The 288,358-nt window shown below is 41.9% G+C and overlaps 1 protein-coding gene and 1 pseudogene across 1 annotated transcript; both read right to left on the reverse strand.

The window, feature by feature from the left end:
* Window positions 1–160,614: 160,614 nt before the first annotated feature.
* TMEM17 (transmembrane protein 17) lies at window positions 160,615–166,716 on the reverse strand. Its single transcript, XM_060117590.1, has 4 exons — window positions 166,594–166,716; window positions 162,874–162,977; window positions 162,603–162,716; window positions 160,615–161,654 (listed from the first exon to the last, which is right to left on the reverse strand). The coding sequence occupies exons 1-4, from the start codon at window positions 166,691–166,693 to the stop codon at window positions 161,376–161,378; spliced, it is 597 nt and encodes a 198-aa protein (XP_059973573.1). The 5' UTR covers window positions 166,694–166,716; the 3' UTR covers window positions 160,615–161,375.
* Window positions 166,717–171,661: 4,945 nt separating this feature from the next.
* On the reverse strand, window positions 171,662–173,563 carry LOC132501526 (hypoxanthine-guanine phosphoribosyltransferase-like; annotated as a pseudogene).
* Window positions 173,564–288,358: the final 114,795 nt, after the last annotated feature.

The following is a 288,358-nucleotide window of genomic DNA, read 5'->3' on the forward strand; positions in this document are numbered from 1 at the left end:
TTAGGCCTTCCCTGAGTTCCAAAAAGCAAATTTAACTAGAGAAGTGAGAAAATGCAGAAAGAAATAAAAACAGTCAAGCAAGACGAAATAATAGTTTAGCCATAAAACAAAGTCAAGGACCTTCAGTTCCTCCTCAAGGGCTATAGATAATATCCTAAGCCATATCTTTGAGTGTTTCTGTAGGTACTAAAACCCCCACCAGGTGGAAGAAGTTAACTGTATGCTGACCACCAGCACAAGGACCCCCAGACTGGTTGGAGCCAGAAAACTGATAATTGAGATTCCCCAAACATTCACCCATTTACCTCACCATCAACCAGTCAGAGAATTGTGCACGGGCTGATTATACACCCCACAACCCTCTCCCTCATACTGTCTTTAAAAACCCTTCCCTGGAAGCCATCGAGGAGTTTGTGTCTTTTGAGCATGAGCTACCAGTTCTCTTTGTTTGGTGCCCTATAATAAATGCTATACTTTCTTTCACCACAACCCGGTGTCAGTAGATTGGCTTTGCTGTGTGTCAGGCAAGCAGACCAAAGTTCCGTTTGGTAATATTCCTACTCTGTCCCTAGAGATTTACCTTTTTTGTTTGGAGCTTGGAGATGACATTTTAAAATGTGTTTTCATATTTTATCAGGCTTTTCTATGTATTTGCAATAGGAAGTAAGGGCAGTAGGGGAGGTTCACCTAGCGCTTATCATCTTGACCTGAAATTCAATATCAGCTATCCCTATGTTGGGTGATTTGTGCTTGTCTTCCATAGAGCAACCTGTTCTTAATTGCTTTAATTGTTTTGTCATTTTCCTCCATGTTCACTATAATTATCTCAAGCTTTTCCTCTGAGCCAGAAAATTTGATAGCTTCCTTGATGTGTCTAACTTATCTAATAGATCTATAAATCTCTTGTTTTTGTTCTTAATTTTTTGCCTTCAGTCTAGACTTCCTTTTTATTTTATTTTATTTAGTTGATTTATCAACTCATCCTTGGGCTCTTTTTTATTAAGTTTCATAAACATACTAAATATGTTTAAATTAATTATACACTAAACGGATATAATTTACTAAATTAAATAAATTAAATTAATATAATTAACTATTAAATTAATATAATTAATTAATTATTAAATATTCATATTGGTTCTATAGTGTGAAGCACTCAGGAGTTTTCTTCTGTAACTGGGACAGTGATTACTTCTAGACTGGCTTTGTTTATCTTTTTCATATTCTGTTTCTTGCTTATTTTCCTTCTCTTCCCCTCCTCTGCCTTCTCCTTCTTGTTCTTCTTTTTAAAAATCTAGCATGTTGGCTTGGCTTCCCTAACATTTCTTTTAATTTGCATGGGTAAGTCTGGCCAGATGATCCAATACTCTGAAAGTGTGAGAGCGAGTTCCCCTTGACACCCTTTCTACCTACCTGTCATTCCCTTGACACTAGAGTTTGGGGGATTGGAGTACTTCCTGCTTCACTGAGGTCTGAGGGTTACAGGGACAGATGAAGGACAGATCTGGGCTCTGCTGTCTCTCCTGAAATCCATTCAGTGCCCCACACCAGGATCCTCTTTACCTAACAGGGATGTGACCTCCTCCTGGAGCTTTGGCTTGTTCCTGGAAGGCACCTTAGAGCCCTGAAAAAACAAGTGCAGCTGCTCCTCCAGCCCCTGTTGGCCTCCCTGATGGGTTTCTCCCTGGGATTTCTCCTCGACTTTCCCCAGGCTGCCTATTCAACCCCTCAGCCCTCTCTCTGCCAAATTGTGAGGAACTGATGATACTCCTTGGGGTCTTATTCTCTAACCTTCTCTTCTCATTCAGCTCCAAGTGTGTGAAGGGGGAGAGACAACTAACATTCCATTCTGGAATTCTCTGTTTCTTTTCTCTTGACACATTTTCAGTCTTATGAGGTTGATCTATTTTCCATATTTGGTTGACTCTGGTTAACATTTGGCTTTTTTCTAAAAAAGTTACTTTTCAATCACTTAAAGATGAGTAAAATATTGGGTTGGCTAAAAAGTGCCTTTGGTTTTTAAATAAAAATAAAAGACACATTTTTCATTTTCATCAAGAACTTCATTGAACAATGTATTCACCCTTTTGTTCCACTACCTTCTGCCATTTTTTCAGGCAACTTCATAATTCCACCTTCCCAAAACTTTTTATCTTTTTGAGCAAAGAACTGTTCCAGGTGCCTTTTACAGTCTTTCAGGAATTGAAATGTTTTCCATTAAGAGAATTTTGTAAAGACCGAAATAAATGGAAATCCAAAGGTGCAATGTCTGGTGAATACAGCAGATGAGTCAGAACTTCCCAGCCAAGCTGTAATAGTTTATACCTGGTCATCAAAGAAACATACGGTCTTGCATCATCTAGATGGAATATTATGCATTTTCTGTTGACTAATTCTGGACGCTTTTTTTGTTTGTTTTTTTTTTTTTGCGGTACGCGGGCCTCTCACTGTTGTGGCCTCTCCCATTGCGGAGCACAGGCTCCGGACGCGCAGGCTCAGTGGCCATGGCTCACGGGCCCAACCACTCCGCGGCATGTGGGATCTTCCCAGATCAGGGCACGAACCCGTGTCCCCTGCATCGGCAGGCAGACTCTCAACCACTGCGCCACCAGGGAAGCCCCTGGACGCTTTTTGTTGAGTGCTGCTTTCAGTTGGTCTAATTGGGAGCCATACTTGTTGGAATTAATCGTTTGGTTTTCCAGAAGGAGCTCATAATAGAGGACTCCCTTCCAATCCCACCATATGCACAACATCACCTTCTTTGGATGAAGACTGGCCTTTGGTGTGGTTGGTGGTAATTCATTTCACTTGCCCCATGATCTCTTCTGTTCCACATTATTGTACAGAATCCACTTTTCATTGCCCGTCACAATCTGTTTTAAAAATGGAACGTTTTAAAAACGTATAAGTAGAGAATCGTATGCGGAAATACGGTCAAGAAGATTTTGTTCCCTTAAATTATGTGGAATCCAAACATCAAAGTGATTAACATAACCAAGATGGTGCTAATGATTTCAAGTCTTGATTTGGATATTTTGAGTATGTCGGCTATCTCCCGCGTGGTATAACGTTGATTGTTCTCAATTAATGTCTTAAAATTTTTTTTAATTAATTAATTAAGACTGCGTTGGGTCTTTGTTGCTGCGCGCGGGCTTTCTCTAGTTGTGGCAAGCGGGAGCTACTCTTCGTTGTGATGCACGTGCTTCTCATTGTGGTGGCTTCTCTTGCTGCGGAGAACGGGTTCTAGGCACGCGGGCTTCAGTAGTTGCAGCACATGGGCTCAGTAGTTGTGGCACATGGGCCCTAGAGCACAGGCTCAGTAGTTGTGGCTCATGGGCTTAGTTGCTCCGCGGCATGTGGAATCTTCCTGGACCAGGGATGGAACCCGTGTCCCCTGCGCTGGCAGGTGGATTCTTAACCACTGCACCACCAGGGAAGCCCTCAATTAATGTCTTGATTTGATCGCTATCAACTTCAACTGGTCTACCCAACCGTGGAGCATCGTCCAGCGAGAAATCTCCAGCACGAAACTTCGTAAACCTCTTTTGACATGTTCGTCAGTCACAGCACCTTCTCCATACACTGCACAACTCTTTTTTTGCATTTCAGTTGCGTTTTTACCTTTCTTGAAATAACAAAGCATAATATGCCGAAAATGTTGCTTTTTTCTTCCATCTTCAATATTAAAATGGCTACACAAAAAGTCCCCAACTTTGGTAAGTCTTTTTTTTTTAAATGCATGCTGCTATGACAGCTGTCACATACAATCTAACAAAGTTGTTTTGAATGAAGTTAAAGACAACTAAGTGCTACTAGAGCCAGCTTACGGAAAAAACCGAACGAACTTTTGGGCCAACCCAATAGAAGATGGTTGTGTGATCTGGCATCACTGTACCGCCTTTACCCAAAGTCTAAGCAGATGTAACCATCGAGAATGCCTCATAGGATCCCAGGGACTCCTGGGTTATCGCTACCTCCAGGGGCTGGTTCATGCTCCTCAGACAGCAGACCCTCTCATTCTCTTTCTCAGGCCCTCCGACCCCTGGTTTCCTCATTTGTGAAATGAGTGTGTTGTATATGCAAGTAACTTATGTTGAAACTTCACTGTGTCTAAAATGAAATTATACTTCCTTCCTACACCCAAAGTGTAGAGTTTCCTTCTCGATGATTTCTGAGCGTTTCCTGAGGCACCGCCTGATGTGAGCTCCAGAAAGCCTCTTCCATCCAGCCTTCTCACCTTGCTGCCATGATTATGCCTCTGTAGCTCATGAGACTGGTCCCACGGTGACTCTGCCAGGCCTGGGGGAGAGCACACCGCCCTGCTCCCAGCCCCATCGCCCCTATGACAACAGGCTCCTGAGAGTAATTTCCACCTGCCTTAGAAGAGACGTGTCTGGTACCCACAGGCCTCCATCCAGCAAGGGCCACTTCAACCCCTACCAACAGCAGGCTCAAGGCCCACTTACTGCATGGAGAGGAGGAGAAATCCTTTCCTCCCCCAGCCCAAGGCATTCTCCCTTGCCTGCCACAGGATGACTGAGAGTAAGAACACCCTTTATGTTAAGGAGAGTCTCCCCATGCCCCCCAACACCCCTCCCACCACACACCCAAAGGTGTGGCCTCATCCCCTTGGCTCAGAGAAGAGAACCATCATCGTCTCCAGTCTGAAGGTTTTGGTGTCAGCCAGGGGCCAGTCCAAGTTGCAATATTCTGTGCCCAGTGCATTGTCACAGCCTTTCCTCTAACTGGGAATGAAGAGAGGGTCAGTCTGCCATCATCTGGTCACCTCATCTCCCATGAACGAATCTTGAACAATTCAATACCTACATCTCCCAGGAACCAACAATTATTTTTAACCATAGAGCATCCTACACCCAGATGTAAGGAAAGAGAATACCTAAAACATGTGTCTAATTTTGGGGGGGCCAGTTCTGCTCCTATACTCAATTTGTGTTCCCAGACAGGACGTATCACTTCTTAGATCAGAAGCACCCTATCTGGGCTTCCTGCAGAACAATGCTGGCTGCTTGCCTCATATCCGATTGATTGCCAGTGCTGTTTGACATGATTAAAACTTGACAACACCAAGAATGAGCCCTAAAGTAAACTATGGACTTTGGGTAATTATGATAGATCAGAGTAGGTTCATTACTTGTAACAAACGTACCCCTCTGGTGGCAGATGTTGATAATCGGGGAGGTCATGCATGTGTGGAGGCAGGAGGTATATGGCACATCTCTATATCTGCCCCTCAATTTTGCTCTGAACCTAAAACTGCTCTTAAAAATTGTCTTAGGGGAGTCCGCCTGCTGATGCAGGGGACGCGGGTTCGTGCCCCAGTCCAGGAAGATCCCACATGCTGCTGAGCAGCTGGGCCCGTGAGCCATGGCCACTGAGCCTGCGCATCCGGAGCCTGTGCTCCGCAACGGGAGAGGCCACAACAGTGAGAGGCCTGCGTACCACACACACACAAAAAAATTGTCTTAATTTATTTTTGAGCATACTGGTGTCTGGCTCACAGGAAAGAGTTTTAGAGGCTGTGCCCGAGATAAGGCTGACTTCTGGAAGCCTCTCTGCAGACAGGCAGGACTCTCCTCGGGCTCCCACCCCTTGCTGGATAGTAAGCCTCAGAAGCTCCAGCTCGGCCCTTCCTGCCCGGCTTTGGCGAGCCCTGTGTCTGACGGGACTGCCCCTTTTCTCACCTGCCTGAGGTCTGTGCTGCAGAACATTCCAACCACTCAAGAAAGGCAGGACCAATGGGTGATTCAAGGCCAATTGAAGTTTCAGCCCAGCTCCCCACCTCCTTACCTGTTACCACCTCTACAATTTTCACCTGATGGGACCAGGGTGGAGGGAGGGAGTTGCTAGAAGGATTATTTCCTGTTACTGCCTTGGAGAGGCTGCTGCGGCTGTCCTGACCTCTGTGCTGGGCAGAGAAGGAGGCCAAATACACGAGCCCCATCTTAGTGCAATGACCATGTGAGTGCTTCAGGCCTCCTTGGGGTCCTGAATCTGGAATCAAGAGCTGCAGAGAATGAGGAACAGGGGCCCTCTGTGGAGAAGGACTGAAAACTTTTCTTCACAGCCAGAAAAATTGCTATTCCAGAGGAGACTGGAGATTGTCTTTGGGCCTGAACCCCTCTTCGGTCCTGCCTTTCTTGAGTGGTTGGAATGTTCTGTAGCCCAGACCTCAGGCAGGTGAGAAAAGGGGCAGTCCCGTCAGACACAGGGCTCACCAAAGCGGGGCAGGAAGGGCCAAGCTGGACCTTCTGAGGCTTACTATCCAGCGAGGGGTGGGAGCCCAGGGGAGTCCTGCCTGTCTGCAGAGAGGCTTCCAGAAGTCAGCCTTATCTCGGGCACAGCCTCTGAAACCCTTTCCTGTGAGCCAGGCACCCATGTACTCACATTTTAACAAACATCATGACCTTTACTTAATACAGGCCTGGGGGAAAGCCAGGGCAAGTGTTCCCACTTTGAAATGCCTCATAAATGACATGGCATCTTCTGTACACGGGGATGACATGAGTAGCCCACTGTCACCTGAGTCATTTTTTCCAGATGTGGTGGTGGGGGCTGGAGGGAGGCAGCCAGCTGGTACCATGGAAAAAACCTGGATTTGAGTCTTGGTCAGAGGCTGGCTAACCACACAGACTGCAGCTGCTGGCAGCCCCACCTCCCTGCACGGCTGTTTCTCAGTTGTGATGTGGGAGATGGAAGTGATCCATGCCTGGTATTTCTCACCTAGAATGCGTGCGCTCGTGGATGTAAGAGCACTTGAAAAAACCACTGGCTATTGATTTGACAGGCAGGCTGCCTAGGGGAATACACCCTGGACTCTGTGTTTAAAGACTCAGGTTGGATCTGAGCTACTTCCTGGTCATGTAAATTTAGGCAAGGTACTTAATGTCCCAAGGCCTCCGTTTCCTCACCTGTCAAATAGGTATAAACACCCTGGACCTAACTCCCTCAAGAGGTAGATTAAATGAGATGGGAATGCACAGGAAGTGCTATTATTTGATGCTGTCAAAGGGTAAAGGCCTCTTATTTGGGGGCAGGACACATCTTAGCCTCCACAGGCCCATCCTCTCTCAAGGGAGGAGAGCATCTGCCAGCTGGTGGCTGTGGTAACCTGGACCAATGGCTGGCTTCCTGCAGGGGCTTTTCTGCTTGTACAGTTTCGGTTTCCTCTCTTAATCTCAGTCCAAGGCCGGAAGTGTGGAGGCGCGTGGACTTCTCAAGCAGGGGCCCTCTGCAGAGCATGCTCTCTTCGCTGGTACTGCTTGCCATCACTTTACCCTGCTCTGTGGAACAGAAAAGAGAACCTGGTCACACATCTCACTGGTTTCTCTGTTTTCTTTTTGTGACTCATTTTTGTGAATATTTCAAGTAAAAACTTTTGGGGAAGATACTTCTTGGCTTAGTTTTCTGCTCCCCCATTTTCTCTGCACCAGACTGACGAGTCTTCCTTCTTTGTCCAGCCCAACATCCCCAGGGAACAGGCTGGGGTGCCTGAGATCACCAGTTGCCTGGGCTGTCTTCAGCCAGGACCTGAGAGGGTTTGGGCATTTCTATACTGGTGGAATTCATTCTGTGTCCTTCGTGAAGAGTGGAGGCCACTTGCCTCCCCTCTGCCTTTCCTTGCAGGCAATTGGCACTGGATGAAGTTTCTGTAGGTGACCTGCTCCTCTGTGTCTGGGTCCTGTGTTCAGTACAAAGTTCCTGAGAGTTCCCACGGTCTGCAGAAGTGACAATTTCTATTCTCAGAGAGTCAAGGTCTAGCCTGGGAGGACTTTGTAACTTCCCCAGGTTTTCTATTTTTACCATCTCATATTTCCTGTATTTATTAGCTGTGAAACTCATACAACAAAAATGATCTGAGAGCTTCTGGTGAATGTGTGGAGATTTGAGGAGAGTGGGCCCTCAGAGAGGGCCCCTTCCCCGTACCTTGTCCTATGCATCTCTTCCATCTGGCTGTTCCTGAGTTATGTCCTCTTAAAATAAACCTGTAATCTAGTGAGTAAATGGATTTCCCGAGTTCTGTGAATCACTCTAGCAAATTAATCAAACCCAAGGGGGGCTGTCATTGAACCTTAATCTATGGCCTGTTGGTCAGAAGCACAGGTGACAACCTGGACTTGCATTTGGCCTCTGAATTAGGGGGGTTGTGGTGCGGGTAGTCTTGTGAGACTGAGCCCTTAGCCTGTGGGATCTGACGCCATATTCAGGTAGATAGTGCCAGAATGGAGTTGAATTGTAGGACACCCAGCTGGTGTCAGAAAATTGCTTGTTAGTGTGGAGAAACCCCCCCCCACGCCAACACACACACATAGGAATTGGTGACCAGAATCATTTAGTTCCCCAGAAAGGAACGAGCCCAGGATGTGAGTGCATCTGTCTGTCTGACCCCACTGTACCATTCTGCTGCTGCAATAGAGCTGGGGTTGCTCCAGCTCTTTGGCTGGTTAGAAAGCTGGTTAGGAATCAGCCACAAGGTCCCCATGACCATCCCAGACCGTCATGCTGCTGGAGGGCCGTAACCCTCTCCTGACTGGCCCCTGACCCAGGCCACCTGTTCCTACCATATTTACTAGTAGTCTCCTCACCCCTGAACCTATTTTGAGGGTATATGAGCTTGGCCATTTTAAACCAAGGAGGTAAACTTATTCATCACCTGCTGTGAGTCCTATGTTGTAGTCTCATCCTCACAAAATCTCTGTAGATTGCAGGTGGAATGCAATCCCCATTCAATGGAAGCAGGAACTGAGATTGGAGGGGTCGAGATTGTGCTGATTGTCCCACAGCTGGTGCTGGCCGGACTCCAGAACTCATGTGATTCACCTTGAGAGATGCCTTCAGAGAAAGGGACAGAAGCCTTGTGGTTCATACACTTAGGAGCTGGAAGGACTCAGATATGAACTATTTCCTCCTCTGAAAAATGGGAATCATGCTAGTACCTTCGTCATAGGGTCATTGTAAGGCTTCCATGAGTTAATTAAGGTGAAGCATTTTCAACAGTGCCTGACACATAAGAAGTGCTGAGTAAATGTTATTAGCTATTGTTAATATTACCATTGTTGTCTTGCATACCTCCTTTACTTCACACAGGTGGAAGGGGAGGTTCGGGATTAGAAACATGCCCAAGATCACACAGCTAGAGAGTGGCACTGTCAGCGCCAAATAGCCAATTCCGTGCCTGCTTTCCCATATTAAATGGTCACATGACGAAACCATAAGAAAGACCGTGCGGCAGTATGGGTTACAAATGAGTGGTGTAGACTTTTGAACATCCTATCAATCATCAAAAGCATGTGTTCTCAATATTTTTATTAAATAAACTTTGGTTTTTAGAGCAGTTTTAGATTTACAGAATTATTGTGAACACAGCACAGTTCCCATATAGCCCATACCTGGTTTCCCTTTTTACTAACATCTTACATTAGTATGATACATTTGTCCCAATTAACGAGCCAATATTGATACATTACTATTAACTACAGTCCATACTTTATTCATAGTTCCTTGATTTTTACCAAATGTCCTTTCTCTGTTCTGGGATCCCATCTGGACACCATATTACATTTAGTTGTCGTGTCTCCTTAGGCTTCTCTTGGCTGTGCCAGTTTCTCAGACTTTGTTTTTGATGACCTTGGCAGTTTTGAGGAATACTGGTCAGGTATTTTGTAGAATGATCCCGCTCCTCAACTGGGATTTGCCTGAGGTTCTTATTGTAAACTGACGTTTTGGGTTCTGGGGAGGAAAAACACAGAGGTGAAGTATTACCTCATCGCATACATCAAGGGTACATTCCGTCAATGTGACTTATTGCTGTTGATGTTGACCTTGGGTTCACCTCTGGTTGAGGTAGTGCTAGGCAGGTTTTTCCACTGTGAAATTACCCCCACCCCCTTCCATACTGTATTCTTTGGAAGGAAGTCACTATGCGCAGCCCATATTTAAAGACTAAGGAGTTATGCTCCCCTCCAGGGTGATGTATCTACATAAATTATTTGGAATTCTCCTGCATGGAGAGATTTGTTGATACTTGTATGTTAAAATATACATGTAACGTTATAATTAACTAATATTTTAAGGTACAATATATAATTAGAGTGAAATTTATTCTTACATTGAATGTAATCTACCTATCAGAGTCTCCTTCTTGATGATATATATTATTTGTAGCTAAGGTGTGGTCAGATCTGATGAGAGCATCATGTTTTTAACAATTATGAGAGCTAATTTTTATTGAATGTTTACTCTGTGCCAGTGCTAGTTCCAGTGCATCATTTGCTGTATTAACTCAGTCATCACAAGTATTTCCTGAAGTGAGAACTATTGTCACGTCCATTTTATAGATAAGGAAACAGAGGCCCAGGCAGTTGGATACCATGCTCATACAGCTAGAAAGAGGCGGAGCTGTGGGGAACCCTGGCAGTTTGGCTCCAGAGCCTGTTCTGTGGCCTTCACCTCTGCCTGCCTTGCCTGGTCAGGCCTCAGTGCCAGAAACACACCCTCGTTCAATCTCCTCGAGGGAAACAAAGCTGTCATCATCCTAGGAGACAAGGCGGTCCTGAGGGTGCAAACCAGTTGTAGGTCCAGGAGCTGCCTTGAGACTCCAGGCCACTTCTAGGTCTGAGCTAGGCACAAGGCAATCTGAGCTGTTTGAACTTGGCCGTTGAACAGATGCTCACCAGCCTCAGTTTTTGGGTTTTGTTTTGTTTTGTTTTGTTTTTGCGGTACGCGGGCCTCTAACCACTGCGCCACCAGGGAAGCCCCAGCCTCAGTTTTATCACTGAGTTCAGTGCTCTCCTCAGAGCACTGGAGCAGGAGAGGAGATGCATCTGTCGAGCTCTCAGCAGCAAAGCTCTCGGGGCCTCTGCCACAGGGCTTAGCTCTGTGCTAGGAGCCCCAGCGCGGCCAAGAGACCATGAAACCAAAAGTCATTTAAAAATAACTTGTCTTTCACTTACTTGAATTTCTCCCATACCGCCAAGTGAACACACGGCCTTTAGCAGTACTTCTGATTTCTCCCTGCGGTTGGGAGACCCTCAGTGCTTCTTCCATTTCCTTCCTGGCCTCTCCCCCATTGATCTCACTGCAGGTGCCCCTACCCTCTTCCCGGAAATCAGATCCTTCCTCCCCTGGCTATTTCCTTCCTTCCCCTGATTTTTTATCTTAAGAATGGCTGGCAAAGCAGGTCTCCTTCCCTCGGAGGTTGGGGTCCAGGAGAGATGGAGGAGTGCAGAGCCAGGACACTCTGGGGATGGGAAAGGCTGGGAACTCGCCAGCCGTTTTTATCCTCTCACACCAATCCTGGCCATTGTTTGGTAAGCGACAAGGTGCCTGTGTTCGTTTCCTAGGGCTGCTCTAACAAAATACCACAAACTGGGTGGCTTAAAACAGCAGAAATGTATTTTCTCACGGTTCTGGAGTCCAGAAGTCAGAAATCAAGGTGTTGGCAGGGCCATGTTCTGTCTGAAGGCTGTAGGGGAGTATCCTTCCTTGCCTCTTCCCAACTTCTTATGGTGGCTGGCAACCTTTGGCATTTCTTGGCTTGTAGATGCAGCACTCCAATGTCAAACTCCATCTTCACATGACCTTCTCCCATGTGCGTCTGTGCTCAGACTTCCTTCTTATAAGGACACCAGTCACTGGATTAGGGTCCACCCTGATCCAGTATGACCTCGTCTTAATTTGATTACATCTGCAAAGACCCTATTTCTAAATAGGTTCATATTCTCAGGTTCAGAGGCTAGGACATATCTTTCTGGGATGTGTCCAGCCCATAACAGTGCCTTATTCTGAGCTAGCCCATTCCTATCCCCAGACCTGTAAAGGTTCCCTCAGGCCTGTAAAGTTGTCTCTGACTTTAGTACAGAAGAACCTGTGAGTCCCCTGCCAACAGATAGCAGAAACTCCCTCTGGCTTCATGCCTTCAGAGCCTCACTGAAGAGCAATGAACCAAGCAGGTACTTGCCTGATGCTGTGAGGAAAGGACTGGAAGCATAGCCAGTGTGAATACATTTTCCGGAAGTGATAACTTTTCAACAGTTTTTAAAAATGGTGATATGTTGACATAATGTTTTAAAGGTTATATGTCAATATAATGTTTTCCTAAGACTATGAGTAAAAAATGTTTCTCCTATGAAGAATCAGAGTGAAATACAATATTAATAGTTATGTCATATCAGTGGGAAAAAGAGTAACTATTCAATAACTGAAGCTAGAAAAACATCCATATGGATAAAAATGAAACAGGATACCCACCTAACACCACACATGAAATCAATCCTAAATGGATTATGGACAGCGTCAAAGCATGTCTTCATCAGTTCATCTTAGTAGAAAAGATAAATGACTATCTTTCTTGCACTAGAGAAGGGAGGAATTTCCTTAATAAAGTGCAAAAAAGCACCAGCCAAAAAGAGAAAAGATTGATAAATTTGATCATGTTAAATATATTGTAAAATTGAATATTCACATTCTCCATGATTCAACATTTACATCAGGATACACATATGAGAATATTCTTAGCAGCTCCTTACATAATAATAAAAATAAAAACCCCAGAAATATCTAAAATGCCCACTGACAGGTAAATGGATAAATAAACTGATATATTCACACAGTGGGATATTATACAACAATGAAAACAATGAACTACATACAACTGCATGCAACATAGTTCTTACAGTATAATTTATTATATATGCTGAGTGACAAAAGCAAACCCAGAAGACTACATATAACATAACTTTTCTATAAAGTTTAAAAACAGTGAAAACTAAACATTAAATCAGCCTTACACTAATTAAATATAATTTAACATTAATGAAAAATTAATTAAGCATAGCATTAAACTATTTTGAAAAGGAAGGAAATTCTAAATACAAAATGAAGGCAAAGGAGTGGAGAGAAACATAGGTAAAATAACTTATTAATGTATATATATTTTTGGCTGCATTGGGTCTTTGTTGTGGTACACAGGCTTCTCACTACAATGGATTCTCTTGTCGCAGAGCATGGGCTCTAGGCGTGCAGGCTTCAATAGTTGCAGCACACGGGCTCACTAGTTGTGGCTCATGGGCTCTAGAGCGCAGGCTCAGTAGTTTGGCACACGGGCTTAGTTGCTCTGCAGCATGTGGGATCTTCCCAGATCAGGGCTCGAACCCACGTCCCCTGCATTGGCAGGCGGATTCTTAACCACTGCACCACCAAGGAAGCCCCTGTTAATATTTTAGATCTTGGGTTGAGACATGTTCAGAGATGTTCAAATACATGTAGTTTTGAAATGAATTAATAAATTAAGATAAAAGAAAGCCTTTTCTCACGCTAAAAAAAAAAGGAAATAGCTATCAATGGTCAGGTGGTCAGGCTGTATGACACCAAGAACAATTAATCAAAGGGAAGCACCTTTTAAAATGTGCTCTATCACCCACCAGCTGGTAGTGCCAAATCCATCTCTGGCCCAATCCTCCCCTAGACAGCTCCCATCATGGGAAACCTGGCTATGCTCCCTCCCAGTCTTGAGTAGTGCCATCTGGGAGTCCATACGGCATCTGGGAATCCAGCTGCTGAGGGAGGTGTGTTTCTGTGGCCTGGAGACCAGCATACCGCTGGTTTGAGGGAGGAGCTCCCTCCCTTCCAGAGAGATCAGCTAGGCAGCATCTTCACTGCATCTTCATTGAACACAATGGCAGGGACAGAGGAGATGTCACAGCCATTGTTACTAAGGGGGCCCTCCTTTTCAATGAAAGGATTAGTGATGGGCCAGCAGAGAAGCACTTGCCAGGAACTTAATCATTTCCTCTTGATCTTACATACATGCCCTGCAACACACATGCCCACTAAGGTAGGGTAGAAGGTGACAGGAAGGAAGGAGGCCCCCTGAGTATTGTGATTACAGGGGCACCTACACCTGCAACCACACACACACACCGAGATTCCACAGGAGGGTGGGGAGCAAGGTGGTTAAGAGACAGGAGAACAGAGAGATATTGTTTTCATCTCCAAACTTTGCCCCAAACTATGAGATTTGCAGGTGACTCTGGGGCCTATTTTCCCCCATCCTATTCCGCTCCCAGGCCTAATTTACTTAACAAGATGAATGATGATGTTTCTTTACAGTTTATAAAATGTTCTGTATAACATCATCATTTTGTCCTCCTAAAAATGTCCTTTGAGATAGTTGTGATTATGACCTTTATTTTACAAGTGAGGAAACTGATGCTCATATTGGCTGTGTCGGGGCTAAGGTCATAGACTTAGTGGCAGAGCTGGCAGTAAGACTTCCGACTCCCTGACCAGTGTTCTTACACCATATGCTGTTTATTTTCACTAAGATCTTGGCAGTTTCCAGAGGGGTGCTAGGAAAGCATGGAACGACCACCTACCCCCTGGGCTGGCATCCGGCCCTTTCCCACCAGGGCAGAATGGGAGCAAAGGAACAGGGGCGGCATCCTGGCCCTCCCCAGCTGCGGGGAAGTGATGGCTCTGAAAGGAAATATGCTGACAGTGGCCTTCCTGCCACCTGAGCCAAGGCGGGGGCTGAGGGAGCCTCGTCCTAGAGCAGCAGACCTCTGTTCATTTGGTGCCTGTACCTTCTGCACAGCATCCCTTGGTGCCTCTAAATATGCTGTTTTCTCTGGTGAGTCCAGAGAAGGAGCTCTCAGGAATTGTTTCACTGTCATTTAAAACAATTGTTTAAAAGAAATGGTGCAAAATTTGGTGTTCTGGTTGTTTTTATCAAATAGGCTCATTGTAAAAATAATTTGGGAACTTATAGTCAAATTAAAAGGAGGACATGGGCTTCCCTGGTGGTGCAGTGGTTGAGAGTCCGCCTGCCGATGCAGGGGACACGGGTTCGTGCCGCGGTCTGGGAAGATCCCACATGCCGCGGAGTGGCTGGGCCCGTGAGCCATGGCCGCTGAGCCTGCGCGTCCGGAGCCTGTGCTCCGCGATGGGAGAGGCCACAACAGTGAGAGGCCCACGTACTGCAAAAAAAAAAAAAAAAAAAAAAAAAAAAGGAGGACAAAAGAGTCACACCATCCAGAGATAATCACTTGTCCACCACCAGCTCACCCACTGGCAGGGAATCTATAGCCAAACAGCATTCTTACCTCCCTTCAAGGCCCCAAATAAATTCTAACAGAAAAAGTTATGTTTATACTTAGGATGTAGAAAGCTATAAGAGAATTAAGAACATAGCTCCCACCCAAACAATGAGAAAAAAGTCCGTAAGTCATAACTTTTCCTAAATCCATCAGAGAACGAAGGTCACAAGGCAACCAAAATGAACTAAATTCCAAAGAGTGACAAACCCCTCTGAGAAGTAAACTTGACATAGCTGAGGATAGAAAACAGTGAACTTGAATATAGGTCAGTAGAAATTATCCAAAATGAAACAGAATAAAGAGTGAATAAAGAGTTGTAGGACAATATCAAATGGTCTAATATGCAAATGACTGGAATCCAGAGGAAAAGAGATTGTGGTACCAGACTGTATGAGTGAAGCTAAATAGAAGGCTGAATCCTCCTTACCTGTGAGGCTAGGATTTGTAGTAGAAAAGAAAAGGCGGGGGGGGGGGGCATCTCTGGTGGCACAGTGGTTAAGAATCTGCCTGCCAATGCAGAGAACACGGATTCGAGCCCTGGTCCGGGAAGATCCCACATGCCGCGGAGCAACTAAGCCCGTGCGCCACAGCTACTGAAGCCTGCCAGCCTAGAGCCCGTGCTCCGCAACGGGAGAAGCCACCGCAATGGGAAGCCTGCGCACCACGATGAAGAGTGGCCCCCGCTCGCTGCAACTAGAGAAAGTCCATGCACAGCAACGAAGACCCAACACAGCCAAAAATAAGTAAATAAAATAAATATATAAAAAGAAAAGGGGGAGAAAATCTACCTCCTAGTGTCTGAACCTGTTACCTGGACAGGGGACTACCACTTGCTGCTGGTTATATTACTAGTTTATGGGTAGAGACTGCGGGTCTGCTACACCTAAGGAATCCTAGCCAACTGGACCTGAGCCCTAAAGGTGACTAGAGCCATGTAAACTAATGAAAATAATGCATGCAGTGAGACCCAGCAATCAGGCAAATGAAAACTAGGAGATGACTCAGAATAAGTGGCTCTGAGCAAAGCATAACTGCTGTAGGAAACATGGAACGATCTGAAGAAAAAATTAACCTTCACTGTATTTGTAGGCTTTTGCTGGGTGATGCTGTGATAACAACCAACTCCAGAAGCTCCATGGCATACAAAAACAAAGGTTTACTTCTCAGTCATAATACCTCTCCTTCATGAGTTGGCTTTGGCTAGGCCCCATGCCTTTTTCATTTTGGACTCAAGGTAAAGGAACAGCCCCTATCTAGAATGTTCCTGCTTGTGGAGGAGGGAAAGAGAGATGACAGAACCATATGAAGTCTCTTAAAACTTCTTTTCAGAAGTTAAAGCAAGTCATCTTCCAAACGCGCTGTCAACGGGGTAGAAAATAACAAGCATCTCGCAGAGGAAGCAGAATAATTGGGAACAGTGATAAGATCTACCTCAGAGCATTTAAGACTTAAGAGGCATTAATATTTTTCTTCTGGAACTCAAACCGTGATTCTCTAATTAAAAAATCAGTGGATTAATTCAAAGAGTGCATGGGCAAAGTGGAAAAAGAGTGTGTTGGCCACTGTTGTTCTTCAACCCATTGTACAGCTGAAGACACAGAGGCCCAGAAAGGTTAAGGAGCTATCCCAAGGTCACTTAGCTGTGGCAGGGCTGGTATTCAGTCCCAGGTATTCAGTACTGTTCTTAATCACATTTTCTGCTTCTTAATGCCCACGCTATTCTGCCGTGATAAACAAGTAGGGGGACAGAGCCAGGACACCTAATGTGAGAAACAGAAATTCAAGAAGGAGGAACGTAATTGTTGGAGGAGGTGTAGGAATTAAATAAGTGATGCAAGAAAACACCTCTGAGTTTACGAAAGACTTGCAATTTAAAAGGGCTCAGTGGATTCCAGGCTGGGATTGAGGAAAAAGGCACACATCTAGTAATATCCTGTGAAATTCCTCAACTCCCAGGATAAAAAGAAATTTCTATCAGCTTCTAGACAGAAAGAACAAATAACTTATAAAGGAGAATCAGACTGTCATCAGGCTTTTCATCTGCAACACTGGATGTCAGAAGGGTATGAATAACATCTAATGAAAGAAGAGGACCTTGACCTAAGAATTTTATAACCTCACCTGAGGATCTCACCTGTCAGGGTGGATATGATGGGCTGCAGAGAGTATATCATCCACACACGCCATTTGAGGAATTTATTCAAACGAAGAACCCCTTTCCAAGCAACAAATGAATCAAGCAAAACTCTCAGGATAGGGGAAGACAAAGAAGAGAGGAAATAGTAATGGTGAGAAATAAGCCTACTATGCCTTTGTATACCTAAATCTAAATGAATAGTGATAGAGTGACCAGGAATTTATCCTCTAAGTTTGGATTTACAATTTTGGTGGGAGATTTAAAAACACTCCTTAATACTAAGATCTAGCAGGCCAAAATAAAATAAAATAAAATAAAATCCTAGAGGAATGGATGATTTTATTAACAAACTCAATTACAGTAATGTAACTAGGCAACCTATGAATAGAGCGAGTGAGAATAAGACCAGCTCTTGGTGGGTAGAATGGGAGCCACCCTTTCAGGGACACCGAAGGCCCCTCTGAAAACATTCTTCTTCTGTCTGCTCACTGACCTTTAAATCAAGATGAGAAATGAGTGCTTTGCTTTGAGGCTTTGTTCTCTGCTCAAAGGTCTCCTAGGTCTTAAAAAAATCTTTATTTAAAACTATGGCGATCATTTCCCCTGAGTACAAGTTTGCTTGTTAAATTCCATCCTGAGAAGAGCTTTAATAGGAAAGCACAGGGCAGAGCATGAATTCAAAGGAAGGGTACAGGAGGGAGTAAGAGAGGTGGAGGGAGTAAGAGAGGTGGAGGAAGGACTTGGAAGGTATTCAGGGGGGTAGTTCTGCTCCTCCTCAAGCCCGCTTGTCAGCCTCACCCCCAGCTTCTCTTCCCCTCCTTTCCGCCCATCCTCTCCCATCCTGTCTCCACACCTACATTTAAATTGTGGTATCATGGGTGATGGGACAAAGCACTCCTTTTTCTTTCAGCCTAACTCCTGAGACAAGCAGCTGCCTATGATGACATTTCTCAAGCTCAGAGCGCAGTGAAATGCGACTTTTAGCTCTGAAAAACAATCTGAATTTTAACTGGGGAGCTCCTGGGTGAGCAGTGTCCTTGACATTTGAAAGCGTGAACCTTATCTGGAGCAGCTCTTGGAGGCTGAGAGACCTTGTTGAACTTGAGCCATTTAGAACCCATTGTAGGCTTATTTCTCATTTCTATTCTTCAATTACACAGCAGCAGAAGGTTCACTTAGAATATAAAAGCTTTTAAAATTAATCCAGAGAGCCTACTTTAAGTTTATTTTATTTTACTTTTTAAAATTTATTTATTTATCTTTGGCTGCGTCGGGTGTTCATTGCTGTGCACGGGCTTTCTTTAGCTGTGGTGAGCAGGGGCTTACTCTTCATGGTGGTGCCGGCTTCTCACTGCGGTGGCTTCTCTTGCTGCGGAGCACAGACTCTAGGCGCATGGGCTTCAGTAGTTGTGGCACGTGGGCTCGGTAGTTGTGGCTCATGGGCTCTAGAGCGCAGGTTCAGTAGTTGTGGCTCACAGGCTTAGTTGCTCCGTGGCATGTGGGATCTTCCCGGACCAGGGATCGAGCCTGTGTCCCCTGCATTGGCAGGTGGATTCTTAAACACTGCGCCAACAGGGAAGCCCCAACTTGAAGTTTAAATGGCCATGTTCTACACAGAATATAGTAAAATAAATATTGCATTTTCTTCTTACGTTAGTTTCCTCTTGTTATTATTGATATGCAGGGAATATAAGCCTGGGACTCAGAGTTCCCTCAGGTGCCTGACTCTCCATCTCCAAATAGATCTTGTCCCATGGCTCCTCTGCTCTGCCGTGACAGCAAACAGCCTCAGTCTTTACCCAGCTTACCTGTTTCTAGCTTCTTCCCCTGCCACATGTGTTTGTATTACAAGAATGGCCTCACTGTGGGTGTCAGTGGTTTTCAGTTATAAAAATTGCTCCATTTGGTTGTGTTTACGCAGACATTCCATTTTTATTACAAATAGCTACTATAAAGTGCAGAAGCATTATGTTAGGCATTTTAGACACATTTTCTCTATTCTCACCCAATAAGTTTGGGATTATTATTCCCATTTCTCAGATGACATTCTGGTTATCTATAACAATCATCCCAAAATCTGATGGATTAAAACTATTTATAATCATATGCTTACACTTGTGTCGGTTGGCTGGGTTCAGCTGGGTGGTTCTCTCTTGAACTCTCACACGTGGTTGTGACTGTACCCGAAATTCAGCCTCTGCACATAGGTACTAAATTGAATCTTGGAGACAGAGTTTTGGGTGAAGGAGAAAAGAACAGCTTTCCTGCTTTGCTAGGTGAAGGGGGTCACAGAGGACCTAGTGCCCTCAAGACTGTGTGTCCCGACCTGGGGTCAATGAGGCTGGACGTCTAATGTGGCTTCTTCACTCACCTGTCTGATGCCTCAGCTGGGATGACGGGAGCAGAGCGGAAGGTTGGCTGAGCATCTCTGTCTCTACACAGTCTCTCCTTGTTGGGCTTTCTCCCAGCATCTTAGAGTCCAGGTAGTCGGACTTACATGACCACTGGCTTCCCCAGAGCTAGTGTTCCAAGAGACCCAGGCTTCTTATGACCCAGCATCACTTCTGCAGCATCCCATTGCTCATTATAGGCAGCCCAGTTCAATGTGGGAGGGAACTGAGGCAGGAGGTAGATGGGCCCCAAGTTAGGCACTTACAGCTGGCCTCCCGTTTACATTTCATGGAGCAGGAAAAAGTGGGTTTCAGGCTGGACACTTAAAACTAGCCTCCTGTTTACATTTCCTGAGACAGGAGATAGATGGGCTTCAGGTTAGACATTTAAAAATCAGCCTCCTGTTTGCTCTCCGAAATGGAAGTAACAACAGAAACAGGGCAGATAGCCAGGCTTTGTCTCCTGTGGGCACCTTAAGATAACAGTCATGGCAGGAATAGAGAGAGGCTAACCCTTGTTTGAGTAAAGGATCAACAGGTCACATATTTCCCATCCTTGGGGCAAGGGAGACATTGCACATGCGCAGAAAGGCTCCTTGGGGGTCAAAAAGGAGGGGGCACTACCCCATGATATGTGATGCTAAGGCCATCCCATAGGCCTCTGGGCTGAAATCCATCTTGGAAAAAAGTTGCCGACACAAGTTGGGGCGGGTCCTAGGGCAGGGCAAGTGTCGAAAAAGAAACCGATGATTGGCCAGAGGTAAACAAAGACCTGGAAGACCTGCCCTAGATGAATGATTTTTTTTTTTTTTTTTTTTTGCGGTACGCGGGCCTCTCACTGTTGTGGCCTCTCCCGTTGCGGAGCACAGGCTCTCAACGCGCAGGCTCAGCGGCCATGGCTCACGGGCCCAGCCGCTCCGCGGCATGTGGGATCTTCCCAGACCGGGGTACGAACCGGTGTCCCCTGCATCGGCAGGCGGACTCTCAACCACTGCGCCACCAGGGAAACCCACCGCCTCTTTACTGCGCTCCTCCTCACTGGGGGGACGCCCACACCCTTTCTCTCCAGGTATGCATCTCTGCCTTGCTTCTGTCTTAACTATACAAACTGTTGCTCTGGGTGCTCTCCCACTTGTTGTTGTGCTAGGTCTCTAATAATAAACTTTGTACCTCTTTTTACAGTTTTTGCCTCCGTGAGAAATGCATTTTTCACTGGGAGCAAGAGCCAGGGGTATGGTGGCCAGGATTCCTGGTTTTCATCCAGGCTACCCAGGTTCAATTCCTGGGCAGGGAACTAAGGTCTCGCTTCACGCCACCACTCACTGCTGCCTCTCCAAGACGAGAACCACAGAAGAATGTGATATTGTGAGGAGGCAAGGTTCACTGTGAGGTGGGGGACGTCTGTGCAGACTAGGAAATCAGGGCTTTGATGGGTTATGTAATGTGTCCAAGATTATACTGCCAGTAAGTGACAGAATTGAGATCTGAATGGAAGGGGTCCATCTGACCCCAAAACTTACTTTTCTGTATCATTCTATTTCTTTTTCTTTTTAATTCCCCTCCCCACCTTCTCATTCTATTTCTCATGATTGGTTATTTTGGTTCTTTAGTATAGCATCTCAAATACTATCCCTAGGATGACCTGTTTTAATTTTTGCCAAGCTGCTGACAGCATCAACAGAGTCTTGGCTGAGTTTACAGGGAAGAAACCAGGTAAAATGAGTAGCACAGCTACCCCAAACTCTAGGATAAAATCACCCAAGTGTTCTTTAAATCAGAGGATGTTTCTTTAGTGACTGGTCAGTACTGCTGCCCTCCCCAAAGGAGTCTAAAATGTCTCCCTTTTAGCTGGGGACTATGGCAAACAGCCCCTTGATCCTTAGGACGCTGGTGAGCAGTCATCCATTTAGACAGAATGTACGTTGTCCCAGTGTGAGGACTTTGGTAATGTCAGGAAAAGCTGCAGTGAGAGTACAATTAGAGGTAATAAGCATCCCTTATATTTGTAAGTGTCCTGTAGCTTTTAAAGCACAGTTATGTATTTTATCAGTCAGGATAGACTGGGTTATACTTCAAAAAAAGAAAAGAAAAATCCCTGTACATTAAAACAGCAAAGGTTCATTTCTCACTCACAGCACATGTTTACTACAGACGCATTTGGTACTTTGTTCCCTTGCCTTTTGCCTTCTCACTCTAAGACCCAGGGCAATGGGGCAGCCACTATCCAGAACATTGCTAGTGGTCACGGTAATGTCACAGGAGGTCTCACTCAGAAGTTAAACCTTTGGCCCCCCCACATGACATGTAGCCCTTCTGCTCAAAATTCATTAGCCAAAGGAAATCATTGGCTGGAACTGGCCACAAGGGCACCAAGAAATATAATCCTAAAATGTGCCCAGAAGGGAAAAAAACTGAAATGACTATTTGGAAAAAGCACTAATGATTACTACAGATAAATATGACCTTAAAGGTTTTCTTAGCAATTCAGTGATGCAAGGAGTTGTGGAATTATCCTCATTTTCTAGACGCATCGAGGAGGCAGCAATGGCAGAAGAGCTCGTTATATTGTAGCGCAAGTCCGTGGGCCCGACGCACAGTGAGGCCAGACAAACCGAGAGGTCAGAGTTTGGGGCAGAGGAAGGTTTATTGCAGGGCCATGAAAGAAGACTGGTGGCTCAGGCCCAAAAAAACCCTAAGTTTCAAGTTTTGGCAAAGCATTTTCAAAGGTCAGGTGAGGGAGGGAGTCACAGGGTATATGATCAGCTCGTGCACAAGTCTCTGATTGGCTGATGGTGAGGTAACTGGGTAGTGCCACAGGGGTTAACATTATCAGTCCTTAGGCTCCAGGAGGCCTGGGCCCATGTGCTCATGGTCGTCAAGTAGTTAACATCTTCCATTTGGTAAGGGGTTTTCACATCTGTAAAACAACTCAGGAAATGTGCATCAGATATCTAGGTACTTCAGAGAGAAGCTAAAGCAGAGGATGGGGGGAAGGCCTGTCCTGGGAAGGCCCCATAGGGTCCTGCTCGGTTACAGTATAGTATGTGAATAACATCTCACGAAGCTGTTATGAAAAATTAAAGGGGGCTTCCCTGGTGGCGCAGTGGTTGAGAGTCTGCCTGCCGATGCTGGGGACACAGGTTCGTGCCCCAGTCCGGGAAGATCCCACATGCTGCGGAGCGGCTGGGCCCACCCATGAGCCATGGCCGCTGAGCCTGCGTGTCTGGAGCCTGTGCTCCACAATGGGAGAGGCCACAACAGTGAGAGGCCCGCGTACCACAAAAATAATAATAATAAAAATAAAAATAAATTAAAGGTTGGTGAAAGAAGGGAGGTGGTGGTATACAACTTACAGGGAAAATAAAGCCTCTGTTTTACAAGGTTGGTTAATATACAGGCACCCTAGAGTTCCCACCCCATTCATAGCCCTGTACTCAAGAAAGGCAGAGGGGACAATGCAGGGGCTCTTAACTTGGGGTCCATAGATAGAGGGAGAGGAGTCTCAAACTCACCCCAAAATTGTAGCCTAAATAATCTGTGTAGATGTTCATTTTGGGAGAGGATGTGTCCAGTTTGTACTAGCTTCTCAAAGAAGTCTGTGACCCCCGAAGGTTAGTGGAAAGAACAGTGGAGCAGGGGTCAAGAACTGAGTCCTAACCCTGGCTGGCTCTAACTAGCTGAGTGAACTTGGACAAGTCATTTCTCTTCTTCATTTGTAAAATGAGGGCCAGGACTCACTGATATCATGCTCTCTTTCAGCTAGGTACACAAGATGCAGGATACTTTGTGGCCAAGCAGATCTGAATTTACATCTGGCTCTACCTCTTAATGATTGCATGCCCTTGTGCCAGTTCTAGAACCTGTTCACACATCCGTCAAAGGTGAAAACCTATGCAGGCTTCTTGGGAGGATTAGGGACCGTGAGTGGAGAACACCTGGCCATTATTATTAAATGATGCTTCCTATGAGTCTACGTCTGGCTCAAGTCCTGCTGAGCACTGCATATTTTCAGTGAGTAAGCATGGTCTGCCAGGAATTCAAGTTCTACCAAATCCAGATGTCGGCAAGGCCTTGCCCTAAGGCAGTTCCTACTATAGAAAGGAAGTCTGGGTGGAAGCCTTGCCCAACCTCATCCATGTACATACCATGCCTGACTCATGCCTGGCCTGGGCTCCCCAGCAGGGCCAGCTCCTGCCCCTGCTTGCTCCTCTTGGCAGGTGCTGAGTCATCATGGGCTAAGTCACGACATGGGCTGATGGCCTCCCCAAGACGCTGAACCCACCCAAAGCACCAATTACTGATGGAGCCACAAAACCATCCCTTTGGCCTTTCCAGCTTTCTTCACTGGCAGCTTCCCATGTTACTGCTACTACAGGCATCATACCCCAGATTGACTCACCACTTCCTACTGTAGCTAGGGCAGGAATTGCTGCTCCTAGTTTAGTCTAGAGGTACCTGAAGTCCAGAAGAGTAAGGTGACCTACACAAGGAAACACAATGAGCTGGTGGCAGCACTGAGTCGGGCCTCCTATCTCCTGGTCCCTTGTCACCTCCTTGCACAGTGTCAGTGTATTAGTTTTCTATTGCTGTTGTAACAAACTACCACAAATTTAGTAGCTCAAAACAACACAAATTAATTAAAACAGCCATGAGATAATGAGATACCACTACCAAAATCTGAAAACACTGACAGCACCAAATACAGGTGAGGATATGGAGCAACAGGAACTCTCATTCATTGCTGGCAGGAATGCAAAATGGTACAGCCACTTTGGAAGATAGTTTGGCAGTTTCTTTTTTTTTTTTTTTTTTTTTTTTTTTTTTTTTTTTTGTGGTAGGCGGGCTTCTCACTGCTGTGGCCTCTCCCGTTGCGGAGCACAGACTCCGGATGCGCAGGCTCAGCGGCCATGGCGCACGGACCCAGCCGCTCCGCGGCACGTGGGATCTTCCCAAACCGGGGCACGAACCCGTGTCCCCTGCATCGGCAGGCGGACTCTCAACCACTGCGCCACCAGGGAAGCCCTTGGCAGTTTCTTATAAAACTAAATGTACCCTTACCATACAATCCAGCAATCATACTCCTTGATATTCACCCAAAGGACTTGAAAACTTATGTCTACACAAAAACCTGCACACAGATGTTTATAGCAGCTTTATTCATAATTGCCCAAACTTGGAAGCAACCAAGATGTCCTCAGTGTATGAATGGATGAATAAAATGTGATACAGCTAGACAATGGAATATTTTTAAGCACTAAAAAGAAATGAGCTATCAAACCATAAAAAGCAAGGGAGGGACCTTAAATGCGTATTACTAAGTCAAAGAAGCCAATCAGATACAGCTACGTACTGTGAAATTCCAACGATATGACGTTCTGGAAAAGGAAAAGGAAAAATTATGGAGACACTAAAAAGATAAATTGGTTCCCAGGGGGTTGGACAGGGACGTGAACAGGCAGAGCACAGAGGATTTTTAGGGCAGTGAAAATACCCGTGCGAGACTATAACGATGGGTCATGTCATTATACACTTGTCAAAACCCAAAGAATGTACAGCACCAAGAGTGAAGCCTAATGTAAACTACGGACTTGGGGTGATGGTGATGTGTCAGTGTAGGTTCATCAACTGTAACAAACTCGCTACTCTGCTGGAAGATGTGGAAATGGGGGAGGATATTCCTGTCTGAGGGCAGGGGGTATATGGGAACTCCTTGTACCTTCCTGACAATTTTGCTGTGAACCTAAAACTGTTCTTAAAAAATGAAGTCAATACTTTTTTTTTTTTTTTAATCTAACAGTTCTGGAGATCAGAACCTCAGTGGACTAAAATCAAGATGTCAGCAGGGCTGCGTTCCTTTCTGGGGGCTCCAGAACAGAATACGTTTTCCTGACTTTTGCAGCTTCTAGACGCTGCCCAAATTCCTTGAGTCAAGGCCATCTTCAAAACCGGCAATGGCTGGTTGAGATTTTTCAAGTCACATCACTTCTGCCTCTCTGATCCACCTTTAAGGACTCTAGTGATTGTATTGGGCCCACCCGGATAATCCAGGATTCTCTCCCCCATTTTGAGGTCAGCTGATCACCAACCTTAATTTCACCTGCAACCTTAATTCCCTCTTGTTGAGTATGCTAATATATTCACAGGTTCCCGGGATAGGACGTAGACATCTTTGGGAGGGCCATTATTCTGCCTACCAGGGTCATGAGTCTATGCCCCGCGGTAGGAGAGGGTGGTAATAATCATACTAATAGCGGTGGTGAAGATCACAGTCAAGCTGCGTCTTGCTTGAAGCTAAGGTCAGTACCGTTCTAATTCTCAGCTGTGTTTGAGCCTCATCAGCCCTTAATGTGGTTGGTGTTCCCCCATTTTCCAGCCTTTCATAATTACCTTTCACTTAAATATTCAAAGAAAATAACTCATGCTCTGACGCCAGAGGAATTCCAGTCCCCTCCCAAATATTACTAAGTATCCTCGGATGCACATCCACACTCATGGCCTGTCTTTTCTCACTCCATGCTGCTCCTGAATCCTCCTAACTCCCCCGTCACAGACTCTACACACTGCCCTCTTCCCCGTCATTCCAGAGGCAGGGCTGTCTGGAGAGAACCAGGTTAGGATGCTTAATCACCCTTGTTAGGGCTTAATGACACAGGCCAGGAGAACTCCATCTAGTACTCAGTGCAGAGAGTCCCCACATCCTCTGGTCATACTGTGTTGAGGCCTTTATTCAGGGCTTCTCTCGGGCTCAGCTAAACCCCCCTTTTCTCTGAGACTCCAGGCTCCAAACTGCTGCTTCTAGGACCACCAAAGAAAAAAGAAGCCGTCGAATATTGACTTTTATTGTGGAGAGCAGTTTAGCCACGGTTCACTTCAACCTGGCCTCAGGGCCCTACCTTTGCATAACCGAAGGGCCCATTAAAGTGTTTCCCAAACAAAAGATAAGATTCTTTGCCAAGAGGAATTCTTCTCCCACTCTTGGAATGTGGAAACGCTGCAGTTAAAAAAATACAACAAAGCACAAACAGCTCCCTTTATTTCTAGCTCCATTATTTACCACAGAAGTAAAGTGCTAGTATGTGTGTTGTTTTGTAAAAGACATAGACTTTACATCACAACACATACTAATTAATACACACCCTCACACAACTTAAAGAAACAATACCTACTCTTCTTACTTGGGATACACGTTGATATTTTCTACTCTATTAACATTTTCGAATGGTGACCAGGACCCACTGAATTTTTTTCTGTGACCTGCTGATGACTCATAACCTGCTCTTTGAAAAACACTGTACTAAACAGAAGAGCCCCTTCTCTTCCTTCCCAGGCATAAGTATTTGTGTAATGCTTTAATGCCTACAAAGCAGGTTTTAAAGCATAGGTTATCCCATTTAATCCTCACACGACCCAAAAATGGAAATAATAACTCGCTTTTCACAAATGGGGGAACCGAGGTCTAAATTGTTGAAGCAGCTTTGCCCAAAGTCACGCGACCAGAAAGGGAAGATTTTGGATGCAAAGCCCTGAAATCTAAACCTAGTGTTCTTTTCACCCAGATCCCTAGAGTGTTACCAGAAGGGGGACCCCTTCCAGGGCTTGTGAGTGGGCTGCTGTCTAACCCTCAGAAATGAATGTCCGAGGAGACACACGTGCTGACAAAGCAAGAGGCTTTATTGGGAAGGGGCTCCCAAGAGGAGAGCAGCAGGGTCAGGGAACCCAGGAGACCTGCTCTGCCACGGGGCTCACAGTCGCAGGTTTTATGGTAATGGGGTTAGTTTCCGGGTCGTCTCTGGCCAGTCATCTTTTTTTTTTTTTTTTTTGCGGTACGCGGGCCTTTCACTGTTGTGGCCTCTCCCGTTGCGGAGCACAGGCTCCGGATGCGCAGGCCCAGCGGCCATGGCTCACGGGCCCAGCCGCTCCGCGGCATGTGGGATCTTCCCGGACCGGGGCACGAACCCGTGTCCCCTGCATCGGCAGGCGGACTCTCAACCACTGCGCCACCAGGGAAGCCTGGCTAGTCATCTTGCTTGTGCCCATATTTGGTCTGACTCAGGGTCCTTCCTGGTGGCAGGCACACTCTCAGCCAAGATGGATTCTAGTGCGAGGGTTTCTGGGAAGTTGGCAGGACATATTACGTGCTGGTGTCTCCTCCCTCTTTTGGTCCCTCCTGAATTCTCCTGGTTAGTTTTTGGTGGCAGCACCGTGTTCCTTACTGGAGGACCTCCTGTAGTGAGACAACTCATGCGAGCGGTTCTTATCGTGCCTGGCCAGGGCGGGCAGTTTCGGTCAATGGTTCCCTAACATTACTCCCACTATATACAACACTCTCAACTCTTATGGTATGGTTTAGGTTAAGCTAGACAATGTAAGCCTTTTTGCATATGCTGGATTCTTAGTGCTCACAAAAATCTCACACTTCTCCCCCTTTGTCAGCCTGGAGTTGGCATAGCGGTCCATACCTTCCCAGGTGGCTGGGCAGAGCTAGCAAGGCCTTTGCAGGGTGCAGGTGCACCTGCCCCCAGGGCACGAGGCCCCAGCACCTGCCTCAGGCCTTCACGTGGCCTCCGGGCAGAGCAGGAGAGCATAGTCCCTGCCCTGGGCTGGGGTGGAAGTGGCTTAGCCCAGGAAGCTGGGAAATGATACCAGGAAAGACACCCCAGAGGAGGGATGAGCTGACCCTGAGGACAAGGTGCTTTGGGTGGAGGGGCACCTCAGGAAATGTCGACTCAACAGACAAATAAAAGAAACCAGATATCACATATTCAGGAAATGCTGAGCAGGCCTGGGTAAATGAAAGAAAATCTGTGGGTAGAAGACGTGGATACTGGTTGCCAAGTTTAAATACTGCCTCTCTCTCTTTCTCTCTTTGACAATTCTGCTTCCTTGGGTTTTCTACATAGGCCAGCAGTTGGGAGGGGTTTACCAGCATTTCAAACACGTGGGCTCTGTGTTTGTAGGTAATAAGGTTCAGGGCAGTCCACCTCAAAATATTCCACTTTGGCATATTGGTTATTTAGAATTAAAGTTACTTGAGAAACAGCCTGTGCAAGGAGCACACTCTGACCTTCCTCTATCCCCTTGAAAGCAGAAAATAAATCTCTCATGTGAAAGGTATCCTCCTTGCACCAGGAGGTAGAGAGACATCCTTACTACAAGAGACAGGGAATTCAGGGCCAAGAAGGCTTATAAACAAACTTTGCTTAGTTTCTTCACTAATTAGTACATAAACCTAAGTTTGTTTATCTTGTCATTTCTTTACAGATTTATTGTTTCTTTATCTAAAAGGTATATAAACAGCCTGCTTTGGCTACTTCTTGGGTCATATAGCTATGAGACCTCTGCATGTACAAAATTGAATTTTTTTTTCCTCCTGTTAATCTGTTTTGTGTCAATTTAATTTTTATTTTTTATTTTTTTATTTTTTTGCGGTACGCGGGCCTCTCACTGCTGTGGCCTCTCCCATTGCAGAGCACAGGCTCTGGACGCGCAGGCTCAGCGGCCATGGCTCACGGGCCCAGCCGCTCCGCAGCATGTGGGATCTTCCCGGACCGGGGCACGAACCCGTGTCCCCTGCATCGGCAGGCGGACTCTCAACCACTGCGCCACCAGGGAAGCCCCAATTTAATTTTTAGATCAGCCAAAAGAACCAGGAGGGCTAGGAGGAAATTTTCCCCTCCCCGACAGTTTTGGTGTAGTTGGCTGGGTACTGCTTGGGTACTGCTTGCTCCTGAGACTGTTGCAGATAAAGAGATCCTGGAACCTCTGAAAAAAACCTGGCAGAAGGTGAGAATTCTTACCACATCAGCCTCCTGGATCTCTGACTCTGGGGGTCTGATGGAAGTGAAAGTAGTAAGAGTCCTTTTTCTCCTTTTCTAAACTTAAATTAGTAGGAGAAAATATTTGTGGAATTAGTTCGTGTGTACAGTGACCCTGGTAAAGATTTGGTAAATGGGTACTCTTGGTTTAACTGATCCTTTTCCTCCCGGAGATGGTCACTGTTTTTCTTTGTCTCTACTGTGTTGTGTGTTATAAGGAGAAAAAAAAAAAGCCTTAGGGCAGAACACAGGCAGAGGCCTTATAAGCCTGCTGTTTGAGCAGACCTCAAAGACTGCTAAGTTCATGGTTCTCACCAGACTGGTGGCAGTTTAGACCAACCATGCTGCGGGTCCCTTATGTAAATACCAGATGAGGTTTTTCCTTTTGTTTTGTTCTATGTTCTGAGAGCTTGGCTTTGTAACCAGTGAGAATATTCTGTCTGGTCTTTGCGATTCGGTCTGGGGTGCCCCTTGGTGGCCATTTTAATAGACTGGGGTTCCAAAACACGAACTCACAAGCAGCCATGCTAGCATTCAGGGAACTTTGTCATAAAGGGTCCCAATCCATAAGGGGCCTTTGTCGTTTCAACCTTCCTTGCTTTGTTAGTGCTGGAAAAGTCCCATTCCAGTAATGCCTGCCTGGTGTCACAGATTAGTGGGTCTGTCACTGGAGGTGTCTCACATTCCTGTGAGAGACCAGAGACACCATTTTCACTACACCATCCTTACCCTGTGCAAAAAAGGCCTTTGCTTTCTAAGGCTATCTGGGAGTGAACTTTCTGGATCTTGTGAAGATTGCATCTCTTGCAGTCTTTTGTGGAGGTCTCTTGCGTTCTTGGTTAAGCTATGAAAAGGCTTGTCAGACTGAGTCGCTATTGAGATTAATAGATCCTACTCATCAGTGACCAGGATGATGAACCTTTTTAAAGTGGAAAAGCTTCTATATTTGAAAAAAATTTGGTGGTGGGGAGAACTCTTATTAAACAATTGTCTTCTTTGTACCTATTAAAAAAAAGACCAAATTAAAAAGTGGATACAAAGAAATATAACACCTGGTTTAGGGACTCCCATAACAAGATGAAAGAATAGAAATTAAACGTAGAAAAAAAATTGTCCTATTCAACATAAGTTCCCCTTCTTAAAAATCTGACCCCATCTCCGCAGCAAATTCCCTTAAGTCCCAAAACTCCTCCACCTTCCTCAGAAAATCCCTTAAACACTCAGCTGCTTGTTTTAACTTCCCTTTCCTTACAAGATTTACAGAGAGCACGCCAGCCTAATCTCTAGGCCTAGGGTTTACAAGTAACTCATATAAATGCTAAAAGCCAGGAAATAAATTTAGCAGAAGCGTCTGGAATGGACAGTAAGTCTCGTTTTGCTGGGCTCTATAATCAGGCTTTGCCAGCTTCAGGCCTTCCTATGCAACGTCCTTTGCAGATATATCCTAGATCTCCAACCAGAGAATTTATTTCTCCTGGGCCACAAAACATAGAGATCTTTTGATTTCCATTTAGTTGGAAAATTTCTCCATGGTATAAAAAAGGCAAATCCAAAATAGTGTGATTGAGTGGGCAAACCAACCTCTAAACATTGTAATGGAAAAGTCTACCCAATTCTTTGAAGGTACCTTGCAGGAACACAGATGAAAAAAAGAGTTAAAATCAACAATTCTTAATTTACAGCTTGACTCTACAAAAACAAAAGCATAACTCAAAAAGCAACTCAAAATCCACTCATACCTTGTCCTAATTGCCTTCAAATGTTTGCAGATATTGTAATATATATATATATTGTTTTATTTTACATACATATATATCTACTATATATATATATCTGCTATATATATATAGCAGATATTCCATGACATTGGAAGTACAATTGTTTTGCACTTAAGAAAAGGAAGGAAATTTTTAAATAGTAAATACTCTAAACTTCTGGTAGTAGAAAAATAAACCCAAAATTCCTAGGAGAAAATTTACATTCTTTCTCTGGCTCTTAAAGTTGTAAATCTTATCATGTCTTTGAAAAGTAAATACAGCCCTCAATTGCCCAAGACTGAAGGAAAAAATAAAAGGAGGAAAGAGGTCTTTTAAAAATACAAACTGATAAAAGAGCTCTCTTGCCCAAACTCTAGACCACAGCCTCTTTAAGATTACTTGTCAAAGACAAATACAAATATTAAAAGTTATCTCCACAAATAGTAAAAACTTTAGCCATCTGATGGATAAACTCAACTTTTTCCAACTATTATTTATAAACTCACTAGAATATACTGTTGTTATCTGAATCAATATACTTGATTCATGACTAAAATTTTAAAATGAAGATCTCTGTTTGTTTTTATGTATGTCTATGTATGTGCGTTATAGGTATAGTATTTTTCTACTTTTGGATGGCATTGCCAAACTTAATTTGTAAAAGAGCTCTATTTAATTGGCTTAAAATATGTGCTTAGTAATTATTTCTAAGTCTCAGAAATATAATAGAAACTAACCCAAATATTTTTCAAATCTACATGATCTAGGATAATTTTCAGTAAATAAAAGGTAGTTTAAGTTTGTTGGTTTAATTAATACAGGCATGTTTTTAGAGTAATCAGCATTAAGTATAATACTTTGAATTTACCTAGGTCAAATAAGACCATGTTATCCCTGTTACAAAATTTTTCAGCAAGAAAAATAACAACGTAATGATTACCTGTTTTAATGTATCATGAGATTTTCATGAGTATGATTGTTAAGAACAAATGAATTAAATAGATGTAAATGAGATGTTTCAGGTAAACTTTTTAGCCATGGCTGTTTTATGATGTCTACTTAGTTTCCCTAGTCTCTTTGGTAACTTCTACCCTTAGAATTTTGCTAAGTTAAATTAAATGATGGGAATTCATTGAATGTCTATATCATTTCCAAATAAGATAAAATACTGAAACATTAATTGCAAAACCAATCTAAGTTTACCTACTTTTTTTTTTATTTTTTATTTTTTTAAATTTTTGGCTGCGTTGGGTCTTCGTTGCTGTGTGCGGGCTTTTCTCTAATTGCAGTGAGCGGGGGCTGCTCTTCGTTGCGGTGCGTGTGCTTTTCTTTAGTTGCGGGGAGCCAGGGGTACTTTGTTGCAGTGTGCAGGCTTCTCACTGCAGTGGCTTCTCTTGTTGTGAAGCACAGGTTCTAGGCACGTGGGCTTCAGTAGTTGTGGCACATGGGCTCAGTAGTTGTGGCTTGCAGGCTCTAGAGCACAGGCTCAGTAGTTGTGACGCACGGGCTTAGTTGCTCTGCAGCATGTGGGATCTTCCCAGAGCAGGGCTCGAACCTGTGTCCGCTGCATTGGCAGGTGGATTCTTAACCACTGTGCCATCAGGAAAGCCCAAAGCTTACCTACTTTTGACCTTTTATTTTGGAGGCTAAAGATACTTGAGTCTCTTAGTAAACATGTTTTGTGCCACATTGAAAAACTGAGCTATGAGGAAATGCATATTTTAAGAAATTATGAAATGTATTCATAAATTTGCCTAACTAAAGTATGTTGGTATAACAGACAATTCACAATTGCTTTCTTCTTATTTTTCACTAGAAATTAAGGTTTTTAAGGATTGAGAATTCTAATTAGTACAGGCATACCTCGGAGTTTGGTTCCAGACCACTGCAATAGAGCAAATACTGCAATAAAGGGAGTCACAATAATTTTTTGGTTTCTCAGGGCATATAAAAGTTATAGTTACACTATACTGTAGTCTATTAGGTATGCAATAGCATTATGTCTAAAGAAAAAATGTATATACCTTAATTTAAAATACTTTATCGCTAAAAAATGCTAACTATCATCTGAGCCTTTAGCAAATTATAATCTTTTTACTGGTGGAGGGTCTTGCCTCAGTGTTGATGCTGCTGACTGATCAGGGAGGTGGCTGCTGAAGGCTGGGGTGCCTGTGGCAGTTTCTTAAAATAAGACAGCAATAAAGCTTGCCACATTGATGGACTCTTCTCTTCACAAACTATTTCTCTGTAGCACGCAATGCTGTTTGATAGCATTTTACCCAGAGTAGAACTTCTTTCAAAATTGGAGTCGAACCTCTCAAACCCTGCCGCTGTGTATGTAATTTTCTCAATCCTTTGTTGCCTTCAAATGTTTGCAACATTTGCCTTCAAATGATTTCAACAGTCTTCACAGCATCTTCACCAGGAGTAGATTCCATCTCAAGAAACCACTTTCTCTGCTATCCATAAGAAGCAACCCTTCAACTTTTAAAGTTCTATCATGAGCTTACAGCAGTTCAGTCACGCCTTTAGGCTCCACTTCTAATTCTAGTCCTCTTGCTGTTTCTACCACGTCTGTCCTTCCTTCCTCCACTGAAGTCTTGAACCCCCTCAAGAGTTGGAACAAACTCCTTCCAAACTCCTGTTAATGTTGATATTTTGACTCTTCCCATGAATCATGAGTGTTTTTAATGACATGAAGAGTGGTGACTCCTTTTCAGAAGTTTTTCAGTTTACTTTGCCCAGATCCATCATAGGAATTACTATCTATGACAGCTATCATTTTATGAAGTGTATTACTTAAGTAATAAGACGTGAAAGTTGAAATGACTCCTTGATCCATGGGCTGCAGAATGGATGTTGTGTTAGCAGGCATGAAAACAATATTAACCTCATTGTACATCTCCTTCAGAGCTCTTGGGTGACCAGGTACATTACCAGGGTAGCATTTAAAAAGGAATTTCTTTTTCTGAGCAGTAGGTCTCAACAGTAGTCTTAAAATATTCAGTGAACTATGTGGTAAAAAGATGTGCTGTTATCCAGGCTTTGTTGTTCCATTTATCGACCATAGGCAAAGTAGATTTAGCAGCATCCTTAAGGGCCCTAGGATTTTTTGAATGGTAAATGAGCATTGACTTCAAATTTAAAGTCACCAGCTACATTAGCTCCTAACAAGAGGGTCAGCCTATCCTTTGAAGCTTTGAAGCAGGTGCTGGCTTCTCCTCTCTAGCTATGAAAGTCCTAGATGGCATCTTCTTCCAATAGAGAGCTGTTTCATCTACATTGAAAATCTGTGGTTTAGCATAGCCACCTTCATTAATTATCTTAGCCAGATCTTCTGGATAACTTGCTGCAGCTTCCACATCATCACTTGCTCTTTCACCCTGCACTTTTATGTTATGGAGATGGTTTCTTTCATTAAACCTCATGAACAACCTCTGCTAACTTTAAACTTTTCTTCTGCATCATTCTCACTCTTTTCAACTTTCACAGAATTGAAGAGAATTGGGGTTTTGCTCTGTATTAGGCTCTGGCTTAAGGAAACATTGTGGCTGGTGTGATCTTTTATCCAGACCACTAAAACTTTCTCCATAGCAGCAATGAGGCTGATTATCTTTCTTATCATTCATGTGTTCACTGGAGTACACTGTTAATTTCCTTCAAAAACTTTTCTTTTGCATTCACAACTTGGCTAACAGGCACAAGAGGTCTCACTTTCAGCTTATCTTGGCTTTCAATATGCCTTCCTCACTAAGTTTAATCATTTCTAGCTTTTGATTTAAAGTGAGAGACATGTGATTCTTCTTTTCACTTGAACACCTAGAGGCCATTGTAGGGTTATTAATTGGCCTAATTTCAATATTTTTGTGTCTTGGAGAATAGGGAGGCCTGAGGAGAGGGAGAGAGATAGGGGAACAGCTGGTTGGTGGAGCAGTCAGAACACATGCAATATTTATCAACTAAGTTCATGTCTTATATGGGCATGGTTTGTGGTGACCCAAAACAATTACAATAGTAACATCAAAGATTGCTGATCACAGATCATCATAAGAAATATTTATTAAATAAAAAAGTTTGAAATGTGAGAATCACCAAAATGTGACACAGAGACATGAAGTCATGAAGTGAGAAATTTCTGTTGGAAAAATGGCACTGATAGATTGGCTTGATGTGGAGTTGCCACAAACCTTCAACTTATAAAAAATGCAGTATCTGTGAAGTACAATAAAATGAGGTAGGCCTGTATATGTAATTAAAGCTTCTAAAAATAATAAGGGAAACAACTCTATATGGAAGGAAAGTAGGATATGTGTTTTTTGGTTAAAAAAAAAGGTATGAGGGATGGAGATACATTTTTGTTGAAGGCAAAGGAAGTAATTTTGTCCTAAAGTAAAGCTGATTATTTCTGAATGGGAAAGAGAACAACTGACAAACTAAAATAGGCATTAAAAGTTATAGAAGTTTTACCCATGGTTGCGCAGTGGTTGACAGTCCGCCTGCCGATGCAGGGGACACAGGTTCGTGCCCTGGTCCAGGAAGATCCCACATGCCGCGGAGCAGCTGGGCCCGTGAGCCATGGCCACTGAGCCTGCGCGTCTGGAGCCTGTGCTCCACAACGGGAGAGGCCACAACAGTGAGAGGCCCACGAACCACCCCCCCAAAAAAGAAAAAGTTATAGAAGTTTTAGGAAGAATCAATATTGTCAAAATGACTATATTACCCAAGGCAATCTACAGAATCAATGCAATCCCTATCAAATCACCAATGGCATTTTTTGCAGATCTAGAACAAAAAAATTTTTAAATGTGTATGGAAACACAAAAAACCCTGAATAGCCAAAGCAATCTTCAGAAAGAAAAACAGAGCTAGAGGAATCAGGCTCCCTGACTTCAGATTATACTATGAAGCTACAACAGTAATCAAAACAGTATGGTACTGGCACAAAGACAGACTTATAGATCAGTGGAACAGGACAGAAAGCCCAGAAATAAAGCCACACATCTGTGGTCAGTTAAACTATGACAAAGGAGGCAAGAATATACAATGGAGAAAAGACAGTCTCTTCAGTAAGTGGTTCTGGGGAAACTGGACAGCCACATGTAAAAGAATGAAATTAGAACATTCTCTAACATGATACACAAAAAATAAACTGAAAATGGGTTAAAGACCTAAATGTAAGACCATATACTATAAAATTCTTAGAGGAAAACATAGGCAGAACACTCTTTGACATAAATTGCAACAATATCTTTTTGAATCCACCTCCTAGAGTAATGAAAATAAAAACAAAAATAAACAAATGGAACCTAATTAAACTTAAAAGCTTTTGTACAGCAAAGGAAACCATAAACAAAACAAAAAGACAACTCACAGAATGGGAGAAAATATTTGCAAATGATGAGACCAACAAGGGACTAATCTCCAAAATATACAAACAGCTCATGCAGCCAATATCCAAAAAACCAAACAAAGCAAAAACAACCCAATCAAAAAAATGGGCAGAAGATCTAAACAGACATTTCTCCAAAGAAGACATACAGATGGCTAAAAAGCACATGAAAAGATGCTCAACATCACTAATTATTAGAGAAATGCAAATCAAAACTACAAGGAGGTATCACCTCACACCGTTAGAATGGCCAGAGAGTGTGGAGAAAAGGGAACCCTCCTACACTGTTGGTGGGAATGTAAATTGGTACAGCCACTATGGAGAACAGCATGGAGGTTCCTTAAAAAGCTAAAAATAAAGCTACCATATGATCCAGCAATTCCACTCCTGGGCAAATATCCAGAGAAAACCATACTTCAAAAAGAAACATGCACCCCAATGTTCATTGCAGTACTATGTAATAGCCACAACAGGGAACTAACCTAAATGTCCATTGACAGAGGAATGGATAAAGAAGATGTGGTACGTATATACAATGGAATATTACTCAGCCATAAAAAAGAATGAAATAATGCCATTTGCAGCAACATGGGTGAACCTAGAGATTATCATACTAAGTGAAGTAAGTCAGATAGAGAAACACAAATACCATATGATATCACTTATATGTGGAATCTAAAAAAATGATACAAATGAACTTATTTACAAAACAGAAACAGACTCACAGACTTAGAAAACAAACTTATGGTTACAAAAGGGGAAAGGTGTGTGTGTGTGGGGATGAATTAGGAGGTTGGGAATAACATATACACAGTACTATATATAAAATAGGTAATCAACAAGGACCTACTGTATAGTACAGGGAACTCTACTCAATATTCTGTGATAACCTATATGGGAAAAGAATCTGAAAAAGAATATATATATATATATATATATATATATATATATATATATATATATATATGTAAACTATATATATGTAAAGCTGAATCACTTTGCTGTATACCTGAAACTAACACAACATTGTAAATCAACTATACTCCAATATAAAATTAAAAAATTTTAAAAAGGTATAGAAGTTTTGTAAAAAAGGAATCTTGGGGACTTCCCTGGTGGCACAGTGGCTAAGAATCTGCCTGCCAATGCAGGGGATACGGGTTCGAGCCCTGGTCCGGGAAGATCCCACGTGCCACGGAGCAACTAAGCCTGTGAGCCACAACTACTGAACCCGCAAGCCACAACTACTGAGCCCGCAATCCACAACTACTGAAGCCCTTGCGCCTAGAGCCCATGCTCTGAAACAAGAGAAGCCACTGCAATGAGAAGCCCACACACTGCAACGAAGAGTAGCCCCCGCTCGCTGCAACTAGAGAAAGCCCGCGTGCAACAATGAAGACCCAACGCAGCCAAAAATAAATAAATAAAATAAAGGAATCTTGGAAAAGGAATTTTATGTGTGATCAAGCTAAGATTAAATACATTTATTATAAGGGTTTTAAAAATAAGCTTTAATATCAAGTTTACTTATGTAAAAACTGAACTTAATTTTCTTTCATCTGCTAGAAAAACAAAGTTTACTTGAACTATTGGTCTGCTCCTGTCTCTCAGTTGACTCAGCTTGCCATCTAGCAGTTGATAAAGGTATGCCAGGCCCAAGTTAATTGAATTTGTACTGTCAGTTAGTTCTAGAAAAGTCAAGCGAAAATTAAGGTGGTCTCAGGTTGGTAGTGCCCCAGAAGTGACTGCCAAACACACATTCTCTCCCAGAGAACTGGGCTTCACTCCCCGCTGACAGCCATCATAGGATACCACCAATTTTTAGACACATCCAGATTTCAGTGATGTTAAATGTGAAGAATGTGTTCCTCAGAATTAATAATGTATATGGGCATGAAACAGATGTGCTATTGGCTGCACGGATGATCAACTCACCTGGATTTGCCAGGAACTTTTCCTGGTTTTAGCCATAAAAGTCACACTTCCAGTGAAATCTGTCAGTCCTGGACAAAGGTTGACCACTCTGCCTAACTCAGTCCTCTTCTGGGGTCATCTTCTCTGGCCTAGGGGCCTTGTCTGCTACCATGCATCCCTGCACAGGGGTAGGCTAATTGCACCACGCTGTGGGCACCTGACCTGGAGCTTTCTGCCCACAGGTCAGCCAGCACCTAGGACTTGAGGTCTAATGCGGAAGGATGAGAGAATATGGAAACCTGGACTCGGGAATCTAAAGAACCGAGGCCATGCTCTGAGAACACTAGACCTGGCCTGGCTGTCAGGTTCTCTTGAGTTCCTGTGCATTGAAAAATTACAGTAAACTCTCCCTCTTATTTATTTACTTTTTGTGGGGTGAAGGAGTTAACTTCAGGACATCTTTGGCCCTTCTGGCTTAAGGGGCCCTTACTGAGGCAGGGAGGCTGTGCGCAAGGCTTTTTAGAGCCTATGTGTCTGTCCTAGGTGCTGCCAAGAGGGGACCAGTGGTGCCAGTCAATGGGTGCGAGTGCCCAGGGGACAGGTGCTCCTCAGGCTCAGGTGTATAAATGAAGCAGAAGTAACACAAACTCCATCCAACGTAATCAGCAGAATGACATGAATTATTTCCTAAACAAAGGCCAAGAGAATAGTTTAACAATCTGTTTTATCTGTGTGCTAATTAACTGTACTTGGAGGTGTTTTTGTTTCCAAGCTCATTTTCACATGTTTTCCATTTTCTCCTCTCCCTATTGCATCAGTAGACTTCTCCAGGGAGGAATTATGTCTCCTTTCTCATATTTGCCCCTCACAGGGCCCAGCAGGGTGCTTAATCTCCTGTAAGCTCCTCAACAACAGGGAGCAGGTCTTTGTGGCTTGCTAACACTGAGCACTATCATGGCACCTAATAAGTTCTCAATGAGTGAGTGTTGAATGGAGATGAGCTTTAGACTCAACAGTAAATATCTGAGCTATGGATGGAGTTCTTCATCCATTCATTCACTGAGTATTTAATGAACTATTATATGCCAAGTACTACGCTAGGCCATGAGTATTCAGTGATGAATGAGATAGGTACTATCCCTGCCTCCACATAGCTTATGCTATAATGGAAGTTCAGACACAAACCTAATAAGCAGACAAATAAATAAAGTCATAATAAGTTATGATAAATGCTCTGAAAGGGGGCAGAGACCTAACTGAGATAAAATGATTAGGGAAGATCCCTCTTAGGTGGTGACAGCTGTCAGGGAGGAAAAACTTTTCCTCTACCCTCTAGGGTTTAGTGATAGGGGCCTGTGAATTAAAGTGACAAAAGAAGTTAACAAGAGAAAAGACAGAATTTTATTCATGTACGTATGCAGGAATTCACAGAAAAACATGACTCAAAGAGGCTAGTACAATTTGGGGCTTATATGCCATCTTAATAGGGGAAGGAAAGGGGGAGAAAGGCACTTATGGGAAAATAAATGACTTGTAGAAATGATTCTCCTAAGGTGGCCCTTAGGAGAATAGATGGGAGATGTGATAGTTTTGTGACAATGTTTAGGTGATTTCTCATCCCCTTGCAACTTCTCTCTCGGTGATAGAAGTCAATCTTTCCTGGTGCAAAAGTCTTAGGGAGGGGATTTACGATAGTTGAATTCTTTGGGGAGACTCCACTTTTAGGCAGAAAAAGGGAGTTCAGGAAAAAAAAAACTTTTCACTGTGGTATATTCCAGACCCGTTCACTATGAAGGTGGACTCTTAAAGGATGAAGAGGAGCTAGCTACACACCCCAAGGGTCAGAAGAGGGTGTTCTAGTCAGAGGGACTGTGTGGGTAGAGTCCCTGGAGCAGAAAGGGCTTTCTTCCTAGAATGTAAGCAATAGGAAGAGAAGTAAGAGAAGAGTTGGAACAGGAAGGCAGGGCCAGACCATGAGCTGGGTCTGGGGGGTCCCAGCATGGATTTGTGATCTCTGGGATTTTGGAGTGAGCTTTCTAGAAGCCACGAGGCTCATGATTTTCCATGAGGTCTCCACTCTCAGATGAGGCAGCCCGAGGCAGCTTCTCTGTGGGATCACAAAGCTTTACAGCTGGAAGGACCCTGAGACATGACAGGTTCCCATCTTTATTTTACAGCTGTGCTGCCAAGGCCCAAGGTGACTCCCAGCATGTGGATGGGGCTCTGAGGGGCCCTGCAGCCCTCCTCACTGTGGAGCATCCTCAAAGCACACCCGGGACACAGAAGCAAAGGCCCGCATGTGCCTTCACCGACCAAGCCGGGCGGCTAGACTCTCAGCTCAGTGATGGGCATAAAAGCAGGTAACTGGTGAATTCATGAGCAGTCACAGGGCGCCCTGGGCCTGGCGCTGAGCTGTTAGAGACACCAATACCTCATGTTTACCCAGGGCTCTGTGCTTCTCAAGGTGATTTCATACAAATTAAATCATGTGGGCTTCTCAGCAGCCCCGTGAGGGCTGCACGGTGGGGTGAAAGAGCTCGGGCCTTAGGGTGGGGAGAGCTGTGCCTGAACTCCCCCTGGGCCGTGTGATCTTGTACACATTACCTCTCTTCTCTGAGCCTTAGTTTTCTTCAGCTGTAAAATGGGATCCTGGTCTCCGTGAGGCTCCAGAGAGCCTGTGTGTGGAGTACCATGTGGGGTGCCAGCACGCAGCAGGTTCTGCTATGAGCTGCAGTGTTGCTGCTGCTGGAATGTGCTGGGGGGCAGATCCCATTCGATAGAGGAAGAAACAGGCAAATGGTCCACGTTCTCTCACTGAATGTTCACCACCAACAGTCAGCTGAGGATGAGTGAAGTCAAGCAGCTTGGCTTAGGTCGCTGAGCACAGAAGGTGTCAGCTGGAGCCAGCTCTGAATCACCTTTGGGGAGGGGCGGCAGGACCACCTAAGGCTTCAGGGGAGGGAATGTTCCACTGACCTCACTAAGACTGCCTTCCAGTCACTTCCATCTCAGACCTTCTCCCACAAGGTACCTGCAGGGCTGGGAAGGGGTCCTGTCATGGACACCCCACACCTGGCTCAGGTAGGGCAGTCATGCCCTCTTCCTTTCTTCTGGGCCCCTTGACCTTCTTACCAAGTGCTGAGCTTGCCTGAACACCCCTGCTTCCCTGCCAAGGCCAGGAGCTAACCATGGACCAAGAACAGGAGCTCAGAGCCAGAGGCTAGTGGTGTCCTTAAAAATGTGTGCGGGAATGAATTCTGAGCCAAGGTGGCTTCTCAAAAATTTTAAAAATTGACATGTACCCACTGCAACCAATGAAACTATTCAAAGGGAAAAAACAAAACAAACCACCCTCAGCTGGTCCACAGTCCCTCAGGTGATCAATGTTACCTGCTTGTGGGTCACCTTTCACAACTTTCCCTATACTCATTGTTATGGACTGAATTGTGCCCCCCAGTTCATATGTTGAAGCCCTAACCCCCAGTGTGTCTATTTGGAGATGGGGCCCATAAGGAGGTCATAAAGGTTAAGTGAGGTTGTGAGAATAGAGCCTCCCAAAGCAGAGGCCATATGAAGACACAGTGAGAAGACAGCTGTCTACAAGCCAGGAAGAGAGGCCTCACCACAAATAACCCTGATGGCATCTTTGTCTTGGACTTCTGGCCTCTAGAACTGTGAGAAAATGCATTTCTGTTGTTTAAGCTACCCAGGCCGTAGCAATTTGTTACGGCAGCCTTAGAAGACTAATATTGAATACATTCATATAACCCCTACGCAAAGATGCAGGGATAAAGAGGAGAGGGTGTTTTATTTGTTGCTTATTTGAACAAAAATGGGATCATGGTTATACTCACATTACTGTGGAACTAGCTTTTCTCATTAATATGATTTAAAGGCCATCTAGGAGTTTCCCTGGAAGTCTAGTGGTTAAGACTCCACGCTCCCACTGCAGGGGGCATGAGTTTGATCACTGGTCGGGGAACTACGATCCCTCATGTCATGCGGCATGGCCAAAAATAAATAAATAAAGGCCATCTAGCTCCTTGCTCACACCCACCTCCAATTCCATTAGGGCATCCCACAGCCCCCGAACCCTTCAAAACCTATCCAGAATCCCATCACTTCTCCCCACCTTGCTGCTTCCACCTTTGTGTAGGCGCCATCCTCTCTCTCATGGCAGCAACCTCTTCATTCTTCTCTGCTTCCACTCTTTTTTTAAAAAATAACTTTATTTTTTATTTTTGGCTGCGTTGAGTCTTCATTGCAGTGTGCAGGCTTCTCATTGCGGTGGCTTCTCTTGTTGTGGAGCACAGGCTCTAGGCCTGCGGGCTTCAGTAGCTGTGGCACGTGGGCTCAGTAGTTGTGGCTCGCGGGCTCTAGAGCGCAGGCTCAGTAGTTGTGGTGCACAGGCTTAGTTGCTCCGCGGCATGTGGGATCTTCCCGGACCAGAGCTCGAACCCGTGTCCCCTGAATTGGCAAGCGGATTCTTAACCACTGCACCACCAGGGAAGCCCTCTGCTTCTACTCTTGCCCCCTCGGTCTACTGTCCTCACAGCAGCCGCTGGGATCCTTTAAAAACCTAAGTCAGGTCGTGTTGTTCCTCAGCTCAACCCCCCCACCCCAGTGGCTTCTCACCCTATGCAGAGTAAAACCAAAATCCTCACCAGGGGCTACAAGACCCTACATGATCTGCGTGTGGACGTGCGCGTGCACACACATACACCCCACCCCCTCCAGTCTACTGCTCTCCTCTCTCATCTCACCTCTGAGCCCTGCCCTCCACCACCCTGGCCTCCTTGAGGTTTCTAATCCTACCAAGCACACTCCCAAATCAGGGCCTTTGTGCTTGCTGTCTCCTCAGCCTCAACTGCCCTTCCTCCTGGTAGCCACAGAGCTCCTTCCCTCACTTCCTTCCAGACTCTATCTCCCCACCCACCTTCATTATTCTTCATAGCACTTAACACCATCTGACATACTACAGATTTATTTGTTTATTTATGGTCTGTCTTTCCCCATTAAGATGTGAATTTCATAAGCAACAAACCTTGTCCTCTTCTCTGATGTATCCCTAGTATTTAGAAGACTGCAAGGTTCATAACTGATGCTTGGTAAATGTTTAGTGAATGAAAACATGAATAAATCTCTCCAAGTCAATAGATGTAACAACCTTTTAACAGGTTGCATAACATTTGCTAATATGGATGGACCATGATTGACTTAACCAGCCCCTGTTAATGATGTTGTTTCTACTTTTTCTTACTTTAAACAATATTTGTGATAAAAATTTTTGCATAGCTACTTTAATATGTTGGTTCTTTTATTTCTATAGGATGTTTTCCCTAAAGCTGGGTTGATGTATCAAGAGATAGGCATATTTTACATTTAATGGCCATTACCAAATTTTCCTAGTCACAGTTCACAGGCAAATCCTGAAACAAGGTCTCAATCATTTCCCCAAACTGAGGCCAGGGTAAGATTACCCTTAGGTCAGGCAAGAAGGCCTCTGTCCTGGGCCCTTACACTTTAGAGGGCTTTGCGTGTCAAAAAATTAAATTTATTAAAGGCCACACGGGACTTTTTCTTGCTTGGGATCTTGCATTCAGCACTGGGCTGGCACAGTGTGACCTGCAGCCCTGAACGCGAAATAACACCGTCTCCACCTTTCCTCCTATTTTCTCGAAACAGAAAACAGCTTGAGTCCAAATGCTGTGAAGGCTTGTGGGTTGACCCCCTGCTGACCTAGGAGACAGTCACTGCTTTGGAGGGAGAAAGAATTTATTGGGCTGATATTTGTAGATAAAATACTCCTTTGTTGCATCCCTCCTCTCAGAGAGCATGAGTTCAGCAGGTCCTGGCATAACCAAATATTATTTTTCAATAGTGCCAAGAGTCTATTTTCTTCTTTTTTTGGTCTAAGTTGTGATTCTGGAGGCAGTCATGGAGTTAGACATGGAGTCTATGTCAGTTATCTATTGCTGTGTAACAAACCACACTGAAACTTGGTGGATTAAAGCAACAGCAATTTATTTGCTCGCAATTCTGGGCTGGGAGCAGCTGGGCAATTATTCTTCTGATCTCCATTGCGGTCACTTAGGCAGCTGCTCAGCTCAACTGGGACTGGATGGTCCAGGATGGCTTTGTTCACATGTTTGGCAGTTATGCTGGCTGTTGACTGGGATACCTCCGTTCTCCAAATGGCCTTTCATCCTCTGGGATAGAATGGGCTTTTTCACATAATGGTAGAAATGTTCCAAGAGAGCAAAAGCAAAAGCTTCTTAAGGCCTGGCCTTGGGAGTTGTACAGTGTTACTTCTGTCTCATTCTGTTGACCAAATGAAGCCTTAAGGAACACCCAGATCCAAGGTAGGAGGTAGCAGCGGTAATAGACTCTATCTCCTGATCTTATTGCAAAGGAGCTGGACACAGGGGGGTGGGATGTGCTGGGTACCATTACGTAAAAATATACCATGGTGTCTGAGGAACATTTTGCCATATTAGAGAATTATATTTTTCTTACATTTGTATACATGTAGTTGTAGTTGTAAGATATTTGAAGTGTAATACAGATTCCTTGCTTTGTTTATTAAGTGCACATTAAACCCCCAGAATTGTGAAGTGGTTTTTTCATGATTTGAGATTCTACTTTATTTGTTATGGCTTAGACAGAAATTGTAAAATACATTGTTAAAAATCACAATTACAGAATTCATTAAGTGGCAGCTGCTATTGTTCTTGTTAACAGCAGGACTGAGGGTCACAGCAGTAGCAGTACAGCACTGGCATGGAAAAAAACAGGGTCTAACAGATTAAATGAGCAAAAACATATATTTTTTAATACTTTTACTACTCAATCACATACATTTCAAGAGCATTTTCTCTTCTTCAAATCAATTTAAATACTTTCTATGAGCAAGGCACTATACTGGGCATCAAATAACAAGAACAACAAGTAACCGTAGCAGACAAGGATTCTGTGCTTAATATATGCTGGGCCCTATGCTGAGCACTGTCCAGACGCTCACTTAATCCTCACAAAAATCCTATAAGATGTTCTTGCTTATTGTACCAGTTTTTGGATGAGAAAATTAAGCCTGGAGGGATTAAGTACCTTAGCCAAGGTCACACAACTAGTGGCAGAACTGGGACTTAAATCCATGTCTCTTTGACTCTGATTTTAGCCAGTATACCTTGTGTAGCGCATTTTGATTGGACCCCATAACAAAAGCATGAGCAGGGCCAACATCGTCACTATATGAAGAACACAGCTCCAAAATGCAAGTATAAAACATTTAAAACAACATCCCGCACACACACAGTAATGAGTGCTCAATAAAAATTTGCTGTTATTGTTAAAAAAAAATAATCTGTCAGACTAGTCTCACAAAAAGAAAGTCACTTGCATCTTCTATGCTCCTTGACCAAAAAGGCAAAAATACACAAGTATCGTCCTCTGTATAACATTAGAGGAGGGGAATTAAGGTCAAATTCATGTAAATTAACACAAGTTGCGGGGGGCAGGGGGGAGGTTTTTGTTTTTCGTGTTTTTTTTTTTTTAAATCTAAGGTCCCTTTCCTTAGAATTAACCAGTAGAACGCATATATTTATATTTTAATAGGTTGATTGATTGATTTCAAAGAGTTACCAGTCTGACTGGTTTGGTAAGATGCAGAATATAGTTCAGGAACTTCTGAAGGAAGAATAAAAAGTCCATCCAAAATGCCATCAATTTCGGCCTGTAGATTTGGCTCCACATTAGAATGAAGTTTAGATAAGAATTCGACTGCACCAAGATCAACCGAATGCTGGACTGCCGGGGATACTTAACCAATCTGTTCGACAATCTCAGAGCCTCTTCTTTCATTGGAACAGACAGAAAATTGAACCATTCCAGCAAATGGAGAAAAAGTAGCCTCTCCTGAAACTGATCAGCACAGCAGATTAAGTTGTGCTCAGTCTTGCAGAGAATATTCTTGAGAGTGCGCTCCCTGATCTTGGCCAGCTGATGACCGAGTTTCCCTATGAGCCCCATCAGGTCCATCTCGTCCTGCTCAATCAGCCGCCGCCAGAGAATTCCGAAGTTTTATTTTTATAATAATATTTAATAAGATTTAATTGAAAAGTAAGGGACTTCCCTGGCAGTCCAGTGGTTAAGGCTTCGCCTTCCAATACAGGGGGTGCGGGTTTGATCCCTGGTCGGGGAGCTAAGATCCCCCATGCCTCTGGGTCAAAAAACCAAAACATAAAACAGAAGCAATATTGAAAAGTAAAACATATAAATAAAAAATTCAGCTTTATTTAAATACTTTTGATTTAAAAATTTTATATTTATTAAAGTTCTTGTGTTTTGCTTTGTAATATCAATGAGTTTGAATGTTTTAGAAGAATGACTTTATTTTGTAAACTCTTAGATTGTTGGGAATACATACAAGTTGAGTTGGGATTGGTTTAGAAAATATGACTGTGTAGCCCAGAAAAGAAAAAAGCCAGAAAAGGAAAGGTATTCAAAAAGATGATCTGCTTAAATTTTTAAAAACCAGAAGCACTGAAAGTGCAATCTTCTGTTGAGTAGGTTTCTCATAAAATATGTGAGCAGAGAACTTCAGAAATTATCTAATGAACATTTAATTGCTGATTAAAAACTGAAAATGAGCAAGAAAAGTATTCTCATCAAATTCATGACTTGAACAGGTTAAATGAAATCCCTGCAACTTTATATTATTTTTACTAAATGAAGATTTAATTACAGATCCAAAGAATAAGAATGTACGTGGCCTTCATTTGCACTTGAGAGACTTAGGGGTGGTGAAAATGTTCCTGTCAGCCTCTCTCCAGCGTCTGTTTTCAGATTAGGCAGCAGAACAGTGCAGAGTCATTTCCAAAAGTCTGTGCTTGTCAGACTCTTCAGGGGGGATGAGACCCCCGGGACACTCTGGGCCCCTGATGGGGCTGGAGAAAGAGCCACACAGACTCCTGCCAGAGCGACTCCATGGGGCCTGGGCCCTGGTGCCCCAGTGGCTAATGCTCTTGCCCCCTATTCTGCACCCCTGGAATCACCTGGGCCTTTGCTCACCCATCCCCCTGAGTAGGTACAGGTGTCACTTCTGGAAATGAAGGCAGCTGCTTTTCTGTTTGCACTTCCCTCCCAACACAGCCCAGAGCCCTATTTATGTACAGGAACCACCGCAAAATGACAGCCCCGTCAGATCTGTATGTCTAGTAGCTGCCACAGTCACTCAGTGTAGAATGGGAGGAAGTAGAACAGCTTCCTCATCCCTGGATTGAGGCAGTGGAGGCCCAGAGAGGGGAAGTGATTTCTTCAAGATCACACAGCTCCTCAGTAGCAGAGCCAAGACTCTCAATGTCCAGTTCAGACTCTTTCGTTGTGAGAATTAGGACTACTGAGCTGTCTTCACATCTTCGTAGAAGCTTGTTGTTTTGGTTTTTCCCCCTTTTGTAAGAAAGCCCTACTATCCTGGTAATTAGTAAATGTCCACAGGCTCAGGGATTGGGCACTCTTTTAGTTATTTGGAATTTGGTAGTGACCAAAACATTTCTTCCCTTCATGAAGCTTGCATTTTTGTGGGACATAAATAAACAAGTAAATATATAGTGATAAGTGGTAAGTGCTGTGGAAAAAAGCAGGATAAGGGGATAGGTAGTGTGTGTGTGTGTGTGTGTGTGTGCGTGTGTGTGTGTGCGTGGGGGAATTGTTGCTATTTTACATAGCATGGTCAGCAGAAGCCTTGCAGGTTAAGTGGTATTTGAGCCAAGGCCTGAAGAAAATGAGGGAGTGAGCCATGCATGTATCCGGAGTTGAACAGTCAAAGCAGAGGGAACTTCCCATACTGAGGCCCTGAGGGAGGAAAAGACTTGCTGTGAGGATCAACAAGACAGCCATTGTAGTTGGAACTGAGTGAATACATCTCAGATATTCTGTATCATGAGAACTTTCTCATTATTTTTTATATCTGCATTTTATCCCATTGTGTGTGTGTATCATAGTTTAATTAAGCAGTCTCCTATTATGGAAATTTTGGAGACTTTTGGTCTCTTGTGATTGCAGTGAATAACCTTATCAGGTGGCCCTTTGCACATGTTGAAGTTATCTGCAGGATTAATTCCTAGAAGTGGAACTACTAGGAGGTCAAGGGGGTGTGTATTTGTATTTTTTATAGATTTTGCCAAACTGTAACCAACAAAGAAGTTGTACTATTTTTGTCCCACTGCCAACAACATATTGATTTTTTTAGTCATTCAACAAATATTTATTGAGCACCTACCAGGGACCAAGTAAATGTAAAGGACTGAGAATTGAAACAGAAACCCCAACTTGTCAAACATATCCTGACTCACAGAACAGATGTACTGTGCCAGACCGAGCCATGATATGCTTCAGATACTATCGAAACTCAAATCTGCAACACCAGTTTGTTCAGACCTAGAATTCCAAGATAAGACCACTGGCACTTCCATTAATTCTCTAGTTTACAAAATCTAACCAATCCTTGCAAAGAGCACCCTATGACTAAATACCATCTAGGGCAAAATGCACCTGGCAATTAAGGAGATCTTTTTTTTTTTTTTTTTTTTTGCGGTACGCTGGCCTCTCACTGTTGTGGCCTCTCCCGTTGCGGAGCACAGGCTCCGGATGCGCAGACTCGGCGGCCATGGCTCACGGGCCCAGCCGCTCCGCGGCATGTGGGATCTTCCCGGACTGGGGCACGAACCCGTGTCCCCTGCATCGGCAGGTGGACTCTCAACCACTGCGCCACCAGGGAATCCCCAAGGAGATCACTTTTTTCAGGCTAGGGCAATAGGGGAGACATTCATGAATGAGAGAGGTCTCAAAGAAGGGGAAGAAAACTTTCAGTTTTCTAAAACAGTCATTGAGGAAGAGCAGAGGCAGCTCTTATCTTGGAACTGTACCGTCACTTCCAGTGTACAGTTCACTGGTTTTTGGTATATTAGCAAAGTTGTGCAGCCATCATCACAATCAATTTTAGAACATTTTCATCACTCCAAAAAGAAACTCCATACCCATTAGCAGTCACACCCCATTTCCCACTGCCCAGTCCTAGGCAACCATTAACTTTACTTCCTGCCTCTATAGATTTGCCTATTCTGGAAATTTTGTATAAATGGAATCATACAATATGTGGTCTTTTGTGACTGGCTTCTTTTATTTAGCATAATGTTTTCAAGGTTCATGTTGTAGCATGCATTAGTACTTCATTTCTTTTTATTGCCTAATAATATTCAATTGTATAACACATTTTATTTACCCATTAATCATTTAGGTTGTTTCCATTTTTTGGCTATTATGAATAGTGCTGCTATGAACATTTGGGTACAAGATTTGTGTGAGCATGTGTTTTCAATTCTTTTGGCTCTATACCTAAGAGTGGAATTGCTGGGTCTGCTGGTAACTCTATGTTTAATCTTTTGCAGAACTGCCAAACTGTTTTCCACAGTGGTTGCACCATTTTTACATCCCTACCAACAATGTAGGAGAGTTCCAATTTCTCCACAGCCTTGCCAACACTTGTTTTGTTTTTTACAGCTATCCTAGTGGACATGAAGTTGGATCTCATTGTGGTTTTGATTGGCATTTCTTTGATGACTAATGATGTTCAGCATCTTTTCATGTGCCTGTTTATCTTAGTATAGTTTTAAATTGCATATCACTATTTTATGAGTAAGGTTAGGTATCTTTATATATGTTTAAGAACCCTTTGTATGTTCTTTTCTATGAATTGTTTATGTCCTTTGTTTGCTTTTCTTTGGGGATGTTGTCTTTCTTTCTTTTGTTTTCTTTCTTTCTTGGATTTTTCAAAGAACCAGCTAATAAATTTATCTATTAGTGCTATAATTTTTTTTTTTTTTTTTTTTTTGCGTTATGTGGGCCTCTCACTGTTGTGGCCTCTCCCGTTGCGGAGCACAGGCTCCGGGCGCGCAGGCTCAGTGCCCATGGCTCACGGGCCCAGCCTCTCCGTGGCATGTGGGATATTCCCGGACCGGGGCACGAACCCATGTCCCCCGCATTGGCAGGCGGACTCTCAACCACTGTGCCACCAGGGAAGCCCAGTGCTACAATTTTTATGTTTTTGAATTCAGTTCTCCTTTATTAATTCCTTCCTTTTACTTTCCTTAGGGATAATTTTCTTTTCCCCCCCAACTTTCTTGAGTTTTATGCTTAATTAATTAATTAATTAATTTAACTAAAGTATTTTTTAGTATATATTTTTCCTCTGAGAACTGTTTTAGCTATATCTTATGGGTTTTGATATATAGTTTTTATTAACATTTTTGTCTAGATAGTCTACAGTTCCTCTTTCTTTTTCCTTTTAGAACCAAGTATTAATTAAGGGATAGTTATTTTTTAACCAGCCCCTAAAGGTAATTACTAGATAAGAAACACCAACTTTCCAAATTATCACTGAAAACGCAAACACAATAATGAAACAAAACCTATAGAACCAAATGTAATTGTCATAGCAATAAGTGTAATTAGGCCAAATTGACCTGTTAAAAGAGACTCTCAATATTAGATCACAAAGTAAAACCTAATGATAAAATGATTAAGAAAGATTGAAAATGAAAGGATGAGAAAATTTGTTTTTACCAAGTAAGTGTAAAAGTTTAGCAGAGATCATTATCTTAATACTAGACTTGGATGAGTTCTAGGATAATGAAGTTGTGAAATTCATGATATAACTCTTTTTAATCTACGTGATATATAACATTTATCATCTATGTAACAAATAATACACATTAATAAAGCAAAAGCTAGAGGAAATACAAGGAAAAATAGAAACATCAGTAAGAGAGATCATTTACCTCTCTTTTAGGCCATGCTAAGGTAAGACCTAAGTAATATAATTTTTTAAATAGAGCTGCTTGATATATATTAAACATAATCTGAAAACTAAATATTTATTTTATTTTCATGTATCTCTGGTTACATGAAATTAAATTGACTTTACAGTAATTAGTTCACCAAAAAAACTTCAATGAACTCAAAAGTAATGTAATTGTAGTAGAAAAAAAATTTTTTTTTCTTTTACCCTCCTAGGTTCGATATGCAGGAGGCGTTTCACAAAGATATGAGACTCAAGAAGGAGGCCAGATGATGAGGCTCATATTCCATTTTAGGAATATACACACATGTACACAAATATATACACAAAGGAAAGAGGGTTTTGGGCTTTTGGGTTAAGGGGTGGTTATAGATATCCAAGCAGTAAGGTCTTTTAAATTTCTGGTTCTATAATCAATTTCTAGTTTTGTTACATTATGATTAGAGAATGGTATCTATAGTCTTTTTGGAATTTATTGAATTCTTATTGAAGAATTATGGAGGGTACCAGAATATCACCCCAAAATATGCCACTTTAGCACGTACGGATTATTTTGAGCTAATTTAAAGGCAATTGAGGACCAGATGACTCAGGAAAAGCTCTTTACCTCCTCCACTTGCCTAAAAATAAAGGATTTCCCCATTTGTAAAGGAAATTTACATTTATGAAGGAAATTTACATTTGCAAAGATGTCTCCATACCAAGAAGGGAGCTACTTTGGAGACAACACTTATCACCTGAGAGACTCTTAACCACATAACAAAAGTCTTATTTACCATACCCCTCACCAGCCTTTTCTATATATAAGATCATGTCATCTGTAATCAGAGATAACTTTACTTCCTTTTTTCCAATTTGGTTTGAACGCATTTTATTTCTTGACTAATTGCTCTGGCTAAAGACATCTAGCACTACATTAAATTGAAGTTTTACAAATTTCCTTTGTAAGGTGAGCAGCTCATTCTGGCTTTAGCACTGAAAGTCCCATGTGAGGGGTTTCCTTGGAAACCCCTCAGTGCCTGGAAAACCAGGACAGTTGGTCACCCTAATTTTCTTTTATAAGCAATAATGGAATTATCATATTTCCTCTTCCTTTCATTTCCTTTCTCAGGAATCTTTTTATATAAGTAGTACACAACCTTGGCTGTACCTAAAGGAGGTTAAAAAATCCTGATGCCTGTGCCTCCCACCCCCATAGATTCTAATTTAATTGGTTTGGGGTGTGGCTTGGGCATCCAGAATTTTTTAAAGCTACTCAGATAATTCTAATATTCAGCCAAGGTGGAGAACCACTGGTATATAAAGATACGGAACTATCTCCAAGATATATTGAGTGCAGAATGGTGTGCATAAGATACTACCACTATGTAGAAGGTGGAAAAGAAGAGAAGATATTTATATATTTGCTTATGTATATAAAATTATCTTTGGAAGAACATAGAAGGATCTGTTAACATTGGTTACTGCCGGAGATGTGAACTGGGGATAGGGAGGGAGACTTTTCACTGAGTACTTTTTGACTTTGTGAATCTATCATCTATTTTTAAGTTATTTTTAAATTCTACCTCTTTAATCTAGAAAAAAGATTCACTGTCCTGAAGAAGTAGATATATAACTGAATAGACAGTATGATCTTTTATTTTTTTTAAAGCCCCCAAATCACACAAATTTAACAACAATACCACCAGCAGCAGCTATGCATAAAAAACATTTTCTGGGGAAGGAAATTTAAAATATACTACATAGAAAATTATATTAATGTAACATATTACATTACAAAATTAAAATACATATATAATTATATATGAGTATACATGTACATATATGTATATGCTGTGTACACACACACGACAAAAGGAGTTTAATGGTGAAACTGTAGCTCTTTTGTTTCTTATAGATTAAAAAAATAAACCATATTCATTATTTTTATAATAAATATAAAATAAAAAATAGAAAGAAACCTAATAATCATGTTTTCATCTAAAGGCAGAGGTTTTTTTGGCTATGTTGGGTCTTCGTTGCTTCACGCAGGTTTTCTCTGGTTGTGGTGAGTGGGGGCTACTCTTTGTTGCGGGCTTCTCATTGTGGTGGCTTCTCTTATTGTGGAGCATGGGCTCTAGGTGCACCGGCTTCAGTAGTTGTGGTGCAGGCTCAGTAGTTGTGGCTCACGGGCTCTAGAGCGCAGGCTCAGTAGTTGTGGTGCACGGGCTTAGTTGCTCTGCGGCATGTGGGATCTTCCCGGACCAGGGCTCGAACCCATGTCCCCTGCATTGGTAGGCGGATTCTTAACTATTGAGTCACCAGGGAAACCCTATCTAAAGGCAGAGTTTTGCTCCCCTGGAAGGAGTCATCTTTGCTTGCTGATGTGGTAGATTTTGCTCCTCTCATTTTCTTTCTGTGCCATGTGGGATCCTCTTTTCTTGCTCATGAGGAAACCCAACTACTGAGGTTTCAAATCAGCCCAGCTGCCTCATGACAGCAGCTGGAAGAGGACCACCACTGGAGCCGGGCAGCTGCCAGCATATGCCCAGGCAGACTTTACTGATTGCTTCTCACATGATGGCATGCTAGGCTGTGTGTAGGGCAAACAATCAGGAGACAGGACCCTTCCAACAAGGCCTTGCCTGTCTGAAGTGGCAGCCAGGACAAATGCACAGAAGCAGGACTGTCCTAATATATATGGGACCAGGATGAGAGTATCAAAAGAGGCCCACATCCCATATGTCAAATACTTAAAAGCTGTAACTCAAGCTAACACACTGTTGACTAAAGTATTTATCTATTCTCCTCCCTTAATAAATATAACTTTAAAGCACCAGAGAAGGCCAGGTTTGAATGTAGAATTCCCTCTGTGACTCTTTGGAGTTCTCTGCTTGGATAAGGCTATGTCAGGCAGCTTCTAAGATGGTGTCCACTGATCTCCACCTCTTATACTCTTGTGGAACCCTCTCCTCTTGAGTGTGGACGTGACCCACAACTTGCTTCTTTCTTTTTTAATTTAAGTATAATTGTTTTCCATGACTTGCTTCTAACCAATAGAATGTGTTAAATGGGATGGGATGTCACATCTATGTCTCGGTTATACGGGATAATGATTTCTCTCTTGGTAGCCAACTCTTTCCCTGCCTGGTTTTGATGAAGCAAGTTGCCACGTTGGAGAGGCCTCTGTGGCAAGTACATGAGGGTGGTCTGTGTCCAACAGCCAGCAAGGAACTGAGCCCTGCAGTCCAATGACCCTTGAGGAACTGAAATTCTGCCAATAGCTACATGAGTTTAGAAGCAGATACTTCCCCAAACAAGCCTTCAGGTGAGACCTTAGCCCTGGACAACACCTTGTGAGAGGCCATGAAACAGAGGACCCAGCTATTCCCTGCCTAGATTCCTAACTCACAGAAACTGTGAGACAATAAATATGTGTTGTTTTAAGTCATTAAGTTTGCAGTAATTTGTTACACAACAATAGGAAACTAATATAATGGCACTGCTGGAAGAGTTGTCCTTCAGTCACGGTCCCCAGTTAGCTACTCACTTTCTCTTCTGACCCCCTCTTCATCTGGAATCTTGAGGGGCTTCATGCTTATCTTTATAGACATCCCAGCTTCCATGTCAGTTCTGCCTCCCCCACTCTCTACTCCTAGATGCCCTTCAGACCTAGAGGGGGCACATCTTAAGCTGGTATAACCAGCTTAAGAACAATGCTGCCCTTGGAAGGGTGGGCTAGGGGATGATTTCACGGCCATTCATGCAGGGAATTCCAGGGTCCCGGGTACTCAGAACATTTTAGAAGAGGGGATTCAAGTCCTTGCGCCCTCCATCCCGACTCCCACCCCACTGGAAAGGACATGGCTAGAGAAGGGGCAGAGCAAGGCCCTCCAAAGCACAAGGCCAAGGCCAGGGACTCCTCTCACCCACTCTAAGGCCAGCACTACCCTCATGAGAAGTGCTGGTTGAGGGCCAGGTGGATTGGATCAGACCAGAGAGCTGCCCAAGGAGCATTAATGAGCAGAGCTGCCCCACATCTGAGGACAGTCTTCAAAGCAAGCTGTGGGTTGAGCTGGACCCTAAAGGTGGGAGGGCTTAGAGAGCAGGGAAATGGGAAGGCCTCCAGCAAGGCAGCCAGCACTGAGTTGTGGGTTCCCAACAAGGTAATTTCTTTAGGGCAGGGTGGTGAGAAGTTTGGGCTATGGAGTCAGAGTGCATCTGTTAAAATCCTGCCTGTGCACCCTGGTTGTGTGACTTTAATCAAATTACCACATTCCTGAGTACCAGTTTCATCACCTGTAAAATGGGGGCAATAATGGCACCTACTCCCGAGGTTCTTGGAGAGGATCAACGCATGTAAAATGCCTGGGAAGTACTTCAACACTGGCTATCACTAAGGAAACTGAGGCTTAGAGCAGATGAAGGGTGATCTCTCTGCTCCCCAGTGCTACTTGCCTTGTGTCATAGATCGGAGGGAGAAGTGAGGAGCTGTTTATACAATTGCTAAAATACTCATTTGCTTAACAAGCATTGAGGGAAACTTTCAGTCTGGTCCTAAGTTACGCCCTCCTTCCTCAAACTACGAGAGCCGCGAAGAGGTGTCAGGAGTGTGGAGATCTGGGTTCCGTGGTGCCTGCCCTTAACGAGTGTGCTGTCGGGCGAGACACCCAGTCTCTGCCGCTTCCTCTGTGAAGTGGAGCGGTTACCAGTGTCCCTCCAAGTGTGGACCACGGGGCTGCAGCCGCGGCATCACCTGGAGCCTGTTTGAAGGGCAAAATCTCAGGCCCCACCCCAGACCTACTGAGTCAGAATCTCTGGGTCTGGGGCCTGAGAATTTGCCTTTCTAACACATTCTCTAGGTGATTTTTTGCCCACTGAAGTTTGAGGATCACTGGTGTGGACTGCCAGAGGTCTTCACAGACCTGGCTCCACAGACCCCCTCCCAGGTACTGATGCAAGAGGCCTAAGGACTGGGCCTCACCAGAGCAGCTCCACTTGTATAGGCACTGATGGGGTTTGGAGGAATCAGATGTTCCGCTTCTACCTGTTAGAGTTTAGAAACTGCTTGTTATGGTCTGAATGTTTGTGTCTCCCCAGATTTGTATGTTGAAATCCTAACCACCCCCCAACGTGATGGTATTAGGAGGTGGGGCTTTGGGGAGATGCTTAAATCTTGAGGGTGGAGCCCTCGTGAGTTAGATTAGTGGTTACACGAGGCTCCGGAGAGCTCCCTGCCCTCTCCACCAGGAGAAGCTGCAGTGAGAAGTCTGTGACCCTCACCTGCCCATGCCAGTACCCTGATCTCGGGCTTCCAGCCTCCAGAACTGTGATATATAAATTTCTATTGTTCTTAAGCAGCCCACTGTGTGCTATTTTGTTATAGCAGCCTGAATGGACTAAGATACTTCTGGGCTAGGAGCAGGGCCACGCATTGCAAAATGAAAATGCAGGGCGCCTTGTTCAAAAAGCAGGAGGAGAGTCTTTTTCTTTTCTCTGTGGTCTCCCTCATGTCTTGTTGTTTTAAGATTTGCTATTTAGGGCTTCCCTGGTGGCACAGTGGGTGAGAGTCCGCCTGCCGATGCAGGGGATACAGGTTCGTGCCCCAGTCCGGGAAGATCCCACATGCCACGGAGCGGCTGGGACCGTGAGCCATGGCCACTGAGCCTGCGCGTCCGGAGCCTGTGCTCCGCAACGGGAGAGGCCACAACAGTGAGAGGCCCGCGTACCACACACACACACACAAAATTGCTATTTAATGTTACATCCTCTCAGGCAGGGGATACTTGAGGGGTGAGTACAGACCCTCACAGGCTTCTGGGGTTCTGCCCCAATCCCCACCCTTCTTGAGCTTGTGCCCAGGCCCCTGCTGAGGGCGCTGCAGCTGACGGAGACCTCTGAGCTCTGGCTGGAGCAAAAGTGATTGCAGCTGGAAGAAAGCAGTGCAGCCAGCAGCCACCAGGTACTTAGGGTGATTAATGAATGCGTTTGGAAATTTCCTCCTGCTTCAGCCTCAGCCGGCACCTGAACTGTGGTCGATGCAGCAGTACATTTCTGTATAATCTCTTTTGACAGCTGGGAGGAGGGCAAACCCACAAGACTAACCCAGTTACAGCAAAAGAGAAATCTGGCTGCTCCCTGCTGACAAAGGGAACACAAGGGCACCTCAGTTCAGAGATATAATGCTTCAGGACTGGCGAGCTGCCAGCACAGAAAATACTTGTCTGTCCAGCTCTCTGGCATATTTTTACTTCGTGACAAATGGTGGCTGTCACTGCTCGGCTGTGTCAAGTAGGGTGATGTGGAGGGAGCCAAGGGGATTGGGATCTTCGTACCCCCATAGCCAGGCCTGTGATGTGTCAGCCCGGGAGGAGATGTACAGTGATAAGACGCCTGATCAGGGACTCGGAAAAGCTGGGGTCTCTTCTGATTCTCTGTCTCACAGGGTGGTCTTGGGTAGACATTCAGCCTGCCTGGCCTCAGTGTTCCCATCTGTAACATAAAGGAATTCAATGAGATTATCTCCCAGCTCCACCTCTCCCATATTTTTACATTTCATATGATTCATATGATTAAGCATTAAGAGATATTTCAGCCTATGTAGCTAGTTTTAAAGGAGGAGCATTAAGAACGTAGGGCAGAGTGGGATATAAACCGGATGGTGAGTTGGTTACATCACAAAAATGTCATTAAAGAATTTGGGCTTCCCTGGTGGCGCAGTGGTTAAGAATCCATCTGCCAATGCAGAGGACACGGGTTCGAGCCCTGGTCGAGGAAGATCCCACATGCCGCGGAGCAACTAAGCCCGTGTGCCACAACTACTGAGCCTGCGCTCTAGAGCCTGCGCACCACAACTACTGAAGCCCACGTGCCTAGAGCCTGTGCTCTGCAACGAGAGAGGCCACCGCAATGAGAAGCCCGCACACTGCAACAAAGAGTAGCCCCTGCTCGCTGCAGCTAGAGAAAGCTCACATGCTGCAACGAAGACCCAACACAGCCAAAAATAATAAATAAATAAAATAAATAAATTAATTTTTAAAAAAAAGAATTTGATGCTTGTTTGTAGGCCATGGGGGACCACTGAAGGCATCTCAAGAGGAAAGGGTTATGTTCAGAGCTGAACCCTAGAAAGATGAAGTAGGATGCCAAGTTTCAGAAGAACTGAGGACAAAAGAAGCCAGTTAAGGGGCTACGCACACACATCTTTGCCCTTACAGGACAGCACCACTGCCTTCCTAAGGATGGTCCTAATTCACACGCCCACCAGCAGGCTGAGTTCTTGTTTCCTCATAATTTCACTATTACTTGGCATTATCAGACGTCTGCATTTTTGCCAACCAAATGGGTGTGAATTGGCATTTCACTGCAATTTTTTTTTTTCGGTACGCGGGCCTCTCACTGTTGTGGCCTCTCCTGTTGTGGAGCACAGGCTCCGGACGCTCATGCTCAGCGGCCATGGCTCACGGGCCCAGCCGCTCCGCGGCATATGGGATCTTCCCAGACCGGGGCATGAACCCGTGTCCCCTGCATCAGCAGGCGGACTCTCAACCACTGCGCCACCAGGGAAGCCCTCACTACAATTTTAACTTGCATTTCCCTGGTTAGTAGTGTGGTTGAACATCTCTTTGTATATTTATTGGATGTTCCCTCTTCTGTGAGTTTGCTGTTCAGTCTTTTGTCTATTTTTTCTTATGTTGTTACAAAAAAAAACACCCATAGATTCTGGTTAATAATCTTTTGTCAGTTACATGCAGTGCACATGTATTTTCCCAGCTTGTAGTTGGTCTTTTAACTTTGCTAATGGTGACTTTAGAAAAGCAATCAGATAATCGTTAACATAATTGAATTTATCAACATTTTAACTTATGGTTTGTTCTTTGATATCTCTTTAAGAAATTCTTCTTGCTTTCAAATCATAAAGGTATGTTTGATTTCTCCTATATTGTCTAAAAGTTTTCATGTTTTCTTTTTCATCTTTAGGCCTTTGCACACTGAATTTATTTTGGGGTATGGTGTAGGATAAGGAAGGATCAGATTGGCTCCGATTTTATCTTTTTCACACGGATACCCAATTGTCCCAGCACCACATATTGAGTGGTTCAAGGCTTGGCTCTGGTGCCCAGGGCCCAGGAGCGGGTGAGATAAGCGAGGTGCCCACTCTCAGGGGCGTGAGGGTCTGCAGCAGAGAGTGAGCGCTTTCTTTAATTTTGTGCCCTGGGTGCCTTGCTTGCCTCATCCAATTTGGGCCCTGAGCTCGCTGTCCCCTTCCCTTCAGGGGACCCAGACTGTGGCAGGAAGGGTTGTCCTGATAAATGACACACATGAACTTTGGATCTCCTGCCCAGGAATGTTGGTTCCCGAGACAGAAGAATCTTTGTGAAGAAGGAGAAAAAGGAGGCCTGGAATCTCCTGTCAGCCCCAGCTTGGGCTAGGGAAGGAATAGTGCCTGGGACTGGGTCCGGGGAGACTGGGACTGGTGCCCCTGAAGTGCTATTTTCTGAGGCTTCTGGGGGCAAGTGGCAGGTGCCTAGGGGGCCTTTCCCTTCCACAAGGCTTTGAGCAAACCCTGCAGGGTCTGCTACTTGTGGGTTCTGCCCCTGCCTTCTCCACAGAATGTGGGAGGTCTTGAGGGCACCCCAGAAGTTTAAGCTACTGCATAGACTTGGAACAGATAACAGAGTAGAGAAAGATTTTTTTTCTTTTAATTCTCTTTCAATCCTTCTAACTGTATCTGGGAGAGAGTCTCCCTTTGGTCTGACTTGTCTAACACTTGCTAATCCCCTCTTTTAACTCCTAGAGATTGGACCTCAGGCTTTGCAGCCTTGGGAGCTATGGTATCTGACTAGATAGTTAATCGCATTGTTTTGTTTTCACTGTATTTATTTTGGGGGAGTTGCCTTCTATTCTGGCAAGTGATGGCAGTTTGCTGTTAGTGATGCTAATAGGAAGTTTCCTTTTTGATACGTGTATTTGAGCAAAGAAGTTCACTTTATGTATGTAAAATCACATTGATGTGTGCATTTGGATAAAGAGAGGTATGTTGATGGTGGTGATCTCATGGTTTTTTGTCTTCCTTATATTTTTTTGTGTTGTTTGCATTTTTTTTTTTACAATGAGCATACGTTATTTACATAATCAGAAAATAACTATTTTTGTTAAGGAGAAAGGATGTATGTTTACATAAACTATGTTTAAAGGAACATATTAAGTATAGAATAACACAAGGACTATAGCTTTGGTGACATAGTTGACAGCCAGGGGTAGGGCTCCCTCTGGGAGACTGAGGAAGGGGGAAGAGCAGGCTGAACCCAGGCAAAGGGCAAGGACGGCTTTCTTGTCGTGGGAAATTCAGGCACCTACTGCCCAGAGGCTGGGCTTTGTCCCTTCAGCATTGTTCAGAGGATTCTGTTTTAGAGTCTCAGTTACATGTTTTGAATCAGGTAAAGCATGGATCCTTTGGCGAGATGTGGCCAAGTTTCCATGGTGTGTTAAATCTTTCCCTTGCCTGCATTTACATGCCCCATGTTGGGGTGCACAAAGGGAACCTGGCTGGGGTCTAGATATCTCTTATTTGAGAGTGCTATTCTTTCAGAGGTCTGTTGTGCCAGAGCTGACAAGTGACAGCTTTCTCCCTGCTGGGCTGTTCCCCGTCTGCAGGTGACCGCTGTCTGGCTCTCTTCCCAAAGAGTCCTGGCAGCTGGTGCCAGTTCACAGTGCCGGCCCTTCCCTGGGGCGGGGTTGGGGGGCGTAATTTAACAGGAGCCCCTGGGGCAAAGGATTCCTGATGCCCATAGCCCTCTGAATCCTCAGTTCACTGCCCTTAGGAAAAGGCTCTTTTCCAGATCACACTCCGAGTTACTGTTTAATCTTTAATGGGGTCAACAGAGTCCAGACACAACACAGAGCAGATAATTAATCCCAGATCTTCCTTGAGGATTTATCTGGCTTCAAGGTCTGATTCCTGGACCTCTGATTATGGGACAGACCATGTGGCCACTATTCAATAAGCACTGTATTCAGTGGGACAAGACAGTCACAGGCCCTGCCCTCCTGGAGGTGGCAGTCTGATGGAGAAGGCAGACAAATGATGGCAGGTGTGAAGAGGGTTTGCAGGAGAGGCGGTGGGCTGCCATGGAACTCAGCAGTCATTTGAGAAGGGAATGGAGGGGTGTCTGAACAGGAGACGGTTAGACTGAGACATAGAGCTTGCCAGGTGAGGAGATGTGGGAAGGGGCGATCCAGGAAGAGGGAACAGTGTATGCAGAAATCTGGACCCTGCTGTGTTCAGCTGGGAGATGCCCTTTAGGTGGCTAAAGAAGAGAGACCAGGGTGGGGAGATGGGCAGGGCCCAGATCCTATAGGATCTCTTTGGACAGGGCGACTTTGTGCCCCAGGGACATTTAACACGGTTGTCACAACTTGCTGACCACAAGTGCGTGTGGCGGGGCCTGGGGTGGGGGAACCACTAGCATCTAGTGGGTGGAGGCCCGGATGCTGCTAAACAGACCACAGTGCCAAGGACGCCTGGCCCGGCCCCAAATGTCAGTAGTGCTGAGGTTGAGAAACCTTTGTGTGGGACCCCACTTTAAGGGCTTAGTTCCTTATTCTAAAGCTGAAGGGAAGCCATGATGGGGTTTCGCATAGGAGAAGGACATGATCAAGTTTATGTTTTAAAGTGATCACTCGGGCTGCTCCTAGGATGGTAGTTCTGGACCCATTCATTCTCCAGCTTGGGAATTTCCAGCCTCTGTGATTTCCTGCCTTGGGAGCTTACCTTTAATTGCTTTGTGGCTATCAGGGTCTCTACCAGGGCAAGGAAACCGATTCAGATATTTAGATGCTGAGCAGACCAGGGGCTTTCCACTGGGCACAGTAGGCCCTGCACTAGAGCCTATAAAATGTTTAAGGCCCGTGTGGCGGACAGAAAATGTCCCCAGAAATGTTTGTGTTCTCATTCCCAAACCTGTGAATATGTTACTGTACATGGCAAAAGGGATTTTGTAGATGTGATCAAGGTTAAGGCACTTGTAATGGGAGGATTATCCTGGATTATCTGAGGGGACCAGTGTAATACAAGGGTCCTTAAAAAGGGAGCAAGAGAGTCAGATTCAGACATGTGGTAACAGAGACAGAGGCCAGAAAGAGATCTGAAGGGGCTATGCTGCTGGCCTTGAAGATGGAGGAAGGGGCCAGAGCTCTAAAATAATGAATGCGTGTGCCACTAAATTTCTAGTGATTTGTTAAAAACAGCAACAGGAAACTAATACAGCCTGGAAAAAGTTTTAATTAATTCTGAAATAAAAAAGGAAAACTGCATTATAGAAATTAAGAAATGTCATTTATTTAAAAATTTGTTTTATAATATTTAATATATACAAAAAGGTACAAAGATGAATTCGACACACAGCCAGATATACTCACCTGACTCAAGAAATCAAGCAGTTCTCATACAGCTGAAGCCCCTTGCAGACTCACCCCGGATCTCATTTCCCTCTCTTCCTTCCAGAGGTAATCAATATCCCAAATTTGGTATTTATTATTCCCGTACATTTTTTTAAATTTATTTATTTATTTACTTTTGGCTGTGTTGGGTCTTTGTTACTGCGCGCAGACTTTCTCTAGTTGTGGCGAGCGGGAGCTACTCTTCATTGCGGTGCACGGGCTTCTCATTGCGGTGGCTTCTCTTGCTGCGGAACATGGGCTATAGGCACAAGGGCTTCAGTAGTTGTGGCTCATGGGCTCTAGAGCGCAGGCTCAGTAGTTGTGGCACACAGGCTTAGTGGCTCCATGGCATGTGGGATCCTCCCGGACCAGGGCTCGAACCCATTGGCAGGCAGATTCTTAACCACTGCGCCACCAGGAAAGTTCCCATTCCCATACATTTTTATACCTGTGTCCCCAACCACTATGTGGTACTGGTTTGCATGCTGTTTCATATACATGACATCATAATGTGTGTATCCTTATGCAACTTAGTTTTTGTATCTAACATGTTTTGAGAATCATTTTTGTTGATGGATGTAGTGAATGCATATTACCCTGTTGTATAAATATGTTATAATTTATTCTGCTGATAAACATTTAAGTTGTTATCAATTTTGGCTATTGCAAACAATGGGGCTGTAAGCATTTTTGTGCCTGCCTTTTGGTGCGCCTCTGCAAGGGTTTCTCTAGGATTGATTCCTAGGAGTGAAACCCCTGGGGTCTTAGATAAATGGATTTTCCAGAGAGTTCCAAATGCTCTTCAAAGAGGCCAGGCCAATCTATACTCAATTGGCAATGCATAGACTTGGTAGTGATGGTAGTGTTGGTAGACTGTAAAATTTTTGCTGATATGATGGGTATAAAATGATATTTTATTTCTGGTTTTAACATTTATTTTCTGGATTCTTATGGAAATGAGTATCTTTTCCTATGTTTATAGATCATCCCTGTTTCTTCCTCTGTGAATTGCCTGTTCATCTTTTTGCCCATTTTTCTATAGAGCTTGTTAGTATTAGTACGTAGAAATTCTTTATTATTATTTTGGATACTAAATCCTCTGCAGCAACATATGTTTTAAGTATCTTCTCACACTTTATGGTTTGCTTTTCATGAAGACAGTCTGTCTATTGAGGCAGGGATATCATCTTACTCCAAGGCAGCATTTGAGCAGAAATTAAGTTCCACAATCCCCTCAGGATCTTGATCTTTTACTTAGTTTCAAGGCTCAGCTGGTGCAGATCATTAAGGGGTGCTCCATAAAATGATTTTCAAAGGTGAAGAGAATCTTCCGGACATACTCTGAATTATTAACATAATTCATTATGAAATGTTACACACATATTTATTCAAACCAGAGGTTATGAACTCAACGCCTGCAGGGGGCCAGGTGGGTGACATAAAAGATTAAAGTAGGCTGGGTAGGATGTGTAGCCCTCTCAGAGGCACTTATTTGAGGCTGCCCTAATCGGTTTAATCCTCCCAACCCTATGAAGTAGATTCCAGAATTAAGCTCATCTTACAGATAAGGAAATCTTAGGCTTGGAGAAGTTAAGCAGCTTGCCCAAAGTCACATAACTAGAAAGTAAAAGAACCAAGATTCAAAGAACCTTCGGGCTGTCTGCCTTTAGGGCCCACATTCTTAACTATGATGCTAAAATGCTGCTCAGGTATAAGAAATAGTTCATGTTTCTCTTAACTCTATGATAAGAAACGTGGCAGTGCAGGTGAGAGTATAAGTGGCAAATGGTGTTGTGAAATATTAGGGCCCAGTGAGGACTGTAGCAAGCTGGAGTGAAAATGCCTGTTGCATGGGTCATCGATTCCAGCTTCCTGATGTCAGCAGGGAATGCAGATCAAGTGTTGCCAGATTTTTTTTTTCCCCAAGAAAACCTGGAAATCTAGATTTTTAAAATTAATTAATTAATTAATTTATGGCTGTGTTGGGTCTTCGTTTCTGTGCGAGGGCTTTCTCTAGCTGTGGCAAGCGGGGGCCACTCTTCATCGCGGTGCACGGGCCTCTCACTATCGTGGCCTCTCTTGTTGCGGAGCACAGGCTCCAGACGCGCAGGCTCAGTAATTGTGGCTCATCGGCCCAGTTGCTCAGTGGCATGTGGGATCTTCCCAGACCAGGGCGCGAACCCGTGTCCCCTGCATTGGCAGGCAGACTCCCAACCACTGCGCTACCAGGGAAGCCCTGGAAATCTAGATTTTTATGGGAATGGCAACTAATTTTTAAGTATTGGCTATCAAATTCAATACTTTTACAATATTGCTCAGAACAAATAAAACATTTTTGTGGGCTGCCACTCTAAGACCTTTGATTTAGCCTAGAATAAATTATTTGTTTACAGCCTGAACTACCTTTGGGAGTAACCAGTTTCATAAGAATCATATGAAATAATATTTCCTTCTACTTGCACTAAAATAACCTCTTTGAAATAACAAGTATTTCCTGTATTATAATGCTTAGGAATTTGGAGTCCCCAGTACAATCTCACAGACTTCAGTCATATCTCGTATTCATCATCTTCTTTCCAGACAGAAATTACAACTGATGAAATAGTCATAGAACCTGGGACTGGTGGTCCTGGTATTGACTAGCTTTTTACTGAAACTTATGAAAATGATTGTTTTTTTCCTCCCAAGTCAAAGCAAGTGTCTTGATGTCAGTAATTTACTTGAAAATACTGCAGCATAGATGGTGTAATGCTGCGTACTTGCTAGTTAGATTAAGCTTCAATTCTAGGAGCAGTCTACACCCCAGGGCATCAGCTAGCACTGTATCAGAAAGAAATTAATATAAATTAATTTATATTTTGATCCACAGCAGACACTGCCAATCAGCACAATGAATATCCTAAACGGACTTTATGTGATGGAATTAGTGGCTTGGTAATTAGCATGAGGAATGATAGAAAAGGGCTCTCACTGACAAAGTTAAAGGTAGTCAAGTATGTGAATAGGCTAAAATATTGTAGAGGCACTCCTCATGTTTGTTTGGACAGAGTATCAGAGCCTAGCAAGACCTTTAGCATGAACCTGTGAGGATGGTGCCAGACACTTGATCCTGAGCCACTCCTGTCTCCAGATGTAGCTTTAGGAGGGTTCTGGTTGTCTGATGTTGCTACCACAAGGATAATGAAATCCTGCCTCTGAAATGTTGTTGGTTATGCCTCCAGTGGACTGTTCATGCCAGGTAGTGGTTGGATCCCTTAAAAGGACGAGAGCTGGGACTTCATGGAACCTATGGAGCCAGTTGCATGAAATGTTCTGTGCCTAATTGCTCGTTAATATTTGTTTCAAAAATGTCTTATATACGTGGGTGGACCTAGAGACTGTCATACAGAGTGAAGTAAGTCACAAAGAGAAAAACAAATATCGTCTATTAACGCATATATGTGGAATCTAGAAAAATGTTACAGCTGAACTGGTTTGCAGGGCAGAAATAGAGACACAGATGTGGAGAACAAACATATGGACACCAAGGGGGGAAAGCGGGGGTGGGTGGTGGTGGTGGGATAAATTGGGAGATTGGGATGGACATATATGCACTAATATGTATAAAATAGGTAACTAATTTAAAAAAATGTCTATGGGGGGACTTCCCTGGCGGTCTAGTGGTTAAGACTCCATGCTTCCATTGCAGGTGCGTGGGTTCGATCCCTGGTTGGGGAAGTAAGATCCTGCATGCTACATGGTGTGGCCAAAAAAAAAATGTCTATATAGGGGGAACATTTTGGTCTGAGATTTACTTTCATTATAACTTAAGAGCCAGGTGGTGAGTGAGCAGCTGACTCTCACCCACTTCAAAATGTTTGGGCTACTTATAGACGACAATGATCTTAGGCTAGTTCCCAACCACAAGAGAATGGAGGAGCCAGACCATAACCACGAGAAGTGGTAACTGCAGGCCTCAGGAGTCTGCACGCCATCACCCTTGCTTCCCGTGCCTTCCACACTGCAGATGGGCCTTTGAGACCAGACTCGAGACCCCTCTCTTCTCTTCCCTCCTCCAGCCTTGGAGGTTGCTTGTGAGGTCTGAAAATGTGCAAGTGCCCAGTAGAATCAGGCAGCTCCTGTAAGTCTGGCCCCTCCCACAATAGGAAACACACAGAAAAGCTGGGCTGCAGAGAACCAGCCCAGTGGAATACTCGCCAGCAAACATTTTAATCTAAATTCTGAATTAGTCAAAGAAGTAGTTTTTCAGTGTGTGTATTTTTGGAAAGTATCCTCCACACTGTGCTAGATTACAGACATGTTCCTTGCCCTTAAAAGATTAACAAGGTATATTTCTGTTTCAATAAGTAGATTGATAAATATAATAAAGCTCTCCTTCAGCGATTACCACAGCACAAACTAGTTCTTCCCTCGGAGAAACCCCTGTGGTTTTCCTTGTTCTTTAAGTCCATTCCTTTCTTTGTGAAATCTTGACTTCATAAATCTTTGTCTTGTCCCCTTTATTTTTGCCTGCTATGGTCCCTAAAAAGCTTTCTGTGGTCCCCCTTCAAACTTCAGCATCCATTGCTCCTTAAAGTTTTACGCACATTCCCTGGCATGAATCTTTTTTTTTTAATCATTAAAAAAAATATTGATTGATTGATTTTGGCTGTGCTGGGTCTCAATTGTGGCATACAAGCTTCTTATTTGTGACATGCAAACTCTTAGTTGTGTCATGTAGCATCTAGAACCCAGGCCCCCTGCATTGGGACTGCAGAGTCTTATCCACTGGACCACCAGGGAAGTCCCTCTGGCCTGAATATTAACCTTCAAAATTACACTCAAAGCAGGGACTCTCCCCTGTCCTCAACAGAGATGAATGTCAATGGATTTCCAAAGCATTCCTCTGCTTCATGTATAGATATCTTTTCTCCCCAACTTCATTTTAGACCTCTCAAGGACAGGGTCTATTTTTAGATTCTTTTGTATCTCCCTGCCTTATAGCACCTGCTCTACAAATAAATTCTCAGAAAACAATCACTTCTTACCCCATCTGGAAGACTGATAATCCATAAGTGTACAGTTCTATGTAATGGACATGGAAAGCTCTAGATTTGAGTGGGGGGGGCACCATTATTATAACTAACATTTTTTAACATCTATTAATCCAGCATTTCACTTCATCATCATAGAAAAATCCTATGAAGTAGGTACTATTGTTATCCCCAGTAACCAATGAAAAAATTGCAACACCATAAAGTTTAGTAATTTGTCCAAGGTCATGGGGGAGCCCTAACTGAGGGGAGTCCCAAACACTGCAAAATGATCTGGTAGAAGAAGGGGAAGGGTTGTACGGGGGTGCAGATTTGCTTCTCAGCAAGACTATCAAGTAAGGCCTCTTAGCTATTTTGGTAGTTCAAACATATATTCACAAATTCTTTGATACTTCTCCCTTCAAGAAGTGGAGCCAAATTACCTCCCCTTGAGTGTGGGCTGGCTTGCTTATAGGATAGCATGTGGCAGGAGTGACAATGTTTGACTCCTGAGACTAGGTTATAAAAGGCACTGTGGCTTCCTCCTTGCTTTCTATCCTGGTCACTCACTCTGGGCGAAGCCAACTGCCATGTTGTGAGGATACTCACTCAAGCAGCCCAGTGGAGAGGTCCATGTAGCAAGGAATGGAGGCGTCCTGCCAACAGCCAACAAGGAGCTGAGGCCTTCTGCCAACAGCCATGTGAGCAAACCATCTTGGAAGCAGATTCTCCAGCCCTAGTTGAGCCTTCAGATGATAGCAACCCCAGCTGACTTCTTGACTGCAATGTCACAAGAGACCCTGAGCCAAGTCACTTGGCTAAACCACTGCTCAATTCCTTACCCATTCAACCTGTAAGATAATAAATGTCAGTTGTATTACACTGCTAAGTTTTGGGGTAATTTGTTATACACCAATAGATAACCAATGCAACTAAGTTAACCTCTAAGTAAGCAGTTCTTAACCTTTGGTGAGGTATCAGGAACCCCTTTGAGCTATGAGCTCGTAAGAGCTATGAGCCCTCTTAGAAAAATGCAGAGACACAAAAACATGTAGCTCACAGTTTCTCGAGGATCGTATATTCTGATAAAGCCCATTCATATATCTCAGGTTAAAAATGCCTTCTCTAAAACTAGAATAGTCCAAGTATAAATTGTTTCCCACAGAATCCTTTTCCTGTGGATGACTAATTTAAAGCATTAAAAAAAAATTCTTTCCCTCAGTTTATTTTTCCTTGAGATAGAAGAATCAGTTAAAGAAGAACTCTCCCCGCCCCTCACCTCTACCCCTCGCCCCCACCCGGTTCCCCCAGGCTCTTTCCACCCAGATTTCAAAGAGCAAAGGGGTCAAACTCACTTTTCTCATGGTTCTATTTTTGTGACTCCATTCTTTTGGAAGAGAGAGGGTAACTCGTGGGATTTCCAGAAAAGTCAAACAGTAATTACTAGAAATACAGGAAGGAAGTATGTTCTTGAAAGATTAAAGCTCCAGAGTTCAGAGCTAAATGAGTTGGCCTGGTTTGTATTCTCGGGAAACATTGGCGCTTTGGGGGAAATCCTACTGAGCTCACTTTTCATCCGCTTGAGCCCCCCAGACCATGTTTTCACATATACCCATCTCCAGGCTGACATCACTGGTGCAAAGGAGAAGCATAGTTATTCCTCTCCATTTTCTACTTGGGAAGATAAAGATGTCAAAAGGGACACAGACACAGGAGGAAGAGCAATGAAACTTCCTCTCTGAGGTCAGTATCTCCTGAATCCCTGGAGGCCATGATTTCTGATCAAACAGTAATTGCGGCTCTGAGTTACTTCTGCTTTAGGGACCCAGAATGGTTTTCAGTTCTATTCATGGGCACTGCCCAGTTACTCTGGGCTGCAGAAATGTATGTAATGCAATGCAGGAAATGTAACCCAGGAAGAGAGAGAGAGAGTGCTTTGGGAGCACCATGGTGTGTTAATTTGGGGCAAATTAAGACATCCTATAGGGGTTGGATATATGCGACTGGAATTCTGGAAAGGTCTGGGTTGGGAGATTTTTGGTAGTTAAAACATGAGGATAAAAGAGCTTGCTTGCGGAGAATGGAACCCTGAAAGCCTATGGGTAGAGGAGGAAGAGAAGCCCATTGAAGTGTGAGAGGAATGGTCGTGAAGCTGGTGAGAAGAACTAAGGGAGAGAAGGATGTGAGAGAAATCAATGGCCAAGGGAGTTTAAAGATGGAGAGAAAGTAGTTTCAAATGTGAGCAGATGGATTAGGGAAGTGACAGTTGAAGCATGTCGATTGTATTTAGCATGAGTAAGGTTCACTGATGGTCTTGGAAAGAGCATATATCAGTGGCATAGAGGAGACAGAAGCCAATTCGAGCAGGCTGAGGAGTGAATGAGCTGAGGAAGTGGCTCACATGAATATGGCTAAACAGAGTCACCCAAGATTTGAAACCAGATGAGGCAGAGACTTCTCTCAACCATATAGTGAGCAGGAGTGTAAGAGGCAGCTGGAAGGCTGTGGCGAAAGGACCATATTCACTTTGCTGTTTGTTCATAACCTACTTTTGCTGAATGAATAAAATCATATCTTTAATAAACTGAGGGAGCTTTCTAGAGATATAAACTTTGGTATGGAGAAGATGCAGCTAAGTGAGCAAAAGCCATCTGCCCAAATTAGAACTATCAGAAGAAAAAAGTCTTGCCAGGCACAGTGACACACAAGAAGCTGATCAGGAATCAAAGAACTAAAGGGTAAAATGTGGTGAGGGATGTGCAAGTAATCCAAAGGTCAGGGAGGGAGATAAGATGGTCTCTGCTGCCTTGTCTAAATGCAATAAGCTCTGAGACACTCGGCCTCTCTGAATAATCAGCACCCGTCTTAGATGATCTAGAGAACAAAGAGGAGATGAACAAATTGCAACAGACAATCCTAGGACTTAGATTCAGAACACAGAGAACATGGGACTTGTAGTATTATTTTATTTCATATACATTGATTTTCTTTGTGTTTTAACAAATATCAATGATTTTATAATCTTTCTGGTTTTAAAAATTGAGTACAGGGCTTCCCTGGTGGCTCAGTGGTTGAGAGTCCGCCTGCCAGTGCAGGGGACACAGGTTCATGCCCCGGTCCGGGAAGATCCCACATGCCGCAGAGCGGCTGGGCCCGTGAGCCATGGCCGCTGAACCTGCGCATCTGGAACCTGTGCTCCGCAACAGGAGAAGCCACAACAGTGAGAGGCCCGCGTACCGCAAAAAAAAAAAAAAAATTAGAAGGCAGGCCTGACTCACTTTGCTGAACTTAAAGCCATGTGGCTTCTTTGGGGACTGGGTCTGACTGTGGAAAGTCCTTAATGCCTGTAGTGGCATTTGCCGTTGAGGAGTTTTCTGCCATTGTGGCTGTGAAACCAGACCCCCAGTTGGGAAGGGGCCTCCTAACAACCCGGTCACCTTGTGTCGTCTGTCACAGGACCCTGAGATCCTATCTCCTGCCTTCTGGACCCACCACCTCCTGGGACCTGAAGTGGAGCCCCACCCCTAATGCCTACCAAGAAAGTTTTTGGGAAAATAATGTGAAACAATGATTTTATTGTTTTTGTTTAAAATAACATATTTGTTATAAAAATTCAAATAATATAGAAAAGTACAGTAAAAAAAGTAAAAAAAAACAACTCACTATGAATCCTACTGACCAGAGAGAACCATTCCCAACATTTATAAAGCATCATTAGAGACTCTATTGGTATGTGAATAAATAGATAGAATGACTGAAAAAATTTTATAAAAATAGGATTATACTCTGCACATCATTTTAGATGAAAAAAATTAATATTGTTTTACTTGAGTTTAATGTTAGAAGAATTAAAGCAAAACTTAGAAATGACTAAATTGGTTGGTTTGTTTTTGGGTTTTTTTTGGGTTTTTTTTGCGGTACGCAGGCCTCTCACTGTTGTGGCCTCTCCCGTTGTGGAGCACAGGCTCTGGACGCGCAGGCTCAGCGGCCATGGCTCACGGGCCCAGCCGCTCCACGGCATGTGGGATCCTCCTGGACCGGGGCACGAACCCGTGTCCCCTGCATCGGCAGGCAGATCCCCAACCACTGCCACCAGGGAAGCCCTAAATTGGTTGTTTCTTCACCACAAGTTCTTAAAAGAGTCTTTTAGAATTAAAAAAAAGAATGAAAAACATTAGAAGATTGAATTTGCTATGCTTTAAAAAAAAAGACAATTTTCAATTTTAAGTAATATGTATTGATCTTCTGCTGTGAATGATGAGGAATTACCCACTCTTACATTTTATCCCATGCCCAACTCTGTCTCTTGACTTTTATTATATTCCATTGTTACTGTTTATCTCACTTCATTTTGTTCTCTGACTGTACTTCCTGCTGTTGTTTAGTTTTAGCTCTGTATTTAATGAACTCAGTGCTCACCCCTTCATGTTACCTCAGTGTTACAGGTTCAATTGTATTCTCCCCAAAAAAGGTATGTTGGAGTCCTAATTCCCAAGTACCTCAGCACGGCCTTATTTTAAAATAGAGTGTTTACAAGGGTGATCAAGTTAAAATGACGTTGTTAGATTGGGCCCTAATCCAGTATGACTGGTGTTCTTATAAAAGGGGAAATTTGGACACAGATATGCACAGAGGGAAGACCATATAAAGAGACATAGGGAGACCACCATGTGAATATTGGAGTTATGCTGCCACAAACCAAAGAACGTCTGGGGCTACAAAAGCTGGAAGAGGCAAGGAAGGATCCTTCCTTAGCTCCTTCAGAGGGAGCATGGACTTGCCCTCACCTTGATTTCAGAATTCTAGACTCCAGAACTGTGAGACAATATCTTTCTAAGCCATCCAATTTGTGGTGCTTTGTTATGGCAGCCCTAGGAAACTAATGCACCTAGGTTCTCTATTCTAGAATTTATTTTGACTCCTTGCTTGGTTGGATAGATTTAATTCAAAAGTTGTTTTTTGATAAGGCTCCTGGATGCTTTATTCCCTAAGGTTTTGCATGCCTGAGAATGTTTTTCTTTATACTTGAAGGATAACTTGGCATGTACACAACCCTTGAATTTACTTTCCTTCAGACCTTTTTAGATGTTGGTCCTCTGTCTTTTGGCATTGGAAAGAAGCCTGAAGAAACTTGATTTTTCTCTCTTTATATGGTTTATTAACTATCTGACTATCCATGTGAGATTTTCTTTATCCTTGATGTTTTATAACTTCAGTAGGATATATTCTGATGTTGAAGAGTCTATATCAGTTTTTCTTGGAATGTATATGTCCTTTGTGATTTGTAGGTTCAAGTCATCTTTGTTTTAAGAAAGTTCTCTTCAATTTTATTTTTGAAAACAATTTATACTTAATTCCTTGTATTCTCCTTCTTCAGAAACGCATATGCTCCTTCAGAAATGCCAAGGATCCCACTGGTCTTCTATAACAATGGCAGTTTTCTCTAGAAACATTAACAAATCTTGGTTTTGTTGTTGCTGTTCATTTTGTGTGATTTCCCAGATTCTTTCCACTATGGTTCAAACTACAGTCAGTTATTTGTATCCTATTTTCTGTTGCATCTAATGTAGATTCCATCTTTATCAAGGTTTACTCTTCCATTTTTATCCTGAATATACTAGCTTGCTTTTTATCTTTTTCTTTCATTTTTAAAATCACTTCTTTGAATTCTTATGTCTTCTCTTTAGGGTCTTTTTCTAGAAAGATAGTGTTATCTGAAATTTCTTTGAGAATATAGAAAATTTATCTGAACATCTTTTCTGTTTCCTTGGGTAATTCTTCTTGTGATATTTATTTTTTAAGCAGCTTTTGTGTATATTCCCTTTCTCTACAATTTCTATGTGTAAATCCCATTATGGTTTCTTTTTGATTATTACTTATCATTGAATGAGGTCTACTACTGGCTGAATAATAGTATGACAAGTAGAGAAGTTGGTGGGGGAATTAAAGTCCTTCAACTTTAACAGGTCTTATTGTCTCCCACACCCTTTCAGTTATTTCTTTTTCCTTGGGGACCATCTCCTCTTAGCTTTTAGTGTTCTGGAAAGCCATGTGACTTAGACTCATAAGCTTCCTGTGGTGCAATCCAGCGGTCCCTGCCTCACTTGAGCCATCCCCTTGCATCACCCCACGCACTGTTGTCACACGTCTCTCTCTCTGGAGGCGAGGTCAGCAAGGTGATTCCTGCAGCCCTACCTCCCCTGCCACTCTGCAGGATGAATCCCACTCTCTACAGGACATTCCCCAGTCTCTGGAGGCAGCCTGTGTTACCACATCTCAAAGATGGAATAAAGATGTCATCAGCCAACCTTCCACCATGGACCTTTGGAAAGATATGGGTCCTACCGTGGGTCCAAGGAAGCACCTGGCATCTCTCTTCCCTATTCCAGTTCTGATCCCACAGTAATCAGCAGGTTTACTCATGGTTTTTCATTGACAGGTTTGGTCCTTCCTTGTCTCATTGAAAACAGAGACCTCCTCCCTCTATTTTTCATTTCTTTTGCTTTGTTCATTTGGTTTCATAAGAGGAGAGTGGAATAAATATTTTACAGGAAGCTTCTGGTCTTGAAATGCTAATTGATAATAGAATCTATTTATAGCTTGGGAAGATTTATCCGTATTATATTTATATATGAATATATTATAAATTATAAATAGGAACATGATCTATTTTTCCATTTGTTTATATTCTTCTGCTATCTTAGTTTTAAAAGTGTCCTTGTTTATATCATGAATAGCACTCCTTAGATTCTCTTTGTTTTCAAAATGAAAATATCTTTATGACTTTTATTAGAAAAATAGCACATGCTCATTGTAAAATATTAACCAATACTAAAAAGAAAAATCACAGTGAAAATCACCTAAAATCCCACCATCGATACATAACTGCTATAAAATTTGTGTAATCATCTTTTGAGACATTTTCTAAGTGTACGTAAATGTTTCTGTAATTTGAGAAAATGAGGTCATAAATGCTGTTTTGTAAAGTTTTAAGATTATAAAAGTTCTGTGTTAATACATTATCAATGGAAGAAATTCAAAGGAAGCAGAAAGCCCCTCCTTACTCTCTCCATCCTCTTCCCCTCTCTTGGGAAAAGCACTTGTCTCAGACTTCAGGCCTCTCTCTGTTATTCACTTACATACATTTATAAACACATGAAACATATATGATTTTTGAAAACATGAATTAGATCATACTGAATATGACTGAAATTCTAAATTTGGTATTTTCTTCTTTGTTATTATTGTGAATAGGATCTCATTTTTAATTAATATTTCTAATCAGTTCAAAGGAATTAAGGTGTGTTTTGAATATACACTGCATCTTATATTCATCCACTTTACTCAACTGTTTTATTAATTCATATAAAGCCTCCACAGGGCTACAGTGGCCAGACGATCATTTTAGGTGGCTGGGGTGAAGGTGGGACTCATAGGGCTTCCTATTTTGCTACTATTTTTAATAACAATGTCTGCTTTGCATTAAAGATAAAACCAGCTCTGTTTTAAATAGCTCTGTATTATGTTATTGTAATATATTTCTATTCCTCTTTTTTAAAATGAAAAGTGACTATTGAATTTTATCAAGTGCTGGTTCAGCATCTGTTGAAATCATCACATTTTCATTATTTAATCCAGTGAATTGGATTATATTTTATTGTTATTATTAATAATAGTTGCCTTTGTGTCAAACCTTTCAGTCATTCTTGGGAGCCTCTTTGGCCATAAATAAATATTAATGAAATTTATGTATATTTTAATGTGAGATTTGTGGGTGGCTTTGATCTATAGGTGAAGATTCCCTAGACCGTGCTTCTTACTCTTTTTATCACTATTGTCCCCCTAATAAGAATTTTTTTCCTTAATTGTCCCCCATGTAATTTTAATTCCACAGATACACTATCTATCTGTATTTGTACTGTTTGTATATCTGCACTTCCTACATAAAAAAGAGTAAGATTCTTTAGCCCCTTCAAGAACCAAATTGCTCCATTGGAATACATGGAGCTGTCACCCCATTGTGAATACATGGCCTATAGTATTCTTTGTTTGTACATTACCTTTATTAGATTTCAGGATCAAGCCCTGTGTATCTTCATATCTTGGAATGAACTATGCAATAGGTCACACTTTTCAAGGTTCAGAAACAATGTATGGAATAGCAGAGCTGCTTTAAGTAAAGACCAAGTCTATTCATCAGCTCCTCTCTGACCATCCTAATAAAAACAGACCAAGAAATACATTTGACCTTTGTCATCACTAATAAAGTTAGCCCCAGGGCCTTCCAATTCCAGTTCAGTCCATCCCTAGAGAGACTTTGCCAGGCAAGACTTTGTAAATTGTAGCCCACAAGCTCTTTTCTTCACAGCATCAATCTCAGACCCTTCAGCATGTGGATCAGAGTATTTGCAGTACTTAGTGGATAAGACAGGTTATAGGACAGGAGAGGAAACCAAGGGGTGAGGGCCTAGAATGTCATTAGACCCCTAAAGCTGTATGCATTGCTTAGCAGGAGAACATGGCAGCCATAGAGAACAAGACTCCATTGGGGCAGCTGCTTGTAAAGCCAAGAAGTGAAGCCAAGGATTGACAGTACGGTAGCTGGGTTTGAACCCAGAGAGAAGAAGTGGAAGGCAGAGGTTGGAGTCACCAGCTGAGCTGTAGATTGGGATGTTGCAATAGGTATTAAAGTACACAAGGGTGAGAGCCCCAGGGTCTGTTCTCAAAGGTTTATATTGCCTGTAGCACATGCCTCTTTTGGAGCTTCAGTCCTGTCTTAAAGGGCTAGAACTCCTTGATTTCCATTTTTCAAGGGAGGTAATTAGTCTGGGAAAGTTTGGGAGGATTTAGTATTCACCCATATTGTGGTGGACACACCCTAAGGTGACCTCCAATAAATAACACTCCTGTATAATAATCCCTCCCGTTAGATGTAAGTGGAACCTTGTGACTTGCTTTTAACTAGTGTATCATGGCAAAGGTGATGGGGTGTCACTCCTTAATTACATATGATAGATACAGATATAGCTAGCTAGCTAGCTAGCTAGACAGACAGACAGACTGGCGAGATTCTGCTGTTCACCTTGAAAAAGCAAAATGCCATGTTGTTAACTGCCTATGGAGAGGGTCACATGGCAAGGAGCTGCAGGTGGCCTTAGGACCTGAGGATAGCCAACAGTTAGTAAGAAGCTGGGGCCTTAGGCAAACAGCCATACGGAAATGAATTCTGCTAACAGCCAATGAGCTTGGAAGCAGATTTTTCCCATCAAGGCACCAGATGAGAACACTGTACAGTTAACACCTTGATTACCACCTGTGAAACTCTGAGCCAGGAACCCAGCTAAGCTGTACTTGGACTTCTGAGCCAGCGAAACTGTAAGATAATAAATACGTATTATTTTAAGCCGCTGGATTTGTGGTAATTTGTTATGCAGCAACAGAACACTGTTGCCATATATGTGTGTGTGTATATATATATATATGATCGATCTATATCTATATACCTGGACACTTCTGGTTGAGTAGCTTTCTAAATTTCTTTCTCCCTCCCAAGTTATTGGTTTAATATTTACTAGGTTAAGTATGGACTTCCATACTGTAAAAAAAAAAAAAAAAAATTGTTCTTTTCACTCAGATGTTCAAATCTTATTAGCAAATGCTTTTGTGCTCTATTCTTATTTTTAAATTTTATATATTGGTTGGTATCTTCTTTCTCAATTCAGATTTTATTGAAATGCCTTTACTTTTCAAATACTTATCTTTTGGTTTTATTTACTGAGTCCAGAGAAATTATTTTTTACTTTCAAAATGATTTCCTTCTGCTTTTATGGTTGTATTTTCTTCTTCCTCTTTAGTCTGGCTTATCTTTTCCTTCCTTTTCTCATATTGTCAACTGAATTCTTTCTTAAATATTCCCTTTTATCAACCACCAAAAAAGAGAAAATTTTAAATCATAAAATTTCCTAAAAGTACTGCTTTGACTACATTCCACAGAGATTACTGTGGCATGTTTTAACCAGCATTGTTTTCTGAATAAACTCCTTTTGTGTTCTTTATTTCCTTTCCAATTCAACTGTTGACTCAGTAAGTATTTTTACATTTCCAAGTAGTTGGTTTATTTTTATTTGTTTTGGTTGTTACTTTATATTTCATTCTATTTTGGCCAGAGAACATAGCACATTTCATTTCTGTTCTTTTTGAGCTAGTAGAGATTATGTCTGTGGTCTAGCATGTGGTGTATGACACCATATGGGCAATTGCCATGGACAGTTGGAAATTATACATAGTACAAGATATCCATTAATTCTATCTCTAAGAGATTTTTTTCTCAGGGGCTGGGACAGTCTCAGGAGCTAAAGTGAGAGTTGAGGAATATCTAAAACTGTATTAGCAGGGGGACTCTGGTTCCAGGCTGAGCTGGGAAGGGCACCACTCAAGTAGCCTAGGAGTGTGTTGCTGAAATAGAGGGGGAATAGTTAAGAGAATAGCTGGTACGACAGGCCAGAGAAATGGAGAAATAATGTGTCACATGCACAGTGAGGCAGGTCCAACAGTAGACAAGCAAAGACGTCAAAGAGGAGATAAAGAGTGAGGGGTGGATCTCTCTAGCATATTTTGGGGTGGCATTTTCTGCTACCCTTCAAGGTCAAGAACAGCACACTGTAGAAGAGCCTGAAGTTAGGAGGAGCCGGAACACTTGTTAACTTCCACAACCTCTGCACTGGCCCTGGAGGCCTGCCAGACTTTACCTTACTTAGGAAAAATACTCCATTTGATTAATCTGCCATATTTGCATTTCTATTATTATGCAGTTGAATTCAAGCCTCACTGAGGATAGGACAGTAAAATCTCTTACTATAATTGTTTTTCTAAAATGAAATTTTCTTGTATTTATGCCTATTTTTGCTTTCTGCATTTTATAACTATATTTTAGGGTCATATATATTCAATGTTCTTAATATTTTATTATTAAATATGTCTTTTCTATTATATGATGATCTTTTCATTCTTTTGAATACTTTTTCCTTTTATTTGGTAGGCAGTGAAAAGCAAAAAAAATTTTTTCTCATAGAAGAGAGTTAAAAGTTCTGATTGTTGTTAGGACCAAATGTAGAAAAGGAAATGTTTATTGTTTGTTTTAAGTTAATTGCCCATTACTGCTTAAAAAAATATATAACTTACCACACATACTTACTTGCAAGATACAAGTAAGCAAAAGACATAATGGAAAAGAGATAAGGAAATATAAAAATTAAAATAAAATATGAACCCAGGAAATGACTAAACATGATAGTAAATGAATACAGTCAAAATTCTTCTACTGTATACAAAGCACCCCAGTTCAGATCGAAAAAAATATCCGTTAGTAAATTATGAGGTACACTCAAAGGTTTTTTTAAAAGAAAAAACCTGGAAAGTTAGATGACTATTTCCATCAAAATCAAACAGAAAGAAGGGAAAGGAGGATTTCTAGAATCACGAGTGACCTCTGAGGGCCCCTCATCTCCTCAAGCCGGTTCTCCCACGGAGAGGGGGCCACTGCCCCCAAATGCCTCGGCTCTAAGGTGTGCTGTCAGGTGTCCCTGGAGGCTCCCCTTGTAGTGAGTACAAACCTCAGTCCACCAACTCAAGTGAAGAAGAAACAGAAGCTTCTCTGTTTTCCTTGATGCAGCTGAACTTCTAGTATAGTCTCCCAGGCCATCAAGGTGTCCCGATTCATCCCAGCCATATACGGCCCGCCCCCATTTCCTCCGGGTGTCTAGTTCTGGAGGACTTCCTGTGGCATGAGGATGGCACAGCAGGTGCTCCTTGGTTGCTATGGGGACGCAGGGTCCCTGGGGACTGGGCACCCCTCCACTGCTGTGCTGCTCTTGAGTGCCTGCAGGTCACCCTGCCAGGCCATGCCAGGCTCTGTCTGCCTTGACACACTGCACACCCCCTCCCTTCTATGGGGTCTTGGCACCTCTCTGAATGGGATTCTATGTGGAAAATGAGGCACAGGCCCCCTGGTCTCAGATCCTACATGTTCATTCAGGATTTTGCTCTCTCCCTGGGGCTCTGCTCAGGACACAAGTCCCCGAACCCTCTTGTCCATGATCCACTAACATCTAAGATGGGGGTAGCAAACAGTCTAGATCCAGTTCAGGAGGTTTTTATCTGGCTCAGACAGTATTTAAAGATTCTTTTGAAAAGATTATGAACATCTTTTTAAATGAGAGTTTTGGCTTTTAGATCCAGCTACCAATTTACAGGAAATGCAGAAGACAGAGGAAGTATGATAAATAACACCAACAAAATCCAGACTGTGGAACACTCTACACGATAAAGGACCTGGCTTCATTAACAGATACATCGCAAGAGTCAAAAAGGTGGGGAGCAAACCTAGAGATGAAAGGAAACTTAAAAACATCAATCACTTGCACTGTGTGGACTTTGGGTCCTATTTCAAACAAACTACAAAAATAAAATAATATAAAATAAACACTTATGACCACCACGAGAAAACTGTAAATTTTAACACTGACAGGCTATTTGATTGGAAGTTATTGGAGTTTATTTAGTGATGATATTGTGTTATGGTTTAAAAAAACATGAGTTCTTATCTTTACAAAGAAAACGATGAGTCTGGGATTTACTTCAAAATCATTCAGGACTGGGAAAGGGTGGGGTTATAGAAGAAACGAAATTAGCCATGAGTTGACAATTGTTGAAACTTGGTCATGGGTACAAGGAAGTTCATTATACTAGTTTGCCTAATTTTACATATGTTTTGAAATTTGCCATAGTCACTTTCTTTTTTCTTTCTTTCTTTCTTTTTTCTTTTTTTTTGAAGGAGACCTTCCACATAAAAATTCTGATTTTGGATTCTTTTGGAAAAATGGAAATACCTGGTAACACTAGCCCAGACCTCCACTGTGTAACAACCAGCTGAATTGAGAAGTGTTACAGGAACATGCCGTCCAGGGAACCACAGACCCCACCACTCCCTGGTGCCCTTAAAGCCTACTTCCTGTATCTATGCTCCAGCCTCAACATCAGCCTCTGGTTTGCAATCCATAGGAACTTTCCTTTCCTTCCTTCTGGGCCTTCACTCTCCTTCACTGGGCCCAGCCATCACGGGTCAGGTCGGGCTGGGCCAAAGTGGGTGCTTGACTTTCCCTTCCTTTTCATGATGTTTTTCTACCAAATCGTTTTTCTGTGCTCTGAAACCTTTTTGGTCCCCCAAGAGTGGAGGATTTTGAAACTCAAAAGCCAGAAGGAGACACTTCTCCCTCCTCCATCCCCTCCAGGGCAGTGCTTCATATCACATCCCTTCCCTGAGGGAGTGAGAAAGAACAACCTGAGGCTTTAAAAGGGGAAACAGCAGACCAGGATGGGAAGGAAACCAGGGGGGAAATTTGGTTAAGAAGGAGATATGGGTCTTAGACATATCAGATTTGCAAATATTAAAAAGTTGGATGATATCAAGTGCCACCAAAGGTGAAGGAAAGCAGAATATCTCATAGGAATGTTAACTAATCTTTCTGGGAAGCAGATTGAAAGTGTTAAGTGATATGGAATAGGGCCAATCCTACAACCCAGTACTTGGGGACGCTGAGCCCAGAGACATTCTTGCCCAGGCCCCCAAAGAAACATGTGTGGATTTGTTCTTGTAGAATTGTTTGTAATAATGAAGATTTGGAAACACCCTAGAAGTTTTTTCATAGGAAAGTAGATAAATAAAAGGTTATATGAAAATGCTGAGTACCATTCAGCAGATAAAAGGAATGCTCTGGTCCATATTTACTTATATTAACTTGGAGCCATCTCAAAATCTCATAGTCTTGACTGGAAAAAAGTGAGAAAAGAATGACATGTTTACCAAAGACTACTTAAGCATATTTTTAAAAATATGCACAAAATAATACCAATATTGGGCCTAGATACAAATAGAAATATAGATTGGCCAGACACAAAGAATCACAAGGATGTCAGAGGAGAAAAATGAGATTGGGGATGGGGTGAAGGGGTCAAAAAAATAAAGTTAAATAAAAGTGAGCCCTGCATATGCTAATAAAGATGGTATGCATGTGGCTAATTGATCCTGAGCAAAGGAGGTCTCAGCAAATAGAAAACTAAAGCAAAACAAAACATCAGTTAATGTTTAAAATATTAACCTGATGCCTGTGGAAAGAGAACCCTGTGAATAACCAGAGGTCTGATGTGTGCCCAGAGGTGACAGAGCAGTCCTGCAGTCGCTGTGATTCCCTCCGACTGATCTCCTGCTGGGGTCACTCCATAGCTTGGCCTTGAGTTGCTTTTATCCACAGACTTTCAGCCTCCCAGCACCGCTGACTGCTCTCAGGAAACCTGATGGATCACGAGATTTTCCCACAGAGATCGTCACCATGGGGTATTTTCAACCTGTTATTAGCCTCGAGTTACTCCAGTGAAGTCAGGATATCCTGGGAACAAGTACTCCTCCAGCCCCTGAAGCCTCCTTTTTAATGCACCTTCAGTACCAAAAACTTTCTCAGACAGAGTGTTATATGATGTCCAGCTTTTATTGCTTGGGGTGTGGAGGACAGAGGTGAGCAGTTCTGGCCAGCAGCTCTGTTTCCCCTTGAAGCCCCACTCTTGGGGAGTGAGGGGGAGAAAGGGAGACGACGCGCTATTTGCTGTCTCCCGAATCCATCCTTCTCTCTCTTCCTCTTCCCCTCCCTCCTTTCCTTAGAAACATACATTCAGTGCTGAGTGTGCACAAGGCACGTGGCAGCCCCCATTGAATCTGGCATTGTCCCCTGCCTTCAAGGAGAGTCAAGTCCACGGGGGAGCAAGCGGTGAGTGTGGTCAAGCATGGTAGGGATTTGTGAGGGGGCGAGGGAGCTTTGAGACCACAGAGGTGGGCAGCTATATCACATGGGAGGCTTCTTGGAGGTGGTCCTCCTTGAGCTGAGTCTGAAAGGGTAAATACAGGTAACAAGAAGGGGACTAATGGGGGAAAGGTATTCTATTGCAATGGCTGGGAGGCATGAAACAGCAGGACACAGAGGGAGCTGTCAGCAGTTCCTCACGTCTGGATTTGGGGCTCCGGAAGAGCCTTGGGTGCTAGGACTTCCTTCATGTTCTATCTCCTCCCTGAAGCCTGCAGAACTGCCTCAGTCCTGCCAGATCCCCCTCCTCTGAAATCTTGGACCAACCTTTTATAATTGCATGTTCCCCAACTGTTATGGTGTGTGTGTGTGTGTGTGAGTGTGAGTGTGAAGGTTTTGTTTCCCAGTCTCAACTTGGAGAGGGGCCCACAAGCCCAGGGTTTCTCCCACCCAGTGCCTTGCACCCAGCCTTCACCCCACCGAGGGGGTGGCTCACCCAGTTCCGAGTGGACGTACCATTCAGTGGGGAAGCAGACTGAGGCGGTGGGTAGCAGCCCCAAATCCCACATAGTGCGTTGGGTTTTCAGTCTTAGCAGCTTCTGTAGGGATGTGCCTGACCAGGCTGTCATCTGGGCCAATGCCCAGGTGAATGTTGTCCTCAGAGGGAGACCTGAAAGCCCTGGTATTCAGCCTCTCAGATGGTGCCCAGTGAGCCCCACCTCGTGGTTTTCATGGTCTTGTACAGTCTCCTCCCACACTGTGTCAGGATTGATCAGTATGACCAACAGAATACAGCAGATTGATGGCATATACCTTTGAGGCTAGCTCAGTAAAAGACACTATGACTTCTGCATTAGTTTCTGTCTTGGACTGCTCACTCTGGAAGAAGCCAGCTGCCATGTTGTCAGGACACACAAGCAGCCCTATCAGAGGTCCATGTGGTACGGAACCGAGGCCTCCTGCCAACAACCATGAGAAGAGCCATCTTGCATGTGGACCCCCAGCTCCAGTCAAGCCTTCAGATGACAGCAGCCCCGTTCAACATCTTGAGACCTTGAGCCAGAACAGCCCAGCTCAGGTGCTCCCAAATTCCTGACTCTTAGACTGTTAGAGATGATAAATGTTTATCATTTAAGTCATGAAGGTTGGGGTAATTTGTTACATAGTGATAGAAAACTAACACAAAGCACTTGGCAATACTGTGTGGCTTTTCCTGCTATGGGTTTGGGGGTTTCCTGGCTGGGGTTTTGCCTCCTCTGACAGCAGAAATATTAGGGCTCCTAAAGGTCACAGCCACTCACCCCGTTCCTTCCTTCCACAGGTGTTTCCCTTGATGGGACCAATAGCCCAGCAGCAGATGCAGAAGAACTCTCCTCTGAACTTTCCTTATCTGCCTGGCACAGAGCATGGAGAATCAGCAGCCACCACCCCACATCCACCCTCCAGCTGGTCTCCAGTCAGGGAGGCACCGACCTTGGGCACCAGGACATTCCCAAAGAAATTGTGTAAACAAGCCTCATCAGAGCCTTCCCTCCTTTGAAGCCCTCCCCCTCCCCCTCCCCTGCCCACTTTTGTTAAGTTGGTATATGAACCTTTGCCTCTGGTTACTCAGTGAGTTACTCATTACACAGTGCTCCTGCACTCAGTGTGTGCATAAACTTTGTCTTTTCTCCTGTTAATCTAGCCCCTACCCCCAACCCTCGAACCTAAATTGGTAGAGAAAAGAGTTTTTCCTCCTGATACTCTCTAATCAAAGGAATTCCCAGGGGCTATCAGCTGGGAAGTTCTGGAGCCCTTTGCACTGAGTTTGCCTTCTGGTCACGTGAACTTTCCTTAAGAACAAGCACCTCTGCAGGGCAGCTGCCCCAGGGAGTCTCAACCCCACACCCCAGCACAGGTGGCCAGGGGCCCCCAGAAACACAACTGCTGGACCTGAGGTCACAGCAAGGGCAAACTCTGACTTACAGAAGCTGCATCTCCTGGTCTGTAGCAGCTTCTTTTCAGATTTTGGCTTATTTAGCAAACACTTAGTGCTTGCTCTGTGCTAGGTTCTGTTCTAAGTACATTAAGTCATTTAATCCTCATAACAACCCTATGAGGTCAATGCTATTGTTGTCTTCATTTTACAGATAAGAATCCTAAGGCACAGAGAGGTTAAGCAATTTGCTCAAGGTCACACAGCGAGTAGTAGCAGCATAGGAATTCGCACCTGGGCAGCCCAGCTGTGCACTCTGTCCTGAGGTAAGAATTGTCCATTCGGTGATCATTCTGTGCCACTGGGGCACTGTTTCTTGGCCAGGGCTCCTGGGGCTGGACAGGGTTATGTATTTGAGTTCTGGCTACAGGGAATCCAGAGGTCCACATCCAAGCTGGGCATGGCCTCCTGAGGAAGCCAGGCTACATCCTTACTAGGGGAAACCACAGGGGGTTACCTTCTGAGGTCAACCTCTGTACTCAGTCCTGAGGGTCTGCCTGAGGCCTGCCTGGGGCAGGAGGATATCCTCTCTGACCACGCTCATTCTTGCCTTCTCCCCTTAGCTCAGCCAGGCACCTGCGGAGAGACCCTCACACTTCCCCGTCTGCCTACACCAGTGGTTCTCAACCAAGAGCAACTTTGCCCCCCGAAGGACATGTGGTGGTGTCTAGAGACATTTTTGATTGTTGAGACCAGAAGGCTGCTACTGGCACCTAGTAAGTAGAGGCCAAAGATGGTACTAAACATTCTGAAATGCACAGGATGAGGCCTCACAACAAAGGGATTACCTGGTCCAAAAGGTCAGTAATGCTGAGGTTGAGAAACTGACCTGGGCCCATCTCACAGCCTCCTTGAGGCTGAGGACCCTCCACCACACACACGTACACACACACAATCTGATTTCTGTTACGGTGGTGGTCCAGGGTCCTGGGGGTGGGGGCAACATGCATCCTCACCTCAGCATCTCTTAGAGGCCACATCAGAACATGAAAGACTCAGTTTGCACTGCAGCTACAAGTTTTTGGAAATAAGAATTTTGAGGCACTGACAAATGTAGCTGATGTTCTTTTGTATCAGGCTCTGTGCTAAGTAAGCATTTCACGTATTTTATCTTAGGAAATCTTCATAAACCAGTCTTAGATGCTATTATTATCCCTATTTCAAAGATTGGGAAACTGAGGCTGAAAAAGGTTAAGGAACTCACCCAAGGTCACACAGCCAATAGGTGACAGGGCCAGGTTTCCAGCTGACCCAGGCAGACGGATGGCACAGATGTACATACCCAGGCAAAGCAAAGATAGCAAGTTTCCAGGGAGAGCCTTCCTGATGCCTACCCTGGGCCTGCTGGAGGTCAGGGGTTTGGTGCCCTCCTCTGGGACGGAGGGATCCAGCACCATTCCACTGCACAGCTGCAACCAAGACTCTCCGAGCCGGGCAGAGAGCAGCTTGACCTGCGATGGTTCTTAAAGAGGGAGGAGTGGAGAGAAGGCAGAGGTGGGTTGGTTTTGTACAGGGACGGTAAAGACAGAAAACCCGCCGGGAAGAGATGGGCGAAGAAGGCAGGCTTGGGAACTCTTTATTATTTACTATAGCAGGGGAAAGAATGGGAAGCTTGTTTCCAAGCCATAAATGCCCTCCTTTGATCCCTGTGTATATCAGAGATAAATGAGTCACTTAGGCCTCAGAAATTAATGATTGTTCTAATTATTACCTTAAGTGACCTTCCAGCAGTAGTAATTCTCACCACTCCCTGCAAAGTAACTGTGTCGGGGTTTGACCAGGGTTGGGGAAGAGGCTGGAACGAAGTGGGGAGAGTTTCTTTGGTGATTGGGCTCAGTGTGCAGAGAGGAAATCAGCCTCAGCTCTTCAGGCCAGAGAACAGTTAGACCCACACCCCAGCTTCTAGGCTCTGCCTTCTTTGCCTTCAGGGCCCTGTTGAATCCTGACCCCACTGAGAGGGTTGGACCAGAAGTGTGTGCAGAGCTCCAGGGCCATCTGAAAGCAAGAAGTCGTTTGGTGCAAAGTTAACGGGACCTTCCGCAGGCCCCTTCCCATTCAGATTCAAGGAAGAGCTTTGAAGTTTCCTTTGTGTGCGTGTTTTCATAGCCCTGATCCTGCTGTACTGGAATTAGCCTGCAGCCCTGCCCATCCCTGGAGATTTATTCCCCAACTACAAAAATCTTAGAAAAATACTGCAAGCTCCACCCACCATCCCCAAGCCACTGGCTGCTTTTTCCTCAGACTAAAATACAAAGGAGACCTCAGAACCGCCACCAGGAGACATTTTGTACGTGTTTATAGTTTCTCTAGAGTCATTCCGATGACCCCCTAGAACCGGATCTCAGGGCGAAAGCTTCCAAGATGTGCGTGCTGGGAGGTGGGGCGAACATGGTAAGAGGAAGGGTGAGAGAACAGATTGTCCCTGAAGCTGCCAAGGGCCAGGGCAGTACCAGCAGGGTCCAAAGAGAAGAAAAAGCAGGTGGACTGAGCCTTTCCAGTCGTACCTCATGAGCCAACCACTGCACTTTGTGGAGACAAACATCAATCTCAGGAATCTTTGTTGCTCTGAGAGTCACAAAAGGGCCTCTGCTATCATATTTAGCCCAGCCCCACCAGAAGGTCAGTAAGTCGGTACTGAAGAAGGGGGGTGGGGCAGAGGGAGGGGGAGTGGAGGAAGAAGAAAGACTGAAACAGATAGACGGACAGACAGGGAGGGAGGGAAGCCCGGAATCCCAAAGCAGCCTTAGATTTTGCTTGCCTGATTTGCTTTTCAGAGTAAAGACTCTGAGCAATGGTGCCATCTCGTGGTCATGAGTAGGAATTACAACCAGTCTCTCTCTACTTCCCCCCACATCCCTCCCTCCCTCCCTCCCTCCCTCCATCCCTTTCTCCCCCCCCCCCCACCTCTGTCTCTCTCTATTGGGAACATAAATAGATCACATAATGGGAAGTACTAATAAGTGTAAGGAAGAGAAATCTAGCAGGCGAATTGTAAGGCCATTTCACGTAGTAATTGACCAGGCACAACTTTTATTAAGCGGCTGACATTTGCTCAGAGGCCTGAAGGGGGCGACGGAGCAGGCCGAGTGCGTATCCGAGGGAAGAAGGAATCTCCAAGTGTAAAGGATGCAAAGGCCTGACGCTTCTGTGTGGATCTCCTCAGGACTGTGGTTCTAGCAGAAGCAGCTGTAGGAGATGACACACGAAATGATCTAGGGGTCTAGAGTCTAGGGGCCAAGAATAGATCTGACATGTATCCCTTCTTTGGCCAGCCCTGTTGTCAGCATCCAAAGATACCTTTAGAGAAATCCACCTGCCCAGGGCCCACAGAGCACGTGGGGAGGCCATGCTCTAGGTCCACAGTCAGGACCTTTTCTAGCTCCCATCCTTCCAAATCCAGAAGCTGACTTTCTCCCGCCAGATGGAGAAGCTTAATTAACATATGACAAGAAAATTACAATTTCTAGAGCCTCAAATAAAAGATGCCCCTAAAACTCCATAAAAATGGAACTGACCCCATTTCTTAGGGCTTCATTTCTGCTTCCTTTTTTTTAAAGAAACATTTAATTTTTTAAAAACAAAGTAATATATATTCATAGTTTAAAAGTCAATAGTTTTGCGATGTTCATAATAAAAAAGCATCCTTTCTACCTCCTAGTCCCTTTCTCCAGAGGCAAGCAGGTCTAGTACTTTTGGCTGTGTCTTCCCCTATTTGAGAAGCTGACTTTTGATGTGAGAAGTCCAACACGCTTCACTGTCTGGGCCGGTGTTTTCTTTCCCCAAATTGTTGGACTCCCTCATGTGGCCAGTGGTGATCCCACGACTCTGCCTTTGCTTATATCAAACAGTCCAGATCTCCAGCTGAACGACATGTCCACTAAGAACGCAAAGGTGAAATAAAAAAAGAGCAGCTCTTTCTGAGAGAGAGAACGCCCAAGTGTTCGAGACCTGCCTACTGGCCAGTTCGTGTTCCAGGCTGGCCTGCTCTGCCCCTTGGTCATTTCACAAATGGTGCACAGTGTCCAGGTGTGTTTTGCTCCATTTCCAGGTTAGTAGAGCACAGTTTGCAGCTGTGCTTAGAAAATATCACCTGGAACATTATTTGGGGGTAGGGAGTGGGTTGCTAAGCCTTTTTCTTTATTTCTGTAGGTTTATATTCTCTGTAGGCAGGGAGCCAGTTGCTTACAAGTAAAACTGCTCCAAACTAGATTGCTATCAGAACCCATTTGGTTTTGCTTTTCCAGCATCTGACAAGAATGAGTCAGATGCTTCCTGAGTGGCCTCTGGGTAGATGAGGTGACTGTTTCGTCAGGTTACTTGACTCAGAAGGTCAGAAATGCCCGCAATAAGAAACCCTAGGACTTGATATCTATTTTTCAGTGTTTGCATTCACAATCCTGTGCAGGGGCCCCAGTCTTTTCCCTGAGAGCATTCGGTAGCCTGGGTGGCCAGGTCAAATGACTGCTACCAAAATAAAAAAACAAAACAAGACCCACGGGAATGTTACAAAACAGTGAATTTAGTCTTTTCATTTTTGTGGTTTCGGCGACTGCTTTATTTGGGTATGTTCTTGATGGTTGATGGTTTCAGAGGGTTCTATCCAAGTGGAATTCCTCTGATGAGAAAGTGTAAGTTGTTCCTTGTAACATTCCCGGTGTTAGGGAACTTGGGCTGACTGCAGCTCCAAGCTCTTGCTCTGGGCTCTTCAGGGTCAGTGTCTTCTGCTCAGGTAAGTTTGGCAGGTAAGTTTGCTCAGGTAATACTGTCTTGTTACAGGGCTACCCAGGGGGCACCTGCCTGGGTCTGGGGAAAGGCCCTGGGAGATGCTTCCTCTCTGAGCCTGTACCTGGGCCTGTGTGTAGGGAAGGCAGGTTGATCACAGCTGCCTTGAAGCTAACCCAGCCTTACCTGGATCAGAAGCTATAATGGACTCACCTAGAGTAAAATCACTGGCTACCAGGGCAAAGCAGGACTTAGCTGTCTTCTTCCTGCCACAAGAAACAGGCCTGCCGCTGCTACCTCTCCAGTGAGAGTGAGGGTGACATTTGCCTCTGTGTGGTGTTCAGTTTTAGGAAGATGGAGGTTGGGAGCTGGGGGCACGGGGAGGCCTGGCAATATTGACAAGGGCTTAGAGCAGGATTCTTGGGTGCTGCCCACAGGACTAAACCACGGCAACATTTCATGAGGCCAGTTTGCTGAATGTATCGTGCCCAGGTCCGTCCTGGCTTATTGTTAGTTATCAGTTACTGTTAAATTTTAAGATTACCCTTTTTCGTTCTTAAAAATGTCCTGCTTTGGGGGATAAATGATGTGGCCACCCAATATTTGGGGTACCTTTGGGGAATGTATCCTAAGAATGTGTACAAAGATGTAGCTTCGAGAGATGTTTATCACAGGGCTACTAGGCACAAAGAAAAGTCAGAGATATATTATGTATCTACAATAATCCTACAATAAAGGATTAACTAAATTAGTTAAATAAATTATAGTACATCCACATAGTGGAATGCTAGGTAGCCATTAAAAAATGAAATGTAACAAAATAGTAAATAGCATAGAAATGCATACTATTAAGGAAAATTACTAAATACTATATATATGTCTATATAAACATATGGTATTATTCAAACCTAGTTTACAAAGAAAAGGAAACATATGCACTTAAAAAGACTGGACACACAAAACTGTAAAGCAATTATATTCCAATAATGATGTTAAAAAATAAAAATAAAATAAAATAAGGACTGGATGAATACACAATAAATTGGTGGTGGTTATCTCTGGGAAGTGGGGTTAGAAATGGCTTCTATATTCTCCCTTATGCTTTTCCTGTGCTTCTAAATTTTCTACAATGAGCATATATGTTGTAGCAGAGTAATGACCAGAGATGTCTACCTCCTAACCCTCAGAGTCTGTGACTATGTTAGGTTACATGACAAAAGGGAATTAAGTTTGCATATGGAACTGTCACTGCTAATCAGCTGACCTGGAGAAGGTGAGAGCAGCTGGGATAACCCAGGTGGGCCCAATGTCATCACAGGGGTCTTTACATGTGGAGCAGAGAGGCAGAACATTGATGCCCTGGGAGAAAGTCTCCGCCAGCTATTGAAGACGGGAGGGAGCCAGAAGCCCAGAAAAGCCGGCGACCCCTAGAAGCTGGAAAAGGCAAGAGAACTGGTTCTCTCCTAGAGCCTCCAGAAAAGGAACTTGGCCCTGCTGACACCTTGCTTTGAGCCCAGTGAGACTCATTTTGGATTTCTGACACCCAAAACTTTAAGGTGATAAACTTGTGTTGTTTTAATCTGCTAGATTTGTGGAAGTTGGTTACAGCAGCAATAGGAAATTAATACAACAAATTTCTCTTTTAGTCAGAAAAAAAGAGATGATGATAATAAAAGTCATTTTAGAAGAAAGGATTAGAAATCGCTCCTTGTAATTTAACCCAACAGCCATCCGAGGAGGAGGAGGAGCTAGGAGGAGGCCTGGCACAGTTTTCTTCCTACAAAAAATCTGCAGGAGGTGCCCATAGGCACGGCTGGCTGTTGTTTTGTTATTAGTAGAAAATAATAATGCAAGGGATATAACTAGATAACCCGAAGGGCTAGCAGCCTGGGAATTGTCCTACGGCAGGGCATAGTGAATTGCACAAAGTCGGGCAAGAGCAACAAGTACTAGGGGTCCAGAGAGGGAGAACCAGGGAGCTGCTGCTTTTGAGAACTCTGGGACTAAGCAAGGAAACCAGACTTGAAAGGAAACCCTTTTCAAGTGAGTGGAAACTGCCAGGTTCTGCTGGTGTGTGCTGGCAAATCCCATTCTGGCACCAAGGGACGGAAGAGGCGTGATGGGCACGGCTCATGGGGAGGTTTTCCAGCCCCACCCAGGGGCGCGTGTTTGCAGTCTTGCCCATTCTGGAATGTTCACTGAAGCACACTCATGGTGGGGAGTTACAGAGGATTCTCTCTTAGATAAAATCCTTCCCTGTTTGCTTTAAAGGAACTTTTAAGGAAATGCCAGACCCTTAGTAAAGGCTGCAGTGAAGAAGGCATCTGTAAACGGAAACAGCATTTTGTTTTTCTTTGTTAGTGGGTCCAAAACCACCTCCCTTTCTGGAACAGATAGGACTCCGTGGAGGTGGGTGCCAAGCTGGGCCCACACGCTCCACAGGACACTGCCTCAGCCCTGGACATGGGACGTGGTACTTCCTCTCCGAGTCGGGCCCCCAGGCCTTCTTCACCTGCCCATCGCTGTCCCGGAGGCTCGGTCAGCCAGCACAAGTGCTGAACATTCATAATCCACTTGGTCAATGGGGCTTCATTTTATTTGCTCAAGCCATACCTGCCACAAATTCCAGAATGTGACGCCTTTTCCTGGTATTTCAGAATTTGATGAGCAAGTGGTTTATTTTATTCATGCTGTTCACTATTTCATAGATATGTTTAAAAACCTTAATATATCATACATGCAAAATGATACGTGTTACGTATATATAACCATGCTTGAGTACCCACCCCCCGAGCTCTTAGGAAACTTACTGGTACCTTTGAAGTCCCCTGTGGTCCCCTCTCTCCCAGAGGTAGCCCCGGGGATCACAGTCTTGAATTTCAGTGCGTCATTCTTTGGTTTTCTTTACAGTGTTACCACCTTAGTATGCGTTCCTATACAATATGCTATTTGCTTTTGCTAGTTTTAAAAAATTCATGCAAATAGAATGCATTGTATTCTTCTTCTGTGATGCTTTCTTTTCACTCAGTATTGTGTTTTTGGTATGCAGCCCTGCTGTGGTGTGTCGTCTTACCTCTCAGGCAGACCCTCCTTAGCCTTCATCTTTCCCGTGACCCTGCAGCCTGAAGGGCCATGGGCTTTGGGTTTGTCTTTGCCCGGTAGTCCCGTTGGAAACCCCCTTTCTTTCTAATTACGCTCCTCTTGCTTCCTCCTTGCCGTCTTCCACCGTAACCTCCTTCAAGCGCAAAGACCATCCCCACCACACACCCAGGCATGTGCACCCACGCACAGGGTTTTTGTGCCTTTGTGACAAATACACAACCATTACGCTCACGTGGAGGGGGTTTAATGACTGTGACTTTTTTACCTTGCTGAAGTCTGGACGCTGGCAACAGAAATACATTTTTCTTTCTATTTTAGGAAAGTGAAGCTTGCTTTTACTGCTCTTGGACTAGGCAGGCCATGCTTTGCAAATGTTAGCGAGCACAAGAATTACCTGGGGGTGGGGATGGGGGCTTGTTAACGAGGAGTATTTCTGGACCCCGTTCCCTTGAGGTTCAGAGCCCGATTGTCTGGGGTGGGGCCCAGGAATCTGCATGTTAGTAAACATGCCTCTCTCTGCCCAGCAATTCTGATGCAGACTATCTCTGGCCACTCCTTTGGCAAACACTGGCCCCTGTGCCAGCCAGAGTCAGGGGCGCTTGACTAGCCCTGCGGGGGGTGTTCTGTGGGCTTGGGGCCCGCTGGGAGCAGCCTGAGATGGACCCGGGGAGAGGCAGGCAGGTGTTGGTGAGCCAGGCCTTTCACGCCATGCCAAGGGAGGGTTTAGCAGCATGTGCCCTGGTCCTGTATCTTGGGAAGATCGTCTAGTTGCTGTGTGGAGGGGTTAGGGCTGGAATCAGGGCACCAGTTAGGAACCTGTCTGGAAAATGACCTTGAAGTCATGACTGACAAGTCAGACAAAGCTGAGGGAGACACCAGGGTTCAATGGGGCAGCATTTTAGTGTCTATAAGGATGTATGGTCCTGAGAACCTGGAGAAATATGTTAAGAATGACACTCAACGTCCTAGAGATAGGAGAAGACATTTACACTATCTAGAGAGCCAGGGAAATGCAAAGTCCAATCCAGTGACAAAGCCCACTGGCTGTAATCTAACTTGAAATCCTAAGCAGCGGTGACACACCTCTAAGGCAGGAAGGCCACCTCTCCTAGCTTACAGTGACCCTGCAGAGGAAGATACATAGGGTTGAGGTGTCCTTTCAGAGTTACTCACAAGAATATAGTCAGAGCCTGGCCGAAATCTGGTCTATAGACGTCTGAGAAGCAATTTTTCCCTAAGTAAAGTGTTTCCAAACTTCTAAGATAAACCTGGGGCTTTTGTGGTCATGAAGCTTACCTAGTCTTCTCCATGGAAATGCAGATTCATTGGATCTGGGTTGGAGCCTAGGAATCCGTATAGTTAAGAAATGTCCCACATGGTTCTTATTTTCTGGGAAGTCTGGAAAATCCCACCGTCTGGGGAAACTTCTTTCGGCCCAGGAAGATTTATAACCAAGTATAGAAATGATTTAAAGATAAACCTATAGTATTGATTCTTTTGTTCTAAGAATACCCTATGCATATTTGGCATTTTAAGTACTTGTAATGTTGAAGAGAATTTGCTCTATTAGAGGAAGTGTGAGACTTATAATTCAGATTTTAAAGTGTAATTGAGTAAATGAGTTAGACTTACGATTTTGAGTTGAAAGTTTAATAAATTTATGTATGGTGTTGAAAGTTAGGAAAACCTAAACTGTTACTATATTTATCCATTTAACTTATTAGATTTATATGTTTTTCAAAAGTTCTTGGTAAGATTTTGTTTGCACAGACAATTGAGGAACTTAAGAAAAATTGCATATTTAAATTTATAAATGTTTGAATGTGTTAAATTAATGTCGCTTATAAAGTGGACCAAATATTAAGCAAGTAACTACTAGCCAAAGAAATCCTTAAAGATGTTTGTTATAGTTTTGTTTACTAAATTTATAAATAGGGAAAAATATTTTAAGAACTTAAAAGCTAAAGGAAGATTTTTAACAGATGAATGGATAAACAATGCAATGAACATAGGAGTGCACAGATCTTTTCAAATCAGTGTTTTCGTTTTCTTCAGATAAAAACCAAGGAGTAGGGCTTCCCTGGTGGCGCAGTAGTTGAGAGTCTGCCTGCCGATGCAGGGGACACGGGTTCGTGCCCCAGTCCGGGAGGATCCCACATGCCGCGGAGCGGCTGGGCCCGTGAGCCATGGCCGCTGAGCCTGCGTGTCTGGAGCCTGTGCTCCGCAACGGGAGAGGCCACAACGGTAAGAGGCCCGCGTACCGCAAAAAAAAAAAAAAATAAAAAAAAAAAATAAAAACAAGGAGTGGCATTGCCAGGTCATATGGTAGTTCTATTTTTAGTTTTTTGAGAAACCTCCATGCTGTCTTCCCACCAACAGTGCACGAGAGTTCTCGTTTCTCCATGACGTCGACAACATTTGGTTATATTTTTGATGATAGCCATTCTGACAGGTGTGAGGTCATGTCTCATTGTGGTTTTGGTTTGCATTTTCCTGATGAGCATCTCTTCATGTGCCTGTTAGCCATCTGTATGTCTTCTTTGAAAAGAATGCCTGTTCTCCTCAGGAGTTCTTGATTTCCATTCTCCCAGTATTGATCACATCCCAGCTGTGCTGAGGCATCCTGCCCTTCACTGGATGATGCAGAACAGGTGCTTCATTGGTGAATCAGCCCTCAGGCCAGGGCCGCCCTAAAGGAGGCATCAGTGGAAGCTTTGTCTGGCCTCAGACCTCTGCTACTTGGAAAGGGAAGGCAGCCCCGGTCGGAATGGGCCTCCACACGGCCTTTCTTCCTCTTGGTCTCCCTCTCTTGCCTGATGGCTGGAATAGAAGCTCCTCAGAGGCCAGGCCCCAGCCCTTGTCCACAATCAGGTCTCAGGTCCAGCTTCACATCTGGCCTGGCTCCCAGGCCCTGGGAGAAGGTGGTGAGTATGGAGGGACTGTCCAGCTCCTCGTGCAGGGAGAGCCCAGCCTGCCACCCTCTTGCTCTAAGGGAGCCCCAGGTTGAGGGGTCCACCCAGGAGTGGGTGGCACATGGCTGTACCCCTGTGGGGATGGGGCCAGCTTCATCCCCCCACATTGCACACCAGCATCTTGTTCAGAGCCCTTTGGGGGCCCCCGGACAAGGGAGTGAAGCAGGGGGTTAGGTTCCTGGGGCCATTTGCTAGATGAATAAGCGGGGAAGGTGAGGAGGAAGTAAGGGGGTGAGAAAGGCCTCTGGAAAACAGGTGCTTCCTGTTCCTACCAGGAAGCACGTCTCCTGCCGGACTTCAGGCCCCTGGAGAGTAGAGTGACATTTGTGACATCTACTGCCTGCTGTTGCTGCGGGCCGCCCCTGTGCCTTTAATCATGTTAATTCTTGAAGGAGCCCCGCAGGGGGGAAGAACCCCCTTCCTCTTCCAACATTTCTGCCAAAACATCAATGCCCCAGAGACCCTGCATGGTTACGACCCTGCACGGTAAGGCTTAGCTGTGGACCTCAGGACACCTGTCATCTGTGAGGGAGGCTAGGCCATCACCTCAGGCAGAGAAACAATAGTGACCCAGGGGGAAAAACTCTCAAAGAAGAGGTGGATGACACAAGTCAGGTAGGTTCCCAGAATGGGTATAAAGTCTGCTTTGTCATCAACATTTGGGGACTTTGGCCTTCGAGGAAATGAGCGAGGTGGTCATCAAATCGTGACCCTTAAGACCAGGACGAATTCTTTTTTTCTGGTATCTACCTCTGTCTTTACTCCCAAACTCCGGGAAGTGAAGAGGAAATAAGATCAGAGTCAGCCCTGGGGCCAAGTCTGTCCGCAAGCAGCTGATGCTGGTTGATCCTTCCCTGAAGGAGCTCCCACCAGCCTCTACACAGTGTTGCCTGTAACCAAACACTGACTTTAGAGTTAGGGCCGTGGGATGGCTCGTGACCTTCTTAGGAACTCAAAGCTGACACCATTTGGTGTAGCAATAAAATCCTGAGGTCGGGCCTGGGGAGAAGCCCATTGACCTGGTATTTGATCTCTGCTTAAGTGTTGCTTGTCCCTCTATGGAGTCATTTCTCAGAGCTGAGCAACACGGGACTGCCAAGCACCAGGGCCATCAGAGGGCCCAAATGAATGATCCAAGTAAAACAGAGAACTCGCCATGTCAGCACTGACATTCCTGAGTTAGGAGAGAGTACAGCAGCTTTTCTCAGTTTTGGCTGAAATATGGGAATTACCTGGGCAGCTTAAAAAATATCAAGGCCCAGGTCCCACCCCCAGTGACTAAGTTGGTTTTGAGTTGGGCCAGGTGACTCTAATATGCCACCATCAGCACTGAGAGCCACGTTTACACCTGGCTGGCCAACTGGCGTCTCAGTCGGGGCTGAAGCCCATCCGCACGGCTTCTGGTGCATGCTCTGTCTTTGACGTCTGTTGTGTTGGTCCAGGGAGAAAGGACAAAGGAGAATGCTGCTCTTGGTATGTTTCTGGGTGGTGTATTTCTGGCAGGCCAGAATTTAGAAGCTTTGGATGAAGAATGAATTTTCTGCTGCCTTCTTTTGTCTCCAGCTGTATCGGGGGTCTTAATGACCCAGGATGAAGTCATGTCCTGGTGCTCACTAGATACCCCTAAAGATCGCCCAGTGGGTGGTGAGTTCCTGAGGTTGGGGGTCATCTCCAGGTGGTAGGGGCACATAGTGGGCTCTGTGGACTCTTGTTCCTGCCATAGTTCTGAGCCCTTAAAGTGGACATTCACAACTTGGACTTGCTCTTCTTCTTCTGGTCTGAGATGAGGTGAAACAAGCCTGTGGAGTGACTAGGAAAACTAGTGATTAGAAAGATGATCTAGTGTCTAAACTGTGGGAGCAGTTCCACAGGTATGAAGAAGGGAGGGCATCGGGGACCCGTGCAGTCACGGAAGGCTCCGCAGAGGAGGTGAGACTTGAGTCTGGAAGAACTTAGTTATGAGGATCAGGGGAGGGGAACTTTTAGCAAAGGTGAGTGAAGATGTTGAAAGAGGAGATGACAAAATTATAAACAAAGATCAGCTATTAGGATCCATGTAGTATAAGGAGGGGCAAGCATGTTGGCTTTCTTCAAATAAGTCTCACCCTGGGATTCTTTGGGCAGAAATGAAAAAGATTTTCTTTTTTTTTTTTTTTTGTAGTTCTCAAAATGAGATCCCCAGACCAGAATCATTAGCATCACCTGAGAGCTTATTAGATATGCGAACTCTGAGGCCCCAACCTACTGAATCAAACTCTGGAGGTGGGGTCCAATAATCTCTCCCTTTCCAAGCCCTCCTGAAGCTCATTTGTTTGAAGGCCACTGTCCTACTCTGCACCTTTATCTGCTAAGTGGACTCTGGTTATTATTGTCAGAGACAAGGGACATGTTTATTCTCGGATATGTCACTGCCCTCCCACTGGTCATATTATGGTCATATTATTACTGACCTTTTGTCCTGTCCAAGTGACACAGAGTCAAATAGTCGACAGACTCTTATTCACATAACTCAGCCAGCCTTTATGGAACCGATGCCATTTGCTAGGTGCTATTCTATGCTAAGCCCTGGGAATGCAACAGTGCACAAATCAAAGTGTGTTCTTCCATGCAGCTTATGTTCTAGTCAGGGGATGATCCATGATCCATCAATTAAGCATAAAAATATCTATAAGTTCTAGATTTGGAGAAGAAAAATATAAGTGATGGGGAGGGGTGTTTTCTCGACCGTGGTTAGAGAATATTTATCTGAGGTGATATTCGAGCAGAAACCTGGTTGAAATGAGGGAGAAACCACATGAATTTGAGGGAGAGCACCCAGGCAGGGGGAACAGAAGTGCCGAGTCCCTGAGGTAGGAACAGAATGTTCTAAGATGAGAGAGGAAGTCAGTACAAGGTGGAGAGAGACAGGCCCGGGAGGCAATGGCTAGAAAGACCTTAGTGATCCTCTTCAGGTGACTTCCCTGTGAGTGAGGGCAGGCTACCGGAGGGTGTCAAGGGTGTGAATGATGTGGTATCTCTCTGAACAAAAATTATGCTGAAGAATGGACCATTCCATAGGAGTAGAAGCAGGGAGGTGAGTTAGGAAGGCACTAGAATAATCCAAGTGAGAGATGTGGTATAGAGATGGGAATGAAAACTAGTTGGAATCTAGGTATTTTGAAGGAGGAGCCCAAAGTCCATGCGGATGTATTCCTTTGGGGCAGAGAAGACTGGACAGTGGCTTCTGGGTTTAGGCGACTGGACCTGCCTTTTTCTCTGGTCTAAAGGCCCCTGAGGATTTCCCTGGAGGTCCAGTGGTTAGGACTCCACGCTTTCACTGCGGTGGGCCCAGGTTTGATTCCTGGTCAGGAAACTAAGATCCCACAAGACACGTGGTGTGGCCAAAAAAAGTAAATAAATAAAATAAAATCCTATTAACAAAATAAAGGCCTCTGTCTTCCCACAGTTCTACACCCGAAGGAGGGATGGGGGCAACCTGGAGGCATTCAGAGGATCTCTCCCTTCCTCTAAACTCTGCACTGGCCATTGGAGGCTGCCTCGTAGCTTTTTTTTCCTTATAAATGTCTTTCTTTTCCCATAACTGAACTGTGTTCTCAAGCGCTATAGCTAAGCTTTCCTGAATCTCCCCACCCCATCCATTCCCAATAGAATAAAAACAGTTGTGAGAACATAGAAAAGCATGCTATGGATTAAACGTTGGCTAAAACCCTTTGAAGTAGAAATGGCAGTCTTAAAACTGAGATTCAGGGAGTAAAGCTACTAGCCTGATAACAGCTACCCATTAAGAGAGCTTCCTTCCTGCTAGGGAGGTTTGGATGGTCGTGTGTGTGTGTGTATGTGTGTGTGTGTGTGTGTGTGTGTGTGTACGTGTACGCACGCACGTGTGTGTGTGTGTTTTCTCACCACCACCAAGCAATTATCCAACACCAGCTAGGTGTCCTACAATTCAACTCAGTTCTGAAACTACCTAGAGATAGCATCAGATTCCACTGGTTAAGGGCTCAGTCCCACAGGTCTGCCCTCACTTCAGATGCCAGTCACAAGTCCAGGTTGTTACTTGTGCCTCTGACTCACTGGCTGTAAATCGGAGGTTCCCATGACCCCTTCCTCAGGTTTGATTAATTTGCTGGAGTGATTTTCAGAACTCAGAAGAACAGTTTACTTATTAGATTACTGGTTATATGTAACTCAGGAACAGCCAGAAGGGAGAGATGCATAGGGCAAGGTATGGGGAAGGGGCACAGAGCTTGCAGCTCTGAGGGTACCACTCTCCCAGCACCTCCATGTGTTCCCCATCTGGAAGCTCTCTGCACCCCGTCCTTCTGAGTGTTCATGGAGGCTTCTTTACATAGGCATGAATGATTACGTCACTGGCCATTGGTGACTGAACTCAATTTCCAGCCCCTTTTTTCCTCCCCAGAGGTCCTGTGGAGGGACTGAAATTTCCAACCTTCTAATCACCTGGTTGTTTCCCCTAGAAACCAGCCCCCATCCTTAGGTGCTTTCCAAAAGTCACCTCATTAACATAAAAGACACATGTATCAGCATGTATCAGTCTCCTCACTTAGGATATTCCAGGGTTTTAGGAGCTCTGTGCCAGGAGCAGCAAAGACCAAATACACAATTATAAATCACAATATCACAGGTGGCAAATGGCTGAGCTAGGTGTAGGCCTTACAACTTCTCAGGTCGTCTTCATGCTGAGCGTCACTGTCCCCCCGTCCCCGCCCATCTAGTCTCAGCAGGTGACAGAGCTGCCTTTGCAATGTCTTCTATGAAGATGCTTTTCCTCTGTGACTTCACCCCTCGTCTCCCCACGTCCCTCCCCTTTGAGGGAATCAGTCTTAAATGCCAGCTGAGGGGAACACCATCTCCTACAAGTTGGATGTGATGTTTTTTTGCTCTTATTTCTTAAACAAGCTCTCCTCACACCTTCCCCTCAACAGCTTGAAGGCACTAGTCTCCTGGGCCAGGCACGGGAAAGGCGTGAAAAAGAAAAATATGAGCTTTGCTCTTTAGAGCACTCATCTGAACAGGGTTTCTTCCCAAAGCCTCTATCCAGTTCTTTCTCTCCTGCAGGACTCAGACCTTCTTGGACAGAAATCTACATCCTCATGAAACGCCATGTCATCCTGAAAGGCAAGATGAGTGAATTCTCCATCCCGATGATGCAAAGTCAGTCTCCTCAGAACATCTGGTGCAGCTGGACCATCCGGGCTGGCCCCCAAAGCCATGCTGTTGTCTAAGTCAGTGTGTTTGAGGTCATAGGAAATGATGACTGTGGGCCAAACCCTGACAAGACTGTGTTCCAGGGGGTCTCCCCTGTGGCAGAAAGCAGTATGGTCCATGCCTATTGAAAGAAAAGGGTGCACGTTTATGCCACCCAAGCTCTGGCTGTGCACGCGGTCCTGCTATCTCAGAACTATGCTCGAGGTGGAAGATACAGGCCTTTCAGGGGGAAGTGTTATGTCTTCCGAGATCCCAGAGCAGATTCAGGAGAAAAGATCATGATGCTCCAGGTTACACAGGCTCCCATCTAATTTTGAAGACCTTTCTCCAAACCCACTGCTATAGCACCACTGGGCCAGAGTCTCAAGCAGAGAAGAAACTTGGGGTCTCTGGAACTTCATGCCCCATCTGGTTCAGCCAGGCTTCCTCATGTTCCTCACCAAGCCTGCAGCAGACGGCATCCTGGCCACTAAATCCGGAAATAAGTGGGAAGGATCTTTGAAAAATTGCCTCTTCTCCAGCCCCAGGGGAACAGCAGTCTCTGATCCCAGGTGGCCAGAGATCCCAGAAAAAAGTATCTTTGCCGGGCCCTCAGCCAGTGAAGCCCCTTCCAGCACTGTGATTCCTGTAACAAGCTCTGTGGCAGCCACTTACTGGCAGCTTGGTCCTCGCTTGTAGAATGGGGAAGGCTGGAGGGCGCTTTAGAGGATGTACCAGCCACGAGGCCCACCCCTGTGGACTCGCTGAGATCAGCCAATCGCTCAGATTTGGGATTATGGGAGAGGACTGCTTTCTCTCAGTCCTTCTCAGGTGGTGGAGAGCATTCCTGGAGGAGACCAGCAAACGCCTGTCCAGACAAGAGTCTTGCCTGGTGAATCACCACGCTGCTATGGGATGAAGGGCAGGCTTGGCCACTAAGGCCCAGCTGTCCCTGGAAGGCAGGCTGTATCCTTTCCCTGTCATCACACAGCTTTCTCACATCTCCAAGTCCTTTTTCCTTGTGTCCCAGGCTGAGAGCTCTCTTTGGGGAATTCTTGCTGCTCCTGCGGACACCCTAACTTCTGCATCGAGGGTTTGCTTGGCTAAGCACTGGGCTCATCTCCAGTGAGGCAGGGGTCACCTTAGTGGCTGCACCTCTGGGTGGTGAAGTGTTGTCACCACCTACTCTCCCCATGGCCTTCAAGTGGCTCCCTCTGAGGCAGCGTCATAGCTTGTCCCTTGGATGGGCTTGTCCTCACCGCTTCCAGAGCCAGGACAGAGAGCCTGCCCCGGAGTGTGACCTCTGAGTGCGTCTCCTCATGGTATCATGAGCATCTTCCGGAAAGAGAACCAATATACACTTCCTGGAGTCCAGAGGGGCTGGCCACAGAGCCACTGGGGAGCCTGGCCAGAGTGATGCTGACAATGGCCTCCTGCTGAGTTCCTCATCCACCGCTGCCCCTGAGTATGCTCCCCAACCCTCACTGGTATTCCCGCCCTCGCCTACCACAGAGGTCCTGGGATACCAGAGGGGGCTACAGGGATGTCTACACCACCTTCATGGCTGGTGTCAGGTTTACAGTTGCCTTCGGATGCCCTGTCTGAGACTGGAGGGCAGGTCTCAGACAGTGATACCTCCCCCTAAGTCCAGCCATGCCCCAGGGCTTGTCCAGTCAAGGAAAGAGCACAGTGGCTGCGGGCCTCTCTGCTGTGCTCCCTGGGAGCTGCAATTCAAGCTTTCTGTGATTAACGCTTTCCTTCTGCAGAGCTCACTGGTTTTTCCAGTTCCCTCTCCAAGTCTGGCCTGAGCAGAGATGGCATCTAGAAGTTTAGTGAGTGCTTCCCTGGCCTGAGCCCAAGGAAGCAGTTGCTAGTGGGGCAATGGCTTATCCTCACTATTTGAGGAGTGGGAACTTGCTTCCAACTACATCCTAGAAGAGAGAGCACAGAAGCAGCAGGACTGCTTAAAGGAAGAACACTAGATGGTGCTCTGCGTCCTTTTGCTTCTGAGTTAATTTCCTGGTTTTGTTGCATGGCAAACTGCTCCAAAACTTAGTGGCTTAAAGAAACAGCCATTTTTTCATCTCTCTTTTGTGGGTCAGAAATTTAGGCAGGTCTCAGCAGAGTGATTCTCCCATTCCACGTGGGATTGACTGGAATTTCTTGCTGGTATTTAGCTGAAACTTGGGCTGGTCTGGAGGGTCCAGGATGGCTTTGCTCATAGGCGTTCATAATCCAAATGTTGGTGGGGACAGCTGGAAGGCTGGGCACTGTGTGTCCCTCTTTACATGGTTTTGAGAACTCTTTAGTCACATTTCTACAAGGTGGCTGGATTTCCCTGGAACAGCTTTCCAAGAAACCAAGATAGAAGCTGAATGGTCTTGACGGTGCCTCGGGTGTCATGCAGTGTGACTTCTGCTGTGGCCTATGGATCAAGCCAGTTGCTGAAGCCAGTGCAGACTCAAGGGGAGACGAGCAAGACTCTCCCTTTCAGTGGGTGGAGTAGCAGAGTTTTTATGGCCACCTTTAATTACTACTTTGTGCATCTTGGACTTGTGGATGCATGTTTTTTATCTGTTTGAGAAAACTTGCAGGCATTTCTTCCTCAGGTATTTCTTTCTTTCTTTTTTTTTTTTTTTTTAAAGAAGATGTTGGGGGTAGGAGTTTATTAATTGATTTATTTATTTTTGCTGTGTTGGGTCTTCGTTTCTGTGTGAGGGCTTTCTCTAGTTGTGGCAAGCAGGGGCCACTCTTCATCGTGGTGCGCGGGCCTCTCACTATCGCGTCCTCTCGTTGCGGAGCACAGGCTCCAGACACACAGGCTCAGTAGTTGTGGCTCACGGGCCTAGTTGCTCTGTGGCATGTGGGATCCTCCCAGACCAGGGCTCAAACCCGTGTCACCTCCATTAGCAGGCAGATTCTCAACCACTGTGCCACCAGGGAAGCCCCCTCAGGTATTTCTTTCTTTCTTTCTTTCTTTTTTTTTCTGTACGCAGGCCTCTCACTGTTGTGGCCTCTCCCGTTGCGGAGCACAGGCTCTGGACGCGCAGGCTCAGCGGCCATGGCTCACAGACCCAGCCGCTCCGCGTCATGTGGGATCTTCCCGGACCGGGGCATGAACCCGTGTACCCTTGCATCGGCAGGCCGACTCTCAACCACTGCGCCACCAGGGAAACCCCCTCAGGTATTTCTTTAACTCAATTTTCCACTCATTTCTTCTGGGACTCCAATTATAGAGCTAAGACTTTCTTATTCAATCCTCCAAATCTCTTAACTTCTCTCATAGTTTCATCTCCTTGTCTCTGTGCTGCATTCATGGGGGATTTATTTGGTTCATGAAGGTTTTTTTTTCTTCTGACATTTATTATAAATATTCAAACAATGACCAAGTTAAAAGACCTTTACAATAAATGTCCATATACCTACTACCTATATTCTACTCTTGACATTTTATTCAGTTTATCATATCCGTTTGTCTATCCATCTGTTCATCTTACTTTTTGATATCTGCAATTTACTTGAAATATATCAGTAGCCATGGAGTTTTATTTCAATTCTTCATTTCTAGAAGTTCACTTATTTTCTAATCTGCCCATTTATTCCTAATAGTGTCTTTTTGCTTTGATTATGTTATTTCTTTTACCATTTTCCCACACAACTATGCTTATCTGACAATTCCAGTAATTGTTTGGGTGTCAATTGGCTTTTGTTGTCTTTTGCCAAAAGTACTTGATCTTAATCTATGTTGCATTATCTAATATGATAACTGCTAGCCACATGTGGCTACCTAAATTAAAGTTAACTAAAATGTGAAGTTAGAAATTTAGTTCCTCAGTCACCCGAGCCACATTTCATGTTCTCAATAGCCCCTGCTGGCCAAGCCTTCGGGTTTGAAGGGCAAGAGTGCAGAACACAAGGTTGTCACCTGGCCCCGTGGCCTGCTCAGTAGGTTCACGGCTAATCTCTCAGCAGGTACTGCTGGAGGCCATACCCTTGTCCCACCCAGAGCTCCACAAAGGCCAGGACACAAGGCACAAACCCACAGGCTTCCTCCCCTGCCAGGGTGAAGAACTCAACCATCGATGGCTTGTCCATCTCAACCTTGGGTGTGGACAGAGGCCAGTGGGGAAGACGGGCCACAAGGGGCTGGCATCCTCTGCACGTACACATGGGAGGGTGACCCAGGGACCAACATCTCGAGCTGTGGGGTGGTTTTAAGTGCCGTCCTGCAGCGAGGCAGGCCTAAGAGAACTGGGCCTGAGGTTTGTCCTGTTGGTCGAAACTTACCTGTCCTGTGTCTCTCACCAAGTCCAGCTTCCCAGATCACCTGCCTTCTGTCACTGGCTGTAGCTCCTTACCGGCCAACTCCTTTTCATCCTCTAGGTCTCAGCTCAGATGCCATCAACAGTTACTGTCACATCACCCCATTCAATTCTTTCAGAGCACTTACTGTTGTCAGCAGTTTTCTTGTGTACTGTCTGCCTCTCTCACTGGAATGCCAGTGTCACGAAGGCATGTCCCCTGACTTGTTCACTCGTGTATCCCCAGGGCCCAGCAAGTTCTTGGCACATAGCTTATAACTGGTGGATGAATGCTACCTCTCCTTGCAGTATCTGTTTAGGAACCTCAGGAAATACAATGATAAACTCAGTGCTTTTAGACTTTATGGAATCCTAATGAGGGAGGGCTTTGAGTGAGGGGAAGGGTCTTAATGAATGCTCTAGAGGCATTTTCTCAGTTCTGGGGGGCCTTGTTTATTTACATCAATGGGGATCCAGTGAGTTGAATGAGTACCAGTTATTCCTTCTCAAATACCTTATAGGAAAATAGATGGTATTTATTCCATCTTTTGAATCCCTTCTACCCAACTCTTCCAAATCGTTAGGTTTTAGAATCCTATCAGATTTAAGTTACACTTCCTCCCCACAAAGCCCACGGTCTGAAGTTGGTGGGTTCCTGGCGCTGAGCCCGGGAAGCTGATTCTACTCTAAAAGAGCAAGTGCTGGGTACCCTGGGGCCCCCCCGAGTATGGGGGCATAGGCAGGTTCCCTCCAGTGAAGTGATCGTGTAGCATATGGAAAGGAAGCCTGGCAACTGCCCGACAGCCCTATGACTTAGACATTCTGGATCTGCCGGGTGCTCTGCAGAGTGTCACTTCCCCATGACTCACAGAGCAAAAAACAAAACTGCAGCAACTTGTTAACCTTTACAATAAGCCAGAACCGTTCATTTCCCGTCGGGGCCTGTCGGGGACACTGACTGCACATCTGTAGCTAGAGGTGCTTGTTCCAGGAGGCTGTTTATGGAATTTCATTCCCCGCGTCTGCTCTGCCTGGAATAAACCAGTTTCACCAAGCAGAGGGCTGTTCCTAGGGAGACACTGAACTGAACTACAGGGCTGCACAAAAATCTCAGTTTGTTCTTGATGATATCTTTCTCCCTCCCTTCAACTGCTCTTCCCCGCTCTGGGCTCACGGGGCAGGTGGCCCCTGCACCTCTGAAGGTAGAGGGCAGTGGCTCACTGAGGGTGGTCATAGCCTGGATTCTTGCTACAGCTGCTGGAAGAGCTGTTGTCTAAGACCTCGGGAGGAGGTCTTCCTGCTGGTTTCTCAGTAACTGCTGGGCTTCTATGGCATTTTCATTTCAAATAAAGCTGTTAAGCCCAATCAGAAAAAAAAGAGGGAAGAAAAAGGGTTGGGATGGTGTCAGCTCTTAGGCAATGCCAGGTGGTGTGAGAAGGATCTAGGAAATGTTGAGGGGGAAACTCCATTCTTTTCAGGAATTTAATAATGGAGTTGTATCAGTCAGAGTACACAAAGTTACACTGCGGTAACAAACGCCACCACCATCCCAGTGGCTTAAAAACAAAGGAAGACTTTTTTTCTCTCTCTCAGGCTACAGTCCATCCCATTTGGCAGGTGGGCTCTGCTCACAGGAGCCCCTGGAGTACCCAGCTGGTGGTCTTTGGATGCCTCACCAGAGGGGAAGAGCTCCAGAGGGTCTGTCTTTGCACTGGCAGTTGAATGCTGTGGCCCAGCAGTGAACTCATAGACTGGGAGTAGTCACACAAGCATGCCCCAACACAAGAGGGTCAGGAAGGATAATCCTACAGTGTCTGGAGGGGGAAGAGCTGGAAACAGGGAGCTGCCCCAAAGTCAGTAATGGGAGTTGAGTGAGTTGGCCTTTCAGGCTTCAGAATGGTTCACACTGCAGAGCTCCAAGACTTTGACTCGAGATTGTTTTAACCATTTAGTGGGCTTGAGGGCCACAAAAACTTGGTCTCATGGCCTTGTTCTCCTGCTCTGGCCTTGAGAGCTATCACGGTGTTTATTTTCTCGCCGCTTTGTAGTCAGTATGAAGAGGCAGCTTTGGAGGATGGAAGGTAATTGGGATTAGGAGATGAGATCTGGTATCACAGGTGTGGCTATTTTAATGCTGTTTGGAGAACACAAACTTGGGTCACATTAATAGAAGTAGAAGAGGCAGATCAAGGGAGGGGATGATGCTCCTTTATTCTACTGTACTTATACCTGGCCTGACATGGTTCTGTTCTGGGTATCATACTTTGAAGGCAGTTCTGACAAGCTTTGTCGGGCTGGGACCCAGGAAGGGTTATCAGGGGAGTCGGGAGTCTTGAAGGTTATTGAAAGGGGTAACTTGGCAGCTGCTGTTTTTGAATAGCCGTCAGAAGTTTTCCTTTTACTGGTGAGGAACTTACCTCCCTGTATTGAGGTGTATTGGACTGCATGGTAAATGGCATGCTCATTACTATAAGTGACCAAAGAAAAGCGGGGAAGGGAGTTTGACCCTCTAAACAAAGGGTGGCTGTAAGAGGCAGCTTCTTGGGTCCTTTCTACTCTGTCATGATAATTCTCTGATTCAGTTTTTGTTTTTGTTTTTGTCACACCCTGTGGCATGTGGGATCTTAGTTCCCTGACCAGGGATCGAACCCAAGCCCTCTGCATTGGAAGCGCAGAGTCTTAACCACTGGACCACCGGGGAAGGCCCTGATTCAGTTTTTTTTTAAGGAATGAAAATAAATCTTTCCTCACGGGAGAGGGAGTGAAGGCCAGTTGAGACTCCACTATATAAAACACTGCTGCTCACAAATGCTCCTCTGCTAATCCCTCAAGAATCTTGAAATTGGTGGTAGACACTCCATTTTACAGGTGAGGTAACAGGCTGAGGATGAAGGAAGTCAGGCACACATACAGTCTTACAAGGTGTTTTGGTTTAAGTGTAGAGTCTAGAGTCAGACAGCTTGGGTTTGAATCCTGGTTGTGCAGTTTTCTAGCTGTGTGACCTTAGGTAAGTCATTTAACCTGTTTTATCCTCTGTAAAATGGAAATGATAGTACCTCTTAAGGTTGTGAAGATAAACCAATTCAATTAATTATAGAGAGCATACTGAACATGAATACCTTGGCACAGAATGTGAACTAAATAAGTTCATCTATTATTAAAATCATTATCAATTTTTGAACTAAGTTTGAAACACTATAGGAATTTGATTCATACAAGTAGGAAAGCAAAATTAATTTCTTTCGCTTTCTCCTGTTACCCATGTAGATGTAACAATATTTTCTTCGTTTCCTAGAAATGGCTCTGTTCTAGCATTTCAACATAGTCATAAGTAAGATTTCATAGTTGGAGAAGCAAGATTTCATAGTTGGAGAGCACTAGATATATTCCAAATCGATTAATCATGTTTAGAGACCTGAATCCTCTAAACTCATCCTGTAAGCCTATAGCAGAGGTGAGTCTGTGTATTCAGGCCACAGAGTATTGTCTTCACTAGTCATGACAGGAAATTGACAAAATCAGTCTTTCTGATCTGGACTTCAGGCTATGTGCCTTCCCAACCTTTACAAGTACACAAACAATACTTTTTTTTTTTTTTTTTTTTGCAGTATGCGGGCCTCTCACTGTGTGGCCTCTCCCGTTGCGGAACACAGGCTCCGGACGCGCAGGCTCAGCGGCCATGGCTCACGGGCCCAGCCGCTCCGCGGCATGTGGGATCTTCCCGGACTGGGGCACGAACCCATGTCCCCTGCATCGGCAGGCAGACTCTCAACCACTGCACCACCAGGGAAATCCCTAAACAATACATTTTTTACAAGTATATTTTAGTATTGATAATATATATATTAAAAATATATTTAGTATATTTAGCATAATATCTAAGGTTTTGTTTTACAGGCTTAGCCTGAATAGCAACATCACCCAGGGCCATTGTCTCAGAATCCATTCCCAAGTCTAGTGTAAACTCAAACATCAATGCAAGCAATGAGAATGTGCTTTAGGTCAGTTCGGGGGGTAAAAGTCCCAAAGGGGCTTGTGAGATTGAAGCACTGTCGGTATGTTTTGTTGATATGTTCCCTCCCTCCCCACTCCGGCAGATGTCTTGGTTAAGGTGATGGTTAAGTCAGAGCACCTGAAAGAGCCTTTGAGTGGGGACTCTTCCAAAGTATCAAAATCTGTGGGGAGAGAAATTAAGCCGGAGGTAAGCTGAGGATTGAACTAAGTGGCTGTGTGCCCGTCGACCCTTCTTGTTCTGGTGACAAGGTCAACAGTCCCTGGTAGGAATCTCCATCCCCTGCACATTCTCATTTTCTCCCTCTCCCCCCCCACCTTTTCTCCCCCGCTTCTCCCCTACTCCTGGCTTTTGGCTCTTACCCAGGTGGGAAACTTTCTCCTACGTCCTGACTTGCTGGCCCACCTTCTGGCTGGGATCAGGGAACACAACTGAGGGGCACCAGGCATGACGGGGAGGTGTCAGACCGTTTAGGTGATTAGGCTCTAGTTCCAGATGAGCCCCTCCTAGGTTTTTGGACAAAGTGTCCATTCCAAATCTGCTTTCTTAGCTCTGTAAAATCCACATGTGAGTTTAACAAAGGTTGTAGTTCTAAACGTTACTCACTTGCTGAGACCTAATTGACTAGGAATACTACTACTACCTTCATTATTGCCAAATCTCTGGTTTGGGGAAGGACCATAGCTACTTAGATGGTACAAAGGACACCCCCCCCATCCCACACTCCTTATCTCCTCACAGTTCAGGTGGATACAGTCTTTTGCTGTAACAGACATCAGTGATTGTGGCAACTCTGGTGCCCCTCATTGTTCACCTTCCGTTGACAAAACTTATGCTTCCTCAAACGAATTTTCCTCCTGTAAAAAGATCTGGCATAACTTCTGTGCCTCAATTTCCTCTTCTATAAAATGGGAACAATAATAGCACCTACCTCATAAGATTGTTATAAAGATTAAATGAGTTTCTATGAAGAGCTTAGAACAGGGCATGGCATGTAATACATGTTACAGAGTGTTAGTGGTTATAAGACATTACTTATAGGGCTATAAATTGCCATGTACCTTCTGGAAAACAGGGTAACAGACATATCAAGAACCTAAAACAAATCGCTCTCAAACCCACATATCCAACTTCTAGGAATCTCAGAAAGATATTACTTGTTAAACTCGTATACCAATATATTTCTCACAGGATTATTATAATAAAAGTTAGAAATATGAATGTTGAAATCATATGGGTCAAATAAATCATGGTACCCTGTACATGATGGACTCCTTTATAGCTGCTAAAAGACTACAGCAATACAAGTTAAAAAAAATCTACAAACCTGTGTGCACATAAGTATAGTGATGAACACGCCATGTGAAAAATGGGTGTGCACACAGGAGGGTGTGGGCCGTGGCCTTGTGAGTTTTCCTTTTTTCTTTCATAACTAAAGAGGAGATCTGCAGCACATGCTAAAGATAGTCATATCAAACCAAAAGTGGGAACAGAAGACAATGAGTTTTTTAACTTTTTTTCAGGAAGACTCTACTTTAATGATAATTGTCACTTAGCAGTTCTTCCTGAAACTAGTTGCCTTTCATTTTTATTTTTGAAGAAAGTTTGTTCAGAAAAGGACAATCCTGTTAGAGACAAGCAACAGCTATCTACCTAATGCTGTGGTGCACCATGTCATTTTGGGGGGCATCATTCCCTTATGTTCCAGGGCTGAAGGCAGCCTCCATAATCAGTCGGTAGGAATGTGTTGAGTCTTGACCAGCTGTAATAAAGAGCAAAGGTGGTCTCACACAATCTCTACTTTTGTTTACAGCTCTTAGGAAGAAAAGACTCTATTCAGCCCCAAATGATGAAGGCAGGCTGACTGGAATGGAACAGTACATGTTCTGTAAGTTTAGTTGTTTTATTCAAGATGTGTTAATGTGTGGTTACTCCATTTGCAAGGGAAAAAGCCTAATTCATTTCTATTATGTCCAAGTGCCCAAATTAAAGGGAAAAACCCCATCAAGGGTTAAAACCAGAGTGTCAACCAAGATCTTCACGAAGCTTTCCCTTCCCTTGTAGTAAACGGGAGAACAACCTGGTAAAACACAATGAACTGTGGCCAGAACCACTGATATCACTGATGTGCCAGGAAGAGTGTGGTTAAAAACCACCTCATTGTGCTAAATTTTCATGAGAGAGAGGAATTTTCATACAGACATGAACCAAGACTTCTTACTTGATGGAAAAGATGTGAGTTTAAATAAGAAACTAAATGAATTCAACAGTCTACAATATATTTTCATAACTAAATTGTTTAGCCTTAGACTCTTTAAAAGCTAACATTTCTCTACCAAGAGGTATTTAGATTGTGTTTTCTTTTTCTCCCTTCTAAAATATTCCTAGACGAGATGCTGTGAATATCGCATAGGTTTTCTGGCGACACTTACAGTCTCAGGTGGTAGGTGTGACTAATTTCCTGTCTTACCAGCTAAGGACCCTCATCCAGGATGCTCTAGGAACCCATAAGGCAGAGAAAAGATGGCCCTTCCTCAAAGGTATGGATGGGTCTTTTGGCTATTGGTGGCAGTCGGTACTTACTGTGCTCGGAGGATTAGGCGTGCTTCAGCCAGAATCAAGTGAACTGCAAGTCCCTAGTGCTAGTCTATGTCATTTACTGTGGAGAGCAGGCCCCCTCTCAGTCTTCATCATGGAAAAGTTATGCTTGTACCCCAGCCCAAGGAAAAGTTGGCTATGAATTCATCCATTTATGTCATATCTTTTATTGCATTCCTTCTGTGGATCAGGCATTGTCCTGGGTCCTGGGGATTCAGTAGTGAACCTAAAAGACTAATCCCTTTCCTTATGGACTTTACGGTCTAGCCAGGAGACAGACAAAACTATGGAGTTTATTAGTTGATAAGTTCCATGGAGAAAAATCAGGGAAAGGAGGATAGAAAAGGGGTGGTGCTATTATGGTCTTTGAAAGGTGGTAAGGGAAAGCCTCATTGAGAAGACGTAGGAGCGAGCCATGAAGCTAGCCATGGGGGTAAGAGGATTCCAGATGGCGCCGAGGCCCTGAGGCAGGGTTGTGCTTGATGCGTTCGGGGAGCAGCATGGAGACCAGCAAGAGAGGGAAGGACAGAGGAAGAGTCATTGGAATAGTCTGGAAGCTAGTGTGGCAAAAGGGTCTAGATAGTGAGGCTAACCAGAACAGTCTATTTCTCCTGGTTTTTGATGTGAACGAGTGTAAAACTGGCCTGGAGCTCTGTGGTGATGGAGCAGATGTGTCAACAGAGTTGGTTGGCACAGAATAATATTTCATCGTGTATACCACATTTTCATTCACTGTTGAACTTCTTAGTTATTTCCAGGTTTTGGCTATTATCAGTAATGCAGCTGTGAACATTCATGTCCATGTCTTTGGATATGAATGTTCATTTTTCCTGGGCGTGGAATGGCTGGGTCAATTGGTAATTTATGTCTAACTTTTTAAGAAACTGGCAAGCTATTTTCCAAAGTGGTTACACCATTTTACAATCCCATCAGTGACACATGAGGATTCCAGTTTTTCCACATCCTTGCCAAAGCTTATTATTATCTGTCTCTCCCATCATAGCCCTCCTACCATCATAGCAGTGGTATCTCACCATGGTTTTAATGATCCCTGCCCTCCCTAATGCTAATGATCTTGAGCATCGTCCATGTGCTTATTGGTTATATATTGCACCGCAGAAGATTAATGACTTTTTTTGTGTGTGTGGTACGCGGGCCTCTCTCACTGCTGTGGCCTCTCCTGTTGCGGAGCACAGGCTCCAGACGCGCAGTCTCAGCAGCCATGGCTCACGGGCCCAGCTGCTCCGGGGCATGTGGGATCTTCCCGGCCCGGACCGGGGCACGAACCCGTATCCCCTGCATCGGCAGGCAGATTCTCAACCAGTGCGCCACCAGGGAAGCCCGATTAATGACTTTTTGGCTGTTGCTTTTTAAAATCCCAAGAGAGGGAGATTATAAACATTTCTAGGGGTAGGAAGTGGATTTTCTGTCCTGCTCATTAACTGCTTTATCCTAAGCACTCAGCACAAGACTTTGAGAGGAGAAGGTCATGTATTCATTTCTGATGGCTGCTGTAACCAATTACCACAAATTTGGTGGCTTAACAACAACACACATTTATTCTCTTTCAGTTCTGGAGACCAGAAATCTGCCATCAGTTTCATGGAGCCAAAATCAAAGTGTCAGCAGAGCCTCCGGGGAGAATCCATTTCCTTGTCTTTTCCAGTTTTTAGAGCTGGCTTTTTTGCATTCTTTGGTCCATGACTCCATCTTCAAAATGAGCTGAGTACCATCTTAAATCTCTCTCTCTGCTTCCTTTGTAATACGGTTTTCTTTCTCTGCTGTAGTAAAATCTCCTTCTCCCTCCTTAAGGATGCTTGTGATAACATTTAAGATCCACCTGAGGAATCCAGGGTACTCTCCCCATCTCAATAACCTTAACTTAATCACACCTGTCAAGTCCCTTTTCCTTTATAAGGTAACATTCACAGGTTCCAGGGGTTAAGACCTGATTATCTTTGGGAGCCATTAGGGAGTCAGTAACCATCTGTTAAGGCAACGCGGCTTCACTAGCTCTGGACTTGGAATTGGCTGGTCCGGGGAAGACCCTAATGCGGGAAGCCTTTTGGAGGCACAGGTAGGCCCTGGAGGGATACTAGCGCCATTTATATTGCATATCTCTTACCTTTTCCTCCTTGCTTATATCCTCCGAAGACACGAGGAGTTGATGGCGTCTGAGAGCTGGGAGGGGCTGCCAGCCCTGTTACTGGATGATGATGTGGGGGGCAGGACTAGAACTCGGGGCCTCTGCCCGCGTCCCTGCCTTTCCCTCCCCTCCCCTCCGGGCCCCCTGCCCCCAGGCAGGGTCCTCCTCGGCTCAGCACCTCCCGAGGTGACTCACTGTCACAGTCTCGGCGGCAGCCACGCTGCGTCCCCGCGCGCGGCCAGCAGGGGTCAGCATCCACCGCGCAAAAGGCTGCCTCCGAGCGGTGGGCGCCGCCTTTCTTCCAGCCGCCGTCAGTTTTGTTTCTGTTGCTGCGTCACCGTCTTAGCCAGAAGGCTTTTTGCGTCTTTTTAATTTCTTACCGTAATGGGCCTCTCCCGGCCCGCTCGGCGTGTCACGCTAGACCAAGCAGACAACCGCCTGGTTGTCGCATCAGACAGCAGCCAGTGAGTGGGCTGGTGGAGGGCTGGGGGGAGGGGCTTCCTCCTCCCCTGGGCCTGGAGGAAAAGCGGCCTTGTCCCCAAAGGCAAGAGGAAGGAGTGTGTGCCTTGGTGTGGTCGTGCTGTGAGGAATAATGCGCGCAAGGATGGGGGGCAGCAGTTTCTCTGTGCGCTGAAAGCCCAGGGAAGGACTTCCTGTTAGCAATGAACCGCAGATGGTTCTAACTGATGTAGGATGGTGCAACTTAGGATGTTTTGACCTTATGATGGTGCGGCAGTGATATTCATTCAGTAGAAACTGGACCTTGCATTTTGACTGTGGGCCTTTTCCCGGACTAGGGATGTGCCGGTATTCCTTTGTGATGCTGGGCACGGGCAGCGCAGCCGCAGCCCGCCGTCAGCTGCTCGGTCATGGAGGGTGAACAACCCATCAGTCTTACAAATCATTCTGGACCCGGATAACCATTTGCTTTTCACCTTTAATACAATATTCAATAAATTACATGAGATAATTAACATTTTGTTATAAAATAGGCTTCATAGTAAATGATTTTGGCCAACTGCAGGCTAATGTAAGTGTAAGGCAAGGTAGTCTAGGCCAAGCTGTGATGTTAGGTAGGTTAGGTGTATTAAATGCATTTTCCACTTAAGATATTTTCAACTTAGGACGGGTTTATCAGGACCTAACCCCATCGTAAGTGGAGGAAGATCTGTATTAGATTTGGAATGAGTTTCTCACTAAGCTCATCAGAGCTTCCCAACCAGATTATTGACCAAAATTAATCTGATTAGGAAGTCCCCATGGTTCCCAGTGCGAGAGTGCCCATCTCCAGAAGATGGGGGTGGAGATGTGCTGCTGGGATGCAGAGGGCTGGGCTAGCCCAGTGGGAATTTCTTAGCCCTGGGGCAGAGTAGGAACCTGCGGCTAGCTTTGCCATATGCTCTGAGCCAGGACTGTGATTAAAGCCTTCCTCGAATTGGCTGCTCCCCCTCTTGTTTGTGGCCTGCCCTGAGGGGTTGCTGCCAGCAGCCTCTGGTCCCACCACTGCTTTGCCACTGAACCCGGAAGTGGCTATTCTACAGCAAAGGAGCTAAGACCTTATTTTCTTGCACCAGCATTTCCCCCGTGGCTTATTTCTCTAACCTCTGAGAAGACAGAGATTAGAGCTTAGATCTGGTGTCAGAAAAAGGTCTGGATGTTAGATCTGATTTTTCCCCTTACTAGCTGGAGATGATGGGGAAGTTTCTTTACCCCTTTATGTCTCCATCTTCTTGCCTGTTACGTGAGGGCTGCTAACAGAACCTGCATAGGGCTATTATGAGGAATTACCCAGTACTTGTAAAGGTTAGAGCTCCGGGCTTTTAAAACCCCGTCTCTTGGTCTGGGCATCCCAGGAGGGCACTAAGGCCAGCTGATAGGTGAGGCCGTTCCTGTGTGTGGAGGCCGGGTGGCACACACACTGCAGGGCAGGAAATACAGCCTGGCCAAGCTGGCAGAGCAGTACTCTGCAGTGTATACCCTCTTGGGAGGAGGCTTTCATGCTCCCTTTTGGTGCAACTCAGAGATCATCCTCAGTGGTTCATTCCGCCTGTGAGGCGGCAACTGTAGCGACTACAGGAACTGGACCACGTGGGTTCAATCCCAGCCCAAGACTCACCAGCTGTGTGGCCTTGAGCAAGTTACTTCTTCTTTGTGGGGATTGGTTTTCTCGTCTGCAAAATCCGTATAACATAACCCACTGTCTCGTTACATCACAAAGATCAAGAGGTAATGCACATGATGCTGCTGAGCCGGGCACCTGCCCCTTAGCAACCTGGTACTGATGACCCAGATGGTGAACACATGGATTTTGATACTAAAGACATAAGAATATTTTGAGTAGAAAACCGAAGATAAGTTGGGCCTTCTGGAGAGGCTCTTGCAACTGCTGGTCAACTTGCTTGTTTCTACAGCAAACCCAGGCCAGGGCAGTGCTTTAGGGTTCCTGGACATTTGTGAGCATGACAGCTGACCCCAGAAGCACCTTCAGACGCTCTGCCAATATGTATTCCCATAGACAGTTCGAAGAAAAACTTAATTCTGGTTTTGAAGTAAATTAGCTTCAGTTTTTAAAGAGGATTTACAATCTTTTATGAATAAAGCTGCTATGAACGTTCATGTACAACTTCACTTCTCTTGGGCGAATATTTAGAAGTACGATTTGGGGGTCATGTGGTTTCTATGCTTGTGGAACTTCTGATTGAAAATTGTGAGATAGTTGGAGAATTGCTGCCCTCGTGGGAGAGATTTCAATCAGATGTGACAGTAGGGAGAATACCACAGATATTGGGAGTCAGTGGGTTGTTTTTGTGAATAACAAGCAGCATGTGTGTGTGCACGCGTGTGCATGTGTGTATGCATGCGCTTGCCAGGGGCAGCCGGGATGTTGCCTTCTACGCTGTCTTGGGGAAGCCAGGGCATACCTGCTCTTAGGGCTTCTACTGAAGCTGCAGAGAGGCAGGGCCTTGGCCTGGTCCCTCAGTGGCCCATCCTTGTATGTCACTGAAATCTGCATTCGTTTGGGCTTAAGGGGCTGTTTCTTTGGAACTTCTTTATTGTCACCTTGGTTCACGGCAAAGTCACTCAGAATGAAGAGACCTTCTACTGAAGGCTGGCCCTCGGTCCCAGGCACATGGCGCTTATGCAGCGCCATGTTTCTGCTTCCTGGCCAAGTTTCTTGACCAAGTCCCTACATGGAGCACCCACATTCTCCTCTAGTTCATTTTCCAGCCTGTCACAGCAAGAGACATCTGTAAAGGAATCAAAACCGGGTGAAGACTTTTCATTTCCATAAACAGTGCCCAAACTGCCTTACACACTAACTTAACTTACAGAACAAACTGTGCTGCTTAATTGACTTTTCATGTGTTCCTAACCAGAGGGGAAAAGAGGACATTCACAATCAGCCCAAATACCCTTGTAGCATTATAAAAAGTATTGTATTGCTATAAACATTTTTGAGTACTACATTTTTCTCAGGCCATGATGAAATGGGTTTCCTTAAGTAAGCAAGCAATGAGGACAAATCATAAAACCAAAAAAATGCTAAAAATAGGGGGGGCATGGAGCTCATGTCCCATTCAGTTACAGGAATAGCTGCAGAGCACATGTGTTTTCTATACTAGAATGCAGACCATTACATGTTATTTAGCCAGGCCAAGGTACTTTTGGCTCTGGTCTCAGGAAAAGCATCTACTAGTCCTGCTGTGATCTTATTTAATCCTCGTAAACAAACCTGTGGGTAGAAATGATTGTTGTACACATCTTCTAGGTGACAAAATTGAGGCTCCATGAAGTAGACTAGTTGTCTTTCCTCCCTTTGCTGCAATTTAGTGGTTGAGCTGATCATGGGGAACCATCGGGCAGGATGCCCCTGGAGTGTGACTCAGTCATTGAGCTTCAGGGTTTCTTTCTGCCACACTGTTCCCACATTTTTTTCATAAATGTCTCTGGGCCATTGGTTACTCTTACAAACCCCTTACCCCCCATTTAAAAAAAAAAAAAAAGATTTCACCTTCACATCCCCTCTTCTGGAAGTTGGTTATCAGGCCTGGGTATCCCACCTGAGTCCTAGACCATATCAGCATCTTCTTTCATTTTCATCCACTTTCCACAGAAGTAGTTGCTCAGAGCCTATCAGATAGACCCCAAAGCAACTATTGTCCCAAAGGTTGCTTTTTTTTTTTTTTTTTTTTTGCGGTACGCGGGCCTCTCACTGTTGTGGCCTCTCCCATTGTGGAGCACAGGTTCTGGATGTGCAGGCTCAGTGGCCATGGCTCACGGGCCCAGCCGCTCCACGGCATGTGAGATCTTCCCGGACCAGGGCACGAACTCATGTCCCCTGCATCGGCAGGTGGACTCTCAACCACTGCGCCACCAGGGAAGCCCTCAAAGGTTGCATTTTTTTTTCCAGTTATTTCCGTGAATAGTGCTTTCTCTGAGGAGAAATAGTTCTTTCAGTATGGGCTGCAGATGCCTCCTCCTCAGCCCTGTTGACTCCAGGCACTACCATTAACCTGGAGAACTTGGTGTCCCAAACCTCCCTTACCGGGGCCACCTCAGACCCAGATGTGAAATAGGTTTTGCCCTTCCACCAGTATTCCTGCACCAAGGATCCTAACTGTCTCCGTGTCTTTTGTGGGATAAATATGAGTCCATAGAGTCAAGAGGAACTCTCTCATTCTTAGGCCATGCTTCCAACATAATTGCTAGCTGTGTGCGCAGTTCTTGTGGGCTTGTGTGTCTTCCTGGGAAAAATTCCTTCCCCGTTTATCGTCCTTTTTGGTTTTATAAGGTAGAACCATTCACTCAGTTTGAAGCTCAGAAAAAAAATAGATGCTAAGTATTGTCAGGTGCCATTCCTACTTTGTGCAGTTCATCTTTGGGGCTCCTATAGATACCCCTAATATAAATTATGAATAATTATTATTGCCAGGAAATGTAGCCTATTCTTTGCAAAATGGTTATTTTAATAAACTCTGGCACCTATAACGTTAGATCAATGATTGATCTAATATAATAACAAACACAATAACTTCTTCATTTTTTGAACTGGAAGACTAACCCCCTTGTCTCATTCAATTCTATTTTCAATTTGATGAACACTTGCTATGTGCCAGACTCCCAGGAAACAAAAATGGGACAATGCCTACTTTAAACTGGGGTGGGAGATGAGCATTAAAATGGTTAACAAAGTTGTAGAAGAAAAAGCAGGTAATTTTGGCTGGGGGGATGGGGACAGCTTTATGGCATAAGGAAGCTTTGAAGATGGAGCTTTTGATGATGCATACAGAGTGGGCAAATTGATTCAAAGGTATAATCAAAGGTATAATCTGGTGAGTGTGGATTTTCCACTGAGGAACTGGGTCCTGGGGTCTCCGGCCAGCCCCTTGGGCTCCTATTAGGTCTCATCAACATGTTGATCTCCCGGAATTTGGGAAAACACGAAGTGCTTTCAGGACTCGGCCCTGAACTCTCTCTCTGGCATACAAATATGTTCAAATGAGCTTTGGCCTGATTAGGATCTGAAGTGGCCAGGCCAGCCCAGGGAATGGGAGATGGCGGTCAGTGTGACCTCAGAGTCCTGAGCAGACAGCATGGAGGTTCTGTGGCTCCACTTCAGCTCCCCCAAGCTTGACTGCTGGTTCCCTGTAGGCAGGCATCTTGCTTGGCCACCCAGCCACTTCTGCTGGGCCACCCCGCCACTTCTGCTGGGCCACCCCACACCAATAGGCAGGGGCATATGGAGGATAGTGGCCTTCCCTCTATGTGGCCCAAAGAAACTTGGCTTTTTCAGGGAAATGCTGTGAAGGACCCCAGAGATGACCAAGTCCACTGTTGGTCAAAGTGTGGTCCAGGATTGAGGATGGCCCAGGGCCACCTGAGAGCACTGGTTAGCCAGGCATGTCCCTGAATCTCCTTCCAGGCCCCTGGCACCCCATCTCTGGGGTGGGTCTGGGATCTACCAGGTCACAAGGTTTCTGGGTGATTCAGACTGAAAACCTCTGAGCCAGCCCTCATTTTGCATCCAGTAAGTGGACTGGGGTCTGATGGGCGAAGGGATTTGTCCTGAGTACTAGGACGAGAGTCCAAAGCCGCTTCTAGTCCAGTGCTGGTCACCGCACTCAGCATGCCTGTTCTTCACTTCCACCTTCCTCTCACTGTGCAAACCTGAAGTTCAGGTCCTGAGCGTTCAGCCTCGGCTGCCAGATCAGTGGGCTGACGGTTGCCGTAGGAGCAGAGAAGCCAGGAGCTGGAAACTGAAGCCTGAAACTGGCCCCCGAAGGCTGATTCTCAGTGTTTTCAGCTGGTGGTTTCCTTATGAACAGTCCCCTCCTCTATCCAGCCCCCAGTCCTCCCACACGCCCAGCTACCTGCCCTCAGTCCTGGTCCTACATGCATGCACATCTTCATAAACCCCCACATCACACTCAAGCCCCTCCACCGTGTGGCCCCTGCATCAGAAAGTGAGCAAATATGAATGTGCCCTGAAATCAGCATTGAAAGACCCAAGTTGCAGCCCCGTGCCACCTTGAGCGCGTCACCGGCCCTCGCTGGTCCATGCAGGATGTCACTCAGTATGTTTGTCACTTTGGCTTTTCCTTCTGGCTTAGATCACCCCACCCACGACCTGAGAAGACAAGTCAGACAAAACCAACCCCTCTCCAATGTGCCAAGGGGACCCCTGGTTTTGCTCACAGTTTTCTTCCCCATAGTTAGCACGCCGCTGCCACATAAAGGTGCTCAATAAGTATTTGTGGAATTACAGATACATGTGAATGTAGAGGCACAGAGAGGCTAGTAGTCAGCGGGAGCACCTCAGTTGAAAAGCCCCCTCCAGGCTGTACTTCCTGCCAATGAGTTCAGTAAACTCCTTCTCTGAATCCTTTCAATAAGCCCCGCTTTGTTCTTGAGAATCTGATTATAATCAATAATACCCTGAAACAATGGCTTTGGCCATCTCATCTGTAAAATGATGGGCTGGGTAAGATGGTCCTTCTTCCTCCCTCTGCCTTTTCTTTCGAACTTTCTCCCACCTTCTCCCACCTCCTCCCACCGGTCAGCCTCTGGCTCACACACCCCTGCTGGTGTCTGCTCTCCTGAGTCCCCTGCCCACCGTTCTCCCCTGGTTCGCAGACTTGGGTGTATCTGTGGCCATAATACCTTGTGGGCTGGCGGAAAGGAAAGAAGCTGGACTTTCTTTTGGTTCCACCCTCTCCCCTTGTCATGCGTGACCTCTTCAATCCTCCAGGACCACTCAGTCCACAAATGCTGGACACCAGGCCCTGCCCTGAGCATCTGGGGCAATTAGATAGGAGATCCAGTTCCTGCCCTCCAGAAACCAACTGTGTGTCTGGGGGAGGAGACCATGTGGAAGGTCAGGTGACTACAAGAGGTGCCACCCACCAGCATGTGGTTCACTCCCTGAGGAGGAGAATAAAGAGCTTAGCATCAGAGGCAGTGCTTTGGTGCCCAAGTTCTAACTTACTAGCATTAGGACCTTGGGCTATGTCACAGATCTGAGACACAGTGTCCTCGTCTATAAAATGGGGAAAACAGGGACCCTCATGAAATACAAAATCACCTTTAGGCCTGTATCACAGTAATAACTACTGCAGGCAAGATCCACGGATGGTTCCAAACTCAGTGGGCCGAAGTTGGAAGGGAAACAGGATATTGTAGAATCTCAAAGTGTCTCCCCCAAGGTACTTACAAATGATGAAGAGAAAAAGTAACTTTACTGTGGGGAAACCTGACAGACTCCATCTTAAGTGATCAAGGTTAACATGACAAATTTACAAAAATAGGACAAATTAACATCATGTGGCTCCTGGTACGATGCACTGAGAAGGGCACCACATCTCTTCGGTGGTCTTCTTGCCAAAAGTACATAATCTCAACCTAATCATGAGAAAAACATCAGACAAATGCAGATTGAGAGACTTTCTACAAAGCAACTCATCAAAAGAGTCAAAATAATGAAAGACAAAAGAACCGTTCACAGACTGGAGGAGAACAAGGAGACACAACAACTCAAATGTGGGATCCTTGACCAGAAAAAGGACATTTGTGAGAAAAAGACAATTGTACTGTGGTTGTATAAGATGTTAGCATTAGGGGAAGCAGGGTGAGAGGTACACAGAGCTCTCTGTACTGTTTTTGCAACTTCTCTGTAAACCTAAAGTGTTGTCCTTTTTTTTTTTTTTTTCTTTTTTAAGTGGCTCAGGGTTTTGTGGGGAGTAAATGAGATGATGCATATGAGGCGCTTAGCACTGCTGGTACAGTAAGTGCTCAAGAAGGTTTACCCTCTACTAGTGTTGTTAAAGGGGTCTGACAAATCCTGAGGATGGCAGGTAGAGAGAAGGGCAATCCATTCTTCGAAGCAGGAGAATTAGCCTGAGCAGAAACCTAAAGGTACATTGTGGGGATATAAGCAGACCAGACTGACTAAAGCAGAAGGCTTAAGTTTTGTTTTTGTTTTTAATAGGAAAGTAATGGGAAATGAGACAGGAAAGGCCTCCAATGCCAAACTGGAGAACCAACTTCAGCTCCAGAAAGGCAGTAGGAAGTACTTATGTGAGAAAGTGGCAACATCACCTAAGAAGTTCCTTAATTTCCGAAAGGTCCACACTGCCTTGCAGAGCTGGTTAGTTACTGACAAAGGACAAAGGGTTGGATGGGGAGGGAACGTCTGAGAAGTTTGCCAGGAGTGTGGAATGCAAACGGCTGCACCAGTGTGGGGAAGAGAGCAGGGAAATCTGGCATGTATCAATATCGAGGATGGCGGAGGGTGATGTTGCAGTTGGGGACGTGCTGCAGCAGTTGGTGTTCTGGGCTGAGGGGGCAGGGAAAGCAGGTGGAAACTCTCAGGGGCCCCAGCAAGCTGAGCATCCTGTGTGGAAATCCAAACTGAGCCTGTTTGCTCCTTCCTGGTCCCAGACGCTGAAATGCAACTGGGAAAAAAGGGATGCTGGGAAGCAGTCCCAGGAACGTTCAGTGTCTGCTGGGAGGTCAACCCAAATGCAGTAGGAATGTGACTCACTGTGTTCTGAGAGGTGGGAGGCCTGACAGCACCTGGCCATATGAGGAGACTGAAATTGAGGCTCAAGTTCAGGTTCACTGTGTGGGTGATAGGGAATGGTCCTGCCCTGAGCTTCCTGACGCACCTGGAGGAGCAGCCTGCACCCTCCCTGAGCTTGTGCTGAGCTCCCTCCCCTGGGGGCCTTGGGGAGCAGCCAGTTTGAGGGGCCACCATAACCAGGGGGTGGGGCAGACTGGGCTGACTAGAGGACCCGGGTGAAGGCCTGGCAGGGACCCCCTGCTCCAAGTGCAGCTCCCATCATTCCCCTCTGAGAGGAAGGGCCCCTGCAGCAGGAAGTTAGAGCAAATGGGACCAGAGTGTGACTTGCTGTGTCTGGTGGAAGGTGCAGGTGGCTCAGCCGCTCAGGTGCGTGTGGGGACCATGGAGAGTGTCTAGCCCAGGGTTCTCAATCCTGGCTGCACAGCAGAATCACCTGGGGACTCCTTTGTGAAAACCCAGTGCCAGGGCCCCAGCCCCTAGACGTTCCAATTTAATAGGTTCCAGGTGACACCCAGGCATAGCCAGTTTTAGGGTATCATTAGTTTTGGTTTCTTAACTTTTTATTCTAAAAAAAAAAGAGTGAACAGAACAATACTTCCTCCCCCGGTCCATTTGCCCATCACCCCACTTAAACAATTTCAAACTCTTGGCCAGTCTGGTGGCAGCACTTCCTCCACAACTCCCCACACCTGCCCCCTGGATTACTTTGAAGCATCAGGAGCTCGTGATGCTCACCTGTGGAATGGGGCATCCACAGGCAGTTCCCATGTGCAGACACGGTTGAGGTCTGCAGATCTGGTCCAATCTCTTCTTCACACAGATATGCAAACTGTGGCCCAGAGAAGAGAAAGGAGTTGCGAAAACCCCACAAAATGTCCCTTCCTACTTTAACATTCTACGAACTTGGAAGCACCATAGAGACTTCCGGAGTATCTTTGTCAAGCACTTCTGGGAAGCCTCACCCTGGTGCCAAGCCAAGGTCTCCGGAGGCAGAGTGGGCCTCAGCCCAGGTGCCAGTGGAGGGTTTCTTTTCTTCTGGTTCCTGGCAGAGCTCTACCCTGCTTTGTTCTGCTTAGGCTCGTTGCAGGACCACGCACTAGTGGCCCTGTTTGAATCCTCTCAAGCTCTCAGGCCCTTTGGTTGAAATTCAGTGGTTTGGTTTTCTGGCTGCAGGACCAGCTGGGGCTGTGATGACTCAGGGCTGGGACAGCCAGGAGTCTGTGGCCCGCAGGGCTCCTCCAAGCTCCAGAGGCATGGAGGCAAATGTTCACAGAGGTTCCCGCTCTCTGAGGACCAGGTGGCAGGTCCCATTGGTGGGTGAGCTTCCCCAGGGGCTTGCCTGCTGGCCTCTCACACACCATGTCTGTCTGCTTTCTTTTCTAGTCAGAATGCAGGTCCTCACTGCGCAACAGGTGCTGTTGAATCCTTGGCGCCCTCAGTGTGATGGTCGCATGGGTCTGGATCCTAAGGCTGGGGATCCCCAGTGGTATGGCAGCCCCGGAGCTGGAGGGAGCCCGGGCTTGGAGTGGCTGTGGTCAATGTGCAGAGGCTGGAGTTGTTTCCTCTCCTGCTTTTACAGTTCCCTTCCGTTTCGTCCCTGGCCAGGGTGGGCCCTAATCCTGGCGGTCTTCCACACCGCTCTGTGGAAGCAGCCAGCACTACCTCCTTCCTGCTCTACCAAAGAGTCTATTGTGGGACCAGGGCTGTGCGTGGGGCGAGGAGGTGAGGGGTATGTCAGCACACTGCTTCACTGGCCCACACCCCAGAATGAAAGGATCAGGGACTCCACATCTTCATCTGATGTTTAGCCTGAAGTCCTAGGGACAGTCATATTCCTCACCTTAAAAAAGCAGTAGCTGCCAGGAGAGTTACAACTGGGGCCCTGACTCAAGCTGTTCCTGTGTTCGTCACCTGCCTCTGGAATCTCCAGACCACCGGAGAGAACTAGTGTGTATGTGGGTGTTGTGGGGGAGTGGGGCTGTCAGAGTGGAAACTGGGTCTTCATCACAGACACACCTCTGAAACATGGGCAAGAGGGAGAGTAAGACCCCTCACTGCCAGAATCGTATGGTCCAGCTAATAGGGCAGAGCAGGCACATGGGAGAGCCCCAAAGCTGCTTGGATTCTGTGTGGCAGCAGGTCTGACCTCAAAGACGGGTGTTCACGGAGTATCTCGGCTGCAGAAGTGAGTAAAGGAGCCTTCAGGGGTTGTGGGGAGACTTGCTAGAGGCGGTGAGGAGAGCTTGACAGAGCTGAGTGTTGCCTTTGGAATGGGGAGGGTAACCTATGAGCCCCACACCCCATCTCCAAATGCATGCGATGGGGTCAGCTCAGTTCTATGTCACGTCAGGCCCAGCCATGGCAGGCAACCACCTCTTTTACCTTCTGTCAGGGCATCCACAGAGGACCAAGCTGAACACCACCTTTATTTTTCCAGAAAATGTGCAAATGCACTTTATGTTATTTCAGGCACACATGTAATTTTTATTTTGTATAAATTTATATGCTATCTATGCAACTCTTAGTATACATGAATGTACTTCCCTAAAATGGCTAGTGGCATATCCCAGCCTCAGGTTAGACCTGGTAGAAGTGGTTGGGCTAAGCTCTTCCCTCAAAACGGGCCCAGGGTGGTGTGATGTGGTGAGCAAGGCTGGGAGGTCACCTGGCCCTGTCCCATGTGTCATCTGGGGGAAGTACGAACTTCACTAAAACCTTTATCTTCATTTTCAAACTGTATGAGCTCATTTAGCTTCTTGCCACTGTCGTTTTCAGTTAATTCTTTTTTTTTAAATTGAAGTACAGTTGATTTACAATGTTATGTTAATTTCTGCTGTATAGCAAAGTGATTCAGTTATACACGTATATACATTCTTTTTTTTAAATATTCTTTTCCATTATGGCTTATCATTGGATATTGAATATAGTTCTTTGTGCTGTACGGTAGGACCTTGTTTTCTGTCCATTCTATATATAATAGCTTACATCCGCTAACCCCAACCTCCCACTCCATCCCTCCCCCAACCCCCTCCCCCTTGGCAACCACAAGTCTGTTCTTTATGTCTGTGAGTCTGTTTTTGTTTCATAGATAAGTTCATTTGTGTCATATTTTAGATTCCATGTATAAGTGATATCATATGGTACATCTTTCTGGCTTACTTCACTTAGTATGATAATCTCTAGTTGCATCCATGTTGCTGCAAATGGCATTATTTCATTCTTTTTTATGGCTGAGTAGTATTCCATTGTATATATGTATCACATCTTATTTATCCATTCATCTGTCAATGGACACTTAGGTTGTTTCCATGGCTTGGCTATTGTGAATAGTGCTGCTATGAACATAGGGGTGTATGTATCGTTTTGAATTAGAATTTTTCTGGATATATGGCCAGGAGTGGCATTACTGGATCATATGGTAATTCTATTTTTAGTTTTCTGAGGAACCTCTATACTGTTTTCCACAGTGGCTGTACCAACTTATATTCCCACCAACAGTGTAGGAGGGTTCCCTTTTCTCCACACCCTCTCCAGCATTTGTTATTTGTAGACTTTTTAATGATGGCCATTCTGACCGGTATGAGGTGGTACCTCATTGTAGTTTTGATTTGCATTTCTCTAATAATTAACAATACTGAGCATCTTTTTGTGTGCCTGTTGGCCATTTGTATTTCTTATTTGGAGAAATGTCTGTTCTTCTGCCCATTTTTTGATTGAGTTGTTTGTTTTTTTTGTTGTTGAATTGTATGAGCTTTTTGGAAATTAAGCCCTTGTTGATCACATCATTTGCAAATATTTTCTCCCATTCTGTAGGTTATCTTTTAATTTTGTTTATAGTTTCCTTAGTTAATTCTTTTTATCCCCCCCCCCTTTTTTTGTTTTTTAAATTAAGAATCCAGAGGGGGACTTCCCTGGTGGTCCAGTGGTTAAGACTCCCTGCTTTGACTGCAGGGGGCGCGGGTTCAACCCCTGGTCGGGGAACTAAGATCTTGCATGCCACGTGGCCAAAAATAAATAAATTAAAAATAAAAATTTTATTTTATTTTATTTATTTATTTGTTTGTTTGTTTGTTTATTTTTGGCTGCGTTGGGTTGTCACTGCTGCATGTGGGCTTTCTCTAGTTGCGGTGAGTGGGGGCTACTCTTCATTGCGGTGCACGGGCTTCTCACTGCAGTGGCTTCTCTTGTTGCAGAGCATGGGCTCTAGGCATGTGGGCTTCAGTAGTTATGGCTCTCGGGCTCTAGAGTACAGGCTCAGTAGTTGTGGTGCACGGGCTTAGTTGCTCCGCAGCATGTGGGATCTTCCCAGACCACGCCTCGAACCCGTGTTCCCTGCATTGGCAGGCGGATTTTTAACCACTATGCCACCAGGGAAGCCCAAATTTTTATTTTTTTAATTAAAAAAATTAAAATAAAAAATCCATTGATTTGCCCTGAAAAATGGAAACATTCAGTGGTGTTACCAAGTTAGGATTTCTTCTCCTCGCTTTCAGAGTTCTTTCTAAGGAATTTTATTTCAAGAAAACAGAAATGAAAATAAGGGTGAGAGTTACTCATTCTGCCTGTTGCCTGTTGCCAGGTGATGGCAGGCAAATAGCATCTGGAGAACATCCGGCTGTTTCGCTGAGTATGGTCTGTGAGGTCAGGCAAGGAGGCAGCACATTCCTGGCTCCTGAGCAGGAAAGTGTGCAAGGAGGCCCAGGTGGCTTTTCTGTTGGCTGGAGCTTTGTGGTGTTTGGGAAGAGGCTGTGTCTGGTGCCCCAGAAGCAGGCAGTCTCCTGGCCGTCACCGCCCGGCCAGCCTGGATCCTGCTGACTGGCTGCCAGTTTGTCTTAAGTTGTCCTATCCCTCTCCCTTCCCCTGCCCTTGAGGAAGCCCATCCCCACCCTAGCCCTAGGACCTCCACCTTCGTATCCTGACGTCCTCCTGGCCTTGAATACTCCTCCAGAGGGTGTCCTCTCCTTTCCCTGGCCCCTGAAAGCAAGGTCACCTCTGAGGCCAGCGAGCTGCTCCTTCCTTCAGGTCTTCAAGCTCTGGGAAGATAGCCTGACAGTTGGCTGGTTTCCCTCTGGCATTAGGCCTCATTAGTCAGCTTCCCCCAGGGCGCTGACCACCTCTGCCTGTCTGTGCATCTCTGTGTGTGTTGGGGGACGCCTTTTCTCTCTCTATTCTGAGCACTTCCCTCCCTGCTCCTCCATCCCCAGGATTTAATTCCAAGGCCCTGAGGCTTCTCTCCCAATTTACCAGATACTGCAGCCGGCTCTGGAGAGAGATTTAAATGGACATTTAAATTGCCACAAAGACAACAAACAAATCCTCAATAGGTTCTGACTTGAATCCTGAGATCTAAACATTCCCATGCAGAGTCCTCACTTCCTGCTTCCTAAATTCCCCTGCCTGGTACATCTGTCCTTACAGAACAAACACCCACAGGTAGACTTTGGACTGTGGCATTTCAGGTGAGGCTGTGTCTATGGATGAACACTTTCATGGGCACAGCAGCTTTTGGCTGGCTGACAACCAGGCCTGACTTTCTTGGCCAGAGGCCTAGGCACCCAGGGTCCTTGGTGACTTCCCTGTGGCCAGCTCACCACCGGGGGCTGGGTCCACTTGAGCTCCCAGCACAGTTCTACCGGCTCCCCCCTCACACTTCATCCTCCTGACAAGACCACAGTCATTCGTAAGAAGCTGCCTGAGAAGTTTCCTCTGGAGGAAAAGTCGGCTTTCTTTATTATCTCCTGTTCCCCACAAATGGTTCATGGGAAAAAAAGAAATCAGGGTAATTTGATTTTCTTTGAGGAAGAAGACTGCAACCAAGACCCCTATTTAAGTAAGGGTCTCCCATCCTAAGGGCTTCTCACCTGGGCCTGCCCTGAGAATAGGGCCTTTGGAGCAAGCAAAGTCTGTTTGCCACAGGGAGGAGCATGTCCCCTTCTGGAGGCTGAAAGCTGCTGCTTCTCAACAGGAGGCCACACCGAGGTGAGTGTGAGGCCAGGGCACTGGGGAAGAAACTCAGCCTCTCAAGATGCAGGGATGGCCTGGGATCCGAAATGGAGCAACGCCCTGACCTTGGGCCAGCCCAAGAGCAATCAGCAAGTTATCAGCTTTTACTGGGAACTTAATGTCTGCAAAATGGCTGGAAAGCTGTGGGTAGAGGAGCTGAAGTGTCTGGTCCCCTCCCAGGAAGCTTAGAGATGAGTTGGGGAAATAAGACCAACTTATTGAGCACTTAAGGGCTACCAACTGACTGAGTGACCATGGACAATGCTCTTAACCTCTCAGGGGCTCAGTTACCTCATCTGTAGGTTGGGGATAATATTAACGAAAGCCAAGGCTGGACCAACCAGGTGATGTTCAAAGGAGTTCAAAAAAGGCAGTGGGCTTCAGTGGTCAGAGAAGTCTTCCTAGATTGGAAGCTCCTTGCAGGTAGGGCCTGTGAGTTTCATCTTTGTATGCTCATCCCTAGTCCACTCCCTGGAATTCAGCAGGTTCTCAATAAGTGCATTCTGAAAGAATAGATACAAGAGAGGAAGGAGCTAGGGCTGAGTGTTGAAAGATAGTAGGATTGACAGGTGCCTAGGAGAATAGAGGGCCTTTTAGGCAAGGGACAGGCTGAGCCCCGCTGCCCAGGCAGGAATATGGTGTGCATGGCAGGTGGGGGCCCGTCTTGCTGTTTGCCGACAATTTCTGCACAGCAAAGCATTTCACGTCTGGACTCTTTTCCAAGGGCTGCTGACTGCAGTAAGGCTGTGGTGTTTCAGCCCATCTGGCAGAGGGACTCTTGGCCCCATTAACATGCCTTTATCCCTGCTGGAGCAGAGCAAGAACTCAGACACAGAGTGGAGGGCCCTGGCTGGAAGGGAGGACCAGCCCGCAGCCCCAGGAGCGGCTATGCTAAAACAGAACTTGGTGGGGTTTCATCCTCCGCAGCAGGTAGCTGAGAGTGTGGGTGGGAGTACAGATATTTCGTTCAGAGAAGTAGGAGGAATTTAGAGTTCTTTATGGAAAATAGGATAGGTTAGCTCACTTATTACTCAGCCAGTCTTGCAACACAGACTTAATGCTGATCTAAAAGCATTTTCCAACAAAGGCTCTAAAATGCCAGAAGGACCCTAGAGATGCCACAAACAGCTCCCTTTCCAGTAAAATAAGGGTGGCCATGGAGAACCACAGCAGAGCCAGGGAACTTTCCCTATAGTCTGGAATTATAGCTCCTTCATTGCCTGTGTCTATTTTATTACCGCAGACTTTAGGCTCAGCATTATTTCGGTACACTGCTGAGGAAATCAAGCCAAGGGAGAGAGGATATCTGTTTATTGGCTCTGGCTGGCGTCTCCCCTGTCTGCCTCCCAATAAAGCTGTTTGAGCTTACTCCAAACCTCAGGAAGTGGACAGAGGCTAGGGCTGTATGTCCTGTGGGTTATCACTCTACAATCCCAACTTACCAAATCCGAGGCAGGTGTATTTGCCAATCCGCCTCCAGACCCAGATGGCCAAAGTCAAGGGGGTCCCTCCAGTGTTACTTCTGGTATTATGGATGTTAGGCAACGGAGGGTAGAAGATTGCTTTTGGGTTCTCCCAGGTGCTAACGTGTCCCTCAGCCAGTGCCTAGAACTATGTCAGGCATAGTTGGGGGATAAAGAAAATGCATACGGCAGAATTGCTTCCCTGAAGAAAGCACACAGAGTGGGCTTCCCTGGTAGTACAGTGGTTGAGAGTCCACCTGCCGATGCAGGGGACACGGGTTCGTGCCCCGGTCGGGGAAGATCCCACATGTCGTGGAGCGGCTGGGCCCGTGAGCCATGGCCATTGAGCCTGCGCGTCTGGAGCCTGTGCTCCACAATGGGAGAGGCCACAACAGTGAGAGGCCCGTGTACAGCAAAAAAAAAAAAAAAGAAAGAAAGAAAGAAAGAAAGGAAGCACACAGAGGTTTAGGAGATCAAGACTAACACATTCAAAGCAATTACAAATAGACTATATCAGGGTGGCAGTTAAAGACAACCTTTTAGAATTTGGCCCTGGCTGGCCTCTTGGGGAGGCAAAGTACGCCACAGAAGGAAACCCAGGAGCAGCTAGGGTAAAAAGTTCCTAGAGAGGTCAGAACTGCCTCTAGCAATAAGAACCAAACCCAGAGATGGGAAAAGTTCAGGGCACAGGGCTCATACAAATCAGGTGGCCTCTCTCCCTTCTATTCAAAGCATGTTAAATAATAATAACCAGCATTTCTTATGTCTCAGACACTGTTCTGCTTTAGCAAAAGTAGGTCACTTGATCCTCCCAATAATGCAGTGAAGTGGGTACTGGTATTAGCCCTATTTTATAGATGAGGGAACTGAAGGCACCAGCAGGAGCTAGCCACACAGCCAGAACGTGGGTAGCTGACTCCAGAGTCTGGCCCTTGATCATGTGCTCTGCTGCTCCCTGTGGGGCTGAGCTGAGGATCTGGCCAAGATTTGGGAGCTGATAACATAATGGGATGGCAGCAGCGGTGGTAGATAGCCTGTGGCTCTGGACATTCTGGAGGGATGCCCAACACAGAGAACTCACACCCAGGGCCTCACGGCAGCAGAGCCAACACGATGCTCCCCCGCCCTCACCCCCAACTTCTTTCTTACTGATTATACATCATGGCGAACAGGTTGGCACACCATTGCCACCCAGGATTTCACATAGTTCCAGGAATACCAGGACTGATGGTCGGGTGTGGGGAGTAGTGGAGGTGGGGCAGAGAATATGTCAGCAAAGAAAATGTTGGCAGAACGAATTACCTGGTTACTTCCAGGAGGGATTACAAAGGGATGCTGGGCAGTGTGATATGGACTCTGCTTCCTTTGGAAACTTCCAGAAGAGAGAGAGGCAGGTAGGACTTCCTGGAGGAACATAGGCTTGAGTTGACCATTGCAGAAGGAGTAGAAGTATGGGGGCAGGGAAGGAGCCTCCCAGACAAGTGATGGGCAGGATCCTGGCAGGTGCCCAGGGCTGTGCAGGGACCTGGGGTGGCCACACTGAGGATAGGAGGGGGCAGTGTTGGGGGGATGGGGAGGCCTTCATTGTCAGCTTTGGGAGGGCCTGCCTGTCAGGCTTTGAGAGTCCTCCAAGAGCCCAAGTAGAGAGCTGCAGTGCTCTCCACAAATCCTCATTCACTCTCTCCATGTAAAACTGAAGCAGAGAGAGAGAGAGAAAATTTTGATTTTCCTTCCATAAGAGACAAAACTTCCAAAATAGCTACTTTTTTGCAATCCAGCTCCTTTGATAGGAATTGTGTGCACAGGGATATTTAAATGAGCTCTATATCTGTGGTGAGAATAGCTCCATTCCTCTGTGATGCTTGCAGCCATGGTGTTCTGTATCTACAGGCTTGCAAATGCTCTCCCAAAGCTCAGCCTACAGCCTGCTTGCCCACCCACTCTGAAGCTGCTTCCCTCTCTAGAACAAACAACACTGTGTCTCTCTCCAGGCCATGAAAGCATGGTAACATTTCTCATAAAATATTAGGGACCTTAGTTGAATTAAACAGGAGGCAGCAAATTTGGGAACTGGATACTGAGCACCTACTGCATGGCAGATACTGGGAAATACAGGCATGAATAACTCCACTCCTTTCTTCAAGAGGCTCAGGGGCCCAGGGCACCCACATGGTAAAAGACAGCTCATGGCACCCTCAGAGCTAGTGGGGGGGGACTGACTTTTCCAGTTTTAACACCCAAAGTCCTATATCCCAGGAAAACCCACGCCCCAATCCACTCAAATAGTGCTGTGGTTCACCCTAGCGGGGAGCTGTGACTGTTGGAATTCACTTCCTCCTCAACTCATTCCTTGCCTCCATCCTCACCTCTACAAACAGCCTTTTGAGATAAGCTACCATTGCACTTAACATAATAATAATAATTGATAATGAAAACAACAGTAATTTATCCTTTACTAGTAGTTCTTGAAGGCGATCAGAATATGCCACCCCCAAAGATGCCATTTTGGAATAAGGATTACTTTAAGTTGAAGGCAATTGAGAAGCAATAGTTGCAGGAAGAGTTCTCTGCCCTCCCCATATCTACCTAAAAGTGGGGCGTAAATTTCTCTTTTGAAGAGATACCCGTTCCCATACCAGGAAGAGGAGAGCAACTCTTATCGCCAAGAGTCCCCAGTGAGATGAGTCTGCATAAGCAAACCTTACTAAAATTACCCTTATCTTCCACTGGTTTTCCACATATATTTCCTTGTCACTTCCCCATAACTTATTGTCCCTTGAAGCCCAAACCCTCTTTCCTTTGTTAGGAAGGGCATATAAGCTCCCAAATCTAACCACTTCTTTAAGTGTCACTTCTTTTATGTGAGCTCCCGTGCATGAAAAATATTAAGAAGTTTGTATGCCTTTTCTCCCGTTAATCTGTATTTGTCAGTTAAATTTGCAGCCCCTCAATACAGAACCTAAGAGGGTAGAGGAGACGTTTTTCCTCCCTGACATTCTCAACCTTGGCTGCTCATTAGAATCCCTTGAGGAACTTTTAAAACAGATCAGCACCCAGGTCTCTCCCCAGAATAATAAATCAGACTCTCCCCAGGTGCTTTCAATGTATAGCTAGGGTGAGGAATGCTGTCCAGAATTCTTTTTTTTTTTTTGCGGTATGCAGGCCTCTCACTGTTGTGGCCTCTCCCGTTGCAGACCACAGGTTCCGGACACGCAGGCTCAGCGGCCATGGCTCACGGGCCCAGCCGCTCTGCGGCATGTGGGATCTTCCCGGACCGGGGCACGAACCCGTGTCCCCTGCATCGGCAGGCAGACTCTCAACCATTGCGCCACCAGGGAAGCCCCGCTGTCCAGGATTTAGGATGCCAGAGGCAAGCAGTGGGCAGGGGCCACCAAATCCTGATATATTTCCTGGAGTGGTTTCAGCTTCAGACCCAGATCAAGGGTTACTCATGGATGATGGGGACAGGCTCCGCAGGTCCTAATGCAGATGCTCATTCCACAGGGACTTTACAGTTTCTGTCGTGGGCCACTTTGGTGGGAAGTAGAACAGCAGGAGAGGCACGCCCACACGGTGGGGCTCACTGCGTCTTCTTGGAGAGACAGCTAAGCACACCAGGTCCTCTTTGGCAGGCCTGGGAACCCAAGATGGTCCTCCCCCTGACCCACAGCCTCCTGCTTTGATTCAAGAAGTCGTTCTGAGGCTGTTTTCCAGGCTGCTACTCCCTGGCGTTCTGGTTTTCCCATTTGTCACCTCCGTGAAAGAAATTAACAGTTTTGCAAGACCCCGTGTAAACAGGAAGGCAAGCTGTTAACAAGAGCCTCCTGCCCACTGCCAAGCCCAGTGCGCACGTTCCCGTCCTCAGGGCCTGTCCGTTGTGAGGAGGAGAAAGGCGAAGAAGGAGCCCTGTCCGGGCGCTCTGTAGGCTCTCTTGTGGCCACTTGAATGCCAGTGTCGGGGTTCGCTGACAGCTGGGTCTGCAGCTGGCTGGTTTTGTCTGCTTTTTGAGGGACAGCCAGGGACCGCCAGTGATTAAACTGGGAACAAAGCAAGACTGCAGGCCTGGCTGCATACACCAGCGCCGCCGAACAGCAGAGAACAATTAATTGCCGTGTCGGGGAACGTGTGGATGGGGGCAGGGAGGCAGCTGGGAAATATAAGAACATGCAGGAAAATGTCAAGCAGGGCTCGTGTTCATTAGGAGCCGAGAGAGTCAGCTGTCCACGTGTTCTCAGGACCTACCGCAGCGTGGGAGCCCTAGTCCCTGCCTGCATGTCACCCTGCCTTCCCAGCTGGGGTGGTCTGACACGCAGGGGTGCAGCAAACAGGGACACTCTGCTAAGCAGGATAGGGAGCCCCTTGGCCCTTGGGATGGCAGTTTTAGCTATTTACCTGAGTCTGTGGTACAAAAATGCCTGTTTCTATGTGTGTCGTGACAGGAAAAAGGTCTCCCTGCAGGTTTGCTGTAGCGATTATGCAAGCCAGGCTCTGTGTTTGTGCCCTAGAAGTTTGCAGTCTAACTTTTATCCCAGAACCAAAGGAGGAGGACATTGGGAGGGGGAAAGAGTCCCCCATTCTGCCACCACCAGTGAAAAAGATTGCTGCTGGCTCTTCAGGGAAACTGAGTCAGAGGACAGCAGAGAGATGGGACTCCAGTGTGTGTGTGTGTGTGTGTGTGTGTGTGTGTGAGAGAGAGAGAGAGAGAGAGAGAGAGAGAGAGAGAGAGAGAGAGATTTAAGCCAGAGAAGCTAAATGCATTCATGCAATAAAAGAGATGGAAAAGAAGAGCAAGGATGGCATGCACAGGGGTCTGGAGTAGCTGCGAGATGATGTGGGGCCCGGACAGGGGGAATTTAGAAAGTGCTGACTCTTCTTTGATGTATCTTTATAAATACTAAAAGTTCAAATTCCCTTTTTTGCATGATGCCATTATTGTTTGCTGGACTTCCTGCCAAGACTGAGCCTCTTGTGGCCTTGGGGTTTGTTGAGATTACACAGAAATGTTATGTTTCCTCTCCTGGGTCCCCGCCTCTAGAAGGCTGAGCCCAAGATAAGAGATTGTGTGTGCAGGTAGTTTATATGGGACGTGATCCCAGGGAGCAGAAGCGAGGCACTGGGGAAAGGGAGGGATTGGGGAAAAAAGCCAATATAGGTGTGTTATCAAGGTCATCGCTCTGTAAGTGGAGCTTAATCCCACCTGGGATGGTCTCTCAGGATGGTCCACCTGATGATCAGCCAGAGAGGCATTCATCATCAGCTCCCGTTGCCCGTTGTTTGAGGGCTCTTTTGGAGGCATTAGCTCCCCTGCATGTCAGGGCTGTGCATATATGGGTTCAAGGGGGCTCCCACTAATGTCTGCAGCGTCACAGAAATCCTCAAATAGAGGAAGCAAGAGACATGGGCCTGCTCTTGAGACAAGATGCTATCAGGGTGAGGCCAGCACAGACTGTGGTTAGAATCATAGATGAGGTCAAGGATTAGGGTCAGGAAGCCAGAGGCATCTGACCTACCATCACAGGAGACATGGGCCATGCCCCTGACATAACCCATGAAACGACTGAGATGCAAAGCAGGAAGGATATGTGGCTTTAAGCCACGCTGTGGCAGAGGGAAGCTCAGGGCCCTTCTACATTCCTTAATGTGCCCTCTCCCACCTTGATGGGCCCCCTGACTGACAGCCCCGCACACCATTGGAGCAACGCAAGGCATTTGTGCTGTGGCAGCTCGTGGAGCTCCCTCTCATCGCCCCCTGTCTCAGAGCTCCCTTGCCCTACTGCCTGGACCCTATACCCTCACCCTGCAAAGCCCCATCAGCTGCCATTAAACCTCCCCACTCCTGGCTGGAAACATCTCTACTTACTGTTACAAGGCAAAAAGATGATTCATCTCTCTCACATGGTGTGACTTGGGTCCACGCTGAATGACACTAGTGGTAAATTTCAGGTGGGTGCATCTGAACAAGAGAGATTTGGAGACAGAGTTGGGAGGAAGGTCGAGAAGCCAATGAGCTTCCCTATCCTGAGAGATGCCTTGATGGAGATCCAAAGTGAAATCACTTTTTCCTAAATCCACCTCAGGGGTCCATGTGATGGGATGGGAATACTTCCTTTCTTAGCCAGTGTTGCCTGTTATGAGTTCCCTACAGAGCAGAGAAGGGAGCAGCATGTACTGCTTTGTTGCTTCCTGTATAGAGAGAGCAGGGATGAGGAAGTCCAGAGAACACTGTCCTGGGCAGCTGCCACTGGGGACCCAGCCAAGCCTCCAAGCGCAGAAAGGTACATGGCAAGAAATTCCCATGGTGCATATACACGGGTGTCATGGATACCCGCATTCATTTGTCTTAAGCCTATATGTAACTGTAGACAGAAGAGAATTCCTGCTTGATTTAAGTAATCAAACTCATCCCCTTGGCCCTACATTCCATTGCCTCTTGCATGGGCTTTGCTACTGACCTTGGGCAAGTACAAGCCAATGCAGGATCAATAACAAAGGGTGCTGGTCCCATTTATTTCATTTACTGTGCATCTGGCGGGGGGGTCAGAATGTGGTTGGTGCTATGGTATTTTTTTTTTTTCTAGCTCTCTCTCTTTTTTTAATTAGTATTTTGAAGTTTACCTTAACGGTTAGCTCTAGTTTTATCCTAATTTGTGCTTCTTTTGAAACAATTTCCAAAGATTCTTCTTTACTTTAAGCCCCAAACTGACATTATGAGGAGTTTATAAAAATAGGTTCTGATATCATCAATCAGGATCCAATGAGAGAGGCATAACCACTTAGAGATATGTGTGTGTGTGTGTGTGTGTGTGTGTGTGTGTGTGTGTGTGAGAAAGAGAGCGAGAGAATTTGACCTTATACAGTTATGCGGGCTGGTTAAAGAGTTTCTGTAAGGCTATTTTCTTTCATGTCTAATGCTTGAGTTTGGTCCTCAGAGAAGATAGTTGGGAAGGGAAGGTGGGTGTGAAGTAGAAAACAAGGACAAGCTGAAACCCACAAATATGAGGTGGAGCCCAAGAAGGATTGAAACCCATGTCAGTCCTCACTGCCTCTGACTTGACGGGATGAGTATCCTGCAGGAGAAGATGGTGCCCTTTGTCTCAGAACCAAACACACACTTGGCCCAAGAGTCAGAGAAGCTGACGAAGGTTCCAGGGGAAGGTGGAACTATTGTAGGCTTGACAAAGTGAGCCAGCAGATTAAATGACAATGTGGGTGAGCTACAAAATGGCTGCTACCTCATTTCTACCTTGTGAATCTCTCTTGCAGCTCAATCTAACCAGAGACTCACAGGAAAGGGAATTCTGGAAGATGTAGCTCAGACCGGCCAAGCTGACAGATTTTCTATCCCCTTTTCACAGATGAGGAAACCAAGTCTGAGAAGTTGCAGTGAGCACATTTTTATGGACCATACAGTGCACAAGACTCTTCTTTCCTGTGAGGAACTCATCCTGTGCAGTTTGGGTTTGGGTTTACAATCATCCACCCTTAGGCAAAGGGATGAGCATGTGACCCAGAGCTGACCAATCAGAGAGCCCCATCCTCTTGGGCAGTGACTGACCCATAAATGGACATTGGCCCAGAATGGACCAATCAGAACCTTTCCTTGAAATTTTCTATTAGGGAAGATGTGATCTTTTTCTCTTGGGGGCTTGTTAGATTAAATGTGGGGCTTGGCTTCTGGTAGTCATCTTACCATATAGAATAAGCTTATCTGAGGATGGAGAGAAAGTTATCATTTGGGTCTCTACATTCAACTGTCTAAAGTTTGCTGTACCCTTGAACCATGAGTTTAGCTTTTCTAATTCCCTTTGGAGACAAAAGGAGTCTGTAGGGTGAAACAGAGGTAGCCAGACTTTGAGGTCAAGATCTAAGCCCATGATTTGGGATTGCAGTCCCTATATGTACAAGGGATCAAAACAAAACAAAAGCCTCCTGGATTCATGCAGCCACCCACCACTATGCCTGTCACTTCAGTGTTCTATGTCCTGGACTTGAACTGATCAAATTGGTGATTAAGACAAAGTTCATTCTAGTCAATCCAGATGTTGTGTTGCTACTCTATTTTTAAATCTTTCCCTGGATACAAATTTGACAGTGTTCCTTCCTATTCACTTCCAGTGTCCAGTCACCTCACAATTAGAGCTTCTTTATGACTAATTTACAAGCTTCCTGTTGGAGCTCTTCAAACAAGTGGAAAACATCTGGCCTTTGCTCAGCAGTTAACATAGTTTTAAAGCCCAAAGTCAATCCTCACCTTTTTCCTTTCAAAGTTTAAGAAACTTAATTTAGTCTTAATGCCTCTTTCAAAGGTTCTGTTTTTCAGTGACCTTAGTGGTACTTGTCCAGACTATTTCTAGGCTCCTCTATCTCTAGAGTAGCAGCATCCAATAGGACTTTCTGCATTAATGGGAATATTCTAGATCTGTGTTGTCCAGTAAGTAGCTGCTGGCCATGTGTGGCTATTGAGCACTTGAAATGTGGCTAGGCTGACTGAAGAACTGAATTTCAAATTTTATTTAGTTTTAATTTATTTGAATTTAAATAGCCACATGTAGCTAACTCACCCCATTGTATATAGCACATACATGTTCTGATCTTGTTTCTGGCCTCCCGAGTATTATCCTTGTCCTTTAAAGACCTGCTGACTTTTGTTCAGTTTGTGGTCCACTAGGACCCTCTACTCTGTGTGACCTTTTAGTTTCCAGCTTCCATTTGAGTGCTTTGATATATTTTCATGTCACCAAGTCTGTATTTATATCTACTGAAATCTATTTCTACCTGTTTCTCATATTGTTTGGAATAGTTTGGCTTTGACCAAAAAGGATGGTTGTACTGTAAAGTCAGCTGGTGGATAATTATATAAGAATTCCTCAGCAAGTTGAGGGATAGGAGAAGAGCAGTCATGACTTTCCTAACTGATTCATAATTTCTATTATAGGGGATTCCTACTGATGCAGAAGTGGGGAAAAGGCAGTATTGACTTCCATGCTTCCCTGCTTCCTCCCCTGAAAACCTTGCCTGATCTTTTTGCTTTTTACCTGTGTTATTTTACTCTAATGTTTGCAAATATTACATCAAACTGGTCTTTCTGATTGTCAGAGGGGGGAGGTTACAGAACTTCAAGAAAAATATTCATGAAATGGAAGGGTCTCTCAGCTCCAAGGGTCTGATAGTGAATATGTTTGCCACCACTTTCTTCTCTTCATTGCCCTATTATTGTTCCACTGACCTATGCTTTTGACCTTGCATTATGCGAGAGAAGAGTGGTACAAGGATTTTACATGGGATATGTGTTCTCAGATCCAAGAGATCAGGGAGTGTTTCTTTAATTTGATTAAGCCAGTGTGTCCTCTTAGCAATTCTAATGCACAATTCTAATTTTACAGTTAGTAAAGTGCTAAAACCTACTGAAAGCTGATTTTAGGAGATGGCAACAGATGACCAGCTATGTACTGTCATTTCCTGGCACTGCTGAATTATATTTGTCTCTGTGTTCAGCATCTGCCCCAATCAAACGATGATTCTCCTGAGCAGGCCCAGGAACCCCAGGCCCTCCACCCCCTGTACAGAACCAGTGCCGCTCTGTTCCATTTCAAGTAGACTTGCACAGAATTAACCTTACACAGTTAATGTTTAATTTTAAAACCTGCTTTTTTTTTCTTTTTTTTTTTTTGTATTTCTATTTTGGTGAGCAGACCAGATGCTTTGCCAGATTTACTCTCAGCTAATTGCGCAGTTCCATGTCCTGAAATGTGCCCTTGTTTGCTTAAAACCTGCTGATTTGCAAAAGAAACTGTTCCAGGAATGTGGGTCAGAGTGGACGCTCCTGTGGAAGCTGAAATGACCAGGAAAGAGCCCCAGAAGCTTGGCTGGGGTAGGGCTTCCCTGGTGGCACAGTGGTTGAGAGTCCGCCTGCTGATGCAGGGGACACGGGTTCGTGCCCCGGTCCGGGAGGATCCCACATGCCGCGGAGCGGCTGGGCCCGTGGGCTATGGCCGCTGAGCCTGCGCGTCCAGATCCTGCGCTCCACAACGGGAGAGGCCACAGCAGTGAGAGGCCCGTGTACGGCAAAAAAAAAAAAAGCCTGGGGCTTCCCTGGTGGTGCAGTGGTTGAGAGTCCGCCTGCCAATGCAGGGGACACGGGTTCGTGCTCCGGTCCAGGAGGATCCCACATGCTGTGGAGCGGCTGGGCCCGTGAGCCGTGGCCGCTGAGTCTGCGTGTCTGAAGCCTGTGCTTCTCAACGGGAGAGGGCACAACAGGGAGAGGCCTGTGTACCGCAAAAAAAAAAAAAAAAAAAAAAAAGCCTGGCTGGGGTGCTGGGTGTGTGTAAATGTGCAGGAATAGAGGACTCTTCGGGGCAGGATTGTCATTTTAAATGATAAGGCTGCTGGTGGTGGGGTGGGGTGCGGCTGGAGACATGGACAGAAATCAGTTTGGCTCTGATCCGCCTTTGGAACCCCCTCAAGCATTTCATCTTGAGCAGACTTTGGGGCAAGATTGGAATAAAATATTAATGCAAAGCTGGAGGAAAATAATTTTCAAATCTGGCATTTGCTCTGCCTCTGTCCCTGGAGACCCTCTGATGAGATGTATGTGAAGCAGGTGTGATCTTCCAACAAGAATAGAGTAAGCTAGTATTTTGTTGAGGATTTTTGCATCTGTGTTCATCAGTGATATTGGCCTGTAGTTTTCTTTCTTTGTGACATCTTTGTCTGGTTTTGGTATCAGGGTGATGGTGGCCTCGTAGAATGAGTTTGGGCGTGTTCCTCCCTCTGCTATATTTTAGAAGAGTTTGAGAAAGACAGGTGTTAGCTCTTCTCTGAATGTTTGGTAGAATTCGCCTGTGAAGCCATCTGGTCCTGGGCTTTTGTTTGTTGCAAGATTTTTAATCACAGTTTCAATTTCAGTGCTTGAGATTGGTCTGTTCATATTTTCTATTTCTTCCTAGTTCAGTCTTGGAAGGTTGTACCTTTCTAAGAATTTGTCCATTTCTTCCAGGTTGTCCATTTTATTGGCATATAGTTGCTTCTAGTAGTCTCTCATGATCCTTTGTATTTCTGCAGTGTCAGTTGTTACTTCTCCTTTTTCATTTCTAATTCTGCTGATTTGAGTCTTCTCCCTTTTTTTCTTGATGAGTCTGGCTAGTGGTTTATCAATTTTGTTAATCTTCTCAAAGAACCAGCTTTTAGTTTTATTGATCTTTGCTATTGTTTCCTTCATTTCTTGTTCATTTATTTCTGCTCTGATCTTTATGATTTCTTTCCTTCTGCTAACTTAGGGGGTTTTTTTGTTCTTCTTTCTCTGATTGCTTTAGATGTAAGGTTAGGTTGTTTATTTGAAATTTTCTTGTTTCTTGAGGTAGAGGTGGATGGACCTAGAGTCTGTCATACAGAATGAAGTAAGTCAGAAAGAGAAAAACAAATACCGTATGCTAACACATAATGTATGGAATCTAAAAAAAAAAAAAAAAGGTTCTGATGAACCTGGGACAGGCCAGGAATAAAGATGCAGACACAGAGAATGGACTTGAGGACACGGTGGAGGGGGGTGACGGGGAAGCTGGGATGACGTGAGAGAGCAACATTGACATATATACACTACCAAATGTAAAATAGATAGCTAGTGGGAAGAGCCGCATAGCACAGGGAGATCAGCTTGGTGCTTTGTGACCACCTAGAGGGGTGGGATAGGGAAGGTGGGAGGGAGACACAAGAGGGAGGAGATATGGAGGTATATGTATATGTATAGCTGATTCACTTTGTTATAAAGCAGAAACTAACATAACATTGTAAAGCAATTATACTCCAATAAAGATGTAAGAAAAAAAAAAGAATAGAGTAAGGATGAAGTTGCTCAGTTACTCTGCCCCGTTCCTGAATCTGGAACCTGATAGCAGAGGTGTCCCTGGGGATTTGGCCCCAGGGAGGATCACAGCTCTCCAACTCCTGCTCCCTGGGAAATGACCTGAGAGCAGTCTGGAAGGGATTGAAAAGCTAGTGGGGGAATCGAAAGAGAGAGACAAAGTGGATGCAGCTCCAGGGGAGGGACAACAAACAAGGGGAGGATCACCTGCCCACACCTTGGTGACAGCAGGGTTGGTTGGGGGGGTACAGATGGGAAAGGGTGTTCCCACCTAGCAGTGGGGAAGGATATCAAACTCTTGGCATTTTTAGCACATGCCCCTACTCAGGGTATCCTGGGGACAGCTCCAGTCAGGGCTTTACCACTCCTGGTTGGCTGTGTGCTCCTGCCAGCCCTGAGATCTTACTAGTGTTTGGGTGACCTACCAGGCAGACACTGGGGAACAACTCACTGTATTTCACTCAGCTCTTATAATCCATTGATAATTTATTTCAGTCCTTGGAATTTCAAATATTTTAATAATGGCATTAGTTTCCTATGGCTACGTAACAAATTACTACAAATTTAGTGCCTTAAAACAACACAAATGGGGCTTCCCTGGTGGCGCAGTGGTTGAGAGTCCGCCTGCCAATGCAGGGGACACAGGTTCATGCCCCAGTCCAGGAAGATCCCACATGCTGCGGAGCGGCTGGGCCTGTGAGCCATGGCCGCTGAGCCTGCGCGTTCGGAGCAAAAAAACAAAAACAAACAAACAAACAAAAACATAAATGGATCTCACTGGGCTGACACCGAGGTGTGAGCAGGGCTGTGTTCCCTTCTGGAGGCTCTAGGAGAGAATCCGTTTTCTTACCTTTTGCATCTTCTAGAGGCTGCCCGCATTCCTTGGCTTATGCTTCCTTCCATTTTCGAAGTCAGCAATGGCCAGGGGAGTCTTTCACACATCCCATCCCTTTGACACTCACCCTTCTGCTTTCCTCTTCCACATTTAAGAACCCTTGTGATCACATTGGACCCACCTGAATAAACCAGGATCATTTCTCTCCTCCAAAACCAGTTGCCTAGCAACACAAATTCCATCTGCAAACTTAATTCCTTTTTGCCATGTATCCTAACATGTTCACAGGTTCTAGAGATTAGGATGTGGACATCTTTGGGGGACTGTTGTTCTGCTCACCTTAATCATAAACCCTTACCTTTCTCCAAGCCTTTTATACACCTCATTTGACTCTAAAATGCCTCTGAGATAGGTTAGTGGGTGGGATTAATGTTTTTTAATAATAAGAAAACTGAAGTTAAAAAAAAAAGAAAGTAAGAAAACAAAACTTGCACAGATCTCACCCTGAGTTCACTTTGAAATAGAGAATAGTTAAGATACAGGTCATGGTATTCAGTGCATGTCCAGGTTATAACTCTAGGTAACAACGCATATAAAAGAGAAGGAGTATAGGGAAAGTATGACCTTGTAGGACTGATCTCCGTTGGCCTTGGCCTGCAGCAGCTTGAAGCAGGATTTCGGTTCCCCGGCCAGAGATTGAAGTCAGGCTGTGGCAATGAGAGTGCTGAATCCTACCCACTAGACCACCAGGGACCAATGGCCAGTGACAAGGCCCCGGCCCATCAGCTGTGTAGAAATGAATTTCCACAGAGAGATGGAAAGTAGTGAAACAAGTAAAGTGTTTATTAGGAGGAAAAGGGTACATGTGGAGAGAAACACGGGAGGGCTCAGAGAGAGAGTCACGCCCTCATGGTAGTTTGAATCACTTTAATGGGGCATTTCTTCCGGGTTTCCTTTGGCCAATCATCTTGCTTTGCCTGGTTCTGAGTCTGTATTTGGTTTATCTCAGGGTCCTCCCATGTGTGTGCGTGGATCTCTCAGCTAAGATGGGTTCTAGCGAAGAGGCCTATGGGTAGGTTGACATCGCTTACTGTGAGGTGATGCTCCCTCCCTTTTTGACCTTCAAGGAACCTTTCTGTGCGTGTGTAGCTGGGAAGGTCTCCTTGACTTTGAGAATGAGGAATATGGGGTCTCTATCTTTTATCTGGGCAGGGCTTAGCTTCTCCTCCCTCGTGCTATTTTGGAGTATCTGTCCACAGGGGATGAACTCCAGCTGCTCAGCCTGGGTCCCATCTATCCCCTGCCTCAGGACCAGTGGTCAGACCTGGATCCAAGTTGTGTGCTCACATGAACTTGATCTGAGTATGTCATTTCCTCTTCCAGAGTCTGTGATTCTCTGTTTTTGCCTTCCCAAGTGGCTTTGAAAGTAACCAAAATGATAGCTTAGGGACTTCCCTAGTGGCCCAGTGGTTAAGACTCTGCACTCCCAGTGTAGGGGGCCCGGGTTCGATCCCTGTTCAGGGAACTACAGCCCGCATGCCACAACTAAGAGCCCACATGCTGTAACTAAAAGATCCTGCATGCCGCAACTAAAGATCCGGCACATGGCAACAAAGATCCTGCATGCCACAACTAAGACCCAGTGCAGTCAAATAGGTAAGTAAATAAATAAATGTATTTTTTTAAAAAGATGATAGTTTAAACACAGATACTTACTGTGGAAAGGTATGACCCAAATGCAAAGCTATTTGTATTTATTAAGGTGAATGCCATAGAAAGATGCCACGTGGACAATAAAAGCCACAGCCTTGGTACTGACCTTGCTGAATTTACATGAAGGAGGCATAGACTATTTTTATCAATCAGTCAAGATATGGACAAACTTTTTTTTTAAAAATACGAATGAGCTTTTTGAAAAAGAATTAGAAAACCTGTGATATTTAGGGCAATCCTAAAAGCAACTAGCAAGGAGCAACTCTGATTGCCATTCCAAGATTGCCATTCAAACACATAGGACTCATTTATGCAGTTCTCCTAAAAGCTAAATTTCCTTTGTAGTTTGACTGGGAAGGTCAGGAATTGAATCCGGAATCTAGGGAAATCAATGAAGAAAGAAACAAAGTCCCTAACCTACTAAGAGGCTGGATTTAAAAGGTTTATACTGAGCTCCTGCTTGCTGACACTCCTCTGTTTTATTCTGTTCTTTTTTGGGTGGAATTAAAGACTTCCCCATCCTTAGCACAATTTCTCTGCTCAGGGGCCAGATTTAAAAACAACAAAAGCACACAAACACACACTATTGTGAGTGGGTATTTGACTATGTTTTTGTCAATAATACAGGGGCTTATACTGTTAAGCCAGGAATTAAACTTGAAAACAGCATGCCTTCTATAAATTGACACCTTTAACAGGTGACTCGAGGTCGGCAGCGTACACCACATGGACACCTCGAGGCTTTGGAAAGGGTAACCATATTCTGGAGTGGCCCAGCATCTCAGAAAGCAATTATAGTAAAACACTCCTAGGGTGGGTTTACCCCAAGGGTAGGTGGTGACTGATTCTTCTTCTAGCTCCGGAGCTTGGCTGTCTCAGATAGTTAAAATGAAGAGGGAAGGAATGTTTTCACTGGAGAGTCCCAACAGTTTCCAGCATATTTTCCATTTGCCTGTCTTTACTCTTGGCCCTGAATGAAGTAGAAGGTGGAGTTTTCTCTACCGAAATCATGAAAATCTGGCATGTGTGCACTCCTATCTGCTCTTGATATCACTCATGTTATTAACTGCCGCTGTGTTTGCTGCAAGCGAATTGCTTTTGTCTTTGGTGAGGATCATGTTGCCTTGTGATTGCCCTGTGATCGATCGGCGTGGGCATTTTTGTGAGGGGCTTGGTTATTCTTGTATTTTTGTTGTGTGTTTTTCACTCTTCAGTCTATGTGCTGATTTGGGCTTGTTTGCAAAGGGAAGAAGTGTTTGGCTCATTCCATTTCACACAGTAAAGGTAGCAGCTTACTGGGGGTTGTTTTTATAACCTAGAAGACTGAAGTTTTCAGAAGAAATTTGGCAAGCCATAGGTGTGTTATTAAGATTTTGTATGATAGGGAGCCACACAATAACACCCCTAGTGCACCTGGGCATCACCCTTAACTCTATTTTTTTTTTAAGTTTAAAAAGCAAAGCAAAACAAGATAAAAACCTTCCATTAAAATGTTATTAGGTGGGCTTCCCTGGTGGCGCAGTGGTTGAGAGTCCACCTGCCGATGCAGGGGACACGGGTTCATGCCCCAGTCCGGGAAAATCTCACATGCCGCGGAGCGGCTGGACCCGTGAGCCATGGCCACTGAGCCTGCGCGTCTGGAGCCTGTGCTCCACAACGGGAGAGGCCACAGCAGTGAGAGGCCCGCGTACTGCAAAAAAAAAAAAAAATGTTATTAGGTAAGTTTGGACATTTAAGCTCCATGGTCTTACATCTACGAAATCCAGAATCAGTTCCTTTTTGTTTCTGTAGGACCAAAAATGGATTTCAGAAAATATTTAACCCGATATTAAAAAAAAACTTACTATAAATGCTGAGGTATAAATATTGAGAAAGATCTGGCAACTCATATTTTAAAGAATACAGTTTAGAAGCATCTGAGTTATAGATTCATAGGACTCAAGAAGTTATGCATTTGTGGAAAGGTTTTCTTATTTTTAAATTTTAATACCAGGCCTTTTACTAAAAGAAGCAGAAAAGCATGGTTTCTTAACTGGCACAGAAGCCCGCATGATTTAAATTGCCTCTCAGAATCCTTTTCTGACCACCCCATATGACTGATCGTTTTTCTCCTTTGTCAGCTTCTGAGTGAGCTCTCAGTTTGTACTTCATTAATTTGCATTTGCAGGAATTTTGCTTAATAAAATGTGGCTTTGGGTTTTGTTTCAAGAGGAGAAGGAAGTGAGCGTGCATGCCAAACTGCTTTATTTATTTTCTTGTTTTATTATTTTTATTATTAAATATTCTCTAATTATCTATAAAATTGAATGTTAGAAATTACTTGAGTTAGCATTTACAAAATATTTTGAAAATAATATATTCCCATGCAAATGCAAAATATTATCCCTGAAAATGCTATTTAGCTTTGGTAAACACCCTGACACTTTCTGCCCTGATTCTTTTAATTGGTAACTAGTGGATGTTCCTGTCCTAATAAATATATTTTATTTTATTTTTAACATATTTATGGGAGTGTACTTGCTTTACAGTGGTGTGTTCATTTCTGCTGTATCACAAAGTGAATCAGCTCTACGTGCCAAACTGCTTTGAAAGCACTGCTGCTTCCTACCTCCAACAGTGGGTTTGTGCTCTGCACGCCTTGACTATTTGAAATGGGACAGAACCCCATCCAGTGGGGCCCAGAGTCCCCCCACAAGCACCCCTTTATTACTCTCTCTGACACCCCAAGTTTGGAAAGGTGCTACTAGATTATAAGTATCTTGAACAGTATCTTAACTCATCCTAGAATCCCATGTGCCCACCAAACAACAGGACTTCCGTTAATCTGTAGAACTGAACTGTGTGGTAAAGCTTTGGATGGACCTCAATTTGAATCCCAGTTCTGCCAGTTACAGGCTATGTGATCTTGATAAACTTACTAGAGCTCTCTGTTGCTCGGTTTTTTTCACTGGCAAAATGGAAAATTGGTATTATTATAATGATTACAGATGTCCCTTGCTTATGATGGTTTTACTTACAACTTTTAGACTTTATGATGGTGCAAAAGTCATACGCATTCAGTAGAAACCATACTTCAGATTTTGAATTTGGACCTTTTCCTGGGCTAACAATATGCTGCATTATGCTCTCTTGTGATGCTGGGCAGGGGCAGCCGTGACTCAGTCAGCCACGTGATCACAAGGGAATACAACGAATACACATAAAACCACCCTGCTTTTCACTTTCAGTATAGTATCCAATAAATTACATGAGATAGTCAACACTTTATTTTAAAGAGACTTTGTGTTAGATGATTTTGCCCAACTGCAGGCTAATAGAAGTGTTCTGAGCACGTTTAACATAGGCTAGGCTGAGCTATGGTGTTCAGTAGGTTAGGTGCATTAAATGCATACTCAATTTATGATATTTTCAACTTATCATGGGTTTATCGGGACATAACCCCATTGTAAATAGAGGAAGATCTGTATTATACTAATGTAAAATAATAATAATACAATTATTAGAATTCCTTGGAGGAGTAAATAATACAGGAAAAACATTTAGCTTTTCGCAAGGAACTACATCAGAAAATAGCAGTCCTTTTAATTAGTTTATCAAAAGGGTTCCCATTTAAAAAATTAATCAAATACATATCTCTTTAACTGCCAGCCAGCTTGGATGAACCTGAAATGACCAAGGCCAATGCTCTGAGTTAGTATAATTCCAAACAAAAGCAAAACCCCCCAGATTTCTAGTTTGCTAAAAATTGCTCAGCCTTTCCATAGGTAAACATACTATTCTATTTTAAAAAATGATAAGAGCTTGTGTACCCCTTTTTTACTATTTGTCTTGACTGCTGAAGGTCTGGGGTCCAAAGAGGAGAAATAGTGTCATTTTTCCTGCTTTGGCTTCCAGATTGGACAGGTCTAAATCAACTTAAAAAAATATTTTTGGAGCATATGTTTGGGGACAAGTAACACTGCTTAGTGAAAAAGCATGATCTTTAGAGCCCAGCAGGCTTAGGTTTATTTATTTATTTTTAAATAATTAATTAATTAATTTCGGGCTGCGTTGGGTCTTCGTTGCTGTGCACAGGCTTTCTCTAGTTGTGGCGAGTAGGGGCTACTCTTTGTTGCAGTGCATGGGCTTCTCATTGAGGTGTTTTCTCTTGTTGCAGAGCACGAGCTCTAGGCACGCAGGCTTCAGTAGTTGTGGCATGCAGGCTCAGTAGTTGTGGCTCATGGGCTCTAGAGTGCAGGCTCAGTAGTTGTGGCGCACGGGCCTTGTTGCTCCGTGGCATGTGGTATCTTCCTGGACCAGGGCTTGAACCTGTGTCCCCTGCATTGGCAGGCGGATTCTTTTTTATTTTAACATCTTTATTGGCATATAATTGCTTTACAATGGTGTGTTAGTTTCTGCTTTATGACAAAGTGAATCAGCTATACCTATACATGTATCCCCATATCTCCTCCCTCTTGTGTCTCCCTCCCACCCTCCCTATCCCACCCCTCTAGGTGGTCACAAAGCACCTAGCTGATCTCCCTGTGCTATGCAGCTGCTTCCCACTAGCTATCTATTTTACATTTGGTAGTGTATATATGTCCACGCCACTCTCTCACTTTGTCACAGCTTACCCTTTCCCCTCCCCATAACCTCAAGTCCATTCTCTAGTAGGTCTGTGTCTTTATTCCCATCTTGCCCCTAGGTTCTTCATGACCTTTTTTTTTCCCCTTAGATTCCATATATATGTGTTAGCATATGGTATTTATTTTTCTCTTTCTGACTTACTTCACTCTGTATGAAGTCTCTAGGTCCATCCACCTCACTACAAATAACTCAGTTTCGTTTCTTTTTTATGGCTGAGTAATATTCCTTTGTATATATGTGCCACATCTTCTTTACCCATTCATCTGTCAGTGGACACTTAGGTTGCTTCCATGTACTGGCTATTGTAAATAGAGCTGGCAGGCAGATTCTTAACGACTGCACCACCAGGGAAGTCCCAGGCTTAGGTTTTTTTTTTTTTTTTTTCTTTTTTCTCACATTTATTTTTTTATTTTTTATTTTACAAATTTAATCAGTTATACATATACATATGTTCCCATATCCCCTCCCTTTTGCGTCTCCCTCCCACCCTCCCTATCCCACCCCTCCAGGCGGTCACAAAGAACCGAGCTGATCTCCCTGTGCTATGCGGCTGCTTCCCACTAGCTATCTACCTTACATTTGGTAGTGTATATATGTCCATGCCGCTCTTTCACTTTGTCACAGCTTACCCTTCCCCCTCCCCATATCCTCAAGTCCATGCTCTAGTAGGTCTGTGTCTTTATTCCCATCTTGCCCCTAGGTTCTTCATGACCTTTTTTTTCCCCCTTAGATTCCATATATATGTGTTAGCATATGGTATTTATTTTTCTCTTTCTGACTTACTTCACTCTGTATGAAGTCTCTAGGTCCATCCACCTCACTACAAATAACTCAGTTTCATTTCTTTTTTATGGCTGAGTAATATTCCTTTGTATATATGTGCCACATCTTCTTTACCCATTCATCTGTCAGTGGACACTTAGGTTGCTTCCATGTCCTGGCTATTGTAAATAGAGCTGGCAGGCAGATTCTTAACGACTGCACCACCAGGGAAGTCCCAGGCTTAGGTTTTTTTTTTTTTTCTTTTTTCTCACATTTATTTTTTTATTTTTTTATTTTACAAATTTAATCAGTTATACATATACATATGTTCCCATATCTCCTCCCTCTTGTGTTTCCCTCCCACCCTCCCTATCCCACCCCTCTAGGTGGTCACAAAGCACCTAGCTGATCTCCCTGTGCTATGCAGCTACTTCCCACTAGCTATCTATTTTACATTTGGTAGTGTATATATGTCCACGCCACTCTCTCACTTTGTCACAGCTTACCCTTCCCCCTCCCCATAACCTCAAGTCCATTCTCTAGTAGGTCTGTGTCTTTATTCCCATCTTGCCCCTAGGTTCTTCATGACCTTTTTTTTTCCCCTTAGATTCCATATATATGTGTTAGCATATGGTATTTATTTTTCTCTTTCTGACTTACTTCACTCTGTATGAAGTCTCTAGGTCCATCCACCTCACTATAAATAACTCAGTTTCATTTCTTTTTTATGGCTGAGTAATATTCCTTTGTATATATGTGCCACATCTTCTTTACCCATTCATCTGTCAGTGGACACTTAGGTTGCTTCCATGTCCTGGCTATTGTAAATAGAGCTGGCAGGCAGATTCTTAACGACTGCACCACCAGGGAAGTCCCAGGCTTAGGTTTAAATCTTGTTTTCTGTTTACTTGTGTGACTCTGAATAAGTTCTTTAACCTCTCCTGAGTCCCAATTTTAGCTTCTGTAAAATGGGAATAATTCTTGCCTTACAGAGTTGTCATGCAAATCAAATGAGATAAAGTCCTAGCACAGCATCTGGTACATGGCAGACCTTCAATTAAATGGTAGTGTCTATTACTTGTATTAGTTTTGGGAGTCTTGTCAAAATTTGAAAGCTTACACTTAGTTAAGAGTGGTTATTGGTTTTAAAATTAAGATTATTTTTTTTTATGCCAAAAAGATTTAGGTATGAGTAAATGTGGCATTTCTACCCTCTAGGGTAGTAATTATCTATTATCTATTACTTATTAGAGAAATTACTGTATATTAAGAACAAGAGGCAGGAGCTCTGAGTTCTGACATGGCTTGTTTGTTTATTCATCTGTACATTCAGTTAACGTTCTTAAATGCCTATGATGTGCCGAGCATGGTCTTAGGTACTGGGGATACAGTGAATAAGACCTAGTCCCTGTCCTCGAGATGCTCATTAACTGTAGTGGAGACAGATATTCACACTTGCTTTCTACCTCATCAGGACCTCTGCCCCATCCTTTTCTGCTGATTATCCTTCATGGTTTCACTTAGTAGAAATCTCAGGGTTCATTCCTCTTGCCACTATAAACAATACCTGAAAATCTTCTTACTGTTGTTTTTCCACTGCATTTGCTCCATATACTCCTAACTCTGGATCAACTTAACCATCTACCTTCTGCCCAAGAGTACCCAGAAAGCTCTAGAAAATGACGCAATTGCATAGGTTGGAATAGCTGCACACATCCATCGTTTCCACCCCCAGGTGAGCTCTCAATACCACTTAATAATTCTTTGCCCTGCCCTGGTCAATCCTTCTACCATTTTCTACATCCCATGATCTGGTCTCTTCAGCCTCATCTTTCTGCTTTCTTCCTCTCAGCTCATGCTTGAACATTACATACACTGAATGGGATTCCCTACACAAAACATGAAATGAAATTTTTGCCTTCCTTGACTTTGCTCATGGTATCCCTCAGGCCTGGGGAGAGGGAGCCCTGATCAACCTCGATTCAAGTAGTCAGTTCCTTGGCAGACACATCTGTAGAGCAGAGATGAGTGCCTCAAGTTATCATAGCTAGATGACACCAACATCAATTTCTTTGATCTCATGATTACCAAGCAAGTGTAATGATTATAATTTGGCTTTTTAAATAGATTTCGTATAGGAAGAAAATATACTGGCAGTTGTATTTTGCATTATAAATGAATAAATTCATACCCTGGTTTGTACATCAATCTTTTATAAGTTTAGTTACTGTGGTCGCTCCTTTTGAGTCTGTTTAATTTGGGATATACTAACAAAATTGAGCTTCTGGTTGGAAAAGCCAAGGATCAAACTTCTAAACCCACATGGACAACACCAAAGTAATTAGCTGGCCGCCTGAGACAGTGTATCTATATCACCTCCCTACATCAGCAATGACTTCTAAAGAGCTTTACAACTCTAAGATCATACTGCCTCAAGAGAAACGTGTAACAAAAAAAAATCTTAGATGTGCCTATTGTAGTGGAAATGTCCCCGATGGATATACACTAGCTTGTTAAAAACATCCTTGTAATGATATCTGATTTCCTTCTTTTAAAGCTTTGCTTTCCAAGCAGTCTCTGCAGTTATAACTTCATCCCCCCACATGGACGTGGACCCTCAGGGAGGGCAGGCCTTAGGCCTGCGTTCAGTGTGCAGGGAACTCAGAGCCGCTATAGCTCCTATTATACATTATCAGTAAGTGTCTTATCAGTTTAGATTGAGGTAATCAAAACCCCTGCCTGATCAAGCTTGAGGGTCAAGTTGCTGGGCCCATAAAGCAATAAAGTGAGTTTAAAGACCTAGAAGGAATTAAAGTGCCCAGGAAATTCAGAATATAAGATTATAAGAATATTTTCCATATATGAATGCTTATTCTACTATGTTTATCTCATTTAATTCTTGCAAAAGTCCTATAAGCACTCATTTTAAAGATGAATAAACTAAGGATTAGGTTAAGTTAAATAACTCAACCAAACTGATAAATGGAGCAAGGATTTGAGCATAAGTCTGCTTCCAAAACCCGCGGTTTTCACCACCGTACAACACTGATTCCCCTTAACTAAGTCCTTTCATTCATTTGTTCACTGTCATGGAGGAGGAAATTTTCTTTCTGGCTGGTCTAAGAATTAAATTGACATGAGACAGATTAACAGAAGAAATCCAAACAAAAGTTAACGTGTACATAACGTGTACATGGGAGAGACCCAGGAAAACTGAGTAATCACCAAAATGGCTGAAACCCTCAGCTTAAATACCATTTTCAGTTAAAGACAAAAGAGGATGTTGGGGGTTAAGGGTCTGGGACTTCATAGGGGAGGAAGGCAGTTAACATGAAGATGGAAGGCAAATGTTTGTTAAATAAATGTTTGCTGGGCCATGCAGAGACAAGGGGACACAGAGTGGACTCTGATCTCTAAGAGTTTCCCTCACCACACCTGGCCCGTATCCGCTACAGATATCTGTGGCGATAGCTCCAATCTGGAAACAGGCCCTCCATCTAAATTCTTTTTAGGCAGTTGGGGGAAGGTCAAAGTTTCTTCCTGAGGCTTTTGGCCCTTGTTTGTTTTCAGCTTGAAATCATCTACACGCCAGAGACATTTTGGGGCAGCAAATTTTGCTCCCCAGCATCACCAAATATTTATTGAACACTTACAGTGTGGTAAGCACTGGAAATACAAGGATGAACAAGACATTTACCATGAAGACCTTACAATTAAGTAGTAGGAATCTAATATATAAAAATACATATAATTAATCATTTTAGATGCAGTCATAAAAGATGAGCAGCGGAGATACAAAGAAAAGTGTGCAAGTGTTACCTGGAAGTAGGTAGGAGACAATGGAACATTTCCATGGAGGACATGACAGTTGAGCCAAGCATTATAAGACAAGCAGAATTTCACCACGTGGATAAAGTTACTTCAGGCTGAGAGCTGAATGGAGGGAAAAGGTCCGGAGGCAAAATCCAGAATGGTGCACTGGAGGGGCTGCACGTGTAGGATTGGAGGGGTGGCAAGATGAGCCAGACAGGCGGGAAGAGTTCTGGTGCGCCACGCAAAGGACTGTGGGTGTTCTGCTGCAGGAAGTGGAGAGTCTGGTGGAATTTTAAGGAGAGTAGTGGCATGATTAGATTTATTTTTAGATTTCTCAATAACTGTAGGGAAGGTATAATAAAGATGAGACATTTACTAGTGCAACACGGAAGAGAACAGTGAGATTGTTCCTTCCCATGATCTGGTCATTATACTTCTATTAATATATGCTTGTCCTCACGTAAGACCACCCAGATATTTTCCTTTGAAAAATAGCACATAATGAGCTCCTTAATTATTAGTGAACTGATTTTTTGAGAGGTGTAGGTTGGAAGATGTGTGTGTGTGTGTGTGTGTGTGTGTGTAAAATGTATTTGTGCCAGCATTTCAGCCTCTTATGAGATTCTTTTGAAATGTGATCATTATCTATCAAATTAGCTCTCCCTCTCAGCTTTGTATCATTTTCAAATATGGCAGCATTGTCTTCTGTTTCAATATAGATACGCCATTCATTGCCTACAGTATAAGGTTCAAACTCTTTATTATATGAAACACTGATAACATCCTGATGCTAGTCTTTCCAGCTCATCTCAGGCCCTTCTCAACATACCTTATATTTTAATCATATCAAACTACTTTTGATTCTGTTCAGACCTTATATTTTCAAATGTCTGTGCCTTTGTCTATGCTGTTCCATCTGTCTGAAAGACTATCTTGCCTCCCAGTCAGGATTCCTCACTTTTCTTCATATTTTACATAGCTCTATTACAATATTTTCATAAGCCATGATGATCACCTTAAATTTGTCTCCTCTGCGAGCCCTTGGCTGGAAGGGCAGGGACTCAATCCTATTTATCTTTTTGTCCTGGAGTACCAAAGCATAGTGGATGGCATACTGTTGGAGCTAAGTAAATTAAGTTTACTTTGCAAAACAAAATTATAGCATACTAAAAATAAAAGGCATGAATATAGCCTTTGCTGCTCTGCCTTGTAAATTACCAAATAATCAACAGTGAACTGCTCTCCTGCCTTCCTTAGCAAGGGCTTATTGGGCATCAGGAGCTCTAGTTTTTAAGATAGCAAAAAATTTAACTCTTACCAGCTCTTATTCTTTTTAGGAAAGCTATTGAAGCAAAGTCCTAAACTTCCACTCTCTTTAGTGATCATTTTAGTTCTTCTAGGTACTAATGAATCAAGCATTTATAAAATAATTATTAAATGTACATATCAAACATTTTTTGAATTTGCATTTTGAATTTGAATATCAAACATTTTTCTCTTTTGAGCTATAATACTGAGCAGTGTCTCCAATGTGTTTTTGATTAGAATATAAATAACTCAAGATCAGGAACTAAAACCCTTTAGAGATGAATCGATAATACCACTTTCCTGTCAGCCAAATATAGTGCTATTAGAGTTCTGAAAAATTAAAAGAGAAGGCCATTCTTGGTTGATTATTGTTTTTAAAAGTCTACATTTTTAATGTAGCCAAGTGCTAAACACTTAGGCCTGTAGAACAATGAAGGATGAATAAGTAGCTGTGATATATATTACACTGTGATTGTACAGACCTCACTGGCTTAGAAAGCCCTTTCCAGACAAGGGTGTGGCTGTGGAACTTGTTTAGATTGAGCATGTTGATAAGCTAAATTTCCAAGTGTCTTAAATTTTCATAGAATATATGTTTTATTTATCTTCTGGTCTGTGCCTTTTTAAGAGTTTTATTCTTTCTTGAGTTTGGCTGAAATGATTACATACCAATGCTTACCCTCGTTTTCAGAAAGATGTACATCTATGTAGGTACCAGGATAAATTTAAACGTGGTTAAACCTGATTTTAAACACATTTTTCTAGGGCCTGAATGATTTTTAATGCTTAATGCTTAAACACTGTGGCGGGAGTGGGGTATGCAGTGGACAGGAGATTTTTAGGATGATTTTTAGAATGATTAGCTGTTTAGTTTTGTTTTTTTGTTGACTGAAAACCCTCAAATTAACAGTCTTTTAAAACTAGAATAAGATGTACACCCATAACAAATTAGTGTTAATTGCACTTCAAAAATACAGCATTAAAGTTTGCTGACAAACCTTTTCTAAGACCAAAAATCTAACGTTTTACATTGTAACGAATTTACAGGATAAACCATTCCACTTGCCTCATTGTTTTCTGCCTCCATGCCTATTTTGCTATGCAAAAGCTTTATGTCAATTTACTTTTTGAGCCGTTTAAGACCAAACCAAATTATTCCTTCAGAACATTTTAAACAATCCCTTAAAGACCTCTTTTTCTTGGCTATGTTTCCAATCTTGGCTTATCACTGTAATATTTCATGCTCCATGCTTCTGAAAAAATTCAATATTCAAGAACAAAGTAATCCAGAGCTTTACTTCATTTCAGTCTTTTTATGTCCTAGGGCTGTCCCAACTCAATGACCCAGTTTTTATTGTGTCACATCTGTCTGTTGCTGACTACAACCAGCTTGCCTAAGCCTTTTCCTGTCCCTTATCAGTTTTCCCTTAATTCAAAAAAAAAAAATTTTTTTTTTAAATTCTTTGCACTTCCCCTTTCACAGCTTTTAGTTTTTTTCCTCCTTAGGAGACTCTGTTCCTGTGGTAGCTACTCAGAAACACAAAGATGAGTGGGTGAGGTCTCTAAGGTCTCTAAGTCTTTCCTTGTCAAAATTTTCATTGCAATATCTTTAGAATTACAGAAAGTGGATATTATAATTTGGCAATATGCATCAAGAGTCCTCAAAAATGTTCATACCCTATGATCCAGCAGTTTCACTTCTGAGACTCTAGCTTACTAATTAAAAAGAATCATCTAAGATATGGAAAAAAGCTGTATACATGAGATGTTCATTACCATGTTATGTATTGTTGGGGAGTTCTTTTGCTTGGTCTAATAATTAAATTGATGCAAACAGATTAATAGGAAGAAAAAAACCAGTTTAATTCATATGCACGGAGGTCTCATAAAAATGGAATCCTCGAGGTGAACAAAGCAGGCTGTTCATATATTATTTTTAGACAAAGAAACAATTATTTGTGAAGATTTAACAAAGGGGCTTGTGCTTGGGGTAGCAGACTAATGAAGAGGTAACAAAGTTTGTCTACAGAGTTTTCTTAGCCTTGAATTTCCTAACTCTGGTGATAAGGATGCTTTCTATCCTCCTGGTATAAGGAGGATACTTTCACATGGGAGATTATTTCCTGCTTTCATGGGGAAAGAGGGGGTTAGAGTGTTTTTCTATATCATTTTTTCTCCACTGGCTTAAATTCAAACTAATCAATATGTCATTGTAGCATATCTTGGGGCAGCCTGCTCTGAGGCCCAACAGTATACATGCAAAAGAAGAAAACAACCCAAATATCCAACAACAGGAGAGAAGTTTAATAAATTACTGTCTATCTACTTGATGGAATATTGTGCAATCATTTAAGATAATGGTCATGTTGACTATGTAGAAAGATAGGTAAAAATTTATAATGTTTTCAGAAAAGCAGGGTGCAAAGTCGTAAGTGCTGGTGGTCACAGCTATGTTTTAAAAAGCATTTACAACAGGAAAACTGCAAGGAAAGAGGACATTTGCTAATACTTGTTATTTTAGGGTATGGAATTATAGATGATTTTTTCTTTACTCTCAAAATCTTGATTCAAATTCTTTCAAAATTTAAGTTTTTGAAAACTATAGTCTTCACAGATGCAAATTAAGAACTATTCAGATATGTCACGTCAAATAAAATTTATAAAAGACTATTTCAGATAGAGCTCTATTTAAGTCTAATAATAATCTAACAATGGCCAGGCGATGGGGGTGGATAAGATAGTGAGTACGTCATTTTGTTTACCATTGTGTGTAATCCCCAAAAAGATACATTAGAAAAAAATTTTCAATACCTATTTTAAAATATAAAATTATTTTTAAAAATCTTAATAGGTTCTACTCAAGTTTATTTTACTGCCACTGACTTTATCCAGGCCAGTTTGTTCTCTCCAAAGTTGCTTCATCAAGTTCTACCTCTAGCCCAACGCTCATAGTACATTTCCCACACTGTTTTCAGAGAAATCTTTCTGAAACCTAAATGTATGTGATATTTCACTGCTTATTCAGGGATTCAGAATATTAGAGTCTTTAGCTTACTAGCTCCTCCCAAGCTTCTCTATCTTATTCTGTGTCCTTTCTTCTCATGCACCCTTCCCACCAGTTTTATCAAACTACATGTAATACCTGAAACAGTACTCAGAGTCACTATTGCTTCTGTCTCTTAATACTGAAACTAACACTTAATACCAGCTCAGTCTTCAAATCCCAAAGTGTTACTTTCTTTGGGAAGCCTTCCCAGATTCCTCCTCTTTTATGTATTCTCTGTAATCCTACAGTGCTATCCCTGATTTGCCCATCTGCTTTTTCCACCAGACAGTAAACGTCTTGTTATTGTGTGCATGGGCAAGCGCAAGTGAGTGTGTATGAGCAAGTGTGTGTAACAGCACTCCCTCCCACCCCTTAAAAATCATTCTTTCTCCCGCCCCATGTCCCCTCCCTGTGCTCTGACAATGAGAGGAATAGTGATTGCGAAATGGTGTTGATGAAGGGCTAGTGTGCTAATTCTGGACACCAAGTGCTAGGAAAAAAGAGTGGAGATGCATCGGAAGCCAAGGACTGTTAGCTGTCAGGTACTTATTCGGTAGAAACTCATTCACTGCACCTCCCTGATGAAGTTAGACTTTACTTCCAATGTTGTACCCCTGAGAACAGGGAGCACATTTATTTGTCTATGAACTCTCCACTCTTCCTTGTACATACTAGGCATTCAAACATATGTTGATTAAAATCCAATTTTTAAAAATCATTCAGATTTACAGAAATTCACATCCACCTTGTCTATAATTAGGAAAAAAAAACGGAAAAAAAATATATGAAAGACAAAGTGTTTGTGAAGTATTTGTGAAGCTCAACGTCCTAACTAGAAAGCTTCAGAACAGTGCTGTGAACCCTGAAGAGGAAGATGTAACTGGAATTAAGGATGGGCAAACTTATTCAAATAAAATAAAAATAAGGACTGCCTAAACTCCAGATGTGCTGACATGGAAATATCGATCTCGATTTTCATATGCTTACATAGGGAACCTGCTATACTCCAAAAGAAAATATTGGTTCAGCCTAACACAAAATCATGGTTTTATTGTTTAGACAAAAAACAAGTTATAACTTGGTCATGTTCTCAATGGATTTTCTTAGTTTCTTTTTTCCCATCCTTATTATATCTGTATTTTAAGCAATATGGCTATTAGAGCAAAATTTTTTTTAAGTTTTAATAAATTGAATACATTTTCCCCCAATTTTTATAGTTGTTAAAATTTTTGATTATCACTCTTAACATTTTAGTGATTACTCTTTTAACTTTAAAGTTTAAATGTTTCAGAGGCTCTGATATTTAAAATAAAACTCTGGAAACAACTGTTAAATAGAAAATTCTTTCTTGATCATCCCCTTAATTATCTGCTATGTAGATTTAGTGTTCTTATTTTATATTTTCTTATAAACTCACCTATCTCTTCCTATCTGGAAACAAATGCAACAAATATGTTTTAGTAAACTATCCAAACAGAATTCTATTTTGAATTTCAAATTATTGGAATATACCTAGTGACAGCTTTGGTATAGGGGAAAGGCTAATCAGCCAGTGCATGGGGGTAGAAAAATTTGACTGAACTTTATATATAATAATAGAAAGAGCATAAATAGACTGGTCAGGTGTGATTAAGAGTGGGAAATAAAAAAATTTTCAAAATTAAGCAATATAAGAATGTATAAGGCACAGCATGGAAATCCTAAAATAAGCATGAATTACAGAACAGGAAGATTAGAAAGAATGATTTTTAAGGTAGCTACAACTCTCTCTCAGTAAAATACATTACTTATAAAGGCACATTTCCCTATAGGAAAGAAAACATTATATCCCTTGAGACAATCCAATAGTCACTTAAAAATAATGTTCAGATACACCCAAGCAAACTCTGTAATAAAAATAACAAACCCGGGGCTTACCTGGTGGCGCAGTGGTTGAGAATCTGCCTGCTAATGCAGGGAACACGGGTTCGAGCCCTGGTCTGGGAAGATCCCACATGCCACGGAGCAACTAGGCCCGTGAGCCACAACTACTGAGCCTGCACGTCTGGAGCCTGTGCTCCACAACAAGAGAGGCCGCGATAGTGAGAGGCCCGCGCACCGCGATGAAGAGCGGCCCCCACTTGCCACAACTGGAGAAAGCCTTCGCACAGAAATGAAGACCCAACACAGCCAAAAATAAATAAATAAATAAATAAATAAATAAATAATAAATAAATAAGCCAAGCATTTGGGGAAAAAAAAAAATCCTTTAAAAAAAATAAATAAATAACAAACCCACAGCCCAAAAGAACTGTACAAGACAGGAATGATTCCTACAGATACTTTAACATAAATATTTTATACCTTATTGTAAAGACATTTTACACACCACCGCCATAAATACCAAACACGGTTTTATTTATCTACTTATTTATTTTTTTGAAAGATTTTTTTGATGTGGACCATTTTTAAAGTCTTTGTTGAATTTGTTACAATATTGCTTCTGTTTCATGTTTTGGTTTTTTGGCCGTGAGGCATGTGGGATCTTAGCTCCCCGACCAGGGATCAAACCTGCATCCCCTGCACTGGAAGGCGAAGTCTTAACCACCAAACTGCCAGGGAAGTCCCTGAACATGGTTTTATGAAAGTAACAATTTTAGAATAAAAACATTTCCTAAATAGCATGATAATCCACCTGTTTTCTTCTTAACCTCAATATAACAGCTAAGACACTAGCAGAGATGAAAATTTGGTGTCTTAGTTTACAAATGTAGTCTAATACATCGGAATACTGACAAGCATTTCCACGTGCTTCAGACATACTGCCAACACAGATAGCCAAGAAGATTAAAAGAAATATACACATTTCTAGTTATAGGTACGAACTAGAAATATTACAATAAAGATGTAATGCCACCAATACAGGTTTTTACACACCTGAAAAAGTCAACAACAACAAAAAAGTTCAGATATTTGACATCAGGTAGACAACACGTAGGCTTTAGGGTTGATTTACTGCTTTCATGTGATGTACAAATAGTCTTATCATTGCCCCCAACCTTGGAATTTCAGAGCCAGAGAGCATACAGTTCAAAACACTTGCTTTATCCTTTTTCTCGTGCTAGCCCTCTGGTGTTTTCCTAATTCCTGCAGTTTTCTAGAATGATCTTTCAGATTTTCACTCAGCAGCACTGGGTCAAATCTCTTCTATACAGGATCTCACTCTTCTCATGTCTCCTCTGCTCACAGAGAGCCGGTCAAAGTCTTGGAGGTGGAAACGAGTTGCCAACTGATTCACCATTTTCCTCAGGGTAAGAAATGCTGAAACAACTTGGAAAGTAAGGAATATAGTGAAGATGATATGTACTGCTTTTTCCAAGGGCAGATTCATTAGGCCTTCATTAAAGAGCAAGAACAGAATTAAAGGCAACTGCAATAGAAGGCTCAAAAGCCAAAAGCCAGCCAGCTCAGGAACCTGCAATGACACACATGATGAGTATCAGATCAGTGAAGTACAGTCTTCTGTTTGTATCAATAAGCAAGTGATACTACTTGATGGCACTACTGTGAACGTACATTTTGAGCTCTGTAAATCGAAAGGAGTACAACATGGTCCTTGTCCTCAGAAAACTTACAGTCTAGACTGGAAGAGAAAACCTACTTATGTGACAGTCCTAGAATACTATAGTGAATAATGAAATGCACCACTTAGCATTATAGACTAAATGCTACAAGAAATAAGACAAGAGGGAAAGTAGGGTAGGTAAAAGATAGAATTCAAGGAGGTAGTCTTTTAAAGTTGGGTAGAAGGAGGAAGAGGCAAGAACTTAAGTAAGCAAAGATGTGGAATGAGTATGACTGGGAAACAACACATCACCTGGAATGGATGCTTGGATTAGGAAAAAGCAAGAAATACAGTGGGACAGGCTGGGACAGGCCCTTATGAAGGGCCTGAAAGAACACAGAAATCTTTAGGGATTATCCCTAAATTCTGGTAACTGTAAATGCTTAGGCAGCATGATGATTCAGAAAACATGAGCCTTGCAGAGGAAATGAGTTTATCATTTTCCCCCATTCTCTTATTCAGGATATAAATAATCATGTTTAATTGACCAAGTATTTTCAAGACTGGTGAGAAGAGGGAAAACTATCACTTCTTAGGTGTTTACTATGTTCAGGTACTTTATATAAATTACTTAATCCTAACAAACCTGTGAAGTAAATATTTCCCCAACTTTATATGTGAAGAAACCAAAGCTCAAGAGATTAAGCAAACAGACCACAGTGACAGATGTGGTGAAGTTGGAGCTAGGCCTTAACTACAGGCCTTTGCTCCTTCCACCACATCTCACTGCCTTTTCCTTGTTAGGAAAATCTTACTGCATTTATGTGTAGCACTGAGAGAAAGGAAAGAAGAGCCTACCTTCTCCTGCAGGTTCCCCATGTAGCCCAGATACAACCTGATAGCTTCAATTAAGGTTATTAGGATGATAACGGTGACCACAATGAATTTGTAGTAATCAGGCAAGATTGAATACTAAAAAAACAAAAATAAACATGTTCATAAAATCTCACATATAGTAAGACTGACCTGAGATTTAAAAAAAAATGAAGAACTTTAATTTTATTGACAATGTAACAATGCTAGGGACGGCAGAAGAGACCTCAGCAGAAGTAGTAAAGTGTAGATTTACCTTCATCTGAAGCATCATAATGCTGCTCACCCACCAAAGTGGGAAAAAATAAGTGTTAAAATAAAGTGACATCTGCAATGCCAAACTGGAAACCATTTCATTATCTACGGAAGAAAGAGAGAGAAAAGGAACAAACTCTTAACCCTGGTCTCTGCCCTATACGTCCTTTAGTTCCTTAGAATTAATAACCATAGCATCAGCTTAACGAAACTCCAAATTTTAAGCCTAATCATTGACAGTGAAAGGAAATAGTCATCATAATACTATTTATTTCCTATGTTGGCTACTTGGGGGTATGTTTCATATTTTTCAATTACTTTATCATTTTCCCATTACAGTCTGCTGACTTTTTTGCATACTACTGGTATAAATTAAATGTGGAATAGCAATATGAATCCTATTGAACAGATAACAATAATAATCATTACCTCCTTTGTAGAGTTCTGTGTAAAGAGCCTATGAAATGAACACATAAAATACATAACAACTAATCTCTCACATATAAACTAATCTCATGCAAAATCTAATCTCCCCAAATTATAATTAAACAGACACCCCTTTTCAGCATATCCTAATCCTACCTGTTCATTCATATCCAATTCAATGCCACTTTTTCCATAAATCCTTTCTTGATCCCATTCCCCCACTCCAGCAGAAATCTCTTTCCCCTCTAGGTACTTATCACTCTAACCTGTGTGTAAGAAGTGTTAGCAAAGAGCCACACTCCCCTCACTTGAGACACAATCTGGTTACTGAAGAGACAATGAGCTCTGGAGTCCAAGTAAACCCGGAGCTCCCCAAACTCCCTTAGAACTCTAGATGCCAGACTTGGAATAAATTATTTAACCTCTTTGAGCCTTACTTTATTCACCTGTAAAACAATAACATTAAAATTACTTCACAGGTTGCTTGTGAGGATTAAAGATAATATAAATTACTTCACCCTAGCACTATGCCTGGCACTTAGTAGGCACTCAATAAATATGGGTCCTTTTTCCTTCTCTTTTACTTATACACAGGCTCATTGTAAGCACAGACCACATTCTACCCAAATTTGAGGCCCTCATAGAACCTAGCATCTTGCTTTACACATGGAAAATACCAAATATGCATAAGCAGAAAGAATGAATTAATGAATTCATTAATGAATGCATGAAAACATACTATTATAAGGGCATTACCAGTGTAGCCATTCATGATACATGAGTTTCATTTAACTAAGGCTGATTACATAGTACCTTTTGCTTTCATATAAGGGAGAAGGGTCCTAAATTAAGAATTTGATTTTTAAAATTGGGTCCTACAAAAGCATCCTAAATTTGACTAAATTCCAACAATTTAAGAGCAGATATATATTTTGAAATCCACTGCTCTAAATGAAAGAATTTACAAAGACTCTAAAATAAATATATTTTTTAAATTAATTAATTTATTTATGTATTTTTGGCTTTGTTGGGTCTTCGTTGCTGTGCGCGGGCTTTCTCTAGTTGTGGCTAGCGGGGGGCTACTCTTGGTTGCGGTGTGCAGGCTTCTGATTGCGGTGGCTTCTCTTGTTGCAGAGCTCTCGCTCTAGGCGCGTGGGCTTCAGTAGCTGTGGCACACAGGCTCAGTAGTTGTGGCTCGTGGGCTCTAGAGCACAGGCTCAGTAGTTGTGGCACACGGGCTTAGCTGCTCCGTGGCATGTGGGGTCTTCCTGGACCAGGGCTCGAAACTGTGTCCCTTGCATTGGCAGGCAGATTCTTAATCACTGTGCCACCAGGGAAGCCCCTAAAATATTTTTCTTAAAAACAGATTTTTATGTCTTTTTCTCCGCATCTGAGTATTTTATATCTATCATTTAACAGTTTTAAAATATAAGATAGTCATGGTCTCTCACAGCCAGGTTTTTCCTTTAGCTCCAAGAATATCCCTGATTATTATGTCTACTTTTGCTTGCACCTATTTATTAAATTACCACTGATAAAGGAATGCATTCTTACAGTCTGTTAAATCTGAAGGTAACTCACTTGCCTAGGATTTTCTCATAACAATAGTACAACTCTTGGTCAGCTGTGGTCATAATACATGCTTGCAATTACAGTACAAATAATCAAACCTAATTCAGATCCACAAGGAAGAAAATGTGGAAAAATAGTGGTAAATTAGTTAAGCTGCACATTTTAATACCTTTAGAGCAAACACTGTAGTCAAATTTTGTGAAGAAGTTTTTATGTTAAGAATTTTGTACATAAGCATCTTAAGAGTTATGCTATGTCTATATTTCAGCAGATCAAACTTACCATAATGCAGCTGAAAATCAAGTTAATATGTAAATTAACCTTGAAAGCACAAGACATGAATTTACTAAATTCTGCAAAAGTACAAGTTGACTTCTGTAAACGGAACTTAAATTAAAACATTATGTAATATAAGTCAGGGGTGGGCAAACTACCAGCCAGCTGCCTGTTTTTGTATGGCAATGAGCTAAAAATGTTTTTTTCACATTTTTAAATGGTTGAGGAAAAAATATCAAAGAATAATAATATTTTGTGACACTGAAAATCATGAAATTCAAACTTTAGTGTCCATAAATAAAGTTTTATTGGAACAATGCCATGTCTATTCAATTATCATTACCTATGACTGCCACAGAGACCTATGGCCTGAAAGGTCTAAAATATTTACTATCTGGCCCTTTACAGAAAACCCATGATACTTTACATCATCAGATTTTAGTGCCTTGGCTTTAGAATCAAAAACGTAATAACCTAATTTTTCACATTATGTTTTTCTCTGTACATCCTAAATCAAGACCAGGCCTAAATTGAGAGGACAGGCAAGACATCAGGGTGAAAAATTGAAACGATGGGAAATGACTTTTCTTTGCCCCCTTTAAAAAATCCCTAAACCAAGCAAGAGGAAAAGATTTCTATTTCCCAGCACAGTTCAGTGATAAAAGCTGCGTGGGTTTGGTTGACAGTATGTTGTCTATCATGATTTAAGAGAGGGAAACTGTTCTGCAGAAAACTGCGTTGTCACTTGTCATGTTGAATGTAGCATCGTGGTATTTTGTTACTTGATTTAGCGCAAGAAGTATAAATAGGGGATGGGAAGGAGAAGGCCGGGAGAGTGCGAGTTTTGTTGAAGGCGTTGCTAGAGTGGCAGGTGCCACTCTGTATTGGATAGCATTTAAAATAAAACTTCTTTCCATGTCTTCTTCCAGTAAATGGACTTGTGGTGGAAAGTACATGTTCTGCCAGGAAAGGAGAAAAGGAAAAGATATTTTACTGGGGTAGGGGATAGTAAGTGGAAAGAGGAGATTGCCTGGGCTGTTTCCACTCCACCCTGGCCAGAAAAGCCAGGGTGAATGCCGTAGAGGAAAAGCAAAGTCGGCCTTCTCAGCCTTCTCGGAGGGCGAGGGACCGGACGCGGGCTGCGAAGGCGGCTTTTATATTCTTTTTTGGGGAAGGCCGGCGCCACCTCAGACGCCCCGCTTGCAATTAGCCGGCCAGGCCGCAGCACTATCAACCCGGAACCCGCTGGGTTACGGGGCCGGGGTATCTGGTCCCCATCTCAGCCCCATCCCTCGGCCTGGCCCCTCCTCCAAGGAGCTTCCCGCACTGCGGAGAACCAGCTGAAGGCGAAACCGCCATCTTAGGTCTGGGCAAAATCTGGCCGCTCCAAAACTCGCGCCAGGTCTTCCGAGGGCCACACGCCCTGCGCTGGGCCTCCGCCACTCACCCGGACCCTCGTTATACTCCGGCCCGGTCCGGCTGGAGTCGCTGAACACGGTCCGGCTGAAGTTTCCCAGCCTCTGGCGGACCGGATCTGGCAGCTCCATGCTCTGGCCTTGGTACTGCTCACTGCTGCGTCTTCGGGCGCTGTGGTGCTCTGAGGTTCCCAAGGCAACCGGGCAGGCGAGGGCGCTGGGGGCCCGGGCGCACGCGCGGCCGCACTGCACGGCCGAGGCGTGGGGCTCCCTGGAAGGGAGAGAAGTGCGGGGAAACCCATTCCTGCGGAGCGCCTAGCCAGGTGCAAAACCGCGGATTCCTTAGTCCTGTTTTAAGCTCCGCCACTTTAACAACGAATAAAAATAATAATAAATGACCTGGGGTTGGACTGTGATACAAGGACCTCTAATAACCTTGCCAGTGGGATGCAACCTTTCTGGAAGGAAATGCAGAATGAAGGCAGAGCTTAGAGAACGTTCATGACCCAGTAGCTTATACGTGTTTGTGTGTGTGTGTATGTATACACACACACATACTCTCTTCTAGGAATATATGTTATTATATACTAGGAATATTTCATATATATACATGCCACACACACAACTCTCTTCCAGGAATTTATGATTATATATTAGGAATATTTTATATATACACACCATATATTACATATATATATTTGATGGAATACATTGCAGCAGTTTAAAAACATGGTGGCAACGAATTTTTTTTTTTTTTTTTGATTGCGTTGGGTCTTCGTTGCTGCACGCGGGCTTCTCATTGCGGTGGTTTCTCTTGTTGCAGAGCACGGGCTCTAGGCACGCGGGCTTCAGTAGTTGTGGCTCTCGGGCTTTAGAGCGCAGGCTCAGTAGTTGTGGCACACAGGCTTAGTTGCTCCGAGGCATGTGGGATCTTCCTGGACCAGGGATAGAACCCATGTTCCCTGCATTAGCAGGCAGATGCTTAGCCACTGCGCTACCAGGGAAGCCCCGAATATTTGATAATATGGATTAACTTTAAGTAAAAATAAAAAACCAGAAGTAAAACTAAATAGGAATGAACCTAACTTAGTAAAATGTGTGTGTAAATATGTGGGAAGCAGAGAAGGGGAGGAGATGGCACAAGCACTGTGGCTTCAAAAAAAGACTAGAAGGGGGCTTCCCTGGTGGCGCAGTGGTTGAGAGTCCGCCTGCTGACGCAGGGGACACGGGTTCGTGAGCCGGTCCGCGAAGATCCCACATGCCGCGGAGCGGCTGGGCCCGTGAGCCATGGCTGCTGAGCCTGCGCGTCTGGAGCCTGTGCTCCGCAACGGGAGAGGCCACAACAGTGAGAGGCCCGCATACCGCCAAAAAAAAAAAAAAAAAAAGGCTAGAAGGAAATAATCCAAAATGTTAATAGTAATTTCTAGGTAGTAGATTGTGGATGATTTAAAATTTTTTAAACATTATGTATTTTCCAGCTTTCTCTCAAATAAGACATATTAAAAAAAATTTTTAGGTATAATACATATACAGAAAAGGGAACAAACAGAATATACAGGTGTAACCAAAACCCAGATTAAGAAACAGAACCTTACCAGCACCCCCAGAAGCTCTCCATGTCTACTCCCTTACAGTGACTAACCCTCCACTTCTAATCGACCTTTCCTGACTTCTATAGCATAGAATAGTTTTGCCTATGTTTATTCTTTATGTAAAAGTAATCATCCAATAACTGCTTAAAAAAACACTAGCTCTTTGCCCTCAAAATTATTATTATGAAATTCCTTCATACTGTTAAGTGTAGATTCTTTTTCCTTGCGGTGTGGCCATACCACAATAAGTTTATCCATTCTACTGCTGATGAGCATCTGTGTATTTTCTAGTTTGGAGCTACTATCAGTAGTGCTGCTTTTGGTGAAAATATGCTTTGTGGTGAACATATGCATGCATTTGTGTTGAACTTGTTCCTAGGAATGAAATTGTTAGCTTATGAGGTACAACCCAGCTTTAATAGATACTGCCGCTTTTCCAAAGTGGCTGCACCAATTTCTACTGCCTCCAGTGATGTATGAGCATTTCTGTTGCTCCAGATCCGTCACCAGCACTTGTCATTTTCCATGCTTTCCTTTTAGCCATTCTAATGGGTATGTGGTGAACAGTATTATTTTTACAATATAAAGAAAAACCACACATATTTATATAAATGTCAAGAGGAAGATATGGAAGGAAATGGCTATATGGGTAGAATTTCAAAATAATTCAACAAATGTTAATTACATTCCTACTCATTTTGGGGCATTGTCTTGGGCTAATTAGGGATATAGTCTCTCCCCATCAAGAAGATCAGCCAAGCGAGAGACGTGGAAACAAGTAAGTACACTATATTTTAGTAAAGGAACATAGATGAGGAAGCAATTAATTCTGGTTGGGGATGTCAGGAAAAAGCTGGCTAACTTCCGCTTCTCTTCAAGGCGGAGCTCAGCCCTCAGCACCTCCAGAATGGCTTCTAGGACCTCTCTGAACCTGGTTTAAGTGCCCTCCTCTGTGTTTCTCAAAGCATATTCTTCTGTGTTACTTTGGTCACAGTGCCAGTCACGCTGTACTACAGTCTATTTATGTCCGTTTCTCTTGCTAGTTCACAAGCTCTTTGAGGTCAGGGATGGGCTTTCATCTTTATATCCTGAACACTAGCACAATGCCTGACCTAGAATAGGAACTAGATAACCATTGAATGAATAAAGGGAATAAAAAGTCTAAAGACCATTCCCCTATCTTCCCATTTCTAGTTCAAAGACTTAGCCAGCCTTCACTCTGTAGAATTGGTGTATTAAAACACAGTTAACTATAGCAACCAAAACAATTTTAAACTTAGCAACAAAGAGTCAATTTTGATCTGTTATATTAACCAAGATTTTTATAAAGAGCACAGTGGAGCAGGAAGCCTCATGCTCTGCTGAATGGATTATAATTTGAACAATCTCGCTGAGGAGAGCAATTAACAATGTGTACAAATTGCCTTAAAAATATTCCTGCCTTTAACACACTAATCCAGATTTTAAGCTCTATTTTGGGGAAATAATCATAAAAACAAAGCTTCATACTCCAAGAGATTACTTCTAACATTATTGATTTTAGTTAAAAAAAAAAAAGAAAAGAAAAGGTGGGGGGAGCATTTGAAATGCCCAACCACAGGACCTAGTTAAGCAGATTATGATATTCGTGGTGAGGTGTTGGGCTGTAGTGGAAAGGATGCCTTTGGAAGCAGAGAGAGTAGTGTTCAAATCCCCTCAAATTCTCACTTCACCACCTAAGAGCTATGCGGTTGCTTTCAAACCTTTGTTTTGTAAAGTGAGGCTAGTGCTAATTTACTGTTATGGTTGATGTAAAGATTATATCATTAAATAAGGCTTTCTATAAGTGATAGCTATCATTGACACATATATTAAAATGATATTTGTGAAGAAGAAATACCTACAATGGAGTGAAATCATGCTAGTATTTAAGTTTCTGAATTCAACTGTATCTGTGAGCAATACCTCTATTGCTTTCCCAGTGGATGCAATTAACCATAAAATGGTCCATGAGTGTTAACCAAATTTGTCAAAAGCCTGCGTGAATTCTTTTTTTTTTTTTTTGCGTGCGTGAATTCTTTTAAAGATTTTTTCCTAGCATTGAAAAAAAATGTAACATATCTTGTTCAGACTGCAATTATTTCATCAAAATTCTGGAGGAAAAATTGATCGAATTATGGGTATTTTTACTTTTATTTATTATTCAAATTTCCTACAATAACCATGCATTTCATAGTTTGAAATAAATCTTATTAAAAATAGAGAGGAAGAGGCAATGATGGTACAAAAATAGAGAAGAGTTTTGAGAGGAAAAACTTGTGGTTTGGAAAGAATCCTGCTATTATTGATGTCACACGTGGTCCAAAGGGCTCGAAAAACTTTCCAAATATTACTTTGTTAGTTTATTCTCACAATATTTATAAAAAACAATCACATTGGTGAAATACTGCAGAACAAAGAAGGGAATCTACTTTTGTGGAATCAAGAGACTAGTATAATTTGGGTTTCCCATATTCTAAACCTATTACTAAGGATCTAAAGAGAAGTATAGAATCTCCACTCTCAAAATCATGGGAATCATTTCCAGCAAGATTAATAAATAACCCTGTAGAAGCAGCCACATAGCACAGGGAGATCAGCTTGGTGCTTTGTGACCACCTAGAGGGGTGGGATAGGGAGAGTGGGTGGGAGACACAAGAGGGAGGAGATATGGGGATATATGTATATGTATAGCTGATTCACTTTGTTATAAAGCAGAAACTAACACCATTGTAAGGCAATTATACTCCAATAAAGATGTAAAAAAAAGATTAATAAATAACCCTATAAAGTTAAACTGTTTACTTCTTTTTTTCTCTTTTAAAGAGACAGCCTTTATTTTAAGGATTTTTATATTGAAGAATTCAAAAAGTGGTAGGTTTTTGGAACTTACTGATCTGTATTTAAAAGATACAGATCAATCTGTTGACAAAGATTCACCAAAAATAATTTGAACAAGTGGGAAATTACAGTTAATACTACTGAAACCTACTAAAATAATTCCAGGACATGTGGTTTATCCGACATAACGATACTTCTAAGTGCTGTGACTGATATGAAACTGACTGTTTCTTACTTTTCTGAACACACAGTGGTATAATTAACAATATTCAATCACTCTGTTCTTTCCTGAATATATAAAAAGTAAAATACCAGTTAAAAAACTAATATATTCTTCTCTTTAAATGTTTTTTACATATACAATGTCAATATTTTCATTCCATAGTGGTGTGGTTTAAGAGGTTTTTCATTCACGAGTAGAACAACAATCCACCCAAAGGGAAATGATAGTCTGTAGGCTCACAGTGCAAATAAAGAGTTTGGGAATGCAGCAACTGACATTTCTAAAATACAAAACAGATAAAATTCTAAGAAGTTACATGCAATAAGCTCAACTAAGCATCTGGCCACAGAACTAGAGCATTTGATAATTTTACTGGTGATTTTAGTGCGACTCCGGATGTTTCCAAACTCAACTTGAACTCTCATCTTAGGCTTTGTATTTTGCTTTTCCAGCTTCACTAATGACACAAACATGATTCAAATCCTCGAAGTATTCATTATAGTCAAGGGCATATCCTACAACAAACTTGGCTAGAATTTCAAATCCAACAAAGTCTGGTCTGTATCCAGCACTTCGAGGGGTCCTTTTTACCAGCAAGCTTGCAACCTTGATCATCTTTGGATTATGCTGCTTGACCAAGGAAAGCAAGGTTTTCATTGTTTTGCCAGTGTCAATTATACCTTCCACAATCAACACATTCTTTCCAGTGAAAGTTTTTTTTATTTATTATTATTATTTTTTTATTTTTTTATTTTTTACATCTTTATTGGAGTATAATTGCTTTACAGTGGTGTGTTAGTTTCTGCTTTATGACAAAGTGAATCAGTTATATGTATACATATGTTCCCATATCTCTTCCCTCTTGCGTCTCCCTCCCTCCCACCCTCCCTATCCCACCCCTCTAGGTGGTCACAAAGCACAGAGCTGATCTCCCTGTGCTATGCGGCTGCTTCCCACTAGCTATCTATTTTACGTTTGGTAGTGTATATATGTCCATGCCACTCTCTCATTTTGTCACAGCTTACCCTTCCCCCTCCCCATATCCTCAAGTCCATTCTCAAGTAGGTCTGTGTCTTTATTCCTGTCTTACCCCTAGGTTCTTCATGACATTTTTTTTCTTAAATTCCATATATATGTGTTAGCATACGGTATTTGTCTTTCTCTTTCTGACTTACTTCACTCTGTATGACAGACTCTAGGTCCATCCACCTCATTACAAATAGCTCAATTTCGTTTCTTTTTATGGCTGAGTAATATTCCATTGTATATATGTGCCACATCTTCTTTATCCATTCATCCGATGATGGACACTTAGGTTGTTTCCACCTCTGGGCTATTGTAAATAGAGCTGCAATGAACATTTTGGTATATGACTCTTTTTGAATTAAGGTCTTCTCAGGGTATATGCCCAGTAGTGGGATTGCTGGGTCATATGGTAGTTCTATTTATAGTTTTTTAAGGAACCTCCATACTGTTCTCCATAGTGACTGTACCAATTCACATTGCCACCAGCAGTGCAAGAGTGTTCCCTTTTCTCCACACCCTCTCCAGCATTTATTGTTTCTAGATTTTTTGATGATGGCCATTCTGACTGGTGTGAGATGATATCTCATTGTAGTTTTGATTTGCATTTCTCTAATGATTAATGATGTTGAGCATTCTTTCATGTGTTTGTTGGCAGTCTGTATATCTTCTTTGGAGAAATGTCTATTTAGGTCTTCTGCCCATTTTTGGATTGGGTTGTTTGTTTTTTTGTTATTGAGCTGCATGGGCTGCTTGTAATTTTGGAGATTAATCCTTTGTCAGTTGCTTCATTTGCAAATATTTTCTCCCATTCTGAGGGTTGTCTTTTGGTCTTGATAATGGTTTCCTTTGCTGTGCAAAAGCTTTGAAGTTTCATTAGGTCCCATTTGTTTATTTTTGTTTTTATTTCCATTTCTCTAGGAGGTGGGTGAAAGTTGAGAGATCATCTTCACCAATTACTTTTATGTCGCCTGTTGACTGGTCATTACAGTAGCTCTTCAGTCTGATAAAATCTACAGTCATAGGAATGGATCTATCACTATTTCTCTTCAGTACTTTGATATAATCCAGCAGGTCAGCAAGGAATTTGTAGCCCCCGTTGAGCACACAGAGGGCCACGGTGTGATGGCCTCCCATCTCCTTCTTCACATCTTGAGCAAGACGTTCGGTCCTGTCCATAATTAGTCCATGAGGAATAAACACCTTTTCCAAATCCTCAGCATAATGATTAGGTATACAAAATAAATCTAGGTCATAAGCAGGTTAATTATTGCTAATCACCATGCTGGGGCTGCAGATCCCCATAACAGAGCCGGCTGACCGGCCAGCTGAGGGCAGTTTGGGCTAAACTGTTTACTTGTTATACCAAACTTGATGGTCAGAGTAATAGCTACTACTCCAATAATTGTTTAATGTATTTCATTGGGATTCAATTACATCTATGGTTTACTTTCCTAAATATTTATTTTCACAAAAATTTTGAGCCTTGTGCAATGATTTGTTTCTCTTTGACCAGAGGCAAAGTTATTTGGTAATAACATGTTACCCTATGTGACAAGAAACTGATTTGGTGAGTTATTAAATAACTTAATTTAAAATTACCTCTTACTGTAATAAAGGTATAAATTCTTTCCACTTGATACTAATAAAGAGTTTAGAAACAATATTTTAAAGTGAACATGTTAATCAATTTATTGCCTTAAAATGAACTGTGAGAATTCCCTTGTGGTCCAGTGGTTAGGACTCTGTGCTATTACTGAGGAGGGCCTGGGTCCAATTCCTGATCAGGGAAATAAGATCCCACAAGCCATGCCACATAGCCAAACAAACAAACAAAAACTGTGAGATATTTATAAGAATTTAGATAAATTTAAAGGTAAGTTATATATGGGCACAATATCTTTAGATATGATTCCACATCAGCATCCACATTTTAAAAATCTTATTATATACAGACAACTTATATGACTCAATATCAAAAAACCAAATAATCCAATCAAAAAATGGGCAGACCTTAATAGACATTTCTCAAAAGAAGACATGCAGATGGCTAACAGGCATATGAAAAGGTGTTCAACATTGCTAATTATTAGAGAAATGCAAATCAAAACCACAATGAGGTATCACCTCACACCAGTCAGAATGGCCATCAGCAAAAAGTCTATAAATAATAAATGCTGGAGAAAGTGTGGAGAAAAGGGAACCCTCCTACACTGATGGTGGGAATGTAAATTGGTGCAGCCACTATGGAAAACAGCATGGGGGTTCCTCAAAAAAACTAAAAATAGATTTGCCATATGATCCAGCAATCCCACATCTGGACATATATCTGGAAAAGATGAAAACTCTAATTCAAAAAGACATGTACCCCAATGTTCATAGCAGCACTGTTTATAATAGCAAAGACATGGAAACAAACTAAGTGTCCATCAACAGACGAATGGATAAAGAAGATGTGGGATACACTCAGCCATAAAAAAGAATGAAATATTGCCATTTGCAGCAACATGAATGGACCTAGAGAATATCATACTAAGTGAAGTAAATCAGACAAATATTATATGATATCACATATATATGGAATCTAAAAAATAATATAAATGAATCTATATATAGAACAGAAACAGACTCACACAGAAAACAAATTTATGGTTACCAAAGAGGAAAGGGAAGGAGGGATAAATTAGGAGTATGGGATTAACAGATACAGACTATTATAGATAAAATAGATAAGCAAAAAAGCTTTACTGTATAACTCAGGGAACTATATTCAATATCTTCTAATAACCTATAATGGAAAATAATCTAAAAAAAATAATTGAATCACTTTGTTGAATACCTGAAGCTAACACAATATTGTAAATCAACTATACATCAGTTTTAAAAAAACGTATTCTAAATTACCTGAAGTGTAATCTTATAATCCTCAAACTGTTAATGAATAATAAAAAGCTTTTGGAATCCCAAGTATAATATATTTTATTCACAACACTTTTCAAAGGTTTATAAGAAAGAACCAGGCTATGAATTACCTAGAAAGTCAAACCTCATGAAAGGAATTTTTCTTACTATATTAAGTGATATTTTAAGGCTGACTTTAATATTTTGTCTTCAAAGACATACCCATTGAGCATTCTTACTAGAAAGTTCTTTCCCTTTAAAAATACTGTGTATATTCGGGCTTCCCTGGTGGCGCAGTGGTTGAGAGTCCGCCTGCCGATGAAGGGGACGCGGGTTTGTGCCCCGGTCCGGGAAGATCCCACATGCCGTGGAGCGGCTGGGCCCGTGAGCCATGGCCGCTGAGCCTGTGCATCCGGAGCCTGTGCTCCGCAACGGGAGAGGCCACAACAGTGAGAGGCCCGCGTACCGCCAAAAAAAAATAAAAAATAAAAAATAAATAAAAAAAATAAAAATACCGTGTATATTATAGTTTTTTGGTTCTGTGACATTTCTTTGTGTTAGATTACCGCACTCTTCATATGCTATAGCAAGCAGCTGCTCCATGCGTCAAACTATGTGGGAAATGAGAATGACAAACCCAAGGAAGATCAGTAAAGCAAAACCTTTAAGGAAACCTCAGATCTGTCTAGTGAATTATGATACTGATTAGGAGCAAGTGGCCATTTTACTGAATAAGTAATAAGTTCCATCTTTAGTGTGAAGTATTATTGTGCTAGTAATACTTTTTATATTGCACTGTAAAATGTGCATTATGTCCCCCTTTTTAAAAGGAAATTAATCCTTACCTTTTAGTGACTGTAATAAAATATTTCTCCCCCTTCACTAATTTTTTTTTAAAAAACAAAAACAAAAACTCTTTATTAAAAAAAAAAAAAACAACAACGAGAAATTGTGATTGACCAGAAAGGTAAAGATACACGACCATATTTAAATAATTCTACCTAATCACATCTACAATGTTTGGTGGTTCCAGAGGTCAAAATGACATGCCAGGAATATCATTACATCTTCCTCCAACGTACAGATATTAGAAAAGAAAACAGATGAAGTCTATCATTTTCTTGATTTTTTTTTACTTATTTTTATAAATAATACCTCACCAGTAAGTTAATCTTTTTTTATCACATTTTTTTATTCAAAGTCACAAAAATTATAATCATCCTCATCAGTTCACTCAGTCCCATGTAATTAATTTTTTTTATCTTGATCTTTTGTTAGCACTTTTATGAATTCATCAGTTTTCCATTAGAGTTCTGAAAATGCTTATTCATTCAGTTCAGCATTATAGTCAGTTACCAGAAACCTGTACATGTCAGAGTCTTTTCCATGAATTCCTTGAAGATGAAACCCTTTTATAGGAACATTTTTGCAAAAGCACCAGAGTACACCCAGAACTGTCCATAAATGACAAAACACTTAAAAATGACCATGGTTAAAGATTTGATGAAAGTTCATAATAATGCAGTTGACAAGGAAATTTAGTTATTTCTGAGATATACATTTTAAAGTAATAACTAGAATTATGACTTATAACATTATACCAGAACATATAAGATTTTTAGGAATTTCATGTAATGTCTGAAACATTTATATTAACATACTTCCATACAAATAACCCAAAGAAAGTTTAGTATTCATTTTTTTAAGTTTTTTAATTAAATTAAATTTATTTTTTTTTATACAGCAGGTTCTTATTAGTCACCAATTTTATACACATCAGTGTATACATGTCAATCCCAATCAACCAATTCAGCACACCACCATGGCTTTCCCACCTTGGTGTCCATACATTTGTTCTCTCCATCTGTGTCTCAACTTCTGCCTTGCAAACCGGTTCATCTGTACCATTTTTCTAGGTTCCACATATGTGCGTTAATATATGATATTTGTTTTTCTCTTTCTGACTTACTTCACTCTGTATGACATTCTCTAGATCCATCCACGTCTCAACAAATGACTCAATTTCGTTCTTTTTTATGGCTGAGTAATATTCCATTGTATATATGTACCACAACTTCTTTATCCATTCATCTGTCAATGGGCATTTAGGTTGCTTCCATGACCTGGCTATTGTAAATAGTGCTTCAATGAACATTGGGGTACATTTGTCTTTTTTTTTTTTTGCGGTACGCAGGCCTCTCACTGTTGTGGCCTCTCCTGTTGTGGAGCACAGGCTCCGGACGCGCAGGCTCAGCGGCCATGGCTCACGGGCCCAGCTGCTCCGTGGCATGTGGGATCTTCCCGGACCGGGTCACGAACCCGTGTCCCCTGCATAGGCAGGCAGACTCTCAACCACTGCACCACCAGGGAAGCCCACATTTGTCTTTTTGAATTATGGTTTTCTCTGGGTATATGCCCAGTAGTGGGATTGCTGGATCATATAGTAATTCTATTTTTAGTTTTTTAAGGAATCTCCATACTGTTCTCTATAGTGGCTGTATCAATTTACATTCTCACCAACAGTGCAAGAGGGGTCTCGTTTCTCCACACCCTCTCCAGCATTTGTTGTTTGTAGATTTTCTGATGATGCCCATTCTAACTGGTGTGAGGTGATACCTCATTGTAGTTTTGATTTGCATTTCTCTAATAATTAGTGATGTTGAGCAGCTTTTCATGGGCCTCTTGGCCATCTGTATGTCTTCTTTGGAGAAATGTCTATTTAGGTCTTCTGCCCACTTTTGGATTGGGTTGTTTGTTTTTTTAATATTGAGCTGCATGAGCTGTTTTTATATTTTGCAGATTAATCCTTTGTCCGTTGATTCATTGCAAATATTTTCTCCCATTCTGAGAGCTGTCTTTTCATCTTGTTTGTAGTTTCCTTTGCTTTGCAAAAGCTTTTAAGTTTCATTAGGTCCCATTTGTTTATTTTTCTTTTTATTTCCATTACTCTAGGAGGTGGATCAAAAAAGATCTTGCTGTGATTTATGTCAACGAGTGTTCTTCCTATGTTTTCCTCTAAGAGTTTTATAGTGTCTGGTCTTACATTTAGGTCTGTAATCCATTTTGAGTTTATTTTTGTGTATGGTGTTAGGGAGTGTTCTAATTTCATTCTTTTACATGTAGTTGTCCAGTTCTCCCAGCACCACTTATTGAAGAGACTGTCTTTTCTCCACTGTATATCCTTGCCTCCTTTGTCATAGATTAGTTGACCATAGGTGCATGGGTTTATCTCTGGGCTTTCTATCTTGTTCCATTGATCTATGTTTCTGTTTTTCTGCCAGTACCATATTGTCTTGATTACTGTAGCTTTGTAGTATAGTCTGAAGTCAGGGTGTCTGATTCCTCCAGCTCCATTTTTCCCCCTCAATACTGCTTTGGCTACTCGGGGTCTTTTGTGTCTCCATACAGATTTTAAGATTTTTTGTTCTAGTTCCATAAAAAATGCCATTGGTAATTTAATAGGGTTGCATTGAATCTGTAGATTGCTTTGGGTAGTATAGTCTTTTTCACAATATTGATTCTTCCAATCCAAGAACGTGGTATATCTCTTCATCTCTTGGTATCATCTTTAATTTATTTCAACAGTGTCTTATAGTTTTCTGCATACAAGTATTTTGTCTCCCTAGGTAGGTTTATTCCTAGGTATTTTATTCTTTTTGTTGCAATGGTAAATGGGAGTGTTTCCTTAATTTCTCTTTCAGATTTTTCATCCTTAGTGTATAGGAATGCAAGAGATTTCTGTGCATTAATCTTGTATCCTGCAACTTTACCAAATTCATTGATTAGCTCTAGTAGTTTTCTGGTAGCATTTTTAGGATTCTCTATGTATAGTATCATGTCATCTGCAAACAGTGACAGTTTTACTTCTTCTTTCCAATTTGTATTCCTTTTCTTTCTTTTTCTTCTCTGACTGCTGTGGCTAGGACTTCCAAAACTATGTTGAATAATAGTGGTGAGAGTGGACATCCTTGTCTTGTTCCTGATCTTAGAGGAAATGCTTTCAGTTTTTCACCATTGAGAATGATGTTTGCTGTGGGTTTGTCATATATGGCCTTTATTATATAGAGGTAGATTCCCTCTATGCCCACTTTCTGGAGAGTTTTTATCATAAATGGGTGTTGAATTTTGTCAAAAGCTTTTTCTTCATCTATTGAGATGATCATGTTTTTTATTCTTCAGTTTGTTAATATGGTGTACCACATTGCTTGATTTGTGTGTATTGAAGAATCCTTGCATCCCTGGGATAAATCCCACTTCATCATGGTGTATGATCCTTTTAATGTGTTGTTGGATTCTGTTTGCTAGTATTTTGCTGAGGATTTTTACATCTATATTCATCAGTGATATTGGTCTGTGATTTTCTTTTTTTGTAGTATCTTTTTCTGGTTTTGGTAATAGGGTGATGGTGGCCTCATAGAATGAGTTTGGGAGTGTTCCTTCCTCTGCAATTTTTTGGAAGAGTTTGAGCAGGATGGGTGTTAGCTCTTCTCTAAATATTTGATAGAATTCACCTGTGAAGCCATCTGGTCCTGGACTTTTGTTTGTTGGAAGATTTTTTTTTTTTTTTTTTTTTTTTTTTTTTGTTTTTTTTTTTTGTTTTTGCGTTATGCGGGCCTCCCACTGTTGCGGCCTCTCCTGTTGCGGAGCACAGGCTCCGGACGTGCAGGCTCAGCAGCCATGGCTCACGGGCCCAGCCGCTCCGCGGCATGTGGGATCCTCCCAGACCGGGGCACGAACCCGTGTCCCCTGCATCGGCAGGCGGACTCTCAACCACTGCGCCACCAGGGAAGCCCTGTTGGAAGATTTTTAATCACAGTTTCAGTTTCAGTGCTTGTGATTGGTCTGTTCATATTTTCTATTTCTTCCTGGTTCAGTCTTGGAAGGTTATACCTTTCTAAGAATTTGTCATTTTCTTCCAGATTGTCCATTTTGTTGGCACAGAGTTGCTTGTAGTAGTCTCTTAGGATGCTTTGTATTTCTGTGGTGTCTGTTGTAACTTCTCCTTTTTCATTTCTAATTTTATTGATTTGAGTCCTCTCCCTCTTTTTCTTGATGAGTCTGGCTAATGGTTTATCAATTTTGTGTATCTTCTCAAAAAACCAGCTTTTAGTTTTATTGATCTTTGCTATTGTTTTCTTTGTTTCTATTTCATTTATTTCTGCTCTGATCTTTATGATTTATTTCCTTCTGCTAACTTTGGATTTTGTTTGTTCCTCTTTCTCTAGTTCCTTTAGGTGTAAGGTTAGATTGTTTATTTGAGATTTTTCTTCTTTCTTGAGGTCGGCTTGTATAGCTATAAACTTCCCTCTTAGAACTGCTTTTGCTGCCGCCCATAGGTTTTGGATCGTCGTGTTTTCATTGTCATTTGTCTCTAGGTATTTTTTGATTTCCTCTTTGATTTCTTCAGTGATCTCTTGGTTATTTAGTAATGGATTGCTTAGCCTCATGTGTTTGTGTTTTTTACGTTTTTTTCCCTGTAATTCATTTCTAATCTCATAGCGTTGTGGTCAGAAAAGATGCTGGATATGATTTCAATTTTCTTAAATTTACGGAGGCTTGATTTGTAACCCAAGATGTGATCTATCCTGGAGAATGTTCCGTGTGCACTTGAGAAGAAAGTGTAATCTGCTGTTTTTGGATGGAATGTCCTATAAATATCAATTAAATCTATCTGGTCTGTTGTGTCATTTAAAGCTTCTGTTTCCTTATTTATTTTCCACTTGGATGATTTGTCCATTGGTGTAAGTGAGGTGTTAAAGTCCCCCATTATTATTGTGTTACTGTTGATTTCCTCTTTTATAGCTGGTAGCAGTTGCCTTATGTATTGAGGTGCTCCTATGTTGGGTGCATATATAGTTATAATTGTTATATCTTCTTCTTGGATTGATCCCTTGATCATTATGTAGTGTCCTTCCTTTTCTCTTGTAACATTCTTTATTTTAAAGTCTATTTTATCAGATATGAGTATTGCTACTCCAGCTTTCTTTTGATTTCCATTTGCATGGAATATCTTTTTCTATCCCCTCACTTTCAGTCTGTATGTGTCCCTACGTCTGAAGTGGGTCTCTTGTAGACAGCATATATATGGGTCTTATTTTTGTATCCATTCAGCAAGCCTGAGTCTTTTGGTTGGAGCATTTACCGTTCACGTTTAAGGTAATTATCGATATGTATGTTCCTATGACAATTTTCTTAACTGTTTTGGTTTTTTTTTTTTTTGGTATGCAGGCCTCTCACTGTTGTGGCCTCTCCCGTTGCAGAGCACAGGCTCCGGATGTGCAGGCTCAGCAGCCATGGCTCACGGGCCCAGCTGCTCTGCGGCATGTGGGATCTTCCCAGACTGGGGCACGAACCCGTGTCCCCTGCATCAGCAGGCAGACTCTCAACCACTGCGCCACCAGGGAAGCCCTCGGTTTTGTTTTTGTAGGTCCTTTTCTTCTCTTGTGTTTCCCAGTTAGAGAAGTTTCTTTAACATTTGTTGTAGAGCTGGTTTGGTGGTGCTGAATTCTCTTAGCTTTTACTTCTCTGTAAAGCTTTTGATTTCTCCATCAAATCTGAATGAGATCCTTGCCGGGTAGAGTAATCTTGGTGGTAGGTTCTTCCCTTTCATCACTTTAAGTATATCATGCCACTCCCTTCTGGCTTGTAGGGTTTCTGCTGAGAAATCAGCTGTTAACCTTATGGGAGTTCCCTTGTATGTTATTTGTCATTTTTCCCTTTCTGCTTTCAGTAATTTTTCTTTGTCTATAATTTTTTCCAGTTTGATTACTGTGTGTCTTTGCATGTTTCTCCTTGGGTTTATCCTGTATGGGACTCTTTGTGCTTCCTGGACTTGGGTGGCTATTTCCTTTCCCGTGTTAGGGAAGTTTTCGACTATAATCTCTGCAAATATTTTCTCGGGTCCTTTCTCTCTCTCTTCTCCTTCTGGGACCCCTATAATGAGAATGTTGTTGCATTTAATGTTGTCCCAGATTTCTCTTAGGCTGTCTTCATTTCTTTTCATTCTTTTTTCTTTATTCTGTTCCGTAGCAGTGAATTCCACCATTGTGTCTTCCAGGTCACTTATCCGTTATTCGTCCTCAGTTATTCTGCTATTGATCCCTTCTAGTGTAGTTTTCATTTCAGTTAGTTTCATTTCAGTTATTGTATTGTTCATCTCTGTTTGTTTGTTCTTTAATTCTTCTAGGTCTTTGTTAAACATTTCTTGCATCTTCTCGATCTTTGCCTCCATTCTTTTTCCGAGGTCCTGGATCATTTTCACTATCATTATTCTGAATTCTTTTTCTGGAAGGTTGCATATCTCCACTTCATTTAGTTGTTTTTCTGGGGTTTTATCTTGTTCCTTCATCTGGTACATAGCCCTCTGCCTTTTCATCTTGTCTATCTTCCTGTGAATGTGGTTTTTGATCCATAGGCTGCAGGATTGTAGTTCTTCTTGCTTCTGCTTTCTGCCCTCTGGTGGATGAGGCTGTCTAAGAGGCTTATGTAAGTTTCCTGATGGGAGGGACTGGTGGTGGATAGAGCTGGCTGTTGCTCTGGTGGGCAGAGCTCAGTAAAACTTTAATCTGCTTGACTGCTGATGGGTGGGGCTGTGTTCCCTCCCTGTTGGTTGTTTGGCCTGAGGCAACCCAACACTGGAGCCTACCTGGGCTCTTTGGTGAGGCTAATGACAGACTCTGGGAAGGCTCACGCCAAGGAGTACTTCCCAGAACTTCTGCTGCCAGTGTCCTTGTCCCCACGGTGAGCCACAGCCACCCCCCGCCTCTGCAGGGGACCCTCCAACACTAGCAGGTAGGTCTGGTTCAGTCTCCCCTGGGGTCACTGCCCCTTCCCCTGGGTCCCAATGCGCCCACTACTTTGTGTGTGCCCTCCCAGAGTGGAGTCTTTGTTTCCCCCAGTCCTGTCTAAGTCCTGCAATCAAATCCCACTAGGCTTCAAAGTCTGATTTTTCTAAGAATTCCTCCTCCCGTTGCTGGACCCCCAGGTTCGGAAGCCTGACGTGGGGCTCAGAACCTTTACTCCAGTGGGTGGATTTCTGTGGTATAAGTGTTCTCCAGTCTGTGAGTCACCCACCCAGCGGTTATGGAATTTGATTTTACTGTGATTGCACCCCTCCTACTGTCTCATTGTAGCTTCTCCTTTGTCTTTGGATGTGGGGTATCTTTTTTGGTGAGTTCCAGTGTCTTCCTGTCGATGACGGTCCAGCAGCTAGTTGTGATTCTGGTGTTCTCACAAGAGGGAGTGAGAGCATGTCCTTCTACTTCTCCATCTTGGTTCCTCCCCTTCACTAAATAGTGATACATCGTACCCCCCCTTGCTTGTTTTATTTTTATTTATTTATTTATTTTTGGCTGCACTCGGTCTTCATTGCTGCGCACGGGCTTTCTCTAGTTGCGGCAAGCAGGGACTACTCTTTGTTGCTGTGCACGGGATTCTCGTTGTGGTGGCTCCTTGTTGTGGAACATGGGCTCTAGGCATGCGGACTACAGTAGTTGCAGCACGTGGGCCCCAGAGCGTGTGGGCTTCAGTAGTTGTGCACAGGCTCAGTAGTTGTAGCTCGCGGGCTCTAGGGCACAGGCTCAGTAGTCGTGGCGCGTGGGCTTAGTGCCCCACTGCATGTGAGATCTTCCCAGACCAGGGATTGAGCCCATGTCCCCTGCATTGGCAGGTGTATTCTTAACCACTGGACCATAATGGAAGTCCGTCTCTTGCTTGTTTTAAACTGTGGTTTTGTGCTTTTAACAAATAGTATACTTTGTCTTCAATAACATACTATACGTTGTTTAGTCATGTTCAGTTTTGATCCCCAATCACATCAAAACTGTAAGGGCAGAAATCTTATAAATGGACAATTTAGTATTAAATGATGGGTGTACACATAGGTAAAAGAGTTCAAATAAATTCAAATGATTTATTATATTTATATAGATAAATAACGCAACTCTCCAAATTTTCTTGAAGGTAAATTTGCTTTGCAAAATAGAAAATCATTGCAATTTTTTCCTATATCCAATTCCTTTTCCTATTATATTTTTAGTTAATACAGAATTGTTCTTTTTTTTTTTCCAACACATGCTGTGAAGATTAACAGAACTTCCAGGTGGTTGGAGACAAGTGTAATAGTATGTCAACAGGGATGTTCCCTGGGCCCTGGCTAAGTTCCAATGCTGTGCATGTAAGGAGATGAGCTCACATATTCTAAGTTCAGGGACCACCTGTGGTTAGGCCAGCCCACCTATGGTTAGGCCAAGAAATGTCAATACAGGGAAACAACCCAAACACCAAACATCCCCACACCACCCCATCCCTACTCCCTGAAGTGTAAGGAAAGGGTGAGTAGAGAGGAGGTTAGCTTTTTGTGAAGTAGAATATTCATAAGGTTACTCTATTCCCTCTCTTCACCCCATTCTCACTGTAACAAAGGAGATGGAGGCACTTCTTCCTCTCAAAATCTAGAGAAGAGCATTCAAGAGAATTGCTTATAAAGTTTAGAGATGCCCAACCTTCCCCCTCTCCTAGTTTGGAGACTGGTGATTTTCTCACCCCTGATCTCTCCTGGACCGGCAGAGTGCTCAGTGTTTTAGGACAAGGAGAGGGGGCAGTAGAGAGATGATCTAGATGAAGGAAGGGGCACCACAGTCGCCCCCATTGCTCCCTCCAAGAGAGGCTGCTCACTGGACCCCTTGTGGAGGAGGTCAAGTAGATGCAATATATGCCTCAAGGAATTGGGCAGCAGGGAGGCACCCCAAGGACCTACAACAATGAAGGAGCCAGAACTTGGATTCTCTCCAGTTAGAGAGCATTGAAAATCTGACAGGGTTAACTAGAGAAGCAGCAGCATCTGAAAGAAAGGGAATTACCATCTTCCTACTGGGGAGCCACATAACATAAGATAGCCACTTCTTCATTTCTCCTCTTGCCCTGACATTAGAAACAAAGCACTGGAAAGAAGGAGAGGGGAGGATATACAGAACAGAGCGCTCCTGCCCTCAACCCTCTCTGCCCCCCGCTCCCCCCACACACATACTCCAAGCCACTAGCAACAGACTTATCTGCCTTTCTCTGGAGAGAAGGGAGGAAAAATAGTTTTAATTCAGTTTGAAGCTTAGTAGAAAATGAACAGAATTGAACCTTACTTGCCAGAATGAGATGATCCTAATAACTTGAAGAGGTGGATACATAGAATCGAGCCAAGGTGTGATGAAGAGAGTTGACACCCAGCAAGAAAATGGCAGGGGCAGAGCACAATTTGTGGGGGAGATTATTGGAAAAATAAAGCCATTTCATATTTATAACCCAATGAATTGTGAGTCCTCAAGGAAGTAGTTACAAAGTTAGATAGAGTTCTAATTTTTACAGGGGAGTGGGCTGATCTATTCTGAACAACACAGACTAGTGAGAGTGATATAAATCCAGGTAAATTAAAGTGGTTTTATTCTTTTATCTTAATTGAACTATAACATGCATACAAAAAAGTATACAAATCATAAGTGTAGAGCTCCATGAATTTTGACAAAGTGTACCCATCTGTGTAACCGGCACCAGATCAGGGAATAGAACGCTACCAACAGCCAGAAACACCCCCAGTGTCCCCTTTCAGTCATTATCCTCCTCCTCCTCCTCCTCCTCCTCAAATCACTGCTATCTTGATTTCTATATGTGTAAGTTAATTTTGCCTGATTTTATTTACATAAATGAAATCCTATATTATGTACCATTTGTGTTTACTTCTTTCATTCAACATCACATTTGTGAGATTCATCCACGTTGTTGTGTGTAGAAGTAAATGGAAATTGTCCATTTTCATTGCTGTGTAATATTTTGCTGTTTGAATACACCTTGAATTTTATTCATCCAAATGGTAATGTACTTTGGGTATTTTTCCCCCAGTTTGGGGCTATTACAAAGAGTGCTCCTGACTTACTTGCTAATATTTTATCTAGGACTTTCACATCTATGTTCCTGAGAGAGATTAACCTGTAATTTTTCTTTCTTGTGATGTTCTTGACAGCTTTTGGTATTACAGTTATACTGGCCTCATACAATAGTTGGAAATATTCCTTTTTTTTCTGTTTTCTGGAAGATTTTGTGTAAAATTCATGTTTTTCCTATTGTGTTTTGAAAAATTTACCAAAGAAGACATGTGTGACTAAAGTTTTCTTTGTGGGAAGGTTTAAAATTATAAATTTAATTTAAAAGATTTTGGGGGGCTTCCCTGGTTGCACAGTGGTTAAGAATCTGCCTGCCAATGCAGGGAACACGGGTTCAATTCCTGGCCCGGGAAGATCCCACATGCCACGGAGCAACTAAGCCCGTGTGCCACAGCTACTGAGCCTGTGCTCTAGAGCCCGTGCTCTGCAACAAGAGAAATCATGACAATGAGAAGCCTATGTACCGCAATGAAGAGTAGCCCCGCTTGCCTCAACTAGAGAAAGCCCACGCACAGCAACGAAGACCCAACATAGCCAAAAATAAAAACAAATAAATACAAAAAAATATTTTAAAAAATTAAAAAATAAAATTTTAATAGAAATATAATTGATTTACAAGGTGTTAATTTCTACTGTACTGCAAAGTGATTAAGTTATATATATGGGGCTTCCCTGGTGGCGCAGTGGTTGAGAGTCCGCTTGCCGACACAGGGGACACGGGTTCATGACCCGGTCTGGGAAGATCCCACGTGCCGCGGAGCGGCTGGGCCCATGAGCTATGGCCTCTGAGCCTGCGCGTCCAGAGCCTGTGCTCCGCAACGGGAGAGGCCACAACAGTGAGAGGCCCGCATACCGCAAAAAAAAAAAAAAAAAAAGTTATATATATGTATACATGTGTATGTAATGGAAAAGAATACAAAGAATGTATATATATGTATATACCTATATACATACACATATATACATATATACATTCTTTGTATTCTTTTCCATTATGGTTTATCATAGGATATTGAATATAATTCCCTGTGCTATACAGCAGGTCCTTGTTGTTTATACATTCTATAATATAATACTTTGTATCTGCTAACCCCAAATTCTCACTCCATCCCTTTCCCACCATGAATTTAATTTTTTAATAGATAGAACTACTTATGTTTGCTATTTCCTTTTTGTCTATTCTGTTAAGTTATATATTTCTAACAATCTGTCCATTTCATTGGCATGCAGTTGTTTATAATTTCCTCTTATTATTATATCCTTTTTAAAAATTGAGTTGTAATTGACATGCAACATATATTAGTTTCAGGTATGTAACATAATGATTTAATATTGGCGTATATTGCAAAATGATCACCACAATAAGTCCAGTTAACATCCATCACCACACATAGTTACAAAATTTTTTTCTTGTGATGAGAACTTTTAAGATTTACTCTTTTTTTTTTTTTTTTTTGCGGTATGCAGGCCTCGCACTGTTCGTTGTGGCCTCTCCCGTTGCGGAGCACAGGCTCCGACGCGCAGGCTCAGCGGCCATGGCTCATGGGCCCAGCCGCTCGGTGGCATGTGGGATCTTCGCGGACCGGGGCACGAACCCGCATCCCCTGCATCGGCAGGCGGACTTCCAACCACTGCGCCACCAGGGAAGCCCTAAGATTTACTCTTTTAGCAGCTTTCAAAAATCCAATACAGTATCATTAACTATAGTCACCATACTGTACGTTATATCCCCATGACTTATTCATTTTATAACTGAAAATTTGTACCTTTTGATTCCCTTCCCCCTTTTCACCCTTCCCCCACCCCTTGCCTCAGGTAACCACCAATCTGTTCTTTATATCCGTAAGCTTGTTTTTTTTGTTTGCTTGATTTCTTAAATTCCATGTATAAATAAGGTCATATTTATTTATCTTTTTCTGTCTGACTTATTTCACTTAGCATAATACTGTCAAGGTCCATCCCTGTTTTCACAAATGGCAAGATTTCATTCTTTTTTTATGTCTGAGTAATATTTCATTGTGTGTATATATCACATCTTCTTATTCATTCATCCATCAGTGGACACTTAAGTTGTCTCCACATCTTGGCTATTGTAAATAATGCTGCAATAAACATGGGGATGCATATATCTTTTTGAATTAGTGTTTTTATTTTCTTGGACAAATACATAGAAGTGGAATTGCTGGATCAGATGATAGCTCTATTTTTAATTTTTTGAGGAACCTCCATACTGGTTTCCATAGTGGCTGCACCAATTTACATTCGCACCAGCAGTGCACAAGTGTTCCCTTTTCTCCACATCCTTACCAACACCTGTTATTTCTTGTCTTTTTGATAATAGCTATTCTGACAGGTGTGAGCTGTGTATTCTTAATGCTGACAGGATCTATACTGATGTCTCTCCTTTTCTTCTTGTTATTGGTTATTTGTACCTTCTTTGTTTTTTTCTTGATCAGTGTTGACAGGGGTTTGCAATTGTTTTAGTCTTTTCAAAGAACAAATATTTGGCATTTGGTTTTCTCCGTATTTGTCTTCTGTTTCTTAATTTCTTTTCTAATCTTTATCATTCCCTTCTACTTTCTGTGGCTTTCACTTTCTTTGAATATGATTTTTTAGATAGATATGTAGATCATTGGTTTTCAGGTTTTCTTATTTTTAATATGTACATTAGAAGTTATAAAATTTCCCTTAAGTTTGGCTTTTACTAAACTACAAATTTTGATATGTAGTATTTTTCTTACCATTTTGTTGAAAATATGTTCTAATTTCCATTGAGATCTCTTCTTTGACCCATTGGATATTTAGAAGTATATTGTTTTTATTTCCAAACACTAGGGAACTTCTAGTTATCTTTTTGTAATTGATTTCTGGCTCTATTCCATCATAGTCAAAGAATTTAGTATTATTCTAATCCTTTAATATTTGTTGAGACTTGCTTTATTGCCCAGCATATGGTCAATTTTAATAAATGTCTAGGTACATTTGACAAGACAATGTTCCCTTCAGTTGTTGGATGCAATGTTTGGATGGTTAGTTTATGTGTCAACCTGACTGCACATCACTTAGGTGATACCCAGATAGCTGGTAACACATTAATTCTAGGTATGTCTGTGAGCGTGTTGGCACCGATCCTCTGTGCGGGAATCTCTCCGCTTTGCCCTATCCAGGTACATGGGGAGTTTCTTGCCTTTTTGGAGGTCTGAGGTCTTCTGTCAGCGTTCAGTAGGTGTTCTGTAGGAGTTGTTCCACGTGTAGCTGTATTTCTGGTGTATCTGTGGGGAGGAAGGTGATCTCCGCGTCTTACTCTTCCGCCATCTTCCCTGGAAGTCCATTGCTGATATATTTTAGAATTTAAAAAAATTATTGGGTGTTATTTATTCAAATATTGCTTCTTCCCATTTTCTCTTTTTTTTTCTCCCCATGCTTTGGTCTCTGGGTATATATAAAAGTAAAATTTGTGCTTATTAGACAGAATATGTTTATTATGAGCATACCATGTCATTCTAACCTCATTTCTTCTTTGCCAGAATTAGCAAATTAGTAGTATCAGGCACATCAGTCACAGTGCCTACCATAACAGTGTTTAACTTCTAGATGAAAATGACTTACCCATAGCCTCCTGCTCAGGGAAGAAGAGTTGGGCTACTCTTTGCACAGTGGTAGCTAATCAGATTAGCTCTCTCCATGACTTGGAGTGGGACAATGTAGAAGAAACTGGTTAGTCAATTTCAAAAGAAGAGCAAAGCAGATCTTGAAACAGAAGCCAGTACTTGAGGGAGGCACCATGTAGGTCATAAAAGAGAGAATAGAAAGAGCATATTTACTCCAGAACTGCCTTGATTCTTGGGATTTATTTAGTTTTAGGTACTGGATGTGTAATCTAACAAAAACCCTAATTTCTTTTTTTCTTTTTTTTTGGATTATTCATTTTTTATTTTTATTTTTTTACACCTTTATTGGAGTATACTTACTTTACAATGTTGTGTTAGTTTCTGCTGTACAACAAAGTGAATCAGCTATATGTATACATATATCCCCGTATCCCCTCCCTCTTGAGCCTCCCTCCCACCCTCCCTATCCCACCCCTCTAGGTTGTCACAAAGCATTGAGCTGATCTACCTGTGCTATGCAGCAGCTTCCCACTAGCCATCCATTTTACATTTAAAAACCCTAATTTCTTAAGGTGACCTAAATGAGTCTGTCTTCATTGCAATCAAGAGACTAATGTACTAGGGAAATGCAGCTGAATGTGTATCTGAGCTTCAGCAAAGTACTTCATTAAGATATGTAATACCTTGTCTTAAGACAAGATTGAGAAATTTTCACTAAATGTTGAGTGTAAATCAGTGAATTAGAAACTTATTAAGTGGTCATACCCAAAGGACACTAATTAAAAAATTGCTTCAGTCTGGAGGGAGGTTGTTTTTTGATCTAGTTTTTATTTTTGCTTTTGCTTTTGTTTTTACTATAAAGTTCTTCTGTTGACCTTGTTCTAGTCAACATTTTTATCACCCCTTTTGTTGAGGACATGCTTATCAAATTTACTGAGGAAAAACACATTGTTTAGCAGGATCCTTCAAGCTGGAAAAATGGCTAAGTCCAAAAAGATAATATTAAAATTTTTTTATTTCAAAAATAATACTTGGGAGCTCGAGGCTTTTTAGGGCATGAGCCACCTCATCTCCTTGCATCAACTTGCAATAAACCTTTCTCTGCTCCAAAAAATAATAATAATAATAATATATGTCAATTGCCAAATATTGAGAAAATTATTCTTTTTTTACAGTCTATTTTTTTGTGAAAAAATATAATTATGATAACAATTTAATACGATTTTCTAAACATTTTAACACTTTGAAATCATAAACATTTCCAAATCATTATTTTTCAATATTATTTTAATATACCATAATGTATTTAATCAATCTCCTGTCAAAAAATGCTGTAATACTGTTTTCTAAACTTGTTTCTTTTGCTTCAAAATCAAACGATTTTCAAATCATTAAATAATATTTTCTCAATTGCATGACTGTACTATTATTTACATAATTAGAGTATGTTGCCCCCTTTTTGTCTTTAAGATTACCATGAATATTCCTATGGCATTATTTTTAGAAAAATGTTACAGTTATTTCTTTCTGATAAACTCCTAGCAATGTATGAGAATCTTGGCTTGTTTCTCTGTTGCTTCACCATTGAATATTATGATTTTCAAAATTCCTGCCACTTTATAAGCACAAATTAGAGTCTTGCTTTATTTTGCTTTTCTTTGAATACTAGTGAAGCTGAACATTGTTTCATGCATATATTGACTATTTGCATTTCTTGTTTTGGAGCATCTATGTTCATGTCTTTCGTTCATTTTTTAACTAGAGTGTATATCTTAACGTTTCTTAAAGGCTTTTATATATTATGCACATTAATCCTTTCTTGAAATACATATTGCAAATATTTCTTCCAAGTTTGTCATTTTTCTTTTGCTTATGAAGTTTATTTTTTTGACAAAAAGATTTTCACCTTTAAGAAGTTAAATCTATAATCATTTAATTTTTTTTAATTTTAATTTTTTTTATTTTTGGCTGCATTGAGTCTTTGTTGCTGTGCGCAGGCTTTTCTCTACTTGAGGCAAGTGGGGGCCACTCTTCGTTGCGGTGCGTGGGCTTCTCATTGCGGTGGCTTCTCTTGTTTTGGAGCACTGGCTCTAGGTGCACAGGCTTCAGTAGTTGCAACATGCAGGCTCAGTCGTTGTGGCATGTGGGCCCTAGAGCACGCAGGCTTCAGTAGTTGTGGCGCATGGGCTCAGTAGTTGCAGTGCACAGGCTCTAGGGTGCACGGGCTTCAGTAGTTGTGGCACATGGGCTTAGTTGCTCTGCAACACATGGGATCTTCTGGGACCAGGGATTGAACCCATATCCCCTGCACTGGCAGGTGGATTCTTAACCAATGCACCACCAGGGAAGTTCCCGTTTAATTGTTTTTAATTGATCTTGCCTTTCATATCCTACTCAGAAAGAGATCCTCATATTATGTAACTGTTTCATATAGTATTTAATATGAATAGAGTGAAGACCAGCTCTTGGGTTCAGAATACCAATTACATAACCTCTGGTTGGGGGAGCTTTGAGGTTGCCAGCATCAGTGTGCTTTGGCTGCCAAAAATCTCTTGGGATCTTGGACTTCATTAGTAAAAGCTTAAGGTCCAGAATCAGGAAAGCTATAGTCTATAACACTGCCAAAACTTCAGAGTATGTTTGATTTAAATGTGGTTGAGATTGTTTTATTGGCTAATATTTTAACAATTGTTGGGGAATCTTTGTAATCAAAAACACTTCCTCATCCTCAAGGTAAGGCAAACAATTTTCACAGAAAACAAGGTAAAAAAGTACAGCTTCAATAGTTTGTTTTTCTTTCAGACTGTCAGATACAGACATCATAGGCATTAACCTTTATTAAAACTCAGAAACCTCCATGCTTCTTTTAACCTCACCTCAATTTCCAAAACTTTAGTACAAGTTCTGACAAAATTTGCTTGACATAGTGAGGCTTCCTTTTAAAATCAAGGAGACAGCGATACTTACTACTGCCCCTTCCACTCCCCACATTTTATTTACACTAAACCAGGCAAGAAAAAGAAAAAAGAAGAAGAAAGAAAGAAACAAAAGGTGTAAGGATTGGAAAAGGAGAAACAAATTGTCATTATTTAGAATCAGAATTTCATATGCTTTTAACTTCTTAGTCCTCACCTGGACTATTTCATTAGCTGTATGTATCACATTTTAAGACTACAGTGTGGACATAAACCAAAAGAGATTTGTAGGGAAATAATCATGGTGGTGACAAGGAGGGGACTTTGAAAACATGGCATATGAGGAAAAAGTTTGAAAATATTTTACATGGGGAAAAGACTCACAGGAGGGAAAAAAAAAAGAGCCAAATTAGCTTGTTTTAAGCTACTTAAAGAAAAAATTGTTATGTGTAACAGTGATTTTTTTTTTTTTTCCCCCGAAAGGCCCAAGGAAGTGTAGTCAGGGTCATTAAGAGGCAAGAGGAAGAGAGACTTAAGCTCTAGCAGAACTTTTAAAAGTTAGTGATTCAAAATTCTTAGAAGGATGCCTTAGGAGGTGAAAAGTGCTTTGTCACTAGAGGTTTTCAACCAAAGGCTGAGTGACCATGTGGCAGGAATGCTGTAAGAATGAAAAAGCTCACATTTCTTGAGCACCCAATGTGTGCATTTACCAAGCCATGCACTATCTCATTTAATCATGGCAACCCAGTGAGGGACGTTCTATTGTATTCCCATTTAACAAATGCAACAGAAGCAGAGAGAATCTAAAGGCCTGCCTGGTATCACGTAGAAGGTTAGTATGAACTGCCCAGGCAGTTTGTTTCCAGAGCCTCAACTCTGAATCAATGTACCACATTGTTTGCAAAGAGTGGTTGGCTTCCATAACCTTCAAGATTTCATCAAATCCTGAGCTTGTATAACTGTGCAGAGAGGAAAGTCATGCCTTAAGGGATTTATATTAAAGATTAATTTTGTTGGCAGCGATGTTAGGTGGCTCCTGTTTTAGTATCTAATCTTTAAGTTATGAATAAAATCAAAGTCGCTGAAAATCCACCCATCATTTCTAAATTAGAAAGCTGTTGGATATTCATATATCTACCAAGGTACAAGTAAGTTGGTAGACAATGGCTGGGATCCCAGACAGATGCTCTTGGGCTCTGGCAATAAGACTAAGCCTATAAATATCAAATGTAGTATGTCTTACAAAACCAAATATCAGCAGTTTTGAAGTGTCATGGTGTTTTGTGTGTTTTATGTTTTTTTTTTTTTTTCTTCTAAGTAGATCCAGCAATTGATCTTGGGCTACTTTGATAGCACCTAAAACAAAATTGTTTTATTCAGCATTTTTGAGTATTATATCGTGGAGTTATAGGTTATATCATACCAGTCACAGAATGCTGTTTAAAATTTGCAGCTAGGTACATTCTTCAATATCTATATATAACTTCTTAAAATATAGAAACCAGATCAAATATATATAGAAATAATGTGTGTGCAAGGGATAAATACAGAGATTGGCCATTTGCCATTGTTAATAGGAAGAAAGGCAGGCACACTGAGAGTTTTAACAAATTACAAATGCCGGGAAGAAAATAATATGGCTGTGTTTGAAAAGATCATGCTATTTACTTGACAGTCTCTGCCAGGGCAAAGTTACAGCTGTGGCCCTGCTTTGCAGATCATTTAAACAGGCTTTTCTTTATGTCACTGACACTTTAGTCGCATCCACAGAGCTTTGCCATCAGTAAATAATAATTATTATGTGGGAGACGATAGCCTATGAGCAGCCCCATTGTTAACACCACAAATAAATCAATAGAAGCACATGTTAGTTAAAATGGTTTTTGTTTATTTTTCCAATTTATTAACACCATCAGTCTTGTTAGAAGAAAAATAGATTATCATTTTAAAAAATTGTAAGCAGTGGTATGTGTGTGTTTGCATGTGTATATACAAAAAAAATCAGGATTGTCTTTTTAATGTGTTTTTTTCTGATCCTCTCAGTTTAAAATTTTTTCTGTATTCTTTATAGTTGCAGATTTCTCATACTATCATTTCCTATGTCTTGTTATCTTTGTATTCATCTACCTAAGGAAACATGGGGCGGTGGAGAGTGTCAGATGGTCTGGTTTTGAGCATCCTAGCTGTAACTGTTGAATTCTCTGAGATTCAGTTGCTCCATCTACAGTAATACCTACCCAACCATTGTTGTGCAGATGAAAGGAAATCATGAACACAGAGGTGTTCTGTAAACTATGAAGCATCATACCAAGGTCATGTCCAAAGGTCCATTTCTCCCAGCTTAATCTTTTGTTCTGTTTTGTTTTTGCGGTATGCGGGCCTCTCACTGTTGTGGCCTCTCTGGTTGCGGAGCACAGGCGCCGGATGCGCAGACTCAGCGGCCGTGGCTCGCGGGCCCAGCCGCTTCGCAGCATGTGGGATCCTCCCGGACCAGGGCACGAACCGGTGTCCCCTGCATCGGCAGGCGGACTCTCAACCACTGCGCCACCAGGGAAGCCCCCAGCTTAATCTTTGAAGGAGACTTAAAAGATCTATAAACTATCTTTCAAGTAACTAACATTGGAAATAAACATGGAAACGAATACTGGTAGACTCAAGGGAAACATATTTCATGTAACTCTTTTCTATTTTTCCTTTTTTTAGCTTTCATGGAGAATTACAAGGGCTACTGATCATGTTTATTCTAGCGAAAATTCCTGTGGTTGTTATTCTAGCTGTTGTTCTAGGGATGTAAGAAACACTAGAAGCAAATTGTGGGTAGCTAAGAGAAAGGGACAACATGTGTGGGTGTGGTTGGGACTTAATCACCATTATTGAATTAATACATATGAATGTAACCAACACCCCCATGTTGCGTTAATTTTTAGAAATTTAAGGGGGAAATGGCTGGGCAATTGCTTTGAGGCTTGGTTTCTCAGAGCCAATAGGGTACTTCAGCACTACAGGAGTATATGGGACAGCAAAACCCAGAGTGAATTTCTCACGCATTCTACTGCCTGAAGCCTTCCCGAAAGTCACACGAGGCATTAATGGGGGGGGGGGGTTCTGTGGAAAAACGATCTTCTGACATTTTTCTAGGATGTGACTAGAATTTCAAATTGCTTTGTTTATAACAAGTTAGCTGGGTTTTTCTTTCTTCCTTTTGTTCTTAAATAAAAGAAACGCTGATCCTTTAAAAGCTTTGGGGAGGAGCAAACTTTTTTATTTAACAGTCTGTCACTGAGGTGGAAAACGGTTTCAGATCTGAATGGTACAGTGGTGTTTTGTGCTTTCATCTGTGTCTGTAAGAAGTTTTCAAGCCTGAAAACTCCAAGGTGAGAGATGTCATTCCCGAGTTGCAGACAGTGGGCTCCGCCAAAGCCCAGGGAGAAAGACCAGGGGTGATGTACAGGGATGGAGGGGACCAGGGAGGAGGCTGGAGAAAGAATGGCTCCTTTCCTAGTCGTGGGTGGATTGTTCACTGGGTGTTACTTTTCTATGGTGACCAAAATCCTCCTGAAACTCAGCAAGAAGAAGCCTGTGATTTTTAGGGAAAAGAAATGCTTCAAATTCTAGCTACACAGACCTGTATGAGCAACGCATTAGTGCTGTTTGGTTTGTGTGGTTTTGTATATATTATACAGGTTTGGATTACAATAATTCCTCCCACTTGTATAAGGTTTTGCAGTTTTTGAAGCACTTTATGCTCTTAATCCTCACAATAAACACTGATAGAAGAGTACAGATGGTTCCTGACTCACAATTGCTTCACTTTAGACCCCTGCTGTTATGACCTTTATTATTGTAAATATGACTCTCCCAGTATTGGTCAAATCTCACGATGTGACTGCCTATGACTCTCATCATAAGTGACAGGAGAACTGAAGCTGCTTTTATGTGAATTGGTGCCAGAAGTAAAGAACAACTTTTGATTTGATGGATGCAGGTGTACATGAAGCAAATCCATAACATCTGAATTAGACAATGCTTTTGCAAAGGAGTTGTCCATTTATGTTGAAAAAGAGCTACCCCAAGACATCAAAGGGAGAAGTTTTTATTGCAAGCAAAAGTTGGGTGGATCACTTTTAGAAGATAGTTGGCAAAACATTAACTGTTCAGGGAAGAAGCCATAAGAACGAGTAGAATAGCATCAGATAATTTATCCACAGAGTCTGCTAAAGATAACAGCTACTATGTGCTCTGGGTGTTTAATGATGATGAAATCAGGCACAGAGATGGGAAGACGATGAGGAGGTGCAGGAGAAGGAGAAAAGGAAGAGAACATAGCAATAAGGAAAACTTTAACATCCAAAGAAATTTCCACCACTGAATCTGCAATGATAGTTTTTAGACAGATGGCCCTAATTTTCATCACAGTTTGAAGGTCTTTAGAGCACTGAAGCATTTTCTTGCTTCAGGGAGATTTATCAGAAAAATAAAATTTCTTTAGTTAGAACTTCTTTGAACAGGCATTTTTAAGAAGCCTCAACCAGGTGATAAAAAAGAATTCTCTAAGAGCATCTGAAACTTTGACTTTTTCTTTACAAACTTAGAAAATCATTGTAAAATCATGTATTCGTCTTTCCATGATCAATTTTGGTATTTTAGAGTATAAAATGTGTCTTCAGGAACACTATCTTCACAGATATTAAATGTTTAACTTACGGAAGCTCAATTTGTGACCAATATCCAGGAATAAATCAAATCATAAATACCAATTATATGAGTCTCAGTTTATAAACGAGGAACAGACCACAGAGCAGCAAATGACTTGCTGACTTCCCCTAAAAAACGCAGATGAGGTCACATAATGCCACATCACTAGACTAAAGTTTAATGATGCTTCCCTTTCTCTCTGTTACTTGAGGAACACATATTTTTCACTGACTGTCAAGCAAATACCCATGTAACATCTGAGGGATTACAATCTTAATATTATGGTAACATCAAGTAAACTAGTTGATGGACATATATATTTATTATCAAGTACTATCAATGGTTAAATTCGACTAAAATTTATCAGATAAAGACAATTTAGTGCAAAAGAAATATGCAGCCATGTTTTGGAATTATCCACCTGGATCATCTTTGAAACAGGCAGGGAACCAGGTTGTTATTTCAGTGGAAGACAAGTCCCTCCCTCAGAATGAATTGAACTACTTACCTGGAATTCATCCTTTTCCTTCTTTTTAGAAACTCATTATCTTCGTTGTTCTTCACTCTCCCCTACCTTCAGCGTTTTTTCTGTGCCAGTCTTCTTATGAACTAAACAGTCTGAACAGGTCCAAGTATCCCCCATCTTAACACACACACACACACACACACACACACACACACACACCCCTACTTCATTCAACCAGATATCTTCTCATCTTTCTCCTCCCCTTAAAACCAAACTTCCGGCCTCCCTGGTGGCGCAAGTGGTTGAGAGTCCGCCTGCCGATGCAGGGGATACGGGTTCGTGCCCCGGTCTGGGAGGATCCCATATGCCGCGGAGCGGCTGGGCCCGTGAGCCATGGCCGCTGAGCCTGCGCGTCCGGAGCCTGCGCGTCCGGAGCCTGTGCTCCGCAACGGGGGAGGCCACAACAGTGAGAGGCCCACATACCGCAAAAAAAAAAAAAAAAAAAAAAAAAAACCAAACTTCCTAAAAGAGTTTCCTATATTTACTCTGTTCGTATTCTCACTTCTCCCCAAAACACTCAATTCTTTGTTTCCTAACTTCAGCCTCATCGTGCTTTTAGAGTTGTTTTCTCACCAAGTCACAAATGAACTCTATTTGCTAAATCTAATGGCTACTTATCTATACTTTTGTTGACGTCTCAATAGCATTTAACACTACCAATCACTCCCTCTTTCTTGAAGCTTCCTTTTCCCTGGGCTTCCATGTCTGCTAACTCTCTTGGTTCTTTTCCTGCCTCTCTGGTCATCTCTTTGTCAGTCTCCTGTCTCTTCTTCTGCCAGTGCCTAAAATGTTACTGTCCCTCAGGTTTCCCTCATAAGCTCCTTTCTTTTCTCACTGGATGATTTAATCTACTTCTTTGTTTTCAGCCTCTACTGGAAAGAAAGCACAACTTTATGCTTCTACCCCAAATCTCTTCTTCTGAAGGTCTAAAGTGGGTCTTCACTTTGAAGTACTCCAGAAATTTATCTCAGTTTGGACCTCCCTCCCTCAAATAGAGCCTAGGACAGGGGCTTAGATGCATGAAGTTTATTTGGAAAGACAATTCCAGGAAGCAGGAGTGAGGGAGCAAGAATAGTAAAACAGAGAAGGAGGAAAAGCCCATAATGGATACATTGCTGAGCTGTAATCATTATGGGCATAGACTGACCATCACTGTCTATGAGACTCAGAATTTTCTCTCTGAATGAGGGAAGCTGGGATATTGTCCATCAGCTTCCAGCACCCATTAGATGAAGACTTATCCCAGGAAATGGTAACTTGAGGCACTTCCAGGATGCATCTTTGCCAGGTTGAATGAATTTCCCCAGCTCTGGAGAAAGCTGTGTGGCAGAAAAGCATAAGTAGGAAACTCAGAGCACAGGGACTTGTTCCCCACAGCTGCATGGAAATCAGAGATGAGCCAATGGGGTAGAAAGCAGGGCACAAAAAGCCTTGCTCCACAACATTCTAAAACTGAACTCACCCCCCAATGGCTGACCCTCTTTCAGTCTCCCTTTCTTAGGGACTGGCTCCATCATCCTCTCAGCAGCTCAAACCAGTCACTCAACCAGCATCTTTGACTTTCTTCTTCATAATGTCCTGTATATTTTTCAAATCCATCTGATTGTGCTCACGTACACTGCCCCTGCCATAGCTTAGCTATTTGTGAGCTCTCACTTGGCTTTTTGCAGCAACCTCCTAATTGATATTTTTGCCGTATTTACATATGTTACCCTTGCTGCAACCAGAATACTCTTTTAAAACATTCATTAGATTATGTCACTCACATGCTTAAAACTCTTCAGTGGCTCTCCTTTACTCTTAGGATAAAGACCCAAGTTCTGGACTTCCCTGGTGGTGCAGTGGTAAAGAATCCGCCTGCCAATGCAGGGGACATGTGTTCGAGCCCTGGTCCTGGAAGATCCCACATGCTGCAGAGCAACTAAGCCCACGAGCCACAATTACTGAGCCCTCGTGCCACAACTACTGCAGCTCGCACACCTAGAGCCCGTGCTCTGCAACAAGAGAAGCCACCTCAGTGAGAAACTCGCGCACCACAATGAAGAGTAGCCCCCGCTCGCCGCAACTAGAGAAAGCCTGCCTGCAGCAACAAAGACCCAAAGCAGCCAAAATTAAATATATATATATATATATATATACACACACACACATATATATGTATATATATGTGTATATATATATGTGTATATATATATATATATGTGTGTGTGTATATATATATAAAAGACCCAAGTTCTGAATACGGCCTTCAGCGCCCTGTATGATTGGACTCCTGCTCATACACCATCTTCATCAGTTGACATTACCCACCCCATTGTCTACGTTCCATCCTTGCTGACCCTTTTTCAGCTCCGTGGGCACACTATGTTTTCTTTATGTCTAGGTTTTCAAACATGTTGTGTCTTACTTCATGCGGGCTGCTATAAAAAAATCCCATAGACTGGTGGCTTATAAACAACAGAAATTTATTGCTCACAGTTTTGGAGGTTGGAAGTCCAAGGTCAGTGTTCCAGCATGGTTATGTGAGGGTCACAGACTTCTCCTTGTATCCTCACATAGTGGAAGAGGCTAGGGAGCTCTGTGGCATCTCTTTCATAAGAGCACCAATCCTGTTCACGAGGTCTCAACCCTCATGACCTAATCAGCTTCCAAAAGTCCCACCAACTAATACTGTCACCTTTGGGGCTTAAGATTTCAAAACATAAATTTAGGGGAAGGGAGGGATGCAAGCATTCAGACCATAGAATGCTACCTTCATCATGGACCGCTTTCTCTGTCTGATCCCCTTTCCCTCATCAATTCTTACCCATGACTTAGTTTCAGATTAGTTGTCATCTCTTGATGGTCCTCCATATCTGGACTTGTTTCCCCTCCTGTCTATTCCTACATCATCTTATGCTTTTGCTACCAGAGCGCTTGTATAATATCATAACTGCCTGTTTACTGGTCTATATCCCTCTGTAGACTATGAGCCCTGTAAAGGAAAGATCTATTTATACCTTGTTCACCATTTTATACACCCACTGTTTTCCATAGTGTCCTTGACATATTTGACTCTCAATAAGTATTGTTAAATAATTGAATCAATATCTAAAGTGTTAACAGAGCCTTAATCCTAACTTTGTGGTAGACTCCTGCAATACTTAGAAAAATTAAGAATTCAACTGGTTCTTGAAGGATTGGAAAGACTTCTTTAGGTTGGTGTTAAGGAAAGATTTTCCAGGCTGTCTACCTAAATAAAAGAGGTAAACTGTGGCAAGCTGGAATCACCAAAAATTGAGTTTATTTGGGAATAGTAGAGGAATTGAAATTTGGAACATGCAAACTGTAGCAAGCTATAGGCGAATCTATTGAGGGTTTAGGGCCTTATTTATGGTCAAGGAATTCAAAAGAGCAAGGAGTTTAGCTAAAGTCCAAGTAGCAAGTTCTTTAGCTTTAGGATGGGGACAGGTTCTTGGGAGATGTTCATTAGTTGAGGGATAACTTTCAGGTTTTTGTGAATCAGGCATTTACTGGAAATCAGTCTGTCAGTCCTTAAGTTTCATTTTCCTGAGGGCGCATGTGTGAGATTTTCCAATTCCATTTTAGATTGAAATAATTTCACAAGACAGAAGGAACAGAATGTATAAAGGCCCTGAGGCAGGAGTAGAATGGCTTGTTCAGGAAACACAGTACAGTTTGGGTGGCTAGAACACAGTGGTACTTGGTAGGTCATGGCAACAATGAGGCTGGTCTCACACATTGTGGCCAGATTGCAACGGGCCTTGAATGATTTGGATTTTAATGAGTAGACAAAGGTAGAACCATTAAGGAGATTTTAATAGGACAGCAACATAGTCATTTGAGTTTTAGAAAAATAACTCAAGGCAACAGGGTAATTTTAGGTGGGAGAAAAACAGAAGTAAGGAGTTCAGTTAGGTCACAATTACCGTAAATACCAAGATCTGAAAAGTAGTGGCACTTGGGATAAGGAAAAGGACTGGGTTTGAGAGACCTTTTAGAGGTAGATTAGACAGGAGTTAAGTGACCAACTGGATGTAAAGAGTGAAGAAGAAGTAGTGTATACTGACTTTGAAATTGTATGCTTGGGAGGATGATGATGTCACTAGCTGAGCTGGTGAATATAATTCTGTTTTAGATAAAATGAGTTTGAAGTGCCTAGGGGATGTCTAATAGATATTCAAAAGGAAACTGAAAATTTGAGTATGGAGATCAGGATTAGAAGTTGTGGTAGGCTGAATGATGGTCCCCAAAGATATCTAGATTCTACTTCCTGGAATCTGTGAATGTCACCCTATATGGCAAAAGTGACTTTGTACATGTGATTAAGTTAGGAATCTTGAGATAGGGAGATTATCCTGGAGTATCCAGGTGGACCCTAAATGTAATCACAATTGTCCTTATATGAAGGAAGCAGAGGGAGATTTGACTACAGAAGAGGGAATGGGAGATGTATGATGGAAGCAAGATGCTGGAGGGTGCAAGGAAGGAGTAATAATCCAAGGAATGCAGGAAGCCTCCCAGAAGCTGGATGAAGCAAGGAAAGACTTCTCCCCTACAGCCTCCAGGGGAAATTAGCCCTGATGACATCTTGATTTTATCCCAGTGAAACTTATTTCAGACTTCTGGGTCCTAGAACTGTAAGAAAATAAATGTATTGATTTACACCAAATTTGTGGTAAAGTTGTTTCAGCAGCCATAGGAAACTAATGCAGAGGTATAGTTCAGGGACTAATTGGTAAGGAGTATCAAAAGAGCAGAAATGAATAAAATTATCTAAGTATGTAGAATAAGAAAAGAGGAGGACCTAGGAAAGAACCCTTGAGGTCAACTCTCATCTCTCAGCCAGAGGCAGATGGACTTCCATTTCCGGCAATATGCTGGACTAGATATCTGGAATAATCCTCTCATTGAAAGCAACTAAAAAGAGTTAACAGGGCTTCCCTGGTGGCACAGTGGTTGAGAGTCCGCCTGCCGATGCAGGGGACACAGGTTCGTACCCCGGTCCGGGAAGATCCCACATGCTGCGGAGCAGCTGGGCCAGTGAGCCATGGCCGCTGGGCCTGCGCGTCCGGAGCCTGTGCTCCACAACGGGAGAGGCCACAACAGTGAGAGGCCCGCATACCGCAAAAAAAAAAAAAAAAAAAAAAAAAAGAGTTAACAAAGTATTTTTTAAATCTCTTGGAATGCATTTTATGCTTGCAGCAAAGTAAGAAACACTTAGAGGCCAAAAATGAAATGCAAGTTGGAACCCAGGAAATAAGCAAAAACCTAGAGAGTCTTTTGCCTTGAGGGCTTTTGCCAGATGAGTGAATGCATTGGTTAAGGTGTGCACAAAGTTAGAAGTCTAAGTATAGACCCATCCACCACTTCTTAAACCTGGATGCCCAAAAGACTACCCCTTTTGTGTAAGGATGAACTACATATAAATCTACCGCATTTCCTCCACCCCCAGAAAATTGCAAGGAAAATTGCCTGCCTTGAGGATGACTCTAAATGGAGGGAGAGAAAAAACAAAAAATTCCCTGAGGATTTGTAACACAGCCAACACACAGGCTTGCAGCCCAAATCCACACTATACGTGGGAGTCCAAAAAACTCAAGTCAAGAATTAAATTTAAAGTAAACCTCAATGTGTAGTTCCAAGACACCTAGCAGTAACAAATACAAATCTGTTCTGGGGGTACCCATCTTCAACACAGGCCTTAAAAAATTCCCATCAATAAGTTCTAAAGATATATGAGCTTATGGTCAAAAATCACAAAATACAAAGGGAAATAATAAACCATGAACAAGGGCCAGCAGAAACAACAAACAGAATCGGACTACAAAGCATTAGCCATTGGAATTACCAGGCACAGCCTATAAAATGTGTATTTTACATGTATTTAAAGAAATGAGAGAAGGGATTGAAAATATACATAAAACATGACCCAACAGATTTGAAAAAGACTCAAAAGAACTACTAGAACTTTAAAATGTAATATTTGAAATTAAAAACACAATGGATGGATTTAATACCAGAATAACCACAGCTAGAGAATGGATTAAGAAATATAGATCTGGAGGACTTCCGGGTAAGATGGCGGAAGAGTAAGACGCGGAGATCACCTTCCTCCCCACAGATACACCAGAAATACAGCTACACATGCAACAACTCCTACAGAACAACTACTGAACGCTGGCAGAAGACCCCAGACCTCCCAAAAGGCAAGAAACTCCCCACATACCTGGGTAGGGCAAAGCAGAGAGATTCCCGCAGAGAGGAGCGGTGCCGAGCGGCACTCACCAGCCCGAGAGGCTTGTCTGCTCCCCCGCCGGGGCGGGCGGCGCTGGAGCTGAGGCTCGGGCTTCGGTCAGAGCGCAGGGAGAGGACTGGGACTGGCGGCGAGAACTCAGCCTGAAGGGGGCTAATGTGCCACAGCTAGCCGGGAGGGAGTCCGGGAAAACTCTGGAGCTGCCGAAGAGGCAGGAGACTTTTTCTTCCCTCTTGGTTTCCTGGTGCGCGAGGAGAGGGGATTAAGAGCGCCGCGTAAAGGAGCTCCAGAGACGGGCGCGAGTCGCGGCTGAAAGCGCGGAGCCCAGAGACGGGCGTGGGACGCTGGGGCTGCTGCTGCCGCCGCCAAGAAGCCTGTGTGCGAGCGCAGGACACTGTCCACACCGCCCTTCCGGGAGCCTGTGCAGCCTGCCACTGCCGGGGTCCCGGGATCCAGGGGCGGCTTCCCTGGGAGAACGCACGGCCCGCCCCGGGCTGGTGCAACGTCACGCCGACCTCTGCCGCTGCAGGCACGCCCGGCACTCCGTGCCCCTCCCTCCCGCCCGGCCTGAGTGAGCCAGAGTCCCCGAAGAGGCTGCTCCTTTAACCCTGTCCTGTCTGAGCGAAGAACAGACGCCCTCCGGCGACCTACACGCAGAGGCGGGGCCAAATCCAAAGCTGAGACCCAGGAGCTGTGAGAACAAAGAAGAGAAAGGGAAACCTCTCCCAGCAGCCTCAGAAGCAGCGGATTAAAGCTCCACAATCAACTTCATGTACCCTGCATCTGTGGAATACATGAATAGACAACAAATCATCCCAAATTGAGGAGCCAGGAGTCAGTGCTGTGCCTCTGAGGTGGGAGAGCCAACTTCAGGACACTGGTCCACAAGAGACCTCCCAGCTCCACATAATATCAAACGGCGAAAATCTTCCAGAGATCTCCATCTCAACACCAGCAACCAGCTTCACTCAACGACCAGCAAGCTACAGTGCTGGACACCCTATGCCAAACAACTGGCAAGACAGGAACACAACACCACCCATTAGCAGAGAGGCTGCCTCAAATCATAAAAAGTCCGCAAACACCCCAAAACACACCACCAGACGTGGACCTGCCCACTAGAAAGACAAGATCCAGCCTCATCCACCAGAACACAGGCAGTAGTCCCCTCCACCAAGAAGCCTACACAACCCACTAAACCATCCTTAGCCACTGGGGACAGACACCAAAAACAACGGAAACTACGAACCTGCAGCCTGCAAAGAGGAGACCCCAAACACAGTAACATAAGCAAAATGAGAAGACAGAAAAACACACAGCAGGAGAAGGAGCAAGATAAAAACCCACCAGACCTAACAAATGAAGAGGTAATAGGCAGTCTATCTGAAAAAGAATTCAGAATAATGATGGTAAAGATGATCCAAAATCTTGGAAATAGAATAGACAAAATGCAAGAAACAGTTAACAAGGACCTAGAAGAACTAAAGACGAATCAAGCATCGATTAAAAACACAATAAATGAAATAAAAAATACTCTAGATGGGATCAATAGCAGAATAACTGAGGCAGAAGAACGGATAAGTGAGGTGGAAGATAAAATAGTGGAAATAACTGCTGCACAGCAAAATAAAGAAAAAAGAATGAAAAGAACAGAGGACAGTCTCAGAGACCTCTGGGACAACATTAAACGCACCAACATTCGAATTATAGGGGTTCCAGAAGAAGAAGAGAAAAAGAAAGGGACTGAGAAAATATTTGAAGAGATTATAGTTGAAAACTTCCCTAATATGGGAAAGGAAATAGTTAATCAAGTCCAGGAGGCACAGAGAGTCCCATACAGAATAAATCCAAGGAGAAATACACCAAGACACATATTAATCAAACTGTCAAAAATTAAACACAAAGAAATCATATTAAAAGCAGCAAGGCAAAAACAACAAATAACACACAAGGGAATCCCCATCAGGATAACAGCTGATCTCTCAGCAGAAACTCTACAAGCCAGAAGGGAGTGGCAGGACATACTTAAAGTGATGAAGGAGAAAAACCTGCAACCAAGATTACTCTACCCAGCAAGGATCTCATTCAGATTTGATGGAGAAATTAAAACCTTTACAGACAAGCAAAAGCTGAGAGAGTTCAGCACCACCAAACCAGCTTTACAACAAATGCTAAAGGAACTTCTCTAGGCAAGAAACACAACAGAAGGAAAAGAACTACAATAACGAACCCAAAACAATTAAGAAAATGGGAATAGGAACATACATATCAATAATTACCTTAAATGTAAATGGACTAAATGCTCCCACCAAAAGACACAGACTGGCTGAATGGATACAAAAACAAGACCCATATATATGCTGTCTACAAGAGACCCACTTCAGACCTAGAGATACATACAGACTGAAAGTAAGGGGATGGAAAAAGATATTCCATGCAAATGGAAACCAAAAGAAAGCTGGAGTAGCAATTCTCATATCAGACAGAATAGACTTTAAAATAAAGACTACTAGAAGAGACAAAGAAGGACACTACATAATGATCAAGGGATCAATCCAAGAAGAAGATATAACAATTGTAAATATTTATGCACCAAACATAGGAGCACCTCAATACATAAGGGAAATATTAACAGCCATAAAAGGAGAAATCGACAGTAACACAATCATAGTAGGGGACTTTAACACCCCACTTTCACCAATGGACAGGTCATCCAAAATGAAAATAAACAAGGAAACACAAGCTTTAAATGATACATTAAACAAGATGGACTTAATTGATATTTATAGGACATTCCATCCAAAAACAACAGAATACACATTTTTCTCAAGTGCTCATGGAACATTCTCCAGGATAGATCATATCTTGGGTCACAAATCAAGCCTTGGTAAATTTAAGAAAATTGAAATTGTATCAAGTATCTTTTCCGACCACAATGCTATGAGACTAGATATCAATTACAGGAAAAGAGCTGTAAAACATACAAACACATGGAGGCTAAACAATACACTACTTAATAACGAAGTGATCACTGAAGAAATCAAAGAGGAAATTAAAAAATACCTAGAAACAAATGACAATGGAGACACGACGACCCAAAACCTATGGGATGCAGCAAAAGCAGTTCTCAGAGGGAAGTTTATGGCAATACAATCCCACCTTAAGAAACAGGAAATATCTCGAATAAACAACCTAACCTTGCACCTAAAGCAATTAGAGAAAGAAGAACAAAAACATCCCAAAGTTAGCAGAAGGAAAGAAATCATAAAAATCAGATCAGAAATAAATGAAAAAGAAATGAAGGAAACGATAGCAAAGATCAATAAAACTAAAAGCTGGTTCTTTGAGAAGATAAACAAAATTGATAAACCATTAGCCAGACTCATCAAGAAAAAAAGGGAGAAGACTCAAATCAATAGAATTAGAAATGAAAAAGGAGAAGTAACAACTGACACTGCAGAAATACAAAAGATCATGAGAGATTACTATAAGCAACTCTATGCCAATAAAATGGACAACCTGGAAGAAATGGACAAATTCTTAGAAATGCACAACCTGCCAAGACTGACTCAGGAAGAAATAGAAAATATGAATAGACCAATCACAAGCACTGAAATTGAAACTGTGATTAAAAATCTTCCAACAAACAAAAGCCCAGGACCAGATGGCTTCACAGGCGAATTCTATCAAGCATTTAGAGAAGAGCTAACACCTATCCTTCTCAAACTCTTCCAAAATATAGCAGAGGGAGGAACACTCCCAAACTCATTCTACGAGGCCACCATCACCTTGATACCAAAACCAGACAAGGATGTCACAAAGAAAGAAAACTACAGGCCAATATCACTGATGAACATAGATGCAAAAATCCTCAACAAAATACTAGCAAACAGAATCCAACAGCACATTAAAAGGATCATACACCATGATCAAGTGGGGTTTATTCCAGGAATGCAAGGATTCTTCAATATACGCAAATCAATCAATGTGATACACCATATTAACAAGTTGAAGGAGAAAAACCATATGATCATCTCAATAGATGCAGAGAAAGCTTTTGACAAAATTCAACACCCATTTATGATAAAAACCCTGCAGAAAGTAGGCATAGAGGGAACTTTCCTCAACATAATAAAGGCCATATATGACAAACCCACAGCCAGCATCGTCCTCAATGGTGAAAAACTGAAACCATTTCCACTAAGATCAGGAACAAGACAAGGTTGCCCACTCTCACCACTCTTATTCAACCTAGTTTTGGAAGTTTTAGCCACAGCAATCAGAGAAGAAAAGGAAATAAAAGGAATCCAAATGGGAAAAGAAGAAGTAAAGCTGTCACTGTTTGCAGATGACATGATACTATACATAGAGAATCCTAAAGATGCTACCAGAAAACTACTAGAGCTAATCAATGAATTTGGTAAAGTTGCAGGATACAAAATTAATGCACAGAAATCTCTGGCATTCCTATATACTAATGATGAAAAATCTGAAAGTGAAATCAAGGAAACACTCCCATTTACCATTGCAACAAAAAGAATAAAATATCTAGGAATAAACCTACCTAAGGAGACAAAAGACCTGTATGCAGAAAATTATAAGACACTGATGAAAGAAATTAAAGATGATACAAACAGATGGAGAGATGTACCATGTTCTTGGATTGGAAGAATCAACATTGTGAAAATGACTCTACTACCCAAAGCAATCTACAGATTCAATGCAATACCTATCAAACTACCAATGGCATTTTTCACAGAACTAGAACAAAAAATTTCACAATTTGTATGGAAACACAAAAGACCCCGAATAGCCAAAGCAATCTTGAGAACGAAAAATGGAGTTGGAGGAATCAGGCTCCCTGACTTCAGACTATACTACAAAGCTACAGTAATCAAGACAGTATGGTACTGGCACAAAAACAGAAAGATAGATCAATGGAACAGGATAGAAAGCCCAGAGATAAACCCACGGACATATGGTCACCTTATCTTTGATAAAGGAGGCAGGAATGTACAGTGGAGAAAGGACAGTCTCTTCAATAAGTGGTGCTGGGAAAACTGGACAGGGACATGTAAAAGTATGAGATTAGATCACTCCCTAACACCATACACAAAAATTAGCTCAAAATGGATTAAAGACCTAAATGTAAGGCCAGACACTATCAAACTCCTAGAGGAAAACATAGGCAGAACACTCTATGACATAAATCACAGCAAGATCCTTTTTGACCCATCTCCTAGAGAAATGGAAATAAAGACAAAAATAAACACATGGGACCTAATGAAACTTCAAAGCTTTTGCACAGCAAAGGAAACCATAAACAAGACCAAAAGACAACCCTCAGAATGGGAGAAAATATTTGCAAATGAAGCAACTGATAAAGGATTAATCTCCAAAATTTATAAGCAGCTCATGCAGCTCAATAGCAAAAAAACAAACAACCCAATCCAAAAATGGGCAGAAGACCTAAATAGACATTTCTCCACAGAAGATATACAGACAGCCAACAAACACATGAAAGGATGCTCAACATCTTTACTCATTAGAGAAATGCAAATCAAAACTACAATGAGATATCATCTCACACCAGTCAGAATGGCCATCATCAAAAAATCTAGAAACAATAAATGCTGGAGAGGGTGTGGAAAAAAGGGAACACTCTTGCACTGCTGGTGGGAATGTGAATTGGTACAGCCACTATGGAGAACAGTATGGAGGTTCCTTAAAAAACTACAAATAGAACTACCATATGACCCAGCAATCCCACTACTGGGCATATACCCTGAGAAAACCATAATTCAAAAAGAGACATGTACCAAAATGTTCATAGCAGCCCTATTTACAATAGCCCGGAGATGGAAACAACCTAAGTGTCCATCATTGGATGAATGGATAAAGAAGATGTGGCACATATATACAATGGAATATTACTCAGCCATAAAAAGAAATGAAATTGAGCTATTTGTAATGAGGTGGATGGACCTAGAGTCTGTCATACAGAGTGAAGTAAGTCAGAAAGAGAAAGACAAATACTGTATGCTGACACATATATATGGAATTTAAGAAAAAAATGTCATCAAGAACATAGGGGTAAGACAGGAATAAAGACACAGACCTACTAGAGCATGGACTTGAGGATATGGGGAGGGGGAAGGGTAAGCTGTGACAAAGTGAAAGAGCGGCATGGACATATATACACTACCAGATGTAAGGTAGAGAGCTAGTGGGAAGCAGCCGCATAGCCCAGGGAGATCAGCTCGGTTCTTTGTGACCGCCTGGAGGGGTGGGATAGGGAGGGTGGGAGGGAGACGCAAAAGGGAGGGGATATGGGAACATATGTATATGTATAACTGATTAAATTTGTAAAATTAAAAAAAAAAAAAAAAAAAGAAATATAGATCTGAAAAATTTTACATAATGTAGCCCAAAGAAATGGAAACATAAAAGAGTGGTTATAGGTCATGGAGATATTGTAAGAAACATAACAATTATCTAATCAGAATTCCAGGCAGACAGTAGCGGAAGGAAGGAGTGAAAGCAATAATTGAAAGAATAAGGACTGAGAATTTCCAAGAAATGACAAACCACAGATTCAAAAAGCCCAACAATCCCAATAAGGATAAATAAAAGGAAATTTACACTTAGGCACATTCCAGTAGAAATGCAGAATACCATAAACAAAGAGAAAAATGTCAAAGCAGCCAAAGAAAGTAAAGACAGATTACTTTCAACAGGACAACAATTAAACCCAACAACCACGGAAGCCAGTGTACTAAAAGAAAACTACTGTCAACCTAAAGTTGTATATTATCTTTCAAGAACAACGGGAAAGATCAGATGTCTTCAAACAAGCAAACAAAAACTGAGAGCTTGCCACCAATTAGACCCTCAAAAGGTAATTCTAAAGGCTGCTCTCACTTTCTTCCTGAAGAAAGTGAACACAGATGGAAGGTCAGAGATGAATAAAGGAGTGAGGAGCAAGGAAAGTGCTAAATACGTGTTTAATTGTAAATAAATATGGGCTAAAAAGAACAACAATAATAATAATCTCTTAAGGGATTTTCAAAAGCTAGCTAGAAATAAAATACACAGCCATGAATAGCAGGTAAATTGGGAGAGGAATGATCAAAGTTCAAGTATTCTGTCCTTTTTATTGTTTGGGAGAATGGTAACGATATTAAGTATCCAAGTTAAAATTTCCAGAATAACTACCAAAAGGGTGTATAACTTCTTAATTAAAAAGGGAAAAAAGGGGAAAGAGAAAAATATTCAATACAAAAGTGCATGAAAACAGAAAAAAGAAATATTGAAGGCTCAAGTCACATTAAAAAGCACAAAATAAGATGGTAGAAATAAATTTAAATATTTCAGGAGTTAAAATAAGCAAAAATAGACTCAATGCCCAACATATTAGGCAAAGATTTACAGATGGTGTGTGTGTGTGTGTATGTATACATACATATATGTTCTGTTTTAAAGAGTTCCGCTCTATTCTGTTTATCTGTCATGTTTAAAACATAAGGATTCAGAAAAATTGAGACTAGGAGTGTGAAAAAATTATACCATGCAGACACTAACCACAAGAAAGTTGGTGTTGCTATATTAGTATCAGACAAAACAGTCCTTAAGACAGAAAACTTTAAAGACAACCATTTCGTAAGGATAAAAGGTTCATTTCTCCAGGAAAATTTAAGAGTTCTGTAAACTTGTAAGTACTTAGATCAAGCTGACAAAATCAGTAAGGAGATAGAAGATTATAACAACAAAATAAGCTGGCTCTGATTGAATAAGCATTGATAACACTGTACCTAACAACTATAGGATTCACATTCTTTTCAACCAACATGGAGCATTTTTGAAAATTGATCACATGCTGAGTTATAAAGCATATATCAACAATTTTCAAAAGTTTGAAATCATACAGACCACAGTTTACGACCATAATGCAATTAAGTTAGAAATCAATAACAAAAGGATAACTAGAAAAAGCCCACATGTGGAAAATTAAGATATCCTCTTCTAAATAAACTGTGGCCCGAAGAGGAAATTATGATAGAAATTAGAAAATACTAGAATGTGTGGCAACAAAAGTACTATAAGTCAGGATGTATTCAACGCAGATAAAGTAAGATCTAGTGAGAAATTACATCCTTAAATGCTTTTATTAGGAAACATGAAAAGTTAACAATAAACTAAGAAGTTAGAAAAACAATAATGAAATAAAAATAAATAAAAGTGTGGAAATAATAAAGATAACAGCAGAAATCAATGAAATAGAAAAAATATAAAAGAAAATTAACAAGGCCCAAAATTCTTCCTTTGAAAAGCCTCTTACAGGTAAATATTAGAACAAAAGAGATAACTACAGTTGAAGCAGATAATTAAATGATTAAAAAGGAGGATCATTAACAACTTTAAGGCTATGAATTGGAAAATTTAGAGAAGTGGATAAATTCCTAGAAAAATATAACCTACCAAAACTTCTTCAAGAGGAAATAGAAAATAATAGTCCAAAAAAATTTAAAGAAAATAAATGAGTTGTTTAAAATTGTCCCACAAAGTGAAAACCCAGACCAGATAAATTTTTTGTTGTTGTGATTGTTTTCCTTAAAAAAAATTTTTTTGGTAGTAATTTTCAATCATACAAAAAAAAGTAGAATCATAAAACAAACTCCTCCATACCCACTATTCAGCTTCAATGATTGTCTGCATTTGCCTTTCCTTTTCATTCAAACTCTTCCCTCTCCACTTAAAAAAAAAAAAACCTTTTTATTTTGAAATAATTTTAGACTTACTGAAATGTTCCAAAAACAGTACCAAAATTCCCATATATCTTTCACCCAGCTTCCCCTACTGAAATGTTCCAAAAACAGTACCAAAATTCCCATATATCTTTCACCCAGCTTCCCCTGTTGTTAACATTTTGCAAATCTTAATACAACTAATGAAATCTAAGTAAACTTTTTTTCGGTACGCGGGCCTCTCACTGTTGTGGCCTTTCCCGTTGTGGAGCACAGGCTCTGGACGCGCAGGCTCAGCAGCCATGGCTCAGGGGCCCAGCCGCTCCGCGGCATGTGGGATCTTCCCAGACCAGGGCATGAACCCGTGTCCCCTGCATCGGCAGGCAGACTCTCAACCACTGTGCCACCAGGGAAGCCCCTCCTCAAAAGTTTTTAAGTCTTCCTCCAGTGACTAGGATCACTGCAGCTGGCAATACTGTCTGGGCAAAGTACCCCGCTTTAACCAGGTCCCAGGTACTTATTTCTCTCAGGGGTCCATTTCTCCTTTAGGGCAATCTCTGACTGTTTATCACCTCACCCCATCTCCCCCACCAGGTTGGCCAGATGCCTGGTGGAGCTTTTAGACTCATGCCTATGAAGTGGAGCCTGGGGTCTGGTGCCAGGGTCTGGCTTCAGGAGTGACCTGGTGACAGATCACTCCCATTGCCAGCAAGATATTTCTTTTGCAGGGTGGCAGGGCCACTGGGATGGTGTGGACACGCTGGTTTGGGGAGATTCTCACTCATGTAGGACTAAGGACAAGGTCGAGGCTTTGGGGTACTGGTGACCCCACACTGACTTGGGCTTGAGCAACGTGTATTGGCCATGCTCCGACTCTCACCCACGTGTGTTCCCACTGTGGAGTCACTCCCAGTGTAAGCACCCAAGGGCGGCAGGGTGGCAGTGGGTGTCCTGTTCTCTATGGCGCACCCTCCTTCCTTCATCAGTGTCACCCCACCTCTACCACAGGCTCCCGGCCTTGTGTCAGACAGCCCACAGGGGTGGCCTTGCTTGTCTCCTCCAGGGATTTTTAAAGGCCATTGCTCTGCAATACTAACGAATCTTTTTGATCGATGACAGTCATGCTGTCCCAGGGTGTCTTAAGCCTTTCGCGATCAGGGACAGACCTTAAGCTAATGGGATCCATCCTCTGGCTCCGCCCCTGGTTCCCTCACTTATCCTCCCTGCTGGTGAAGTGTTTGGAAGGCAATGGTGCCTTCTCTCTCTCTCTCTCTTTTTTTTTTTAACTATTAGACTTTTTAATTAAAGTATAGTTGATTTACACTATTGTGTTAGTTTCAGGTGTACGGCACAGTGATTCACTTATTTCCAGACTATTTTCCATTATAGGTTATTACAAGATATTGAATATAGTTCCCTTTATTTTTTTTGAATTTTTGGATTTTATTTTATTTATTTTTTATACAGCAGGTTCTTATTATTAGTTATCTGTTTTATACATATTGGTGTATATATATATGGAATGCAGTGATTAGTCCTAATGGGTTTAAAAGAAGGCAAGGTCAGAAGGTCTTTCTCTATGGCTTCACTATAAAATTTCTATCAGTAAGTTTAACATGACTAGAAAACAAATTACTGTTCACATTTTTTTTGCATACTCTGGCCTCATGTTTATGGTCATCATCATGGAAGAACAGGACAAACTTTGAGAGAGTGATTGGCATGATAGATGGTGCAGCCTCATGAGTAATGCTATAACCAGTATTAAAGACAGTAAATGGTATTAGGGAACTGTGGAAGTAAGAAATCTATATTGTTTAAATTCAGGCAGGTTCCAAAGAGCCATGGCATTGTGAGTAGTAATGGTGTTGCTACCTTTTTCCAGCTGTGGGACATATGAAATTAGCCCGGAACAACTCATTTGACACTAAAGAACAGGAAGAGATGGTACCTGGACTCTATGAAGAATATTCATCTGTACTGATTGGACAATAAACAAATTCTTTATATCTTTTTTATCAGCTATTTTAAATCTTCATTGATAAACTACTATTTCTCAGATTGGCCCATAAATTTTGTCACGCAGTTTTTAAATCAAATTGTATTTATAGTCAGGGAACTGAGCAAAGATATATTTGATTATGGCCCCTCACACCCTAGGGGTGGTCCTGTGTACTTGATGTCTATGTAACATCATCTCTTTTAGTTTTATAGTTGACTGTTTAATAGTCTGCATATGGATATATTCAGTGAATGACTGTAAGATTTTTCCTATACTCTTTTGCCTCTTTAGTAGATTACAAACCCTATTCATCTCTCTCTTTTTTTAAAATGCAAAATAAAAAGGCTTAAATGGAATCTTTCCATCATTTACTCCTTGTTACTAGTTCAGCATTTGTTTTCAAGCTTTGCCAAGTGTTGTCTCCCCTATAAAATTGTGGTCTCTTCTATCAGCTGGACCCTCAATACCACAATAATCTTTTTGGGTGCTGAGTTATCCCTTGTCTCCTTGTCTTCAGTGGCTAGTCCAAACTTCAAGCTCTCTTCCCCATCATTTGGCTAAAAGTAATTCCCTTTCCCCATGCCCTTACTCTCAGTAAAGGCATTTTTCTCCTACACACACACACACACACACACACACACCTCAACTTCCTGATAAATCCCCAACTTGTACCACCATCAAATTATCTTCTCTCACTCTTTCCTCCATTTCACTGTAAATAGTATTCTTCATTCTATCCAAGGTTAAATACTCCAGTGTGTTCTGATTAAACCCCGCCTGCCTATTCAGAACCACATGTTCTCAACTGTCCCCCCGCCGTCTCTCTCCCTCTCTCTCTCTGTCACACACACATTTGCACACACACACCACAACTTCCTCCTCTCTGATACCTCTTTCCTCCCAGTATATAAATTCCTCCCAATATATATGTATAAATATATAAAAAATATATAAATATATAAAGTTAATTTTTTAATACTAAACAAACAAACAAACAAACAGCTCTTCTTCAATCCAGTGTCCCCCTCAAAACAGGCTACCACATCCTATTGTGAACTGCATGTGCCCAGCAGGGAGCATTCACAGAATCAACATGGTGACCAGGTTTTCTGGGACTGACCATTACACAACCTGAGCAATTATATGTAGTGACCCTCTTCAGATTGTCTCCTTCCCTTTATAGTTACTCTTCCTGGAAAAAAAAAGGTGTAGGTTACACTTGCTGTTTCTTCTTCTTTATCATTTCCTCACTCCTTAACTGCTTCTGCCCCGTCTCTACCTCTCTCTAAGATTTGGTGCTAAGGCCAACAGTTTCTTATTACCAAATCTAATGGACGTTTTTCTACCTTCATCTTACCCAGTGGTTATTTGAAGTTACAGACCATCCCTTTCTTGAAATTTCTTTAACTTCCATCCTCTTCTGATTTTTCCTTCCTCTTGCCTCGCTAGCCAGCTCTCAGTTTCCTTCAAGATCTTTGGTTGTCTGAGCCCTACTTAGCGGTCAGTGTTCTCTGGGGTTACATCCTAGACTCTATCCTCTTTTTTCAAGTTTGCTTCGGTGACATAGTTGAAACATTCGGCTTTACCTATAATGGGGTCACATTTTGAGACATGGAGTTTTGGGGTGGAGATGAAGAGGGAATGTTCTAAAGTCAAGTGTAAGGTATAATATAACTTAGCCTTAGAGATCCTTTTAATAGTCTATGAACACAGTAGAAAACAATGTTCCATAAGCCCCCATGGTTTTTCCTTCAGTGTTGGAAGAGATTATTGAATTCCAACTGAGCACCAGGTTATATGTATTTGACTTGGGTTTAGGACCAAAACTATTAAAAAAAATAGGCACAGTATCTTTAAATATAAGACCAACACTCAGCAGGAGGGAATGTTTAGACCGGGGAAATGGAAACTTGCTAAGAGTATTGCCTCTCGTCTTGGGATGAGGCAATTTTGGGATGTAAGCTGTATGAGAGGAATGGTGGGAAAAATCATTGTAACTATTGATTTTCTCTATCCCTTTTGTTCTTCCTTTGTTTTGTCAAAGGTGTATATTTGGATTTGCATAAGTGAAATGTGTGCACGTGCACTCTGCTACCTGCGTGCAAATAACTCTTCTGTCTGTATTTCCAGCTTGGTCTTCTGAGAGCAGGCTCACATGCTGGTGATTCCCTTTATAGGCAGATTATCCCTTCATATCAACACTCTCTAGACAGAACTCAGCCTTTCTCCCCTGCCTTTACACAGTACTCCCCAACTACTCCCCCTTCTCTACTCCTACCTGGGAAAATAATACTTTTGTTCAACCACACAAGCCAAAATACCTGAGAATTGTCCATGGATCTTTTCTTTCCCTTAGTATCCACACTCCATTAACAGCCAAGTCATATTCCCACTATTCTCTTAAAGTTGCTCAAACCCTTTCTCTAGCTGTCCATCCCACTGCTATTGCCTTAGTTTATACTTGTCATCTTCCAACTTTTCCTAAAATTATTACACTGGATTTTAACTGTGTTTGTTTGTTTGTTTGTTTTCAAGCTTCCATCTTATCCCCTCTTCCTTCCACTGTTAAGAAAAAGCATACAGTGCTTGGAAATAAAGGCCAAGGCTGTGCAGTAGATCCTTTCAATGTGATGTGTTATTTAACAGGTCTACCCAGTAATTATTTCATTATGGAATGTACCACCACTGGAGTTGTTTTTTAAATTATTATTATTATTATTATTATTGGAATTTGTAAGGTAAGGGCTCACACCCTAGGCAGTTACATGTTAACTTGTAGATTTTTGCCTGGTAGAGATGCAAACAGTTTTGTCCCTAAAAGAGATAATCCCAAGATTTTATTGATCTAATGCTAACCAGAACTGTCTCTAACTTAAAAGAATAAGAAACTCATTTTGATTCCTCTCCTGAGAGCCTATGTAAACCTCCATTCTTCAAGTGTCTTGGAACCAGCTTACCTAAATTTCTGGTTCCCTCATTATTTAATGAGTTAAATAAAATTCTTGACCAGCGTCCATTCTATATTAACATGAAGCTCATTTTTAAAACTTTTTGAAAATTATACTTTGACACCATGCTGCTACTAATAAATTCTTTCCAAATTGCTTATCTGATCACGTTATTTCTCTGTTTATTTCCCTTAATGGCTCCCTGTAACCTTAAGGACTGATGTTCCCCCTCCTTAGCTTGACACTTTCATGTCCTTTATGGCTTTAGTCCTCCCTACTTTTCTAGCTAAATCTCTTGCCATCCCCTCACAAACACTTTATGTTCTAACCATATGACACTACTAAACAAGCAACACTTTCTCCTCTTTGTACATGGTGCTCTCTCATCTAGAACCCCTCCCCCATCTCACCTCCACTACCCTTTCCCCTTTTCCCTCCTTTCTGCGTTATTTACCTACAAGACAGCCCAGCTTTCACCTCCTGTCAAAGTCTCCCCTGGTCAGAACGCATGCTGGGTTAGGTATTCCTCTCCTGTGTTCTCCCTGTGCTTCCAGTTATTGCAACACTTGCCGTACCCTCTACAATTCTTCATTTGCTTGCCTGTTTCTGAGGCTAAAAGTAGATTGTAAGCTTTTTAGCCAGGAACTGAACTGAACATCTCTTAAGTACTTAGGTTTTGACTGTACTGTTACGAAAATGATCTATTTGCCTCATCTGCCTCAGCAAAAAATAAATTTTTGTAGTACAATTGTGTCAAATTTAGTGACTGTCAACAATGTTTTAAGCATAAGCAAAGTTAGAGGTAGCCTCATTCCAATGGCCCTTGCTCCTAAATTTATCCATTATTATGTAGAGCATTTTTCTTGATTTCTTCTTAATGTTACAGTCAGTGAAAGAAAATAAATTTTTATCATACTTTTGTCTAATAGAGGTTGTTCCACGCTTCCTGATCGTACAGTCATTAAGTTACTCGGATTTTTATTCATGCTTCAAGTTTTGCCTACATTCAAAGTAAACCATATTTATAGGCATGAAAGTGTTCCCATTTTCCCCCCCAAGAAATTTAGAGGAAATTATCTCTTGCTGGTTTTAAGGCCAAGGCTTCCATTGGTACACTAAGTGTTGATGGCCCTCTGATAATAGCTGATGCCACAGCCTTCCCCAGTGTATTGTGTGGGCCCTTGACTAGTCTTTCCTCTCAGCCACTTCCAGCTGTGGCTCATCTGCCCAAGCAACATTTCACTGTGTGATTTCCTATTGAAAAATGTTCTTCTTGTGCTTTTCTAAATGCTGTTCTGTCTGGAGAAAGTGGGTTCCCTTTGTAACAGTGAAAACACTGTGAGAAAAAAATTTCCTAATGAAAAGAATCCTAGATTTCAATGCTGAGTATCAGCAACATAAGGAAATCACTTCTGCATATGAGGATTAGAACTTTACACGTGTGATTGACCTCAGACTCCAACCAAAGCAAAAACACCATCAGGGAAATCCTCTTATGCTTTCACTCACTCTGAACCCCCACCCCCAGATGTCAGGGTTCATGGTAAAGTGTGGTCCATCTATGTCCTGAAGTACTTTGAGCCTCTAAATCTTTCAAAGTGTACTTTACCCTTTCATTCTGGGTTAGAAAAGCATCATCAGAAAAGCTGAACTAGAGTTACTTGATGGTCTCATATTAGATTCCTCATTTCTTTAGATAAACAAGCACCTTCTTCTGTTAGTGGATGCTTCTCAGAAGATTTTAAAAACCAAAGTCTCAAGTGATATGAATGTCCCTGCCTAGTTGCAGTAGGATTTGGTTCGATCAGTGGTTTTTAAACTAAGTTCTGAGTGCCCTAATGAGTCCCGCAGAAATCCCTCAGGATCAAAAGGGGTGGGTAGATGATGCTTCCCCAGCCCAGTTTCAATATATGCAGCTCTATTTTTATCCACTTTATATAAATTGGGCTCTAACACACATTTCATTTGGGAAAAAAAAAAAGGTTCTACTGCTTAAAGATAAGTTTAAAAAAAGAAAACAGAACTAGAATCCTTTTTTTTGGATTCAATAGTGAGCTTACGCTGCATGCAAATAAAGTAGGCTTAAGATACTGATATTGCTGCTAGTACAAAGCAGTGACACATTTATTTTTTATTCATTTATTCTACAAATATATATTGAACTTCTCCTATATGCTAGGCAGTGTGCTGGGTGCTGGGATATAACTAAAAATAGGCAGGGTACCTACTCTCATGGACCATGTAGTCTAGCAGAAAGATGGGCAGTTAATGCACTGTGATAACTAGGTATGTGTGTTGGGGGGACGGAGTCAAGAAAGGCTTCTGAGTGTTAATGAAGCAAAAGTAGGGAAGTAGGAGTGTTCAGGAGATGGGACTTGTAAAAGCCTGTGGGTGAGAGACATTGTGGCTCTGTGGAAGAACTGAAAAAAAAATGTGTTAACTCTGGATTGTGGAGTTCAAGATAGAGAAGGCTTGTAAGCTATCTTAAGGAGTATGGACTTAAACTTAAGAGCCATGGGAAGCAGTGGGGCAAAATGATCAGATTTCTCCTTTTAGAAGCCCACTCTGGCTGTAAAGTGGAGAATGGAATGAACAGGAGCAGAGTGGGGAATCAGAGGAGAAGCTATTAGAGTGTTCCAAGTGAGAGATGGGGATCCCCTTGGTTAAGGGGGCACAAGTGCAGGAGGAGAGCTGTGGCCAGATTCCAGAGATGATACAGAGTTAGATTCCGCTGAGTCTGATGATCGATGGGATGGGTGTTGGGTATGGAAGGAAGAAGAAGTATCAAGGATGCTATTCAATTTTCTGGCTCAGGCAACTGAGTGATAGTGGAGTCATTTGTGGAGACAGGGAACTCAGAGGAGAGGGTCAGGTTTAGAGGGAAGGTGATGAGATTCATTTTGGACATGAGTTAGAGGTCCCCATGGGCCATCCATGTGTAGATGTTGAGTAGGCAGTTGGATGGTTAGGTGTATAGGTCAAGACACAGTCTGGGCTAGAGATATAGCTGTGGGACTTATCAGGGTAGAGGTGGTGATCAACATCTTGAGAATAAAGTGAATGACAGCTCCTAGGTAGACTAGTAGGTTGTGAAAAGAAGAGTGACCTAGAAAGGTGGCCAAGGAAAAGAGGACAAAGAGATGGAAAATAAGAGGATCTGGTGTCATAGAAATCAAGAGAAGAGAATGGTTCAAGGATGAGCGAGTGAGATACAGTGTTAAATGCTGCACAGGTCACAGTCTGACAAGTGTCTTCAAAATGCAGGCCTGCCTTCTGTCAGTGACAATATTCACAAGCTGTCTGGGATTATCTCAGTCTAGTCAAAAAGTTCTCTGTACTAATCCAGGAATAAATCTCATGTGTAACTGTACAAAAATAACCAGGAGACAGGACTCCTTTAATTCTCAGTGGATTTCTATATCAATGTGTAATTTTTGTAAATATCTGAAGAAGTTTAAAATCCAAACAGCTAATGATTGAAAAATCCCTACCCACATACATGTGGGCAAATAGCTAAGGCTGTCTCTGAAGTGATTTCTCTGAAAATCCAGAAACCAAAATCAAGAATTCCACATGGTCTACTCTTTAATGTAGTATAATGTTAGTATTATGTAAAATATAATAAATAAAACTTGGGGATAAATAACTAGAGTAAGTGGAATCCACACAGATACCTTAAAAAACTGCAAAGTCATGTTAACCCGCAATTACATTTTCCTCAGACTTACTTTCACCTTCCACTCAGCTTTCATTACATTCTATCCCTTATTCTACCTGTACTTTTGGGGGTAACCTTAAGGGAGCTATGATTGTGGGTAAATATGTTGAGTTTGAGATTCTTCACAGAATAGGAGGTAGTGTTTCCCACAAGGGAAGTCATTCTTTGCAGAGTTCACCACTCTGTAAACCACATGGCTGGAAGGAAACCTGGGGGTTATCTAGTCTACATTCTTCCTTTTATAGTCAATGAAATTAGGGCAGAAAGAAAAGAAGTAACTTGAGCAATGACACATCAGGCATTGAGTGGGCAGCTGAAGTAGGTCTACATACAGCCTGCCCTGGATATATAAATATAATGCATCTTGGAGAAGACAGAAAGAACTAAAATATGTTCTGTCCTATTTTATACTGCAGGACTAAATCTGTTCATGTCAAGTTGCTAAATCATTCAAATATAAAATAAAGAAAAAGGTTTACTTTTGTATGTTTGAGAGACATTATGAGAAACAGTCCACAGACATGAATTCTCTTTTATTTCCTGTTTCACTTCATTTTATGCAGACATTTGTTTCCAAAGAGATCAAAGATAGGAAAACACACTGACTTATTCTGTGATAGTCTGTGTAGCCTACATCTTGGTTCAGGGTCCTTTCCATTACAGCACTCAAGTTCATCCATCATCCCATTCCCAACAATGCCAATACTTTGACCTTCCTATGAGATGTCAGGGATTCATGTACCTGCTTGGATAGAACTGGCAATGGGACAAGGAGAGACTGGGCCAGGAGAAGCTGTTAAATCCAACTCTCCCTGGGCCAGGTCAGTGTAAGAGAGGAAATGGCTTTCTGTGGACAGATGCACTCCTGAGCTGCCAAGGATCTTGAGGGGATGGTAAAGGAGGTAGCTTTCTAAATCTTGGAAATCCAAAACCCATGGTAGGTGATGGAGTATGAGGAAAGACCTTAGACTTTGGAGTAAATGGACTTGGCTTAGCATCCTAGCTGTGCTTCTTAGAAGCAATGAGACTTTACAAATTTATTTTAACATCTCTAAGCCCTTAGTTTCTTCACCTGTAAAATTTAGTTGTGAAGATGCAATGAAATAAAGAATGTTAAGAACCCAGCACAATAGTTAATAAATTTTAATTTCTCTTTTCTTCACTTTAAATTCCTTAGGTTCCTCCCATCTCAAGCCCTGTCTCTTCACATCCCAACTAGATGGCTCTGCTAAAGACAGACTCAAGTTTTTACTGAAATACCCTTGAAGAAAACCTCTTCAGAACTTAGACCCACATTTTCAGAAGGAATTGGCACGGTAAGCGAACACTATTGGTTCCCCCCCCCCCAGTTTTATTGAGATATAATTGACATATATCATTGTATAAGTTTAAGGTATACAACATAATTATTCGATTTATGTACATTTTGCAAAATTATCACCACAATAAGATTAGTTAACATCCATCAACTCAAATAGTAACAACTTTTTTCCTTATGAGAACTTTTAATATCCACTCTCTTAGCAACTTTTCAAATATACAATACAGTATTGTTAACTATCGTCATCATGTTGTACATTATATCCTCAGAACTTATTTATCCTATAACTAGAAGTTTGTACCTTTTGACCACCTTCACCCAATTATATCATCCTCTGCTACTACACCCCCCCACCTACTCCCCACCCCCTACCTTTGACAATTACAAATCTTATCTTTGTTTCTATGGGTTTGGTTTTTTGGATTCTACCTATATGTGAGATTATACAGTATTTGTCTTTCTCTGACTTATTTCATTTAGCATAATGCCCTCAAGTTTCCTCCATGTTGTTGCAAATAGCAAGACTTCCTTTTTTCTCATGACTGAATAGTAATCTATTGGGTGTATATATACCACAATTTCTTTATCTATTCATCTGTTGATGGACACTTAGGTTGTTTCCGTGTTTTGGCTATTGTAAATAATGCTGCAATGAACATGAGGTGCAGATATTTCTTCGAGATACTGATTTTGTTTCCTTTGGATATAACCCAGGAGTGAAATTGCTGGATCATATGGTAGTTCTATTTTTATTTATTTTTTTTGAGGAACCTCCATACTGTTTTCCATAATGTCTTTACCAATTTACATTTCTACCAAGAGTGCTCAACAGTTCCCTTTTCTCCATGTTTTCGCCAGCATTTGTTATCTCTTGTCTTTTTCATGATAGTCATTCTTACAGATGTGAGGTAATAGAGTGGTTCTGAGTTGCATTTTCCTAATAATTAGTGATGGCCAACGCTATTTGTGACAGAGAAAAATTGCTTGCAATTTATAATACCCAACTGATTCCAAAAGAAGTTCTTTGCTGAACAGTGTGATTGGTATGAGGATGCAAGATTAAGAAAGTTCACTAACTTGTTCTGCATTGGAAACTTTTTATTTATTTATTTTTTACAGGAGGTAGAAGGGGAGGGCAGGGACAAGGGACAAGGCAGTGAGATCCAGAACCAGGGAAAACTGAAGCCTATGTGTGGACAAGATTAAAGGGTGAAGAGGTAGCCGAGGGGAACTTTGTGGGGTGCATGGAGATGTTTAATAGGAGTATCTGTGAAAGTTTGCCATCTGGTGCTTGATATAACCCTTTCATGCATCTCTCTATGAAATCTGTCATAAAACCTTTGTTTCTTATAATGTCTCAGGGGAGTCGAATTTGTTCTTGTTGAGAAGCATAGAAGTGCTGAGTCCTACTTCAAGGTGTCTGTGAGTCCAGGACAGGGCTGCCTATGAAGTCTAGACATATATAGGTCATATTACTTAGATATCAGCATCCTCTCCTCTGGCCAAAGATATGCATTGTTTTTAAAAAGCAGAATAAAGAAATAAACACCTAGGGCTTCCCTGGTGGCACAGTGGTTGAGAGTCCGCCTGCCGACGCAGGGGACACGGGTTCGTGCCCCCGTCCGGGAAGATCTCACATGCCGCGCAGTGGCTGGGCCCGTGAGCCATGGCCGCTGAGCCTGCGCTTCCGGAGCCTGTGCTCCGCAACGGGAGAGGCCACAACAGTGAGAGTTCTGCATACCGCAAAAAAGAAAAAAAAAAAAAAGAAAGAAACACCTAGAAACCATCATTATTAGGCCCAGAACCACACATCGAATCTCTGAAGGATGAAGATAGTTTCATCTGGCAAAGGAACACAAAATCCAGAAGATTTTGGCTTAACCTACATCTTCCCTTTGTACCTCACAAAATGGTTATAGAGCTTCCACTCCAAATCTTTCTGATCTGGACAATGTCACTCGTTCAAAACATTTACCTGATGCTGCAAAATTTGTGTGAAAAGTCAAGGAATAAAACAGATTCAGTAAATCCTAAGGCAGGGACTCTCAGTTGACTGAGAACTCTTTCTATGCCCAGAAAACTAACAGCAGCAGCCTTCCCAGCTCATTTGTAAGGTATTGAGGGAATGCGGTAATTTTCAGAGCTTCCAGCAGAGCTTGTGGTCACATTTAGCTCTATAGCTCTACCTGCTCATAACTCTCCTTGCTTTTTCACAGTGGAACTGGGTCTATTAGGAAGCAACAATTAGCTTTTAAGAAAAAGGTCTCAGAAAAACACATATCTTATAAAAACTGATAAGAGTGAAATTTGCATGTAATATAGATGACAAAGTCCAGGAGAGAATCCAGGAAGCTTTTAAGATTTGAGAGTGGTGCGTAGTGTACTACTTTGGAAAAAAGGCTACTCAAATGAATAAGCTGCAGGGATTTGTTGTGGGAGCTTAATTGCTTCAAGACTTTGGTGCCACTTCCAGAACAGCTACTCGTTTAATTGGAAAACTGGTTTCTACAGAATGACTAACAGGTACAAATGAGTGGATGATGCTCTGCTGCAAAGATAACATAAAGATAGCTCTGAATGTGCTACCCTGAGCCATCACATAAGCCAGCTCTGAGAACTGAGCATTGTGAGGTAGAGGAAAGAGCATAAGATTTAGAGTCAAATGACCAAGATGAAAACCCAAGCTCTAATATTTGCTACCTGTCAAGTAGCAGGTCACTCAGTTCTTGTGAGACTCAATATGCTCTTCTATCAAATGAGGTGTTATATGTCACATGATTGTCATGAGGTTCAATGGATATAAAGTATAGGTGGAAGCACTTATAGGTTATTACAAGATATTGAATATAGTTCCCTGTGCTATACAGTAAATCTCTGTTGCTTATCTGTTTTATATGTAGTAGCTTCTATCTGTTAATCCCATACTGCTAATTTATCCCCTCTATATTACCCCTTTGGTAACTGTGAGTTTGTTTTCTATGTCTGTGAGTCTGTTTCTGTTTTTGTATATAGATTCATTTGTATTATTTTTTAGATTCCACATGTAAGTGATATAATACTATATTTGTCTTTCTCTGATTTACTTCACTTACTATGATATCCTCTAGGTCTATCTGTGTTGCTGCAAATGGCAATATTTCATTCTTTTTTTATGGCCGAGTAATATACCATTGTATATGTGCACCTTCTTAAGCCAGTTGTCTGTTGATGGACACCTGGGTTGCTTCCATGTCTTGGCTATTGTAAATAGTGGGGCCATGAACATTGGGGTGCATGTATCTTTTCTTTTTTTTTTTAAATCTAACAAAGTGTTTTTTGTTTTGTTTTGTTTTGTTTTTTGCGGTACGCGGGCCTCTCACTGTTGTGGCCTCTCCCATTGCGGAGCACAGGCTCCGGAAGCGCAGGCTCAGCAGCCATGGCTCATGGGCCCAGCCGCTCCGCGGCATGTGGGATCTTCCCAGACTGGGGCACGAACCCGTGTCCCCTGCATCGGCAGGCGGACTCTCAACCACTGCGCCACCAGGGAAGCCCTAACAAAGTGTTTTTATTTTTTTAATTTATTTTTTATTGATGTATAATTGAATTACAATATTGTGTTAATTACCACTGTACAGCAAAGTTATACATATATATACATTCTTTTTCATATTCTTTTCCATTATGATTTGTCACAGGCTATTGAATATAGTTTCCTGTGCTATACAGTAGGACCTTGTTATCTATCCATTCTATATATTGTATTTCAAATTAGAGTTTTCGTCTTTTCTGGATATATGCCCAGGAGTGGGATTGCTGGATCACATGGTAGTTCTATTTTTAGTTTTTTAAGGAACTTCATACTGTTTTCCATAGTGTCTGCATCAATTTACATTCCCACCAACAGTGTAGGAGGGTTCCCTTTTCTCTACACCTCCTCCAGCTTTTATTTTTTGTAGACTTTTTGATGATAGCTATTCTGACTGGTGTGAGGTGATATCTCATTGTGGTTTTGATCTGCATTTCTCTAATATTAACAATGTTGAACATCTTTTCAGGTGCCTGTTGGCCTAGATGGAAGCAATTAAATTTTTATTTTATTTTTAAAATTTATTTATTCATTTTTGGCTGCGCTGGGTCTTCGTTGCTGTGTGCGGGCTTTCTCTAGTTGCAGCGAGTGGGGGCTTCTCTTCGTTGCGGTGCACAGGCTTCTCACTGCGGTGGCTTCTCTTGTTGCAGAACACAGGCTCTAGGCACGTGGGCTTCAATAGTTGTGGCACGCGGGCTCAGTAGTTGTGTCTGGCAGGCTCTAGAGCACAGGCTCAGCAGTTGTGGCACACGGGCTTAGTTGCTCCGTAGTATGTGGGATCTTCCCGGACCAGGGCTTGATTCTTAACCAGTGTGCCACCAGGGAAGATCTAAAAAAATTTTTTTTTAATTTAAAACTAATACATGTTTAGCACAAGAAACTTGGAAAACAGAAAAAGAAAAAGGAAAATACCAGAGAAGTACCCATCATTTTATCAACCAAGGAGAATAGATAGTATTTCAGTGTCTTCAATCTTTTTTATATGTATGGGTACACACACACACACACACGCACACGCACACGCACACTCTTCCTTTTAAACAAAAATAACATTTTAACTGCATATGTTTTTGTAGCCTGTGTTTCTACTTAGCAATATATTGTGAAATATTTCCTGTGTCAATAGTCTTCTACTACATGTTTAGGAAAGCAGTTTGTGTGTGTGTGTGTGTGTGTGTGTGGTCACAACGCATGTCTTGCGGGATCTTATTTCCCCAACCAGGGATTGAACCCCGGCCCACAGCAGTGAAAGCCCCTAGTTTTTACCACTGGACCTCCAGGGAATTCCAGGTAAAGCCCTTTTAAAACTGTGAAGGGCCATTCATATATCAGTAGTTATTATTCAAATATGAATCAATGAATGAATATCCTCATGTCTTCCCCAATATACACAAAACCCTATGCATCCAAAAAGTTTTCCTGCATCATTCTACTGGCAATTCTCTAAATAAAACTTAAGGTGAGCGCAATAATTTTTGCCTAGCTTTTGTTATTTCTTTTCTAATCTTTTCTTTCTAATAACTAGGAAGACAAAAGTTACAAAATGAGATTATGTGCCAATATATTTTATTTTAAATGCCTTTGATTTATTCTCTTCAAATTTGCTTTGGCAATGATGCATGGCTTCTGTTGAGAAATGCTACATGTGTACCATGATGTTTCACATTAACATAAGTTAACAATAATTACCTGGAAGTCTGGACCCACTGTCCCTTTGTTTTCCACGTTCAAGGTCTTTTACTCTCATGAAGAATATATATGCTTTTGCTGTGCACACAACTAGGAAATAAATTGTGACTTTGATTTGGAAATGGTTAAAGATGATGAATGGGCAAGTTAATTTGGTATGAGGATGTTTTGCCCGCTTTCCCTGCCTTATCTAACCTGGATTGAGATTTTGGAGGCATGGACCCTCTTTCTGACTCTGTTACTATTCATGCATTGTAAGCAAGCCACTCACCTTTCCTCAACCTTGGTTTTCTCATCTGTAAAATGTCAGGAGGAAAAGAGATCATCTCTAAACTTCTAAGATTTTAAGGCCACATTTGGAGAACCAGGTGAGCATCCTGTTGGCATACCAGAAATGCCCTGGAACAGCTCTAACTAGTTGATAAAATATTGAAATCTTTTGTATCACTTATTAAAATGCCCCTGCTAGAGCTTCCAAGTGCCCCCATTCTGCAATCCCACCACTCTCAATGTCCCTGGCCCTGCCTCCTGGACCCTCAGCCTCCTCCAAATTCCACCAACTAAGGGGCCTCCGGCTGGCATCCATTCTGGTTACTCAGTTTCTGACTCCATCCAGTTTTTAAATATTTTGAATATCCCTCCTGATTATAAGAAGCTCCTTTGCATGCCCAGTGCACAATGCATGCCGGCTCATGACAGGCTAAATCATTATCCCTGTGACTAAATCTTCTGAAGTTCACAAAATTGGAGACTATGTTTAGAATTGACCATTTTTACATGTAGTGGGTGGAAATAAAGTGAAAACCTTAACTGAACTTTGTGAGTTTTATCGATTTATGTGTAATTTAAGGTAAAGTTGATACATTTCTTTTTCTAAGTGTATTGAGTTGTTTCTATTGTTTAAAAAGTAAAGTGATTTTTTTAAGTTTAGTTTTAGACTTCAAAATAGCAGGATATAGTAATGTATTCTTTTTTATTTTTTGAATGTCTTTATTGAGGTTTCAGTCACATACCATAAAATCCACCCATTTAAACTGTACTGCTCAATGGTTTGTAGCATATTCAAGAGTTACGCAACCATCATTACAATCTAATTTTATCACCCTAAATACCCATCCTCCTTAGCTACCACTCCCCATCCCCCTTCCCTCAGCCACTGGAAACCACTAATCTACTTCTGTTTCTATGGATTTGCCTATTCTTGGACATTTCATATAAATGGAATCATATACAATATGTGGTCTTTTATTGACTGGCTTCTTTCACTTAACATTGCTTTCAAGGGTATGAATATATTCTTAATGTAGAAGCAAGTTGAAACCAGAAGCAATCCTGAGCCAAAGTTAGAGGACACAATACCATTTGGCTTGGTGATCCAGCTACCCACCCACCCCCATCCCCCCCCACCTCCGCCACCTTCCCTCCCTAAGTCGTTTCCCCATTCTGGACTTATCTCCTCTCCTACAAACAAATGTCTTGTCAAAAGCTTCAATCTGTGAAGATCTGTTTTATCTCAGATCTCACAAACTCATTGAAAGTCAGGAATCGGAGGCAGTGGGGACTTAATACCCCACTATCCCCAGTGGTAATTAATTTAAAAGGATAATTCCTTAATAACAATAATAATTTTCATTTTGGAGCCCTAACTAAGGGCTGGGTTCTGCACTAAGCACATTTCTATATCTCGCTGTAGGTAATTCTTGCTAACCACAGAGGAGTATATTAATACTTTAATTTCACAGAGGAGAAGTACAAGGTTCAAAGAAGTTAAGTAATTTCCCCAAGGCAAGCCATCTATCCAATGGCAGAAACAGGATGTCCATCCAGATGTGTTTGATATTAAGGTCCATGCTCTTAATTACTTCATTTCATAGAGTTTAAGACTCACATTTTTCACATTTTAGTGTCTCCGAAATTAGGATGCCTCTTACAATTGGTGATGTCTTATTATAATTGGCATTGGTTTTTCTTTCTTAGTGGCACATAAAATAGTGGTACATCTTACAATTGATTATATCTTTGTTCTGATAAAACTTGGTATAAAACAATATTGCCTCCCTAAAGGAATTAACCTTTAATAATGAAATTTAAGGATTAGTGGCAAAGTTAGGAGGAGAGGAGGAGATGGATTTTAAGGGGAAATTCCGCCCTCAGCATCACAATGTATCTCATAATACAAATGCTTACATGCTTCTTCTGTGGATAAAAGTGATCTGATAAATGCTGTCCTCAGTCATAAACAATTATGTTTTCTGAATATATACTGAAATGGAAAAACTTTGAAATCTAAATTTTTCCACTGCAGTATAGAGCAATGATGGTCTTGCAACATCAGTTAAAGAGCTGTCATTGTTATTCGAATTGATTTTAATTGCATTTAATTTTAAAAACATTATGAAACTTTTAAAGGATGATGTTCCAACTCTGAAAAAGTTGAGGAATCACTGACCTACAGCAAACTGATATTAGGATATTAGATGTATATTTGCAATGCCTCATGTATTTCTATATTTTCTTCTCATACTTTCTGCCCACGACATTTTTGAGAAGAAAGTGAATATAAATGTTTTTGCACAAAAAATTCCTTCCCAGTATTTCTCTTTCTGTTTTCTAGCAGAGGCATTCTAAGTGGAGTGCCCTCTGATCTTTCCAGAGCAGAATGAGAATGAGGTAGAAGGAAGGAGGCAAGAGAAACTCATGAGTATTCACTTGTTCAGTTAGGTTACTGTTGACCTGTTCTTTTTTCTTTCTGGTGTTTATCTGGACTGAGTCATACGACTATAGGCTTTCCTGTCTTGTATAGAGATTCACCCAGTTGAGCTGGAGTCAGGATTTTCTTTTTCTGGACAAATCTCAAACTAGAAACTTAAAAGGAGAGAGAGATAGAGATGGAGAAAAGAGGGAGAGGGAGAGAAGAAGGGGAGGGGAAGGGGACAAAAAGGCAGGGGATAACATTATCATCAGATGATGCTTTTTAAAAAAAGAGCTCCCTCTGGTTGCTGTGTGAGAACAGACTGGAGAATTGTTCTTGAAGATAAGGATAAGATGTGGATTCTTGTCCCGACGCTATCAGATGCTGGATGACTGAGGCAATGCATTAATCTTGGTTTCCTAATGAGGTTAATTATGTCTGTCATATCTAGCTTACAAGTTGTTATGAGATTCAAATAAAATGATGCATACAAAGTGTTTTGAAGAAGCTCAAAGGAAGACATAAATACAAAAATTAATTTAGATGGCAAGGTGCTACATAGCAAAGCTTTTGTGATAATAATTACAACAAAATAGCTGCACTTATTAAGCACATATTTTGCATTTTGTCTTCACAGTAGCAATTATGAGAAAGATATTATGACTTTCAATTCGGAGCTGAGCGAACAGACTTAAAGAAGTTAAGCAACTTTCCCAAGGTCACAGTTGCTTAGTTGCAGAACCAGGATTTAAACCCAGGTGTGGCTGACTCTTAAGCCATAGCTTAAGTCACTCCACTTACATCTTCAATCTTTTTCTCTTTATCACATTTATTGTGAGAACCACAGAAAATATAAGTATTTAAAGTAATAACTCATTTTGCCCACACATATTATTTATAAGCTTGCCTTCTTTTTCTTTTGTGTGTTGTTTTCGGTTTATAAAACTTTTTTTCTGCTATAACTGAGTTATATGGACAGCTGGAATGATAGCAGGTAAGAGCTGAATGTCAACAAGTAAGCAGGTCAGCCTTTTTCACCAGACTTAGGAGCAACTGGATAATATTTTCTGGGTTTGATCATTCTTTGTTATTTATATGATACCAAATAAGTTTGCTGAATTATAGAAACTTTTTTCTTTCTTTTTAAAATTGAGATATGATTGACATATAGCATTGTGTAAGTGTAAGGTGTATAAGATGTTGATTTGATACATTTATATATAGCAAAGTGATTACTATCTTAGCTTTAGCTAACACCTCTATCACATCACGTAATTATCATTTCTTTTTTGTGGTGAGAACAATTAAGATCTATCATCTTGGCAACCTTGAAGTTTATAATACACTCTTGATGGCTATAATCATTATGCTGTGCATTAGATCCCCAGAACTTATTTATCTACTAGTTTCAAGCTTGTATCCTTAAACAACATCTCCCCGATTTCCCCAACCCCCCACCTCCTGATAAATACCATTCTACTCTCTTTTTTAACAAGTTCAGCTTTTTTAGATTCCACATATAAGTGATATCATACAGTATTTGTCTTTCTCTGTCTGACTTATCGCACTTAGCATAATGCCCTCAAGGTCCATCCATGTTGTCTCAAATGGCAGGGTTTCCTTCTTTCTCATGACTGAATAATATTCCATTGTGTGTGTGTGTGTGTGTGTGTGTATGATATGTGACAAACAGATCATATCTTCTTTATCCATTCATCTGTTGACCAACACTTAGGTTGTTTCCATATCTTGGCTATTATGAATAATGCTGAATTGAACATGGGACTGCAAATATCTTTTCAATACCCTGTTTTCATTTCCTTTAGCTATATACTCAGAAGTGGGATTGCTGGATCATACGATAGTTCTATTTTTAATTTCTTGAGATATTGCCATACTGTTTTCCATAGTGGCTGAACCAATTTACATTCCCACCAACAGTGCACAAGGGTTCCTTTTTCTCAAAAACCTCATCAGCACTTGCTATTTTCTTCTTGGTGATAGCATTTTAACAGGTGTGAGGTGATGTTTCACTGTGGTTTTATTTGCATTTTGCTGAAGATTAGTGATACTGAGTATCCTTTTGTGTACCTTTTGGCCATTTGCATTCTTCTTTGGAAGAATATCTATTCAGTTCCTCTGCCCATTTTAAAGTCAGATTATTTGTTTTTGTTATTAAAATGTATGTGTTCTTTATATATTTTGGTTATTAACCCCTTATCCAATATATGGTTTGCAAATATTTTCTTCCATTCCTTAAGTTGCCTTTTGATTTGTTGTTTGTTTCTTCTGCTGTGCAGAAGCTTTTTAATTTGATGTAGTGCCATTTATTGATTTTTGCTTTTATTGCTTGATATTTTGGTGTCATATCTAAAAAAATCATTGCCAAGACCAATGTCAAGGAGTTTTCTTCCCTATGTTTTCTTCTAGGAGTTTTATAGTACCAGGTCTTATGGTTAACTCTTTAATTCACTTTAGGTTAATTTTTGTGAGTGGTGTAAAATATGGGTCCAATTTCATTGTTTTGAATATGGTTATCCAGTTTTCGCAAGACCATTTGTTGAAGAGACTATCCTTTCTCCACTGAGTGTTCTTGGCTCCCTTGTCAAATATTAGTTGGCCATATATGCTGGGATGTATTTCTGGACTCTCTATTCTATTCCATTAGTCCCTGTGTCTATTTTTATGCCAGTACCATACTGTATTAATGACTGTAACTTTGTAGTATAGTTTGAACAAAGACATATGTTGCCTCCAGTTTTATTCTTTCTCAGTATTGCTCTGGCTATTCAGGGTCTTATGTGGTTCTATAGAAATTTTAGGATTATTTTTTCTATTTCTGTAAAGAATGCTCTTGGAATTTTGATATGGATTGTGTTGAATCTATAGAGTGCTTTGAGTAGTATGGACATTTTAACAGTATTCTTCTGATCCATGAACAAGGGATATCTTTCTGTTTGTGTCTTCTTCAATTTCTTTCATTGAAGTCTTGCAGTTTTCATTGTATAGCTCTTTCACTTTTTTGGTTAAACTGTTCATAAATATTTTCTTGATTTGATGCTATTGTGATGTGATGCTATTGGGATAGCTTTATTTTTTGCAGATATTTTGTTGTTAGTGTATAGAAACACAACTGATTTCTATATGTTGATTTTATATCCTGCAAATTTAATGAATTCATTGATCCAATCCAACAGTTTTTGGTTGAGTCTTTAGGATTTTCTATTTATAAGATCATATCATCTGCAAATAATGGCAATTTTACTTCTTCCTTTGTGATTTAGATGCCTTTTATTTCTTTGTCTTGTCTAATTGCTCTAGCTAGGACTTCCAGTACCATGTTGATAAAGACTGGTCAAAGTGGGCAACCTTGTTTTGTTTCTGATCTTAGAGAAAAAGATTTCAATCTTCCACTGTTGAATAGGATGATAACTATGGGTTTGTTGTATGTAGCTTTACTATGTTGATATAGGTTCCTTCTATGTCCAATTTTTTGAGGGCTATTATCATGAAAGGATGTTTTATTTTGTCAAATGCTTTTTCTGCATCTATTGAGATAATCACATGACTTTTATATTTTATTCTATTAACGTGGTATATCACATTTCTTGATTTGTGTATAGTGAAACATTCTTGCATCCCAGGGATAAATCTCATTTGGTCATGGTGTATGATCCTTTTAATGTGTTGTTAAATTTAGTTTGCTAATATTTTGTTGAGAAACTTTACATCTATATTCATCAGGGATTTCAGTGTATAGTTTTCTTTTCTTGTGGTGTCCTTATCTGGCTTTGGTATCAGGGTAATGCTGGCCTCTTAAAATGAATTTGAAATTGTTCCCTCCTCTTCAATTTTTTGGAAGAGTTTGAGAAGGATTGGTATTAATTCTTTAAATGGTTGGCAGAATTCATCACTGAAGCCATCTGGTACTGGGCTTTTCTGTGTTGGAAGATTTTTGATTATGGATTCTATCTCCTTACTCATTATCGGTCTGCTCAGATTTTCTAATTCTTCCTAATTCAGCCTTGGTTGGTTGTATGTTTCTAGGAATTTATCCATTTCTTCTAGGTTATCTAATTTGTTGGCATATAGTTGTTCATGGTAGTCTTGTATGATCTCTTTATTAGTTCTCTTTATTAGTCAGTCTAGCTAAAGGCTTTTTGTTTATCTTTTCCAAAAACCAGCTCCTAGTTTTATTAATATATTCTATTGTTTTTCTGGTCTCCATTTCATTTATTTCTGCTCTGATCTTTGTAATTTCCTTCCTTCTGCTAACTTTGAGCTTAGTTTGTTCTTCTTTGTCTAGTTCCTAGAAATGTAAAGTTAGGTTGTTTATTTGAGATCTTTCTATTTTCTTAATATATGTATTTATTGCTATAAATTCCATCTCAGAACTGCTTTTGCAACATCCAGAGGTTTTGGTGTGTTGTGATCCCATTTTCATTTATTTTAAGATTTTTAAAATTTCTCTTTCGATTTCTTCTTTGACCCATTGGTTTTTCAGGTGTGTGTTGTTTAGTTTCCACATATTTGTAAACTTTTGAACTATCATTTTGTTGTTGATTTCTAGTCACACCACTGTGATAGGAAAAGATACTTGGTATGATTTCAGTATTCTTAAATTTGCTAAGACTTGTTTTGTGGCCTATCATAATCTATCCTAGAGAATGTTCCACATGCACTTGAGAAGAATGTGTATTCTGCTGCTGTTGAATGGAATGTTCTATAAATGTCTATAAGGTCCATTTGGTCTAATGTATGGTTGAAGTCCAACATTTCCTTGTTGCATTTGTCTGGAGGATCTAACCATTGCTGAAAGTCAGGTTATTGAAGTCCCCTACTATTATTGTATTGTTGTCAATTTCTCCCTTCAGAGCTGTTATTATTTGCTTAATATATTTAGGTGCTCCAATGTTGGGTGTGTATATATTTACAATTATTATATCTTCTTAATGAATGACCACTTATAATTATATAATGACCTTCTTTGTCTCTTGTTACCATTTTTGGCTTAAAGTCTATTTTGTCTGAAATAAATATAGTTCACCTGCTTTCTTTTGACTTCTTAAATGGACTATCTTCTTATATCCCTTCACTTTGAGCCTATATGTGTCCTTAAATCTGCATCTTGTAGGCAGCATATAATTGGGCAAAACTTTTTTCACTTGAATGTATTGTCAAAAATTCTGTTATACAGACAAACAGAATAGGACAGAATCTATGCTTTCTGTATAAAATTATATATATCCACAATGAAATTGGGCCCAGTGTCTGAGCTTTGAGCTATTCATGGGCTTAAATTTATAGCAAAGGGTCAAATATAAGAAATTCTAACTTGTCATATGTTCCTGCTTCCTCACTCCAAACTAAGCCAGTTTTGATGAAAAAAATTCTGTAATGTGAGTGTTGATGAAAGAGCAAACAGACTTTTTTTTTTAATAACATGAGATTTAGGAATTAAACACAGCAGGCAGAAGATCCTGTAGGAATTTCAAGTGATATTTTATGATGGTTCACTACAGGATGTTCTAAGCCTTGGTTTACATAGCATGCTATTTTATATAGTATTCTTTATTCTTGGGATCCCAGCAAGAGGAGATATTGTATTGATATAGATAATCATCTCTGCTTCCTTCCTATCTGGCCAGGAGGGAAGGGAATAAACAAAAATAACATCTAGCTCATAGGAGAAGTAGGAAAGAAAGTTTAGAAGAGAAAAGGCCAACATAAAAAATAAATGTGCAGTAGTGGATATTTTGAGTAGGATAAGCTTACATTATGGATCTCCTAAAAGATAAATACAAGTTGAAAATATGTCTAAATGTTTTAACTGAACTTTCTCAGAATTACTAATTTTATGGCCTTTACAAGGAGATAACTGCCACATCTTTTAAAATATCCAGGGGTCTTCTTATATTCATTTATCATTTACTCTTCTTTTAATTATGTAATTAGTGGTTGTTTTATTCATCATGCACTTGTGAGGCAGATGCCAGAGACTGGACATTTAAAAAGTACAAAAAGCAGAGTTCTTGTCTGTGGGCTGCTTAACATTTGGTTGGAAGGCCCAGATATATAAAATAATAAGATGACAAAAGCAATACAATGACAGTTTCAGTTAGGAAGAAATAGCAGGGGTGTAGAGAAAAAAACAATATTTCTATTGCTGTTTTTAAAGAAAACTGCCATTCTACCCAATGGAATATTTAGTGAGATGAGCACTAGGAAGAGATTGGTCATGGGAATTTGAGGGTAAAAGCTGGAAAAAGCTGAATTGCAATACTTCACAGAGGAAAATACTTCAAGGTTCTTGGTTCAGTCTGGGGGTAGGGGAGGGAAGTAGGGGAAGATAAAGAATGGAAAGAGAGAAGAGAGGAGCCAGTAAGAAAAAGACAGGCTGGTGTCAGGCCATGAAAGACCACAGGATGCTCAACATGTCATTTTGAAATTGTTTGTATCCTTGTGACTCAAAGCCCTCTTTCTCTGACCTTCCTTCCCAGGGTGCTATCTACAGTAAATTTGACTCTTCTCAGGAATGCTGTGTGCAAAGGAGTAGTTTATTGTTGTTGTTTGTGTGTGTGTGACTGCCAAAGAAGGAGCTAAGTTTCACAGGATGGATCTCAGAGAGCACCTGGAAGGGAGGCAGAGTAGGCCTGAGAACCCAAGGCTCAGAAGAGCTCACAGAAATCATAGAGGATTGTGGGCCATGGAGTTGTACCCGGGTCTCCAGGGAATGAAGCCTCAGCTGACATCCAGTTTCCACAGACAAACAGGGATATGATCACACAAGCGGTGCATGTGTGTGTTTCAAGGTGGGGTGGGTAGTTAGGGAAGGGAAATTTTAATCCAAATTTGGAAGAAATGGTGTTTTAGGATAGCAGCTGGGCATTATAGGGTGACACCCAGCATGAACAAGGCCATTAGCCGACACTCACATGTGCACACAATTTATAAATGACAATATTTTGGCTACAGTTGGAGATTCACTGTGGGTTTGAAGGAACCCACTTTCAATTCTTCTTCAAGTTGCTAATGGTTCAATAAGAAACAAGGCCCAGACCTGTGGTTTGCAAACTTGTTTTTAACAATGGAATCTTATTTTCAAATAAAGTCTTATCCCAAAGTGCAACAGGTAAACAGAAAAACTCAGTTGCCCTGGTTAAGAGGGTAGCAGTCTTTTCCTTTTGTGCTCTCCCATGCCCATCCCTTAGAATTCCTGGGGCTCCACAGAGTACAGCCTGAAAAGCAACACCCTAGAACAAGAGGAGTGAGACTGTATCATTGGTCTCCTTTCTTGATTAAATTATACTGACCTTGCCAGAAGAAATTCCATTTAGAAGTTTGTGCCAGAAAGTGAAAAATGTCAATACTATCTATAGTATACTAGTATTGGCAAGGGAACAGGGAAATGGGCACTCCCAAACGCTGTTGCTGAGAGTATAGATTGGTACAGTCTTTTTTTTAAGACAATTCATCAAAATTTTAAATGTATGAGCCATGTGATCCCTTAGTTTACTGAGGAAATCTTTCCTACAGAAATACTCATATATCTGCCCAAAAGTGTATGTACAAGGATGTTCATTATTTATAAGACTATCAAATCAGAAACAAGTTAAATAGAGGAATGGTTAAATAAATTATGCTACCTTCATATAATGGAATATTATTCTCATTAAAATGAAAGAGGTAGGGGCTTCCCTGGTGGCGCAGTGGTTGAGAGTCCTCCTGCCAATGCAGGGGACACGGGTTCGTGCCCCGGTCCAGGAAGATCCCACATGCCGCGGAGCGGCTGGGCCCGTGAGCCGTGGCCGCCGAGCCTGTGCGTCCGGAGCCTGTGCTCCGCAATGGGAGAGGCCACAGCAGTGAGAGGCCCACATACCGCAAAAGAAAAAAAAAAAAAAAAAGAAAAAAAAGAAAGAGGTAGATATATATAGATAGATAGAGATATAGATATAGATGGATGTCCCTCATACACTAAGTGAAAATGCAAGTTACAAAAGAACATAGTTAATATGATATATGTATATTTTTAAAGCAAGCAAGCAACCCTCCCCCCCATATTCTATGAAAGCTGTGTAAGTACTTCTGATTGCAAAAACAAAAAAACTCCAGAAATAAATGGTTACTTTCAGGGTTTAGGGTTTATTTCTTGAGAAGGGTAATGGAAGTAAGGGGGCATACACTTTTTATTGTTTGTGTTATTTGGATTGTTTACAAAAGACATGCAATAATTTTATAATTAACAAAAGCAATGAAGACAAACATAAAAATAGCAACAAAAAATAATTGCTTGTTTCAAGACCTGGTAAGTTTTCTCTTTTATATCAACAAAATTCAAATAATGTAACCTTCTTTCCTTCTTTCCCTGGCTACCAGGAAATCCAGAGTAAACTTTGAAGCATGAACCCAGCAATGACCCAGAATATTTACATTTCCTTTTTGCTTTGGTCCTGTTTTTCTATTTCCAGTTAACTTTTTTCCAAAGCTTCCTGGGCTCATTTTTCAAAAGAGATAGGAATAGGTTATAAAGGAAGAGACAAATTCTGAATCCCTCACTCTGAGCAGCCCACATTTCCTTGTTAGAAACTCTCTAGGGCTGAGGAGTGAAGGATTTGATTTACTATTTATACTTTATACTCTGATTATTCTCACATAGGATCTGAGGACAAGAATTAGTACTCTTGCGGCTATAAAAAACACTTGGCTCTACTTTGGAGTTTTACTTTGTCTCTACTCCAAACTTAAGAGCTGCAGGGACAGTCAGGAGGCTCTTGAGACAAGACTTGTCTTCATCCTGTAGACGGTGGGAAATGACTGAGGGTTTTTTTTTTCTTTTTTTTTTTTTTTTGCGGTATGCGGGCCTCTCACTGCTGTGGCCTCCCCCGTCGCGGAGCACAGGCTCCGGACGCGCAGGCTCCGGACGCGCAGGCTCCGGACGCACAGGCTCCGGACGCGCAGGCTCAGCGGCCATGGCTCACGGGCCCAGCCGCTCCGCGGCATATGGGATCCTCCCAGACCGGGGCACGAACCCGTATCCCCTGCATCGGCAGGCGGACTCTCAACCACTTGCGCCACCAGGGAGGCCCTGACTGAGGGTTTTTAAGCAAAGGAGAAACTGGATCTTAACCATGTTTGAAAAAAAAAAATAGCTGCCAGAGGAAAAAGTCGATTGGCATGGGGAAAGGCAGAGATACTCATTAAATATCTGTAGACTGGTTGGATAATTAATGGTTATATGACCAAGGTAGTTTAAAAGCCTGTGTTTATTGGAAGGGACAGTGCATCATTTGTCAGTAATGCCAGGCTGGATCATTTGGTCTGAACATGGGCTTAGTTAGGTCCATATTATAGGTCCATTTAGATTCATAAAAGAAAAAGAAAATTGAGTATCATAGACAGCAATCTTTAATCCAGCAAGCCATCTCATAAGGGGGAGGGTGTAAATAGCTCAAAGCAAAGACATCCTTTGGTCAGAAAATAAGGAAAGGCAATAGTTTTCCCAGGTACCTTGGCAGTGGCATCTTTATTTGGAGAGGGGCTCATTCTTTTCGCTAAGGGTGATGAAGTGTATCTGCCTCATCTCTGAGGAGGGAATGCAGCACCGACCAAGGATACTCTTTTGGGGTCAGACCTAGTTCAGATCTTGTGGGGTTTTTTGGCTGTGTTGGGTCTTCGTTGCTGTGCGTGGGCTTTCTCTGGTTGTGGTGCGTGGGCTCCTCAGTGCAGTGGCTTCTCTTATTGCCAAGCACAGTCTCTAGGCACTCATGCTTGAGTGGTTGCGGCACTCAGGCTCCAGGGCACACGGGCTTCAGTAGTTGTGGCTCGCGGGCTCTAGAGCGCAGGCTCAGTACTTGTGGCACACAGGCTGAGTTGCTCCGCGGCATGTTGGATCTTCCCAGACCAGGGCTTGAACCTGTGTCCCTGCACTGGCAGGTGGATTCTTAACCACTGTGCCACCAGGGGAGTCCCTAGTTTAGATCTTGATTCTGTCAATTATTAATTGTGTGACCTTGAGCCACCCCTCAGTGCCGGTTTCTTCAATTGTAAGTAAAAGTGGAGGTAAAAACACCCACTTCCATGGCTGGGAGGGTAAAATGAGGGAAGGCAAGTTAATTTTAAGGACCAAGTGTGGCTTTCTTTTTATCTTGTTTTTAAATATTACACCCTGTACCCCCAACAGGACTTAGGGATGCAGTTGTTATTTATTAGTGCAAGCAGCCTGAGGTGTGTGTTTTAGGCCTTTGTACATTGAATAGTTTACAGAATTATTAGCTGGTCTGTGTTCTCCCCATTTTTTTTTTTTTTTTTTTTTTGTCTGTTTGTTTTGCGTTCTCCCTTTAGATCTGGGGATGGGGGTCACCGCGCGGAGGGATGCCCCACCTGGCCCTCAACACCCACGTCGCAGGGAGTGTGGCAGGCCCCTCCCCACCCGTCTCTGCCCTGGAGCCCAGGAGCCGACCTCAGCTCCTGACTCTGGGAGGGCGGCATCTAGACTTCCAACCTACCCTCAAACGCTTCAGAATTGCTGGCCCAGCCTGCCAATCTGCCCCGCCCTGCGGGTGCGCAGTTTACAGTAATTCCAGGTCGCTTGGTCAAGGAGAGTCCCATCCCCTGCAGCTGGTCCGCTGGCTCTGTGGGTCCTGCCCACCATGGAGCAGATGTCAAAGAAATCAGTGACTCAAAGAATGTTACTAAATTAATACCGGTGTTTTGTGACGGCTATATTTCAAATGCACTGGGATCAGGGACTTCCTGGTTTAAAATAAAGCCCATATTAAACCTCCCTCCATCATGCCTGTCAAACACGCGGGGTCTCAGCGGCTTTTCTGTCCCTATTCACCCCTTGAAGCCCCTAGGCTGGGCGTGGCAGGACGCTACTCACTGAGGAGGGAGAAAATCACCCAGGTTCTAGAGAAAATTCTTATCGCCGCGCCTGGGACTTACAGTGACTGTTCTCCGGCAGTGCTCCTAAAGGGCAGGGTTCACCCTGCTCCCTCTCCTCTCCTCTCCTCTCCCACGTGGGCGCCGCCTGCTGGGAGGCACCGCCCACGCCTTGTGAGGGAGTCGCTGAGCGCTGACTGTCGTGGGCTTCTGCTGCTGCCGCTCTCCTGACACATCGCAACCGGAACAGCCGGATGGCGCGCTGACCTGACACCTCCACCCATCCCCGCCGCCGACGCCATCCCCAGGTGTCCTGCTAACATCCAGCCTTCCCAGAGCCCAGTGCCACTTGCCAGTCTCCTCTTGGCAGCAGGTGGTGTGGGGTGTAGAGGAGGGGAAGGACCACAGTGAAGTCGAAGTACTTTTGTAGGTCAGAGTTTATTATTCCAGAGAATGGAGTGACTACCCCAAAGTGTAGTTGTGTGAGTTCAAATACACACATGCATTTTTTTGGGGAAAAGTATCAAAGGAATCAATGACTCAGAAAGTGTTACCAAACTAATATTGGTATTATGTGTGTGTTGTTTTTCAAATGCATTGGGATCAGGAGCTCAAGGGTTAAAATAAATGTGTTGGGAAAAAAAAGTCCAAGTTAAACTTCCCTCCACCATGCCTGACAAATATGGGGCTTATTAGTTACTTTTCCCTTTTCAAATACAAATCTGTAAGGAGTCCCCTTCTCAAAGATTCCCCCAGGCCTCTCTCTGCTAGAGCATTTTTGCCTTTGCTGATGTTGCCTCCTTAAACACTCTTGGGAATATTTACTGTACAGAACAAGCTTTGGTATCTTAGTGCTCTTGGTAGCAGATGAGGAAAATGGGGAAGAATGTACATTTAGAGAGTATAACCACATGCCAGGCACCTTTTAAACTGTGTCTTTTTAAATCCCCATGCCTTCAATCCCTGTTTCTCATATGAAGAAACTGAGGCAAGAGAGATCAAATAACTTGCCCAAGTCACAGCATTTGAATATAGATCTCAAAAGTCTTTGGAGCCAAAGTCAATACCTTTCCTACTCCACTAAGAGTTTCCCGAGGGAAAAATTTTATCACTGGTGAAATTTGCATTTTAATATTAAAATTGCATTTTAATATTAAAATACTTTTAAACCCTACTTCCTTTGGGGGGGGGGAAATGTACATTATCTCCTAAATCATCAGCATTATAGAATATGAGAGCTCTGAACTCCCACTTGCCCCCTGACTAATCTCTCTCCGGAGTTCCCTTTCTTCAGTGGGATCCTGCTGCATGCTGGAGCTATGGGAGGATATGCAGGAGGAAGGGCCTTTGGACTGCAATGGTGGAAAGCAAAGCAATTTGACTTCTCACAGTGCTCAGATTAACCTCCTTTTAGTATATCCCCTTGTGTAGATGCTTGAGTTGCATTATCAAAGGCTCCCTTCTGTCACCTTAGCCTTGATGTATGTCAGTTCTCTGGAAGGGGCTGAGGGAAAAACCAAATTGTTTTTGTTAAGTATTTTCAAAGAAGTATTTATATGGTTATGAGAAAATGGATGTAGTGGGAGGAGATTTCCTTTTTAATCTAAACTCAAAAGCTAGAATTTAGATCTGTCTGATGAACAGGTTGGGTTGGGTATCTATTGTCAGGTGGGGAGAGGGGGTCTTGAGGAACACTCAAAGAGATACACCTTGAAGAAAGAATGATGCAGGTAACCTTGACCCATAACAAAATTTGGGTGGCAGGAGGGAAGGAATTTACATCTTAGAGTTTGTCACCAGCAATGTTTTCTCTGGCTGATATCCAAGAATCCCAGAGAAAAGAGTCATTGGTCCAACTTGCATAATGGCTTTCCCTAAGCCAATCAACTCTAGCCTGCATGTGAGATCATGTTAGAATATGTCAACTCCTGAGGTGGCCAAGCTGAGGGGCTGCTAGAGAAGAGGAGGGAGTACTGAGCAGATAATTCCATAGATGTTTCCCACATCAAGCCATTAGCAGAAGCCATGGCTAGGATTTGAAGGTTAGCTCTCACTGCCATGCCGATGCACTGGCTCCATCATCAGTACATTTGAGTAAGTAAAAAAGGTACACAAGTTCTAAAAAAGCCGTTTAAAGAAAGCCAGTGGGGTTCTGTGTTTAGATGGTGGACTGAATGTATGTATAGGCATCCCTCACTCTCAGTGGAAGATTGGTCCTTGACCCCTGCAGATACCAAAACCCTTGGATGTTTAAATCTCTTATATAAAATGGCGTAGTATTTGCATATAACCTACACAATCCTTCTGTATACTTTAAATCATCTCTAGATTACTTATAATACCTCATACAATATAAATGCTACATAAATAGTTGTAAACACAGAGTAAATGCTATATAAATAATTGCCACTGGGCAGCAAATTCGTTTTGCTTTTTGGGACTTTCTGGAATTTTTTTCAAATATCTTTGATCCACAGTTGGTTGAATCCATGGATGTGGAGCTTGCAGAGAGGACTGAATGTATCTAACCTCACCTCCTCATGAAGTACCTAGCCCAAAACCACATTAAAGAGATTTTTTACAAAAGACATAGACACAAATACAGGGAAAATAGGAAAGTTGGTAACAGCAATGAAATTTTGGAAGCTAGAAAGCATATGGACAAATGGTAACAGGTCCAAGAAAGCTGGCTTCAAACCACAGAATCCTCAAAATGTTCAAGCATTGGCAGCATCAGGTACACCTAGGACTGGGATAAAGGAGCAATCTTAAATAAGGAAGAAAAACTACTTGAGAAGCAATTAGATTTCTAGCTGCCTTTCCCCCTCTTCATGGCATCAAGTAATTGTCCCTTCCATATCCTGAGAGAAAACTGGAGATTTTGTTTCTGTAGAAAGTTAAGTAAATGGTCCTGGATTGAGGGATGCCAGGCACAGTTGAGAGCAGTGCTTCTTACTCGGGGGGAAAATGAACTCATATGTTCTGATTCTCCAGACTTCTTCCCTCACCTGTTTCTCAGCCAGACTTTCATCCATCAGGCAGGAGATTGAAAAATTCTTCTCCGCGAATCTGACCAAAACACAAAGAAAATGTAAGAATGTTGACTTCAAAGGTCCCCCAAGAGACAGCTCACCCAGGTCACCTTAAAATTCAAAGCCAGCAAGCCCTGCTGACTTGTTCAGTGCTTTTAATCAGTTTTTTAGTTCTCCAATATTAATCAAGAGCAGAAAAACAAGGATTACCAAATAACTGAGGACAGTCCCCAAAGAAAATGATAGAGACCCAATGAATACAAGAAAAAGGCAACATGGAGCAACATCAGCTAAGCAGGGAGAAAAACAAACAAACAAGACTTCCATTATCCTCAGAGAATAGACAACACTGCATACATGAAACAAGAATAGGATGCTATAAGAAAGGATCACTTACAGAACAAAAAAGATGTATTAGAAATTAAAAACATATTCATGAAATTAAATATATATATATAAAATAAGAGGTCCAGAAAGAAAGAACAATGTAAATAAATGGAGCAGAGAAAATCACCAATGAAATAATTCAAGAAAATTTCTCAGAACTGAAAAACATGAGCTGTCAGATCAAAAGGGCCTATGGAGTCCTAAACACAGTGAATGAAGGTAGAACCTCACAAGGGTACACTAAAATTTCAGAACTCTGGAGCTAAGAGAATTTACATCAGTTTCTAGAGAGGAATAAACAGGTCACATAAATTAAGAATCTAAATACATTCAGACCTCCTCACAGTACCACTATAAATAAGGCAATGGAGCAATACCTTTAAAGTTCTGGAAGGAAAATTGTTTCCAACCTAGAATTTTATACACAGCCAAACCATCAATCATGCAGGGCTACTGCGTTGCTCAACTCCAAGGAGCAACATTCAGAGTACAGTGTTGCATGATAAAGTGGCTTACATTCAAGTATGAGGATAGGACAAAGACATTTTCAGACATTGAAATCTCAAAAACTTATTTCCCATACACACTCTCTCAAAAGATTCCTGGGGAATGTGCTCTACTAAAACAAGACAGTAAACCAGGAAAGAGGAAGACATGGGATATAGGCAGGGCTGGCTTTTTGGGCATCAACCCATACAGTTGCACAAGGTCCCACAAAGAGAAGGGCCCCATGGAAGTTCCCTGGTGGCCTAGTGGTTAGGATTTCAGGCTTTCACTGCTGCGGCTCAGGTTCAATTCCTGGTCAGGGAACTATGATCCCACAAGCTGCGTGGCGCAGCAAAAAAAAAAAAAAAAGAGAGAAGGACCCCATACTTTTGGGTTTTTTTAAGAGTTTTTTGATGTGGACCATTTTTAAAGTCTTTATTGAATTTGTTACAATACTGCTTCTGTTTTATGTTTTGGTTTTTTGGCCACAAGGCATGTGGGATCTTAACTTCCTCACCAGGAATCAAACCCGCACCCCCTGCATTGGAAGGAGAGATCTTAACCACTGGACCACCAGAGAAGTCCCAAGAGCCCCATACTTGGTCTAATGCTCTGCTGTTGCCATCTTGAAATTCTTAATAATTTTTCAAACAAGGGACTCTGCATTTTCATTTTTCACCAGACCCCACAAATTATGCATTCCAGTCCTGGATACAGGAAACAGTTGATCCACCTCAGGAGAAAGGCAAAGGGAATTCCCATGAGGACAGTGAAGGGAGATTCCAGGATAGCTATCAACAGACATAGAGGACAATTCTCCCAGACAGGAGCATGAGATTCAAGAGACAGACATGCTGGTGGCTGTCATAAAAGTTTCCACTGCTGTTTAACCCTCTTTTTCAACCTGAGGACAGAAGGCTTGAATGAACCTTGCCTAGATTCTTATCTGTGTCATGACCATTTGTTGATGAAGTTCCTGCTCTGTTTTCCATGCCCTGCTGCCTGAATCAGCTGAGGACATTCATTTCATCTCATCAAACCTTCTGCTTAAACCTATATCTGAGAGCTGGGGATAGGGTAGAAAATAGTCCATCTCATACCCTCTGACCCTATTTCTGCCTGACTCCAATACCATGCTCACCTGGTGGCCTTGCCAGATGCCCTGACTCTGCAGAATTTACTAAGACTAGCTTACTACCTTGCCCACTGACTTGCCCAGAAAGGGCTCTTATGAACTCTCAAGGAAGTTTACATCAAGGGATTCTGTTGCATATATCCTTGAGTTTTTGATTAATAGTGTAACTTTGGTCTGTCTTTATGTAGCTACAGAATTTTCAAAACTAAACAGTGTGTTGTTTGGGTATATAAATATTGGTGGTAAGACCATAAAGAAAGCAGGAATGACTAACACAAAGTACAAAGTAGTAGTAAACTCTGGGTGGCTACTGAGGGGGAGTAGGCAGAGGAGGATGCAACTGGGGTAGGTGCAGGGATATGATAAGTTACTGTTAATATTTTATTCTTAAACTAGGCAAGGTGGTGAGTACATGGGTATTGGGTTTTTATTCTTCTTTTTTTTTTTTTTTTTTTTGCGGTACGTGGGCCTCTCACTGTTGTGGCCTCTCCCGTTGCGGAGCACAGGCTCCGGACGCGCAGGCTCAGCGGCCATGGCTCACAGGCCCAGCCGCTCTGCGCCATGCGGGATCTTCCCAGACTGGGGCACGAACCCGTGTCCCCTGCATTGGCAGGCGGACTCTCAACCACTGCGCCACCAGGGAAGCCCTGGGTTTTTATTCTTCTTTAAACTGGGTCTATATTTTAATAAACTCTTCTGAATATGTGATACAGTAAGAAATAAAATAAAACAATGAATGTCAATGCCATTATCATAGGATAAATTTAATCAATGGCCACATTTGGCCCTTGAGCTACACCAGTCCACATAGTCCTTTCATCATGGAATCTTAAATAGAAGACCTTACACCATTCAGTCCAACCTCCTTTTTTTTGACACCATTATTGTATAAGTTTCAATACAAACTTATAAGTTCATGTTGTTTCAGATACTTGGTGAGTTATTAGGCTTCCTACTGGTGTTTCTGCCTTTCTCCATCATCTGGGTCCTTTATCCTTCTGAAGGGTATGCTTAAGATTTTCTTCATTGGCATTGATAATTTCATTTTGCTCAGATATATGGCGTGAGGTGGTGGATGGGGAGACTGAAGGAGCAAATTCTGTTTTTCATTATCAAGCTCTCCTGCCTTTACTTCTCCTCCAGTATGTATCCATTTGGGGTTTATTCAGTTCAATGCAAAGAGCCTGGGGACCTGGGATCTTTTTGCCAAATTAAATATGAGCTTAACTCACTGACATATTTCTCAAGTGATCCATTGGTCCAATGAGTAACATCCTGGAAGAAGCATGAATTATTGTTAGTCATAATTATTCCTTCACCTTTCCTGGAATGCCTTTGAAGGCATCAGGCATCAGCAGTATCTGTCGTCAAAAGCTCTTTTGTCTGCCATTTCTGTGATTGCATTCAGCTTGTTCATGGCAGAGAAAGAGTTTTTCTTCCTAAGATGATGGCTTTCCTTTTATAAAAAGTATCCACTATCCAGCCCACCTGCAGAAAGGAAGTTGGCACAGGTTCTGAAGAGCCAATCAATTCCTTAGCTGTTCTTCTTGAACAAGCAACCCTTTCTTGATAGCTCTAGAATTTTACTCTAATTGCAGAAGTTGAGTAACTTGTCAGCTGGCCATTTGTAACCAATAAAACTGAAGAGATTGCCCACCACTATTTAAATTTTGGATCAATAAACAAGATCTATAGTTCTGGAATTTTGTCTTAAGGGTTGACTATACTGTGGATTACATCTGGACAAGATTAATGCTGTAGTTCTTGGCATTTCTAGCATGAAAGAATTAGAAATCTACGTCAAAACAATGCCTATTAACTTGAATAAAATCTTTTATTCATAACAGTATAGTGCTTCAAACACAAGACCCCTCTGTTACCTATACTACATTAGTTGTTTTCATTGTAGAATGAGTAAAGCATAACCTGAAGCAATGAGATATGAGAGGTATTAGTTATAACTGTTTTTGGTTGCAAAGGACAGAAACTCTTTGGTAGAAGCTTAATAAAGCAGAAGATTTACTGTAATAAGGAGACAAGGGGATCACAGAAGCCAAGGATAAAAATGTGATTTACCCTCAAGAAGGGATTGGAACCAGGAATTAGAACGACCCAGTGACTCTTTTTCTCAACTCTGTTCCTCTCTACTTGTGTACATCATTTTTCTCCCCCTTTGCAGGTCAGCTTTTCTTTACTTCCTGGCTGAATGAGACCACTCCTGTGTCGGTTCTATGTTAGTCAGGATAGTCTAGGCTTTGCTGAAGAAAGAATGAAATCCTAAGCCATAAAGATTTTTTTTCCTCACTCATGTCATAATTTTCTATGGGGTGGGTAGCCTTTTTCCATCTTACAGCTGCATCATCTGGAACATGTGCCCTCCAAGGTCACTGTGGTGGGGAAAAAAAGTGGAGTGATACGAGGGTTGTTTTCAACAGTGAAGCCCACAAAATGGCTTATATCACTTCTGTCCATTTCCCATTGGCCAGAACTTAGTCCCATGGCCTCAATCTAACTGCAGGGGGAACTGGGAAATGGAGTGGATCACATGGATAGTTAGTGAGCACTAACTGTCTCAGTTATCTCTCCAAACAACAGATAACCCAGAACAATTAGCCAAAGTTCTTGTTTCCTGTTAGTGTTATATTAGTCCAAACACCAAATTTCTAGGAAAGAGACTCTGGCCCAGCTTTGGTCAGATGTCCACTCTGACTCGGTATGCTCTGTCTTGAAGAGAGGCTCATGTTGAACAGAACGGCTGCCAGATTCTCACTACCTTCAATATGTGACTCAATGTGGAAAGGAAGGGCAGTACTCAGAAAGAGGAGGCCCTTCAGACAATTAGTTAGTGTCCACTACCTGGAGACATGTTTTATTTCTGACACCTCTGAGAATCAGTCTCTCCCTTATGTTATTTCTCAATGATGGTGTCTGCATTTTATGGAATTCTTTAGTTTAAACATGAAAATATAGTGAACCTGCTGGAAGAGTTAGAACTTACTGCTTTTCTTTCTAGATAATTGTCCATAAAACCTATGTCTGGAAATAAGGTGCTTGAGTTAGGAGGTGGTTACCAGACATATAAACATGAAAATCATTTTTCCTGATCTCAGTTGAGAGCTACTAGAACACAAAGGTGGCACTGAGCCCCTCCAAATGGGACCACGGTGGTAGCCATGAGGATTGTTCCAAGTATTCCCATTCTCTTCTCCTTCTGGATATGTGGTAAGATCGCACTTCTTTGCCTCCTTTGTAATTAGGTGTGAACATGTGACTTGCTTTGGCCAATGAAATAGAAACATAAATGACATGTCACCTGCAATCAGAGGCTTTAAGGGCCAGTGCATGATTCCCTATATTTTCTTCTCCCTGCTGAGGAAATTGTAAAAGCACATGATGAGATGGAGTAGCTCACCTTGTATCCCCTTGCTGACCCATGCTGGACATTTGGCACAAGCAAACAACTTTTGTTGTGTTGAGCCACTTACTTAGACTCTGGGACTATTTGTTACTGTAGAAAACTTAGTCCCTTCTGTCTACTGCACCTCCATTCATAGCTGTCCACTCCACAGGGGACCCCCACCACTATGCACAATCATATGCGACAATCCTGCTCAAAGCAGTCTTCCTTCTCTGTGTTATCCCAAGGAGGGCCAGCTGTGTGGTTTGCACCAGATTGGCAGCGATCGTGACACTTGAGCCCAATAACATGGTCTCTTATAACAAAAGCCATATGATTTATAGGGTCACAGATATTTTAAACTGGAAAATTTTTGGATGTGGAAGACTATAGGATAGATTATATTTGAAATAAATATTTAGACATTCTTCACTGCTGCCACCCTCTAGAAGGATAGGCTGATTCACTATGCTTACCACAGACTGCCTGCACAGACTCTGCTTTGTTAAAGATTAGATAAAGATGAAGTGCTAAATAGAGAGCAAGGAAGAGCATGAGACTCTGCTGTGATTCAATGCAGACAAAGCCTGCTTGTCTCGCTACAGCAGCTGTAGCATCCCTCACAGTCTCCAGACTAATGAGCCACACTCTAACTCACTTTCTAACAAGTTTTTGCTTAAAGAGGTCTCAGGTCAAATCAAGAATCAAGCAAATCTGATTACTTGTTTAAGGACCAAATTTTACTTTAGTTATTAAAGATAAGAAAATTAAAGAGGTATATGGAGATAAAGAGGAAATTCTAAGAGCTTATTCAATACAGATAGGACGCAGCAGACGACCAAACTGAATTTCTAAAAATCTTACGAAAAATATTAATGGCGCAAGCCAAGGAGTACTTTGAAGACACCAGAGATGAAGGTAAGGTAGTGAAAATTGCCTGAGAGCAGCAAGAAAGGAAGTCACAGTCTTTAACCTAAACACTTGATTGTGCATCTCCTCCTTACCATTCCCCAAAATGCTTGGCCTTAACAGCCCCAAATTATGGTTTTGGAACTCCTTTAAAGAGGCTTAGCATTTCCTGTGCATGCTCTTCTTGACTCTGGTGATCAGCACTAGGCTTGTCTTAGGCTCAGGGCCATGCCCAGCCAATAGGCTGTGTGCAGATGAGAGAAGAGGTCCCATCTTCCTTGAAGATGCTGCTATGAGCCAAGATGTTCAGCCTGGAGAGCAGAGCACAGACCAGATTTCAGAATCCACTTACCTTCTTGGCCTGACCCTGAGGTACAGGGCCCAGCCTAAAACCTATATCTAACACCCTGCCTGTTTGCCCACTATCCTTGAATTCTTTCATTGTCCAGCCTGGGAGCTGCAGTGTACAGAATTTGGAACTTAGCACGAAATTCCCCAAAGAAGCTTTGATGATGGGGGGGAAGAAGAGAATAACAATAATAGTTATTATAATTATTAATTGTTAGTCATTAATAGTATTATTATGATAATGAGCTATTATGGCAATCAGGTTTCATAGCATACTCCCAGAAAAGCCAAACTTAATGAATAATGCTGCTAAATTCTCCTACTAATAATATTGGTTTAAATTCTTGTCCTGGAGCAAGGGCTACTGGCTCAAATCTCAAATGGGAGGAGAAAAGAGACCATGAGGAGAAGGAGATAAAGGAGCAGGAAGAGAAGGAAAGAATTAACTTCTTTCTTAGGCCACATGTTGAAATTAGTGATGTTCGCTTTGGGCAATTTTTCTACCTCTCCTAGAGTGTCCTGTGCCCTCACTGTATCCACACACACCCCTGACCCACTTCCAGAAGGGTACCATGTTCCAGGATTATCTACTTTTCTTTCCCCAGCAAACAAAGTCCATCTTCTTGGTGCTGCTCGTTTATAAGAAGGAAAGTGCTCTGACTGAACCAAACCACACTAGGATAAGAATAACAGATGATCACTGTACTTTCCTCTCTTTTTTTATATTTGCTATTTGTTTTCAAGGGGTTGGTTACCAGAATGAAGGCCCATCTCTGGCTGGATATTTGCTCCTGGAAACAGCTCCCCCAAGCTGTTCCTGCTTCATATATTTCCTTCCCTCTTTTCCCTTAGGTACCCCTGGTTTTCTAGAGGCTCTAATATTTTTCTACAGTGATTCTCTTGCTGGAGAAGTAGCAGGGACCCTGGTGGTAGGGCAATCTTAGGGAGGGGGGGAATGGAATAGAGATTACATTCATTTTTTAGTTGGGGACACATATACTAGGTATAAAGCGGATTCTGAGGCAGGCTGGTGGCCTTATGTAGATATCATACATCCACACCCTGCAGCAGTACACACTCCAGGTCCTAAAAATCTTTGCAGAAAAAGAGTGTTTTCTGTAGTGAGACATGCCTAATTAGATATGAGTCAAACATGAATCAGTGCAGTGCAGTGTACATAATATTACTGTCAGGATATCTCTCAGCTGACGTTGAGTTGCCTGAAATTTCACATTATGGGAAATTATCTTTTTAATTAAATGACTTTATGGTGAATAACATGTTCTATAGTGAACAGTAAGTGAGCTAATGATGGCCCCTTTAAAACAAAGCATAATAGGAAGAGAAAGTTGTATTTTTAATGGATCCCCAAATTATTTCTGTGACACTATTAATAGAGGTTGATAAAGACAGACTGGTTCTTAGAATATTGATTCCACAGCCTGTAGAAAATACTAAAAATGCAATCATGAAATGTGAAACAAAGTAAGTATATTACTTTAATTCATCTTTTAGGACTTCAGTAGGAAATTACTCAAGTTACACAACTAAAGACTTTTGCTAGAGTTTCCCCATCTTCTTGCCTTTGCTTCATTTGCACAAACATAAAAGGAATGTGCTGGTCTTTTTATTTTTATTCTAAAAACAGAAATTGGAAGAACTTTTTGAGAATATTTGATACGACTAAGCTCAAGAACAAACAGTCAGAGGAATTGTCTCCTTGCAATCAAGTTTGGGTTGAGGAAGGGCTTACTCAGCACCCCGGGTACTCAGGGCTCTCCAGAGAGACCAATGCCTGAAGGCTGCTCAGTGGGAGGGGTGAACAGTGTCATTAGTCACTGGGTTTAAACAAAGGGGGCCTACAATGGCTATTTTGTTTTCTGCTTCCCCAAAGAACAAGGCTAAAGAATATGCTACTCATGATTAATTCTGGAGAAAAAATTCCATGCAACTAGAATTTTTTCCAAGATTTAAAACAAACAAAATATTCAATCCATATCAAAACCCTCTTAGGACAACTGATACTGTGCAGTGTGGAGAGTGCTTAGGAGAATATGCTATTTGTTCTCATCCTTTTCCAGGACTTGTTCATCCTCGTGGCAAATTTCAAGACCAACAAAAGACAAAGGCAGAGGCTGCCCCTGGACAAATGATGAGTGGGGCAGCATGGGGTGGAGCACAGAGGGAATTGAAGGGTTGAAAATGGGGGGCAGCTCACCACTCGTAAACTGTAATAAAACCCCTGAGTCAGTCACTTAATCTCTTGGATCTTAGTCTCTTCATCTGTGAAATGGGTGACAGGACTAGATCAGCAGTCCCAACCTTCTCTGCGAAGCCTTCTCTGATTACTCAGGTTGTATGTCTAGTTCCTTTTCAATATACTATATTTAAAATTTATTCTATTCAAGTATAGTTGATTTACAATGTTGTGTTAATTTCTGCAATGCAGCAGAGTGATTCAGTTATACATATATATACATTCTTTTTCAGATTCTTTTCCATTGTAGGTGATTATAAGATATTGAATATAGTTCCCTGTGCTATACAGTAGGACCCTGTTGTTTATCTAGTCTATATATAATAGTTTGCATCTGCTAACCCCAAACTCCCAATCCATCTCTCCCCCACCCACCTCCCCCATAGAGAACAGAACCACAAGTCTGTTCTCTATGTCTGTGAGTCTGTTTCATAGATAAGTTCATTTGTGTCATATTTTAGATACCATATATAAGTGATATCATTTGGTATTTGTCTTTTTCTTTCTGACTTACTTCACTTAGTATGATAATCTCTAGGTCCATCCATGTTGCTGTAAATGGCATTATTTCATTCTTTTTTATGGCTGAGTATACATACCATATCATCTTTATCCATTCCTCTGTCGATGGACATTTAGGTTATTTCCATGTCTTGACTATTGTGAATTGTGCTGCTATGAACATTCGGGTGCATGTATCTTTTCGAAGTATGGTTTTCTCTGGATATATGCCCAGGAGTGGGATCGCTGGATCATATGGCAACTCTATTTTAGTTTTCTGAGGAACCTCCATACTGTTTTCCATAGCAGTTATACCAGTTTACATTCCCACCAACAGTGTAGGAGTGTGCCCTTTTCTCCACACCCTTTCCAGCATTTGTTATTTGTAGACTTTTTAATGATGGCCATTCTGACTGGTGAGGATGATATACCATTTTAAATTCCCTAACCATGACATTCTCTTAGCATAATTATTTTTTTTGTTATATTGACTTTTTAAAAAACTTATTGATATATAAAAAAGGTATTGATAAAGTTATTGATATATTGATATATATTGATGTTCAATTGGCATAATTCTTATTCAGTACATACAGATTTATATTTTATCAGTGACTATAGAATTTTAGTCCTGGCATATGTAAATTGCAGATCACTCCTTCCATGGGTAGCTGGGAAATAGAGAAATGAAGGTTGAAACTTGCAAAGAGACTAAAGCAGAGAAACTAAAGGAGAGATTTTTGAAATGAAGACTGAGGCAGACCAAGGGAGACAAGAGGTAATAATCCTGGGCTTTGGAAGTACCTCCTGTGGTTTTCTTCAGGAGGACAAGGGGAGAAATGCATGTGCTGGCATGAAGTTACCATAGGCAGATTCAGGGCTGCAAAGCTCTTGGTAATATGGGTGATCAATTCTCAAAGGTTTTTCCATCTAAAGCCTCCAACATTGCTCTGGGATCCAGGTATTTAGGAGGCAGAATCCAGGAGATAGAAGTCAAATTTCATGTTAGGCTTGGTTCTCTCTAAAATGAGGATTTTAATGCAAGTTGTTTGCTTAGATGTTATCCTAAGAAGTCAATACAAAGTGTTAATGAACATATTACTGCTGTGGTCAGTGGGGGCCCCCTACCTCTAGAGACCTCTGGGACACTTGCAGCCCCTGCCTCTGAGTTGTCCCACCTGAGGGGTGAGAACTGGTGCTTTTCCCACCAACTCTCTTTTGCTCCAGGAGACATTAAGTCCCCAGCACTTCCAGTGTGCTCCCGACCAAGTCTGCCCCTGCAGCTGGAAAAAGCCTCAGGCAGAGTCGCAGATACTTATAGCAGAAAGCCCTTGGCATGTAAGCAATATGGACAGGGCAATAATGTGTCTGATAGAAACCACCAAGTCACAAAATAAGAAAGGATTTGAACATTCAGAGGAGGACCAACTCCAGAACGAATTCTTCTCACTATGGATACTTTTATCAATTCTATAAAATGATTTATAAATATCTTATTGAAAATGCAGAAAAGAAGGTCCTGAAAGGTATCTTGCTAGTGAGTATGAAATGGTAAATGGTTGAATATCCATAGAGTAGTCATGATTACTAAGGTAAGATATATAAAAGTTATGTTTATTTTAGTACAAGAAAACATAGTTCTAACAGCTTGCAGAGGTTTACTCCAAACATTTCCCCTAACATGGTTTCCACCATAAGGATTTAAGTTCTTGAACCACAAGTCCTCCTGCGTCAGCGTTCTTAAGAATGTGGTCTGCATAGTTGAGGAGCTGCTATTGTACAGCCTTTTATTATTTCATTTCTTATTTATGTTGTTCAACCCCATTAGAAACTGAATTCTTTATAGTGATGCAGCCCTCTGAAATTTTCATAGCACCCAGAACTCCTTGAACATAGTAGTTCTTCAATACTTTTGCTGATGCCACCCTAAAATTTTAAAATAGTTACAAGGTTGTATTTCTAAAACCATTAGGAAAATGTATAAGTTTATAATGAAAAATATGTCTTGACAAATGATCAAAGATATGAATAGTTCGCACAAGAGGAGGAGATTCACATGAGAACAGTCAACAGATGTGAACCATATTGAGCTCCTCTAGTAACTCCATTTAATGGAATTTATCATTTGATCTGGACAGAGCCCTTCTATTTGGCACCCTGTCTTTATTTATTTATTTATTAAACTTCTTTATTGGAGTATAATTGCTTTGCAATTGTGTGTTAGTTTCTGCTTTATAACAAAGTGAATCAGCTATACATATACATATATCCCCATATCTCCTCCCTTTTGTGTGTCCCTCCCACCCTGCCTATCCCACCCCTCTTGGTGGTCACAAAGCACCTAGCTGATCTCCCTGTGCTAGGTGACTGCTTCCCACTAGCTATCTATTTTACATTTGGTAGTGTATATATGTCCATGCCACTCTCTCACTTCGTCCCAACTTACCCTTCCCCCTCCCCATGTCCTCAAGTCCATTCTCTATGTCTGCGTCTTTATTCCTGTCCTGCCCCTAGGTTCTTCAGAACCATTTATTAATTTTTTTAGATTCCATATATATGTGTTAGCATATGGTATTTGTTTTTCTCTTTCTGACTTACTTCACTCTGTATGACAGACTCTAGGTCCATCCACCTCACTACAAATAACTCAGTTTCATTTCTTTTTACGGCTGAGTAATATTTCACTGTATATATGTGCCACATCTTTATCCATTCATCTGTTGATGGATACTTAGGTTGCTTCCATGTCCTGGCTATTGTAAATAGAGCTGCAATGAATATTGTGGTACATGACTCTTTTTGAATTATGGTTTTCTCAGGGTATATGCCCAGTAGTGGGGTTGCTGGATCGTATGGTAGTTCTATTTTTAGTTTTCTAAGGAAACTCCATACTGTTCTCCGTAGTGGCTGTATCAATTTACATTCCCACCAACAGTGCAAGAGCGTTCCCTTTTCTCCACACCCTCTCCAGCATTTATTGTTTCTAGATTTTTTGATGATGGCCATTCTGACTGGTGTGAGGTGATACCTCCTTGTAGTTTTGATATGCATTTCTTAATGATTAGTGATGTTGAGCATTCTTTCATGTGTTTGTTGGCAATCTGTATATCTTCTTTGGAGAAATGTCTGTTTAGGACTTCTGCCCATTTTTGGATTGGGTTGTTTGTTTTTTTGATATTGAGCTGCATGAGCTACCTGTAAATTTTGGAGATTAATCCTTTGTCAGTTGCTTCATTTGCAAATATTTTCTCCCATTCTGAGGGTTGTCTTTTCATCTTGTTTATGGTTTCCTTTGTTGTGCAAAAACTTTTAAGTTTTATGAGGTCCCATTTGTTTATTTTTGTTTTTATTTCCATTTCTCTAGGAGGTGGGTCCAAAAGGATCTTGCTGTGATTTATGTCATAGAGTGTTCTGCCTATGTTTTCCTCTAAGAGTTTGATAGTGTCAGGCCTTATATTTAGGTCTCTCCATTGTATATCCTTGCCTCCTTTATCAAAAATAAGGTGACCATATGCGCTTTGGTTTATCTCTGGGCTTTCTATCCTGTTCCATTGATCTATATTTCTGTTTTTGTGCCCGTACCATACTGTCTTGATTACTGTAGCTTCGTAGTATAGTCTGAAGTCTGGGAGCCTGATTCTTCCAGCTCCATTTTCTTTCTCAAGATTGCTTTGGCTATTCGGGGTCTTTTGTGTTTCCATACAAATTGTGAATTTTTTTGTTCTAGTTCTGTGAAAAATGCTGTTGGTAGTTTGATAGGGATTGCATTGAATCTGTAGATTGCTTTGGGTAGTATAGTCATTTTCACAATGTTGATTCTTCCAATCCAAGGACATGGTATATCTCTCCATCTGTTTGTATCATCTTTAATTTCTTTCATCAGTGCCTTATAGTTTTCTGCGTACAGGTCTTTTCTCTCCTTAGGTAGGTTTATTCCTAGGTATTTTATTCTTTTTGTTGCAATGGTAAATGGGAATGTTTCCTTAATTTCTGTTTCAGATTTTTCATCATTAGTGTATAGGAATGCAAGAGACTTCTGTGCATTAATTTTGTATCCTGCTAGTTTATCAGATTCATTGACTAGCTCTAGTAGTCTTCTGGTAGCATCTTTAGGATTCTCTATGTATAGTATCATGTCATCTGCATATAGTATAACTATATGTTACTATCATATAGTAACACTGACAGCTTTACTTCTTCTTTTCTGATTTGGATTCCTTTTATTTCTTTTTCTTCTCTGATTGCTGTGGTTAAAACTTCCAAAACTCTGTTGAATAATAGTGGTGAGAGTGGACAACCTTGTCTTGTTCCTGATCTTAGAGGAAATGGTTTCAGTTTTCCACCATTGAGAACGATGTTGGCTATGGGTTTGTCATATGTGGATTTGTCATACATACTTTTATTATGTCAAGGAAAGTTCCCTCTATGCCTACTTTCTGGAGGGTTTTTATCATAAATGGGTGTTGAATTTTGTTGAAAGCTTTTTCTGCATCTACTGAGATGATCATAAGGCTTTTCTCCTTTAGTATGTTAATATGGTTTATCACATTGATTGATTTGCATATTTGAAGAATCCTTGCATTCCTGGGATAAACCCCACTTGATCATGGTGTATGATCCTTTTAATGTGGCACCCTGTCTTTAGATTAATGCTCTTCCTTCCACTCCAGACAAGTGGTTCTGATAGGGACCACCAGTTACAGTACCCAACTCCCTGACCATAGTTGATTGGTTTAGGAGTGAGTGACTGACCTATGCCAATAAGACTCCTTCCCTGGGAATGTGGAGTTGGTAAAGACATGCAGTCACCATAAATACGAAGCATGGGAACTCCTGGTGGCCAAGTTTCCAACTATGTGAAGGAAGCCAGGTTGGGAAAAGCAGAGGTCAGAGACAGAGGGAGAACATAAGCACTTAGCCATACTCCTACCTTTCCTTCCTGTAAAAGGTTGTGGATTTTTACTTGAAACCAAGGGCTCCATCTATTACAGTGCAAAAATACAAGGGTAAGTGAGTGTAAGGTAGGATTCTTGTACCAGTAAAATAAGAGCAACAGTACTTGAATGTGAAAGTTTGGATGCATCTGATGATCCTGTAAGCTGATGCTCTTTTTCTGGAAAGCATCTTGGATACACATGACATGAATCAGAGACTAAACCTTTAACATTTTTTACAATATGTGTATATTATCTCATATAATTTTCATACTAATAATATGAGGTGCGTACTATCATTATGCCTGTTTTTTAGTTGAGGAAAGTGCCTCAGAGAGGTCAAGAAATTTACCCAAGTTCACACAGATAAGTGGGAGAGCCAGAATTCAAACACAGCCAGTCTGCCAGCACTCATACCTTTAGCCACACATTATATATTAAGTTATTTAACTCTGGAAAATGTAACATATACCAAGGAGATAATTCAAAGGAAAGAGAAGGCATATAAATGTGTATAGAAGCAATTATTAGCATATCTAAAAACTAGAAAAAGCCCACATACACATCTACAGCAAATAAGAAGACAGCAAATATGATACATTGGTACAATAAAACATGACATTGCTGGTTGGAATGATAAAAATGAGAGACATATAAGAATGGATAAAGGATTATAGAAAACAATAGCAGATGAGAAAAAGTATAATTCAGAATGATAAATACTGGTTCCTAACAATTACACACATTTGTTTTTATGCAAGCAGCAGAACGGAAAAGTCTTCAGGGTTTATGAAAGCATGGAAATTTGAGGAGTTTTTTAGTAAGTTCATGTTTGTTGCTCTTGGTACTTACATATTTCTATTTAACTTTCATTGTAAAGTTGATTAAATACCCAATTAAAAGCAAACTTATTAAAGATTTAAAGTAATATTAATGGAAGAGAAAAAGGAAGAGAGGCTTGTGAGATTAAGAAAATATTTTTTATTGGGAAAGCCTCATTTGAAGAATATAAATAAAGATGGGATGGAGTGTATAATGTACTAAGAGAAAAAGTATAAATAAAAAAGGTAAACTTGCATCTGCTCATTTGTTCCTGATCTGTTGCAATCCTAACTAACCCTCTTTTGCTCCAGTGCTGCCATCCTGAGGCCCCCAACCAGAAACTTCCTCAGAGCAAACAGTGTACTTCATTCATCTCTTTCTTGTGGTGCTTGCCCTTTTTCCACCTTGTTTTAGAGCTATCTGTGCACTTGGCCCCTTTCTTAACCATAAGTAGCAACCATGTATCTTCAACATCTTTGTAGGCCCAAGTAGCCCCACATAATGCCATACGGTGGGTGTTCAATATGTGTTTGTTAGATGAATAAGTATTCTTGTAAGAGCAAGGAGAAAAAGACTTGGAAGGCTCAGTTTTGAACAAGCAACTGTGATTGGGGATATTAGAAGGGTTGTTCTTAAGAAACTTATTTCTTCTCCCAGATTGAGGAGGTGAGTGGTATAGTTCTGAGGGACTCCACAGGAGTAGCAGAAGCATAAGGTGATTTTGATTTCATGAGCTCTGAGGCCAATACATCTGGAGATGATGAAGACAATCATAAGGCCTGACTGATGATAGCAGCTAGCAAAGAACAATGAAAAGAGAAAAGTTGAAAAAACGAGTAAGCGGGAATGGAAATCAGAGAAGTTTCAGAGGTGTTATCCCAAAGAAGTCTTATGGATTTACCTTCATAAGGTCCAAGGTCCTTTTTTTACAGTTATTTTTTAAAAACTGTCAGATTTTCTGTTTCTACCTCCTTTAATCCTAGTAAGTTCATTGGAATGAGCAAAGTGGATTGGACATTCTTTCTAACATACACATACACACACACACACACACATGCACACCCACAATTTCTCTGTCATGCCAATGACTTCATTGTTTTTTGGGTTTTTTTGTTTTTGTTTTTGTTTTTACCAAATAGGAAAGGACACACAGTGTCAAAGAATTCCTATTCCTATTTGAATTCCTAAAGACTCAAGGATTCTAAACCTCCTTCACCCCTATTATAACCTTGAACACAATGATTCAGCTCTGATTCAGATAGGATGCAAAATATCTGGTGGTTCTTTCTTCCTTCTCTGCCTGCATGATGTGCAGGAACGCCTTTCACGTTGGAATTGTAAGCTCTATGAGTTCAGGAACTAGGTCATAAATTATATATATCTGAGCAATGCCAAGCTTAAATATTTACTAGTGTGATTTTATCTACTACAAATCACAGAGACATAAATGTTCCCAATACCTAATCTCTGTAAGCAGATAATTCCTCTACCTTGCCTATTAAATCCAGAGTCCTCTTTAAGGAGATTTTTCTTTGCGTAGTGTTTGGCTTATGATCTGTCTTCTCTCACTCGAATGTAAGTTCCATGAGAGCAAAAGTATTGTCTGTTTTGTTCAACTATGGTATCCCCAGAGCTTACAAAAGTACCTTGTACTTAGTAAATACTGAGTGCCAAATAATTGAATGGATAAATGATTGAATTACCAAGCCACTGGCTGTGACTTAAAAGTCTTTTGTAAATGTTACCCTGAATATCTTACATACATACACACACACATGTGGCTCTTCAGTGACCTTCTCTTCCTTTCTGCTCTTCCCCACCAACTCATCAGAAAAACTAAGTAATCATTGGCCGTGCATAAGGATCTGTCTGGTTTTCGCTGAATAGAAAATGAAAATGCTTTGCTTTTCAAAACCTTATGTGGGGAACTTGCATCTCAAAAAAGATGTTTGTAATACCAAAGTGTTTTTTGTTTTATTAAATCCAGATTGTTGGGTGGAGTCCCTTAGCTAAAAGTCACTCTCAAGCAAAATGAATTGCTTGTTATTCTCACAAAGAATTTACAGGAAGCAATTTGTAAAGGTTGCCATCAGGCTGAAGTCATTGTTGGCAACAGGAATCGGTATGTCATCAACCTCAGAGCAGTCATTTAACCTGGGTCTGCTAAGAGAAATATCCATAATGCAAGGAAAATTGAATTCTACTGCTTCAGATTACAGTCACTTCTGATATTATTCCAATTTGATCATGGAGTTTAAAATATTTGACATATCAGTTTCTTTCATCCTGCCACTATGTGGAAATATCTACTTTACATGTGCTTAGCACCTATCATTACCAGCTATTTCACAAATAGTTTTTAAAATATTTGCTCTCCTATTGGAATGGATTACAGGGAAGCAAGCACTTCAGGATCCGATAGCTCAGAATTTTGTAGTTTCGACCTTGAATAAAAGAATGAACCTTGAATTTTAAAAAAATCTGCTCTCCTTTCCTCATTGTACATACCAAGTTGCCATAGGCATAGCCAGGAAATGAATATTTTGCCAAAGTGTTCTGGCCCGTTCCAGCTGGTAACCTGTCTGCTGGTTAAGTAATAATAGCAACAACAACTAAAAATTTCTACTCATTTGAAGGATCTGTCCTCCAATCTAGGTGACAAGTGGGAATTAATGTATGGGGGCATCGTTATAGCAGAGAAACACTGGATCCAGGCATGCAGTGAAGATGCTCCCAATTTCTCTTAATGTGTTTATTTTCATCACCCTGGGGAAGCAGGGCTAAAGAGGTGGAAACACATATACGCATATCATTAGCAAACATTAGACCAGTTCCCCATGTTTCCAGCACCAAATTGGAAAACAAGATGTTGACAAAACCAAAATGATTATTTTTTGCCTTACCCAAATAATGCCCAATTCGTTTACTGATTCAGCAAAAAATGTACTGAATGCTGTGAGCCATCAGCACAAAGTAGACTGAAAACAAAGCAGAAACATCTTGCTGCATAGACTCCCCAACTACTAAATGATTTTGAATGAATGTATTCCTTACTATAATCGCAAATAATCATATACTGATGTTAAAATCCCTCTAGTCAGAGGACTGTCTCAGATGGAAAATACAGCAACCATCAGGTCAAAGTGGTTAAAGATGCTTCACTCCACTGAGTAATTATCCTAGAAAAAGACTGACAAGAAGTATGTGGTCCTCTGTCTCTCTCCTCTTCGAACACAATCATGCCCTTTGTTTAGCAGCTGAGATGGCTTGTTTATAAGCCCTGTCATTCAGCACCCTGATGTCTGGGCCTCCCAGGTTGAACAAGATTTCTTGATTGAGTCAAGCCATTCATTTGCTGATTGACCCTGGCCAGTGTGGCCTGTTGGCTATCACCCTCCCACAGCTGATGCTTATAGTGTGACATGATTTGGCCTGATAGCACTTCCACAGCCCACCTATGGTTGCCATCACTTGCCCATTCCACAGCTGAGTAGACAGCCGCCTGTGTGGTTCTTTTGCATGTGGGCCAAAGAAATTAATTTTCACTCATCATTCTTAGTTGCAGCTGGCTAATTGGACTCTAGGGTCACTTCTTTGTCTTATGCAATTAATCAAAGTCTACTTAGTTAATTATTGCAGTATTTGTTCAACAAATAACTAGTGAACATTTACGGTGTGCCCAGCACGGTGCAAGGTGCAAAAGATAAAACAGGCCACACAAGTTCCAGTAGACCAAAAAATTAATGCATGTCTCTAATTTATATCTAGTTTTCCTATTTTTAAGTTGAATAAATGGGTTTTTTCAATTAAGTATGAAACCATGATCCTTTCTTTTGTTATCTCTTCTTTGCTTCAAACTCAAAAATATTATCATCTTTCTAGTGATCTAACATTCGCTCACTCTTGTTTATTTGTTTAGTTTTAAGTTTACAGGTATTTAGTAATGTAAGACTTCTGGAATATATTTTGAAGGGTGGTATGAAGTATTTGACCTAAAATAATTTGAATTTCTAATGAATGATTACCACAGATATGTACTTTCAAATCTTTCCTATTGTTTTGCATTGTACTTGGTCATTTTTTAATCCTTATATATAATGGGGCCTATTTCTGAGGTTTCTGTTTCACTGACTTATGTTTCTGTTTTGTTTGCTTATTGTCCTTTCTCTTTTTCAGAATGTTTTTGTTATTCTCACCTTTTACTTTTCTAAATGAACATTATGACATTCTTTTTAAATCCTAAAAAATATTCCGTTTTTATTTTAATTGGGATTGCATTAAATTGAAAAGAACATATTAAGAATTGACATCTTTAAAATATTTTGTTCTTCCTAGATGTTATTTTTTTATTATTTTTTTATTATTATTTTTTTTTCGGTACGCGGGCCTCTCACTGTTGTGGCCTCTCCCGTTGCGGAGCACAGGCTCCAGACGCGCAGGCTGAGCGGCCATGGCTCACGGGCCTAGCTGCTCAGCAGCATGTGGGATCTTCCCGGACCGGGGCACAAACCCGTGTCCCCTGCATCGGCAGGCGGACTCTCAACCACTGCGCCACCAGGGAAGCCCCCCTAGATGTTATTGCCTGATAAATTTCATTATTATGTTTATATAACCAAACACTTCTTATTAAGTCTACTCTTATTTATATATATTTTATTGCTATTATAAATTGGATCTCTTTTTTTTTTTAGATGTTGGGGGTAGGAGTTTAGTAATTTATTTATTTATTTTTGCTGTGTTGGGTCCTTGTTTCTGTGCGAGGGCTTTCTCTAATTGTGGCAAGCGGGGGCCACTCTTCATCGCGGTGCACGGGTCTCTCACTATCGCGGCCTCTCTTGTTGCGGAGCACAGGCTCCAGACGCGCAGGCTCAGTAGTTGTGGCTCACGGGCCTAGTTGCTCCGCGGCATGTGGGATCCTCCCAGACCAGGGCTCGAACCCATGTCCCCTGCATTAGCAGGCAGATTCTCAACTACTGCGCCACCAGGGAAGCCCTGGATCTCTTTTTTTAAATTAGGTTTTTCTAGTTTGTAATTGTTGGTATTCAAGAATGTTAACGGCTTTTCTATATTTTATATTTTATCTGGCCATTTACTATTGTAGTAAGTTTAAAATTTTAGCTGACCCCTTGGGCATGTTTTTAGATACATAATCAATTGTCTTCAAATAGCGATGTTTTGTTTCTTCCATTATGTATTTCTCTTGGGTTTGTTCAATCTCTCTTCTTACATCATCCTGAACTCCCCAAACAATATTAAATCCAAATGATGATAGAGAACACATCTCTAGTAATATCATCTTAAATATTTCTCCTCATACCTTAAGCTAATCAGCAACACTGGGTGGGGGAAGAGGAACGGCAGTAAGTTTGGGATTAAACATTGCCGTATGGAAAACTTAGCCTTTCATAAATTTAATAACTATGACTGACTTATGCATCTTGGTCTTTTGGCTAAGGTCTAGTAATTATGATATTGTGGTGCTATTATTAAAATGGAATCAAGAACTGGAAATATGATGTTTGTCATGGGTTGAAGCTTTATTCTAATGCTCTGGGTTGACATTGCTATAACTATTGCAAAGTTATAGTTTGAACATCAGGTTTTCTCCAAAAATAGTATTTCATGCTGATTTAAAAGGCTATGTAGCTACTAAGGAATAAATTATGATTTTGAATAATAATACCAAGAATGTTCATTCTTCCATTGTACTACACTCTTAGAAAATCTTCTGGAAGTCAAAATTATGTAAGAGAAGCCGAGTTTTTCCATAGAAATAATGGCATAATAAATCCAGAATTGAATTCAAAATTAAGGGTCACATATCCAAATTTTCTTAACAATGATTACAAACACCGTATTAAATAAAATGTAAAGGTTATATAATATAAAGCTTTGTTGAGTTTATCTATAACTTGTTAATTTACTGACTAGGGCAATTCAGTTACCCATCATGTGCCTTTATATTTCCGAGCATCATCATGTTCTGTAAATATTTTTTGGTCTTTTCTTCCTGTTTCATTTTAATTTTTTTTTTAAAATTAAAGTAAAATTGGTATATAACATTATATGTTTTAGGTATACAACATTATAATTTGACATCTGCGTACACTGCAAAGTGACCGCCACCAAAGGTCTAGTTACCATCCTTCACCAGACAGTTGATCCCCTTCACCCGTGTCATCCACCCCCAACCCCTTTCCCCTCCAATAACCATCAATCTGTTTTCTGCATCTATGAGTTTGTTTTGTTTTGTTTTGTTTTAGATTCCACATAAAAGTGAAATCATACAGTATTTTTATTTCTCTGACTTATTTCACTTAACATAATATCCTCAAGGTTGGATACCCATGTTGTTGCAAATGGCAAGATCTCTTTATTTTTTATGACTGAGTAGTATTACATTGTCTGTATATACACCATATCTTCTTTATCCATTCATCCATCAGTGGGCACTTAAGTTGCTTCCATATCTTGGCTATTATAAATGATGCTGCAATGAACGTAGGGGTGCACATATTTTTTCAAATTAGTATTTTTGTATTCTTTGGAAAAATACCCAGAATTGGAATAGCTCAATCATACGGTAGTTCTATTCTTAATTTTTTGAGGGATCTCCATACCATTTTCCATAGTAGCTGCACCAATTTACATTCCCACCAGCAGTGCACAAGCATTCCCTTTTCTCCACATCCTCACCAACACTGTTATATCTTGTCTTTTTGATAACTGCCATTCTAACAGGTGAGAGGTGGCATCTCATTGTGGTTTTGATCTGTATTTCCCTAATAATTAGTGATGTTGAGTATCTTGTCATATGCCTGTTGGCTATCTATATGTCTTCTTTGGAAAAATGTCTATTCACAACTTTTGCTCATTTAAAAAATTGGGTAGTTTGGTTTTTAGTTGTTGAAATTTCTTCCTATTTTAAACAAAGTAAATTAAAAGGTGAATTAAGGTCATAAATTGCAGAAGGGCTTGTTTGGAGTGTTGGTTTAGAGAAAGAATTTGGAGCAGAGGTTTTGGAGTGAGGCATACTTGGGCACAAAGCCTGCTTCTGCCTATCAGTTATTTTAAAATATTTAGTGAGTTCTAGGTGCCACAGATCCTACAGTGAATGAAACAGACAACATCCCCAATCTCATGGATTTTACATTTTAGTACCACTCGCTGGTCATGACATAAGACATTTTTAAAAACATCTTTAGGGTTCAACTTCCTCATTCATAAAGAATAACAGCACCTACCTTATAGGGTCATTTAAAAAATTAAATTAGGTGATGTCTGTAAAGCACCTAGCACATGTAAGAACTGGTAGCTGATTTTCATATTTTAAACATCTGCTTTTGAGAAGAATTGTAAGAAATAAAAACATAAGAAAGGAGAACATTTAAATCATCCACAATCTTATCATCTAGAGATAACCATTATTACTATTTTAATATATACTTCCAGGGTTATCATGCATATATTTCTTTCTAAAAAGAGCATCTGTAGCACATACTTTTATTTTGAGATATATTTTGCCCAATTGCCCCTCAGAAAGGCTGAACTATGTACTCCCACCAGTTGTATGTAATAGTTCTGTCTCTTTCTGGGGAGATTTTACATCAACTGAAAACTTTTTGAGAGAATGCTGCTCTCATTAGATCATACAAATTTTTCTATAGCTATCAACTATAACTTCCAAATAAAAAAATAAGACCACTAAGGTGCATGTCATAATTAGAAATCTTTCAGCTGCTAAGAACCCACTCAAGGTGTTTCAAAAGCAGAGTATCTTCTAAAGCTATGTGTGAATGGGAACCTGAGCTAGAGTCAGAAAGCCATCAGGTCCCCCAAGTAGCTACTCCTTCTGTCTGCCTCTCAGGAACATCATCAACAAACTCACGGCATCTCTGCTTCTCTCTGTGCATCAGCTGACGCCACCCTCCAGAGGCTGGCTTCCAGCTTGCACATGACCCATAGTGGTCATGTCATGATCTTTCAGTCCAGCTCTCTTGGTTGTTTACCCTCACTTCAGCTTTTTTTAATTCCAAGTTCCTGAAAAAGGAGTATAACTGACCCAGCTCATCTTCTTTTGAACCAGTAAATCCAAAGCAGGGGTCACTGAACAGCCTATGGATGGGCGCTTTGGGTCCCTCCTTTGTCTGATTAGCTATAGCAAGGGGGCAGGATCATGTCATGTAGAGTATGACCATTAGAGCCTAAGGGGTGTGAGCAGGGAAGGGTATATGACAAGGTAGCCGTACTTGGAATATTCTACACAGGGATCTTTGTCAGATGTAAAGAGAAGTCTACTAGGTATAATTTTGATGGTCTAATACTTGGAAGTAATTTTAATGGTTTATGGAGGCGATGGTTTGGAATATTTGAAATTTGAACTGTCCCCTCAAATTTAGAGTTGTATAGTCACCATTTCTAGAGTAAGCAAGGTACACTAGAAAAAAAATAGGATCTGAAATCAGATTATTTTATAGTACTTTATAGCACATATTTTTAGAATATTACCTAGAATAAGATTTAAAGATCAGGTTGCCTGTCATTCTGCTGCCTTGAAAATAGATTTTTTTGCTTTCTTGAACTACATATTTCATCAACAGTAAGAGCTTTCCCTTGCAATATGATATTATGCAGAATACACCTGCCTTTTAAACATATGAACTAATCCTGACCGGTGGTGGTGACTTGTCATCTTTTGATCTTGTTTAGCATACTGGGACATCACTGTATCAAGAAGCCTCAAAGTTTGGGTTTAAATAACAGCTGAAATCAAAGTCACATAGCCTTGAATGTAATCCTGTATCTACAAAATCAAATATGCTCTCATCTAAGACCCAGTTCTGATTTTTGTCTTATGAAAATGAATTGGTAGGAGAAAATATTTGCAAAGCACCTATCTGACAAAACCTTACATTTAGAATATGTATTTTAAAAAAAGTCCTCAAAACTCAACAGTGAAAAAGAAACAATCCAATTATAAAATGGGCAAAAGACATGAAGAGATTTCACAGAAGAGAATGTATAGATGGAAAATAATGATATGAAAAGATGTTCAGCATCATTAGTCATTAGGGAAATGCAAGTTAAAACCACAATGAGATATTACTACACAAGTGTTTGTGAGGATGCAGAGAAACTGAATCTGTCATGCATTGCACATGGGAATGTAAAATGGTACAGCCACTCTGGAAAACAGTTTGGTATTTTCTTGCAAAGCTAAACATGCAACTCAGCAATCAACTCTTGGACGTTTATCACAGAAAAATTAAAATATATGTTTACACAAAACCCATACAGTGATAATCATTGCAGCTTTATTCCTACTAGCAAAATACTGGAAACAGCCCAGATGCCCTTCAGTAGGTGAATGGTTGAACAAACTCTACATCCACACAATAGAATACTACTTAACAATAAAAAGGAATGAACTACTGATAAATGAAACACCCGGGATGCACCTCAAGGACATTATGCTTAGTGAAGAAAAATCAATCTTAAATGTTAAATGCAGTAAGATTCCATTTATATCACATTTTTGAAATAACAAAACTACAGAGATTGAGAAGAGGTTCATGGTAGCCAGATGACAAGGAGGGGATGAGGTGGTGAGTGCTAATTCGCAGTGGTAGCAGGAGGGAATTCTTTGCAATAATGTGACAGCTGAATCTTGATTGTAGTGGTGGTTACATGAATCTATACATGAGATTAAACTGTATAAAATTATACACACACACACACACACAAATAAATGCTGGTTAAAAAAGGTTGCAACTGAGTAACATACCAACTGGGATTGCTATGTTAACAGTAATGTACCAATGCCAATTTCCAAGTTTTGATTATATACTATAGCTATAAGATGATACCATGAAGGGTACATGGGACTCTTTATACCACAGTTGAACTTCCTGTGAATCTATAATTATTTCAAAACAAAAAATTTAAAAACTGAATTGTAATCAATACTAAGGCTCTGATATTTTTTTCATCAGCTATTTTAAAGGGTATAAAGAATTGGATTTATCAGGCAAAGATGCTGATGTTGTTATTTAAAAAAACAATCTTATCCAAAAGGAGTATTATCTTTTAAAGTATTCATCTTGGAAGTTTGACCACTTATACAAATGTTTTGGGCAGATTGCGGATAAAATGTTTTAGAAATCCTCCTTTGTAACTGCCTGTAGATATCACCACCAGTCATAAGCAAGTATGAAACCTGTTACTTTATAGGACACTCCTCTTGTCACATTTTCTTCCCGTCTCTATTACTTCATCTTAGTTCTACATGTTCCTCAAATAAAGATGAGCTTATTTGGCACAGATGGGACACCTGTAAGAAAAGGGAAAAGAGGGTCCCTCATCAGTTTATTTGAATCCAAAGAAAGTCTTTCCTTTGTTTCAGTTACTGGAAATTCATGCTGTGAACTTGTCAAGTATGAAGTATTGTCCCATGTGATGGAGGACTGTGAATGTTAATGACTTTCATTGTTGCCAAGGTATGGGACATTTGAAAGAACTTGAAGCAACATTTGTTTATCTTAAAGCAGTTGAATAGCTAAGTCAAGGAAACATTTAAATTTTTTACCTACTGCAATGGCTATAATTTTAATTTTATTTAGATTTTATTTATTTTTTATTGAAGTATATTTGACTTAATATTTGAGTTTTTTTTAATTGAAGTTTTCATGACTCTTGGTCTTTGGGAATTAAATGCCTCTAAGAGATGCAACTTGAGAATCTCCATCGTGGCTCACAAGATTGTATTTTCTTACTGATGTGAGACACCAGAAGGTGAGGAAATTGAACTTAAATCTGGGAAAGAAAAAACAAATGCATCACTTATTTGTTCAGGAAGTACAGGTATTAAGATTCAAACTGACCATGTGGATTTTGCAAGATATTACCCAAAGCTCTCATTTATTTTACGTTGAAGAGCTGTCTTTGGCTCAGTGGAATCACAGAGTTTGAAACATTATGTTACTATGCAGTAGAAGTAAAGTCACAATTACAAAAGGGATTCATAAATTTTGATGAACATGACTCATAGTGTTTCTTCAATTGCCCTTAGATTACAGACTCTGAATTAATAAATCTTTTCTAGCCAAGTTGCTCAGTTTTAAGAAAAACTTGTTGAACTGAAAGCAATGCCAAATCTCTGCTATTTTAGAGGCATTGTACTAAATTTTATGGCTATTGTTTGGATTTATTCTGGCTATTGTTTGGATCTACCTAGTTGTGAAAAAGTATATCCACTTTTAAAGAAACTACTGATAGGGCCTCCCTGGTGGCGCAAGTGGTTGAGAGTCCGCCTGCCGATGCAGGGGATACGGGTTCGTGCCCCGGTCTGGGAGGATCCCATATGCCGCGGAGCGGCTGGGCCCGTGAGCCATGGCCGCTGAGCCTGTGCGTCCGGAGCCTGTGCTCCGCAACGGGGGAGGCCACAACAGTGAGAGGCCCGCATACCGCAAAAAAAAAAAAAAAAAAGAAACTACTGATATAAAGGCAAAAAGTCACCTAATTTGGTTTTAATCTGGAGTCCAAATTGAGACCAAATTTATTTGCAGGCTAGGTCTGTAGCTTATGCCTGTGGGCTTCTGGAGTTAAGTGATTATTCAGCTTTAAATCTGTACTTGTATTACAGGTCAAAACTGCTTTCTCCTTCCTTCTCCCCCTCTTCCTCCTCTTCCTCCTTCATTTTTCCTTCTTCTCCTTCTTCTCCTCTTCCTCCTCCAAGTAAGCGGAGAGTGAGGAGTAGATTTCCTGGAGTGAAAAGGTAGATGATAATCTGAATGAACTCCAGAAGTAAGGCACCAGTGTCTGTGGGGTGGTCCATTTGTGTGGGTAGGCCCAGATCCAAAACAGAATGCACAAATATTTGAATGCTCCACTATCGTTTTGTTCTAGAAAATATGCAGGTTTGGGTCTAGTGTCAATTAAATCCCTAAATTTTCAGATTTTTCTTTGCAATTCACACAGGTGCATAAAAATGGAGTTGGGGATTAAATTCCTTCTTGTTTAGGATTTAGGGGAGTCACAGTTTATTTCTATTCTACCTAGCTTTAAATTGTAAATTTCTATGAAATATGTTTTGTACAATTGATTGTCTCTTATATCCCTTTGCACATGTTCATTTAATTTTTACCATTTTATTGTAAATTAATATAGAATTATTTGTGGATCACATATACATATACAAATAATTTGTAAAGTAGAAAAAGTAAAAAACTCCAACCACTCACATATTCTCCCAGCCCCTTTCCATACCCATCCCCAAGAAGTAAACACAGTCAAACTTCTGATATCTTTCCGGACCTTTTTTTTTTTCCCGGACATTTTTGAAGAACATTCGAGAACACATTTGTTTTCACAAAAGTGAAATCATACTCTGCGTAATGTTATGTAATTTTCACTTAATAATTCATCAGACTTAATGGAAAAGAATATAAAAAAATGTATACATACGTATAACTGGATCACTTTGCTGTACAGCAGAAACTAACACGACATTGTAAATCAACTGTACTTCAATTAAAATATATAATTTATCAGACTTACCTCTAATTTTTAAATGGCTACAGAGGTTTCCATTTTATGACTATTTCAGTATCCATTCAACCATTCTATTACTGTTGACATTAGGTTGTCTCATACTTCTAGCTATTACAAATAATTTTCCCTATATATATCCTTGCACACTTGTGCAAGTATTCCTATAGAATGTAAATCTAAAAGTATGAGTTAAAAATATTTTTAATTTTGATAGTTATTGTCATATTGTGATGATATTTACTGACAGTTATTTTTCACTCTAAATAGGTTGTCACAACTCACCCTGCACCAAAAGAAGGTGAATTTTCTTTTCCCTATACCCTAGGCAACCCTGGACTTCATCAGTATGTTTAATTTTTTGTAATTTTGGTGAACAAAAATGGGATCTCATTTTTTTATTATTATGTAAGTTTCAGGTGTACAGCATTAGAATTCTACATCTGTATACACTACAAAATGATCACCACCACAAGTCGTTACCATTCTTCACCAGACCATTGACCCTCTTCACCCATTTCTCCCACCCCTTAGCCGACTTCCCTCCAGTAACCAGCAATCTGTTCCCTATATCTATGAGTTTGTTTTTTGTTTTATTTTGTTTATTTTGCTTTTTTAGATTCCACATATGAGTGAAATCATACTGTATTTGTTGGTCTCCATCTGACTTACTTCACTTAGTGTAATACCTCAAGGTCCATCCATGTTGTCACATATGGAAAGATCTAATTCTTTTTAATGGCTGTGTAGCATTCTACTGTATATATGTGTATCATATATTCTTTATCCATCGTGAAAACAACCAACCTAAGTTGTTTCCACATCTTGGCTATTGTAAATAATGCTGCAGTGAACGTAGGGGTGCACATATTTTTTCAAATTAGTGTTTTTGTATTCTTTGGAAAAATACCCAGAATTGGAATAGCTCAATCATATGGTAGTTCTATTCTTAATTTTTTGAGGAATCTCCATACTGTTTTCCATAGTAGCTCTACCAATTTATGTTCCCAATAGCACACAAGGCTTCCCTTTTCTCCACATCCTCTCCAACACTGTTATTGATATTTCTTGTCTTTTTGATAATTGCCATTCTAACAGGTGTGAGGTGGTATCTCGTGTTTTGATCTGCATTTCCCTAATAATTAGTGATGTTGGACATCTTTTCATGTGCCTGTTGGCCATCTGCTTGTCTTCTTTGGAAAATGCCTATTCAGAGCCTCTGCCCATTTTTAAATCAGGTAGTTTGTGGCATCTCATTTTGAATTTGTATTTTCCTAATTGCCAGTGAAGTTGAACATCTTTTCATATGTTTATTAGGTATTAGTATTTTGTTCTTTTGTGGACTACGTGTTCATATTTTTTGCCTTATTGGGTGTTTGCCTTTTGTTTTTTTATTTATTTATATGAGTTGTTTTATACTAGGGATATTAATACTTTTTCTGTTAAAAATGTCTTCTATAGAAATTTTACATTTTTGTGCAGTAATCTGTCCTTCCTTTCCTTTGTGGCTTCTGAGTTTTGTGTCTTAGATCTTTCCCCAAGATTATAAAAATATTTCCTGTATTCTAGACCTTTTGTTATTTTACATTTTACTTATTAATCCCTCTGGAATTTAGTTTTTAAAATGGGTGGTATGAAGAGAACTCTAATTTTTTTTGCTAAATGGACAGCCAGTTGACCCCAAACTATTTATTGATTAGGCCAGCCTTTCCACAATGGTTTGAAATGACATATTTTTTATACACTAAATTTCAAATTTATATGGATTTGTTTCTGAATCCTTTTTTAGTCAACTGATCTATTTCTATTCCAATATTACACTATTTTAATCACTATAGCTTTAGGTTTTCTCCTTTCATCACTTTAAATATGTCCTGCTACTCCCTTCTGGCTTGCAGAGTTTCTGCTGAAAGATCAGCTGTTAACCTTATGGGGATTCCCTTGTATGTTATTTGTTGCTTTTCCCTTGCTGCTTTTAATATTTTTTCTTTGTATTTAATTTTTGATAGTTTGATTAATATGTGTGTTGGCATGTTTCTCCTTGGATTTATCCTATATGGGACTCTCTGTGCTTCCTGGACTTGATTGACTATTTCCTTACCTATATTAGGGAAGTTTTCAACTATAATCTCTTCAAATATTTTCTCAGTCCCTTGTTTTTCTCTTCTTCTTCTGGGATGCCTATAATTCAAATGTTGGTGCATTTAATGTTGTCCCAGAGGTCTCTGAGATTGTCCTCAATTCTTTTCATTCTTTTTTCTTTATTCTGCTCTGTGGTAGTTATTTCCTCTATTTTATATTCCAGTTCACTTATCCATTCTTCTGCCTCACTTATTCTGCTATTGATTCCTTCTAGAGAATTTTTAATTTACGTTATTGTGTTGTTCATCATTGTTTGTTTGCTCTTTAGTTCTTCTATGTCCTTGTTAAATGTTTCTTGTATTTTCTCCATTCTATTTCCAAGATTTTGGATCATCTTTACTGTCATTACTCTGAATTCTTTCTCAGGTAGACTGCCTATTTCCTCTTCATTTGTTTGGTCTGGTGGGTTTTTACTTCACTCCTTCATCTGCTGTGTATTTCTCTGTCTTCTCATTTTGCTTACTGTGTTTGGGGTCTCCGTTTCACAGGCTGCAGGTTTGTAGTTCACGTTGTTTTTGGTGTCTGCTCCTAGTGGGTAAGGTTGGTTCAGTGGGTTGTGTAGGCTTCCTGGTGGAAGGGACTGGTGCCTGTGCTCTGGTGGATGAGGCTGGATCTTGTCTTTCTGGTGGGCAGGACCACGACTGGTGGTGTGTTTTGGGGTTTCTGTGAACTTATTATGATTTTAGGTGGCCTCTCTGCTAATGGGTGGAGTTGTGTTCCTGTCTTGCCAGTTATTAGGCATAGGGTGTGGAGCTGGATCTTCTCATTGAGATGGAGATCCTCTGGGAGAACTTTCGCCATTTGATATTATCTGGGGCTGGGAGGTCTCTGGTGGACCAATGTCCTGAACTTGACTCTCCCACCACAGAGGCTCAGGCCTGACACACAGCCAGAGCACCAGGACCCTGTCAGCCACATGGCTCAGAAGTAAAGTGAGAAAAGAAAGAAAGAAAGAAAGAGGGGGAGGAGGGAGGGAGGGAGGAAGGGAAGAAGGAAGGAAGGAAGGGAGAAGGAAGAAAGAAAGAAAGAAAGAAAGAAAGAAAGAAAGAAAGAAAGAAAGAAAAGTTATTAAAATAGAAAAAAATATTAAAAATTAAAAAGTAATTTTAAAAAAGAAGAGAAAAAGAAACAAGAGAGCAACCACACCAAAAAACAAATCCTCCAATGATAACAAGGGCTAAAAACTATACCAAAAACCCCAAAAAACCAAAAAGCAGACAGTCAGAACCCTAGGACAAATGGCAAAACAATGCTATACAGACAAAATCACACAAAGAAGCATATATATACACATTCACAAAAAGAGGAAAAGGAAAAAAAAGAAAAAATATATATGTATAAAAAAATTAAAACAGGAAGAGAGCAACCAAATCAATAATCAAATCTACCAATGATAATAAGCTCTAAATACTGAACTAAGATAAACATAAAACCAGAAACAAATTAGATGCAGAAAGCAAACCCCAAATCTACAGTTGCTCCCAAAGTCCACCACCTCAATTTTGGGATGATTCATTTTCTTCTTTTTTTTTTTTTTTTTTTTTTTTCCTTTTTTGCGTTATGTGGGCCTCTCACTGTTGTGGCCTCTCCCGCTGCGGAGCACAGGCTCCGGACGCACAGGCCCAGCGGCCACGGCTCACGGGCCCAGCCGCTCCGCGGCACATGGGATCCTCCCAGACCGGGGCACGAACCCGTATCCCCTGCATCAGCAGGCGGACTCTCAACCACTGCGCCACCAGGGAGGCCCTGGGATGATTCATTTTCTATTCAGGTATTCCACAGATGCAGGGTACATCAAGTTGATTGTGGAGATTTAATCCGCTGCTTCTGAGGCTGCTGGGGGAAATTTCCCTTTCTCTTCTTTGTTCGCACACCTCCTGGGGTTCAGCTTTGGATTTGGCCCCACCTCTGCGTGTAGGTCGCCTGAGGGCGTCTGTTCCCCATCCAGACAGGACGGGGTTAAAGGAGCAGCTGATTAGGGGGCTCTGGCTCACTCAGGCCGGAGGTAGGGAGGGGTACGGAATGCGGGGTGAGCCTGTGACGGCAGAGGCCAGCGTGACGTTGCAACAGCCTGAGGCACAACGTGTGCTCTCCTGGGGAAGTTGTCCCTGGATCATGGGACCCTGACAGTGGCAGGCTGCACAGGCTCCCGGGAGGGGGGTGTGGATAGTGACCTGTGCTTGCACACAGGCTTCTTGGTGGCTGTAGCAGCAGCCCTAGCATTTCATGCCCGTCTCTGGGGTCCACGCTGATAGCTGCAGCTCGCACCCATCTCTGTAGCTCATTTAGGCGATGCTGTGGATCCCCTCTCCTTGCGCACCCCGAAACAATGGTGTCTTGCCTCTTAGGCAGATCCAGAGTTTTTCCCAGACTCCCTCCTGGCTAGCTGTGGTGTACTAGCCCCCTTCAGGCTGTCTTCACGCAGCCAACTTCAGTCCTCTCCCTGGAGTCTGACCTCCGAAGTCCGAGCCTCAGCTCCCAGCCCCAACCCATCCCAGCAGGTGAGCAGACAAGCCTCTCAGGCTGGTGAGTGCTGGATGGCACTGATCCTCTGTGTGGGAATCTCTCCGCTTTGCCCTCAGCACCTCTGTTGCTGTGCTCTCCTCCATGGCGCTGAAGAATCCACCCCCCCAATCCCTGCCAGTGAAGGGGCCTCCTAGTGTGTGGAAACCTTTCCTCCTTCACAGCTCCCTCCCAGAGGTGCAGGTCCCATCCCTATTCTTTTGTCTCTGTTTTTTCTTTTTCCTTTTACCCTACCCAGGTACGTGGGAGTTTCTTGCCTTTTGGGAAGTCTGAGGTCTTCTGCCAGCATTCCATAGGTGTTCTATAGGAATTATGCCACATGTAGATGTAGTTTTGATGTACTTGTGGGGAAGAAGGTGATCTCTGCGTCTTACTCCTCTGCCATCTTGAAGGCACCCCCCCCACTATAGCTTTATAGTAAGCTTTGTTACTTAAAGGATTAGTTCCTTCTCATTTCTATTCTTATAATTTGCTTTGTAATTGTTGCTAATTTACTAACCAAATGAACTTAGAATTAGTTTGCCAAGTTCCATTTAAAAATTCCATTGGAGCTTTCAAATTTGAAGTGATTCATCTTTACAACATTACATCTTCCCATCTAGAATCATAGTATGGTTTTCTCTTTTCCTGGATCTTCTTAAGTACTTTCTACAAAGTTCTATGGTTTTTTTCATCTTGTGTATTTTTGAGTATGGTTGTTCCATTGTAGTTGATAGTTTTTATTGGTAATATATAAATAGGGTCTTTTATTCATTATTTCTAACTAGTTACTGTTGGTATCTACAAAAACTATTAGTAATGTATGTATTGATCTTATACCTGTCTTCCTTACTAAAATCTCTTATTTTATAGTTATTTATTTAATATTTGGCTGTGTTGGGTCTTTGTTACTGTGTGAGGCTTTTCTCTAGTTGCGGTGAGTGGGGGCTACTCTTCGTTGCAGTGCATGGGTTTCTCATTGCTGTGGCTTCTCTTGTTGCAGAGCACGGGCTCTAGGCGAGCAGGCTTCAGTAGTTATGGCACATGCGCTCAGTAGCTGTGGCTTGCAGGCTCTGGAGCACAGGCTCAGTAATTGTGGCGCACAGGCTTAGTTGCTCTGCAGCATGTGGGATCTTCTGGGACCAGGGCTCAAACCCGTGTCCCCTGTATTGGCAGGTGGATTCTTAACCACTGCACCACCAGGGAAGCCCCTAATAGATTTTTAAAATAAATTCTTTTGTATCTTTTTTTTTTTTTTTTTTTTTTGCTGTACGCGGGCCTCTCACTGTTGTGGCCTCCCCCATTGCGGAGCACAGGCTCCGGACGCACAGGCCCAGCGGCCATGGCTCACGGGCCCAGCCTCTCCGCGGCATGTGGGATCCCCCCAGACCGGGGCACGAACCCGTATCCCCTGCATCGGCAGGCGGACTCTCAACCACTGCGCCACCAGGGAAGCCCTGTATCTTTTTTTTTAGGTACATAAACATGGCATTTTGTTTAACCTTTTCTAATTTTCTCTCTTTTTATGTGTTATCTGTGTATATATGTATGTATCTATCTGCAGAGAAAGAGAATGAAATAAATTTGTTTGCCTTACTGCATTGGTTAGGATCTCCAGAACATTGCTGAACAGTATTCATTTTGACAAGCATTTTTGTTTTGTTTCTGAGTCCAATGGGAATATCTCTCTAGTGCTTTAAGATTTCATATTAAGTTTACTATTCATATTAAGTTTACTATTGACTTACTATTTCATATTAAGTTTACTATTAAGTTTACTATTGACTTTTTTTAATATAAACTTATTTATTTGGCTGCGTTGGGTCTTTGTTGCTGCACGCGGGCTTTCTCTAGTTGCAGTGAGCTAGGGCTCCTCTTCATTGTGGTGCGTGAGCTTCACATTGCAGTAGCTTCTCTTGTTGCAGAACATGGGCTCTAGGCACACGGGCCTCAGTTATTGTGGCACATGGGCTCAGTAGTTGTGCTTTGTAGGCTCTAGAGCGCAGGCTCAGTAGTTGTGGTTCATGGGCTTAGTTGCTCCACGACATGTGGGATCTTCCTGGACCAGGGCTCGAACCTGTGTCCCCTGAATTGGGAGGCAGATTCTCAGCCACTGTGCCACCAGGGAAGTCTCTAATATTGATTTGTGATAGACACTCTTTTTTTTTAATAGGATTTTTCTTTTCTTTTTTTTTTTCTATACAGCAGGTTCTTATTAGTCATCAATTTTATACACATCAGTGTATACATGTCAATCCCAATCGCCCAGTTCAACAAACCACCATCCCCACCCCCCTGTGGCTTTCCTCCCTTGCTGTCCATACATTTGTTCTCTACATCTGTGTCTCAATTTCTGTCCTGCAAACCGGTTCATCTGTACCATTTTTCTAGGTTCCACATATATGCCTTAATATACGATATTTGTTTTTTTCTTTCTGACTTACTTCACTCTGTATGACAGTCTCTATATCCATGCACATCTCAACAAATGACCCAATTTCGTTCCTTCTTACGGCTGAGTAATATTCCATTGTATATATGTACCACAACTTCCTTATCCATTCATCTGTTGATGGGCATTTAGGTTGCTTCCATGACCTGACTATTGTAAATAATGCTGCAGTGAACATTGGGGTGCATATGTCTTTTTGAATTGTGGTTTTCTCAGGATATATGCCCAATAGTGGGATCGCTGGGTCATATGGTAATTCTATTTTTAGTTTTTTAAGGAACTTGCATACTGTTCTCCATTGTGGCTGTATCAGTTTACATTCCCACCAACAGTGCAAGAGGGTTCCCTTTTCTCCACACCCCCTCCAGCATTTGTTTGTAGATTTTCTGATGATGCCCATTCTAACTGGTGTGAGGTGATACCTCATTGTAGTTTTGATTTGCATTTCTCTAATAATTAGTGATGTTGAGCAGCTTTTCATGAGCTTCTTGGCCATCTGTATGTCTCCTTTGGAGAAATGTCTATTTAGGTCTTCTGCCCATTTTTGGATTGGGTTGTTTGTTCTTTTAATATTGAGCTGCATGACCTGTTTATATATTTTGGAGATTAATCCTTTGTCAGTTAATTGTCTTGCAAATATTTTCTCCAATTCTGAGGGTTGTCTTTTCATCTTGTTTATGGTTTCCTTTGCTGTGCAAAAGCTTTTAAGTTTCATTAGGTCCCATTTGTTTATTTTTGTTTTTCTTTCCATTACTCTAGGAGGTGGATCAAAAAAGATCTTGCTGTGATTTGCATGAAAGACTGTTCTTCCTATGTTTTCCTCTAAGAGTTTTACAGTGTCCATTCTTATATTTAGGTCTCTAATCCATTTTGAGTTTATTTTTGTGTATGGTGTTAGGGAGTGTTCTAATTTCATTCTTTTACATGTAGCTGTCCAGTTTTCCCAGCACCATTTATTGAAGAGACTGTCTTTTCTCCATTGTATATCTTTACCTCCTTTGTCATAGATTAGTTGACCATAGGTGCGTGGGTTTACCTCTGGGCTTTCTATCTTGTTCCATTGATCTGTGTTTCTGTTTTTCTGCCAGTACCATATTGTCTTGATTACTGTAGCTTTGTAGTATAGTCTGAAGCCAGGAAGTCTGATTCCTCCAGCTCCATTTTTTTCCCTCAAGACTGCTTTGGCTATTTGGAGTCTTTTGTGTCTCCATACAAATTTTAAGACTTTTTGTTCTTGTTCCATAAAAAACGCCATTTGTAATTTGATAGGGATTGCATTGAATCTGTAGATTGCTTTGAGTAGTATAGTCATTTTCACAATATTGATTCTGCCAATCCAAGAACATGGTATATCTCTCCATCTGTTGGTATCAACTTTAATTTCTTCCATCAGTGTCTTATAGTTTTCTGTATACAGGTCTTTTGTCTCCCTAGGTAGATTTATTCCTAGGTATTTTATTCTTTTTGTTGCACTGGTAAATGGGAGTATTTCCTTAATTTCTCTTTCAGATTTTTCATCTTTAGTGTATAGGAATGCAAGAGATTTCTGTGCATTAATTTTGTATCCTGCAACTTTACTGAATTCATGGATTAGCTCTAGTAGTTTTCTGGTGGCATTTTTAGGATTCTCTATGTATAGTACCATGTTATCTTCAAATAGTGACAGTTTTGCTTATTCTTTTCCAATTTGTATTCCTTTTATTTCTTTTTTTCTCTGATTGCTGAGGCTAGGACTTCCAAAACTATGTTGAATAATAGTGGTGAGAATGAACATCCTTGTCTTGTTCCTGATCTTAGAGGAAATACTTTTAGTTTTTCACCATTGAGAATGATGTTTGCTGTGGGTTTGTTATATATGGCCTTCATTATGTTGAGGTAGGTTCCCTTTATGCCCACTTTCCGGAGAGTTTTTATCATAAATGGGTGTTGAATTTTGTCAGAAGCTTTTTCTGCATCTAGTGAGATGATCATATGGATTTTATTCTTCAATTTGTTAATATGGTGTATCACATTGATTGATTTGTGCATATTGAAAAATCCTTGCATCCCTGGGATAAATCCCACTTGATCATGCTGTACGATCCTTTTAATGTGTTGATGGAGTCTGTTTGCTAGTATTTCGTTGAGGATTTTTACATCTATATTCATCAGTGATATTGGTCTGTGATTTTCTTTTTTTGTAGTATCTTTGTCTGTTTTTGGTATCAGGGTGATGGTGGCCTCATAGAATGAGTTTGGGAGTGTTCCTTCCTCTGCAATTTTTTGGAAGAGTTTGAGAAGGATGGATGTTAGCTCTTCTCTAAATGTTTGATAGAATTCACCTGTGAAGCCATCTGGTTCTGGACTTTTGTTTGTTGGAAGATTTTTAATCACAGTTTCAGTTTCAGTGCTTGTGATTGGTCTGTTCATATTTTCTATTTCTTCCTGGTTCAGTCTTGGAACGTTATACCTTTCTAAGAATTTGTCCACTTCTTCCAGATTGTCCATTTTGTTGGCATAGAGTTGCTTGTAGTAGTCTCTTAGGATGTTTTGTATTTCTGCGGTGTCTGTTGTAACTTCTCCTTTTTCATTTCTAATTTTATTGATTTGAGTCCTCTCCCTCTTTTTCTTGATGAGTCTGGCTAATGGTTTATCAATTTTGTGTATCTTCTCAAAAAACCAGCTTTTAGTTTTATTGATCTTTGCTATTGTTTTCTTTGTTTCTATTTCATTTATTTGTGCTCTGATCTTTAAGATTTCTTTCCTTCTGCTAATTTTGAGTTTTGTTTGTTCTTCTTTCTCTAGTTCCTTTAGGTGTAAGGTTAGATTATTTATTTGAGATTTTTCTTCTTTCTTGAGGTAGGCTTGTATAGCTGTAAACTTCCCTCTTAGAACTGCTTTTGCTGCAGCACATAGGTTTTGGATTGTCATGTTTTCATTGTCATTTGTCTCTGGGTATTTTTTGATTTCCTCTTTGATTTCTTCAGTGATCTCTTGGTTATTTAGTTGTGTATTGTTTAGCCTCCATGTGTTTGTGTTTTTTACGTTTTCTTCCCTGTAATTCATTTCTACTCTCATAGCATTGTGGTCAGAAAAGATGCTTGATATGATTTCAATTTTCTTAAATTTACAGAGGCTTGATTTGTGACCCAAGATGTGATCTATCCTGGAGAATGTTCTGTGCACACTTGAGAAGAAAGTGTAATCTGCTGTTTTTGGATGGAATGTCCTATATATATATCAATTAAATCTATCTGGTCTATTGTGTCATTTAAAGCTTTTGTTTCCTTATTTATTTTCATTTTGGATGATCTGTCCATTGATGTAAGTGAGGTGTTAAAGTCCCCAACTATTATTATGTTACTGTCGATTTCCTCTTTTATAGCTGTTAGCAGTTGCCTTATGTAATGTGGTGCTCCTATGTTGGGTGTATATATATATATATAATTGTTATATCTTCTTCTTGGATTGATCCCTTGATCATTATGTAGTGTCCTTCCTTGTCTCTTGTAACATTCTTTATTGTAAAATCTATTTTACCTATTATGAGTATTGCTACTCCAGCTTTCTTTTGATTTCCATTTGTATGGAATATCATTTTCCATCCCCTCACTTTCAGTCTGAATGTGTCCCTAGGTCTGAAGTGGGTCTCTTGTAGACAGCATATATATGGGTCTTGGTTTTGTATCCATTCAGCAAGCCTGTGTCTTTTGGTTGGAGCATTTAATCCATTCACATTTAAGGTAATTATTGGTATGTATGTTCCTGTGACCATTTTCTTAATTGTTTTGGGTTTGTTTTTGTAGGTCCTTTTCTTCTCTTGTGTTTCCCAGTTAGAGAAGTTCCTTTAGCATTCGTTGTAGGGCTGGTTTGGTGGTGCTGAATTCTCTTAGCTTTTGCTTCTCTGTAAAGCTTTTGATTTCTCCATTGAATCTGAATGAGATCCTTGCCAGGTAGATTAATCTTGGTTGTGGGTTCTTCCCTTTCCTCACTTTAAGTATATCATGCCACTCTTTTCTGGCCTGTAGAGTTTCTGCTGAGAAATCAGCTGTTGACCTTATGGGAGTTCCCTTGTATGTTATTTTTCGTTTTTCTCTTGCTGCTTTCAATAATTTTTCTTTCTCTTTAATTTTTGCCAATTTGATTACTGTGTGTCTCAGCGTGTTTGTCCTTGGGTTTATCGTGTATGGGGCTCGTTATGCTTCCTGGACTTGGGTGGCTATCTCGTTTCCCAAGTTAGGAAAGTTTTCGACTGTAATCTCTTCAAATATTTTCTCGGGTCTTTTCTCTCTCTCTTCTCCTTCTGGGACCCCTATAATGCAAATGTTTTTGTGTTTAACATTGTCCCAGAGGTCTCTTAGGCTGTCTTCATTGTTTTTTAATTTTATTATTATTTTTTAACATCTTTATTGGAGTATAATTGCTTTACAATGGTGTGTTAGTTTCTGCTTTATAACAAAGTGAATCACTTATACATATACATACGTCCCCATATCTCTTCCCTCTTGCATCTCCTTCCCTCCCATCCTCCCTATCCTACACCCCTAGGTGGTCACAAAGCACCGAGCTGATCTCCCTGTGCTATGCAGCTGTTTCTCACTAGCTATCTATTTTACATTTCGTAGTGTATATATGTCCATGCTGCTGTCTCACTTTTTCCCAGCTTACCCTTCCGCCTCCCTGTATCCTCGAGTCCATTCCCTAGGAGGTCTGCATCTTTATTCCCATCTTGCCCCTACGTTCTTCTGACCATTTTATTTTCTTTTTTTAGATTCCATATATATGTTTTAGCATACGGTATTTGTTTTTCTCTTTCTGACTTACTTCACTCTGTATGACTGTCTCTAGGTCTATCCACCTCACTACAAATAACTCAGTTTCATTCCTTTTTATGGCTGAGTAATTTTCCATTGTATATATGTGCCGTATCTTCTTTATCCATTCATTTGTTGATGGACACTTAGGTTGCTTCCATATCCTGGCTATTGTACATAGAGCTGCAATGAACATTTTGGTACATGACTCTTTGAATTATGGTTTCTCAGGGTATATGCCCAGTAGTGGGATTGCTGGGTCATATGGTAATTCTACTTTTAGTTTTTTAAGGAACCTCCATACTGTTCTCCATAGTGGCTGTATCAATTTACATTCCCACCAACAGTGCAAGAGGGTTCCCTTTTCTCCACACCCTCTCCAGCATTTATTGTTTGTAGATTTTTTGATGAAGGCCATGCTGACCAGTGTGAGATGATATATCATTGTAGTTTTGATTTGCATTTCTCTAATTATTCGTGATGTTGAGCATTCTTTCATGTGTTTGTTGGCAATCTGTATATCTTCTTTGGAGACATGACTGTTTAGGTCTTCTGCCCATTTTTGGATTGGGGTCTTTGTTTTATTTTTTTGATATGTAGCTGCATGAGTTGCTTGTATGCTTTGGAGATTAATCCTTTGTCAGTTGCTTCATTTGCAAATATTTTTTCCCTTTCTGAGTGTTGTCTTTTGGTCTTGTTTATGGTTTCCTTTGCTGTGCAAAAGCTTTGAAGTTTCATTAGGTCCCATTTGTTTATTTTTGTTTTTATTTCCATTCCTCTTGGAGATGGGTCAGAAAGGATGTTGCTGTGATTTATATAATAGAGTGTTCTGCCTATGTTTTCCTCTAAGAGTTTGATGGTGTCTGGCCTTACATTTAGGTCTTTAATCCATTTTGAGTTTATTTTTGTGTATGGTGTTAGGAAGTGTTCTAATTTCATTCTTTTACATGTAGCTGTCCAGTTTTCCCAGCACCACTTATTGAAGAGGCTATCTTTTTCTCCACTGTATAGTCTTGCCTCCTTTTTCAAAGATAAGGTGACCATATGTGTGTGGGTTTATCTCTGGGTTTTCTATCATTTTCCATTGACCTATATTTCTGCTTTTGTGCCAGTACCATACTGTCTTGATTACTGTAGCTTTGTAGTATAGTCTGAAGTCAGGGAGCCTGATTCCTCCAGCTCCGTTTTTCTTTCTCAAGATTGCTTTGGCTATTTGGGGTCTTTTGTGTTTCCATACAAATTTTGAAATTTTTTGTCCTAGTTCTGTGAAAAATGCCAGTGGTAGTTTGATTGGGATTGCATTGAATCTGTACATTGCTTTCGGTAGTAGAGTCGTTTTCACAATGTTGATTCTTCCAATCCAACAACATGTTATATCTCTCCATCTATTTGTATCATCTTTAATTTCTTTCATCAGTGTCTTATAGTTTTCTGCATACAGGTCTTTTCTCTCCTTAGGTAGGTTTATGCCTCAATATTTTATTCTTTTTGTTGCAACGGTAAATGGGAGTGTTTTCTTAATTTCACTTTCAGATTTTTCATCATTAGTGTATAGGAATGCAAGAGATATCTGTTCACTAATTTTGTATCCTGCTACTTTACCAAGTTCATTGATTAGCTCTAGTAGTTTTTTGGTAGCATCTTTAGGATTCTCTATGTATATTATCATGTCATCTGCAAACAGTGACAGCTTTACTTTTTCTTTTCTGATTTGGATTCCTTTTATTTCTTTTTCTTCTCTGGTCGCTGTGGCTAAAACTTCCAAAACTGTGTTGAATAATAGTGGTGAGAGTGGGCAACCTTGTCTTGTTTGTGATATTAGTGGAAATGGTTTCATTTTTTCACCGTTGAGGACGATGTTGGCTGTGAGTCTGTCATATATGGTCTTTATTATGTTGAGGAAAATTCCCTCTGTGCCTACTTTTTCTAGGGTTTTTAATCATAAATGGTTGTTGAATTTTGTTGAAAGCTTTCTCTGCATCCATTGAGATGATCATATGGTTTTTCTCCTTAAATTTGTTAATATGGTGTATCACATTGATTGATTTGTGTATATTGAAGAATCCTTGCATTCCTGGGATAAATCCCACTTGATCATGCTGTATTATCATTTTAATGTGCTGTTGGATTCTGTTTGCTAGTATTTTGTTGAGGATTTTTGCATCTATGTTCATCAGTGATATTGGCCTGTAGTTTTCTTTCTTTGTGACATCTTTGTCTGGTTTTGGTGTCAGAGTGATCGTGGCCTTGTAGAATGAGTTTGGGAGTGTTCCTCCCTCTGCTATACTTTGGAAGAGTTTGAGAAGGATAGGTGTTAGCTTTTCTCTAAATGTTTGATAGAATTCACCTGTGAAGCCATCTGGTCCTGGGCTTTTGTTTGTTGGAAGATTTTTAATCACAGTTTCAATTTCAGTGCTTGTGATTGTTCTGTTCACGTTTTCTATTTCTTCCTGGTTCAGTCTCGTAAGGTTGTGCCTTTCTAAGAATTTGTCCATTTCTTCCAGGTTGTCCATTTTATTGGCATACAGTTGCTTGTAGTAATCTCTCATGATCTTTTGTGTTTCTGCAGTGTCAGTTGTTACTTCTCCTTTTTCATTTCTAATTGTATTGATTTGAGTCTTCTCCCTTTTTTTCTTGATGAGTCTGAATAGTGGTTTATCAATTTTGTTTTTCTTCTCAAAAAAACAGCTTTTAGTTTTATTGATCTTTGCTATCATTTCCTTCATTTCTTTTTCATTTATTTCTGCTCTGATCTTTATGATTTCTTTCCTTCTGCTAACTTTGGGGTTTTTTTGTTCTTCTCTAATTGCTTTAGGTGTAAGGTTAGGTTGTTTATTTGAGATGTTTCTTGTTTCTTAAGGTAGGCTTGTATAGTTATAAAATTCCCTCTTAGAACTGCTTTTGCTGCATCCCATAGGTTTTGGGTTGTTTTGTTTTCATTGTCATTTGTTTCTAGGTATTTTTTCATTTCCTCTTTGATTTCTTCAGTGATCTCTTGGTTATTAAGTAGTGTGTTTTTTAGCCTCCATGTGTTTGTATTTCTTACTGATTTTTTCCTGTAATTGATTTCTAGTCTCATAGCGTTGTGGTCGGAAAAGATACTTGATACGATTTTAATTTTCTTAAATTGAATGATGCTTGATTTGTGACCCAGTATATGATCTATCCTGGAGAATGTTCCATGAGCACTTGAGAAGAATGTGTATTCTGTTATTTTTGGATGGAATGTCCTATAAATATCAATTAAGTCCATCTTGTTTAATGTATCATTTAAAGCTTGTGTTTCCTTATTTATTTTCATTTTGGATGATCTGTCCATTGGTGAAAGTGGGGTGTTGAAGTCCCCTACTATGAGTGTGTTACTGTCAATTTCCCCTTTTATGGCTGTTAGTATTTGCATTATGTATTGAGGTGCTCCTATGTTGGGTGCATAAATATTTACAATTGTATCTTCTTCTTGGATTGATCCCTTGATCTTTCTATAGAGTCCTTCTTTTTCTCTTGTAAAAGCCTTTGTTTTAAAGTCTATTTTGTCTGATATGAGAATTACTGCTCCAGGTTTCTTTTGATTTCCATTTGCATGGAATATCTTTTTCCATCCCCTCACTTTCAGTCTGTATGTGTCCCTAGGTCTGAAGTGGGTCTCTTGTAGACAGCATATATATGGGTCTTGTTTTTGTATCCATTCAGCCAGTCAATGTCTTTTGGTTGGAGCATTTAATCCATTTACATTTAAGGTAATTATCGTAATTAAGGTAATGTTCCTATTACCATTTTCTTAATTGTTTTGGATTTATTATTGTAGGTCTTTTCCTTCTCTTGTGTTTCCTGCCTAGAGAAGTTCCTTTAGCATTTGTTGTAAAGCTGGTTTGGTGGTGCTGAATTCTCTTAACTTTTGCTTGTCTGTAAAGCTTTTAATTTCTCCGTCAAATCTGAATGAGATCCTTGCTGGGTAGAGTAATCTTGATTGTAGGTTTTTCTCTTTGATCACTTTAAATATGTCCTGCCACGCCCTTCTGGCTTGCAGAGTTTCTGCTGAAAGGTCGGCTGTTAACCTTATGG

This window comes from Mesoplodon densirostris, chromosome 14 (assembly GCF_025265405.1).
Source record: "Mesoplodon densirostris isolate mMesDen1 chromosome 14, mMesDen1 primary haplotype, whole genome shotgun sequence".
In the NCBI taxonomy this organism is placed as follows: domain Eukaryota; kingdom Metazoa; phylum Chordata; class Mammalia; order Artiodactyla; family Ziphiidae; genus Mesoplodon; species Mesoplodon densirostris.

Coding starts and splice junctions, on each gene's coding strand:
- TMEM17 (XM_060117590.1), bottom strand. CDS start 166,693: ATGGAGCTGCCAGATCCGGTCCGCCAGAGGCTGGGAAACTTCAGCCGG. Junction 162,978..166,593: donor GGAGTATAACGAGGGTCCGG/GTGAGTGGCGGA, acceptor TTTCTTCCGTAG/ATAATGAAATGGTTTCCAGT. Junction 161,655..162,602: donor TGGGGAACCTGCAGGAGAAG/GTAGGCTCTTCT, acceptor GTGTCATTGCAG/GTTCCTGAGCTGGCTGGCTT.